General features: G+C 32.5%; 27 protein-coding genes, 2 long non-coding RNA genes, 2 other non-coding genes and 1 pseudogene across 42 annotated transcripts; 14 read left to right on the top strand and 18 right to left on the bottom strand.

Annotated features, from left to right (window-relative positions):
• Positions 1–7,527: 7,527 nt before the first annotated feature.
• LOC127144261 (uncharacterized) lies at positions 7,528–16,118 on the top strand. Of its 3 annotated transcripts, XM_051079958.1 has the most exons (5): positions 7,528–7,797; positions 7,893–7,969; positions 8,044–8,107; positions 9,257–10,486; positions 15,870–16,118. In XM_051079958.1, exons 4-5 carry the CDS (start codon positions 9,262–9,264, stop codon positions 15,917–15,919), a joined length of 1,275 nt encoding a protein of 424 aa, XP_050935915.1. In that variant the 5' UTR covers positions 7,528–7,797; positions 7,893–7,969; positions 8,044–8,107; positions 9,257–9,261; the 3' UTR covers positions 15,920–16,118. The 3 variants fall into 3 exon arrangements, 1 of the variants encoding a protein (XP_050935915.1); XR_007815862.1 differs by lacking the exons at positions 8,044–8,107; positions 9,257–10,486 and adding an exon at positions 15,203–15,266 and having other exon boundaries at positions 7,652–7,969; XR_007815863.1 differs by lacking the exons at positions 7,528–7,797; positions 7,893–7,969; positions 8,044–8,107; positions 9,257–10,486 and adding exons at positions 14,813–15,128; positions 15,203–15,266.
• Positions 16,119–18,032: 1,914 nt separating this feature from the next.
• LOC103485767 (uncharacterized) lies at positions 18,033–19,776 on the bottom strand. Its single transcript, XM_008443473.3, has one exon. It carries the CDS (start codon positions 19,234–19,236, stop codon positions 18,142–18,144), a length of 1,095 nt encoding a protein of 364 aa, XP_008441695.2. The 5' UTR covers positions 19,237–19,776; the 3' UTR covers positions 18,033–18,141.
• An 8,790-nt stretch (positions 19,777–28,566) lies between these two features.
• LOC103485775 (transcription factor bHLH112-like) lies at positions 28,567–32,063 on the top strand. Of its 2 annotated transcripts, XM_008443481.3 has the most exons (7): positions 28,567–28,832; positions 28,919–29,396; positions 30,290–30,415; positions 30,511–30,576; positions 31,120–31,185; positions 31,341–31,391; positions 31,485–32,063. In XM_008443481.3, the coding sequence occupies exons 1-7, from the start codon at positions 28,699–28,701 to the stop codon at positions 31,641–31,643; spliced, it is 1,080 nt and encodes a 359-aa protein (XP_008441703.2). In that variant the 5' UTR covers positions 28,567–28,698; the 3' UTR covers positions 31,644–32,063. The 2 variants fall into 2 exon arrangements, with proteins under 2 accessions (XP_008441703.2, XP_008441707.2); XM_008443485.3 differs by lacking the exon at positions 30,290–30,415 and having other exon boundaries at positions 28,586–28,832.
• A 2,073-nt stretch (positions 32,064–34,136) lies between these two features.
• Positions 34,137–35,178, bottom strand: LOC127144198 (G-type lectin S-receptor-like serine/threonine-protein kinase At1g11410). Its single transcript, XM_051079783.1, has 2 exons — positions 34,771–35,178; positions 34,137–34,636 (listed from the first exon to the last, which is right to left on the bottom strand). Exons 1-2 carry the CDS (start codon positions 34,906–34,908, stop codon positions 34,319–34,321), a joined length of 456 nt encoding a protein of 151 aa, XP_050935740.1. The 5' UTR covers positions 34,909–35,178; the 3' UTR covers positions 34,137–34,318.
• LOC127144188 (G-type lectin S-receptor-like serine/threonine-protein kinase RKS1) lies at positions 35,178–37,703 on the bottom strand. Its single transcript, XM_051079763.1, has 5 exons — positions 36,407–37,703; positions 36,182–36,307; positions 35,911–36,092; positions 35,550–35,760; positions 35,178–35,427 (listed from the first exon to the last, which is right to left on the bottom strand). Exons 1-5 carry the CDS (start codon positions 37,701–37,703, stop codon positions 35,189–35,191), a joined length of 2,055 nt encoding a protein of 684 aa, XP_050935720.1. The 3' UTR covers positions 35,178–35,188.
• Positions 37,704–43,843: 6,140 nt separating this feature from the next.
• Positions 43,844–47,913, bottom strand: LOC103485800 (G-type lectin S-receptor-like serine/threonine-protein kinase At1g11410). Its single transcript, XM_008443503.3, has 7 exons — positions 46,286–47,913; positions 46,064–46,189; positions 45,772–45,953; positions 45,292–45,502; positions 44,834–45,071; positions 44,528–44,672; positions 43,844–44,396 (listed from the first exon to the last, which is right to left on the bottom strand). The coding sequence occupies exons 1-7, from the start codon at positions 47,580–47,582 to the stop codon at positions 44,091–44,093; spliced, it is 2,505 nt and encodes an 834-aa protein (XP_008441725.3). The 5' UTR covers positions 47,583–47,913; the 3' UTR covers positions 43,844–44,090.
• A 12,150-nt stretch (positions 47,914–60,063) lies between these two features.
• LOC103485809 (protein DETOXIFICATION 40-like) lies at positions 60,064–70,274 on the top strand. The gene is made up of 7 exons (XM_008443515.3): positions 60,064–60,380; positions 65,184–65,815; positions 67,630–67,686; positions 67,887–68,125; positions 68,524–68,642; positions 68,928–69,014; positions 69,984–70,274. The coding sequence occupies exons 1-7, from the start codon at positions 60,090–60,092 to the stop codon at positions 70,047–70,049; spliced, it is 1,491 nt and encodes a 496-aa protein (XP_008441737.2). The 5' UTR covers positions 60,064–60,089; the 3' UTR covers positions 70,050–70,274.
• A 433-nt stretch (positions 70,275–70,707) lies between these two features.
• On the bottom strand, positions 70,708–74,415 carry LOC103485884 (G-type lectin S-receptor-like serine/threonine-protein kinase At4g27290). 2 transcript variants are annotated; one of them, XM_008443631.2, is made up of 7 exons: positions 72,904–74,415; positions 72,696–72,806; positions 72,444–72,601; positions 72,006–72,216; positions 71,633–71,870; positions 71,405–71,555; positions 70,708–71,299 (listed from the first exon to the last, which is right to left on the bottom strand). In XM_008443631.2, exons 1-7 carry the CDS (start codon positions 74,183–74,185, stop codon positions 70,997–70,999), a joined length of 2,454 nt encoding a protein of 817 aa, XP_008441853.2. In that variant the 5' UTR covers positions 74,186–74,415; the 3' UTR covers positions 70,708–70,996. The 2 variants fall into 2 exon arrangements, with proteins under 2 accessions (XP_008441853.2, XP_008441861.2); XM_008443639.2 differs by lacking the exon at positions 70,708–71,299 and having other exon boundaries at positions 71,405–71,538.
• A 5,328-nt stretch (positions 74,416–79,743) lies between these two features.
• On the bottom strand, positions 79,744–81,052 carry LOC127144187 (S-locus-specific glycoprotein S6-like). The gene is made up of 3 exons (XM_051079762.1): positions 81,021–81,052; positions 80,365–80,757; positions 79,744–80,026 (listed from the first exon to the last, which is right to left on the bottom strand). The coding sequence occupies exons 1-3, from the start codon at positions 81,050–81,052 to the stop codon at positions 79,744–79,746; spliced, it is 708 nt and encodes a 235-aa protein (XP_050935719.1).
• A 551-nt stretch (positions 81,053–81,603) lies between these two features.
• LOC103485875 (G-type lectin S-receptor-like serine/threonine-protein kinase At4g27290) lies at positions 81,604–85,235 on the top strand. Its single transcript, XM_008443608.3, has 7 exons — positions 81,604–83,182; positions 83,280–83,390; positions 83,603–83,733; positions 83,820–84,030; positions 84,179–84,416; positions 84,516–84,666; positions 84,761–85,235. The coding sequence occupies exons 1-7, from the start codon at positions 81,880–81,882 to the stop codon at positions 85,064–85,066; spliced, it is 2,451 nt and encodes an 816-aa protein (XP_008441830.2). The 5' UTR covers positions 81,604–81,879; the 3' UTR covers positions 85,067–85,235.
• An 846-nt stretch (positions 85,236–86,081) lies between these two features.
• On the top strand, positions 86,082–88,335 carry LOC103485867 (putative cysteine-rich receptor-like protein kinase 12). The gene is made up of 2 exons (XM_008443595.3): positions 86,082–86,609; positions 87,243–88,335. The coding sequence occupies exons 1-2, from the start codon at positions 86,451–86,453 to the stop codon at positions 87,546–87,548; spliced, it is 465 nt and encodes a 154-aa protein (XP_008441817.2). The 5' UTR covers positions 86,082–86,450; the 3' UTR covers positions 87,549–88,335.
• A 1,286-nt stretch (positions 88,336–89,621) lies between these two features.
• LOC103485852 (G-type lectin S-receptor-like serine/threonine-protein kinase At4g27290) lies at positions 89,622–92,965 on the bottom strand. The gene is made up of 7 exons (XM_008443581.3): positions 91,636–92,965; positions 91,424–91,534; positions 91,081–91,211; positions 90,780–90,990; positions 90,396–90,633; positions 90,140–90,290; positions 89,622–90,056 (listed from the first exon to the last, which is right to left on the bottom strand). The coding sequence occupies exons 1-7, from the start codon at positions 92,903–92,905 to the stop codon at positions 89,751–89,753; spliced, it is 2,418 nt and encodes an 805-aa protein (XP_008441803.2). The 5' UTR covers positions 92,906–92,965; the 3' UTR covers positions 89,622–89,750.
• Positions 92,966–96,244: 3,279 nt separating this feature from the next.
• Positions 96,245–99,771, bottom strand: LOC103485832 (G-type lectin S-receptor-like serine/threonine-protein kinase At4g27290). The gene is made up of 7 exons (XM_008443560.3): positions 98,496–99,771; positions 98,296–98,406; positions 97,852–97,982; positions 97,438–97,648; positions 97,053–97,290; positions 96,788–96,938; positions 96,245–96,699 (listed from the first exon to the last, which is right to left on the bottom strand). Exons 1-7 carry the CDS (start codon positions 99,769–99,771, stop codon positions 96,394–96,396), a joined length of 2,424 nt encoding a protein of 807 aa, XP_008441782.1. The 3' UTR covers positions 96,245–96,393.
• A 3,150-nt stretch (positions 99,772–102,921) lies between these two features.
• LOC103489234 (G-type lectin S-receptor-like serine/threonine-protein kinase At4g27290) lies at positions 102,922–106,399 on the top strand. 2 transcript variants are annotated; one of them, XM_017043550.2, is made up of 7 exons: positions 102,922–104,306; positions 104,409–104,519; positions 104,626–104,753; positions 104,929–105,139; positions 105,256–105,493; positions 105,579–105,729; positions 105,851–106,399. In XM_017043550.2, the coding sequence occupies exons 1-7, from the start codon at positions 103,031–103,033 to the stop codon at positions 106,154–106,156; spliced, it is 2,421 nt and encodes an 806-aa protein (XP_016899039.1). In that variant the 5' UTR covers positions 102,922–103,030; the 3' UTR covers positions 106,157–106,399. The 2 variants fall into 2 exon arrangements, with proteins under 2 accessions (XP_016899039.1, XP_016899037.1); XM_017043548.2 differs by having other exon boundaries at positions 104,617–104,753.
• Positions 106,400–108,627: 2,228 nt separating this feature from the next.
• LOC107990405 (G-type lectin S-receptor-like serine/threonine-protein kinase At4g27290) lies at positions 108,628–111,716 on the top strand. 3 transcript variants are annotated; one of them, XM_017043564.2, is made up of 7 exons: positions 108,628–109,910; positions 109,994–110,110; positions 110,197–110,333; positions 110,449–110,659; positions 110,747–110,984; positions 111,087–111,237; positions 111,322–111,716. In XM_017043564.2, the coding sequence occupies exons 1-7, from the start codon at positions 108,674–108,676 to the stop codon at positions 111,619–111,621; spliced, it is 2,391 nt and encodes a 796-aa protein (XP_016899053.1). In that variant the 5' UTR covers positions 108,628–108,673; the 3' UTR covers positions 111,622–111,716. The 3 variants fall into 3 exon arrangements, with proteins under 3 accessions (XP_016899053.1, XP_016899047.1, XP_050935869.1); XM_017043558.2 differs by having other exon boundaries at positions 110,191–110,333; XM_051079912.1 differs by having other exon boundaries at positions 109,887–109,910; positions 110,194–110,333; positions 110,436–110,659.
• Positions 111,717–114,534: 2,818 nt separating this feature from the next.
• LOC103485815 (receptor-like serine/threonine-protein kinase SD1-8) lies at positions 114,535–117,958 on the bottom strand. Its single transcript, XM_008443528.3, has 7 exons — positions 116,691–117,958; positions 116,443–116,598; positions 116,207–116,352; positions 115,720–115,930; positions 115,311–115,548; positions 115,057–115,207; positions 114,535–114,954 (listed from the first exon to the last, which is right to left on the bottom strand). Exons 1-7 carry the CDS (start codon positions 117,937–117,939, stop codon positions 114,643–114,645), a joined length of 2,463 nt encoding a protein of 820 aa, XP_008441750.2. The 5' UTR covers positions 117,940–117,958; the 3' UTR covers positions 114,535–114,642.
• Positions 117,959–124,449: 6,491 nt separating this feature from the next.
• Positions 124,450–131,806, bottom strand: LOC103489244 (receptor-like serine/threonine-protein kinase SD1-8). Its single transcript, XM_051079761.1, has 13 exons — positions 130,302–131,806; positions 130,085–130,221; positions 129,638–129,848; positions 129,313–129,550; positions 129,070–129,220; positions 128,689–128,983; positions 126,466–127,770; positions 126,252–126,371; positions 125,900–126,036; positions 125,582–125,792; positions 125,252–125,489; positions 124,991–125,144; positions 124,450–124,901 (listed from the first exon to the last, which is right to left on the bottom strand). The coding sequence occupies exons 1-13, from the start codon at positions 131,737–131,739 to the stop codon at positions 124,581–124,583; spliced, it is 4,956 nt and encodes a 1,651-aa protein (XP_050935718.1). The 5' UTR covers positions 131,740–131,806; the 3' UTR covers positions 124,450–124,580.
• Positions 131,807–132,554: 748 nt separating this feature from the next.
• Positions 132,555–135,755, bottom strand: LOC103489252 (receptor-like serine/threonine-protein kinase SD1-8). Its single transcript, XM_051079913.1, has 7 exons — positions 134,367–135,755; positions 134,168–134,284; positions 133,952–134,088; positions 133,475–133,685; positions 133,151–133,388; positions 132,936–133,065; positions 132,555–132,854 (listed from the first exon to the last, which is right to left on the bottom strand). The coding sequence occupies exons 1-7, from the start codon at positions 135,613–135,615 to the stop codon at positions 132,555–132,557; spliced, it is 2,382 nt and encodes a 793-aa protein (XP_050935870.1). The 5' UTR covers positions 135,616–135,755.
• A 1,061-nt stretch (positions 135,756–136,816) lies between these two features.
• LOC127144228 (G-type lectin S-receptor-like serine/threonine-protein kinase At1g11330) lies at positions 136,817–140,267 on the bottom strand. Of its 3 annotated transcripts, none has more exons than XM_051079908.1 (7): positions 138,730–140,261; positions 138,519–138,611; positions 138,239–138,438; positions 137,952–138,162; positions 137,618–137,858; positions 137,382–137,532; positions 136,817–137,292 (listed from the first exon to the last, which is right to left on the bottom strand). In XM_051079908.1, the coding sequence occupies exons 1-7, from the start codon at positions 140,006–140,008 to the stop codon at positions 136,981–136,983; spliced, it is 2,487 nt and encodes an 828-aa protein (XP_050935865.1). In that variant the 5' UTR covers positions 140,009–140,261; the 3' UTR covers positions 136,817–136,980. The 3 variants fall into 3 exon arrangements, with proteins under 3 accessions (XP_050935865.1, XP_050935867.1, XP_050935866.1); XM_051079910.1 differs by having other exon boundaries at positions 139,318–140,258; XM_051079909.1 differs by lacking the exon at positions 136,817–137,292 and having other exon boundaries at positions 137,382–137,515; positions 138,730–140,267.
• A 664-nt stretch (positions 140,268–140,931) lies between these two features.
• LOC107990403 (G-type lectin S-receptor-like serine/threonine-protein kinase SD1-13) lies at positions 140,932–144,167 on the top strand. Of its 3 annotated transcripts, XM_017043528.2 has the most exons (7): positions 140,934–142,295; positions 142,380–142,496; positions 142,601–142,770; positions 142,902–143,112; positions 143,206–143,443; positions 143,539–143,689; positions 143,789–144,167. In XM_017043528.2, exons 1-7 carry the CDS (start codon positions 141,002–141,004, stop codon positions 144,095–144,097), a joined length of 2,490 nt encoding a protein of 829 aa, XP_016899017.2. In that variant the 5' UTR covers positions 140,934–141,001; the 3' UTR covers positions 144,098–144,167. The 3 variants fall into 3 exon arrangements, with proteins under 3 accessions (XP_050935863.1, XP_050935864.1, XP_016899017.2); XM_051079906.1 differs by lacking the exon at positions 143,539–143,689 and having other exon boundaries at positions 140,932–142,295; positions 143,206–143,327; XM_051079907.1 differs by lacking the exon at positions 143,539–143,689 and having other exon boundaries at positions 140,933–142,295.
• Positions 144,168–144,704: 537 nt separating this feature from the next.
• LOC103489262 (G-type lectin S-receptor-like serine/threonine-protein kinase At1g11330) lies at positions 144,705–148,718 on the top strand. Its single transcript, XM_017043525.2, has 7 exons — positions 144,705–146,244; positions 146,334–146,444; positions 146,528–146,721; positions 146,810–147,020; positions 147,597–147,834; positions 147,920–148,070; positions 148,166–148,718. Exons 1-7 carry the CDS (start codon positions 144,942–144,944, stop codon positions 148,472–148,474), a joined length of 2,517 nt encoding a protein of 838 aa, XP_016899014.2. The 5' UTR covers positions 144,705–144,941; the 3' UTR covers positions 148,475–148,718.
• Positions 148,719–153,871: 5,153 nt separating this feature from the next.
• LOC103489275 (purine permease 3-like) lies at positions 153,872–155,321 on the top strand. The gene is made up of 2 exons (XM_008448368.3): positions 153,872–154,740; positions 154,943–155,321. The coding sequence occupies exons 1-2, from the start codon at positions 153,994–153,996 to the stop codon at positions 155,294–155,296; spliced, it is 1,101 nt and encodes a 366-aa protein (XP_008446590.2). The 5' UTR covers positions 153,872–153,993; the 3' UTR covers positions 155,297–155,321.
• A 1,725-nt stretch (positions 155,322–157,046) lies between these two features.
• LOC127144186 (G-type lectin S-receptor-like serine/threonine-protein kinase SD1-13) lies at positions 157,047–157,946 on the top strand. The gene has a single exon (XM_051079760.1). It carries the CDS (start codon positions 157,047–157,049, stop codon positions 157,944–157,946), a length of 900 nt encoding a protein of 299 aa, XP_050935717.1.
• An 11-nt stretch (positions 157,947–157,957) lies between these two features.
• LOC103485897 (G-type lectin S-receptor-like serine/threonine-protein kinase SD1-13) lies at positions 157,958–160,264 on the top strand (annotated as a pseudogene).
• Positions 160,265–173,820: 13,556 nt separating this feature from the next.
• On the top strand, positions 173,821–174,309 carry LOC103485915 (B-box domain protein 30-like). The gene has a single exon (XM_008443701.3). It carries the CDS (start codon positions 173,864–173,866, stop codon positions 174,245–174,247), a length of 384 nt encoding a protein of 127 aa, XP_008441923.2. The 5' UTR covers positions 173,821–173,863; the 3' UTR covers positions 174,248–174,309.
• Positions 174,310–176,466: 2,157 nt separating this feature from the next.
• On the bottom strand, positions 176,467–176,540 carry TRNAT-AGU (transfer RNA threonine (anticodon AGU)). The gene has a single exon. It is a non-coding gene; the product is annotated as a tRNA-Thr (tRNA).
• Positions 176,541–178,127: 1,587 nt separating this feature from the next.
• On the bottom strand, positions 178,128–179,690 carry LOC127144227 (uncharacterized). The gene is made up of 2 exons (XR_007815801.1): positions 179,263–179,690; positions 178,128–179,190 (listed from the first exon to the last, which is right to left on the bottom strand). It is a non-coding gene; the product is annotated as an uncharacterized LOC127144227 (long non-coding RNA).
• MIR397 (microRNA MIR397) lies at positions 179,485–179,577 on the bottom strand. The gene is given in 1 exon segment (NR_120765.1): positions 179,485–179,577. It is a non-coding gene; the product is annotated as a microRNA MIR397 (primary transcript).
• Positions 179,691–184,765: 5,075 nt separating the features above from the next.
• LOC103485930 (protein MOTHER of FT and TFL1-like) lies at positions 184,766–187,161 on the bottom strand. Its single transcript, XM_008443716.3, has 4 exons — positions 186,727–187,161; positions 186,572–186,633; positions 186,405–186,445; positions 184,766–185,536 (listed from the first exon to the last, which is right to left on the bottom strand). Exons 1-4 carry the CDS (start codon positions 186,922–186,924, stop codon positions 185,313–185,315), a joined length of 525 nt encoding a protein of 174 aa, XP_008441938.1. The 5' UTR covers positions 186,925–187,161; the 3' UTR covers positions 184,766–185,312.
• On the top strand, positions 185,110–185,678 carry LOC127144226 (uncharacterized). Its single transcript, XR_007815800.1, has 2 exons — positions 185,110–185,260; positions 185,333–185,678. It is a non-coding gene; the product is annotated as an uncharacterized LOC127144226 (long non-coding RNA).
• Positions 187,162–195,684: 8,523 nt separating the features above from the next.
• Positions 195,685–197,060, bottom strand: LOC103485934 (transcription factor MYB102-like). The gene is made up of 3 exons (XM_008443720.3): positions 196,817–197,060; positions 196,578–196,707; positions 195,685–196,493 (listed from the first exon to the last, which is right to left on the bottom strand). Exons 1-3 carry the CDS (start codon positions 196,947–196,949, stop codon positions 195,743–195,745), a joined length of 1,014 nt encoding a protein of 337 aa, XP_008441942.2. The 5' UTR covers positions 196,950–197,060; the 3' UTR covers positions 195,685–195,742.
• Positions 197,061–206,777: 9,717 nt separating this feature from the next.
• Positions 206,778–210,223, bottom strand: LOC103485942 (sugar carrier protein C-like). The gene is made up of 4 exons (XM_008443725.2): positions 209,889–210,223; positions 209,442–209,764; positions 207,529–208,158; positions 206,778–207,428 (listed from the first exon to the last, which is right to left on the bottom strand). Exons 1-4 carry the CDS (start codon positions 210,019–210,021, stop codon positions 206,955–206,957), a joined length of 1,560 nt encoding a protein of 519 aa, XP_008441947.1. The 5' UTR covers positions 210,022–210,223; the 3' UTR covers positions 206,778–206,954.
• Positions 210,224–219,383: the final 9,160 nt, after the last annotated feature.

The following is a 219,383-nucleotide window of genomic DNA, read 5'->3' as shown; positions in this document are numbered from 1 at the left end:
CAGAGTACAACCCTTTGGCTCTTTCTATTTTTTTGTAGAGGTGTTTACATACAAAAAGGAACAACAGAAAAATAGACTTCTACGTCGGAATTCATAAACAGTTACAAATAGCATGGGCCATAAAACATGTGTTTGCCATATTTTTGGAGTAAAATCTTTTGGAGTAATTTACTCGAAGCCACTTTATGGCATTTGTGGATGGAGTGCAAGAACAGTCTTTCACAATTGAAAAAACTCTATCAAGAAATTATCGGAAGAGATTGTCACAATGCTTCCCTTTGGTCTACTAACTCTAGTTTCTTTTGTATTGTTTTACTTTCCAGCCCTTCTCTGGCTCCTTATCAAACTCTCATGTACTTGTCCCTTTGGGTTTGGGAATTGAATAAAGGTGCTATATGGCTGTGTATGCACCTCTTGAACACTCTTTTCTTCTATCTCGTGTTAAAAACACACGTACACAAAGTTTTTTGGCGTATTATATTGTGAAAGATGATGGCCAAATAGAGTAAGAATACAGCCGATGATAATAATGATGAAGAAAAAGAAGAATAAGAAAAAGAATAAAAGAGAGAGAGAAAAACAAGTAGTGAATTTTACCTGAAAAATTATAAACAAATCAGAGTAAAAACCATGATAAAGATAAAAAGAATTTTACTCAATGAGAGTTGCAAACATTTTTTTTTATAAAAAAAAAAATAGAACAATAAATTTTAAAGAAATACTATCCATTTCACTCCCAACTTTCACGTTTCCAATTTTTTTTTTTTTTTTGATGGATTGGCAACCATAGTCCCCACCTTTTTAAAGTAATATGAATCAAATCCAACTATTCCAAAGTTAGCTTCAATAATATGACCTCTGATGACATCGACCATAAATTATCCTCGTGGGAAAATCCAATAACGTCTGTCATTTTCTAAGAAATTTATTGAATAATCTTGAAGATTATATTGTTTCACTGTCACATATATCACATATTTTCCCACAATAAATGGATGACTTAGACATTGGTTAGTTGTGCATACTTGTTACGACAATAAATACATACATAAAGATAAAATACATGCGTAAAACATTGGTTAGTCTAGCAGACCACTTCGTGATCATGAACGATAGCTTTGGTATTCTATAACAGATATTCTTCCCACTCACCAATGACAAAAGTAAAGATAACCCCATATGAGTCTAAATTCAAATAGATCCTTCTCTACAGCATCTGTCAGAAAAGCTATTGTCGAAAATGTTTTAAATTCTACAGGTATGGATGAGGCCTTCAAAAGACTTTGGAAAGTCAAGATTTTTTATTTGGTCCCTTCTCCACAGGTGCACAAACACTACTGATGTGATTCAGAAAAAAATTCCCAACTTAAATACCTATCCAAATTGGTGTACCCTATGCAGAAACTCATTAAGAAGATATTGATCATTTATTTATCAACTTTAGTGTGGCCAAAACCATTGGGAGAAAAATTGAAATCCTAATCAAATGAAAAATGCAACACTCCAATATTTCCACATCATGCACGGAACTTTGCAACATCAACCAAAGGCGCCAGAGAGAGATTATCAAATTCAACATAATTTCGACAACACTTTAGAACATTTGGCTTGAAAGAAATAATCACACTTCAAATATAAAGATTCATCTATCATCAATCTTTGGGAAAACATATGTGCACTGACAGGCTTTTGGTCTACTAAACATCTAGTTTTCTCCTGTTACAACGCCATTACTATAGCCACTAATCTTCATGCTTTCTAATTTTTATTTGGGCTTACCTCTAGCTCATTGTCGGTTTTTTTATCCTTACTTCTCGTTGTACTTTTTTCTATATATTAATGAAGTAGGGATGATGAGGGTGCTAAGGGGATATCCACCTAGTAGAGATGTTCGAGTACACATACTGACTCAGGGTATCTTTTTCAAAAGAAAAGATTGGTTAGTTGGGCACACAATTAATTAATATTGGTGGCCTTAAAAGAAGTTTGAATGCTTTAGCTTTGTAACATGTTCATATATGTGTGCGTATACATATATATTTGTGAAATATGACATGTATGCATATTAAACACAAGTAGGGGCTGCACAGACACGAAATTATGCGGCGGACCGTTTGGCCTTTGGCCGTTTCGTGTGGATTTACTATAATTGTAAGTACGGTAAAGTACAGATTTTTACTTTTAATGATCGAACTCTTATGGTCCGTCAAGAATAGAACATGTCAGTGGTGGGTGGTCTATCATTTCTCAACCAAAGGTAATCTATATTCGAAACTTGTTCATATTTTTTTTAATTTCTGTATTTTTAAAAGTAGACTTGGTGAAAACTAGCATAGAACAGTCCCATTACGGTGGATAAAACTCAGAAAGGCAGTGGCTGAAACTTGTTGCCCCTATTATATCACAATCTCTCAGGTTTTCCTGCTGGGTCCTCAGTCCACTGCCCCGCTGCTCTCATTTCTTTTCTTATTGTTATTATTTTGGTGAACCTGCCGACAGTTGTAGGATATTTTCGAGTTATATCTAGTGGAATTTGCAAATTTTCGAATTCATCCGTCCAATTTTGTTAGAGACAACCACAATATCTGAAGTCATTTTTTATTTTTCGTGAATGCTTTCCATCATTAGCTAGCTTACACTACACATCTCCATCCAATTTTGATGTGGTAGAAAGTTGTATATATAGATATAGTAATCGTAAGATTGTTTCCACGCGTATCAAACTGAGGAGCCAAAGATTTTGTTGAATTATGATTTTAATTAAAATCGAGTAAACTACAATCCCTTTGACAATATAAATATATATAAGTGGAACAAGCAGAAAAGCCCACGTAAAGGCCAAAAAAAAAAAAAAAAACTGATGTTACAATATAAAAGAATGTGACAGTTGCAAATATAGCAATTAGATTTAATATAATTAAATATATAATAATTTCTTTTTAAAGGATGCAACACCAGGACTTTCCAAGTAGTCAACCAACTTACTACTATTATCGAATATATAGCAGCATTTAAAAAAATGCAAATATAACAAAATTTGTCAAAATCTGTCAATAATAGAAGTCTATCACTAATAGGCCACGTTACATAATATTGGTGATAGAAATCTATCATAGATAGACTTGACTATATTTACGATAGTTTTAATATGCTCGTATATATTTAATTATTATTTATAAAACCTACAACTTATTATAATAATGAACCACTTACCGATCTAAATGACATTTTAGTGAAAAATAATGTAATAATAGCACAAAAGTTAGTAAAAGACTAAAAAATGTATGCGCTACCACCATTTTGGACTTTTCTTCTTAAGTTTCCCAAATTAAAACCTAATACCAATAGCTATCATTGTTTCACACACATCTTTGTGATTTTCTCATGTTAAAAGCTATCATTGATAGCTACTATCATTTGTTATCGCTAATAGTGATAACTCTCCTATATATTTGACACATTTACAAGTGTTTTTTTATCAATTTTCTCAAATTGAAAACTACAGTTGATAACGGCTATCAACGATAGCAATTGATAGTTGCTATCACTAATATTAGTGATAGCTAGCTTTCAATTTAAGAAATATATTGTCAGTTATCATCATTGATCGATAGCATCTATCAATGATAGTTTCTATCAATGATCGTCACTAAATTACATATTTGACATTTTAAACAAAATTATCAGTTGACTAGTCAATATTTTCCATTTTTTTCAAATATATTATCGTCGTGCTATATTTGTAGCTTATTTTCTAAATTGTGTAATTTGCTATAATTTTCCTACACAATGTTGAGAGTCCATTTTATTTAAATCATTTGGGCTCTATTTTCTTCGACTAACCTAAGTTGTAAGGTCAAATAATTGAGATATCAATTGAAAGTTTGAAGGTATAATTGTGATCACCACAATAATTTAGTATGAAATAATTCTTGAGGAAGATATTGTAATTTACCTTCTTGCACTTCTAAGTTTGAGGGTGCAATTTGCAAGTACCATCCTACATTGCCAGCGATTGAAAGTTAAATTCTCATTGTTTTGAATTCCAAAATTGGTAATTTGAAGCAGATATAAAACTCGAATATACTCTGAAACTGTCGGCAGATTCACCAAATAATTTGTGGATCAAAAAAAAAAGAAAGATTTAGTTATTTTCTCCCTAAGCAATAAAGGAATATAGTGGACAATAATTAGGAATTCAGAGAAAAACTTTAATAGAAAGGACCCAGCAGGGCAAGACTGGGAGATTGTGACAATACAAAGAGCCGCTTGGCTACGTTTTGGCAATTAATTTCATAATTTCAGCCATAGGTTGGCTTTCATGTGATTCATATTCCACCATGGGAGAGGAGTATCCTATTTTCACCAAAGTCTTTGCAAGCTATTGCAAGTCTCAAGAATAAATATCTTATTAATATTATATAATTTCAAGAAACGTCCCTAAACCATAACAACTATAAATTAACTTACAAAGTTCTTGAATTTACCACATATATGTATCTATATATATATATATATATATATATATATATAAAAGAATTAATGAATTCTCACATCAACTACGTGTGTATATGTATTACTTTCGATGTAGAGACAAAAATATAATAAGACAACTAATCTGTCAATTATAACAATGCTAACGACAAGTACTATTAATTATTACTAATCGACATTATCACTGTCTTTTTTATTGGTGGACATCGTCAATATATATATCACTAATTTATTTCCAGCAATTTATTTGGTCCCCTACAACTATTGTCTTAATATGTTATATAAATTCTAGGGATATGGCAAAATTCCCCACAGAACTTGTCTTCTTTGAGGAGGGGATAGGGGTCAAACCAAAGACCATATTCAGGTCCACCGTCGGGGATATGGGTCAAACCAAAGACCATATTCAGGTCCACCGTCGGGGATATGGGTCAAACCAAAGACCATATTCAGGTTCACCGTCGGGGATAGGGGTCAAACCAAAGACCATATTCAGGTCCACCGTCGGGGATATGGGTCAAACCAAAGACCATATTCAGGTCCACTGTCGGGGATATGGGTCAAACCAAAGACCATATTCAGGTCCACCGTCGGGGATATGGGTCAAACCAAAGACCATATTCAGGTCCACCGTCGGGGATAGGGGTCAAACCAAAGACCATATTCAGGTCCACCGTCGGGGACAGGGTCTCCCTAGTTAGACTTCGTTCTCATCCCCGAAGGATTATTATCCTTATTATTTATTATATCCAAAGTTTCCAATGCCCAAGAATTTTAACCCAAACTCCGCATCCCAAACTTCTAACCCAAGGTATTACTTTTATTTTATCAAACCCCTCCCTCCCAACACGTCTCCCACCCACAAAGGATACCCTCCCCAGCTCCCTCCCGTCTTCAATCCTCACTCACGCGCACGACACCCTCGCAGTCACCATATGCCTTTGCCATCCGGTAACTGGTCAGCCGTTGAAGCTTCTGTCTGCCACCGTTAAAAAAGGGGGGAATTGTGAAGTGGGAAATTGTTCCTCACGGGAACCCCGTTTCCCCTAATGGGAAAATCCCCGCCCCCATCCCTAACTTTAAATGGCGAGGATGGGGTAGGGGATGGGAATCCCCCCACCAAGATGGGGGATGCCCCGGCCGCACTAACTCGACCCCGTTGCCAACTCTGATAAATTCAAGTTATGTGAAACTAATATAATTTAATGAACCATCGTAAAGACATTCTTGGAACATTAGACATTCACACATAGAAAACAATTAAACAAATATAACTAACTTTGATGCGGCGAGCTATATAAAAATTTTTGGAAATCCAACATCCCTAAAACCGTCAAATTCTTTCTATGGTCTTTTATCTCACAGCAACATAAACACTATGGAGGTTCTACAAAGAAAACTTTGTCGACACTACCTCAATCCGAAATGGTGCCCTCTTAATGCAACAATGAAACTACAGACCACTTGTTCATTTAAGTTACAGTGATTTTGCCAAGAGAATATGGGGAAAGATCTAAACTCTGTGATTGGGTAGATTAACGACAGCGTTAATATACAAGCCCTTTTGCTCCAATATCTACCAAAATCGTTCCTCAAGATCAAAGGAGTTCAAACAATTCAAGGCGGTTGTTGCTTCCCTATGGACTATATGTAATAAACGTAACAAATGAAGCTTCAAGGATACTCAAAATAGCTTCATCAACATATGGGAGCACATATGTTTCATGGTGGGAGTCTGGGTTCTACAACTCTTCAAATTATTGCTATTAAATTACAAGCTTTATGTAATCTTTAATTTGATGTGGGGCTTGTGTCTTTCGCTCTGAATTTTCTGTGATCTGTGCTTCATGATAATATTTTTTTGGAGATGACAAAGATACTAAGATTTAAGATGGTATATACACTTTGATAAGATAATGATTTTCTCAATTTTAAATTAACCAATTTCATATAAATATACTGTGTACATGTTTATGTACAAATATTTTTATATCTTAGTTTTGTTCGGTAATTATTTAGATTAACTTTTCGTATTTTAGTTTTTAAAAATTGAAGCCTATAAATACAATTCTTCTATGCTCAAAATTTTAAGGGGAAGGAAACGAATTCGAAATCGATGTCCAATTGTTTTTAAAAAAGACCTAAATATATTTTTATATCTGTTTAATTTATTATTATTCATATTTGAAGATATCTTTTATATATTATTTATCTTTTAACTCCCATTTGATTTTTAGTTAAAATTTTGTCAAAGCTTTAAAAAAAATTATGTAACGCCCAACAATCTCGGTTTCCTTTTGTTTTGACCATTAATATTAATACTAAAGTGTGTTTATTATTAGTATTAAAGTAAAGTTTTTTTTTTTATGTATTAATTTTGAAGTTAGGGGGTGAAATAAATTATTGGCTTAACAAATAAATGGCCTTGGAAAGGGTCAAAAGTGGTTATTGGAGGAGAGAGGAAAGAGGGTTTTAAAGATTCTTTTATTATTTTTATTATTTTTATTTCTTTTAAAAAGAGGCCTTGGGACTCGTGCGTAAAGAGGAAGAGGAAAATTTTCAAAGAAAGAAAAAGGGAGAAAAAAAAAAAAAAAAAATTTTCCTTTTGAAACCCTAGCCGCCGCACGCCGCCGCCGCCGCCGCACGCCGCCGCCGCCGCCGCCGCCGCGAACCCGAGCCACCAAGCATCCTTCTCTGTTCAGCAGCGCAGCCGAGCCGCAATCGCGACCGAGCCGTCGCCGAGTTTCCAGCCGCGCCGGGAGATCGTCCAAGCCGATCTGCGCAGCCGAGCGCCCGTCGGACGCCGAAGCCGAGTCGAAGCCGCCTCCGTGCGTCCGCAGCCAACCCGTCAGCCAGCCGAGGCGCGCCGCTCCGATCCGACGCAAGCGCAGCCGAAACGCCAGTCGTAGCCGTCGCCGAGCGAAGCCGCGGTAGCCGGACCACCAGCAGCCGCCGCGCCACCCGAGATCCGGAAGCCGAAGCCTCGCGCGCAAAGGTTCGACCGAAGACCCGCCCCGCGACCCGAACCGACGCGCGCCACCCTCCGGAAACCCGACCCGCGCCCGCGTGCACCCGTGCGTGAGCCGCGCCCGCGTGTGAAGCCGCGCCCGCGTGTGAAGCCGCGCCCGCGTGTGAAGCCGCGCCGCGCGCTTTTGTGTAGCCGAGCCGCGTCTCCCTGTTGCAAGCCGAGCCGCACGCGAAATCCCTGTACCGAGCCGAGCCGCGTCTGCCCAAGCCGAGCCGGTCCTGTCTTCTTCCAGCCGAGCCGCCAGGACTAAATTGGCTCCATCCACCTATATTTCGGTAAGCTAATTAATTATTGTGGTCTTTCCGGTAAGACTCCATGCTCGGACGTTAGTTAAATTAATTTGGGTCTAAATTAAATTATTTTCCTCAAGGGACGTCTTGGACCAAGAAATTACTGCAGCGCGGGATTTCTTCAGTAGGGGCTCGAGCACTGCAACCTCCTTCTAGGGTAAGTTAAATTCAATTGAGTCTCGAACCGTTGGTCGTTGGCGACCTGTTTACGAATTTTGACTTATTAAACAGTTAGGACTTCGTCGCTTGGAAAGCGTACTGCCTCGCGGTTAGGACTCGACAAGTAGATCTCCAGGTAAGAGATTCTACTACTAGTTTCATGTTTGAAGTATGAGACTGTGTATGCCCTATGTTGCATATTGAGAGTTTGACAGTATGATGCCTGAAATAAATGTTAGTATGATGCAAATGACGATATAGTTGTGCTATAGCCTGTTATGCGTGGCAAGATTTATTATGGTTACGACGAATGTCGGGGCGGAGAGTGTAGAAATGATTTATGTGACATGTTATATGCTGATGCCATGTGTATGTATACTGCAATTAGGGTACCTGTTAGCTTGATTCTGTTAGAGTCGTACCTGCATGGGTGTCCTTCGGGATCACCACCTATTGAGGACTGTGTGGTCCGACGGGACGCCAGTCTAGCATGATATAGACATGACTCGAGTGACTCGACGGGGTCCTCGCATCCCGACTGTCCTAGGTGTCCCCCGGGCACCGAAGACCAGAGTTACGTTCCTACGGGAGCGCATGATTGCACGTGTTCGGGAACGTGCCAGAGATTGGGTACCAGTTATCAGGACTCTAACAGGAAGTTAACAGGCACCTAGTGGGACTAGTAGTGGGTCCCTTACTGAGTATTTTTATACTCATTCTCTCCACTTTATGTTTTCAGGTAGAGGACGAGGCAAAGGCAAGGGCAAGCTGGCGAGCGACCCGAAGTGAGACCGAGGAGGGCCATAGGGACTACCGCTTCCGCTTATTTCTTATTTCAGATTTTAGCATTTGAGTTTGAGTACTTTTTATTTTTCACTATCTTTTATGTAGATAGGGCCCGAGTAGGATTTCAGAACGTTTTTACATTTTTGCATGACTACCTTGTTTATGTTTTTATAAATGAATTTCTTGAACCGTATGCTTTTAATAAAAATTTTAGACTTAAACCACTTGTTCTATATTTAGTAATGACTTCGATTCAGCATAAGGAGTTGGGTCGTTACAGTTGGTATCAGAGCACAGTGTTTTAGGTTCTGTAGACTGACCTACGATGTAAGTCATTTTGTTTGGTTTTACTTCACCCTATGGCTATACGGTCCTTCGGCACTCGCCAGGTATGTCTGAAGCCTTGCTAATGTTAAGATTACAATTTTGCCTGAATAGTCTAAGACCTAGATATAGGGTGTTAAGTTCTTGTGGTGAAAAGTTTGTTGGTGAATTTTAGGGAGAATGCCGCCACGTAGAGGTACACGCCGAGGAGGTGGTAGGGGAGGCAGAGGAGCCGGTCGTGGCCAGCCGGAGGCGCCACCTGTTGCACCGGCAGTCGACCCAAACGCACCGGTCACCCAGGCGGATCTCGCCGCAATGGAGCAGCGTTATCAGGACATGCTGCAAGCCGCTTTGGCGCCTTTCCTTGCCGCCCAGCAGAACCAGGCCGCCCCTGTTCAGGCCGAGGCCGCCCCTGCTCAGGCCCAGGCCGCCCCTGTTCAGGCTCAGGCCGTCGCTCCTCCAGCCCCTGAGGAAGCTCAACCAGTACCAGTTCAACTGTCGGCCGAGGCGAAACACTTACGGGATTTCAGGAAGTATAATCCCAAGACCTTTGACGGATCCATGGACAACCCCACAAAGGCCCAAATGTGGTTGACGTCCACAGAGACCATTTTCCGGTACATGAAGTGCCCAGAAGACCAGAAGGTGCAGTGTGCAGTCTTCTTCTTGGAGGACAGGGGCACCGCCTGGTGGGAGACCGCGGAGAGAATGCTAGGGGGCGATGTAAGCAAAATAACATGGGAGCAGTTCAAGGAGAACTTCTATGCTAAGTTTTTCTCCGCCAATGTGAAGCACGCCAAGCTGCAAGAGTTCCTAAACTTGGAGCAAGGCGACATGACGGTGGAGCAGTACGACGCCGAGTTCGATATGCTGTCCCGCTTTGCTCCCGATATGGTAAGAGATGAGGCTGCCAGGACGGAGAAATTTGTTAGAGGACTCAGGCTAGACCTTCAGGGCATTGTCAGAGCCCTCCGCCCAGCCACGCATGCTGATGCACTACGTATAGCACTGGATTTGAGCCTGCCTGAGAGAGCCGATGCGTCTAAGGCTGCCGGCAGAGGGTCAGCCTTGGGACAGAAGAGAAAGGTTGAGACGCAGCCTGACGTAGCACCGCAGCGAACACTGAGGTCAGGAGGTGTCTTCCAGAGACACCGACGGGAGCTTGCAGCAGCCGGGAGGACTCTGAGAGAGCTACCTGCTTGTACTACCTGCGGGAGAGTCCACGGAGGTCGTTGCTTGGCTGGGAGTGGAGTCTGCTTCAGGTGCAGACAGCCGGGGCACACTGCTGATATGTGTCCTCGGAAACCCTTTGAGGCGACACCGCCCCAGCCTTCTGCGGCCCAGCAGGGGAGAGTTTTCGCCACTACCCGGCAGGAGGCCGAGCGAGCTGGCACTGTGGTGACAGGTACGCTCCCAATTTTGGGGCACTATGCTTTTGTGCTATTTGACTCTGGGTCATCCCACTCGTTTATATCCTCCGTTTTCGTTCAGCATGTGGGTTTAGAGGTAGAGCCTTTGGGTAGTGTTTTGTCGGTCTCTACTCCATCTGGGGAGGTCCTGTTATCCAAAGAACAAATAAAGGCATGTCGGGTAGAGATAGCGAATCGTATGTTAGACGTGACCTTGCTAGTGTTAGACATGCAGGATTTTGATGTGATACTAGGCATGGATTGGCTATCAGCCAACCATGCAAATATAGACTGTTATGGCAAGGAAGTTGTCTTCAACCCTCCCTCCGAGGCTAGTTTCAAATTCAGGGGGGCAGGCATGGTATGTATACCCAAGGTCATCTCAGCCATGAAGGCTAGTAAACTACTCAGCCAGGGTACTTGGGGTATTTTGGCAAGCGTAGTGGATGTGAGAGAGCCGGAAGTTTCCCTATCTTCCGAACCAGTGGTAAGAGAGTACCCCGATGTTTTTCCAGACGAACTTCCAGGACTTCCGCCTCCCAGAGAAGTAGACTTCGCTATCGAGTTAGAGCCGGGCACTGCCCCAATCTCGAGGGCCCCTTACAGAATGGCTCCAGCCGAACTAAAGGAGTTGAAGGTCCAGTTACAGGAGTTGCTGGACAAAGGCTTCATCCGGCCCAGTGTGTCGCCTTGGGGAGCCCCAGTATTGTTCGTGAAGAAGAAGGATGGGTCAATGCGCCTTTGTATTGACTACCGAGAGCTGAACAAGGTGACAGTCAAAAACCGCTACCCCTTGCCCAGGATTGATGACCTGTTCGATCAGTTGCAGGGAGCCACCGTCTTCTCCAAGATCGACCTGCGATCAGGCTATCACCAGTTGAGGATTAGGGACGGTGACATCCCCAAGACGGCCTTTCGATCGAGGTACGGACATTACGAATTCGTTGTGATGTCTTTCGGCTTGACTAACGCTCCTGCAGTATTCATGGATCTGATGAACAGGGTGTTTAAGGAGTTTCTAGACTCGTTCGTCATAGTCTTCATTGACGACATCCTCATTTACTCAAAAACTGAGGCTGAGCACGAGGAGCACTTACACCAAGTTTTGGAGACCCTTCGAGCCAACAAGTTGTATGCCAAGTTCTCCAAGTGTGAATTCTGGTTAAGGAAGGTGACGTTTCTTGGCCACGTGGTTTCCAGTGAGGGAGTTTCAGTAGATCCCGCAAAGATTGAAGCGGTGACCAACTGGACCCGACCGTCCACGGTTAGTGAAATTCGAAGTTTTCTGGGCTTGGCAGGTTACTACAGGAGGTTCGTGGAAGACTTCTCACGTATAGCCAGCCCGTTGACCCAGTTGACCAAGAAGGGAACCCCTTTTGTCTGGAGCCCAGCTTGCGAGAGGAGCTTTCAGGAGCTCAAACAGAAGCTAGTGACTGCACCGGTCCTGACAGTGCCCGATGGTTCGGGAAACTTTGTAATCTATAGTGACGCCTCCAAGAAGGGACTAGGTTGTGTCCTGATGCAGCAGGGTAAGGTAGTTGCTTATGCCTCCCGCCAGTTGAAGATCCATGAGCAGAACTACCCTACCCATGACTTGGAGTTGGCAGCTGTAGTCTTTGCACTGAAGATATGGAGGCACTATCTGTACGGTGAGAAGATTCAGATTTACACCGATCATAAGAGCCTGAAGTACTTCTTCACCCAGAAGGAGTTGAACATGAGGCAGAGGAGGTGGCTTGAGTTGGTGAAAGACTACGACTGCGAGATCCTATACCACCCAGGTAAAGCGAATGTAGTGGCTGATGCGCTAAGTAGGAAAGTTGCACATTCAGCAGCGCTAATCACCAAGCAGACCCCCTTACTCAGGGACTTTGAGAGGGCAGAGATTGCAGTCTCAGTAGGTGAGGTTACCGCACAGTTGGCTCAGTTGACAGTTCAGCCAACCTTGAGGCAAAAGATCATTGCTGCTCAGCTGAATGATCCTTATTTGGCAGAGAAGCGTCGCGTGGTAGAGACAGAGCAAGGTGAAGGCTTCTCCATATCCTCTGACGATGGCCTTATGTTTGAAGGACGCCTCTGTGTGCCGGAAGACAGCGCAGTTAAGACGGAGCTTTTGACTGAGGCTCACAGTTCCCCGTTTACCATGCACCCTGGGAGTACGAAGATGTACCAGGACTTAAGGAGTGTCTATTGGTGGAGGGGCATGAAGAGGGATGTGGCAGACTTTGTCAGTAGATGCTTGGTGTGCCAGCAGGTGAAGGCACCTAGGCAGCATCCAGCAGGGTTGTTGCAACCCTTGAGTGTGCCAGGGTGGAAGTGGGAGAGTGTGTCGATGGATTTTATTACGGGACTGCCCAAGACCCTAAGGGGCTACACGGTGATCTGGGTCGTGGTCGACAGACTCACGAAATCGGCCCATTTCGTGCCAGGGAAATCCACTTACACTGCCAGTAAGTGGGGGCAGCTATATATGACAGAGATTGTGAGACTACATGGAGTACCCGTATCCATCATTTCAGACAGAGACGCCCGTTTCACATCGAAGTTCTGGAAAGGACTTCAACTTGCATTAGGTACAAGGTTGGACTTCAGCACGGCATTCCACCCTCAGACTGATGGTCAGACAGAGAGATTGAACCAGATTTTAGAAGACATGCTGCGAGCCTGCGTACTAGAGTTTTCAGGAAGTTGGGACTCCTATCTGCATCTGATGGAGTTTGCCTATAACAACAGCTACCAGGCTACTATCGGTATGGCACCGTTCGAGGCTCTGTATGGCAAGTGCTGTAGATCCCCTGTCTGCTGGGGCGAGGTTGGAGAGCAGAGGATGCTAGGCCCCGAGTTAGTGCAGACGACCAACGCAGCCATACAGAAGATCCGAGCTCGTATGCTGACAGCCCAGAGCAGACAGAAGAGTTACGCTGATGTACGACGTAAGGACCTCGAGTTTAAAGTGGGAGATATGGTCTTTCTGAAGGTAGTGCCTATGAAGGGTGTTCTGAGGTTCGCGAAGAAGGGGAAGCTGAGCCCACGCTTCGTAGGGCCGTTCGAGATATTGGAGCGGATTGGCCCCGTGGCTTACCGCTTGGCGCTACCCCCATCGTTTGCTGCAGTGCACGACGTATTCCATATCTCCATGCTGAGGAAATATGTCGCAGACCCAACACATGTGGTGGACTTCGAGCCACTGCAGGTTAGCGAGAACCTGAGCTACGAGGAGCAGCCTGTCGAGGTCCTGGCAAGGGAGGTCAAGAAGCTTCGCAGTCGAGAAATTCCACTGGTCAAAATCCTTTGGCAGAACCATGGAGTGGAAGAGGCCACGTGGGAGAAAGAAGAGGACATGAGAGCCCAGCACCCCGAGCTGTTCGAGGATTAGAACTTTCGAGGACGAAAGTTTTTTTAGGAGGGAAGATTGTAACGCCCAACAATCTCGGTTTCCTTTTGTTTTGACCATTAATATTAATACTAAAGTGTGTTTATTATTAGTATTAAAGTAAAGTTTTTTTTTTTATGTATTAATTTTGAAGTTAGGGGGTGAAATAAATTATTGGCTTAACAAATAAATGGCCTTGGAAAGGGTCAAAAGTGGTTATTGGAGGAGAGAGGAAAGAGGGTTTTAAAGATTCTTTTATTATTTTTATTATTTTTATTTCTTTTAAAAAGAGGCCTTGGGACTCGTGCGTAAAGAGGAAGAGGAAAATTTTCAAAGAAAGAAAAAGGGAGAAAAAAAAAAAAAAAAAAATTTTCCTTTTGAAACCCTAGCCGCCGCACGCCGCCGCCGCCGCCGCACGCCGCCGCCGCCGCCGCCGCCGCGAACCCGAGCCACCAAGCATCCTTCTCTGTTCAGCAGCGCAGCCGAGCCGCAATCGCGACCGAGCCGTCGCCGAGTTTCCAGCCGCGCCGGGAGATCGTCCAAGCCGATCTGCGCAGCCGAGCGCCCGTCGGACGCCGAAGCCGAGTCGAAGCCGCCTCCGTGCGTCCGCAGCCAACCCGTCAGCCAGCCGAGGCGCGCCGCTCCGATCCGACGCAAGCGCAGCCGAAACGCCAGTCGTAGCCGTCGCCGAGCGAAGCCGCGGTAGCCGGACCACCAGCAGCCGCCGCGCCACCCGAGATCCGGAAGCCGAAGCCTCGCGCGCAAAGGTTCGACCGAAGACCCGCCCCGCGACCCGAACCGACGCGCGCCACCCTCCGGAAACCCGACCCGCGCCCGCGTGCACCCGTGCGTGAGCCGCGCCCGCGTGTGAAGCCGCGCCCGCGTGTGAAGCCGCGCCCGCGTGTGAAGCCGCGCCCGCGTGTGAAGCCGCGCCGCGCGCTTTTGTGTAGCCGAGCCGCGTCTCCCTGTTGCAAGCCGAGCCGCACGCGAAATCCCTGTACCGAGCCGAGCCGCGTCTGCCCAAGCCGAGCCGGTCCTGTCTTCTTCCAGCCGAGCCGCCAGGACTAAATTGGCTCCATCCACCTATATTTCGGTAAGCTAATTAATTATTGTGGTCTTTCCGGTAAGACTCCATGCTCGGACGTTAGTTAAATTAATTTGGGTCTAAATTAAATTATTTTCCTCAAGGGACGTCTTGGACCAAGAAATTACTGCAGCGCGGGATTTCTTCAGTAGGGGCTCGAGCACTGCAACCTCCTTCTAGGGTAAGTTAAATTCAATTGAGTCTCGAACCGTTGGTCGTTGGCGACCTGTTTACGAATTTTGACTTATTAAACAGTTAGGACTTCGTCGCTTGGAAAGCGTACTGCCTCGCGGTTAGGACTCGACAAGTAGATCTCCAGGTAAGAGATTCTACTACTAGTTTCATGTTTGAAGTATGAGACTGTGTATGCCCTATGTTGCATATTGAGAGTTTGACAGTATGATGCCTGAAATAAATGTTAGTATGATGCAAATGACGATATAGTTGTGCTATAGCCTGTTATGCGTGGCAAGATTTATTATGGTTACGACGAATGTCGGGGCGGAGAGTGTAGAAATGATTTATGTGACATGTTATATGCTGATGCCATGTGTATGTATACTGCAATTAGGGTACCTGTTAGCTTGATTCTGTTAGAGTCGTACCTGCATGGGTGTCCTTCGGGATCACCACCTATTGAGGACTGTGTGGTCCGACGGGACGCCAGTCTAGCATGATATAGACATGACTCGAGTGACTCGACGGGGTCCTCGCATCCCGACTGTCCTAGGTGTCCCCCGGGCACCGAAGACCAGAGTTACGTTCCTACGGGAGCGCATGATTGCACGTGTTCGGGAACGTGCCAGAGATTGGGTACCAGTTATCAGGACTCTAACAGGAAGTTAACAGGCACCTAGTGGGACTAGTAGTGGGTCCCTTACTGAGTATTTTTATACTCATTCTCTCCACTTTATGTTTTCAGGTAGAGGACGAGGCAAAGGCAAGGGCAAGCTGGCGAGCGACCCGAAGTGAGACCGAGGAGGGCCATAGGGACTACCGCTTCCGCTTATTTCTTATTTCAGATTTTAGCATTTGAGTTTGAGTACTTTTTATTTTTCACTATCTTTTATGTAGATAGGGCCCGAGTAGGATTTCAGAACGTTTTTACATTTTTGCATGACTACCTTGTTTATGTTTTTATAAATGAATTTCTTGAACCGTATGCTTTTAATAAAAATTTTAGACTTAAACCACTTGTTCTATATTTAGTAATGACTTCGATTCAGCATAAGGAGTTGGGTCGTTACAAATTAATTTAAATTTTTTTAAGTTTAATCCTGCTCTTTCAAAAAACTTATTCTAAACTGACTAAGATTTTGTGTTTTTCCTTATTAAAAAAGTTAATTTATTATTTCATAAGGTCTCATGACCAGAAAATTAGTCCTTTTAAAAAAAATTGGGTGAGACTTCCATCTTTATGTGTTCAAGATTTAATCCAAAAAAAAAAATGAATTTTAATTTCTCACTTTCATGAGGTGAGGAATAATTTCTCCTTAATTATAATATAATCTAAATTGATGGATTTTATTCTAATAATTTTATAGATCATTGCTTCAGACATTGAAATGAATGAACGGTAAAATAAAATATTTTACTTTTTAAAAAAATTATTGACTAAATTTTCAATTTATGATTTGTATTTTGACCATTTTTTATCTAAACATGTGTTGTACTCTTTGTATCCTCTCTGTGACGACAAATATACTTAAAGAAAAAAAATGCAAATTGTAAGAATAGAGATAGAATAGACTTAATTTTCAAAAATTAAAAACAAAAAAACCAAACTGTTAACGATGTCTTAGGTATTGATTTTTAGTTTGAAAATCAAAAATATAAACTTTATATTTTCACATACAAATTTTTTTTTCTATTAGTTACGTACTTTATACTAATATTTTAAAATTACGTCGTAATTTAGTACTAGTTTAAATACCCTAGTTTTAAAATTATGACTAATAATTACTTAAAATTTTCTTAGTTTTAACTCAAGTAAATTTCTTACATCTATCTATTAGATATATCTAGTAGATATATATATAAAATTTCAATTTAGATCTACAAAATCTCATAAAATATTTTTGTTTCTAATTAAATCTTAAAATTGCTCATTTGTAACTAATAGTTATATTATTTTTTTTTATGAAAATAATGTTTAATACAATTTATTAGACTGATATGTCACCTAGTACATTTTTTAAAGTTTAAGAACCATATATATAAAAATTAATGAACTAAAATTTTAAACTTATAGAAAGTTGTGACTCCATAGTTCATATGCTAGCTAATTATATTTATTTTGATAATATTATATTGTTTGAATATCATATGGATGAAGTTGTGTCCTCCAAATAAAATCCTAAATTCACCACTACTTTACCTTCATTTTCATTCTTTTCTTAATTAGTAGTTATTACATACAAAAAAAGCTCTCCACTTTGTGCTCATCCTTTCTTCCTCCTTTACCCCATCAGTTGTGGATCAAAAACTTGTACACTAGATCATTTATGCATCAAAGTCTCACAATTAAATAAGTGAAATATCTAAGATTATTTAGATCAAATATATATTGTTATTCTTCTAAAAAAAATCTAAATCACGTTTCTTACAATATATATATATATATATATATATATATATATATATATATATATATATATATATATATTTGATCCTAACCAATTTTTCTATTTAGATTATATTAGTTAGAGATAGTATATAGATTTTCTTTTTTAATTGTTTTTCAAAATGTATTAAGATATCAATATTACTTTCACTCATAACCCTTTCAAAATGTATATAGAGGCTGACCAGGTTCAGTTTGTATGCAGAGTGATTCCTTCCATCTTTTGTTCCTCTAACCTAACTTTTTATATATATAAAAAAATAGTTATATAAGTTAAATGAAGCTGTTCTATATAAGAAGACATGATGGACTAAATTTCAAACTTGTACCATGTGCTTTTCATAAATTTCCTGGACTTCGTTTCTGCCTAACAAAGGGGACGACCACGATGTGAGATAAAAAAGAATTCATGGAGATTGGAGAGATAAACAATGTCCCACGAGGGGATGTTAATCCCTATCGTTACCGAAATAAATCCACTTATTATTATGATAGTTACAAAGTGGATGAGACAGAAAGAAAAAGAAATTGCAAATCATCTACAATTTGATACACATAAACAAGATCAACATCAAACATCTTCACCCCGATTGAAGTCATTTTGATTCAACCAAACGTAGCCATAAACAGGCTCCTCTTGAAACTGTCTTTGATAGCCATAAAAACCATCTCCTTCTCCTCTTCCATCTAGATATGGATTATGACTTCCAAATAGATACTCTGCTGCGGTCTGCCACTGATTGCCGTAATTCCCATAGCAATAGCAATGCCCGTGGCAACGCCCACACCCGTTCTTGGGTTGCCTACAAAGTGTTTGCCTTTTTGCCCGTGAGAGACATGGCCAATACCCAAATAAACTTTCGCAAAGATCCATCGCTTCCAGTCCATACCCACTTGGAAATTCATTCACTTCCCTTCCATTTCCATACCCAATTCCCGGGTCTCCCAATTGAATCGCTTTAACTTCCTCAATTTCTCCAGATTCAGAAGTTGTGTCGCTATCACTTGAAGAGCTGTTGTTGGTTTTTTCAATCTGGATCGGCTTGATTTCACTTGATGGCTTTGTCTGTTCTTCAATTTTCCCCTTTGGTGCTTCGTCTATCTTGGGTATTGTGGTGATGGGAATGGCGGTGGCTGTTGGCGGTGGGGGTTTTGAAGGGGAAGAAGAGGACGGTGGGTAACAAATTTCAGTTGAAGGTTGAAGGGGCTTACCGTAGGTTTCGTAAATGTCATATCCACCGTCGTAAGGGGTTGGATCATACTCTTCAAAGTCTGTCTCGTTGAATTCGGAAACAGAGTAAGAGATCACAAATTGGGTCGACACCTCGCTATATAAATCAGGGTCGTATTCAAATACTTTTGGCAAAGTGAAACTCGATGCTGAACAAGCATTGGCAGAGTAGCGAATTGCATAGCCATAATCGCCATGGTCAACGGGTTCATGTTCGATCAATTGGGGGAATTCACTGAAATTTGATCCGTAAGCAGCATTAATGGCGAAGTACCCAACCTCAGAATCATAAGCCTGTCCGAAAAAACAAGGAGGTGGGTAGTCAAATAGATTGTAGAAGGTGGGCTCGTTGCTGGACTGCAAAATTGGAGGCTCAATTTGAGCAGAGTTGTAATAGGAATCGTCGTAAAAATCATAGGAATCGTAGAAAGCCATTGGAGATCTGATGTTAAGCTGATGAAGAAAACTGGGGGGGTTTCTTCATTTCAACGCCATTATCAAATTCAACCCAAGTTCTTGCAACCACATAGGAGTTATCTAATTGGAATTTTGGTAGCAAAAATGAATGCCACTCAACTTTTTGGTACAATAGGTAGCAGTAGGGTTAGACAAGGAGTCGTGAGTGGGGGTGTTTAGGACTCTGTCCTTTTGTTCTTTTGGGGTGTCAAGGTTTATCTTTGTAATTAGGTAAGTTAATTAAGATTAACAACTTGATTAAACAAGTTGAGCTAAACCACCATTAAGCTTAGCTCAGTGTGTCCCCTTCCGTTTTGGCCTTTGTTTTAGTTAGAAGAAATATGGTTGGCATGTAAAAAAGTTCAGAATATGGCCTTTCTTTTTATTGTTATTTATAAAATGTATTGAAGCCATGGTTGGATAATCATTAGCGCAAGAGACGAAAGCTAATGGCACCAAATAAGGGGTGGTTGATGTTACGTAAGAACAGATATTGATGTGACGGAAAAAGAATCATAAGTCTTTAGATATTATTTATTAAATTAAAATTTATATTTATTTTAACCGGTCTTCCTAACAAATCGGTAAAATGTATGATACTACAATTTCGAACACGAAAAAAGAATATAGGCTCGTTGGAAGGGATATAAGTCCACGATGAAAATATTTCAAGATTATTCACTGCAAGGTATTTGACAAATTTTGGTACAGATATTTGACAAATTACATGGTAAGATTTTAGAAAAAAAAAATTATGTACTATATGTTTAGATTTTGTTAGACATTGTTTAGATTTGGCTATCTAACAAATTTCTTTTTCAAGATTCAACTATTTCTTGATTGGGTTAGTAGCCAAAATCTAAATCTTTGTATGTTTGAAAAAAAAAAATATGTACACCATCTTAAACCAAATAATAATTTAAAAAAAAAGACTCTAAAAATGGGAAAGGAACAAACTTAAAATATTTGAAGAAAAAAAGATCGATTTCATGGATTTTTTGATTGGGTTACACCGAACAATAAAGGTGTTTTCATATTAGAATAAAGGCACCAAAAGAAATAACTAATTTTTTTAAAAATATAAATAATTAAATTACAAGTTTTAGTTTTTGAGAGTACATTTTGTTATTAGCTCTCTTGAAGATGATAGGTTTGGATTCTTTTTACTTTCCTTTTCTTTTTCAATCATGTGAATGCCTCGCCACTAAAAATTCATGATTTTAATCATTTTCATTTCGGTTATTTTTAAATATAACAAGCTGAATCAAAATATTTATAAAATATATCACACTATTATGTTCTATTTGCGATGTGCGACAATAAATCAAGATAAACTACTTTTTATATCTATTTACTGAAAAATTAAAGTTAAAAATGTAAAATATTAAATTCTAAGATCAAATTAAAATAGAACTCCAATCTTATCGATAAAATTACAACATTTTGATAGAAAAAAATCAAAAGATAAGGATTGAATTGGTAACATAATTAAAGTAGTCATCATTCACGTTCGAAGTCCAATCTAATTAATCTCAGGTGGAAAGTTGGGCCCCAAAATAAAAGATTAAACCCATACCAACCTTTGGCCCAACCCCATTTAAAACCAACATAACACTTGTAACAACATTAACCAACATAATCTTTGAGGAAACTTACATGAACGTAACAAAACTATAAACCGTAACAAAGTTTAGAAGGTTAGCCATTTTTTAAATATTTCAGGTTTGTCTTTCCATCTTTATTTTCTTCCTCTCGGTTCATCTTCCTCTTGTTATTTCGGCTTTCCCATTTTCCCATGTGATTTCCTCTTTCTTCTTTTCTCTTTTTCTTTTCTACGATTTCTTTCCATCATCTTTCCTATTTTTAAATTATTTATTTATGTCGTTTAATCTTTCCATCGTTTTTTTTCTTTTCCTCTTCATTTTTTTGCTTCGATTTCTTTTCACAATCTTTCTACTTTTTCTCTTCTTTTTTTCGCTACAATTTCTTTCTATCGTCTTTCTTTTTTTTTTACGAGTTTACATTTGGGTAACCAAATCTAAACAACTATGTATAAGGCTGTGTACAACAAAATAACAAAATCTAAAAGATCGTGGGTAAAGAATCTTGAAAAAAAAAATCATTTAGATTAGAGTAGTTAAATATAATAAAATATTGTGTATAATGAATCTTGAAAAAAAATCATTTAGATTGGAGTAGCTTGTAAACGATGGTTTAAAAAAAGTAAACGATCGTGTAAAAAAAAGATCGTGTATAATAAATCTTGAAAAGAAAATTATTTGGATTGGAGTAGCCAAATATAAACGACCGTGTACCAAAATAATTAAAAAAATTGTATACCAAATTAAAAAAAAAAATCATTCGTCCCCAAATCTAAACGATCCTGTAACTAAATTAAACGATCCCTTATAAATTGTAGCCATATCTAAACGATGGAGTATAAATTGTAGTCATAACTAAACGATCGGGTATAAATTATACCCATATCTAAATGATCGCCTTGTAGCCCTATATCTAATCAATCACGTATATATTGAACCATATCTAAACGATCACGTATAAATTGTAGTCATATCTAAATGATCGTGTATCATACAATAACCAAATCTAAACGATAGCAAATCTAAACGATCGCAAATATATTACGCGCGTCTTATTGACGGCGTGGTTGACGGGACATTTTTGGTATTTTACACGGTGGGTCTTTGGGCTTTTTCCATTTTTGGAATCATTCTATAGAGTGTAACTATTTTACCATCTTTTTATATTTTTGAAAAAACCCCTAACACTAACATTAGCTAGTAACAATTTTTAGAATAGTTATTAAGGATGTAGCAATAACTTTAAAAAAGTATAAATATAACAAAATCTATCGGTGATGAACATCTATTGTTGATGAACTCTTATGATTTATTAGTGATAGACCAATATTTACTACTTGTTTGGTTTATCAGTGATAGAATTCTATATATCATTGATAGATTTTGACAGAATTCGTTCTATTTACATTTTTTTAAAATTATTGTTATATACTTAATTATTTTAAATTTAATTGCTATATTTGTAATTATATCCCTATAACATTTAGTCCCGAACTCTTTAGGATGAGGGTTATATACAAGACTATAATAATCACCTTTAGCTACAGTAAATACTATTTAAAAATCCTCAATTAGCTATAATAAACACAATTTCAAAGTCCTCATTCGCTATAATATTTACTATTTGCTATAGTTTTTACTATTTGATATTCATTGTTATTTTATTTTTTACTACGATATTTACTATTTCCTCTCAAACTAAAATAATTCACCTCACAAAAACACAATATTGAACTTAAACTAAAATAATTCATCTCACAAAAACATAATATTTAACTTAAACTAAAATAATTTACTTCCAAATGCAAAATATTATAATTCAACTACAATAACCCAAGATTATAATAACCCACTCCTCACCTCCGACGCCTCTTTACTTTCAATTGTTTTCTTCTTTGGAAGATTTTTGAAGAACTAAAGGCGAAATTGAAGATCCGAAAAACATAATTAAATCTTCTTAAACGATCACAAGACTAAAATTAGCTTTGAAGCATTATAAGGGTGCTAAGTCTTCTAAAAACCTAGAGACAGAAGTCAAAGCAAGGCCAAATGTTCTCTTAATTAAGCACTTCAAAAATTTTATAGTACTTTAAAGTTGAGTCTTAAAAAACACTTTGTCAACATCCACGAGAAGGCATCTACAAATTATGTATTACAGATTGTATTCAGTACCATACTAAAAAATCAACCCAAATACCAATTTCATCAATTTAACGTACAAGTTAATTTTCTTCAAAAATCTCATAGAAATATATAATTGAAATATTTCACATTAGTTAGCCTATTTTCAATAAGTTTGTGATGGTTAATTAACACACAATTAGGTGAAGGTTCTCAACCTATATTTACTTATCTTTAAACTTTTACATATTTAAATATAAAATTCAAACTCTTGAGTTTGTTTCTAATTTGTTTTTTGCTTCCCATCTTTGTCACTTTCTTTCCCTCTTTATTCATTTTCTTTGCTGTGAGTGGCAGACAGAATTTCCATCCGTAATATTTTCCACTACCACGTCCTTCTCTCTTTCTTTAATTACTACTTGGATAATTTTTCCAAGAAGTTTAATTTTTAAGAGATAATTAAGATTAGTACATCCTTAACCTTAATCAAAGTGCATAACATGGGACAGAAACATTAGTTATATACATTATCTTTTCATATCTTAAAAGATGCACAAGTAACATTTTTTCCATCCTTTCTAAAATTACAAAATTTTACCAAAATAAAAAGCAAAATGATTGTAGATGAAAATTTTGTTTAAAAAAATATAATAAAAATTTAGATTCTACCCATGGATATAGACACTAATAAATTTCTATATTTGAAAATGCTTCAAATAAAAATCAAATACACCCAAATTTTTTGACACAACTAAAAAAATTTCTTGAGGGGCCATTCAACTAAGAAAGTGTAACCAGAAGGTTTAAAACATCAAAGCTTTTATTAAATAAATTGGGAGCAATATGATGAAACTATAACCTAGCTGGCTTAGATTCAAGATTCCCTTCCATATATATTTTAGAATCTAAACTATTGTAATCACTTGGATTAATTAAAAGGGTCACATAAACTAATAAATTAAATTTTGATAAAGTTGAAGTAAATTAAAAGTTGGTAAGATAATTTTAAAACTTAAAAATGTTTTAAGGAATTATGGTGGATATTTAAAGGGGTCCCATAAGGACTCATCCTTTTCATTAGTTCCTATCTTGTTTTTGTATTTCTATTAGCTCACTTTTCATTGTATACTAAAAAGCAGCCAATGGGACGATAATTTTAGAGACCTTTAAATTTCTTAGGTCCACTAGATATCAAAAATCAAATCATTGCCTTTCGTTGAAGTATTAAATGCTAATCATAATCTTCTAGACACTTTTGATAAATCTATATGTTGAAAATTAGCTTTATGTCAAAGTTCATTTTAATAAACTTATTGATAAGAAAAAGAAAGAAAGTGGAAAAGTGAAAAAAAAAACTTTAAATTACAAAACATTTCCTGAGTTGTCGTAAAATGAGCATAACAAATATCTCCCAACCCTAATGTTAAGCATTAATAAAAAAAAATCTAGAGATCAGATTTTCATATAATCAAGACGATATTATAGATTGTTCATCATTTTTAATTTTATTTTTTGTTATGGTTGGAAATTAAATTTTCAAGTTTGAAAAACTAATAACACACTAGAATTGATAAGAAAGTAAAAGTTGATAAAAGGAAAGCTAATGAAATGAAACTAAACTCTAATTTCAAGAAAAAAGACGTTTAATGGAGATATTGTATTCATCAATGATTAGCTCTAGTCAACTTTGGACTCGGTTGATAGTTGACCTCATCATATAAACTAATGTATTATGACCCTACTAGTAAGTCATTTTTTCGACACATTTTAATGGTTACATCTAGCTAGGAAAAATACTTAGTATAATATTAATGTTATCACCCACCTTACAATTATAAATGACATCGTCCACCGTAATTAGCTTGTGATTTATATCAATTAATAATTTAGTTTTATTGTGTATATCTTGATTTATTTCATATTTCTATTCTGAGTCTCATTGTAATTTAATTTAAGAAACTACTAGGGGTTGTTTTGCAAATAGTCTTTTGGTTATGAAATATAAATATATTAATTTTTCTTTTCTTTTTTCTTTTAAAAGAAAATGAGGATGAGGAAAGGAAAGGAAAAAGTATATTTTGACTTTGTGGGATAAAGGGATGTTTCGAGGTGGTGATGTTAAAGAGAATAAATGAAGGGAAAAGAATTTTAGAAAAGCCAAAAATGACAAAGGGGAAATTCCAAATTTAGGAGTTAAGAGATTAGGACTATGGTTGTGAATTGTGATTCCCAAATTCCATTCTATCATCATTAACAACACCTATATTGCTATCTCAATCCCCTTGATTTAGGTTAGAATTATAAATTAAATAGAATTTAGAAGAAAATACTTTTATCACTAAATATTTACTAACAAAGAAAAATCGATACAAGAATTAATTGACGATTTTGAGAATACTTTGTCCTTCTCTTAAAACTTTACCTACTCACATTTTAGTGAGCGTAATAAGTACTACATCACATCCTTAATCTATTAAAATTAGGATTAGTTTCTTATATTAATTTAGATTAAGGATTAACTTCTTTTATTAATTAAGATAAGGATTAGTTTGCTACGAATAAAGTATTTGCCTTTCTTGTATTCATAACTACAAAACATTAATAAAAAAAACTAATCATTAATTTTTGTGGTATTTCATTTAAATTATCTATTTCAATATATTTTAAAAAAATTAATGATTTACATATTTACCATATTTTTTATAGATATATTTCAAAAACCTTTTAAATTAATTAGGGTTACTTTCTATTTTAATATATTTCATTTACATAAAGTTTTACTATGAAATTTAAGGTTAGAGGTTCGATTCTTCAGCTTTATATATAAAAGAAAGATAGTGAATATAAAGTCAAAAAAATTAATGAAATTCAATTTTTTTTCTTTTTTTTAGTTACAATAAAAATCAGATAAACTATTGAAAATAGGCTTAAAATTGTTAACTGCTTCACATATTTCGTTACATTCAAATTTCAATTTCATCTATTATTTCATCTTTTTTTTTTTCTTTTTTTGAAAGGTATAGTAGAAATATCAATTCATCTTTTATATTTTCATCGGACACATCGATATCAACATGTCAAAATATGTATTAATGAAAATATCGACCCGATGCAAATTTAACAATATGATTACAACTAAAGTTGAAAGTACCCTAGTATAACCCATGAAGTGTTATGACCTGCAAATTTGTACATATAGTTTAGCTGGCTAAAATATAATACATCAGTTAGGAAAGTTCAGAAAATAGAATCTAATGATCTCCACACATTTTTTAGCTTAAAAAATAATAATAATAATATGAGCCACTAGATTATATTATATAACAGGGGTTTCATCTTTATTTGTGGATAAAAAATAATCATAAAGAAACTTTTTTCGATGGAAAAAGAATGAAAAAGGAAAGTCTTTTTCCTTCTATATAAAGAAAAGATAGTAGAAATGGGCTATGAAAGTTTTAACATTTAACCTAAGGAGAAGTTGTAAGTGTCCATTGTTATTAAACTATGTTTAATTTTCTTAATTGACATTTCGAGAAATGACAAAATTCAATATCCTTCTCCCGAGAATATACTTTGACAGAAACAGAATAGATATGCTTTGAGAAAAACTACATAGATGTTCTTGCAGCGGAAGATATAAACGTTGAGGTCAAGAGATCATTAGGTTCGAAAATATACAATAAAATCGGTCCAACTAACTGAAAGTATGTATTACTTCACTGAATTAAAAGATCAAATATTCAAATTGTTCACATCAGAATCAAAGTAGTAATTATAATAATTATTATTACTGCTACTATACTATTACTGTAAAAAAGATGTTGCTAGATACTTTTTTTTTAAAAAAAATGTTGTTCTTAATAATTAAATTAACATTTTGTTTAATAAAATACTAGAAAACGATAAGGGATCAGAAGACACACATAATATTTCAACTAGGTTGACACATCTTTAACACCCACACTATACCAAGATTTCAAAAGACATATATAATTAAACTAACATTATTGCAACCTTTTTTTTTAAAACACAATACAAAACTAGCTTATTTCAATATTTTTGTTGTAATTTTGTTATGGTTTAAAATTTCAAGAGTTGTTTTTCAAATAATAATGTGTTTTAATTTGAATACCACCAGGAGTAGAATTATCAAAATTTGGTAGCTATTTTATTTTATTATTGTTAACTTTTTTTTTTTATATGGTAGCAAGAATAATAATATTTGTTCATATTGCTGCTGTCTAGCTAGTTATATGTTAGTCAAAAACTAAATAATAGTCACAAGGAATCTTCTATTGACTAATACCACCATAGGAAGTAGTAAGTACTTTTGTTCATTAATTTTACTCATCAATTATTTGTTTCACATAACAAAAAGTCAACGTTTCGAAATGTGGGTGAGGTCATGATAAGATCCACCTTTCTATGACAGTAAAAGAATTGTTGGGAGATTGTTTGGCGACACACATCCAAACATAACATCCCTCTACCATTATTAATGCATGATTTAAGTTATTTATTGATGCATATATATATATATATATATACACACACATATATAAAGTTATATATAATATAATGAATAAAAATACTTAAAAAATACGGCAAAAAGAAAATGTAAATACATATAAAATAGATTATTATCGGTATCTATAACTTGAAAATAAAAACTTATAATTTTACTGTTGTATGATTAGAGGGACAATTACACAACAATTCTCAAGTTGCATTGATCTTTCTGTAGTCACATAATATATTTGTTTTTTTGATATATTTCAATTTGTTTTTTAATATGTGATTGGAAGGGTTAAGATAAAGACATGTCGAGTATCATTTTAATTTTTTTAACCTTCTATAAAGAGTGAGACTTGAACTCGAATCTAGAAGGGTCGGGTTGGAAGATACAATATTTTTTTTAAAAAAAAAGATACATTAGATCAATACGTGCATCTAGGCATCTCAACTCGGTGGACACATCTTTAGCACCCTCATCCACTATGTGGACACCTTCTTAGTACCATCGTTATTCCCACTTCATTAAATGTTTTTCTTTTTTTTGAAAATGATACATTTTATAAGGGGCTAATCAATAGTTTTGATATATATATTACATAACGAGGATAAACTTTAGGAGCTAATTAACTACATCCGCCCCTGGCTCGAAGATTCTCACCATAATAGAAAAGTTTTAAAATCTCATAAATTATAGGTTTTCCATTGATATGTTTCTATATTTCTATCATCCAACCTCAACAGAAGAGATGGATCAACTTTTTTATTTTATGTATGAAAATTCACTAAACATAAAAAATAAATAAATAAAAAAGTGTCACGAAATGTAAATACAATATAAGAATTAAACATGATCATAACTTGTTTTTTCTAAAACGTAACTAATTTATTTATTAACCTACTTTTCTAAAATTTTTATTTTTATTAATTTCTCAATAATATTCATCCGTATGTTCATCAACATTTTTGTAAAAAAGAAATCTCGACATTTACGTAAACAGTGACATTTTAAACCCTAGGCCATCTCATATATAAATATAACTTGCCATAGATGATCATAAATTGTTAATATGACTGAATAAATAGTAATATAATAAGTGAGAAGAAGTCTCATATCAGACGCAAAGATTCGGCAGGAATATAATTTGTAGCAAAAATCTTCAAAATAACTCACTAACGTGAAAAAGAAAAGAAAAAACCCTTCGATATGGCCGATGAATTTCCAGCCAGAAGCCTCTTCTCGGCGGCGGTCACCAATACCTCGCCGTGTTCCGTCGGCAACTCCACCTTCTTGATTGATTCGACCATTACATCAACTTCTAATTGGAACCAAAGTTTTCGGTAAGTTCATCATCATATTCAAAAATTCATTTTTTTTTTATCATTATATAAAAAAGTACGTAACTATTTTTGTTTTGAATTGGTAGTGGATGGGATGATGGACAAAGAGTTGACACCACTGTGGTGGTGGATTCAATGACGGTCACAAAGTTAAATTATGATGATCAAGAAATTACTAGTGGATCCGAGGGGCAACAAAATCCTACCAGTTTTTTCAAGACCACCGATGATGATCATGACTCTTTGTTTTTAATGGAACAACCTTATAATATTCAAACCGCTACAAATTTTTACCATAATGTTGTCACAACTACAACTAGCCAAGGGTTACCAATGGCTTTCCCTTTTGAGGCCATTTCCATTGAGTATACTCCAACGTTGTTGCCATGTTCATCATTGAATCAACCAACACAATTTGTTGTCAACAACCGAACCATTAATAATTGTTGTTCCTTCACAAATTCGGATGAGTTGTTGTCTTGTAGTCCTATGTTTCAGACACACTTGTTACATCCTCCACCCCTCAATTTCTCCAATGGAATTACACCCAAATGCCCAACAAAGGTAAGAATTTGGATTAGTTGCTATATTTACTCTCATGATTAGCACTATTGTTGAACAATTTTTCATAGCTTATGTTCGTTTAATAATAATTTCATTTTTTTTTCACTTTTTTTTTTTAAATGTATGTTTGGTTCTCAATATCTCTGTTATGGTTTTTAGTCGAAACATTTCAATTTTTAGTCAACAAATATTTTTTTAAAGTTTGATAAACTATTTGTTTATATATATCTCGTTTGCTAATCATTTGGTTTTTAAAAATTAAACCTAAAAATTACTATTTTCTTTCTTGATTTCCAAGTTTTTTAAAACTGAAAAATAATAGTTTTAAAATTTTATTTTTGTTTTTGGAAATGTGCTAAGATTTCAATTCTTTGCACTGGATTGTTTTTAACAAAATATGAAAGGTCGAAGGATCGGTGGGTACTTGAAAATGATGCGCACCTATGGTAAGAATGTGAATTATATGCTTAATTTTTTTTTTAAAAAAAATTGTTATCAACCGAGATCTTAATTTTTCAAACTTTAACTTGATTAAAAACATGGGTAGAAGTTAAATTTTTATAGTTGGACTTTAGTTTATGTTGTAATGGATCCTTTCTTGCTCCACGTGAGCTTTCCTCTAGCTTGCGTCTTGGACTTCTTCCTTGTTTGAAGTGGTGATATTTTTCTTTTGGGTTTGAAGTAAGACATGAATACTATATATGGATATGTCAATCTAGTAGCACTTAATAGTCCTTCTCCTTCATTAGTTTCTTGTTAAAAAAAAATATATATTGAATAATAAAACATGGAAATTCAAATATGAAAGTAGGGTTTATAATCTTAATTTTCATAAATAAAAAATAGTTATCAAACGGTGTCAAGTTAATTTGTTGGGTTGAACAAAATTTCAGTTGATGGGTTGTGATGAAGTCGTTGAAGATTGGAGTAGGGTCGAGAGGGAAAATGAAAGTAAAGAAATTGCAATAATCAAAAGGCCAAGAAGTGACAATTCGTCATCCCCATTACCCACTTTTAAGGTGCATTGCATAATACATTTACATTATTCCATCAAACTTTTTGGCTACAGATTGAGCTTTTCCTTTAATTTAAAATGACTTTTTTTGCTCCAAAGGTTCGAAAAGAGAAGCTTGGCGACAAGGTCACAGCCCTTCAACAACTTGTTTCCCCTTTTGGAAAGGTGAATTTCTTAATCTTCGACTATATTTTATAGTTGACAATATTATAGAGAAAGTAATAGTACTAAATAGTTCTGTTATTGTGGTACGAATTAGAAGAAGTAATAACAAGAGATTGGGTAAGGGTCCTACTGTTCAATAAAGTCTGTGAACAAAAAACATATTGAAAATGTTTAAAACTATAGAACTTTTGTTCATATGATTATTGCAGTTAAAAAAATAATTACATGTTTGGTACACAAAGGTTTCGATTACTCTGTCATTTAACTTTAAAATTGGTATTCATCTAGTTTACCGAGTAGATAGTTGACTTAATAAAGTGATGGTTTTCATTCACTAAATGAGTTGAGAGTTTTATTTTTTATATTTTTGGAAGAAATTAAAAACCTATTTCAAACATATGTTGAGTGACACAATTAATTAGAAATTAAATTCAAATATTAAGGACCAAAAAGTGTTAGTTTTAAGAACTTAAGAACAAATTCGGATCCTACTACTGTCTCTAATATAATCATTTTTGTTATTGATTGATACCCACATTTTAGACTGATACTGCATCAGTTCTACATGAAGCAATTGAGTACATCAAGTTTCTTCACAACCAAATTCGTGTAAGTACATCTCATTGTCTTCTTCATTCCTTTAAAACCAAGATCTAACCCAACAAAGAAAAAACATGTATACAAGCACATGATTAAATTAATTATTTTGGACATACTTATAATTTTTTTTGGGGGGTTCTGTTTATTGTCAAATATACATTCAGGTTTTGAGTACTCCATATATGGAAATTGGAGACCACAATCAAGAGCCAAAGGTAAAAAAATAACCATACTTTTCAATATTATATACTATAAGAAAAAATACGGATTTTTTCAACATGTTCTGAAAAAATTATGATGACAAGCAGATCATTATTGAGGAAGAATTAAAGAACACCAACGAGAATATGAAAGAAGATCTAAGAAGTCGAGGACTTTGTCTAGTGACAATTCCAAGTACAGTTGCATTAGCAAATGGTAATATACTTAATTTCTGGTCTCCCACATTTGGAGGTACTTTTAGATAATGTAATGAAGCTGACACTGATGATGTTAGTCGAAAACCGACATTATAGGAGTACGATATCAATTAGGTGTTCAACATTAAAGAATGTGGTATTAAAAGTGTTCAATGTCAATCACATGAAATGTCGGTTTCAACCGATATTGAACATTTTTAATAGTACGCTCTTCGATTTCGGTCTACCTTAGGACATTTTCCTGAACTATTTAAGCTCACATGAAAAGGCTGGCAGCCAAACTGGGGATGTGAATGTTTTAGTTTAACTACTGATCAAGAAAATTGGTGTGGATATACTATGTTCGCAGATTGTAATCTCAGTTTGAAAGATAGGCTTTGTGTTGGCCCAGCTACAAATGTAAACAACTTCAGCTTAGGATGATTTGTGTGTCTATATACATTAATTATTGATGAGGGTTATAGGCTACTATCACGATCTAAATTATGTTAACAGTTGAATTCAATCTTCTAAGCCATCATATTTAGGATTTAAATATCCTATGATTTTCTATGATATCATCTTTTCTCACGAAATCAAGGGTTCAAATTTTCCATCACACATACTGTTTATAAACACGCAGCTCATATAACACTTGTATTAGGAAACAATTATATTTTATTTTAGTACATATAAATTTTTATTAACTAATGAAATAGCCTTTAATTAATTTTGACTTCAATAGTGTCACCAATATAAGGTGAGACTATTATTATTTTATTAATTAATGAAATAATTATTTGTAACAGTTACAAGGTGAATTGTGTAAATTTATATTGTCACCGAGATAAGATATTCGATCTTATGCCTATGCTATATAGAACCCTTTTCAGTTATTACCTACACATGACATCTATCTATCTATCTATTTGTAAACAATGTGTTGTTTTAATTTTTCATAAAATAATGTTGGATTTTTACTTCATTGGATTAATTTATACATGAATTTTGAGTGTATTTGTATTATATTTTCAAGTGTTTTATCAGTAAAAAAAATGGAGTGTTTGGATTATATTCAAGTGTTTTATTATAAAACTAAACAATTTAAAAATAGTTGAAGTTTTTGACAACCCTTCAAAATAACATTTAAAGTGTATTTTAATCAATTTATTTTATCAAAATACATTATTTTTTTTTTTTAGAAAATGGATGGGTCTAACAGAGAACATAATATCAAGCACGATTACACAATAATATTATTTGATAGTATGAGATCCCATATCAAAACCAATTGTCAATAAAAGGAATGCAGCACATCTATCTTCTAAGGAGTGTGAGTCTCCTAGGTTTTCCAATGTGAAATTCTTGAAATTTCAACAAATATATCCCTAGAAGGCTCTTACAAAAGCAAACAGAAAAAGTAATGACGGAAAGATTGATAACCCAGTTTGATGCAAAATCACCAAGCACACGGTCTCCCTAAATTTAAGCTCCCCTAACTTCCACAAGAATTCTTCCATAAGCTTTGTATGAGATCCTCTCATTATACTATATTAGGCTCCTCTGAGAATGAGATTCCTTGCATTCACTATATTTTTGCTCCCCCTAAATACAATATTGATATAGAGCTAATCAGAAGTTCTACAATGGCTATATACCGAACCAAAAGTCTCAACAACATGCACAAATATTTTCAATGTCAATACATGTATTAAAATTGAAGTTTAGACAGACCCTAAGCTTAAAACGTTTAATGCACACATTTTACTCACAAGGTAGCTAACCCTAAAAGAAAATAAATGCTTCATAAATCTTCAAATCAAACTTTCATACATGGAAAGAATATTTTTGTTGAACCAGCGGCCACAAATGTTCTAGACAATGTCGTTGACATGTTGATCAAGTTTTATCTTTAATACAATTAGCCAACCAATGCAATAACAATCTCCTCCCTTTGGCTATTTTTTAAGAAAAACAAACAAATCATCGAGCAACCAGATTAAAACAAATCGTATAACAAACCAATGATTATGACCACGGAAGCCAAACCAAACCAAACACGAGCAACCCACAAGCTGGCAGACAAACCAAGAGCCACATACCACATTCAATTTTCATGAGTTTTTTTTTTAAATATTTTTGTCTTAGGTTAACTCAAAGTAACCCCTAAACATAACAAATGTCATTTTTACAAAATCAGGAACTTAAAGGAGATAAAACAAAAAAGAAAAACAACCAAAAACACCCAAACATAACCAAACAACCAAAATAAAAGTCAACAATCACCACTAGCAAAATCATCATATCGACGACCCATACTTGAAGTAGCTAGAAGCATGAATCAGTGCGATTGACCGATGAACGCATCACTTGAAGCTTTGCGCTCTGTGGAGTGCTGAATGAGAAGGTCAATTTCCTTGGATTCTACAAAGAAGACACCGATGTGATACAACAAGCTGCTAAGCTTGGCAAGACTCGTGAAAGATACCAAATTTGTCAGATGAGGGACACCCCTTAATTAACCACCCCAATTTTATGCAGAAGTGCATATTTGACACTAAATTAGACAGCAGTAATTGTGCATTCTTAGGCCAAAGCTTTCTTCACAATTAAGAAACAAGATACAATCAATGAATTAAAAAATTGTAAATTAAATAGAAATGGATATAAACTCAATTCACGTATATATGTGTAGCCTCTTACTTTCATTTTTTAACTTTGATGTATAAATATAAATTGAGATGCTAACGAGCAACTATTACAGAAATTGTTAGATCATTTACAGAGTTGACTCCTTCGGTATTGGAGTTGGTACTACTGGATGGATCTCCTTCATTAATTTCTCTCTTTAAAATGAAAGCAGGTTTCTTTGGACAAGGAAGATTCACTTCATTTTCCAACATGAAAATGACAGTCGACATGGTCGGACGATCAGTCGGATCCTCTTGCACACATAATAGCCCAATTTGGAGGCATCTCGTGATTTCATACTCAAAGCTTGCTCCTTCCAAACTTGAGTCTACTAATTCCATTGCATTGTCCAATTTCCAGAGCTCCCAAACCTTAAAGTTGGAAAAGAAATATATATACTATTATTTTCTTTGATATAGATTAAACAAATCAAAGCTAAATTAATTCGAAACTTTTTGTTGATATTGATACGTTTTGATGATATATTACAAATAAATTTGCTTACTTGACCAACCAAGTTTACGTAGCTGGATACATAGGTAGTGTTCTTTTTGCCTGTAATTATCTCTAGCACCAAAACTCCAAAACTATAAACATCGGATTTCACTGAAAATAGACCTTCCATTGCATATTCTGGCGACATATAACCGATGTTGAAACAAAATTAATATAAAAAAATTTAACCACGAATAATTAGTGTCACACTTTGTATTAAATTTTAACAATTAAATTAATGATGCAAATGAGTCAACCTATGTGAGATGTTTAGGTGTACTCCTTTCACCCTTTACTCCAATAATATTGTTTAATAATTTTTTTAATACCTTTTCTAATACTACTTAAGATATTGATGTAATAATTCACAAAAAAAAAATGACTAGATAGGACTAATTTAATCACACTCTAGAAGGTTGAATTACTTACTATGTTCCTACGATACGATTAGTGTTTGCTTGATTTTGATCTTGGCCAAATATTCTTGCCATACCAAAATCTGCGATTTTGGGATTTAAATCAACATCCAATAATATATTACTTGTCTTCAAATCTCGATGAATGATTTTCAACCTCGAATCTTGATGAAGGTATAGAATCCCTCGTGCAATGCCACGTAGAATTTCAAAACGTTTTTTCCAATTGAGCAAAGCTCTCTTGCTATCATCTACAACAAAAGTATTAGTCAAATTAAAGAACACCGTAAACACCATAAAGTAAGATACAAAAACTATGACAAGCGAAAGTGAAAAAGTTATTTTAAAGAGATATTTAATTAAGAAACTTTACCAAAGATGAAAGTGTCCAAGCTTTTGTTTGGCAAGTATTCATACACAATCATTTTCTCTTCATTCTTAACGCAGTAACCTAAAATTTTGACAAGGTTTCTATGTTGAAGCTTTGCAATTAAATTAACTTCATTCTTGAACTCTTCAACTCCTTGCCCTGAATTTTTAGCCAACCTTTTAACTGCTATTTCCACTCCATTTGTAAGCTTCCCCTGAAATAATTAATAATATAATGTGTCTAAAATCATCCAAACTCCCCACAAAATTACGCAGTCCTACTATATTATGGGTCAATAAGAGTCTATAGGCACAATTTGGATATTAAAAGCAAAGCTAATTATATTAGTAAGTTGAAATATTACCTTGTAAACTGCACCGAAGCCACCTTTTCCTAGCTTGTTATTAAGTGAAAAATCATCAGTTGCCTTTGCTATGGTCAACAAGTCGAATATAGGTAAATCTGAGTTTGTTCTACTTTCATCAAATTCATTTGGATTTAGAGTGTCCCCTAAATCATAAGATAAACTCCTCGATCTCTCCCTTCCTATGTCATTAATTAAAAATATGTATCCTTTAGCAACAATCTACTAAGCACAAGAGTAAATAGAAAGGTTTTAAATTAAAATTACTTACTTTTTCTAGCCATTTTCCATAAATAAACTAACGACGTCAAGAGTAACACCAACGCGACAAAAGACACAACAACAATTACTATCACCTTCTTTGTCGAAGGACGATTTGAATTTTGTGTATATTGAGCTGAAAAATCGAGAGAAAAATGGAAGTTGAAACTTTTTAAATTTGGTAAATGGGAAAAAATTCCAAAGAAATACGATAGGGGAGACTTTAAAAGCTCACCTAATTCAATAGCATCAACTCTTACATGTAGATCTTGACCGGTGTTGGCAAAGGTCCGCGTGTCTATCAAATCTCCATGCCACATCACGCACCCGCTCCCCGTCAGCTCATTTGCGCTTGCGTAAGCCGTACAGTTACAATCATTTAAACATGCTTGTGCGCATGCTTCTAAGCTCATACTCAAATCCGCACTTGCCATTGACGTATCCGGGACCTTCACACGCGACACCTTCACAAATCCCTCTCCACTACGACACATGGCGTTAGGCCTCTTGCTAATGCACCCACCTGACGGATTATTCAATAACCAACTCTGGTTCGATCGTGGTTCGAACCCAGGCAAGCACTTGCAATAGAACTGCTTCGTGTCGTACTGGTCACAGTTTGTGTTTGGATCGCATTGATTGTAGGTGTCGCACCACTCGGTCGGAGCCCACCAATAATCCTTCCATTTTTTATCTTGCTCGCTCCACGTAGACCGATGCAACAAACCGGATTCGTCTAGAGTCATGCTCGTTAAAACCGTGTCATCCGTGACGCCATCCGTTATGGAGATCTCTTGTATGTTGTCGATGTAGGTTGTGTTGAATATAAACGATCTTGTCATTTCAGGTACTCCAGACCATTTCTCCCCTGTCCATGAACCTACTCGCCATCGCGGGACATTCCCTTTGTACAAAATCAGTTGGGGATACCCCGTCGGATCTATCCGGCAACTGAAGTTCCCGGTTCCCGGATCGTCGAGCGCTTTCCATGAAGTTAGGAACCAGCTGAACCCGGTCTGACGGTTCAACCCCAATTTCATGTAAGGAAGAAAGACATGAGATGGATAATCAAAGCTTTGCCATATAACCTTTTCGCTCTGTCGTTCAATCAAGGCGAGATTTCCGGTATTCTGAAGCTCAATCGACACGTCGTCGTTTGATTGGATGGTAGTGTTAGTAGACCAAAGAGATATGGTTTGTGTGGGGGTGAAAAGTACGACGTTTCCATGACGGTCCAGAGCGAAGGTTCCTGAGGTGTCGTTAAGTGGTTGGTTTCTATTGGCGACCCAAACGATGGTTCGTTGAGGAATTTGACTGTACCAAATTCCGACATATCGGGGAGTGGTGGAATTGTTGAGACTGAAGAATCCAAGAGTGAAATTCTTGTTGGTGGATACCAAGTGATCTCCATCATTGATGATTTGAATTGTAGAATTTGAAGTATCAATTGCAATGCTAAAATGGGTTCCAACAAAAATGACGGAAAACAATAAAAGGAGGAAGACGGCCGGTTTAGGAGGAAGAGGATTCATGGTTCATTTCATTTTGGGTAATGGAAACAATTAAGAGCAAAGACTAAAAGGGTTTATTGTTATTATTTTATTGTCATTGAAGTAGGGAGGAATAGGATAAATAAGATTGAAAAATAAATAATGCATTGAACGTGGAAATGGTTAAGTTGGACAGTGGCATTGTTGAGTTCTCGAGAAAAGGAAGGTGTGTATTTAAATAACATATAAATTAATTAAAAAGAAAACTATTTAAGAAATAGAAGTTTACCAAATGGTGATCATAGTGGTTAGACAGCAAAAATTAATTGCAATATATGATTATACCGAAAACAATGGAATTAATAATCATTTTTGTTCACCATGCATACTTTAATGACTACAAACCTTGCACCATTTCTCTCCATTTCAATGCTCTTTTAAATTAATGGCTTTATTTATTTTAGCTTATCCCATGTCTTGTGATATCATCATGTACCTCTTGTATTATCGAATATCATTTACGAGGGAATAAAGATAGTAATAAGAAGGTGTTCATCCAGTGGGGATGTCTGGGTGCACTTCCTAATCCATATCATACTTTTTTTTTTTAAAAAAAAAGGCAATAGTTTGATTTAAAAATTATACTTTTTTTGTCTAGTTTTCAAATATATTAAAATAATCTAAAATAATTTATAAACATAGCAAAATGTCATAGTCTATCTGCAATAGACCGTGACTAACTATTATTTGTCATTGATAAATGCATATAGTAGTTTATCGCTAATAGATTTTATTGTACCATTTTGCTATATTTGTACATATTTTCAACTAATTTGTCATTTTTTTAAAAAAATAAATCATCCTAACTATACAAACATAAAAAAAATATTAAAATTTGTCAAAAGTAGCAAATTTACAAAATAAGTACGTGTGGTGGTACAAAATAAAATGTAGTGGATTTTTTTTTTCTCAAATAAATAATTTGTTTAATTTTTTATGAGAAATTGTTATGAATGGTGTAAAAATAAAACTTTTTATAAAATATTACAAAAATTTCAAATGAATTACAAAGAGTAATGAATTTTACTATATTTCGTAAATAATTTTAATATTTTACTATTTTTTAAAATGTTATTTTCTATTTAATAGCAAAGAACCAAAAGAAACATTTTCAAAAAAAAAAGTAATTATAATATGTAGCAATTTTTAGAATAATTATTAAGTATATAGCAATATTTTAAAAAAATTGCAAATATAGCAAAATCTATCGTTGATAGACTCTTATGGTTTATCCGTGATAAACCAACATTTGCTACATGGTCTATCGGTAATAGGCTCCTATCATTGATAGATTTTGAAAGATTTTGCTATATTTGCAATTTTTTTAAAATGTTGCTATATACTTAATTATTTTGAATATAATTACTACATTTGCGATTATCCAAAAAAAGGAACCAAAAGAAATGCTTAGTTTTTATTTATAAAGAAAAAGACCATTAAGGATTGCTGTTCAAACGGGGCTGCATACAAACATTATTCAAATTTAACTACTAAACAATACATGAATAGAGGTGCCTGCTTCAACACGGCATTACCTAATTGGCCCTTTCTCTTAAATCTCTACGCTTTTTCTGAATCCAATTTTAAATTATGTTGGTAATTAACTCATAATCATCTTTACTATATAAATTGATGTTTAATTTATTTTATGTGATGTGACTGATTTTAATTTTTAATATGCACCATGTTCTAAACAATGGTTGACTATATTATATTGGTTTCTACATTAATAATTTTTAAAAATTAAATAGTAGCTTTCTCTTATTGCTCCTGTTGTTTAGTGAATCGTCACCCTAGAAATGATCTGTCTATTAATTTTATAGATAATAATTTGTTCAAACCACAAGTCCTCACGGAAACCCAGAAAAATAATTACGAAATCATCTGATATAATATATGTCGTCGGTATAATTAAATTAATTGTGTACTAGAAAATTACATTAATTATATTATGATTTCAAATATTAAACTTTATCTTTATGCTTGATTATGTATGGGTCTATTCAGGTTAAAGTTCTCGATGTTTCAGTTAGTCTAAATGGTAGGACGATATGCTTATTTTCCTTGTCTAGAAAATGAAAAGGAAAAAAAATATCAGTTTCATTCCTTATCATTTCAAGACATGTTTTGTAGGTGACTTTAAAAAGATAAAACCATTAATTTTTGTTGAAACACGGTTTAGAATTTGTATTATATTTTAAATTTTTAAACATTGCTTTCAATAATCAAAATTGATTTTGAATTATTAAACTTCTCTTTTGAATTATTTCTTTTGAAATACCCGTGAATATGATAAACGTAATTTTGATTTCGAACATGAATGACAAAACACAAGCTTGTGAGGTCAAAAATCACCAAATGTATGTAAAAATTGATTATCTAAATTACTTTCACTATATCCTGTGGGGTAAAATAAATGGCAACAACAATAACACAAGGTTAAAAAATAAATAAATAAAAATAAAATAAAATAAAAAATAAAATAAATGGCAACAACACAAGGTTAAATCTTCTGTAAGCTGCATATACAATATCATTTACATCTTTTAATTTTGATACATCAACTTTCATGTCCAATTTTTCATTTTATTCAAATAGAATAAATAAAATATGTTAATGTTTGATTGGCTGTAAAAATATTCTTTTAGTTGTTTCCTTGTTGCCTTTGGTCATAGATTTTTGATATTATGGCTAAATGATTGTCTTTCTATATTGGCTGTTGGGTCTCTTTCCTATTAGGCTGCATGCATTTTTCTTTCAGAGGTTAGACAGAGAAGTTTCTAACTCAGTCTGTGCAGACATTCGAGTCTTGGTTTTCATGATCTAAGCTTCTCCTCTATAAAAACTGTTTGCTCTTAACATGATGTTCAATATTGATTTAGAAATTGAGTTATAGTGTTTAGGGAGCCTAATTACAGTATAGTGCTAGAGTTGAATAATCTAAAGAACCTGGCATTAGTAAGAAGAATCAATCAAATATTAACCACTAAGATGGAGCCCGTGATCATCTACCTTAATCTTACCATTTATTGAGTTTGTCTATTAAAAATAAGTTAAATACTTGTAATCCAATTTATTTACTCTAGTGAACATTCTTCTTAATTGGGTGAAGCCTCCAAACATAGTTGTATTTCACCGAATTACATTACTGAATCTCTTGTGTGTTATTTTTTATCCTCTCTCTTGTGCATGTGTTAATATCTTGTTGTAACATTATATCCAACATTGTTACAATATCCAACTCCTCTTGTTTTTTTTTTAATCGAAATATATTTTTTAGAACCATTCCAAAAATTAAGTTCAAGTATAAATACAAAACAAACTTTTCGAAAGTTCGTGGAATAATTGAAACATACCCAATGTTGGTGGAAATTTTGTATAATCTAAACCTTAAATTATAAATAGATAATTAAGTTGATCTTAGAAAATATAGCAAAAGAAAATTGAATTATAGCAAAATCTATCGAGTTCTCAAGTTTTCTTTGCTATATGTTGTAAACCGTTTAAGTTTTTTTACATCCATAAGAATTTCTCTTTTTAACTTTACTTCTAAACTAAATTATTGATCTTATTTTCGATGTATATATCTTCCTATTCATATATTGTAACTTATGTTCTGTTCTATCACTTTATTATCTGTGTTTTGTTTCAATTCTTTTAATATTATTGTAATATTGTGTATATAAACTTACGTTGTGTATCAGATAACCAATTCCCACATTTTTCTTTCTGATCTGTTTCTCCTCCTTCCTTCAAATATCTCTAGATTTAAACATTGCCAGCTCTTTCTTCTTGTTGGAGAGAACAATATATATAGCATGGGGATGGCTCCTTTTGAAGGGCCCAAGAAAACTTTTCATGAAAAAATGTGAAACAATGGATATATCTAAAAGTTAATCAACCCTAAATATTATCCGATATTCTAAAGGGGAAAAAAGAATGGACCAACCCTTTTGAATTGTTCATTTATTAAGTCCCTCTCCATAGTGAGTCGTTTTGTGCTTGGTCAACAAAGGATTAAGATAGATGAAATATAATTTTAATCGAAGGATTTTGTTTGATCCTTTTTCAAAATTAGGATTTATGGTTTTAAAAGTTATAATTTCACATCTCAACTTTAAAGTGACCAAGTCAATAAAATGATGATAAATAGGAAAGAGTCAAGGGTGGTGATGAGGATAGATGTTGACCTTTGACTTGGAAGGAGAGAAGTTGAGGTGTCAACATAAATAATTTATTACATGGAGTTTTCTATTTCCCATGGTACACAATGTACATTGGTGGCAATAAATTAAATTAAACGTTACAAGATTTTCATGTCATATCTTCATCATATATTATATATCTATTAATTAGCTAAATGATTGCACAATTTGCTATTATTAGTAAATTTTTTAACTAATATAAAAATGTCTATATAATAGTTAATACACCAAATTAATCCTTCCCAAATAATCATATAATTAAAGTGCATGTTCATTTATTATTTTTCATAGATTTAATTTATATATTCACTCCTTTCCTATAGAATATTATTTTTCTACCCACGTTATTATCGATTTATATTGGTTCAGTCTATCTACCTTTGGCTGGTAACCATTTTAAATTAATATCGATAAACAATTGATATACCAAAAATGTAATACTCGAAATTGAAAATTTTAAATCGTATTGATATATTGCTGCTAATTTACTTGAATGAATGTATTTTTAAAAAGTGTTGATGTATGACTAATAATATATCAATGTTTTCTTCTTTTAATTCTTTTTAAATAGTACACGTCAACTTTTCGTTAAGGTAAGATAGGAGTTACATAAGAGATGAGTGTGACCTAAGTTTTTTCTAGAAGAAAAATATAGATTAAGAAAAACAACATATACCTAAGATAGAAAATTTGGAGGCCCTAGCTATCTCGAAAGTTTAAGGGTGCAAACTTATCGAATGATATGGAACTAGTGTTGTTAAATAAAAATTATAGAAAAGAAGATATACCTCTAAGATATAGATTCAAAGATTTTATCATTTAAAGAGATTATCGAAGTTATATCACTCACTTGTAATTATCTTCGGCCTTCTTATTTTGAATCAAATCACTAATACAACTATATTAAGTATAAAAAAAATGAAAAAAAAAACATTCTCAAAAACTATGGTTCTAAGTTGTGACTCCTCCCATTTCCATCCACCCTAAAATTCAAATAATGATATTCATACTCAACAACTATTCAATTTCTTCAACATTAAATATTTTGTTTCAGTACAATCTTCAAAAACTATACTTCACGAAGATAGTTGCAATGACTTCCTTATTTTAATTATAAAAATTGGATTTCTTAAACTTCTAAAAAGTGTCTCATTTAGCCCTTAAAATTATAACAATCGTAAAAATTAGAACCATAGTTATAACGGATAACAATTTTAGGAATAACGATTAAGTATATAGCAACATTTTTTAAAAATTGCAAGTATAAACTTATAGACTCTTATATATCACCAGAGTATGCAATATGATCTATCAGTGATAGACTTCTATATTATTAATAGACTTCGACAAAATTTGTTATACTTGTACTTTTTTAATGTTATATATGTTAATATTTTGAATTTAATTGTTATGGTTGTGGCTATTTCTCGATAAAAACAAAAGCCCCAAACTTATACGATAAATACACAATTTCTACAATTATATAATAAGTACATATATGAGTTTGAAGGTCCAATTTTAAATTTTAAATAAGTTTAAGGACTCAATTCTTAATTTTAAAAGTTTAAGAATAGTAAGCATGACCTATTATTCTTTACATACTATATGCTTTATTTTTATTAGTCTATCCTTTCAATCTCACTTCCTCTCTCATCTATTATTGTTCTTCTTCTTTTTGGTTTTTTTACTACTAAACAAAATTATCTTCTCACTTCGTAAATCAAATTTATTTTCCTAAAATAATGAGATTCACTCTCCTAAGCTACAACGACTAATGGCCTTCGACACACACCTCTTAAGAAAAAGTAGCTTTCAAGTCCATTTTGACTAGTGGAAAAGTAGGAAAAAAATTTCAACTCCATTGATAAATAGGCTAGTACATTCTTGTTTTTTCTATACAAGAAAATGAGAGAGAGGAGAGAGGAACCTTTTTCATGAGAAAATATGTGTTATATGGATTTCAAAATTAAGATAATTAAGGAAGTAGATGTGTTTGGAAATTTCAAGAACTTAAGATAATGCACGTATGCATGTGTACGTACTCTTATTTGATTTTTCTCATTAAATCTCATCAATTTGACATATATATATATATATATATATATATATATATATATATATATATATATATATATATATATATATATATAATTTTATTAATTTATCAACGAGCATTGAGTATAGAAATTGTTAGATCATTTACAGAGTTGGCCCCTTCTGTACTGGTAGATGGATCTCCACTGTTGTATTTCCTCTTTAAAATAAAAGCAGGTTTCTTTGGAGAAGGAAGACTCACTTCATTCCCCAACATGAAGACGACAGTTGACATGGTTGGACGATCTGTTGGATCCTCTTGAACGCATAATAACCCAATTTGAAGACATCTCATGATTTTGTATTTACAACTTGTTTCTTCCAAACTTGAGTCCACTAGTTCCATTACACTGTCAAGTTTCCAGAGCTCCCAAACCTGAAGTTGTAAAGGAGTTATACCATCATTCTCTTTGCTATTAATTTCATTAATGAAAGCAAAATTATTTGGAAACGATCCATTAGTTGATATGCTATGTTTTGACGATATAATTCAATACAATTTCTTACATGTCCAACCAAGTTTAAGTAGGAGGAATCATAGTTGGTATTCTTTTTGCTCGTAATCATCTCTAGTACCAAAACTCCAAAGCTATATACATCCGATTTCACTGAAAATAGGCCTTCCATTGCATACTCCGGTGACATATATCCACTGTTTCAACCAAAATTAATATATACAATACTTATTTAGTAATAAATATTAGATAGGTGTGAAGTATCTTTTCTAAATGCACTAGTTAACGTAACGTATAGATGTAATAATCAATTAACAAAATTAACTAGATATATAACTATACTTAGTAGAATACTTACTATGTTCCGACAATTCGATTTGTGTTTGCTTGAATTTGATCTTGGCCAAATATTCTTGCCATACCGAAGTCTGCAATTTTGGGATTCAAATTAGCATCCAATAGTATATTACTTGCCTTCAAATCTCGATGAATAATTTTCAATCTAGAATCTTCATGAAGATACAAGAGTCCTCGGGCGATGCCAGATATAATTTCAAAACGTTTTTTCCAATCAAGCAAACCCCTCTTGGTTTCATCTGGAACAAAAAAAAAAAAAAAGTAAAATGATCAGATTCAATAACTTTGTTTTGCATATATATATATATATATATATATATATATATATATATATATATATATATATATAGACACACAGTACTCAAACTAATGAACATAAAGTAAGTAAAATATTAGTGTGGAAGAGTAGAAAAGGAAAAACAAGTTATTTTAGAAAGATGTTTAATCAAGAAACTTTACCAAAGATGTAAGTGTCCAAGCTTTTGTTTGGCAAGTACTCGTACACAAGCATTTTCTCTTCATGCTTAACGCAGTAACCTAAGATTTTGACAAGGTTTCTATGTTGAAGCTTTGCAATTAAATTAACTTCATTCTTGAACTCTCCAACTCCTTGCCCTGAATTCTTAGCCAACCTCTTAACTGCTATTTCCTCTCCATTTGTAAGCTTCCCCTGAGATAATGAATAGTGAACACACTCTATATCCATAAATTCTATCATTTAATTTAATTTTCTAACTGTTACCTAACTGACACTAGATCTTTTATGATTAGTCTAAAGTTTTTTTTTAGGTTATTATCAAGGCCCCAAATGCTCTTTAATTTAAACATGAGAAATAGGCAGTGAAATCTGTAACATTATAGGCATGCATATAGCTTGGGATATATTTAAAAATGAAATCTATAATTAATTAATTACATCAATAAGCTGAGATATTTTACCTTATAAACTGCACCAAAGCCACCTTCGCCAAGCTTGTTAGTATATGAAAAATTGTCAGTTGCCTTTGCTATGGTCAACAAGTCAAATACAGGCAAATCTGAACTTGTTCTACTTTCGTCAAATTCCTTCGAATTTGGAGGTTCTCCAATAAAGTTAAAAGATAAATTTGATCTCTCCTTTTCTGTGTCATTAATTAAAAAAAAAAATTATTTGCTTTATCAACAACAACTAATAAGTCACAAGAAAATATACAAAGTTTGGAGGAAAAAAAAAAAACAAAATGTTACTTACTTTTTCTAACCACGTCCCATAAATAAATTAGCAAGCTCACGAGTACCACCAATGCAACAAAAGACACAACAATAATGGCTATCACCTTTTTTGTTGGATGGCCTTTTGATTTTTGTGCATATTGAGCTGAACAAAAATTAATGAAGATGAAAATTTTAATTTCGGTAAGAAAGAAAAAAATAATAATAATAATTGATTGGGCAAGAGAATTTAAAAGCTCACCTAATTCAATAGCATCAACTCTTACATATAGATCTTGACCTGTATTGGCATAGGTCCGCGTGTCAATCAGGTCTCCATGCCACATCATGCACCCTGTCCCCGTCATCTCATTTGCGCTTGTGTAAGCCGTACAGTTACAATTATTTAAACACGCTTGTTCGCACGCTTCTAAACTCATATTCTTATCCACATGTGCCATCGATGTATCTGGCACCTTCACACGTGCCACCTTCACGAAACCTTCTCCACTCCGACACGTGGCGTTTGTCCTCTTCCTGATGCACCCACCTGACGCATCTCTATAGAACCAATTCTGCTCCGATCGTGGTTTGAACCCAGGTAGGCACTTGCACTGGAACTGCTCCGCGTCGTATGGGTCGCAATTGCTGTTCAAACCGCACCGGTTGTAGGTATCACACCATTCAATTGGAGCTGACCAAAATTCGATCCACTTTTTCTCTTGTTGGTTCCATGTGGAGCGATGAACCAAACCGGATTCATCTAGAGTCATTCTCATTAGAACTTTGTCGACTGTTATACCGTTTGTTAGGGAAATTTCTTCACTGTTGTCGACATAGGACGTGTTGATTATAAACGACCTTGTCATTTCAGGTACTCCGGACCATCTTCTTCCCGTCCATGGTCCTCCTCGCCACCGTGGAACCTTCCCGTCGTATAAAATCAGTTGGGGGTACCCGGTTGGGTCAATCCGGCAAGTAAAGTTCCCAGTTCCTGGATCATCGAGCGCCTTCCATGAAGTTAGAAACCAGCTAAACCCGGTCCGACGGTTCACTCCTAGTTTCATGTAGGGAAGAAAGACATTAGATGGATAATCAAAGCTCTGCCATATAACCTTCTGGGTTTGTGGTTGAATCAGGGCGAGATTTCCTGTATTAGAAAGCTGAATCGACACGTCGTTGTTTGATCGGATGGTAGTGTTAGTAGACCAAAGAGATATGGTTTGCGTCGGGGTAAAAACGACGACGTTTCCATGAAGGTCGAGGGCTAAGGTTCCTGAAGTGTCGTTAAGGGGGTGGTTTCTGTTGGCAACCCAAACGAGGGTTAATTGAGGGATTTGATTGTACCAAATTCCGACATATCGGCGTGTGGTGGAATTGTTGAAATTGAAGAACCCAAGTGCAAATTTTTTGTTGGTGGATACCAAGCGATCTCCATCTTTGATGATTTGAATTGTGGAATTGGAATTCTGAAGCCCAAAGCTAAAATGGGTGCCAACAAAAATTACGAAAAACAATGAAATGAGGAAGACGGGCCGTTGAGGAAGAAGAGGATTCATGGATCATTTCATTTGGGGGATCGAAACAATTAAGGGCTAAAAGGGGTTATTACTATTTATTTATTAGTAGTAGGGATGGATGGAGATTGAGTCAGCTGAAAGTGTTTTTTGCATTAAATGTTGAAATTGGTAGTTGGATGAGTAACTGTGACACTGTTGGCTTTCTTACACAGCAAACAAATCTCTACTTCGCCCCCTCCATCCTCTTATTGTAAATCTTTAATATACATACCTATGTTAATACTTCAAATCTAATTATTATATCTATGAGTATATGATATGTCCAATGGCATTTTTTTCATCCTAGTACCCTCCAGTAAAAGAAATAGGGAAAAAAAAAAAAAAAAAAAGGAGGAAATAGACCATTGAGAAGTGCCGTCCAGAGGTATACAAGTATGCTTTCTAAGTTTAAATCAAATGAATACGTGGAATGCCCTGATTGGATATATTAAAAAAATATCTTCTTCCCGCGTTCGCTATTTTTAGTATACAAATTGATTTCAATTCAGTGACTTCAATAATATGTTAAAAGATTTATCCTCAAAGTTTTGAATTTTTCTTTCAATTTGGTTTTTAAATTTATACCTTTTAGTAATTGGTGTTTAAAGGTCAATATCTAATAAACTAAATACGTTGAGTATTTTTTTCTAACACTATTAAAATTATTTTAAATTTGAGCTCTTACTTGTTTTAAAATTAATTAATAATCATTCAAGTCAAAAACCCAAATTAAATACAAAATGATAAATTGAGGTTAGAAGCCTAAAATTTAAAACAATTTAAACTTAGCACACGTGTCATTAAAAAAGGAAGATTCTTAAATCGCAAAATAAATTTAAAATATTTAACTTTTCGAAGGAACATAGAAAAGAAAAAATAGAACATTAGGTTATATCCAAATAATTACATAAGTTGTATAATTATTTCAAAAGTTATAGTTTATATTTACGGCTAGTCATTTATGTTCATTTTGGATAAAGTATAATAACATATCTCAATGAGTCCAAATGCTGTGGATGAAAACGCTCACTTTGACACTTCAATTACTTGTCATTTTAATGGTTGTATACATATATACGTTTATATTTTTTGTGAAATGCAACAATAATTCATTCTAATGGTACTTGAAGAATCCAAAGCCATTTCTCCTTTATTACAAGCCATGTGAAATTGTGCTAATGACAATGATATAGTGCGTTCTGAGTTTTCAATACTACAATTTCAATAATTTTATTATTTTAAAAAAACGTTGTGCATGTGGGATTTTGAGGTATTATGTGGCCAATTTATATCATTGAATTTAAGCGTTAGTTGGAAAATCTAGTTTTCATTTTATCATCCTTTTAATTCTCATCTGAAGTTGAAATGCATTTTTGAGGTGAATATGAGGAGTTTGAACGTAAGAAAAGAAAAAAGCAATAACTTTGAAGCTTTTCCGATTATATTCCATACAAATTAAGATAACAATATAAATCAATTTCTTTGATTGATTGTTATTTTTATTGTGGATTTATCCATGGGAGAGAGTTTTAAATTGCTGTTTGATTTTTTGTGATTGAGGAAATTTTGCCAATTTGTATGGAAAACTATAATGAGATGCTAATTTTGGATTTTATCAACACGAAACCCTAATAACATGATTTATCAATTTTTATTAGGAAGAAAACAACAAAGATGGTAAAATGTGTGTGTTTTTTAGAAGGACAAGTGTCCCACTTACCTAGTCAAATACGTTTTGGGTAAAATATTCTTTCAGTCTTCAGTTTCTCTTTCTTTTTTGTATGTCAATCTCTTTTTCTGCTTTTGTTCTCTCAAATCCATGGAGGTCTCCGGCGCCATTTCCCGACAGCTTCCTGGCCTCTTCCTCCTTGATTTTTCTATCTCCGTCCGAAGTCTTCAGCACTGATACCGGACGGGGCCCCTGTAGCCCAATCATTTTCGCTCTGTTGGTACTGGAAGAGAGAAATAGAAGAGGACAGATGCGGAAAGAAAAAGAAATGGGAATGAGGATAAATTAGGAATTTAAAAGAATAAATTAACGTCATTAGAGATGAGTTAATTTTATTAAATTCTTTTTTTTCAATCTCTTCGGAAATATAAAAAAACGACAAAATATTTACGATTTATAGAAAAATTTTGAAAATGAAAAAAGCGCAGAAGCCCATCGTGTAGAATATCAAAAATGTCTCATCAAGCACGATATTAATTATGCCATCAACAATGCGCACGTAATATATTTGTAATTATTTAGATTTGGTTATTATTTGGTAAGCGATCGTTTACATATCACTACAGTTTATCTTTTCAATTCCATCGTTTAATTTTGTTATCATTTTGATTTGGTTGAGGACCTAAATCTAAATGATTTTTTTTTAAAAAAAATTGGTATACAATTTTTTTAATTCTTTTTGTTACACGATCGTTTAGAGAAAGATAACTTATTTTTTTACACCATCCTTTACTTTTTTTTAGGGATTGTTTAGCTACTCCAATCCATTTATTTTTTTTTATTTAATTTGGTTACATTTTAAATTTGGTTAGACCATCTTTTAGATTTAGGACCCAAATCTCAATTTTTTTTTTAATTTGGTACACAATTTTTTTAATTCTTTTGGTACATGATGATTTATGTTTTTTACACAATCGCTTACTTTTTTACACATTTGTTTACATTTGCTACTTCAATACAAATGACTTTTTCTCAAGATTCTTTATACACCATCTTTTTTTTTTACACAATTGTTTAAAAATAAATAATCGTTTACTTTTTTTTTAATGATCATTTATAGCTACTCCAATCTAATTGATTTTTCAAGATTTTTTATATACAATCTGTTACTTTTTATACGATCGTTTACATTTTTTACACAATCGTTTACATTTGGCTACTCCAATCTAAATGATTTTTTGTTAAGATTCTTTGTACACTATTTTTTATTTTTTTTACACGATTGTTTAGTTTTTTACTAGTTTACATTTGGCTACTCTAATCTAAATGATTTTTTTTTTCAAGATTCTTTATACGATTTTTAGATTTTGCTATTATTTTGTACACAGTTATTTAGATTTAGTTAACCAAATGTAAACGACGTAAAAAAAGAAAGAAAGACGATGAAAAGAAATCACAACGAAAAGGAAAAGTAGAAAGTTAATGGAAAGAAATTGCAGAAAAAAAAAGAGGAAAGATGAAAGAAATCGTAGGAGGAAAATGAAAGAAATCGTACGAGAAAGACCATTTCATCGACAAGAAAGATGGAAGAGGAAACCTGAAATATTTAAAAAATGACTAACTTTATAGGTTTTGTTAAATAATTTGATATTTTGTTATATTTATGAAAATTTCTGTTCTTGCAAAGAGGTGATAGGAATTTAATTTTATTAAAATATTTTGCTACCTTAAGCAAATTCTCTTATATTTATGTAGTTTTATGCATTACTAATTTCAAAATAAATAATAATTATTTTGACATTATGTTTATTGTTGTTGATTTTTCACATTTATTTCATGTTTAATAGAAGAAAATGGAATAATCTATAATTATTGTTCTATAAATATTTTTTTAAAAGAAAAAACTTTAAAAATTTGCATCAAATAATGCTAACGAGTTTTTCTAACTTAAATTTAAAATAAAATCTACAGTCAAATAAAAACTAATCATGGTTTAATTTTAAAAACTAATCACTATTTATATATAAAAACTTAGTTCAATCAAACAAAGCAAAACAGATTATGAATAAAATTTTAGAATTGAAAATTATTTTTTTTAAAAAAAATAACTTAAGAATATCTACCTTAAATTATACTATACATGCAACACACATTACTTTTATATTATTCAAATTTTAGTATACATAGAAGATAATATTAATCAATTTCCCATTTTGTATTATTCAAATTTTACTCTTTTTTTTTTAGTACCAAACATAACATGTATAGTAGTATGAAGTAATATATATCTAACCAAATATTAATATATAAGTTGATTAATATACCACCTATAGAAATAATTAAGATATACATATTGATTTAACCGTTAAAGGTGAAATTTTGGAATCAATAAAAGAAAAAAGAGCTATTATTGCTCATTAAGAGGACTATTACTAGATTTAATTTTTCAACTGCACTAAGCAACGTCATGAACATTTACAAGGCAATCACAAGTAATACAAAATTATCAACTTTCTTTTGTTAGTTTCTACTGTTCTTTTCAAATATTTAGAACTAAAACGTATTTACAAATATAACAAAATATTATTAACCGTTAATAGACTACTACATATCATTCAATAGTTGTCTATAGACGCAAATTGTTTATCATTTATAGACTATGAAATTTTATCATATTTTTAATAGTTTTGTTATTTACAATAACTTTCCTAATTTCAATTTAACAATCCCTAAATTTTATAAACTTTTATTAAATATTTCTATTGAAATTGACGTGATAAGATGACCAACAATAAAATTGAAGAATATACAAGACATTATACAACATATCGTTTGTGATAATTAATATGTGGAATTTGTTGTATAAATTTTTAAAAATGGAAGTTGAAAAACTTATAGTAAGAGAAGAATATATAATTGGGGTGTTTGCATTATACAAAATGTTATGTGATGTTATGTTATGTTCTTATGTGGTATTCAAATTAAATACGAGTTTGCTTAATACAACCAACCACACGTTTGCATATATATATATATATATATTTGAGATGAGTACAGAAATATAAATTGAATAATTAATGTGAATAAAGGCAATAATCTATAATCTGTATTAAATACATGTCTTAATCCTTCGGTGATTGTTCATTTATTAAGTCCATCTACATGGATGTGATTTTATGCTTAGTTTACTCATACATTTTGTTTAGTGGTATAGGAATCGACCACGTATTTCTTAATTACCAACACACAGCTATATAAATTATACTCCTTTTGATTTATTTTTTACTTATGAACCAAAATATTGAGGTTGGTATTTCAGTTTAACTACTATATGTCATTTTGTTATAAATCTTATTTTAGTTTATATATGATACATTTGTTTATGGGTATTTATAAAAGATATCAAAATATCGATATTACTTTTGTATAATATCAATATGAAATAAGACACACATACATATGTGTGTGTATATATATCAACTTACATATTGATGTATCTACTAATGGATTTAGTATAGGTCAGAGCCCTTTTCAACTTTGTATTCTTTATATTATATATAGAACAATCCAGTATGGTAAAATCGTCATTCAACAATCCCTAAACCTAGTTTAGGCCTTACTTTTTATATTTCTTTTGTATTATTTTTAGTGAATTATAAAGCGTACCATCAACAAATTGTTTGGATACATTCATACTGGATGTATTGAACGTATATATTAATCATTGTGTTTTGAGTGACTAAGGATACACCTGTCCCTTTGGGGACATCCGATAAAATTGGAATGACTAATGATACACCTGTAATATTTCTTAAGTATTTAATTTAAAAATTAGAATATTTGACAACTGCACGTAAAATAAATTTATAAATGTATTCTAACCCATTTTTACGAAAAAATTAAATAAAAATAAATTTTTCTATAAATAATTTTTAAGTCGATCTAAATAAGTTACAAGTCAATAAAACAACGAATATATATGATATTATAATTATTTGCAATTATATTATTATAAGTAAGAAAGAGTCAAAGAGGGGTGAAGAAGCTCATTGACTGACCTTGACCTTGTAGGAGAAGAGTGGAGAAGTCAAGATACATAATGATTTGAAGTTTTTGCTTTCATTGAATACATATTGGTGGCAATTAATGAATTAGCCCAACCAATTGGTTACTTTTTTTAGTAAGCATTTGTCAAATCAAATTGCAATATGCAAAAAAGAAGAAGAAAAAAAAAACATACTTTAATTTGTTTGAATATATGTTTAGGTTTGAATCTTCCGACTCTAATTTACTCGTATATATTTTAAAAAATAATTGACACTTTGAGCATGATCATTGATGTCTCATCCATTTATTGAATTTCTTCAAAAATGTTTTTCCTTCAATTGGAATTAATTTCTCACTCTATTATACTCTAAAATCTATTCAAATTAATTAGAGGTGGTGGTGTATCATTTTACTAATGAAGCCCAAGCTTATGTGAATATGATATCCAAAACTTTCCGATAGAAGAAGTTTCATCATGGGTTCTCTTTTACGAGACAAAACGGTAATCGATCTATTGTGCATGGTTTGGTTTGTCATGTTTGTTGGACAAATCTCTTTCGTGTTTAGAATTGAAGAACACCCCTCCATGGATTGATAGTGTTGTGTCTTGTGAGATGTATATTCTCTTTAGTTTGAACATAGTTTTCTTTGTTTTTACTTAAAAAAAGAGGTTCAAATGTCTGAGTGTTTGAATGTTTTAGGACTAAAATACTACAAAAAGTCCAGCGAATAATAGATTATGATTAATGATCTACAAGTGGATTGTTTGATCAACAAAATTATGTGTGTGTATATATTAAAGCTAAAAGACTGGGACTCGGTTTGAGATAATATATTGCCACCAATCATGAAAACAAAAAGGCCAAATAATAATTTATGTCGACACCTCAACTCTTATATATCTTGCTATGCTAAGTCAACAAGCCAGTGTCAATAAAATCAATGCTTATTCACTACTCTAGATGACTCTTTCCAAGTTATAATAATAATGTAATCTGTAAATTTATAAAAAAAATTTCTAAAATCACATATCACTATCTCATTCCTTTCAAGTAAAGATCAATGACTTGGTCAAAAAAATCAAAGTTGTTAGGTTATAAACAAACCTCTAAATCAATAGTAATTATGAGTTGATAGAAAATGTTTGGGTTAATTTTTGAAGTGTTTAACTTTGAAATATGGTTATGTATGATTGAAAATAGTTTTTGGAACACTTTCAAAGTTTAATTTAAACAACATTTATCAAAAGACGTTTCATAAAATAAAAATGATATTTTGAAAAATATTTTTTCTTATCAATCGAATCAATCATCCAAAATAGATACTAAGTTTATATACATAGGAAAAGTAGGGGTGTTCAAAAAACGATTGAAAACTGAATCGAACAGAATACATGTGGTTCGGTTCGATTTGGTTTAAATTGAAATCGCATCTTATGCGGTTCGGTTCGGTTTAAGAAATTAAATCGATTCTAAAACCGAACAAAACTGCTTTATTTAAAAAATTGTATATATAAATAATTATATATATATATATATATATATATATAAGCATAAGCTTCCATCCTAGTGACACTCGGTTCCATTAAGGCTCGAGATCCAGTAACATGGAACAATATTTATGCACTTTGATTTTGATTCTAATATTTATGCATAAGCGGTTTGGTTTTGATCCGATTTTATTTATGTATAAGTTGTTCGGTTTCAATTCGATCTGATACAAGTGAGCAGTTCGGTGCGGTTTCAAAGGAATTTCTTTTTGCATTTTGCGGTTCAGTACAGTTTCAACTTCAAACCGAACCGAATCGAACCGTAAACATCCCTGATAGGAAGACTTGCTGGACATTGGTAGAAAGTTAGCAAAAAGACCCATTCAAAATAAAGTAGAAAGTAAGCAACAAAAAAACAAAACAAAAACAAAAACAAAAACAAAACCAAGAACGAAACCAATAATAAACCTATCCAAATAAATCCAATCCATTTGTTTCGTTCTTTGTTGGACATCGGTTTAGATCCTTTATATGTAAAATCTAAATAAAACCATCCTTTATATGGTCTGGTTGGCTCTAAAATTGACAAAATTGGATCTACTATCACTCCTAGATTCATATATGAATGCAAACCTGTTAGAAATAATATATAGACATCCATTGTTCGTTTGTGACTAGGTTAGATACATATCCACGGTATGTGTGTGACTTGGGCATTTCTGCAAATGTAAAGTCAACAAAAATGGATAGAGGAATAGGCGAAAGGGTTTTGGTCACGATGCGTGCCCATTCAAAAATAACGTTGCTTGGTACAATCGATATTAGTTTTATATTACATGTGTGCCCGTACAGAGGCTTTATCCACGTTTTTCTTAAGATCTGCCGATGTTTTTCTGTGTCGACAGAGACCAAAATTATTGTAGTCTAAAAAATATTAATTTTTGCATTGGTACAAACATTTTATTTTATATTTAAATAATTTTCAACTATAAACAATATTCGTAATATAGAAGAAAAAAGATTGATTCTTTTTTTATTTAATTTTTACAATATCTCTCAGGCGCCTTCCTTTTTGGAAATAATAATAGATATCTAGATGTTCATAGATATCTAGAATAATAGATATACAAAATTATAGATGTTTGAGATCTTTATAAGATTACCATATATTTGTTTTGTAGGAAAAATATTATTGTAGATATCAATGAACATTTTTATTACTGTATTTGTTTCATAGGATTTTTACTTGACAACGTCTCAAATTTACCTATCATACTTTACTACATGTAGATTCTTGTAAACCATTTACCAAAAATAGTCAATCATTTTGTATAAATATTATAAAGTGTATGATAACGTATATATATTAAAGCGATGACTGTTTGTTTCCATATGGGTGTGTTGTATGTAATGGTAGGGCGACAAGAATCTACATTGTAACGGCAGGGCAGTCTACTTTGTGCTTGAACTGGTCTATGTAATGGTAAGGCAACAAGAAAAACAGGGACGGTAAAAAAAGTAGGGCAAGAAACAAATGTGATAATAGAGGAGTATATGACATTTGAATTAAAAAAAAAACTGTCAAAGAAAGACATTCTTAACAGTCAATTAAAATCATGTTAGGTGAAAAGATGACAGTTAATCATTATCATAAAATATAAATAATGACATATATTTATCTGTCTGACATATATTTATCTGTCAACAATAAGAGATATGTAAAATTTATTTTCTTTTAAAAAATTTCTGTCATGAAAAACATTTATTGTGACAATTTTTTTAAACTGTCATAATAGACTTTCCATAACTACTGGAACAGTGACTAAAAATAACTGTAAAAAATTTTAAATATGACAGAGTTTAACTGTCATTGTAGGTCATTTTTCTAGTAGTGTTTGTTTTTATCGATTTTAATTTCCTTTTAAATTAGTACTTGATATTATTTTTAAATGTAATTTTTCTCAACAAAAAAACATATCACAATTTAAGTTTTTTTTTATGAAATAAATATTAATTTAACTTTGAATTTGAATATCTCGTTAAAAATAATTAAAATATTATGGGTTTTTTAGAAAATATAATAAAACGAAAAAAATAATTACACTGTATAGAATAATTTCGAAAACGTAAAAATCCCACAGGTCCATAATGGAAAATACAAAAAATGTCTCATCAACCGCCATCAACAACGTGCGTAATATATTTGGTACACGATCATTTAGATTTAATCATTTAGATTTGGATGATTTATTTTTTCAATTATATCGTTGAATTTGGTTACTTTAAATTTGGTAGTTTAGATTTGGTTAAACGGTTTTTTTTTTTTAAAAAAATTTGGTACATGATTGTTTAAATTTGCCTATATGATCGTTTTTTTTTATTCGTTTAGATTTGTAGTAGCCAAATCTAAACGATTTTTTTTTCGAGATTCCTTGTACACAATCTTTTAGATTTGGTTACGCTAATCTAAACGACGTAAAAAAGAGGAGAAAGACGATGAAAAAAAATAAAGAAATCGAGACGAAGAGGAGAAGAAAGTCGGAAGAGCAAAACTAGAATATCTAAAAAATGACTAACTTCATGGGTTTTGTTACACATGCTGTAAATATTATAATAGCTTATTATATTTATGAAAAAATTCTCAAAATATTATGATATAACATAGAAAATGTTATATTTATTTTAATTATACAAATGCAAATGAAGATTAATGTAAAAGAAGATGTTAGGAATTTAGTAATCCATCTTTTAGGAAGACATCCAAAACTTTCTAGATACTCTTCGTCTATGCATCCTAAGATGTCTGAGAATTTCTAGATGTTGGGATGTCTTACAATACTATAAAATAAACATGGTGATAAGAATTACCACTCCATGCTAATCTACGATGTATGTTAATAACAGACAGTTCTTTTAATTATTAAAAAATACACCAGTATGAGAGGGACCCAATGAAGGGGAATGGTAACGAATAGTAAAAAAATAAAACTATTTTCAAATAAAGTAAAGAGAGTGATGGTTTATGCTCTATTTTGTAAATAGTTTTAATATTTTTCTATTTTTTAAAATGTCTAAAATAAAATTAAAGTATAATAAATTTTTATCTTTTAGTAATTTTTATATGAAGTATAAATAGTTTGTCAGGAAATTACATCACTAGGTTTTTTTTTTTTTTTTTAATTTTTTAGAAACAGCAAGTTGTTATTAAATTGAAAAAAAACCATGTGTTGAAAATGTGCAATACCCATCCAATTTTTTCTAAAGAGACAATTTTGCAAAGAGACAGCCGATTGTAGCTCGTTGAAAGATCAACAACTTAGAAAAGAAAAATTAATATACCCATAGACAACCCCTATTTTGAAGTCATTCTTCACTAAGATGGAAAAAAGAACAAGTAAGAGATAAAAAAAATATGGACTCATTTAACAATTTTAAAACTCAGTAAAACAAATCAATTAAATTTTGATATCTTATTCCAATAGAATTTGCTAATTTTGAAAACCGTTAAATAAGTTTGCGACTAAGTTTAATGATCTACTAGATACAAAACTAAAATTTAGCAACTTTTTATCTACTTTTAAAGTTTATATACCCACAATAAGACTTTAATTTAACAAAGAGGAAAAAAAGATATACTTTGATCAATTAGGTTGACCTATATATGCATTTTGAAATCCATTTCATTTTGTTACCTTTATTTTAGTAATTCAATTTTGTGGATATCACAATTATTTTTTCGTGGTTAAATAACAAAAAAATATATATATATTGTAAAATGAAAAAAATTAAATATTTATAAAATATAGCAATATTTCATATTCTATTGATAATAAATAATAATAGACATGGAAAGATATTGATAGAAGTTTATCAATATTTGTATCATTGATAAAATCTGAAATTTTGTAAATATTTGAGTAGTTTTGTTACATTTTAAATGTCCTTAACAATAGTAATAATTTTCTAAAAGAAAATTCACTAAAGAAAAATATTTCCATAACTTATTAGAAAAATACTAATAAAGACTAATTATTGTTTTTTATTAAAAAATCAAGAATTACCTAACTATATATGAATGAAGATTCAAAAAATAAAGCTAGTCATTTGACAATAAAAATATTAAAATAAAATACAATTTAAAATACACAAAAAAAAAAAGGAAACAAATATTTGTGCATCCAGTTTTGTGTCTAGTTTCTATTTTTTTCAAGTACAATAAAATGCTAAATTATTGTAAGACAGAGAGGAAATAGCTTTAATTTTTAAAAACCGGAATAAAAAAAGAAATAGTTATCAAACATGACCTAAGTTTCTTTAGCTTGATTTTAAATTAAAATTGCTACCATCTTATCTTTGAGATTTAATTTATTTTAATTTGGTTGATAGATTTTAAAAAAGAATATCTTTAAATACAATAAAATAAACTAAAATATTTATAACATATAACAAAATCTTGGATTTTGTCAACTGGTGGACTTCTATTACTTGTCTATCAATATGATTGATAGAAGCATATCAATGTCTATCATTGATATGATCTAAAATTTTACTATATTTTATAAATATTTTGTTAAATTTTCTATTTTTAACAATTTTCTTTAAAAAATTTACATTTTAACCTCGATTTTTCACAAAAGATGTTAATATTTATTAATTAATTTAAAATAATTCAAATAATTATAATTATGTTTCATCTTTTTGAGCACTATTGAAATTAATTTTAAAATTTCTCTTCATAATTATACTTTATTTCAGACTAACTAATAGACATTAACACTAAAGTTAGTATTTGGCAAAGAAAAAGTATTGTTAAAAAGCATAAATATCGAAACTTAGAAACTAAATTGAAATAAAAGCAAACTTGAAAAATAAAATTTTAATAACTTAAAAATGTAGCGACTAAATAAAAATTAATAAATTTTTAAATATAGTAAAATGTACTAAAAATATTTATAAAATATAATAAAATTTTAGAGACATATTTATCTATGAAATTGATAAAAACTAAAACTAAAATAAGAGAAAAGACAATAAAAAAAGTTACAAATATAATAATTAAATTTTAAAATAAAATATATAGAAGTATTTTTAAAAAATTGTAAACGTAACAAAGTTTAAATCTATATTTTTTGTTTTTATATACTTTGTTATTACTCCTTAAAATTGCTACTTAGATGCACACCAAGGTTAGGTTGGTAACCCACCATTTCTACTTATAAGCAATTAGAACAAGAAATGCAATTACTTCTTCAACCGAGACAGTGGAAGGAGAACGAAACAAGAAAACAGAGAGCTTCAGAAAATGGGATCAGATGTTCTTCAACCGTTGTTGTCAAACAAGAATGCATGTAACGACGAACTGGAGACCTTGTTATCCAACACTCACCTTCCTCTTCTCCACCGTTACACTCAAGCTACTTGGATCGAAATGAAACTCCTGTTCTACTTAGCTGCTCCGGCGATTCTCGTTTACATGATGAATTACCTAATGACCATGTTCACCCAAATCTTTTCCGGCCACCTCGGCAACCTCGAACTCGCTGCTTCCTCCCTTGGCAACAATGGCATTCAACTCTTCGCCTACGGTCTCATGGTATATTATTTTATCTCCCTCTTTTCTCCATTTTTGTGTTTGGGTATGAATAAACAATTTAGTACGGACCTCGCTAATAATATTGTTCTTCCTATGCTTCATGGAGGTAGCTAATACATGTATATGTGTTGATCTCTGTTATTTTCTAGAGTAAAAATAAATATTGCAATGGAAAATTGAAGACAAATTCATTTCAATTACATTCAAAGAAAAATACAGTATTTAAAGTCTTAAAAATAACTACCCACTAACATCATGACCCTAAACTTTCTCCACTAACATCATGACCCTAAACTTTCTCCACTAATCAACATGACCCTAGACTTTCTCCATGATTACAAATCATGAATGACTAATTCCTAAGAAATAGGAACAAACTTGGACTAAATTAACTTAACAAAGATAAACACACATGAGCATGTTTCAATCATAAAGCACTTTCTTAACACTCCTCCTTGCTTTAGGAGTTGCAAACACCAAGTTTTGACCTTAGAAACTCGAACTTGCAAGTAGGCAACGGTTTAGTTAATATGTCTGCAACTTGATCTTCTGTTTTGCAGTAGACAAGAATCACCTCTCCACTTTTCTGCACTTCCCTTAAAAAAAATAACTTGATGTTAAAATGTTTAGTCTTCTTATAAAACACAGGATTATGAGAAATAGCAATAGCCGCTTTGTTATCAACAAGAATCTCCGTGCTTTTCTTCTGCTCCAGATCAAGGTCAAGTAAAATTTTCCTCAGCCATAAAGCTTGATTGGCAGTAGCTGTTGCAGCAATAAATTCTGCTTCAGCAGTGGATTGGGCTACAATCTCTTGCTTTTTCGAGCTCCAAGAGAAAACACCAGAGCTAAGAGTAAAACAGTAACCTAAAGTGCTTCTCATATCATCAATGGAACCTCCCCAATCACTATCAGAAAAACCAATCAGTTTGAACTCCTTGCCCCTAGTGAACTTAACACCAAAATCACTTGTGCCTTTGACATATCGTATCACTCTTTTTGCTGCCTTAAGATGTAATTCACTTGCACAATGCATGAAACGAGACAAAATACTCACAGCATTCAAAATATCAGGTCTTGTTGCTGTGAGATACATCAAGCAACCAATTAAACTCCTAAAATATCCTTCATCAACTTTGTCAGCACCATCTTCTTTGCACAACTTCTCTTTTTGATTCATTGGAGTGCTTACAGCCTTACACTCATCCATCTTAAACTTCTTTAGTATTTCCTTTGCATATTTTTTCTGGCAAATGAAAACTTCACCTTGCCCTTGCTTGATCTCTATGCCAAGGAAGTAGGACATGAGCCCGAGATCTGTCATTTCAAACATCTTCATCATCTCCCATTTGAAATTTTGAATATGATCTGCATTGTTTCCTGTAACCAGTAGGTCATCAACATACAGTGAAACAATAAGAATGTTAGTACCATTGTGCTTAACATATAAGGTTGATTCTGATAGACTTTTCAAAAATCCCAAGCTCAGTAAATGTTCATCAATTTTGCTATACCAAGCTCTTGGAGCTTGTTTTAAACCATAAAGAGCCTTCTTGAGAAGATAGACTTTATTTCTTTCACCTTGCTTCTCACATCCTTCGGGCTGCTCAACATAAATTTCTTCTTGTAAGACACCATTCAAAAAAGCTGATTTGACATCCAACTGATACAATTTCCACCCCTTTTGTGCAGCTATTGCAAATAGTAACCTGATTGTGTCCATTCTAGCAACAGGAGCAAAAGTATCAGAGTAATCAACACCAAAGATTTGAGCATACCCTTTAACCACAAGCCTGGCTTTGTGCTTGTTAATCGAGCCATCAGCATTAAGCTTGGTTCTAAACACCCATTTAACTCCAATTACCTTCCTATCTTGAGGTCTGTCAACAAGGATCCAAGTTTTGTTCTTCTCTATCATTGACAACTCCTCCTCCATTGCAGCTATCCACCTTTGATCTTTCTTTGCTTCTGCATAGTTTGCAGGTTCACACACAGCAACATTGCACCTTTCATAAATATCAGAAAGCAACCTTGTTCCTCTCACGGAAGCATCATCTACTATTTCATTCTGCCTGTCATCTTCCTCTTCAATGCTTGAATCAAAAAACTTGAATTTCATCTTTTCCAAGGTCTGACCTTTCTTCTCTGCATCATCAAAGTTCCACTCTTCATCTTCCTCGAAGTGAACATCCCTGCTCACGACAATCTTTCCAGTTTGTGGTTGGAAAATTTTATAGGCTTTGCTGATAGAACTATAGCCTATAAAGACACCCGGTGAAGCTCTCCTATCAAGTTTGTCACGCTTGCTCTGTGGAACATGAGTGAAACACAAACAACCAAATACTTTGAGAAATTTCAATGATGGTTTGTACCCATACCATGCCTCAAATGGTGTCTTTTCCTTCAATGCTTTTGTGGGAAGCCTATTTTGAAGAAATACAGCTGTATTTGCTGCCTCTGCCCAAAACTTCTTTGGCAAACTCTTTTCATGCAGCATGCATCTTGTCATCTCCATGATGTATCTATTTCTCCTCTCACTAACTCCATTTTGTTGAGGAGTGTAAGGAGCTGTAAGTTGATGTTTTATGCCTGAATCTTCACAAAACTTGTCAAATTCTGCCGAAACATACTCCTTCCCATTGTCAGACCTTACCATTTGAATTTTGCAACCACTTTCATTTTCAACTCTTGCCTTGAACTTCCAAAAGACATGAGCAACCTCTGATTTAAACTTCAAGAAAAAAATCCAGCACATTCTGGTGAAGTCATCAATAAAAGCAATATAATAGAGACTACCTTTTAAAGAAGGTGTTCTCTGAGGACCTGCAACATCTGTGTGAATGAGCTGCAATTTTTGAGTGGCTCTCCAAGATGACTTGGGAAATGACTTCCTATTTTGCTTTCCAAAATGACACGCTTTGCAGCTTGAGATTTCTTCACTAAGCTTGGGAAAATCAAGTGCCAACTCCGTTAGTTGTAGCAGCCCTTGATGATGATAGTGACCGACTCTTTTGTGCCAAAGCTGTGTTTCATCTTCTTTGAGAGCAAAAACAGATTGCTTCTCCTCTAAAGGATTAAGTGAAAAACTTTTTCCTTTCATTTTTACTTTGAAAATATCTTGATTTGCTGCATCCTTAATCAAGCAATATTCATTTTCAAAAGTAACTTTAAAACCTTTTTCAATAAGTTGACCCACACTCAACAAATTTTGGTTAATGTCAGGTACAAAAAGAACATCTTGTATATGCTTTGTACCTTTACAACTGGCAATCGCAATAGTCCCCTTTCCTTTGACTGAGATGTAGTCTCCATTGCCAATTCTGACTTTGGTGATATTTGTTGGCTTCAGATCTTTAAACAACTCCTTGTCATGAGTCATATGGTTGGTACATCCACTGTCAATCAGCCAGCTTTCATTTGACTCACCACCCACGAAGCATGTTGCCACAAACAATTGATCCTCCTCCTCCTCCTCCTGATAAGCAATTTTGGCCTCTACACCTTGTTGTTGATTATTGTTCCTGCAAATTACAGCTTCATGCCCCATTTGGTTACATTTGGTGCACTTGGCGTTTGGTCTCCTCCAGCATTTAAAAGGAGGATGACCCTGTTTATTGCAATGTGAACAGGGAGGATAGGATCCCTTCTTGACTCCTGCTTTGTTGTAAGTTGAAGATTCTCTAGTAGAAATTTGATTCTTCTTGAAAAACTTCTTCTTCTTATTGTTCCTAACGTTCTCATGATGCTTCGCTGGCAAGGCTCCTTCAACAGCACCTTCTTGCCTCATGGCTCTTCTTTGTTCCTGCGCTTGCAAAGCATTGAGTATCTCTGCAAGAGTGATTTGAGTCAAATCTTTGGTATTTTCTAAGGCAGAAATAGATGCCTCAAATTTTTCAGGCACTGATACAAGAATTTTTTCTACAATTCTTGAGTCCTTGAACACAGAACCAAGTAATCTGATTTGGTTTGCAATGTCCAATAACCTAACAGAATACTCTTTAATTGATTCTGTTTCCTTCATCTTCTGCAACTCGAATTCTCGAATCAAGTTTAGCACACGCATTCCTTTGATTCTTTCATCTCCCTCATATTCTGACTTGAGATAATTCCATATCTCATATGCTGATCTCAGAGTCATAATTCTAGTGAAGATAGTAGATGAGACTGCAGCAAACAGACATGCCTTTGCCTTGGATTTCTTTGTCTTCTTCTCCTTTTGCGCTTTGATTTGTGCCATGGTAGGATTGTCTGGAAGAGCAGGAATTTCATAATCCTCTTCCACTGCTTCCCAAATATCCAAAGCTTCCATATAAGCTTCCATACGAACTGCCCAAACTTGGTAGTTGTCTCCATCAAATATCAATGGAGAAATTGAAGTGAAACTAGAACTTGTTATGGCGTCCATGACACAACAACTCACACTCACAGATCCCTTAAGAAGAGAGCTCTGATACCAATTGTTATTTTCTAGAGTAAAAATAAATATTGCAATGGAAAATTGAAGACAAATTCATTTCAATTACATTCAAAGAAAAATACAGTATTTAAAGTCTTAAAAATAACTACCCACTAACATCATGACCCTAAACTTTCTCCACTAATCAACATGACCCTAGACTTTCTCCATGATTACAAATCATGAATGACTAATTCCTAAGAAATAGGAACAAACTTGGACTAAATTAACTTAACAAAGATAAACACACATGAGCATGTTTCAATCATAAAGCACTTTCTTAACAATCTCTATAATTTTTTGTATTGCTTATTTATTGATTATGTAACACCTTGTCTTTAACTCAGTTGGGGATGGGAAGTGCTGTGGAAACTCTATGTGGCCAAGCATACGGAGCAGAGAAACACGAAATGCTTGGGATTTATTTACAGAGATCAGCCATATTATTGACTCTAACAGGGTTTGTATTAACAATTGTTTACATATTTTGCAAACCCATATTGATAATTTTGGGAGAATCAAACCAAATCGCTTCGGCAGCAGAAGTATTCGTGTACGGATCGATTCCTCAAATCTTCGCTTACGCGATAAACTTCCCAATACAGAAGTTTCTTCAGGCACAGAGCATAGTGTTTCCGAGTGCTTACATATCGGCAGGGACGTTGGTGGTTCATGTGGTGTTGAGTTGGGTGGTTGCATACAAAATGGGGTTGGGGCTGATGGGAGTGGCGTTGGTATTGAGCCTGTCGTGGTGGATATTAGTGGTGGTGCAATTTGTGTACATAGTAAAGAGTAAAAGATGTAAACAAACATGGAGAGGGTTCAGTGCGAAGGCGTTTTCGGGGTTGCCGGAATTCTTTAAGTTGTCGGTGTCGTCGGCGGTGATGCTGTGTTTGGAGACTTGGTATTTCCAGATTTTGGTGTTGCTTGCTGGATTGCTTGAACATCCTCAACTTGCTCTCGACTCCCTTTCTATCTGGTAAATTTCTCATCTCTTTCCCTAGCTCATTCTCCCGTTTTTCTATTCAATTTTAAAATAAAACAAAACATAGTAGCATTTTCAAATATATCAAAATGAATTCATATATTTACGAAATATAACAAAAAATTAAATTAGATACTTAGACTTCTGTCCATGTCTATTAGTGACATTAACAGACAATAATAAAATCTATTAATGTATAGCATTTTCGTAAATTTTTGTAAATATTTTTAGCACTGTCATTTTTAATAATTTAACATTTTTGTATATTTTTGTAAATATTTTTAGTAGAAGGTCATTTACAAAAGTTGCGGAATTAAAGTATAGAATTAAAATAATATTTCAATAAAAAATCAAATGATTTTTTTTTTCTTTTTTAGTGCACCTTAATGGTTGAAGGATGAAACTTCAACCTCGGAGAAAGAGAGTCTTATAAATCACTACTAAGTTAAGTTCAATTTGTCATAAAATTAAATTGATTGGAATTCTTATTTAAAACTTTAGGGGAAAATACACTTTTGGTTAGTAAGATTTAAAGTTGATGTGTTTATTTAGTTCTTCGGGTTTCAAAATGAACATTTAATTCATAAAATTTAAAAATAGTTTTAAGTGGTTCATGAGATAATATTTTTTTGAAAAAAGATACGCGTCAATAGGTTTATGATAACATGTCCACTAGGTGGACACTTTCATCATCCTCACTTTGTTAATATAAACAATCAAGCCTCAAGAAGGTTCAAAAAGATGATACCAAAAGAAATTAGAAAGTAGAAGGGTTAGAGAGAAGTCCAACGGAGATAAATGTTAGATGTTGACAATTTCTTGTTAATTGGTTTTGAAATAAAACCTTATAATGAAGCACTATAATCGAAATACATCTACGATTTGCTAGACCAACAACATGTGAGAAAACAAACATTATTCCGTAAGTTTTCTACTATTCACCTCCAACCCAAATAACCCATAATGATGGACATCGAGGAGTTGAAAATGATAGATGCTCTTTTTTGGTGGGGAACAGGCTGATAGACACAGGGATGATTAGATAACGAGAGTTCCATAGCTCAACGGCCAACCTGCTAATTAAAGATGAAAATGTGGTCCATGAGATAATGTTGATGATCACAGCTAGTTGAGTAATGAAAAATGACATGACGACATTGCTGTTGCACTTTCTTAATTAATTTTATGCTCTCTTCCATGGCTTCTTTTGACACAAAATTACCACGTCTTTGCAAAATGTCATCACCTTGCTACAAAGACAAACCCACAGTCATTTAAAATTCAAAATTCACCAACTTAAGAAAAAGGTTTAGTAATCAGCAAAAAAGATGAAGTACTGAATGTAGTTTTAAGAAGTATATGGAAAAGACTTGATCAAGGAAAAGGGCCCATCGTCCTAGAATTGCTTTTTCAATCTCGTAATTATTTTGTTTGTTTGTTTGCTTTTTTAATTGACTTTTTCCTCTACTTTTTCAAATATAATATTCGGTGGTAAGTGATTTGAAAAGAGGGTTTGATCTTTTATATATATATATACATACATACATACATAAATATATATATAAAGGGTCTAATCCTATTTTATTTTTAAATAATGTGTTTCTCATATTTTTTAATAAAACGAAAATCAACTTTTTTATGTCATACTTTCAGAATTTTTTTTTTATAATTTTTTCAAATAACTTTGTTTGTTAAAAAAAAAAAAGTAAAACAAATGTACTTAACAAAAGGTAATTGAATATTTAATATGGAAATGAGATCAGAAGCATATGTTAATTAATTAATTAAACTATGTTGTGTTTTTGCAGCACGACCATATCTGAATGGGCTTTGATGATTTCAATCGGCTTCAATGCTGCCGCAAGGTATATATAACTTCTGATCTCAAACTTTTGTTGAAAAAATTCTTTGTTTTCATTTGTAATGTAAAATTATTGTTTTCCAATATTATTATTTATATGCTGCATTAGTCGATATTCGAAGCATATTTGGATTGGTTTAGATTATTATGTCTATTAAAATTATACCAAACTTGGCAGCTGTGTGTTTTGTTTGTGTGTTGCAGTGTGAGAGTAGGAAATGAACTTGGAAGTAAGCATCCAAAATCAGCAGCCTTTTCTGTGGTGGTGGTGACTGTCGTTGCATTCATCATCTCTGTATTTTGTAGTGTAATTGTACTTGCATTTCGCAATGTCATCGGCTACGCCTTTACAGAAGGCCTTGTTGTGGCAGCTGCCGTCTCCGATCTTTGCCCACTTCTCGCTCTCACCATTCTCCTCAACGGAATTCAACCCGTCTTATCTGGTACTGTCATTTTCACACACCTACTCTCAGTTTCAACAAAAATTTACGTGCTTCCCAAACAGCGTATTACTACGTCTACAGACATAAAGAGAATAGTTTATATACTATTAGAGAAAATAATTCAAAATAATACAGAAGAGTGACACCATATCTAGAGTTAGAGAGTTTATATAGGACATTTTTCTCTAAATCTTACAGTAAAAAATGTAAATAATATGAATATGCTAAATATGGATTCAGTGAGACTTCTATATTTGGCTGTTTGAAAACGACAGATAAAAAATCCGAAACATTATTCCAACCTACCCTCAATAGCATATATAAATTAAGACAACTTGTCAAACATAAATAAATTCATTGCAACCTCCCATTTGATCTCATTTACTTCATTTATCAAGGTGTTGCTGTCGGGTGTGGTTGGCAAGCATTCGTTGCCTATGTAAATATCGGTTGCTATTATATTGTTGGAGTTCCCTTGGGGGTCCTTCTTGGTTTCTATTACAAATTTGGTGCTAAGGTATAGTCCTAAGTTCATAATATTAATTTTTCATAATTTTGCATCTTCTAGAATGATCCAATTCAATGTTGTGTATTTAATAATTTATGATAAATAACTTGATAGGGTATATATCAAACCTTCTACATATTACCTTTACTATGGATATGAGCTCACACAACTTATTAATGAATATATTAACTTGCTAAATAACAAGTGAAGAATGACATGGTAGAAATTTGTGGTAGTTTAGTATTAATTTCTAAATTTATGAAGAGCTAAGTATGATGTAATTTATGTCTGAAGGGTATTTGGTTGGGGATGATGGGTGGAACTGGCATGCAGGCAATCGTTCTGATATGGGTCACGTTTAGAACTGATTGGAATAAAGAGGTAAGATGTTATTGCGTTTATATATACGTTTGAAATTGAAATATAATTTTTAATTTGCAATAAATATTTTACTACAACAACCATGAAAATTGAGATCAAAATCGAGATCTTATATGTAAGAGAGAAGTTATGTTATAGTTACTAAGCAACACTCGCCCTCTTGATATTTTTTAATATGATTTGTGCTGTCATAATTTATTTAATGACTATTTTTAAGTATAGCAAAATAAATCAAAATATTTACAAAATATGACTATTTATCTACGATAGACTGTTATAGATTATCATGATAAACAAAAATATAAATAGTAGTCTATCTTGATTTATGACAAATAGATTGTATTATTTTATTAATTTGTAAATATTTTTAGAATTTTTGTTGGTTTAACATAATTTATCACTATTTCTTTTAGTATTTTCAAATATAGTAAAATAAACGAAAATATTTTACATGCTATAGCAAATTTTTGATAACTATCAATGGTAGAAATCGATAACTTTATATTACTATCTATCAATGCCACTGATAGAAGCATGATAGAAGCATATTAGTGATAGAAGCATATTAATGTCTACCAATGATAGAATCCGAAATTTTGCTTTATATTTTATCAAATTTACTATTTTTGACAATTTTTTTCTCTTAGAAAACTACCATCTAAATAATTAAATTGGTTGAGAAAATTTATAAGGGTTTCTATTCTCTTTTTGTTTTCTATCAAATCGTTTAAAGGATTTGGATCACAAAAGAAATACATTTAAAAAATTATACTCCACATTTTTTTGGGATTTTTTTTAAATTAGCTAACCAAAATTTACTTTGACTAAAGAAAGAATCGTCTTAAACAATAATGTGGTGTGAACTATTTTTAAAAAATTTGAAAAAAAAAAAACATACCTATCATCTTTAGTAAGGGTTAAGAAGGAAAAAAGGGAAGTCATAACAGCGTTTTCCATGGAAAATTACAGGTTGAAGAATCAATGAAGAGATTAAACAAGTGGGATGTCAAACAGGAAAGTACTTTGACGGATTGAATTCCATTTGGAATATATTAAGGATGTCAATTGCTAATATGGTTGGTTCATGATAATTTTTTCTATGATTTTTTAGGTCAGAATAGTATTATTTTGGTCGGGGTTAATTAATATGATTGTGGTTCAATTTTAGTATTATCTATTTTAGAGGTATTGTTTAATGGAATTTAGTTGATATTCCAACGTATTCAGAAAATAAAAGAAATCTCCTAATCCCTTTTCAAACCTCCGGGGCGGTTTAACATTCGATAAATGAATAATTATAATAGATAACAATATTTAAAATAATTATTAAGTATGTAGCAATATTTTAAAAAATTGTAAATATAGCAAAGTTTATCTCTAATAGTTTATTAGTGACTCTTATCATCGATAGATTTTGTTATATTTGTAATTTTTTTAAAATGTTGTTATATATACTTAATTATTTTGAATATAATTGTTATATTTGCAACCATTCAGAAAGAAAATAACCAAACACAAACATATTTTAGGACTTCAATTTTTTTAACAAACTTGGTTGTATATCAGTAGTTGAGTGTACGTAAATAGCAAAATATTATTATTTTTTATTTTACTAATATTATAATCGGTCTTTTTGACAATAAGCCGTACACAGAAGTCAAATGCAAGTTTCAATACATTTGAAAAGGCAGAATTGAAGTTGATACACCTTTCTTTCTTATAAAAGACAGTTTTGCAAAGAACAAGTTATGGCTAATATGCCAATATCCAAAACAATTTGAGAATTGAATCCTTGTCATTGATATACAATGATAATTTGACTAGCAGAATCATCACATTTATAATAGAAGCCACTTCTTGGCACTCCTATGAAAAACTCCAAGTTGTACGCACACATCTTGAATCTTCCAGAATATGTCCATTTGGGTATTGAAAGGGAGAAGTAGTCTTTACAAAGTGATCTTATTAACTGTTAATATTTACTAACGACCACGTAGCGATGTAACTGTCACTTCATTCGAAGTTGAGGTTTCGGCCGATAATTTATCGTGCTTAGAAAACATTCTTTCCATGTAAAATCCAGGCTGTTTAGGATGATATAGGAGCACGTTCTCTCCCTCCAACATTGAAAGTACTGACCACATAGTCGGCCTTTCATCAGGATTTTGTTGAACACACAAAAGTCCTACTTGAATGCATCGCAAGGCTTCAGAAGGTTGGAATTCATCCTCCAATGATGTATCCATTAACTCCAAAGCATTTTGTTCATCCCAAAGCTTCCAAGCCTAAAGATTTCACAACTTGGGGTTAGTTTCTATCGTTGGTTTGGATTGAAGTATTCTCAACATATCGTAGCAGGTTTCGTTTACAACAATGCCATTACTACTTACATGTCCAAGAAGATTTAGTTGATGATCTGTATGGAAGAAGCCTCTGTTCTTTTTACCACTGACTATTTCCAATAGAATTACCCCAAAACTAAACACATCTGACTTCAATGAAAAGCATCCGTCGAGTGCATATTCTGGAGACATATAACCACTGTGTTGATGTCATTTAGATTATTCATAATGACAGAATACAACAAGGATTACAAGGGAAAAAGATGTAATACTTACTAGGTCCCAACAACTCTTTTGGTTTGTGTCACAGTTTGACCTTCTCCAAACATACGTGCCATACCAAAGTCTGAAATTTTTGGAGTCATTTCATTGTCAAGCAATATGTTACTTACTTTGAGATCTCTATGAATTATTCTAAGCCTTGAATCTCTATGAAGATAAAGTAGTCCACGAGCTATCCCAATAATGATATCCAATCTCTTTTGCCAATTGAGTAAAGATCGCCTCTGATTATCTGTATCAACAATTGCAATCCAACACAAATTAAATGGTTAGATTGAGAAGAAAAAATGAAAAAGAAACATAGAACTAACGAACATCTGTTCAACAAAAGTAAGCATAGAATGACAAACAAGTTTGTGGCACCAACCGAAGAGGAAGTAGTCTAAACTTTTGTTTTGCATATACTCATAGACCAGCAATGTTTCTTCTTGGTGAATGCAGAAACCAAGAAGCTTTACAAGATTTCGATGCTGAAGTTGTGAAATCAACAAAACCTCATTTTTGAACTCACTTTGGCCTTGGCCAGAGCCCTCTGCCAGTCTCTTTACTGCAATCTCTTGTCCACAAGAAAGCTTCCCCTGCAGTGTATTTAAAGTTTGATATTAAGTAACAAAATTGAGTTAGGGATTGCATTGATAATCTCTTGTCCACAAAAAAGCTTTCCCTGCAGTCTCTCCTATATCTACAAGAATGAAGACTCCACTCATAACAGAAGTTAGGGATTGTAAATTAGAGGAAAAACATTAACACATACAAGAGATTATGAAATGAGTTTAAATACAAAGATGTCAGTAAGGAACACTACCTTGTATACAGGACCAAAACCACCTTCCCCTATCTTATTCGAAAAAGAGAAACCATTGGTCGCTATCTCGATTGTAGTAAAATCAAAGATTGGCATTTCCACTTCGTTTTCTTGAGATTGAATATGACCTTCAGAGTTATCAGGAGAGATCATATTATCTGGTTTACAAAATTTTGAGACAACAAACAAAAATAAGTATATATGAGGGATGAACAATTAACAGATTAATGAAGCAACGGAGGAAATGCTTGCCTCTAACTCTCCTTCTACGCCCAAGGATAAAGCAAATGACAAAAGCCAACAAGCCTAGAAATGAAGCCACAGACACAAAAATTGCAACCAAAAGCTTCTTCTTGGTCGTGTCTACAGTAGAAGAAGCATAGCATAATAATAAATTAATTATATTCATCTTTAAAACATACATTCACAAAATAAATAAACAACATTCACAGATCAATACCTAGTTCTGAAGCTGCCACTCTTATATAGAGATCCTGTCCATTTTCCAGAACGAATTTAACATCCACCAGTTTATGAAACCAAGTAACACATCCATAGCCGCCTGTTGGAAGCTCCATTATTCCATAAGCCAAGCAAGAGCAGTTGTTTAAACACTCAGCTTCACAATCATCAATACTTGTATTAACATTCACCAAATACCCTGAGGAATCTGGCAATTTCACACTACTGATTCTTTTAAACCCCTCTCCATTTCTACAGGTTCGATTGTCCTTTCTAACGCACCCATCAGACCATCTAAACCTTTCCCAATCATTAGGTGACTTGGGTTCAAACCCAACCATACAATCACATTCTGCTGTGAGTGAAAACGTACAAACACTAAAATCCCCACACAGTCCATAAACATCGCATCGATCTCCCGGCATTATATACAAAGGATTCCAATATTTTCCATCATCGACCCAATAAAACTGTTGAACATACCCAGCCGCGTTCAGTGTAAGTCTCACAAAGAGATTATCCGCAGCATCATAGGAAAATAAAGCTGCGGAAGCATTATAATCGAACTTCGGGGAATAGATAGCGGTATCTCTGAGTGCACCGCTTCCACTAAACCTATTACCGTACCATGGGCCACCTCGAAAAAGTATGAGAGGTCCTTCGCGAATTACAAATTGGGGAAGCCCATCTGTTTCAATGCTGTAAGTGAAACCCCCAGGCGACGGATCGTTTGCGCTTTTCCAAGACGTTAACTTCCGGTTTAGACCGGATTTTGAGTCCCAACCCAGTTTCATTCCCGTTAACAGAGTATCAGATGGGTAATCAAAACTCTGCCACAAATAATTCTCTGACCCAGATTCGGTTACGACCAAATTACCTGTGTTTAGCAGCTGAGCTGTGGGTAGTTTCATGGATCCTGGAGACGGGGAAGACCATAAAACTCCACCTGTTTCGTTGAGAAGAATGATGGTTCCTTCTACGTTGACTGTTAATTTGGCAGAGGAGTTTACAAGTGGGTTGTCTCTGTTTGCTACCCATACGATTGTCTGTGGGTTGTTCTTGTACCATATTCCTAAGTACTGAAATCTGGAGCCTTGAGGATTGAAGATTCCCAATACGAAGTTCTCTTGAGATGAAACTAATATCTGGGTGCTGCCAATTATGAATTCCCCTGCTTTTATAGTATCGATTGCTGATGATTTTCTTGGAAACAGAGCTATGGTTCTCCAAAAAATTAGAAAAGCTAAAAGCTTGCTGCACCAGCAAATCCGTTCTCCCATGGCTTCTTTCAAATCAAAGCAAGTGATTTTTCATTTTGACTTGAATATCAATCCATGTACTATTTTGGTGATTGAACTTTGAGTTTATATTTTCGTCAACAAAGAATCATACCGAATCTTTGGAACCAATATTGAAAGAAAATGTATAAATATATAGTGTAGCGCCATTGTTGCTACGTCTATTGTGGGAATTCAACTGTAATCCAAATGCAAAGAAAGAAAAAGAAGTTGCTCCATTGTTTTAATTTTAAACGTTTGTTTTTGTTTATTTTCAGTTCAGGCCTTCAGGGATAGTTTATTTGCTTAAATAATTTGAAGTTTAGCTTTCCTTGCAAAGTCACCTATCTCTAAACAATTATATTTTATTGAGTATGAATTTCAACTGGTGAAGAGGCAGATTTCTTTGCTAACTTTTTCTTTAAGGAAAAAAGTTATTGCTTTAATAATTAGTAACACTTGTCATAAACAATTTGGTAGGATGTATAGCTAATGGTTAATCAAAAAACTCGACTATATATAATTAAATCTACCTTTATCCCATGGATTTAAGTTTTTGGATTTTGACTTGGGAGTATTTTTAATAAGCTTGTCTCCAAGAAAATTTTGAATCCGCAGTGAATTGAATTTTTATCAGCTCAAAATCCACGAATATAAAAAATTAGTCAATTGAATGGTAAGTTATACTCATCTTTTATATTAACGGGATTATTTAATTATAGTTCGTCATTTCTTATTTGAAAAAACATTTAATTATTTAATTAATTAGGGTGCAATCTACAAAGACGGATCATTCATGTTCATCCTAATATTAGTCCTCTAAATCCATAAGAACGTAATATGAAAACGTAAATATTTGTATCTCATTTTTAGGCTAAATATAGAATTTTAATCTAGTCTTTTAACTTTGAGGTAGATGATTCAAATACTAAGCCAATTTAGTTTTGCTCCTAATCTCCGACTTAATCTTTATTTGATAAATTTCTAATAATTATTCTTTAATGCAGTAGAAACTCACAATTTAATCATTCATACAAAATTCGTAAAAAAGACTTATTACCTCAAAGTTGATTATCGATAAGATATATTATAGTTTTACATGTATGCTAGCATATGCAGCTTTTGACACATATCACTCAATACATTCATTTTGTAAATGTGATGATCTCTACAAATTGATACGGACACCAAAGAATTGACTTGTTCTTTTATGTGTATAATTAAATGCATTTGCTTGTCCATATCTTTCATTGTTAAAGATGTGTTAGTTTATGATTTATCTGTTGATAGTGCTTTTCTTTTATTCTTTAATTTCTTTCTTTCTTTATTTTCTTATGTAGGAAAGGAACACACACTGAAGAATGAGCCAAGTCAAACTCAAATTATTTTTAAGATAAGTCAAACTCAAATTAATTAGTAGACTCACTTCTCTAATTTATTAAAATTTTATGTGGGATTGCGTTTGAAATGAGAAATGGTCAGCAACCAATTAAGTTAGATTTCAACCAATATACTTATCTCAATTTTTGTTCATTGAGATTAGTATAATATTAACAAGAAGAGAGTAGACCGATATATTTTAACCTTGATGTCCATTAGATGAATTTTGCAGTTTGAGAATTTCAATCTTGTTTAACTTTGATAATAGGTTAAAAGATAAATGAATTAATTAAACAAAATTTAGATCATCAAAATGTGGTATCCAAATATGAAGTTATTCAACTGTCATCTTTAATTAGTAAGTACTTTGAATGCTACAATTATAAAATTTTAGAGTTAAAACTGTAAATTCAGAGGTTGTTTAGAACAATTAATGACACAAGATGACCAATGAAAAAGTAGCTAAGTAGCTAGACATCTGGAAATGCTGCATTGGGGGCACAATTATTTGCAGCAAGGAAAGCAAGATATTCAAAGCTATTCTCTCCATTACCAGAGTTCCAAACAACAGTAGAGGCAACACCTATTGCTGCCCTGAGGAGCAGTAGCAAGTTCATGGGAAGCCCTCCAACCCAAGGTGGTGGTTCAAGAAATGGTGAAGTTATAGCATTACAAGGAAAACCAATTGTGTGGAGTCCTCTCAAGTTAAGAGGACTGAAAACTTTCAGGAGGCCATCTTTAATACCATCCCGACCTTCATCTCGTCTGAGTTTCAATGACAACATCATCTTCAACTTTCTGTACAACGGTCGTTTCTTCTCTAACATCTCATTCCCATCAAAGAAAGCCATCAGTACTGTTGAGTCCTCTCAAGTTGTGTGCTCGAAACTTGTAGGATGCGCCATTCTTTGATATCATATTGATCGATCTTCCCACCAAGTTTTAATGACGACATCATCATCTTCAACCCTTTTTGTACAATATTGTTTCTTCTCTAATTAACTTCTTCACTCTGTCTACAAATAGTTCTATGTGTATATGTTTTTTTTTTTATTCATTGTAAGTATCTAGACATCAATTATTATTTTAAAAGTCAAAATCGTTCCACATCAAATAGACCAATGTAAAAAAGTTACAAACTCTTGTTCAATTGATAAGAATTTGTCAATGATATTGTTGGAAATTTATAATTCGTAGAATAAACTATATTATACTTCAAATTCCCACTTCATAAGTTATAGTCAATAAGCATTCAATTAAAAAATTAATTGTAAAATAATAAAGCAAAAGAAAAAAAGAATGACACCGAAAAATATACTGATTTACCTAGTTCAGTCTTTCTGCAACTATAGGTTTTAGAATGATGGAGATTGCAAAGAAACCATCCAACTTGTGTTACAAATCGCTCCCCAAATAGTCCGACACAAACTATTTGAATCCACAATTACTCGGTAATTTGGAATACAAATAAGAGAAACTATAAACCTGATAAAAAAAATACATACTGTATTTTCTAAATAATCACTCACTGTCGTCACACACCACCAAAATATTGAAGAACATGAAAGAAAAATTACTTCAGAGGTTCTCAGCTTTTCTTCTTTATTACTTCAGAGGCTCTCATCTTTTCTTCTTCATTTTGGCAAAAAACATTAGGCTCTCACTTAAATTTTCTTCCTTTTAGTTACTCACATTCTACAATGCCAGTAGCAAACTAGCTAGCATATATATGTTAAGTAATATGGAAATGGACTTAATTATGTTTTTATCTCCACAATTCTCAGCACATTAACCATCTTTAAACTATAATGCAATGAAGGGTACTCGTTATAATTGACTTTATCATAGATAATTATTTACTAACGACCTTGAGGTAGTGTAATGGTTACTTTATTGGAGATGGGGGTTTGATCAATTGGTAATTAATGGGTCTTAGAAACATTTCTTCCTGTGTAAAATCCAGGTTGTTGAGGATGAGGTAATTACATATTTTCACTCTCTAACATTAAAAATTCTGATCACATGGTTGGCCTTTCATTTGGATTCTCTTGAACGCACAAAAGACGTACTTGAATGCATCGCGAGGCTTCACAGTTTTGGAATTCATCCTTCAATCTTTCATCCATTAATTCTAAAGCATTTCCTTCGTCCCAAAGCGTCCATGCCTGATGGATACTTGAAGTTAGTTTCCAAAACATGCATAGACAAATGTTTCAATTTGAGGTGATGTTTTAGTAGATTTGTTGAAACAATAATCTTAATACTCACGTGTCCAAGAAGATTTAAGTGATTTTCCAGATGGAAGAAGCCTTGTACTTCTTTTACCACTTACGATTTTTAAAAGAATAACTCCAAAACTATAGATATCAAATTTCATTGAGAAATATTCATCCATCACATATTCAAGAGACATATAACCACTACATTAACAAAAATTAGAGTACTGATAAGAGCATCATAAAACAAAAATTATAAAAGATCCTGCAAAACATCCATGGAAAAAAAATAAATAAATAAAGCAACAAAGTCTGATATTTTCGGACTCTTGTTATTGTCAAGTAGTATATTACTCACTGTGAGATCTCTGTGAGTCTTTGTGGAGATAAAAAACTTGATATCTAATCTCTTTTTCCAATTACGCTTTTTATCATCTGTCAACAATCAAAGTCCAACTTAACTAGTATAGTTAATTTAGAGAAAATAGTCTAGTTTTTTGTTTGGCATATATTCATAAACCAACAATGATGCTTCTTTATGAATACAGAAACCAAGCAGCTCGACAAGATTCCTATTTTGAAGTTTGGAGATCGACAAGATCTCATTTTTGAACTCCCTTTGCCCTTTGCTTGAACCCTCCGCCAGCTTTTTTACTGCTATTTAATTTCTTGTCCATTTGGAAGCTTTCCCTGTAATGTATAGCATTTTTTGTTAGTTAAAACTTACCTACATGTACGCATAATCAAAAGACAGAGAATGAAAAACACTAAAAAATGGAATGATTAGTGCAAAGATGTGGTAGGAAAGAATAACTCGTATACAAGACCAAAACCACCTTCACCGATCTTATTATGAAAAGAGAAACTGTTTGTGGCAACCTCAATCTCATTGTTTTCTTGAGCTTGAAACTCACCTGCAGTGATTTCTACTTTCCTTCTACGCCAGCGGTTAAAGCAAACCACTATAACCAAGAAGCCTTCAATGAAGCCACAGACGCCGTGACCCCAACTATAAGCTTCCGACGGTCAAACGATTCTCTACAATATACATGAAGCACATCATTAGTATAATCCTTTTCTTTACATATTGTTTTATGCCTTAAATTAGTTATGTGGTGCCACGAACAACCAAGTACGGGACCTTGTTCTAGTGGAATGAGGCCAGAGTCCCTGAAGCCTTATTCAACATGTGTATTTATTTATGGTTATTTACGATTATAAACTCTTTAACCTAGTGGAGCCGTTTGTATTTAGAAATAACATTCACTCTAATAATATTGTTCGTCCAGGATAACTACGTATATTTTGATGTCGATATCTGTATACTTTTTTGTATCCCTTAATTGTTGATTTTGCACACACATTTAGAAAAGGATTGAAAAACGGATACTAGAATAGAAGTTTCAAATTTAGACACCGTTGCTAAATCTAATGGTCCAACCTACTTTATTTTATCATGTGCAAATTAATTAATTGATTGGTTATGGAGTTTAGCTATGGAGTTGTTAAAGAATCAATTTCTTTTCGGGATGGTCTTACAAATGGTTAAGATTTATTTCTTATATATTGATAAAATTATCCGTGAGAAGTTATGTGGTTTGAAGCAAGGAAAAAAAACATATAAGCTTTTGACGGTATGTTTTTTTGGCTTCTTTATGGAAAATTATAAGAAAAACCAATGGAATAAATACCAAGTTGGATTGAGTTGAATATATCATCCATAGTTTTGTGATTAATGGAGAGATATTCTAACTTTTTCATGAGTTATGATTATTATCTTCTCACATATTTAGTTCTGATGAATCAGGTCTAGCACAGTGATAGATGTGTAAAGAGTAGCTCCAGTCATAACTATAGGCAAATAACCCCAGATGTAGATGTGTAATCATTGAATTTGTTTTTCTTTCTGTTACTTTAGTTTTATTGATTACACAAATGTGTTTACAACTACTAACTAAGAACCGTTCATTTCTCACGTACTTGCCCAACTCTTACATAGAGAATTTGTCCATTCTCAGCTAGAACGTTTCTAACATCAATCAGTTCCTGAAACCAAGTGACGCAGCCATAGCCGCCTGTGGAAAGTTCCATTGTTCCATAGGCCAAGCAAGAGCAGTTTTCCAAGCACGCTACCTCGCATTCTTCAATGCTCTTATTAACATTCACCAATTGCCCTGAAGAATCTGGCAATTTCACACTGCCGAATGCTTCAAACCCTTCTCCATTTCCGCAGATTTGACTGTTGCTCCTAACGCAACCATCTGACCAAGTATAATTTCCCCAAGCTTCGGGTGATTTCTCGGTTCAAACCCATCTAGACAAGTGCAGTTTCCGGTGAGGTGTACAAAATCCAAAATTCCCAGAGTCCATACTCATCACAACGGTCTTTTGGCAATGCATACACCGGATGCCAATATTTTTTTTCCTTCGTCCCATACGTCCCCGATTGAGCTGAGTTCAAATCTTATAAACAGACTGCTTCTAGCTTCGTATGAATAAGTTACTTCGTCCGCGCTATATTCGAACTTTGTAGAATAAACTGCGGTATCTCCAAGTGGATCACTACCACTAAACCTACCATTATACCATTGGCCAGCTCGGTTCTTTATGACCGACCCACCGCGAATTATTACTTGGGGAAGTCCATCCAACTGAATGATGAAAGTGAAGTACCCAGAAGATGGATCGTTTTGGTTTCTCCATGATTTACATGTTCGGTTCAGGCCGGTTTTCGAGTCCCAACCCAATTTCATGCCCAACAGAGTATCAGAGGGATAATCGAAACTCTGCCACACATAATTTCCAGACCCAGAATCTAATAAAACCAAATTGCATGTATCTAGCAGCTGAGCAACTGATTCTTTCACAAAGTCTGAAGGAGAGGTAGACCATAAAGCTCCACCTGTTCCATTGAGAAGAACAATGCTTCCTTCTTTAATTACTGTTAATCTGCCGGTGGAATTTACAAGTGGGTTATCTCTGTTTGCCACCCACACAACAGTATTTGTGGTGTTTTTATACCATATTCCTAAATATTGGAATTTGGAGCCTTGAGGCGTGAAGATTCTCAATACAAACTTCTTTTGAGATGGGTACGAACATTGATTGATTCCCCTGCTTTTATGATATCAATTTCTAATGATTCTTTGGGAAACAGAGCAATGACATCCAGAGGAAGAGGAAAGCCCGAAGCTTGCACGGGAAAATCAATTTTCCCACGGCTTCCTTCAATTCAGAAGCACGTTTCTTGATCTTCTGTAGCACGAAATGTCATTTTCTGAATTATGATGCATTTGTCCTCTAGTTTGAATGAAAAATATAAATAGTATACTATCATTTTCACTCGAGTCTTCTAGGAAACTAAATTAAATCCTTAAAACGAAATTTAAATTAAGTACTGAACAACGACCGCAAGAAATATTTATTTTGCCTTTAACTAATTTCTTCATTGACTTCTTGATGCAAAGAAAATAATTCTATGGTCTCCTTTGAATTGTATTTTCAATAAATTAAAATTTATTCAAAATGTTACTTTAAGTTAAACAAGCTATAACTTTAGTTCTTATGATTGACAAAAGCTGAAACCTTGTGCCTGCAAATTAGTTCTCCCATTGCTTCTTTAGATTCAAAGCAAGTAATTTACCATTTTGACTAACTTTTAATTTATATTGTGATAATTGTATATAATCCCTAATCTCAGAAAAATTTGTATGGCCCTTTTTAGGGACCCAACTGAAAACTAAGGTTAAAGAACTAAGGAAAAATGGCTTCAGTGGGAACTGGAATTTACATTTCTTCAAAAATCTACCACCCGATATGTCAAAGAAGAGGCATTGTAAAAGAAAAGGAAAAAAAAAAAAAAAAAAAAAAAATCTGAGCGTCCTTGTTGAGTACTTTCTACGATTCAAATTTTATTTTAATCGAATTCTGATTTGAGAGGGCCATATATGATGCGTATTCTTACTGATAAAATATAAATTCACAGTTGAATGTTTTGACAACGTTCTCATGGATTAATATCTAGATCAAAGTGACAATGTATCTGATTGAACATATCGTTCTCCAGAAGTTCAATTGCCTTGGTTTGACTTGGAGGAAACCATGGGAAAACTGATTTGGAGATGCGGGGTTTCGATTTTTCTGTTGTTCTGGGCGATTATGGGTGTGTTTCCAAGAAAATCATTTGCAATTGACAGCATAAAAGCAGGGGAATCCATCAATGGCAGTAACCAAATATTAGTTTCAGCTCAACAGAAGTTTGAGCTGGGAATTTTCAATCCTAAAGACTCCAAATTTTACTACTTGGGAATATGGTACAGGAACATCTCACAAACGGTTGTGTGGGTAGCAAACAGAGACAACCCAGTTGTAAATTCCTCTGCCAGATTAACACTCAAAGGACAAAGCCTGGTTCTTCAGGATGAAAGCGATGCAATTCTATGGTCTTCCACTTCTTCAGAAATTGTTAAGGAACCAGTTGCTCAACTACTAGATAATGGTAATTTGGTTATAAGAGAATCCGGGTCTGAAAATTATGTGTGGCAGAGTTTTGATTACCCTTCTGATACTCTGTTACCGGGCATGAAACTCGGTTGGGACTCAAAAACCGGTATGAACTGGAAGTTAACGTCATGGAAAAGCTTGAACGATCCGTCATCTGGGGATTTCACTTTTGGTATGGACCCTGATGGACTTCCCCAGTTTGAAACTCGCAGTGGAAACATCACAACGTACAGGGATGCCCCATGGTTCGGTAATAGGTTTAGTCGCAGTTCTGTTTTTAGAGAAGTGGCAATTACTTCACCACAGTTCAATTATAATGCGGAAGGAGCATTCTTTTCATACGAGTCTACAAAAAATCTTACTGTAAGATATGCACTGCACGCAGAAGGCTACTTCGAACTATTGTATTGGATGGATGATGCAAATGATTGGTACAGTTTGTCTTCATTTCCAGGAGATACTTGTGATGACTACGGAAGCTGCGGAAATTTTGGTCTTTGTACACTTTCCGTCGCAGCTCTCTGTGATTGCGTTTATGGGTATCGACCAAAATTGCCAGATGATTGGGGAAAGCATAGCTGGTCAGGTGGCTGCGTTAGAAGAGACAATCGAACCTGCGAAAATGGAGAGGGGTTTAAAAGAATCAGCAACGTGAAATGGCCAGATTCTTCAGGCGATTTGGTGAATGTCGATGTGAGCTTTCATGACTGCGAAGCGGCATGCTTGAGTAATTGCTCTTGCTTGGCATATGGAATAATGGAGCTTCCCACTGGCGGCAGTGGCTGCATCACATGGTTTAAGAAGTTGGTGGATATTAGGATCTTTCCTGATTATGGACAGGATATCTATGTGAGACTGGCTGCTTCAGAATTAAATGTAACTGCAAAGCCTTCAGAATCAGGTATCTGTTTCTTTTGGCCTCTGTCAGTGCTGTTTGGTTCTTGTTAACTCGAGTGTAAAGAGAATATTGTGACAACCAATGCTTCATTTTATTGTAGAATCGCCTAAGAGGAAGCTTATAGTTGTGCTGAGTGTGTCTGTTGCTTCACTGATAAGCTTCTTGATTTTTGTTGCTTGCTTTATCTTTTGGCGTAGAAGAAGGGCTGAGGGTAAGTACTCTAATGATGTACCCTATCATTTTACGTCCACAGAAAAGCTTAAAAAATATTTAAGATAAAGAAGAAACAAGTGAACCAGCAACTCTGATTGGATGACACCGAGAGCTGCAAAAAGAGATATGTGCATCCACACAAGTATATTTTTCATATGATTGATCCTGATCTAATTGTTTGTTTCTTTTCTCCAAATTTGGTTGAACAAGGTAATGAGGTTGAGGCTCAAGAGGACGAAGTTGAGTTGCCACTCTATGATTTTAGGAAGATTGAGACCGCCACAAATTATTTTTCTTTTTCAAATAAGATTGGAGAAGGTGGTTTCGGTCCTGTGTACAAAGTAATTTTTCTTTCTAACACATATTTGTATTGAAACTCATTTCAAGCTTATCTGGAATATTTTTTCAAAGTACTTATAAATCGTAGGGAATGCTTCCATGTGGACAAGAAATTGCAGTAAAAAGACTGGCAGAGGACTCAAGCCAAGGGCAAACCGAGCTAAGAAACGAGGTTCTATTGATCTCCAAACTCCAACATCGTAACCTCGTCAAGCTACTTGGTTTCTGCATTCATCAACAAGAAACATTGCTGGTCTATGAATATATGCCAAACAAAAGTCTAGACTATTTTCTCTTTGGTTGGTGCCAGACTTGCTTTCCACATTCTATATATGCTTGTTTGGTTGAACAAACGATTTTGTGAATATTTCTAGTTCCTTTTATTTTGTTTTTTCTTTTCAATTAAATATACGGCCAATTAAGTTTCTCTTTAATTTCTTGATATAGATGACAAGAAGCGAACTTTACTTAGTTGGAAAAAGAGGTTAGATATTATAATTGGAATAGCTCGAGGTCTTCTCTATCTCCATCGAGATTCAAGGCTTATAATTATACATAGGGATCTCAAAGTGAGTAACATCTTACTAGATAACGAAATGAATCCAAAAATTTCGGACTTTGGTTTGGCTCGCATGTTTGGTGAAGACCAAATTATGACACGAACTAAAAGAGTTGTTGGGACCTAGTAAGTCTACTTTCTTACTACATTTTTCTCCTTATATGCTTTTGTTGGATGTCAATTTTCTTGGCTTTTTGACGAAAACCTTGAATCTTATCAATGTAGTGGCTATATGTCTCCGGAATATGCAATCGACGGATATTTTTCAATGAAATCAGATATCTTCAGCTTTGGAGTTATTCTTTTAGAACTAGTTAGTGGTAAGAAGAACAGGGGCTTCTTTCATGCTGACCATCAACTAAATCTTCTTGGACATGTGAGTATTATATTAAAAATAGTTGCAAACCAGATGTACTGGGAAAATTTGTCAAGTATGGAAACTAACTTGAAAGTTGTGGTGGGATCACCAGGCATGGAAACTTTGGGATGAAGGCAATGCTTTGGAATTAATGGATGAAACATTGAAGGATCAATTCCAAAACTCTGAAGCCCAGCGATGCATTCAAGTAGGACTTTTGTGCGTTCAAGAGAACCCTGATGAAAGGCCAGCTATGTGGTCTGTACTTTCAATGTTAGAGAGTGAAAGTATGGCATTATCTCTACCTAAACAACCTGGATTTTACACAGAAAGAATTATTTCTAAGACCCATAATTTACCAGTTGAAGCCTCTTGTACTACCAATAAAGTGACCGTTACTCTGCTGGATGGTCGTTAGTCATTAATTTGACAAAAGATTATTGAGTTTCCCTTTCATTGCTTTGCTTGACTGCCAAAAAGAAACCTTCTTGACAGCATTTACAATTTTCTCCTTTTCATTCTGTTGGCTATAAACTGGCTTGTGTTTTGAAATATTTGATAATAACTCCGACGAATATTTTCCTTTCTTTCTCCGTATATATATATATATATATATGGTCTTTGAAGTTTGAAATTCACATTTTAGTTCTTAAGTTTTAAAAAATGATTCTAAATAGTTAGTAACTGAACTTTAAACTAACACAGTATTGACTGGACCGTTAACTTTAAATTTGGGGGAATAATCCATTCTGAAAAATGTATGTAGAAATGTACATATACTGAAATAGCTTTGCCGGCGGCATAATATATTTTCAAAAAGTGTATATAAATAGAATTGACAGTTAGCAGTTTTTGGCAGATTCTAATCTCATGTATGAATCGGAACAATCCTAAGTTGGTTGACTTGACTAATTTACGATTAACAACTATTTCAAACTTCAGATGTTAGTCACAAAATGTACATTAAATTCAAATCTCATAATTGTATCACTTTGTTAAAAGTCAATACAAATTAGGGGGAGGGGATTTGCAGCCGAGATCTTACTATCAGGTACATACCGATGTCAGTTGAGCTAAACTTTTATTTGGTAAGACTTAAATTGCAATATCAATTGCGGTGGAAACAAAGTTTACAGTAACAGTAAAACCTTTGATTAATAACATATGTGAGTCCATTTTCCATATCATGTACCAAACAAAATTTTCTCCAATAAATTATTAAAAATACAAGTCAAATGAGACCATGGTGATAAAATTATTCGCATCATATCGTTGAAATTATCTTATTGTCATCTAACCAAATTTTAATTCCACAGAAGAAAGGGTGATAGTGATGGTATATATAAATATAAATTCACAGTTGAATATCTTTATTCTTTACATCGTTCTCATGGATTAATATTTAGATCAAAATGAGAATGTAGCTGCTTGATTACGTCATACTCCAGAAGATCAATAAGTTTGGTTTTACTTGAAAGAAGCCATGGGAAAACTGATTTGGAGGTGTAGGTTTTCGATTTTTCTGTTTTTCTGGACCACGATTGCTCTGCTTCCAAGAAAATCATTAGTAATTGATAGCATAAAAGCAGAGGAGTCAATGAATGTTAGTACCCAGATATTAATTTCAGAAGAAGAGAAGTTTGTGATGGGAATGTTCAATCCTAAAGACTCCAAATTTCAGTACTTGGGAATATGGTACAACAACATCCCAGAGACTGTTGTGTGGGTAGCAAACAGAGCCAAACCACTTGTAAATTCCTCAGCCAGATTGATATTCAATGGATGAAACCTTGTTCTTATGAATGAAAGAGATGAAATTATCCCTCCGATACTCTGTTACCTGGCATGAAACTTGGGTGGGACTTGAAAAGCGGCCTGAACAGGAAGTTAACGTAGTGAAAAAGCTCAAACAATCCGTCATAGGACTGCATTTATCCTATGGCGTAGAAGCAAAGTTGAAGGTAAACACATTTCTCCTACTTCCGTATATAAATGATTAATCTGTCAATTGCTGATAGACAAAGTTTTGTGATAAGATCACTGCAGGTGAGATTCAATCTCAAGAAAATGATGAAGTTGAGATGCCACTCTATGATTTTACTGAGATTGAGGTTGCCAAAAACTATTTCTCTTTTCATAATAAGATTGGTGAAGGTGGTTTGTGTGATGTTTTTATGCCATATTTTTAAATATTGGAATTTGAAGCCTTGAGGTGTGAAGATTCCATATCTTATAAATAATTAATACTGATCTTACAAACAACTTTCCTAATGTGCTCATTTATATTCGACTCTTTTATTTTATTTTCTAACAGCTTACAAGTTAGGATTTGATCATACTTTAATGGACAAAAAATGAGTTTCTTCCATCAATTATCACTACTATCACAAATTTGATGTATCAAGATATACTATGCTACAAAATGCGTATGGTTTTAAAAACTATATATAAAACAGTTATTAGTTAACAAAAGCATATGCTTTAATTTTTTTTAAATTTCTTTTTGAAGTATATACACTCGATACGACGTTAAAAAAAATTGAATTCCTCACTTGATAAGTATGGAAAATAACTTGAAGTTGTTGAATCATCAGGCATGGAAACCTTGGGATGAAGGCAATGCTTTGGAATTAATGGATGAAACATTGAAGGATCAATTCCAAAACTCTGAAGCCCAACGATGCATTCAAGTAGGACTTTTGTGCGTTCAAGAGAATCCCAATGAAAGGCCAGCTATGTGGTCAGTACTTTCAATGTTAGAGAGTGAAAATATGGTATTATCTCAACCTAAACAGCCTGAATTTTACACAGAAAGAATGATTTTTAAGACCCATAAATTACCAGTGGAAACCTCTTGTACTTCTAATAAAGTGACCCTTACACAGCTGGATGGTCGATAAGTAGAGTTTCTCTTTCACTGCGTTGCTTGACTGCCACACTGACTCCTCCGTTGTTCCTTTGAAATCAGATTTCAAAAATTTATTTTTCCATTTACATTTAACATGAAATGGGGCAAGCCAGAGAATTTTTGGGACTAAAGAAAGTTATCTTCAAGTTTCCCCTCTAAGATCTATAAAGGCTTGATTTTTACTGTATATTGGATAAATGGTTGTATCCGCGTAAAACTGTAGATTTTATCCGATACTTTGGCATGTTATGAGGAGAAGATTTTCAAGATATAATAACAAAAGGACAAGATACTAATCATTTGAAAATTAGGTTAGGTTTTTTAGTAAACAATTGTATGGATCGAGGATCAAACCTTTAGGATGATGGAAGACTATACTAATTATCTAATTATCGCCAAGTTCACTTTGACAACTATTATAGAGAATAAATGATACAAACTGACCAACCCGAAAGACTAGCTACAAGGGATAATTTTATCCTCCCACCACCATGATTGCTGAACTAAAAAAAATATGACAAGGACACTCGTGTGTTACAAATGTCATCAATCGTTGGAAGGTGTGTTTTACGACCTTCTAGCTTTGTTGTGGTTATGATGGGACCCTCTCTTATGAAGTAACCAATAAGCTTGCTTTATTGATATTAATGAAAGAATTACAATATCGAACTCTCTTCCAAGAATGGACATAGGAACTTTCTCTCATGAAACTTCTCCTCCCTAATCTCTTGTATTCATGTGTTATTTATACTTTTCTGCTAACTAACTTTCTAACTATTTCTGTAACAAACTTCTATAACAGCCTAACTATTTATTTGATTGTTTAGGTTAACTAACCTAACTATTTATTTGATTATTTAGGCTAACTAACTTGCTATCTATTTCTTTCCACTGCGGCTGTACTGATGTATTATAGGAGGTGGTAGTGGTCTATCAGGTTACTTTATTTGAGACATCCAAATAAAAAGTTAATTAAGAAAATTTCCATAATTGTTAACTTTGAATAGGTTAAATGCAAATTGAATAAAACGAACATTCCCAACACAAACTTCTGTTGTGCTGAAACTAATATCTGGGTACTAACATTCATCGACTCCTCTGCTTTTACGCTATCAATTGCTAATGATTTTCTCGGAAACCTGTATCTCCAAATCAGTTTTCCCATGGCTTCTTTCAAGTAAAACCAAGCTTACTGATCTTGTGGAGTATGACATGTTCAAGCAGCTACATTCTCATTTTGATCTAAATATTAATCCATGAGAACGATGTGAAGATATTCAACTGTGAATTTATATTTATATATACCATCACTGTCGCCCTTTCTTCTATGGAATTAAAATTTGGTTAGATGCCAATAAGATAATTTGAACGATGATGCGAATAATTTTTTTGACACCAGGTCTCCTTTGACTTGTATTATTTGGTTAGATGCCCTTTCTTGTATTTTTTTTAAGGTTTTACTGTTATTATAAACTCTGTTTCCACAGCAACTGATGTTGCAATTTAAGTCTTGTTGTAAACAAGAGTTTAGCTCTACTGACATCTGTATCTACCTGGTAGTAAGAGGTTTTTGGCTTCAAATCCCCTCGCCCCTAATTTGTACCAACTTTTAACAAAGTGCTACCATTATGATATTTGAATTTAATGTACATTTTGTGCCTAACATTTGAAGTTTGAAATAGTTGTTAATAGTAAATTGGTCAAGTCAACCAACTTAGGATTGTTCAAGTTCATACATGAGATTAGAATCTGCCCAAAAATGCTAACTGTCAATTCTTTTTATATACACTTTTTGCAAAATAGATTATGCCGCTGGCAAAGCTGCTGGCATATGAACACTTTTATATACATTTTCAGAATGGATTATTCCCCCAAGTTTAAAGTTAACAGTCCAGTCAATACTGTGTTAGTTTAAAGTTCAGTTAATGATCATTTAGAATCATTTTTCAAATCTTAAGAACTAAAATGTGAATTTTGAAACTTCAAATATATATATATATATATATATATATATATATATATATATATAAAGAGAGGAAAATATTCGTCGAGCTATCATCAAATTCATAGCAGAAGCCAGTTTCTAGCCAACAGAATGAAAAGGGGAAAATTGTAAATGCTGTTAAAAGGTTTCTTTTTGGCAGTCAAGCAAAGCAATGAAAGGGAAACTCAATAATCTTTTGTCAATTGATGACTAGCGACCATCCAACAGTGTAACGGTCACTTCATTGGTACTACAAGAGGCTTCATCTGGTAAATTATGTGTCTTAGAAATAATTCTTTCTGTGTAAAATCCAGGTTGTTTTGGTAGAGATAATGCCATATTTTCACTCTCTAACATTGAAAGTACTGACCACATAGTTGGCCTTTCATTAGGATTCTCTTGAACGCACAAAAGTCCTACTTGAATGCATCGTTGGGCTTCAGAGTTTTGGAATTGATCCTTCAATGTCTCATCCATTAATTCCAAAGCATTGCCTTCATCCCAAAGTTTCCATGCCTGGTGATCCTTCAAGTTAGTTTCCATACTTGACAAATTTTCACACTACATTTTGTTTGCAACAATTTTAATATAATACTCACATGTCCAAGAAGATTTAGTTGATGGTCAGGATGAAAGAAGCCTCTGTTCTTCTTACCACTAATTATTTCTAAAAGAATAACTCCAAAGCTGAAGATATCTGATTTCATTGAAAAGTATCCGTCGATTACATATTCAGGAGACATATAGCCACTATATTGATAAGATTCATGGTATTAAAAATTTCCTCAAAAAGCTAAGAAATGAAATCCAACAAAAGCATATAAGGAGAAAAATGAAGCAAGAAGATACACTTACTAAGTCCCAACAACTCTTTTAGTTCGTATCATAGTTTGGTCTTCACCAAACATGCGAGCCAAACCAAAGTCCGAAATTTTTGGATTCATTTCGTTATCCAGTAAGATGTTACTCACTTTGAGATCTCTATGTATAATTATAAGCCTTGAATCTCGGTGGAGATAGAGGAGACCTCTAGCTATTCCAATTATAATATCCATCCTCTTTTTCCAACTGAGTAAAGATCGCTTCTTGTCATCTATATCAAGAAATTAAAGACAAACTTAATTGGCCGCATAGTTAATTGAAAAGAAAAACAATATAAAGGAACCACAAGTATTCACAAAATCGTTTGTTCAACCAAACAAGCATATATAGAGTGCGGAAAGCAAGTCTGGCACCAACCAAAGAGAAAATAGTCTAGACTTTTGTTTGGCATATATTCATAGACCAACAATGTTTCTTGTTGATGAATGCAGAAACCAAGTAGCTTGACGAGATTACGATGTTGGAGTTTGGAGATCAATAGAACCTCGTTTCTTAGCTCGGTTTGCCCTTGGCTTGAGTCCTCTGCCAGTCTTTTTACTGCAATTTCTTGTCCACATGGAAGCATTCCCTACAATTTATAAGCACTTTGAAAAAAAAAACATTCCAAATAGGGTTGAAATGAGTTTCAATACAAATATGTGTTAGAAAGAAAAAGTACTTTGTACACAGGACCGAAACCATCTTCGCCAATCTTATTTGACAAAGAAAAATTATTCGTGGCAGTCTCGATCTTTGTAAAATCATAGAGTGGCAACTCAACTTCGTCGTCTTGAGCCTCAACCTCATTACCTGGTTCAACCAAATTTGGAGACAAGAAACAAACAATTAGATCAGGATCAATCATATGAAAAGTATACTTTGTGTGGATGGATACATCTCTTTTTGCAACTCTCAGTGTCATCCAATCAGAATTGCTGGTCACGTGTTTCTTCTTTATCTTAAATATTCTTTAAGCTTTTCCGTGGACGTAAAATGATAGGGTACATCATTAGAGTACTTACCCTCAGCCCTCCTTCTACGCCAATAGATAAAGCAAGCAACAAAAATCAAGAAGCTTATCAGTGAAGCAACAGACACACTCAGCCCAACTATAAGCTTCCTTTTAGACGATTCTACAATAACAAAGCATTGGTTATTCTAATCTTCAATTCACAAACACAAACAGTTACAAAGGGAAAAAGAAAGAAACTGATATAAGACTGCAATTATATACCTAATTCTGAAGCAGCCAACCTTACATAGATATCCTGTCCATTTTGAGGAAGGATTTTCATATCCACCAATCTCTCAAACCATGTGATGCAGCCATTTTCTCCTGTGGAAAACTCCATCCTTCCATAGGCCAAGCAAGAGCAATCACTCAAGCACGCCGCTTTGCAGTCTTGAATGCTTGTATTAAGCTTAACCAAATTCTTCGCAGAAGAATCTGGTAATTTCACATTGCTAATTCTTTTAAACCCCTCTCCATTTTTGCAGGTCTTATTGTCCCTTCTAACGCACCCACCAGAGCTGCCTTGCTTTTCCCAATCATCTGGCGATTTTGGTTGAAACCCAGGAATGCAATCGCATATAGCTATGACAGAAAATGTACAAATACCAAAATTTCCGCAGTGTCCGTAGTCATCGCAGGCGTCTCCTGGTGACTTGAACAAACTCTGCCAATAATTTCCATCATCGTTCCAATGAAATAGGTTGAAGTAGCCTTCTGCGTTCAGTGTATATCTGACAGTGAGATTTTTCGCAGACTCGTATGAATAGAATGCTTCATTCGCATTATAAACGAACCGTGGAGTTATAATTGCCGTTTCTCTAAGGTAGTAACCGCCACTAAACCTACTACCCAAATAGGGGCCGCTCCTGTACGTTGTGAAGTTTCCTCTATGAATTTCAAGCTGGGGAAGCCCTCCAGGGTCCATAACATAAGTGAAATCCCCAGAGGAGGGATCGTTCCGGCTTTTCCATGACGTTAACTTCCAGTTCATACCCGCTTTCGAGTCTCGACCCAGTTTCATGCCGGGTAATAGAGTGTCAGTGACATAATCGAAACTCTGCCACACATAATTTCCAGACTCAGATTCTCCTAATACCAAATTACCGTTATCTAGTAGTTGAACAACCGGTTCTTTCACGTATACTGAAGAAGTGGAAGACCATAAAACTCCATCTGTTTCATCCATAAGAATAATGTTTCCTTCTTCATTGAATGTTAATTTGGCAGAGGAACCTACAAATGGGTTGTCTCTGTTTGCAACCCATACGATAGTCATCTGTGGGATGTTCTTGTACCATATTCCCAAATATTTAAATTTGGAGCCTTCGGGATTAAAGATTCCCAACACAAACTTCTGTTGAGCTGAAACTAATATCTGGGCACTACCACTCATGGATTCCCCTGCTTTTATGCTATCAACTGCTAATGATTTTCTTGGAAACAGAGCGATGGTCGTCCAAAAAAACAGAAAAATGGAAATCAGTTTTGCCATGGCTTCCTTCAAGTGAAACCAAGCCTTATTGATCTTCCATGTTCAAGCAGCTACATTGTCTTTTTGTTGTACATTGTGAAAACATTCAAATGATGAATTTATATATATATATATATATATATATATTTCATCAGCAAGAAACATTATATATTATCATATTTTGCACTCTAGTATAATTTCATAAACACATGAACATATCGCTGTCACCCTTTCTTCTCTGGAATTAAAATTTGATTAAATTCCAACAAGAAGATTTCAATAACGAGGCGAAGAATTTTTTCAACTCCATTGTCTCCTTTGACTTTGATTTTTAATAACAATTTATTGGAGAAAACTTGTACTTCTAATAATGAAATGCTCATCAGATTTAAGATCAACTTCTATAGAATTCTACGAATCATATTCTAATCCTTAGAAGATTAGGGTAAATCTCGAGACAATTCCTTATATAATTAATATTTCATATGACATAGGTAAGCTAATTTGACTTCTTCTCTGCTTGAGTTCTCCATCTCTAACTTTGTTTTTTGAGTTGTTTTTTTTTCTTGTCATGATTTTGAATCAACAACATACTTTCAGCACAATGGACTTCTATTTGGATGAAAAATTTATTGACCGTACAAAATTAATTTTTTGACAGTTAAATATTATAAATTAATTTTTTATCGTTAAAAGTTTTATTGCAATAAATTTGTAACGTTTCACAATTAAATTCTTTTCATCCTTACTAATCCTCCACCACTATAAATAGGTCTCTCACTCTCACTCTCAAAAACACACAACAAAAACATTCTTCTCATTTCGTACAAAGTTTTTCGAGCTGTGTTCTTTTTTGAGTGTTTCGGTTTCAATTAGTTTCTGTGCAAAACTAATTGACGAAAAAGGGTTGTTTATCCTGGAGACGACGAGACATAATTCTTATTTGCACGATTCAGAGCAGAGTCGCAAAACGTTTTAAAGAGAGCGTGTCGCAAAACGTTTTAAAGAGAGCGTGTTCCGCGACTCAGCCTTTCACTAATCCAGTTTCTATTTTACCGTCTTTGTTCCTTTTAACAATCTGTTCAATTGTTGCCTCGTTTCTTTCATCATTATTTGCCGGACTTGGACAATTTTTTGCATTGAACATCGAAGTGAAACAACAACTTCATATATAGGGACTAAAGTGTTTAATTTGTCCAAGAAAATAATCACACAAAATTAAGCACCATCGAGGTTGATTAATGATAAAAAAAATTTAGCACCAGAGGATTGATTGATAGATGTTGGATATGAAATTTTATTGTACCTCATCCCTCATCCTAAGGCAGATACCTTTCTTTTTAGGATGATGAAGACTAGTTACAAGAAAGAAAACTGTTGTTGTTCTCTTTTTAATTACATATATATACACACACAATCGAAAAGCTAGAAGTAGGCATTATCTTAAGATTTTTTACTTCACTATTTTTCTTTTAGATCTAGATGGAGATATCACACGACCAAAATCCCACATCAACTAAATAAAGAATGATCTTTGATATATAAATGAGATAACTATATTTCCATTAGTATGAGGCATTTAGGGATAGTATCAAAAGCAAAGACCTTCATGGTTTTTTTCATTTTGTTGCGCGCTTGTAAATATTTTACCGATTTATATAACGCACGTAGTTCCGACTAGCCTATATATTAAAAAAAAAACTTGGATGGGAAGAGATTTTCTATGGCATTTTTGTCAATCCATTCCTATACTTTTAACTATTATATTTGATGACAAGATTTGCCTTTTCACACTATTAATTAATCACATTGTTAACAATTAAGGAGGACTAACATTTTGTAGATAGTGATATAATTTTTTTCAAAAGGAAAACGGTCTTCTAATATCTCCCTAATATAATAATGAACACTTAATGCCCTAAATCTCCCCCACAATTATTGATTTGACAACTAATTAAGGTCCGTTGATTTTTTTTTTCTTTTTTAAATTTAATAACATCTTAAAGAAAAATCGTTCTTAACTATCTCATTATTTTAGAGATTAATAAATACTTAATGTATTAAGTGTCTCCTATCTCCATGTTTTTTTTTTTTCCTTCTTCTGAAACATCTCCATGTGAATTTCACAAGCAAAATTAAATCTATATATAAAAAAAAATGATGATTATTAGTTTCAATTTGGAAAAAGAAAAAATATTGTTCTTCCCCTTCCACCTCCCCCACAATCTCTTTTTCTGTTTCTGTATTTTCAAACTCCTGTTTAGATGGGCATAGTTGTGAAGATGAAAGGAAAACAGCATAAACAATCTTCTTCCTTTGCTCAGAATTGCTAACTACAAACGAACATGATCTCTACTATTCTTTCCTTTCTTGAAATTGGGACAAAGACCCTAATCCAATAATGTCCATATGTTGTTCTTCCTTGCTCGTTCTCTTACTCGTTGAACATGTCCATGGATGATGGATCATAATTTTGATTTATTATTCTTAGTTTCACTCCTCATTTCCCCCATATTATTCTCTTAATTATTTATGTTTCATTAATTTTATAATTTATAGTTCATAGTTTAATTTTGTTATAATAATCGATTCTTTGTACTCAACCATCTCCCATGACTATAGATGTTTTCCTTTCCTTTTAATCATTTAATTAAAATATAAATACAGTTAATAGTAATTGTACAACCTTTTATGAGTGTCTTAGTTTTTGTTGTTGGTTTCTCTTAATAAAATATAAAATTACTAAAACATTATGAATTTACCTTTAATATTTATGTAGAATATTAGTAAAAGATCAAATGGTTTGAATAAGTACTTTCAAATCACAAATAAGTTGAAATATAATGTACATTAAAAAAAAATTAAATTTCTCAATTTGCTTCTTTATAAAGAATTATTATAAATGGTTCTTAATATCCCATCCTTAATAAAAATATAAACTTTTGCTTTATTTGTAAATATTTAATTTGGTTGATTTTACTATATCTGAAAATGTTCCATCTTTAAAATACTATGTCAAAATGATTGTCTTGAATTTTATAAAAGTAAATTAAAGAAATAGTTGCAAATATAACAATTAGATCTAAAATATTAGCACATATAACAACATTTAAGAAAATTTGCAAATATAGTAAAATTTGTAAAAATCTATAAGTTTATCGCTAATAAATCATGTTGCAAATATTAGTTTATCATAAATAGATTTGTTATATTTGTAATTCTTTTAAAAAATTTTGTTATATACTTAATTATTATTCCTAAAATTACTATTATTATAATTACCCTAAATTAAAACTAAGATTTTTGAAATGCATATGAACATAGGCGCAATTGCTTGTATAAAAAAATGGGGAAGAAGAAGAAAACTCAAATTACCATCAAATTCACAACAGAACCCACTCTTTCTTGGACTACAAAAAAAAGTTAAAACTTAAAAATTGTATGTATGGCAGTCAACCAAATGCACAGAAGAGAGGGAAACTCAGTACTGTTTTGTGATGAATTAATGACTAACGACCATCCAGCAGTGTAAGGGTCACTTCATTGGAAGTACAAGAGTTTCCAACTGCTAATTTATGCATATTAGAAACCATTCTTTCCGTGTAAAATCCAGGTTGTTTAGGTTGAGATAATACCATATTTTCACTCTCTAACATTGAAAGTACTGACCACATAGCTGGTCTTTCATCAGGATTCTCTTGAACGCACAATAGTCCTACTTGAATGCATCGTATTGCTTCACACTTTTGGAATTGATCTTTCAATGTTTCATCCATTAATTCCAAACCATTGCCTTCATCCCACAGTTTCCATGCCTGATATATATGATCATGAACCCACAACTTGGAGTTAGTTTCCATATATGTGCTACATTTCGTTTCCAAACAATTTTAATATACTCACATGTCCAAGAAGATTCAGTTGATGGTCGGGATGGAAGAAGCCTCTATTCTTCCTACCACTAACTATTTCTAAAAGAATAACTCCAAAGCTGAATATATCTGATTTCATTGAAAAATATCCGTCGATTACATATTCAGGAGACATATAGCCACTACATTTAATAAGATTTAAGGTATTAATAAAAGTTTAGTACTCAAAAAGCTAAAAAAAATGAAATCCAACGAAAGTATATAAGGAGAAAAATAAAGCAAGAAAGTATACTTACTAGGTTCCAACAACTCTTTTAGTTCGTGTCATAGTTTGGTCTTCACCAAACATGCGAGCCATACCGAAGTCCGAAATTTTTGGATTCATGTCGTTATCCAGTAAGATGTTACTTACTTTGAGATCCCTATGTATAATTATAAGCCTCGAATCTCGGTGGAGATAGAGAAGACCTCGAGCTATTCCAATTATAATATCCAACCTCTTTTTCCATTTGAGTAAAGATCGTTTCTTGTTATCTACATTAACAAATCAAATACAGAGGGACAAAATTAATTGGTATAGTTTATTGTGGGAAAAAAACGATAAAGAAACTTGAAGCATTCACATGAATATTTGTTCAAGCAAACAAACACACAGAGTGAAAATCAAGTTAAGGCACCAACCAAAGAGAAAATAGTCTAGACTTTTGTTTGGCATATATTCATAGACCAGCAATGTTTCTTGTTGATGAATGCAGAAACCAAGTAGCTTGACGAGGTTACGATGTTGGAGTTTGGAGATCAATAGAACCTCGTTTCTTAGCTCGGTTTGCCCTTGGCTTGAACCCTCTGCCTGTCTTTTTACTGCAATTTCTTGTCCACATGGAAGCATTCCCTGCAAATTTATGTCATATGTAACTGTTTGTGTGAGTAAAACGTGATGTGCATAACCTTCCGAAAACAGAAGTCAGAATTTCAAAAGTGAGAAAGTCATTACAATCAATGGAAAAGCTTAACCGGTCCAAGTCACTATAAATCATTCCAAATACATAGGCCTAAAATGAGTTTTAATTGAAAGATGTTAGAAGGAAAAAGTACTTTGTAGACGGGACCGAAACCACCTTCACCAATCTTATTTGACAGAGAAAAATCATTTGTGGCATTTACAAGCATGGTAAAATCGTAAAGTGGCATCTCAGCTTCGTTCTCTTGAGACTGAACCTCATTACCTGTTTCAACTAAAATTTGAAGATAAGAAGTAAAAACGAGCAACTAACAATTGGAGGATAAATGATCATATCAACAATTCTTGTTTGGATCTTATGACGTTCCTATTTATTAAATACTTTTGAATTTTTCCATGGATGTAAAAGGTAGGTACATTAGATATATACCCCAAGAGAATACTTGGGTCGATCTTCACATCTATCTTTGTGCATCTTTCTAATTGCAAATTATGATTGGACAATTTGATAAGATGCACAAAGATAGATACGGTTCGTAATATACTTTTAAGTATTTTTTTTTTAAAAAAATACTTACCCTTAATGGTCCTTCTACGCCAAAAGATAAAGCAAGCAACAAAAATCAAGAAGCTTATCAGTGAAGCAACAGACAGACAAAGCACAACTACAAGCTTCCTGTTATCCGAATCTACAATAAATGAAAGCATTGTTATAATCTTTTCACACACAAGAATTACCAAGAGCCAAAGAAACTGATATAAGAGCGTGCAATTATACCTAATTCCGAAGCAGCCAACCTCAGATAGATATCCTGTCCATTATCAGGAAGGATTCTTATGTCCACCAACTTCTTAAACCATGTGATGCAACCATATCCTCCTGTGGAAAGCTCCATTATTCCGTAGGCCAAGCAAGAGCAATTACTCAAGCACGCTGCTTCGCAGTCATGAATACTCATATTAACATTCACCAAATCCCCTGAAGAATCTGGCAATTTCACATTGCTGATTCTTTTAAACCCCTCTCCATTTTTGCAGGTTTGATTGTCCCTTATAACGCAGCCTCCTACCCAGCGACGCTTATTCCAATCGTCTGGAGATTTTGGTTGATACCCATGCATGCAATCGCAGCGCGGTATGGTGGAAGATGTACAAATACCAAAATTTCCGCAGAGTCCGTAGTAATCGCAGGCGTCTCCCGGTAATTCATACAGAAGATGCCAATCATTTACATCATCCATCCAATAAAATTGTTCGAATTTCCCTTCTGCGCTCAGTGCATATCTTACAGTAAGATCTTCTGCAGACTTGTATGAAAAGAATGCTCCTTCCGCACTATAATTGAACCGGGGAGAATGAATAGCTGTATCTCTAAAAAGGGTAGTACCACTAAACCTCCTGCCGAACCACGGGCCACCCCTGTACGTTGTTACATTTCCTCTGCGAGTTTCAAGCTGGGGAAGCCCACCAGGGTCCATACCATAAGTGAAATCCCCTGAAGACGGATCGTTCGAGCTTTTCCATGACGTTAACTTCCAGTTCATACCGGTTATCAAGTCCCAACCCACTTTCATGCCAGGTAACAGAGTATCAGAAGGGTAATCAAAACTCTGCCACACATAATTTTCAGACCCAGATTCTCTTATAACCAAATTACCATTATCTAGTAGTTGAGCTATTGGATCTTTCAGGAATGTTGAAGAAGTGGAAGACCATAGAATTCCATCGCTTTCATTCTGAAGAACCAGACCTTGTCCTTTGAGTGTTAATTTGGCAGAGTAATTTACAAGTGGCTTGTCTCTGTTTGCTACCCATACAACTGTTTGTGGGATGTTCTTGTACCATATTCCCAAATAACGAAATTTGGAGTCTTTAGGATTGAAAATTCCCAGCACAAACTTCTGTTGAGCTGAAACTAAAATCTGGGTATTTCCATTGATGGATTCCCCTGCTTTTATGCTATCAATTGCCAATGATTTTCTTGGAAACAGAGCCATGGTCATCCAGAAAAACAGAAGAATCGAAACACTGCACCTCCATATCAGTTTTCCCATGGCTTTTTTCAAGTCAAAGAAAGCTTTTTGATCTTCGGCAGCCAGAAATGTTCATGCAGGTAAATTGTCATTTTGATTTATATTAATCCATGTTAAGTTGTGAAAACATTCAACTGTGAGTTTATATTTTTATCAGCAAGAATACGTATTATATATGGCCCTCTTGGCTAGTTTGAATGACAAGTATATATACTATCATTGTCACAATGTCTTCTATGGCGCTAAAATTCCACTAAAATAAAATTATATCTTGCAAATACTCAACAACGACGCACAGGATTTTACTTTTTCTTATCTTTTAATATTTTTCTTCATTGACATCTTGTTGCCAATAAATTAAATAAGTCTATGGTCTCCTTTGAGATGCATTTTTAATAGTTATGTTGGGACGACATGGTAATAAAACAGAGAACACGAGTTCTAATAAGGTTGCTTAAAGATTCATACAAAATAAATGTCTGATACAATATCAGGATTTCTCTTTCCTAGCCAATATGTGTAATTTTGTTTGTGCTGTACATGAGATCTAGAATACTGTCAATCGTCGAGACCTTCTAGCTATGTAATGGTTACTTCATTGGAAGGTTGACTTTCAATAGGTAAATTTTGGGTCTGAGCAACCAATCTTTCTGTAGAGAATCCAGGTCTTTTAGGATGAGATGATACCACACACTTTCATTCTCTAACTTTGAAAGTACAGATCCGATTGTCGCCCTTTCATCAGGATTCTCTTAAACACATAAAAGACCTATTTGAATACATCGCAAGGCTTCAAAGTCCTGAAAATTCCACACAACTGGGAGTTACTTTCCATATTCGTTAGGCGTTCAATTTGAGTTATTGATTATACATATGAAAAGGATTTGGTTTGTGACAAAAATATTAAGATACTCACATGTTCGAGAAGATTTAAGTTATGGTCAGTAGGTTAGAAGCCTATGTTATTCTTACCACCAACTATTTCTAAAAGAATAACTCCAGAATTGAAGATATCATATTTAATTTCAATGAAAAATATCCGTCGATTACATATTCAGGATACATATATATAACTACTGTATTGATATGATTTAATTTACTATTAATAACTTCACTGAATCATATATTCCATAAAGTAAATATGAAAAATTAAACATATGTGAGGAAAAAACTCTTTAAATACTTAGTAGGTTCCAACAACTCTATTAGTTCTTGTTATAGATCGGTCTTCTGCAGTCATACATAGCTCGGTCTTGTGCAGACATACGCGTGATACCAAAATCTAAAATTTTTGGATTCATTTGCTCGCTTTAAGATCCCTATTTATAATTAGAAGCCTTGGATCTATGTGAAGATAAAGAAGCCCTCGAGATTCCAATTACGATGTCTAGTCTCCTGTTTCCAGTTGAGTAATAATTGCTTTGTGTTCATCTATGACAACCATCAACATATACTAAAGTAGGAGAAAGGTTTACCTTCAACTTTCCTTCTACGCCGCAGAATAAACCAAACCACTAAGATCAAGCAAGCCTATCAGTGAAGCCATAGCCACAGGTTAAACTTCAACTTTTCCTTCTCTTAAAACCAAATTACCTGAGTTTAAGAGTTGAGCTATGGGGTGTTTCATTGATCCTGGAGAAGGGGAAGACCATAAAAACTCCATCTGTTTCATTGAGAACAAGAATGTGTCCTTTATTGACTGTTAATTTGCAACCCATACTACAGTTTGTGTGATGTTTTTGTATCATATTCCAAGTATTTGAATTTGGAGCCTTGAGGAGTGAAGGTTCCCAATACAAAGTTCTGTTGAGATGAAAATAAATCTGAGTGATGCCATTAATGGATTCCCCTAATTTTATGCTATCGATTGCTAATGATTTTCTTGGAAACATACCTATGGCTGTCAAGAACATTAGAGAAGTTGAAAGCTTGAACTTGCAAATCAGTTCTCCCATGGCTTCTTTCAAATCAAAGCAAGTTATTTGTCATTTTGATTTGAATATCAATTCATGTTCCTTTTAGAAACATTAAACTTCGAAATTATATTTCGTCAGCAAGAGATCATACAAAATCTTTGTATGAAAATGTTTGAAGTTGTAAGCATATAGTGTAACGCCATTGTCACTCCATTTACTATGAAAACCAGCTTTTCTTAAAGGAAAATTAAAATTGTGGGAACTGAACCGATAAACAATTTCAAGCTTAGGTTTTTTACAAAGTCAACTACTTTTAAACAATTATAATTAATTGAGTAGGCATTGTTTACGTCTTAAACACTAATAATTTTATCAATACCTCTTTAGAATAAACCTCTTGTGAAATCTATACTTGTATCAATAAAAAATCTAAACTTTTACAAATAGATCAATTTATACTCTTAGTCAAAAAATTTCTTTAAAAACTGTCTACCCATTTCTTTTATCGTCAATTTTTATAAAACTCACATTTGAAGAAATCTACACATTTTTTAGAATGAATGTATGGATGATTTTCAAAGTTAAGTTTAATAAAATGTCTAAATTGATTAACTTGTCAAAAATTCTTTTGGACATTTGAAATTTTGAAAGGTGCATAACAAAAATATACAGGAGTGTTGGAGATCAAACAAGAGATAATCAACTAATAAAGCTCTATATGTTTTTCTTCTTCTGCTGCTCTTCTCCGTTTGCAAGCAAAGATTACTATTATAAAAACACATCTATAAATTTGAAAATTTTTATGTGAAGATTAAAATAATAGTGTGGAGTTAGACCCGCCACTGTGTAAAAGTTTATTCAAATGAATTAATAAAATGAAGACTTTGCTTTTAGTAACGAAGACTGAATCCAACGTAAGTAACAAAATTTATATAAATCTTTTGGTTATTTTTTTTCTTATAGTGATGCTTAGAATGGATATATATCGAGTTCATGTTTGCAATGGTTCAGAAATCCATATAAATTCAAAATAAGGTTTCAAGATTAATTGTTTTAGTGAGTTCGCATGTCGTCCGACAAAAGCCGGAGGTTCAATCTCCTATCTCTAATTGAAATTAAAAAGAAAAAAAATCAAGAGTGGCTTTTAAGAATTTTAGTATAATTTCTTTGTAGAATGGAATACAGGATGACAATGACAATATTATATATCAATATATATACTCATTCAAACATTGCCGTCGAAAGATACATAATGATGATCCTGGCTCATAAAATTTAAAAACAAAGTTGAATATTTCACGACGTACACGGATTAATATCCAGGTCAAAATGGCGAACTAATTGCTTTGAATTTGAAAGAAGCCATGGGAGAACTGATTAGCAAGTGCAAGCTTTCGGCTTTTCTTTTTCTCTTGACGACCATAGCTCTGTTTCCAACGAAATCACATGGAAAAGACAGCATAAAAGCAGGGGAATCCATCAATGGTAGTACCCAGATTTTAGTTTCAGCAAAAAAGAACTTTGTATTGGGAATCTTCACTCCCCAAGGCTCCAAGTTTCAGTATTTGGGAATATGGTTCAACAACATCCCACAAACTATCGTGTGGGTCGCAAACAGAGACAACCCAATTGTAAATTCCACTGGAAGATTAGAATTCAGAAGAGGAAATATTGTTCTTCTCAACGAAGCAGATGGAATTTTATGGTCTTCCATTTCTCTAGGAACAACGAAAGATCCAGTAGCTCAACTGTTAGATACAGGTAATTGGGTCGTAAGAGAATCTGGGTCTGAAGATTATGTGTGGCAGAGTTTCGATTACCCCTCCGATACTCTGTTACCGGGCATGAAACTGGGTTGGAGCTCCAACACTGGCCTGAACCGGAAGTTAAGATCGTGGAAAAGCTTAAACGATCCGTCGTTTGGGGATTTCACATACAGTGTGGACCTAAATGGACTTCCCCAATTAGTAACTCGCAAAGGACCCATCATAACTTACCGGGGCGGCCCATGGTACGGTAATAGGTTTAGCGGTAGTGCTCCTCTCAGAGATACCGCAGTTTATTCACCAAAGTTTGAATATTCCGCCGACGAAGTAACTTATTCAATCGTTACGACGAGTAGTCTCATTGTAAAGCTTGGATTGGACGCAGCTGGAATATTGCACCAAACTTATTGGGATGATGGTAGAAAAGATTGGTATCCTCTGTATACATTGCCAGGGGACCGTTGCGATGACTATGGACTATGCGGGAATTTTGGTATTTGTACATTTTCCCTTACTCCACAATGCAATTGTATGGTTGGGTTTGAACCTAAATCGCCTGATGATTGGAGAAGGTTTAGATGGTCAGATGGGTGCGTTAGAAAGGACAATCAAATCTGTGGAAATGGAGAAGGGTTTAAAAGAATCCGTAGTGTGAAATTGCCAGATTCTTCAGGGTATTTGGTAAATGTTAATACAAGCATTAATGATTGTGAGGCGGCGTGTTTAAACAACTGCTCTTGCTTCGCCTATGGAATTATGGAGCTTTCTGCAGGCGGCTATGGCTGTGTCACTTGGTTTGAGAAATTGATTGATGCTAGATTTGTTCCTGAAAATGGACAGGATATCTATGTGAGAGTGGCAGCTTCTGAATTAGGTATCAAATTGTGAAACCTTCCATTCTAATATTTGTCTTTCAGTCTTTTCTAAATGTGTATGTAAAGAGAAGATTACAATTATGATGGTTCATCTGTTGTAGACTCGAGCAATAGGAAGGTTGTACTTGCCGTTAGTGTGTCTGTGGCTTCATTGGTAGGCTTCTTGGTTTTAGTGGTTTGTTTAATCCTGTGGCGTAGAAGAAAAGTTAAAGGTAAAAAATCCCTTCCAGTTTAGTATATCATCAATCCGTCAATTGCTCATTTGATTTCATCTTTGTTTCTTATCTTCAAAATTTGTGATGGGATCAGTCACTGCAGGTGAAGTTCAAAGTCTAGAGAATGAAGTTGAGATGCCACTCTATGATTTTACAACGATTGAGATTGCCACAAATCATTTTTCCTTTTCCAATAAGATAGGGGAAGGTGGCTTTGGTCCTGTATACAAGGTGTTCTTCCTTTCTAAAATCTTTTGAATAAACTCATAGGACAAGTCTTCTATTTATGTTTCTCACTAAAAGATCTTTCTTTTGTTTTCAGTGAAGTCTTTGTTTAAAGTAGATATTGTATTGTAGTTATTGCATATACTCACATGAACACATACATATATGCTGTACATTACAGGGAAAGCTTCCATGTGGACAAGAAATTGCAGTAAAAAGGTTGGCAGAGGGATCTGGTCAAGGACAAAGCGAGTTCAAGAATGAGATTTTATTGATTTCTCAACTTCAACATCGAAATCTTGTCAAGCTACTTGGTTTCTGCATTCATCATGAAGAAACATTACTGGTTTATGAATACATGCCTAACAAAAGTCTAGACTACTTCCTCTTTGGTTGGTCTGCCATTTGTGCTTCTTTGGTTGAATAGATGATAATATTTATACATCTAGTTCATTTTTTTTTTCTCAAACAACTATGCAATTTATATCTTCTTTGATTGTGATGGTAGATGATGAAAGGCGATCTTTACTCAATTGGCAAAAGAGACTGGACATTATAATTGGAATAGCTCGAGGGCTTCTTTATCTTCATAGAGATTCTAGACTCAGAATCATACATCGAGATCTTAAAGTGAGTAATATATTACTAGATAATGAAATGAATCCAAAGATTTCAGATTTTGGAATGGCACGCATGTTTCCTGAGGACCAAACTATGACAAAAACCCAAAGAGTTGTTGGGACCTTGTAAGTATTGAGACAATTAATTCTACTTGTTTCAACACTTTTTCTCATATTCGTTTATACAATTAAGTGAATGATACCAATGCAGTGGCTATATGTCTCCCGAATATGCACTCGATGGATGTTTTTCGTTGAAATCAGATGTTTTTAGCTTTGGAGTTATTCTTTTGGAAATAATAAGTGGTAAGAAGAATAGAGGGTTCTTCCATACTGATCATCAACTTAATCTTCTTGGACATGTAAGTACTAAAAATAACACTATTGCAAACTAAACATGTTACTAATATTTGTAATCAATATACCTCAAAGTCCACAGTTTGTAGGAATGGAAACTAAACCCCAAATTGTGAAATCTTTTAGGCATGGAAGCTTTGGGATGAAGGGAATGCTTTGGAATTAATGGATGCAAAATTGAAGGATCAATTCCAACCTTCTGAAGCACTGAGATGTATTCAAGTAGGGCTTTTATGTGTTCAACAGGATCCAAATGAGAGACCAACTATGTGGTCAGTACTTACAATGTTAGAAAGTGAAAATACGTTATTATCTCATCCTCAACGACCTGGATTTTACACTGAACGAATGGTTTTGAAGACGGATAAATCGACGACGACTGATATCTCTTCTTCCAATGAAGTAACCGTTACTTTACTACATGGTCGTTAGTAAATGATAAAATCACTTTGCAATGGGTACTAAATTTCCCTTTCATTGTATTACATGAGTGCCAAAAGAGACATCTTCATAATTTTTAGACTGTGTAGCTTGTTCGTTTTCATTTTGTAGCCCAAATGGCTTCTGCTATGAATTAGATGTTTATATCCTCAAGTTGATGCTTGTACAAAGTTAATCACGTTCCTAAAATTTTATGAATAAAATTTGATTGACTTAGACATATTCAAGTAAAAATAGATTAATCAGTTACATTTTCAAAGTAATTCTATGAATAATAACAGAATATAGAATTGAATTTGCATCATTTGTATTTGACTTGGCTCATAGTTCATGAAGCGTAATGTAAACTCTACCATATATATATAAAAGAATTCGTTTGATTTCCAAATCAATTATTTTGGTTGTAAAATACTCGTTGTTTAGTTGAAAATGTCAACAAAGTATGGACATGGAGCACTGCTGGTTCAACTTATTTCTCCACTAGACTCCAACAAATTCCTCGAGATAAATAAGCTTGCTTTAATACCTAATTTGTTGGGATTGAACTTGTAACTATTAGCAAACTCTAGAAAGAAAGATTCACCTGACACAATAAATTTATAATTCGGATAAGAAAAACGGTTTGCATGACAGAAAAGAAAAAGCACTGGTGTGATGCTTGCCACCCAACCTTTTATGCTTAAGTCAATATGTAATAATAAATTGTCAAAGTAAGCTAGAAATAGGAAAAAGTACTTATCTTGAGTGACTTTTATGGCCATCTATTTATAAACGAGAGGACCTAGAGTTCTTATAAATCTAGAAGGGATTAGGGAATGTTAATTTGAGCTTCACATTGGGATGGGGTTAAAACTATGGTCCACAAAAAGCGAGCGCTAGTGAAGGGAAAAGAGTCTCTTCTTTTGGTCTCTTCCTCCCTCGAGCTTTTTTTGACACTCCTCTAACTTTTAAATGATGATTGTTGTTTTGATTTTACTCATAACGGTTTAACTTCCTAAGCTTGTGATTCTTGTTCAAATTAGGAATGACTCATGATATTACAAATCAACTTCTAAACAATGATTGACATATCAATTTTGTCAATATAGTTATAAATAAAGAAGATTTATAGTCAGTATTAAGGATTAATTAATTTCTTTGATATGTTTTTTAAATAAATGTGAAACATTTTAGAAAAAAAATAGGGACGTTTGCGAAAATAGCAAACAATTTTATGAATATTATAGAGTTCATGTCACTACATTTTCTAAATTGCAAAAGTAGCAAATTTAAAAGTGGATGACCCTCTGATAACTATCTATATATCTAATTACTTATCATATTTGTCATATTTCCAATATGCAAAAAAAAAAAAAAAAAAAAAAGTGTTATAGATTGCTTTTTTCTAAAAAATTTTTGTCATCTAATGCAATTCCAAAAAAAAAAATGTATTAATCACAAACAACATGAATACGAAGGATAAATGCAATTCCAAAAAAAAAAAATGTATTAATCACAAACAACATGAATACGAAGGATAAGATCTATTACTTACTTTTGAAATTAAAAAAAAAAAAAAAAACTTAGTTATCATTTTATATAATGTTTACAAAGGGATATTTTCAAAGATAACATAATAAGTCAAGTATTTACAAAATATAGCAAAATTTCAAATTCTATCATTGAAAGACATTGATAGACTTTTATCATTGTCATCAATGTGATGGTAGACATTGATAGAAGTCCATCAATATCTATCAATAACTTTCATTGACAAAATATGAAATTTTGCTATATTTAGTAAATATTTGTGTTTAACCAAACATATGAATGGTTGATGCAATTTTAAATTTGTATGGTTCCAATGAATTTTTGTGTAAGCCATGTTACACGGTTATTAACAAGATCATTATATAACGATCCAAATATATTTTGAGATTTCACTTCCAACATTTTGTTCCAATGTAATTTTGTCAAGCATAACAAGAAAGTCAAGTACACAAAATTGTGAAATAGTTTAAATGAAATGCAGAATCCAATAGTATTAACAATACATTCATGACTCAAAACCCCTAATCCAATGAATTTGATGGACATATAAACTTCATATCTTTTTTTAGACATAAAATTCACTTATGAACTCAAGACTGATATAGAACCTCCACAACATACAAGCAAAATGTACAAATGGAACATAGTAAAAGTCAAATTCAGCTTAACTTAACTTACATATGTATATGTATCCAATAATAATAAAATGTGCGGAATCCAAATCCTCCGCCCAAAGTTTATTACAATACTTTTTCTACGGTGCATTTTTTAATATTAAACTTTAGAAAATGATATTTGCAAATTATTTTTCTTTTGTTGCAATAGATTTTCAAAGATGGCAGTCGGCAGATGCATGATTACTTCCCATTGTCCCTTTCTTTATATGGCTCTTGCTTCATCAATATTCTCCGGTTTCTCCCTATGGAGTTTCATTCCCAAGACAAGACTCCAACAATAATTTAGCCCCTTTATGCAAATATGACATCCAATCATTTCTTTTTCCTCTGTTTGATACCTTTGTTTTTCGGACACTCAATCGCTGTCGACGTCTTAAAAGCAGATCAGTCCATTAACCACACCCAAGCAATTGTTTCAGCCGCCGAAAAGTTTGAATTGGGATTCTTCACTCAACCCAAGTCCTCAAATTTCATGTATTTAGGAATATGGTACAAAGGCCTTCCCGACTATGTAGTTTGGGTCGCTAATAGAGACAACCCAGTTCTAAACTCCTCCGCCACTCTAAAATTCAATACACATGGAAACTTAATTCTCGTCAATCAAACAGGTCAAGTTTTTTGGTCTTCCAATTCGACAAGAACAGTTCTATATCCAATCGCTCAACTCCTAGATACAGGTAATTTCTTATTGAGAGAATCAAATTCAGGACCTGAAAATTATGTGTGGCAGAGTTTTGATTATCCCTTTGATACTCTGTTGCCGGGAATGAAACTCGGGTGGGACTCCAAAACAGGGCTTAACCGAAAGTTAACATCAAGAAGAAGTCAAACCGATCCGTCCTCTGGAGATCTCAGTTATGGAGTCAACACAGATGGGCTTCCACAGCTTGTGGTTTGGAAAGGAAACCAGACGATGTTTAGAGGCGGGCCATGGTATGGCGATGGCTTTAGCCGAGTTCGATCCAAGAGAGCGAATTACATCTATAATGCTTCATTTGAGATATCATACTCAATTAATGATTCAAACAATGGCCCTTCAAGAGCTGTGTTGGATTCAATTGGATCGGTTATATACTATGTGTGGACCGGAGGCGACAAAAAATGGGAGATAGCTTACACGTTTGAAGGATCTGGGTGCAATGACTACGAATTATGTGGAAATTTTGGTCTTTGTAGCTCTGTCTTAGTAGCAAGTTGTGGGTGTTTAGATGGGTTCGAACAAAAATCAGCTCAAAATTTTTCAGATGGGTGTGTGAGGAAGGATGAAAAGATTTGTAGAGAAGGAGAGGGGTTTAGAAAGATAAGTGATGTAAAATGGCCTGATTCCACAAAGAAATCAGTGAGATTAAAAGTGGGTATTCAAAATTGTGAGACAGAGTGCTTGAAAGATTGTTTTTGCTTGGCCTACGGAAAACTTGAAATTCCTGATATTGGACCTGCCTGTGTCACATGGTTTGACAAATTAATTGATGTCAGATTTGTTCGTGATGTTGGAACTGGAGATGATCTGTTTGTGAGAGTGGCTGCTTCAGAATTAGGTACTAATTTAGCTGCTTCTCTTCATTTTTCACTTAAATTCAAATGAGAAACTCAGTATTTTTTGATGTATTTGGGATTGCAGAACGGAGTGAAAGAAAGAGTATAATAGTTCTAGTGGTTGTGCCAATCATATCAGTGTTAATCTTCTTGGCTTCAATCAGCTTTTATATCGTTAGGAATGTAAGAAGAAGAGCAAAAGGTACGTAAAGCTTTCCTCTGCATTCAACGGAATCTCAAGTTTTTCTTCTCTCTTCACAATTTTTATTTATCTTCAAGTAGCAGCAGACAATGGAGTTACAATCACTGAGGAGCTCATTCATGAGAATGAACTTGAGATGCCAATTGCAGTAATTGAAGCTGCAACAAACAATTTCTCTATTTCTAATAAGATAGGCGAAGGTGGTTTTGGACCGGTTTATAAGGTACATACTCATTTACTCTTAGTCTTGGCTATACCTTTCTTAGTTATAAACGAACGTTCAAGTCAGTTCGTAGTATTTTCTCTCTTTTATTACTTCATGTAGCGTTGATTTATAGGGGAGGCTCTCATCTGGACAAGAAATTGCAGTAAAGAAGCTAGCAGAAAGATCACGTCAAGGAATGGAGGAGTTTAAAAATGAGGTTCATTTCATTTCCCAACTTCAACATCGAAACCTCGTCAAACTTCTTGGTTTCTGCATCCATGAGGAAGAAATATTACTTATTTATGAATACATGCCAAACAAAAGTTTAGACTACTTCCTCTTTGGTTGGTAATTTTCACTTTTGGTTTAGTTTCTCTATTCTAACAACCAGATTTTCAAAAAACTGATATGATCTAAAACTTTTAAAATAGAGGACCGAAGACGTTCTTTACTCGATTGGCAAATGAGAATTGATATCATAATTGGCATAGCTCGAGGGCTTCTTTATCTTCATCGAGATTCAAGACTTCGGATAATTCATAGAGATCTTAAAGCTGCAAATATTTTATTAGATAGTGAAATGAAGCCAAAGATCTCAGACTTTGGCATTGCACGCATGTTTGGTGAATATCAAATGGAAACAAAAACAGACAGAGTTGTTGGAACCTAGTGAGTATCGGGAACATCACTACTTAAAGATTTGGTGTATTTGATTTTTTTTTCTTTTCCTAAGATTTTAACACTATTTGATGAGATGTTGTTAATGTGCAGTGGTTATATGTCTCCAGAATATATAATGGAAGGTTGTTTTTCATTCAAATCAGATGTTTACAGCTTTGGAGTCATTCTTTTAGAGATAGTTAGCGGCAAGAGGAACCACGGGTTTTTTCACTCAGAACATCAACTGAATCTTCTCGGACACGTAAGTATAGAGAAACTACCACCGCCTTGTCGAATAAACTAATAGATTTTTGTAATGATCGTATCAAATTGGTATCCCTATCAGGCATGGAAGCTTTGGAATGAAGGAAAAACTTTAAAACTAATAGATGGAGTGTTGGGTGATCAATTCCAAGAACTCGAAGCACTGAAGTACATAAACGTTGGACTTTTATGTGTTCAAGCACGTCCAAAAGAAAGACCAATTATGTCATACGTGCTTTCGATGTTAGAAAATGATAACATGCCGTTGATCCATCCAAAGGAGCCCGGGTTCTATGGAGAAAGATTTGTATTATCTGACATTAATTCATTGTTTTCTACTTCAAATAATGTTACTATTACATTGTTAGATGATGGTCGCTAATACTAACAACACCGCAATTATGTAACTACATGAGATTCATCAATTTTAGTAAAAGAAAAAAAAAACAAGAAAATATGTGTGGGAGATTAATCCAACTTTTGATTTCTCAATTGATAGTATATATATAGGTTGACATTAAAATAAAATAAGATTGATTAGTGTTTAATTACTAGGTTGGATTTAGTTAACAAATAAACTAAGATTAATAAAATTGATTGGTCATCCAACATTTCACCATAAAATGCATATTTTCTTAAACATCAACTTCAATACCAAACATAGTTCAATGTTATAGATTTGAACATGCACTACTTTACACAAATATAACTATTAATAAAGAAAAATTGCAAATGTAGCAATTGTATTCAAAATAATTAAGTATATAGCAACATTTTAAAAAAATTGCAAATATAACAAAATCTGTCAAAATCTATCAGTGATGTATATACTAAATTGCTAAGCAAAGAATGTATATACTAAATTATGAACTTAAAAACTTTTGAAAATGATAGGAGTCTATCACTAATAGACCATGTAGCAAATATTGGTCTATCACTGATGAACCGCGTATCAACGATAGAAAATAGACTTTGATATATTTGTATTTTTTTTTTAAATATTGGTACATACTTAATAATTATTCTAAAAATTGTCACCTATTATAATTACCCATTAATAAAGTAATACATTTTAAACTTTACTTTTGGTGTTTCAAAATCAAAATAAAATTATGGAGAAAAAAATCTGCTAAGCAGAGAATGTATATACTAAATTATAAAAAATGCATCTCAGGTAAAAAAATACACGTAAATTTTCTAAAGTTTCAAAAATGAACTTAAAAACTTTTGAAAAATTGAAGGATTAAAAAATACTCTTACTACTAGGTTTGGATGAAAACCGTTTAAAAAAACACTCTCAATAATCCAATTTTTACACAAAATTTCTTAGCACATGAAAAACCAAAATTTTAAGTCAAAACCATAGTTTAAATTTTCATAAATATGTCGATATTTTTATCGATATTTTTATATTTTCATGAGTTCAATATAGATAGAAGAGGTGAATCAGTGGAATCCTATAAAATTTACGAATCACATAAAATAAACTTCAAAAATGTCACTGATATAAATATAATATAAATAATAAACATGTTTATTTATTTGAAAATAATAAAATATTTATTTACTTACTTAAATTTATTTCTTGAATTTTTTGTTTTTTGATTTTTTTCCAAAAATATCCATCAAAATCAAAATTTCTATAAAATTAAGATTTTAATATATCCATCAACATCAATATTTTAAACTTGGTTAAAACATAAAATTCCACAAAAATCTCACCAACTTCCAAAGAAAACAAAACATCTTTTTACAACATATTAAAACAATAATTAATCAAATAAAAAAATATCACATTCATAGATCCTATCACTATTTGTTGAAATCAAATACATTTTATGTTAATTAGAACAATAACCTATCTCATTGTGTGTGTGATCTATCACTTTGTATTAATAGTATAATAAAGATCTTTACTTTGTTATAAAACAAATTATTAACTTAAACAAAGTACTTTGACTCAGAAAAGAACTTTTACAAGACATTAGACATATCTTAGCTTTGCAAACCGATGCTCAATGTGAAACGTCTTTTGCACACATTTGACATCATAATCTATTTAGGTCGATAATCATATCAACTATACAATATGTATTGACTTAATCCATCAAATTAATTTAAAAATTTCCCCATTAAATATATGTAATATATAATTAAATAATTAATTCATCACGTATATAATATTTTACACTCTACCATATTTTTCTTAGTTAGGACTTAGACTCACACCAATAGTCAATGACAGAAAAATTGTATTTGTATTCACATCAAATTTTTAAGGACTAATTAATTATAAGTTGAATTAAATGATGTGATAGTTGAACAAACCTTAATTAGTAATCAAATCAGTGACACTAATTTCAAATTTGCATCGAATAATCTCCCTTGTTAGTTTCACACCTAATGGAAGAAGTACGACATCAACAATCATAAAGAGAGAAGCAATGGAAAAATGACATCCAAGCTTCAGCCAAAAATCCATAATGGTGCCCAAAGTGGACTAACACACACTTTAAATTCAAGTTTAATTAGCCAAGCATTTCTATTAGAGTACTATTACAAATAGATGGGTGCATGGATATATTGGTTGCTACGAATTAATGATTCATCTAGTAACGTTGCGTTTCGGATTGATTTTGAGAATTTTAAAAACGAATGATATGTAAGATATCTTAAATGATTTTTGTGTTTGATAAGATTGATTGTCACTTTTGAAATTAGATTCTTGTAGAACGAGTTACTTCCTAACAATTTTTTTCTTTTTTCTTTTTTTTTTTTTTAAATTTTCGATTCTATATACTTTTATAAAGTTGATTTCGATTAATTATATAGATTTTGTATGAAGATATTTTTAAATATAGTAAAATAAACTAAAATATTTATAACATATAACAAAATTTTTGGATTTTATCAAATGACATACACTAATATACTTCTATATTATTGGCTACCAGTATGACTGATTGAAGCATATTAGTGTCTATCAATGTCTATCATTGATAGAATTTGAAATTTTGCTATATTTTTAATATTTTGTCAAATTTGTTATTTTTGACCATTCCCCTTTTGTATATATAATTAGTAAATTGCTCATACAAACAATCTTGATTTGATAAATTTTTAGATTGCTTGTGAGGGCACACATATACGAAATCATTTGCGACATCAAGATTGATAGTGTCTATACGTTAAGTTAGTTGAAATTGGTATCCCAAAGGAGAGGATACAAATAATAACAACCTAAATGACTAAGTAAATTAAATAGAAAGAAGAAACATATTAAAAGTAAAATATAAGATTATTTGAATCGTAGACCTTTTGGTCTTCAATTTTCATTGGTATTAGTTAAGCTAAGTTTTTGTTGGCTAGTAATATGGTCACTTAGCAGACTTAATATAACAACCTAACGACCTTGTAGCAATGTTACGGTAACATTATTGATCGAGGATGCATGGTGATCGCTAGATGATGAATGAATATCAGATACTATAAACCTTTCCTCATAGAATCCAGGTCGTTGAGGAAGTATTAGTTGCATTTTTTCATTCTCTAACATAGAAAACACAGTTGACATAGTTGGCCTTTCTTCTGGACGACTTTGAACACATAGCAACCCAATATTTATATATCTTAAAGCTTCGTGTTTGTCGTATTCATCCTCCAACATTATATCGATGAACTCCAATGCCCTTCCTTCTTTCCAAAGTTTCCATGCCTAAAACGATTTCAATTTTGTCACGATTGATAATCATAGTAGGAAAACAGTATGTTCTTTTAAACATAATGGATGCTTTATCTCTTTCATATATGTACTTACATGTCCAAGAAGATTTAGTTGATGCTCTGGATGAAAAAAACCTTTGTTCTTCCTGCCACTAACTATCTCTAAAACCACAACTCCAAAGCTGAAAACATCTGACTTTACTGAAAAGAAACCGTCGATTGCATATTCTGGAGGCATATATCCACTGCATTACCCATGTCGTTGAAAATCTTTAAATCAAATAAACTAAAAGATCGAAGTAAAAACGTAAAATAGTAACAAAAGTGAAAGTGATATTTGTTACTTACTAAGTTCCAACAACCCTTCTTGTTTTTGTTTCTGTTTGATCTTCACCAAATATGCGTGCCATGCCAAAGTCTGAAATTTTCGGTTTCATTTCACTATCCAACAGAATATTAGCTGCTTTAAGATCTCTGTGTATTATTCTAAGTCTCGAATCTTGATGAAGATATAGAAGTCCTCGAGCTATGCCTATTATGATATCAATTCTCTTCGGCCACTTAAGTATAGAACGCCTTTGATCATCTACTTCAATGGATTTAGGTCATATTAATTAGTGATCATTTGGAACCAAACCGAAAAGAAGTTAAAATATAGTTGGAACTGATCAAGAAATTAAATTAAAAGTAAAATATAGTTTAATGCTAGGTCATGAATCATAACTATAGATAAGGAAAGATTGGAAATGGTACCAACCAAAAAGGAAGCAGTCCAAACTTTTGTTTGGCAAGTACTCATAGATCAGTAATATTTCTTCCTGGTGGATGCAATAACCAAGAAGCTTCACAAGATTTCGATGTTGAAGTTGAGAAATAAAAATTACTTCATTTTTGAATTCTTGCAACCCTTGACCTGATCTTTCTGCTAGTTTTTTTACTGCTATTTCTTGCCCGCTTGGAAGCTTTCCCTATACAATCAATTTCACATATTCAACTGAAAGAAAATAACAAACACAATACTAATTAATTCTAAACAACTCCAAGCTATTTGGGTTGTTCTACCGTGTCCGTTTGAACAAGGGAGAGTATTGTATTTAAACACCATAACCATCCTTTATGAAGCTCTACAATGATAATGATATAATATTGTTCAATCATAATATAAATTTTCAATTATTAACTTTGCTTTTGGTTTGTCCAAGAAGACTTCAAATGCAAAGAAAGTTGGAAAAATTAAAGAGTACCTTATAAACAGGTCCAAAACCACCCTCTCCTATCTTGTTAGAAAATGAAAAATTTTCCGTAGCAGCTTCAACAACACCAATAGGCATCTCAAGTTTATTTTCTTGAATTGGAGGCTCCACGACTGCTATAACAACTTCATCATTCCCTACATGAGATTTGACATTAAATCAAAACAGTGTTATAAGAAAAAGTTTAAAATTTAAACAATATTGATAGAAAGAGGAAAAAGCTTTACCGTTGGCTCTTCTCCTAATAAGAAAGCAGCCCCCAACGACTAAAGCCAAAAAGATTATCACGGAAACGATCGGCACAGCCACAACCACAGCGACATTACGCTTTTCATCATCCGATTCAGCGACATTACGCTTTCCATCATCCGATTGGGCCGATTCTACAAATCCAAAAACACAGCTAAATAATCAAAACGAACTCGATTTCTCTTTTCTTTTTCATACAAGATTAGGAAATGTAATAAGCAAATACTTAGTTCTGAAGCCGCAACTCTGATGAAGAGATCGTCTCCAGACCCAACATCAGGAACATATCGAACATCAATCAATTTGTGAAACCAATTGACACAGACACTCCCAATTTTAGGAATTCCCACTGTTCCATATGCTAAACAAGAACAATTCTTCAAGCATTCTCCCCGACAGTCTTGAACACCCAGTTTCATCTTCACTAACTCCCCCGTTGAATCAGGCCATTTCACATTACTTATCCTTTTAAACCCATCTCCAACTTTGCAAATATTTTGATCCTTTCTAACGCACCCATTTGAGAAATTTTGGGTTGAGATTGGTTTAAACCCATCTAAACAACCGCAAGTTGATGTTACTACAGCGTCACAGATACCAAAATCTCCACACAAGTCATAGTCGTTACAACCAGCTCCATTAAACGTGAATTCATTGCGCCATTCTTCTCCTACATCGCTCCACACGTACCGATTGATCGACCCGCTTGAATCCATCACAATTCTTGTACGACTGGTCGCTGAATAGTTATATGAAAATGATATCTCCATGGAAGTATTAAAGACGAGATTGTAATCAAACCCATTACCGTAACCCTGTCCAAAATCATGATCATACCAAGGCCAACCTCTGTACAACGTCTTGTTTCTTTTACTAACCAAGAATTGAGGAAGCCCATCTGTGTTGATGCTAAAACTGAATTCTCCTGAGGATGGATTATTTGGACTTCTCCAAGATGTTAATTTTCGGTTAAGTCCTGTTTTAGAGTCCCACCCGACTTTCATTCCCGGTAACAGAGTATCAGAGGGATAATCAAAGCTCTGCCACTCGTAATTTTCTGACCCGGAATTTGAATCTCTCAACACCAAATTTCCAGTATCCAGAAGTTGAGCGATGGGATTTTGAATAGAGCGTGTTGAGTTTGAAGACCAAAAATGGAAACCTGATTGATTGATGAGAACCAAGTTTCCATCTCCATTGAAAGTCAAAGTAGCAGAGGAGTTTAGAATTGGGTTGTCTCTGTTTGCGACCCAAACGACAACATCGGGAATGCCCTTGTACCATATTCCTAAATACCTTAAATTGGAGGCTTTCGGTTCATTGAAGAATCCCAATTCAAAAATTTGGGCGGCTGAAACAATTAGTTGGGTGTCGTTAATGGATTGGTGTTGTTTTATTCTATCATCTGCAATGGATTTTTGCGAAAACAGAAGTATGAGTGTGAAGAAAAAAAGAAAAGATAAACAATTTTCCATTGCTTAGTTATTTGTTGCACCAACTGTTGGAATTTTGGTTGATCCTTTTTGTTGAACTTTTGAAATTGTGTAAGAGGATGAGGATGACCGGTTCCTGGTAGGAGAGTAGTCATTGACCTCAAAATTTGTATAACATGTGAATGATTTTAATAAACTTTCTATGATTAGAGTCTACGACATATTGGTGCTTATATTATTCAAAGATACATTTCAGATAGCATAGAGAAGAAATATATAATTCATATTGAAGGCTGCTTATAGACTTCTAGCTTCTTCAATTTAATTGTTTTTAGTTCTAATGGTTACTTTGATAAAGAGATGGCATCAAATTACTTTGAATATTTTTTGATAATAGAGATTGGAGTAAGAAAGTGAAAAAACATTGGAGAAAGGAAAAGAAAAATTGAAGAGTGTTAATCAAGAAAGAGAAAAAAGATTAAGAAAAGCAACAAATAATTGAGAGGATAAAGATGTCCCAATAACATATATGTTTTTGTTGAACTTGGAGGGATTGCGTCCAAGCTTGTGAAAACAGTCTTCTTTCACACCTAATAGCTTAATTCGCATCATCGCTATTGGATTAAAATAGTGTCATATGCCCTAATATATTATAAGCCATATAAAAGATGTTGTCTATTGTAATTAATTAGTCTAATATTGTTTTAATTAATATATTACTTGTTGGGGTTGATGCCCTAAATCTCGTGGTCTTGTAGTTTGTAATTGTATATATTATACAAACTTTTTATTTATCTAATAAAATAAAGTGTTTTATTTTATTTGACATTTAGTTGCATTAACTCACAAAACCAATAAACTAACATCCAAGATTATCTTCTATAACCTAAACATGTATGTGGAGACATACAAGTGGATCATGTTTAAGTGATAACCTAAATGGTCTGTAGTAAATGGATAAGGTTGGATACCTTATCCTGGTGACACTACGAATACGGCCTGCTTTGTAGTTGTTACAATTGTTCTAAAGTGCTACAAATGATTTGATCATAATCATTCATGTTGAGACATTAGAGCGGGGGTATTCTATACAAAGACTTTGTATAAGAGTGGACCATGAAATGAATAGTCTCTCTTATTAACACCGTTACTAGTTGAGACTACATTTCACCAGGATGACTATAGGTGACTTGACCTGAATCTTGAGTGAGTTGTGAACTCCTGCCTATGAAGGCGATCATTTGATTTATGTGGGTGAGAGTGGCCTATATAGCCGACTCAATATGCCTACCATTTTGGGGATTCGTCTGATTGGGGAGCTGGGAGCACAGCTACACAAGAAGGAATTCGCTCATTCTTTATAGATATAGTAAGTAGAGAAATTGCTCTCTTAAAGGTTGATTTCAAGACTTGAACAATGTGGCGCCACACCCTCTCTTGGCCTGAGAGGAGTTCAGTTATAGTAGGACTATAATTATTGTTCATTAAAGGAATCAATGGTACTTAAGGAGTTAGATGTAACTACAGGGGCAAAACGGTAATTTTTGGCCTAGCTGTACTTACGAGCAATTTGTGAAGGGTCATTGCATTGTTGATTGGTTATATCTAATGGACACAAAAATATATCTACAGTTAGAAGAGTGCAACTATTAGTCTTTAGTGGAATGACTAATAGTTAATGAATAGAGATTAAATTTAATTAAAGAGTTTAATTAATTAATCTCATTTCATTGGAGCTTCAATCTGTAGGTCCATAAGGTCCCCTTGTTAGCTCAATAAGGATAAATGAGAATCAAATTTATTTTGGTTTAATTTGAATTGTTCAAATTGATTAAAGGGAATAAATTGCATATGATACAATTAATATAATGTATTTGATACATTATAATGTAAAGTTTTTTATGAGAGAAGTTAATATTTGGATATGATTCAAATAATAATAATAATATGAATGAGATTCATAAATAAACTATAGGTTAAAATTGAATTCGATTCATATTAGAACTATAGATTATATGAGATATCTAAATCATTGGTTATATTATATATGATATAATATAAAGTTTATATTATATGAGATATAATATATATTAATTAAATTTATATTGATTTTATTTAATTTAATTAATATATATATATATATATATATATATATTTAAATAGAATAGAAGGGGAAGTTATTTTGATAACTTCCCCCTCCATTGTTGAGATTTGTTTTAAAAGAAAAAAAAAGGGAAAAGTTTTTTTTTTTGGGTCAATTAGAGATATAACACTGGGCTCCAAATTAATTACGAATATAGCAGAGGTTTAAAAAATTTGCAAATATGGCAAATTTTAACAATAAAGACAAAAATGTCCCTACATATACACTTTTAAACTTCTGCCGCTTCGTATTCTAATTTCAAGCAAATTTCTTCACATTTTCCTTCCATTATTCTACTTTCTTCTTCTTTCTTCATATTTCGATTTGGTTTCCAGTGCTGATATCGGTGCCTTCCGCTCCACTTCATTAGACTTCTTTGTTTTGCGTTATTCACTTTGCTACGTTCTCCACTTCGCTATGTTCTCCACTCCACCTGTACAATCGTAAATTATTTGCTTTTCGTTTGAAATAATAAGTTACGTTCGTAAGGTATCTTTATTTTCGTTTGGTCATAAACTGTTTGAAGTAGATTTTCTTCTTTTTCTATTTGTTTGAAATTGATTCCTTTATTTTCTATTTGGTTGTGCTCTGTTTTTCAATTTGTGTGTTGTTACTTAGGGTTAAGGTCTATCAATAATATGTTTATATATCACTGATCTATTTAACTGGTTTGTGTTGGGATGTTTAACTTGTTTCTTTGGCATGTTGATCTATTTAAGGTTTGTGTGTTGCTTAGGGTTAGGGTCTATCAGTGATATGTTTGTATCACTAGTTTAATGTATATTTTTATGTGATGTTGTTTATGTTCTATTAGTGATATGCTTCTATCAACTTGAAGAATGTTTTACTTGTTTATGTTTGATTGTTATTAGATATTTCACTTTAATGTACACTTTTTATATGTTGTTTCCTAGGGTCTATCGATGATATGTTTCAATCCTTGATAGTCTTGGAAGATGTTTAGCCCGTTTGACTTGGGAAGTTAGTAGAAGCTCTAGTTTAATTTGGATTTTTTGTGTTATGTTGCTTAGGGTCTATGACTGATATGTTTCTATCACTGATTGACAAATTTAGAGGATGATTAACTGGCTTATATTGGGATGTTTAACTTGTTTGTTTGGCATGCTGATCTGTTTTAGGTGTGTGTTAGTGCTTAGGGTTAGAGTCTATCTGTATCATTGATAGTCTTGAGGGGTATTTAGTTTGTTTTTATTGGGATTTTAGTAGATAATTTAGTTTAATGTCTATTTTTATGTGATGTTGTTTATGTTCTATCAGTGATATGTTTCTATCAACTTGAAGGATGTTTTACTTGTTTGTGTTAGATTGTTATTAGATGTTTTAGTTTAATATGCACTTTTTATAAAGTCTAATTCAATATTATTATTTCAGGTTGTTCAAGAAAAGAAACGAAGTGAAAACTATAGAAATAGCGAAGAATGTTAAAAATGTTAGGCCGAAGAGACAACTTAACCGATCAAAAAAATGTTGGAGAACGCAAAAGACTAGAATATTGCAAGAGACCGATTGATTTGTCCCTAGTTTTGATTTGCAACTCTCTCATTCAGTAAATTTATATTGTACTATATTAGTTTTGTGGATATTCCATAATAGAAAAGATCAATGATAGACTTTACATTTTATTTGATTTTGTTATATTGATACAGAAAAGTGTTGGACCACAGGTTGAATATTGCAAATTATTCCTCTTTATATTCTTAAATAGTCGTGGCTCTTCAATGTATGTTGAAGTTTATTAATGATAACGGTGAAAGACTTCATGATGACATTACCTCTTCACATTTAGTTATGTGCTTTTGTGTTTCCATTGAGAAATTAGTACTATACATGTTGAATAATTGCAAATTAGATTAATTGGTGCATTTTATTGAGAAAAAAGTTTGGTTAATATACGTATAAAGTCTATTATTTATAAAAGCTATCAACAATAGTTGACTAATATCGGTGATAGAATCTATCAACGATAAACTTCATAGTAAAGTCAATATTCGATAAAAACTATCAAGCTAAAAATTAAACTCCATTATAACATTTATTGTTACACTTATAACATTGATTAATCATAATTCTGAATTACTGCAAAAGAAAGAAAAATATACAGTTATCATCCTAGTGTTACACTCATAGCATTGATAGAAGATAGAGTCTATCACTGATTGACTCATATCAGTGATGAACTAAGATATGAGTCTATCATTTATAGACTACTATCAGTGATAAACTAGGATTAATACAAGTCTATCACTGATAGACTAATATCACTATGCAAATATTAACTATATTCTATCAGTGATATATTTCAGAAAAGGAAAAAAAAAAACTCAATTTATTTTAACCTAAAAACGTAAAATTGATAGAAAAATTCATAATATGCTCAATTTCAACGAAGTCCCATACAAGTAAAATAAACACATTTTTTTCTATAAAAGTTCTAGTAAAATCATCAAATTGAATCGAACAAAATTAACCTACAGAGATGAAAATAAAATTGTAAAAATGGGATCAAGTCAAATGAAAAATTTAGGGACAAATCACATATGAAACAAATATCAAACTGAGATGATTAACATAAATTGGATGAAAAAACTAAGAAACAAATATAAATTATTTTTAAAAGAAAATTTGATTACATACCAATAAAATTGATACCAAACCCTAACATTGACCTAAAGTAGAAGTAAATGAAAAATTGTTGAATGCCGAAAATTGCTGAACGCCCAAAATTGTTGAATGTAAGACGAACGGTTGGAAGAGAGAATTGAATGAAAAATCGACTAGTTGGAGGCGGAGACAAAATCACAAAAGGAAAAGAGAGGACGAATCATGAAAAAAAGAGAATTGTTTAGGTTTGAGAGAATGAAGAAGATGATATTAGAGATTGAGGAGTAGATCGTCATCGTCAAAAGGGAGAAAATCGTGCCATGTATTTTTCATCTAAATTAAGGGCATTTTAGGAATATATAAAAAGGAAATAAAAAATTTGCTATATTTGCAAATTGTTGAAGAAGTTGCTATAACCTTGATATGTTATGTCAAAAAAGCCACCCATTATAAAAACTCTTTTTTTTTTTTAGAACAGCACAATCTTACGATCTCTCTGTATCCAAAGAAACAAAATTCTCCCAAAAACTTCTTCCCTCGCCAAAATTACAGAAGCCCACAACTCTCTGTGATTCTTTACTTGAAGAATAACGAGGAAGATTTTGTGGTATCTCGAAGCTTGGAAGAAGAATTGGTTCTACAAAGGTTAGTTTATTTTCACCTTTTCCATGAGAAGCATGTTTATTATTTTTCTTTGAATTTATTGGTTTCATAAATTGAATTTTACTTGCACGGCGTTCATACGCTTTTGCTTTAGGAATTCCATTCCTTCATTACTATCTTCTAATATCTACACCCCACTGTAATGGATCTTAAAACTAGAAGTTATATTGGTGTCTTTAACAATATGTTTGAGCACCTTATCATGACTGTGGAATACGAACCATTTAAAATGTAAGCTCATGTATACTTGGTGTAGTTTTTACGGTCGTTTGTAAATGACTAATTAATCAAATAAAATTTATAACTATATCGATTTAATATCTTTACTCTTAAGTAGTACAAGTGGCAAGATCAAGTCGATCCATGGAAGAAGCACGAAGATAAATTTCTCAAAGTTAATTAATTGGGAAGGGGGAATTGGTATTTGTTTGAGATTCGAATGAGCATATATTAACATACGGTTATGTGCCACCTATTATACATTAATCTAAAGCATGAAATTGTATGCACAATCAAGCATTCTAGTCAATCAAGCATTCATAGTCAATCAATAACAAGAAAATGTAATTCATAATAATTAAATCCCGACTAAAACCCATAGACAATAAATTTTAATCATATTATCAAAATACTCCAGAAAATACAACGGGTTCTTCCAAAATCTTCAAAACTAGAAATAAAAAAGATCTTACCTTTCCATATACAACTGTGGAAAAGATAGAGACTCGTGTTGTTTTAGTTTGGTTGCACAGAGGATAGATGAAAGTAAACTACTATCGTAAACTTAAAAACTACGGTTGTAAATGGATAGAGGGGAAATAAATGAAGAAAAGAGGTGGTCATACGCCTCAAAACGATCACCCTAAAAAAAAAGATATAACCTAAAAACTGAAGCTACAAATCGTTTGTATATGCTTGACGTCGTTGCGGCACTATCACAAAAAATGCAGATTGTGCATCCTTTTAATTAGTCAGTTTTGTAATTTTTGAGTCTTTTGGTCCAATTTCTTTGCTAGGAATCTGTTTAGTTCAATTTTCTCCCCGATGCTTGATTCTATCTCTTTGATTCTTAAAACTTACAAAATAACCAAATTGAAATGTAAAACTCATCGAACAATTCTGAGTTAAAGCAGAATTAGATATCACATTTTGGATGCTCACTTCAAGTCCTTCAAGCATCTTTCCTTTACAAACGAAACCAATAACAACTGTTATTAGACTAGAACATAGGTTAAAGAATCTGTTCATAAGTCCTTTATCGACCATCAAATAAGGTAAAAGTAACAACATTGTTTGAACTAGAAGTTAGTGTAACATCTAGTGGTGGTGAACTATCAGCATCAAGCCATTCAAATCTTTCTTCGTAGAATCCTGGTCGCCCTGGAGATATGAATTCCATATTATTATTCTCTAACATGGAAAGCACAGATGACATAGTTGGTCTTTTCTCTGGACGTCCTTGAATACATAAAAGTCCAATATTTATGTATTTTAGTGCTTCATATTCTTCAACCTGATCTCTCAATGTCTCGTCTATAAATTCCAATGCCCTTCCTGCATTCCAAAGTTTCCACACCTGATACAAAATTCAATACGACAGGATAATTGTAGTGGAAAACTATATGTTTTTTTGAGATGATGTAATAATTTTCTTTATATACTTACATGTCCAAGAAGATTTAGTTGATGATGTTCAGTGTGAAAAAACCGTTGGTTCTTTTTGCCACTAACTATTTCCAAGAGCATAACTCCAAAGCTGAAAACATCAGATTTGAATGAAAAACGGCCATCTATTACATATTCCGGAGACATATAGCCACTGCAAACTAACAATAATAATGTTAAGTTACAATATATATTAAGTAGAATCTTAAAATACAAATGAAATAAAGTATGTCCGAAGTAATTAATAGTTTTGTTACTCACAAAGTCCCAACAACTCTTTTTGTTTTGGTTTCTGTTTGATCTTCACCAAACATCCGTGCAATGCCGAAGTCAGAGATCTTTGGCTTCATTTCACTATCTAACAAAATATTGGCAGCTTTAAGATCTCTATGTATTATTCGAAGTCTTGAATCTCGATGGAGATAAAGAAGTCCTCGAGCTATACCAACTATGATATCGATCCTCATTGGCCAATTGAGTAAGGAACGTCTTTGTTCATCTATTTTAACAGTTTCATCTCATGATCTATTAGTCCTTTCAAAACCAATCAAACTCAGTAGACACTATAAATAAAAGAAGTTTGATACTAACCAAAGAGGAAGTAGTCCAAGCTTTTGTTTGGCATGTATTCATAAATGAGTAATATTTCTTCTTGGTGGATGCAAAAACCAAGAAGTTTGACAAGATTTCGATGTTGAAGTTGGGAAATGAAAAGGACCTCATTCTTAAACTCTTGCATCCCTTGACGAGATCTTTCTGCTAGTTTTTTTACAGCAATTTCATGGCCAGATGGAAGTTTCCCCTGGATTAATAAAGGTTATTATATTATAGAGACCAACAAGTTAAGAGATAGATTCGTATGTTAAAAACTCATCCATTGTTTTGCCATTTCATCTTTTGATGACTAACCTTATAAACTGGCCCAAAACCTCCTTCTCCTATCTTATTGGAAATGGAAAAGTGATCTGTTGCTCCTTCTACTAAACCAATTGGCATTTCAAGTTCATTTTCTTCGATCAGTGCTTCAATCATCACAGCTCCTTTGTCTAAAATTGATGAAACAATATCAAAAGGCGAAAATATAGACATGTCACACATTCAAAGTGGCATATGAAAAAAGAGGTATCTTCATGAATTTTAATTCATGAAACGATAGAATGTCGATTCACTTTGATGTTGATGATAAAGCCATCAAAATGCGAAAATATAGATACGTCGTGTTAGACTCTTTGACGATATCTACAAGAAAACTTTTGCTTACCTCTTGCACTTCTTCTTACTTTCCTGATGATAAACCAGCTGATTAAAGCCAAGAAGATTAGTACTGATATGATTACCATTGCCACAACCACCGCAACTCCACTCTTCTTGTTACTTGATTCTACAAAGCAAAAAAAAGTAGAACTTTTGTCATCTTTGTTACAACCTTAGAGGTGAAAAATGAAGAGAAGTAATAGCAAAACCTAAGTTAATACCTAATTCTGAAGCGGCTACTCTCACAAACAGATCTTCTCCAGTTCCAGCATCACGATTAAATCTAATATCAATCAATTTCCCAAACCAGTTGACACAGGAGGCCCCAATCCCTGGAATTTCCAATGCACCATAAGCCAAGCAAGAACAATCATTCAAACACTCTTTCTCGCAATTTTTAGCACCCAATTTTATTTTCACAAACTCCCCACTTGAATCTGGCCATTTCACATTACTTATCTTTCTAAAACCCTCTCCTTTTCTGCAGGTTTCTGGATCCTTTCTCACACACCCATCTGAAAAATTTTGGTTTGGCTTTTGTTCAAACCCATCTAAACAACCACAACTTGCTACTAAAACAGAGCTACAGAGACCAAAATTCCCACATAATCCATAGTTGTTGCACCCAGATCCTTCAAACGTGTAAGATGAGTGCCATTTATCGTCCCCTTTGCTCCACACATAGTGTACAACAAACCCACTTGAATCCAACACAACTCTTGAAGGCTCATTATCTGGATTGTTGTTATATGAAAATGATATCTCAAATGAAGTATTGTACTCGAAATTTGCCTCTTGTGACCGACTCCGCCTAAAACCATCCCCAAACCATGGCCACCCTCTAAACATCGTCTTGTTTCCTTCACGAACCATAAGTTGAGGAAGCCCGTCTATGTTAATCCCATAGCTGAATTTTCCTGAAGATAAATCCATTTGACTTCTCCTTGATATTAACTTTCGATTTAAACCTGTTTTCAAGTCCCACCCGAGTTTCATCCCCGGTAACAGAGTATCAAATGGGTAATCAAAGCTCTGCCACGCATAATTTTCAGACTCTGAATTCGAATCTCTTAGCACAAAATTACCTGTATCCAGCAGCTGGGCAATGGGGTTTTTAACTGATCTTGAAGAATTTGAAGACCAAAAAGCTTCACCTGTTTGATTTAAAAGAACTAAGTTTCCATCTCCATTGATATTCAAAGTGGCAGAGGAATTTATAATTGGGTTGTCTCTGTTTGCCACCCAAACAACCACATCGGGAATTTCTTTATACCATATTCCTAAGTACTTGAAATTTGAGGCTTTGGGTTCAGCGAAGAATCCTAATTCAAACTTCTGTGTGGCTGAAACAATCAATTGAGTATCGTTAACGGACTGGCCTGCTTTTAAGGTATCCACTGCTATTGACTGTTTGAGAAATGGAGGTATTAGTATCCAAAAACAGAGCAAAGACAGGGGATTTTGCCTGAAGTTGGATGCCATTTTTTCCATTGCTTCTCTTTGTAGATTGTTGATAGAGATTGAAGCTCTTGTGAAACTTCACAGGAACATTATTTGATATTAAGTTTGAAAGTAATCATTGATTTTATTAGGATTTGTATATATGTTTAACTATCACATTATCTAATTCAATTAATCAGTTTTTTAAAGTTTGGTTCAATGCAAAATTTCTTATATTTTAATGTATTAAGTCATTGATTATTGATGAGTCTAAGTCTAACTAAGAAAAATATGGCAGTGTAAAATATTATATCCTTATGTTACACATTGAAACATTGAAATTAAAAATGAAAGTATATTAATTATATTTAATTTTTTTAAAATTGATTTAATGGATTAAGTCAATAGTATGATCAAACCTAAATAGATTGTGATAGTCAAAAAGACGTTCAAACCAAACATCTTTAGACATGTCTTCAATCTATTAATTAACTTGTAATTTTTTGTGTGTCAAAGTTGGCTTAAATCAACCATAATTAATATGTATTTTCTCTCTTAAGGTTGTAGTTTCGATCTTTCTTTTTCCACGGTGGTTCTACTAAAACATTATAAAAACTTCTAATTTTGTTTCTTTCTTTTATATCCTCGGTTTGGAAGAGAAAGTTTCTTAAATGAGACGCTCGCTCGCTCAGATGTATGAAGTAAGGAGACAAAGAGTAACTTGAACCTTCTTCTATAATCGGAAGCAATGTAATTGTCTCTTATTTGATGTTGAGAAAAAAAGTAGCTCATCTGTCTCATAAGAATGAAGAGTAGTTTCGATGAGGAAAAGGTTTGGGTGACTATCTTTTAAGAAAATATGTTGAGATCTTTACAATGGAATAAGGACTAAAATTGAGTAATCAGGGATTCAAATCTCTCACTCAAATATATACAATATTTTCTCTTGAATTTAATGAAACATGTATATAATTACATAATCACACTGTTGTTAGAGTATTAACGACCATCATCTATCAATGTAATAGTAACATTATTAGAAATAGAAAACGAGGAGGAGTCAATATCAGATAAAAATCTTTCTCCGTAGAACCCAGGTCCTTTTGGATGAATCAATGGCATGTTATCATTTTCTAACATTGAAAGCACCGATGACATAATAGGTCTTTCTTCGGGACGTGCTTGAACACATAAAAGTCCAATATTTATGTATTGAAGTGCCTCACATTCTTGGAATTCATCACCCAACGCTTCATCTATTAATTCCAAGGTCTTTCCTTCATTCCAAAGTTTCCATGCCTGATTATACACATATCAATTTGATATGATCATTACAAAAATCTACTAGTGTGTATTCAAGAAGGTGGTAGTTACTCTTTACTTACATATCCAAGAAGATTCAATTGATGTTCCGACTGAAAAAAGCCTTGGTTTCTCTTGCCGCTAACTATTTCTAAAATCATAACTCCAAAACTGTAAACATCTGATTTGAATGAAAAGTAACCTTCCATTGCATATTCTGGAGACATATAACCACTGCAATAACAAGATTGTCAAATATTATACATAATTTAGAAACAAAAAAAAAACTTAAGAACCCAATGTAATAATGTTATTGTGTCACTTACTAAGTTCCGATAACCGTCTTTGTTCTTGTTTCCATTTGATATTCACCAAACATGCGTGCAATGCCAAAATCTGAAATCTTTGGCTTCATTTCATTATCTAATAAGATATTGGCAGCTTTAAGATCTCTGTGAATTATTCGAAGTCTTGAATCTCGATGAAGATAAAGAAGCCCTCGAGCTATGCCAACTATGATATCAATTCTCATTTGCCAATTGAGTAAAGATCGTCTTCTGTCATCTAATTTAAAGGTTATAGCTCATATCAGTCTTTTGAAAATCAGATAGTTAGAATAGTGAAACTAAACCAAAAGAGAAAATTACGAACCGAAAAGGAAGTAGTCCAAACTTTTATTGGGCATGTATTCATAAATAAGTAATGTTTCTTCCTTGTGAATGCAGAAACCAAGAAGTTTGACAAGATTTCGATGTTGAAGTTGGGAAATGAAAAGAACCTCATTTTTAAACTCCTCTAATCCTTGACGTGATCTTTCTGCTAGCTTCTTTACCGCAATTTCTTGGCCTGATGGAAGCCTCCCCTGTAAATGATCGATGCTTTTATGGAGTACCATAAAAAGAGAGAAAATACTAAAAGGCATACCTAAATTCGAGACTCTAAACATAGAAAATAATTATCAACTCAGCTCAACTATGTACTAAAAGCAATTATTATCAATTCGATCCAATTCAACTATGCATGCCAAACGTATCCTAAGAGATCCAACTGTTTGATCATTTAGAACGTTGTAGACAAGACTAATGAGTAAATGAGTACCTTATAAACAGGTCCAAAACCTCCTTCCCCTATCTTATTAGAAGTTGAGAAATTGTTCGTTGCAGCTTCAATTATCGAAATCGTCATCTCAAGTTCATTCTCATGAATGAAATCCTGAGTGATTGTAACTCCATTATCTGCGGTTACTTGAAGATTGAATAAAAATGGTAACGAAACACTTACGATTTGAATGAATGAGTAGGAAAGGTTTGCATACCTTCAGCTCTTCTTCTTACATTCCTAATGATATAAAAGCTGATTAAAGCCAATAAGATTAATACTGATATGACTGGCACAACCACTGGAACAATTATACTCTTCCCTTCACTCCCTTCTACAATCCCAAATACATCAAAAATACACAGTTTTTTCATTGAATTTAAAAAGTTAAGAGAAGTAGCTAAATTAGTACCTAATTCTGAAGCAGCCACTCTCAAAAACAGATCATCTCCAGTTCCAACATCACGAACATATCTAATATCAAGCAACTTGTCAAACCATGTGACACAAGTAAGCCCAGTTTTAGGAAGTGAAAGTGTGCCGTAGGCCAAGCAAGAACAATCATTCAAACACTCTGTTTCACAATTTTGAACACCCGCTTTCAATTTCACTATGTTCCCTCTGGAATCAGGCCATTTCACATCACTTATCTTTCTAAATCCTTCTCCTTCTCTACAAATTTTATCATCCTTTCTCATGCACCTATCTGAAGAATTTTGAGCTGATTTTTGTTTATACCCATCTAAACAACCACAGCTTCCTAAAACAGACGTACAAAGACCAAAATTCCCACATAAATCGTAGTCGTTGCAGCCAGATCCTTCGAATGTGTAATTTTTGCGCCATCCGTTTTCCTCTTGACTCCAAATAGAGTGTATAACAGATCCACTTGAATCCAATACAACTCTGTATGGATCATTAGTTGGAGCATTATATGAAAATGATATCTCAAATGAAGGATTATAGATGAAAATCCCTCCACTGAATCGACCTCCGGTAAAACGATGGCCAAACCATGGCCCTCCTCTAAACATCGTCTTGTTTCCTTTACGAACCACAAGTTCAGCAAGCCCATCTAAGTTGACTTCATAACTAAGTTCTCCAGAGGACAGATCGCTTTGACTTTTTCTTGATATTAACTTCCGATTAAGCCCTGTTTTGGAGTCCCATCCAAGTTTCATTCCCGGTAACAGAGTATCAGAGGGATAGTCAAAACTCTGCCACACAGAATCTTCAGATCTTGCATTTGAATCTCTTAGCTTGAAATTACCTGTATCTAGGAGTTGAGCAATTGGATCTTGAAGTGATGTTGAATTAGAGGACCAAAAAACATGACCTGTTTGATTGACGAGAATTAAATTTCCATTTGTATTGAACTTTAGAGCGGCAGAGGAGTTTAGAATTGGGTTGTCTCTGTTAGCGACCCAAACAACATAGTCGGGAAGGCTTTTATACCAAATTCCTAAATACTTGAAATTGGAGGACTTGGGGTGAGTGAAGAATCCCAATTCAAACTTTTCGGCAGCTGAAACAATTGTTTGGGTGTCATTAAAGGATTGCCCTGCTTTTAAGATGTCGACTGCGATTGAGTGTCTGAGAAACAGAAGTATGAAACAGAGGAAAGACAAATGATTGAGGCTGAAGTTGAATGTCATCTTTTTGCATCAAAGCCTTCGATTGTTGGAGTCTTCCCTCTAGACAGAAACTCACCGAGAAGATTGATGGTTGATGCAGCCAAAGGCATAGAAAAATAAGAAAATAACTATTCTCACGTCCCCATGTTCCCACGTTACTCATCTTCCCAATATGGGTTGACATTCGAAAATCTGTTGCACATAAAAAATGATTTGCAAAGTGTGATATTGTGGATGGTGCAAATGTTGAATTTGTACTTTTTTTTTTAGCGCCATTTTCATCATAGACACCCATGAATTTTTATTTTTGTCTAAACTTATACAAAAAAAAGTGTATCAATGTCTATTAATGTTGATATAATAAAAAATTTTAAGATATTTTGTAAATATTTTATCAAATTTGTCCTTTTTTTTACTATTTTCTTGTAATTTTATGTTATATTTTATTATATTTGTGTAAACACAACCCGTAAGATTGAGATTTGAACCTTCCACCTTGAAAGAATCAATACATGCTAATAATCATTGAAACATGTTCAATCTTTTCATTGGAGTTGAAGTTTAAGAAAACATGCATGTTATTATAGAAGAGAAACGTTAGATATACCATAAATTTAGTTATTCTTAATTTAGTTGTCAACGTTTTTCTATCAATTATATTGAATCAAATAATTAAACACTAATAAATTATCTATTTTATATTAATACCAACATAAACATAGCTCAAGGTCGCAAAAGAATATACTATTAATGTTCAAAATTTTCACTCACACATGTTGTGTATACTAAATTTGATGAAACATGTATATTTACATAATTGTATTGTTGTTAGAGTATTAGCGACCATCCTCTAACAGTGTAATAGTAACATTATTTGACGTAGAAAATGATGAGTCGATATCAGACAAAAATCTTTCTTCGTAGAACCCAGGTCCTTTTAGATGAATCAATGGCATGTTATCATTTTCCAACATTGAGATCACAGATGACATAATTGGTCTCTCCTCGGGACGTGCTTGAACACATAAAAGTCCAATATTTATATATTTAAGTGCTTTACATTCTTGAAATTGATCACGACTCAACACTCCATCCATTAAATCCAAGGCCTTTCCTTCGTTCCATAGTTTCCATGCCTGATATATATGCATATCAATTCTATATATGATCATTACAAGTTAGTTTGTAGAAGAAGGTGGTAATTTCCTTTTACTTACATGTCCGAGAAGAAAAAACCCTTGGTTCCTCTTGCCGCTAACTATCTCTAAAATCATAACTCCGAAGCTATAAACATCAGATTTGAATGAAAAGCAACCACCCATTGCATATTGTGGAGACATATAACCACTGCATATTAACAAATTTGTGTCAAATATCATACGTTAATATCAAATACGTGATTAGAACCCACTTAATAATGTTCTTAACTTACTAGGTTTCAATAACTCTTTTTGTTTTTGTTTCCATTTGATATTCACCAAACATGCGTGCAGTGCCAAAGTCTGAAATTTTTGGCTTCATTTCCTTATCCAATAAAATATTGGCAGGTTTAAGATCTCTATGTATGATTCGAAGTCTTGAATCTCGATGAAGATAAAGAAGCCCTCGAGCTATGCCGACTATGATATCAATTCTCATTTGCCAATTGAGTAAAGAACGTCTTCCGTCATCTAATTTAAAAGTTACAGTTGATATTATCTTTTAAAAATCAGATAACTACAGTAGTGAAACTAAACCAAAAGAGAAAACTACGAACCAAAAAGAAAGTAGTCCAAACTTTTATTGGGCATGTATTCATAAATAAGTAATGTTTCTTCCTTGTGAATGCAGAAACCAAGAAGTTTGACAAGATTTCGATGTTGAAGTTGGGAAATCAAAAGAACCTCATTTTTAAACTCTTCCAATCCTTGACGTGATCTTTCTGCTAGCTTCTTTACTGCAATTTCTTCCCCAAATGGGAGTCTTCCCTGTAAATTGATACTATATGGAGTAATAAAAGAGAGAAAAATACTAAAATCCAACTTAAATCATGCACTCTAAACATAAACTTCCTAAATCAACTCAACTCAAGAATTCCAAAATCAGACAATTATTATAAACTCAATGCATCTCCGTATCATAAACACATGTAACTATCACCAACTCAGCTTCGTGCCAAACACACCTAAGAATAAGATATCCAATCTCATTTATAACGTGTTGCAGACAAGACTAATAAGTAAGATGAGTATACCTTATAAACAGGTCCAAAACCTCCTTCCCCTATCTTATTAGAAGTTGAGAAATTGTTCGTTGCAGCTTCAATTATCGCAATCGACATCTCAAGTTCACTCTCATGAATTAGATCCTCAGTGATAGTAACTCCATTATCTGCTGATACTTGAATATGAATAAAAATGGAAACAAAAACCTTATAATTCAAGAGAATGAGGAGGAAAGCTTTACATACCTTTAGCTCTTCTTCTTACATTTCTAATGATAAAAAAGCTGATTAAAACCAAGAAGATTAATACTGATATGATTGGCACAACCACCGGAACTATTATACTCTTCCTTTCACTCTGTTCTACAATCGCAAATACATTAAAAAAATACAGAGATTTTCATTTGAATTTAGGTGAAATGAAGAGAAGCAGCTAAACTAGTACCTAATTCTGAGGCAGCCTCTCTCAAAAATAGATCATCTCCGGTTCCAACATCACGAGCAAATCTAATATCAAGCAATTTGTCGAACCATGCAGCACAAGCAGGCCCAATATTAGGAAGTGAAAGAATGCCATAAGCCAAACAAGAACAATCATTCAAACACTCTGTCTCACAATTTTTATTACCCACTTTCAATTTCACCAAGTTCCCTGTCGAATCAGGCCATTTCACATCACTCATCTTTCTAAATCCCTCTCCTTTTCTACAAATTTTTTCATCCTTTCTAACACACCCATCTGAAGAATTTTGAGCTGATTTCTGTTCAAACCCATCTAAACAACCACAGCTTGCAACTAAACCAGAGCTACAAAGGCCAAAATTCCCACATAAATCGTAGTCTTCGCAGCCAGATCCTTCGAACGTGTATGTTGTGCGCCATCTGTTTTCCTCTATGCTCCAAACAGAGAATATAACAGATCCACTTGAATCCAATACAACTTTGTATGGATCATTAGTTGGAGCATTATATGAAAATGATATCTCAAATGAAGGATTATAGATGAAAATCCCTCCTTTGGATCGACCTCGTTTAAAACCATCGCCAAACCATGGCCCTCCTCTAAACATCGTCTTGTTTCTTTTACGAACCACAAGTTCAGCAAGCCCTTCTAAGTTGACTTCATAACTGAGTTCTCCAGAGGACAGATCGTTTTGACTTTTTCTTGATATTAACTTTCGATTAAGCCCTGTTTTGGAGTCCCATCCGAGTTTCATTCCCGGTAACAGAGTATCAGAGGGATAATTAAAACTTTGCCACACGTAATCTTCAGATCTTGAATTTGAATCTCTCAGCATGAAATTACCTGTATCTAGTAGTTGAGCGATTGGATTTAGAAGCGATGCTGTTGAATTGGAAGACCAAAAAGCCTGAGCTGTTTGATTGACGAGAACTAAGTTTCCATTTGTATTGAATTTTAGAGTGGCAGAAGAGTTTAGAATTGGGTTGTCTCTGTTTGCCACCCAAACGACATCGTCGGGAATGCTTTTGTACCATATTCCTAAATACTTGAAATTGGAGGACTTGGGCTGAGTGAAGAATCCCAATTCAAACTTTTCGGCGGCTGAAACAATTACTTGGGTGTCGTTAAAGGATTGTCCTGCTTTTAAGATGTCGACTGCGATCGAGTGTCGGAGAAACAGTGGTACGAAACAGAGCAAAGACAAATGATTGAACATGAAGTTGGATGTCATTTTTTGTTGGAGTAGAAGAGCAACTCAAGGGGAAGATTGCCAATTGATGAAGTCAAAGACATAAATATAAAGAAAAGAATCATTCTCTTATTATTAATTAGAAGAATAACATTCAATGCAAAATAATGGTTGAAATTGAAACCTCCTGAAGAGGAAGAAAAAGACTTGGATGGAGCTTCCACTGCACCTTATCTATTATGCAGCCGATGCTGCACTCAACTAACAATTGTCAAAAAGGAAGCAACAACTGAGTATTGCTCAAATTACTGCAATCTTGATTGTAACCAGATATTACTCCTCGTAGAGTATTGTTTTCCGTGTGTATCTAAGTATCACTCATCTATATGCATCTCATTTTCATCACACATGTACTGAAGTGCAAAACAAGTGCCAAGTGCCATGGCCTCCACCTGATTTCTTGTAGAGTAATGTTTTACTCTTCATTTCTTAGGGTTTAAGGATGTTGGGATGTATGGAGATCGAAGTGAGCCTCTCAAATTTCTTCTTCTTTCTTTATCTTTCTAGCATCTTAACTTAGGTTTTATCTCTTCTTTTGGGTTGTACTTGAAGAATGGATGCTCCCACCTCTTGTCCCATGAGATGTTGAGGTAAGAATTTCTAGTTTTTGGGAGCACAGCCCCTTTGTAAATTTGTAAGAACTTTGATGTATGACATTTATATCTTTCTTATGAATTTTGACTGAATATATTGTTTATGAAACACATTTTCTTGCATTGATTGACAACAAGGTAGTGTGATTCAATGCTTAGGTTTTACCTTGGTAGAGGCAATGAACAATTAGAAGCAAAAGATTAGATTAATTTGCTTAAACGTGAAGTCAACCACATTGAGTAAGAATGCTTTAATCAAATCTCGAGTGAAATTCATATATTAAATTAATTAACTAGATCGTGGAAGTTGATGAATTCATCTTAGCATTTGTCATGAGCGTAGGTCATTAGCATTTATCAATTATTATTATTAACTATTTTAATAAATTTGCTTTCAATTATCTCTCTAGATCTTGAAAAGTTCTATTTTTACCATTCTAAAGTTTGTTTGTTTTGGTTTCTTTTTCTTTTTTTTTTTTAATAAAAACCTCTTTCAATTATGATATTAAAATAAGGTAGATTAATGCAACAACTAATAAAACCATTAGATTAAAATACATATGTGATATAATTTACAACATCAAGTCAACTTATGTCTTAGTTAGGAAAAGTTTTGAACAAAATTTGGAAGTGAAATAGATGTTAACAACCATCTACATCTTCTGTAATAGTTATGATCAATATCTTGAATTTGTGTATCCAACTCCCCTGGTTCTAATTAAAAGGTACATTTACATAGCTCACACAATATATTCTATCGACCATCAAATGAGGTAATCGTGATCATGTTAGTGGAACAAGTTCCAACATGATTTTGTTCACATCCCTCGGTGTGTATCTCAATTTGATTGCTACTAAATCCAGGTTGCTTTGGCATTGGAAGATCTGTGATCTCATTGTGAAGCATTGAAAGAATTGTTGTTATATTTGGTCTGTCTTTTGCAAGTTCTTGAACACACAATAGTCCCACATGAATACACCTTACAATCTCTGCTTCATAATGCAATTCAAAGATTGTTTGATCAATCAAAGCAACTAAATTGTTTTCCCTCCATAGTTTCCATGCCTAAAATGACATCAGAAAAATGGTAAACAAATCATGTCAGTAAAGGAATAATAACGTACGTATAAGTTTGATGGATTGACAATGCTTACAAATCCTAGAAGGCTCAATGCATCTTCGTTTTCATAGAAGCTTGTGTTTTTTCTTCCACTAATAGTCTCAAGCAACAAAACTCCAAAACTAAACACATCCGATTTCTCTGAAAATTGGCCATTCAACACGTATTCTGGAGACATGTAGCCGCTAAGATTTTGTTATAAAAAATTAATTAGTCGTTGCGTTGAAAATTTAACCTTTACGTATAGATAGAATTCACAAGAAAACTTACTAAGTACCAACAACTTTTGTGGTTCTAGCTTGAGCTTCGTTGCCGCCGTAGAAAATCCTAGCTGTTCCAAAATCCGAAATTTTGGGATTTAGATCTCTATCCAGTAAAATGTTACTAGCTTTGAGATCTCTATGAATGATTTTTAATCTCGAATCTCTATGAAGATACAAAAGCCCTCGAGCAATTCCTTCGATGACGTTGAATCTTTTTTGCCAATCTAAAACCTTGGCTTTAGTTGAATCTGCAACATTTAGTGTCCAAAAGAGAGGATTAAAACCATAGTGCAGAACTTGTGAAAAATTGAAAAGTCATCAAGCCATATTGTAATGCTAACCAAAAACCATTGAATCCAAGCTTCCATTAGGCATGTACTCGTAAACTAGCATCCTTTCTTCTCCATCCACACAACAACCAAAAAGCTGCACAAGATTTCTATGTTGTAGTTTTGAAATCACCATTACTTCATTTGTGAACTCTTCAAGTCCTTGTCCGGAGGTCTTTGACAGCCTCTTTACTGCTATTTCTTGTCCATCTACCAATTTTCCCTACAAACAATGAAAGGTAAGTTCCCATCATTTTTCTTCAACTTTAATCAACAAAAATAAGGAACTTTATTCCCACCTTGTACACTGGCCCAAACCCACCCTGACCAAGCTTGTTATTGAAATGAAAATGGTTAGTTGCGGTAGCCAACTTCTCAAAATCAAAAAGAGGCAGCTCTTGGAGCTTAACTTGATTCACTTTGTCATGCTTCATATCATCACCATTGTTCATCAAAAACTTGGTCTTGGTCTGCCTTTCCCTTTCCCTTTTCCTTTTCCCTGTTCCATACTTGCAATTTCAGTAAGATAATTTCGAAGTGAGTTTTTTTGTTTACCTGATTCTCTAGTTTTCTACTTACATAAGCAATATATGGAGCAGATAAGTATGAAGGTTCCTGTTACCACAGAAGCTATAATGACTACTTTCATGTCTTTGCTGATTCCACTTTCGTCTGTGACAGAAGATACCAAAAATATGAAATGAGTTTGAAATGATTTTTGAAGTGCTTTAAAGGTGTTTTTGCGAAACATAAAGAAAGTCATTCCGGTTTGGAATTAATGTTTTTATACAAGCTATTTCTGAATATGGCACACGAACGTAAATGTCTGCTCCACCATTTTTGAACTGTTGAATGTCAATTAAATCTCCTCTCCATATCATACAACCAATTCCTGTTTTATATGCATAAGCAGAACATGAACAGTTTGATAAGCACTGAACTCTGCAATCGTTTTCGGAAGCAACAATCCAACCTGCAGAATCTGGAACTTTAACCATTTCCAACTTTAAAAACCCATCTTGATCTTTTCCCATTTCAACACTGATGTTCTTCTTCTCACACTCCAATCGCGAATTCCTTACACACCCACTTCTCCAATTTCCTCTGTTCCATTCCTCTTCGTTCTCTGGCCTAAAACCCCTCAAGCAACTGCAAATTGGGGTTCTTTGAGAATCACAGACCCCAAATGCTCCACAAGCTCCATAAACATCACACTCTGTTTCAGGAGCTGACCAAGCAACCACCCATTTCTGATCCTCAATATTCCATTGATTCTCTACCAATATCCCATTGGGGTTCAAGTAGTAGAAGAATAACTGAGCTTCATTTGAATTAGCAATCGAGAGAGAGTAAGTTTTATTTTCGATTACGAGATTACCTCCGTAAAGATAGTCGGTGTTCATATCGGGTATTCCGATGAAGACTTGACCGTCCCATGGACCGGACCTCCAATACGGGCGGCTATTTTTCCAGATTATAACTTCAGGGATCGTCAGTGGGTCGATTCCAAAGGAGAAATTTCCAGAAGATGGATCGGAAGGGGTTTTCCATGACACGATTTGTACTTTCTCGTTTGTGATTGAGTTGGTGATGAATTTCATCATTGGCAAAAATTTGTCTGAGGGGTCTTTGAAACTCTCCCATATGATAGTTCCTGAAACAGAGTCTTGCAACACAAGGTTACCAGAATCAAGAAGACGAGCGGTGGAATTCACAACAGCGTTAGAAACATTGGAGTTCCATAGAATTCTGTAGTTTTCATCTAATACTACGAGATTCCCATCATCGGATACGGCAAAAACACCGGATTTGTTGTTGAGAGGCTTGTCTCTGTTAGCTACCCAGAAAACAGTTGGTACAGGAACTCGTTTATCCCAAATCCCGACGAACCTTTCGGTAGAATTGGGAGGGCTGAAGAAACCCAGTTCGAAGAAGCCGCGATTAGACAATATAGATTCTGAATCTTTGAGGAATCGTGTCGATGTGATCGTATCACTGCTGCTGGAAAATTCGAAAAGAAAGCAGAGGAGAAGAAGGATTGATAGAATGGTGTTGGTGATGGGTTTCATGGCCGGTGGAGTTGAACGAGGCCTATGGTGATAGACACGTCAAATTTCAAAAGAGATCTGTTTTCCATGGACAGAACAGAGAAAATTAATCACTTTTTTAGTATTTTAGTTGATCGAAATTTCAAAGTGGCTTCGGTTCTAAATACAATATTATATTAGTCGTTTCCATTTACTTTATCACGCCGGTAGCCGCAAACGCCACCACAGAACAAATCGAGTCCCAACGAAAATGGCGGGTAATTGACTTTTGGTAAAGAATATGAAAACATCAATTCAAATCCAGTTCTAACAAAAAGTTTAAATGTGTTTCTAAATCATAAAACTACTTTCACTTATACTATCTGTTTGCATCTCACTTAGTTATCAAATATTTTTACTTTGTGCGTGATAAAAGTAAGATTATAGAGATGAACAAAACTTCTAAATATGATTTATTAAAAAAATAAGATAAAGTGCCACGATTGCACCATAGAAATGGGACACGTGGCGTTGAAGGATGGCGTCCCATCCATCCCCCAAGTTTTGCTCTATAGAGATATGGATATCATATTATTGTAATTGTCAATGTGTTTTACTTTTCCAATAAGATTATATGTACTATACAAACTTTTGTGCTTTTAGTCGTCTCATATTTTATTCATCAACTTCCAAATTTAATCGGTTCAACTGATTTTTTTTATAAAATATTATCCTCATCTCCAGCTAGCCACATGCATAAGTATTCACTGCTTAACATGAAAACCAAAATTAAACAGATGAATGAGAAATCATGAGCAGAGGATGGTAAAGAACGCACACACGAAGAAAAGTCGTCATAAAGTGGTGGTGTGAAATGTGACCAATAATTCAACTTCAAAGAATCGCACAAAAGTCTTGACTTTTAATGATACACATCCCCTTAACTTCTTCCTATTCCCCACACAACTACGTTTTTAAGAAACAACATTTGATCTCAAAAGAACTTTGTAATTTAGTCCAATTGGTAATCACCAAATGAATTCCGCCTTTCCTCTTCTTCTTCTTCTTTCTTTAGTTACATTCTTCTCTTCAAAGTTCTGCTTTGGCAGTACCGATACAATCACCTCAACAGATTTCATCAAACACCCTTCAACCATAATTTCCAATGCCGATTCCTTCGAATTGGGCTGGTTCTCACCTCCTAATTCCACAGCACAATACGTCGGAATTTGGTACCATCAAATTTCCATACAAACTCTAGTATGGGTTGCTAACAAAGACACCCCTCTCAACAATACTTCCGGAATTTTCACCATCTCCAACGATGGAAATCTTGTGGTCTTAGACGAATACAACACCATCATTTGGTCTTCAAATATTACTTCACCCACAGCCAATACAACCGCTCGAATTCTGGATTCAGGCAACCTTGTCTTGGAAGATCCTGTTTCCGGGGTTTTTATTTGGGAGAGCTTCCAACACCCTTCCAATTTACTCTTGCCTTCCATGAAACTTATCACAAACAAGAGAACTCAACAGAAGCTCCAATATACCTCATGGAAAACCCCTTCCGATCCATCTAAAGGTAACTTTTCTTTAGCGTTGGATGTTATTAATATTCCTGAAGCTGTTGTTTGGAATAACAATGGAGGTAGCCCATATTGGAGATCTGGTCCATGGAATGGTCAGAGTTTTATCGGCTTCCCCAATATGATATCTGTTTATCACATTGGATTTAGTCTTATGATTGAAGATCAAACTTATTCTTTCTCAATTTTTTACAATAGCAACTTACTTTACAACATGGTATTAAGTCCAGAAGGGATTTTGGAGCAACAGTTCTGGAATGAATCGAAGGGAAATTGGGAAGTGAGTTGGTCGGCTTTTAGAACAGAATGTGATTATTACGGTGTTTGTGGGGCGTTTGGGGTATGTAATGCAGAAGCAATCCCTGTTTGCAGCTGTTTAACAGGGTTTAAACCGAAGGTGGAAGATGAATGGAAACGAGGAAATTGGAGTAATGGGTGTGTGAGAATTACGCCATTGCAATGTGAGAGCAGCGCTAGAAACAACAGTAGAGCTGAGGAAGATGGATTTCTGAAATTGGAAATGGTTAAAGTTCCATTTTTGGTAGAGTGGTCGAATTCGTCTACTTCAGGAAGTGATTGCAAACAAGAGTGCTTTGAGAATTGCTCGTGTAGTGCTTATGCATATGAAAATGGCATTGGTTGTATGCTATGGAAAAAAGAGTTAATTGACGTACAAAAATTTGAAAGCCTTGGAGCCAATCTTTATCTTCGACTAGCCAATGCAGACTTGCTCAAAATTAGTACGCTCTCTCTAAACTTCTACTCTTCCATTTTTCTGTGTAAATTAGGACTAATCTCTTTCATATATTGATTTTCATTCATAGATGATGTAAAGAGAAAGAGTAAAGGAATGATTATAGCCATAGTGCTACCAACAATACTTGTGATCTTCATCATTCTTGCCATATACTTCTGGTGGAGATGGAAGGCTTACAAAAATGGTAAAAGAAAATTTAATTAATATAATTATTTTCAAATCTGAATTATTTATTGGTTAGATAGAGTTAATATTGGTAGTTTTGTTGATGATTGAATTCTTTTGTAGAATATAGCAGAAAAGGGAATAGACTGAAGTTGAGAACGGATGACATGATTGGGGACAAAAGTGAATTCAAAGAACTACCTCTTTATGATTTTGAGAAGCTGGCAATCGCAACAGACAGTTTTGCTTTAAGTAAGAAACTTGGACAAGGTGGTTTTGGTCCTGTATATAAGGTAGGTTTCGCATTACTTATTTCTTGACAATGACGGCTTTAGACTGTCCATTAGAACTCAATATTCTATGATGCAACCATGGAAGATGACGGTTTGAACTCTGTTATTGATATTCCGCTGTACATTTCCAGGGAACATTGTTAGATGGACAAGAAATAGCAATAAAGAGGCTTTCAAGAGCTTCTAATCAAGGGTATGAGGAATTTATAAATGAAGTGATTGTGATTTCAAAACTACAACATAGAAATCTTGTACAGCTTCTCGGTTGTTGCATTGAGGGAGAAGAGAAGATGCTAATCTACGAGTACATGCCCAACTCAAGTTTGGATGCATTTATCTTCGGTAAGATCTGTTTCCTCTGAATTTCAAGATTTCTCTATGTTCTGCTTTAGAGTAACTAATCACTAAACCACAATGCAAACATTTTGCATGCAGGTTCTGCTAAACAAAAACTCTTGGATTGGAGAAAAAGATTTAACATCATCAATGGAATTGCTCGAGGCCTCCTTTACCTTCATCGAGATTCAAGATTGAGAATTATTCATAGGGATTTGAAGGCAAGTAATATTTTACTAGATAAAGATATGAATCCTAAAATTTCGGACTTTGGTATGGCAAGAATCTTTGGTGGTAATGAAGTGGAAGCTAACACTATAAGAGTTGTTGGAACTTAGTAAGTATCACTCGTTTATTTATTTATTATAAACATTTTCATGGTAGTAATTATCCAACTAACAATAATTAAATTTACTTTTTTGCTAAATTTAGTGGATATATGTCACCTGAGTATGCAATGCAAGGTCAATTTTCGGAGAAATCGGATGTTTTTAGCTTTGGAGTTTTATTACTTGAAATTATAAGCGGAAAAAAGAATACAGGGTTCAACAACCACGAACATGCTTTAAGCTTATTGGAATTCGTAAGTGTAAAAATTAGAGAGCTCTCAATATCATAAATTATTGATAGTAGATTTAAGTATGATTTATTACATTAATACAACCTTTTAATGTGGTTTCAGGCTTGGAAGTTGTGGATAGAAGACAATCTTATCGCTTTGATTGATCCAACAATATATGAATTGAGTTATCATTTAGAGATTTTGAGGTGCATCCAAGTGGGTCTTTTATGTGTTGAAGAATCTATAAATGATAGACCAAATATTGTTACCATTCTTTCAATGCTCAACAGTGAAATTGTGGATCTTCCTCTTCCAAAGCAACCAAGCTTTATTGCTAGACCAACTCAGAGAGATTCAAGGATATCTCAACAATGTGTAAATAAATATTCTACAAATAGTCTTACTGTGACCTCAGTTATAGGTCGATAGTAATGTAATCTTTGTTTGTGCATGTAAGAGTTCAAATATCTTGTTTTAATATAAATGTTGGTTAGAACAATGTGATTTTTTTAATAATAAAATAAACTAATATTTAATAATTGATTAAACACATCTGTCTCTTAGAAAGTCCAAACTGGTGGGTTTGAAATGTAGACAGACCATAGAAGTTCAAACAAACCAACAAAAAATGGATATAATGGCTGACTTTGTAAGGTTCCTATGCAGTTCATCCAATCTCATTCCCCCAAATGATTCTATAGCTGTATTTACTTCCTCAACTTACAAGCACTTCAATCAACAACAGCCATGAAACCCAAAGATAATTCCACTTTTCTACTTGGCCTTTGAGAATAATGTTTGGGAGTGATTTACACTTCTGTCATATTCAAAAATAACTCACAAACCTATTTTTATCACTTAAAGTAATTAATTTAATTTTTAACTTTACGTTATATCATCAAAACTGAATTTGAATGAAAAAGTTTACCATAATCCTAAATCTCCGACGAACGATGCGACCAATGTGCGAGAGTACAAGAGAGACTGAGAGCCTCTTCTTGACCCTGCAACTTCGACCAACGGTGCACGGTTGGTGGCTAGAGAACTCAAGCGAGGACAGGGGAACTTCAAATTCAAAATAATAATACTTGAGAAATTCTTGGGAGAGGGGCATAATTGGGGAAGAAAAGTCAAACGAAACTAAGAGACGACTTAGAAGGAAGAACAAGATTCATTCAACATATTATGAATTTTCAAGGGATACATCAAAGTAAAACGACCTTTGTTTTCCAGACGAATTTGCTCAAAGTTTAGTTTGATTTAAAAATCTAACATGAAAAAAACAAGACATGAAATTTCTTTTCTTCTCCTTCTTCTGTCATTGACATGTTTCTCTTCAAGAATTTGCTATGGGGGAGATACAATTACATCAACAAATTTCATCAAAGACCCTGCAACTATTATATCCAGTAACAGTGTCTTCAAATTGGGGTTCTTCACACCTTCAAATTCTACCCATCGATATGTAGGAATTTGGTTTGAGAAGATTTCTCCACAAACTGTTGTCTGGGTTGCGAACAGAGACACCCCTCTGAATAATATTTCTGGGATTTTCACTATTTCTAACGATGGAAATCTTGTGGTTTTAGATTCAGCAAATATCATCCTTTGGTCTTCAAATATTTCTTCTTCTTCTTCAGCAGCCAACAACACAATCGCTCAAATTTTAGATACAGGAAACTTGGTTTTGAAAGATACTTCTTCAGGGGTGATTATATGGGAAAGTTTCGACCACCCATCTGATAAATTCTTGATTCCCATGAAGCTTATGACCAACAAAAGAACAAACGAGCACGTTGGTTTAACCTCGTGGAACTCCCCTTCCAATCCATCTACAGGTAATTTCACATTTTTGTTGGATGTTCGTAATATTCCTGAAGCTGTGGTTTTGAATGGTGGTAAAACTTATTGGCGATCTGGTCCATGGAATGGTCAGTCATTTATTGGAATACCTGAAATGTATTCTGTTTATCTCTCTGGGTATAGCCTTTCAATCCAAAATCAAACTTACACTCTTTCTGTTGCTACAAATATTGAAAGTCAACAAATCGTTTGTTTGTTCATAAGCTCACAAGGGAATTTTGAGCAAAGGAACTGGGATGACGAGAAGAAGCAATGGAATACTAGTTGGGTTTCTCCAAAAACAGAGTGTGATTTCTATGGAACTTGTGGGGCCTTTGGAATTTGTAATGCAAAAACATCCCCTGTTTGTAGCTGTTTAACAGGGTTTAAGCCAAAGCAGGAAAAGGAATGGAATCAAGGAAATTGGAGTAGTGGGTGTGTGAGAAAAACGACATTAAAATGTGAAAATCAGTTGAACAACAACACTGATGCTAAAGAAGATGGGTTTTTAAAATTGGGAATGGTTAAAGTTCCATTCTTTGCAGAGTGGTCTAATGCCCCAGTTTCAATTGATGATTGTAGACTCAAGTGCTTGAGAAATTGCTCGTGTAGTTCATATGCATTTGAAAATGGCATTTGTATGCATTGGATAAATGACTTGATTGATATACAACAGTTTGATGGCGTTGGAGCTAATCTTTACCTTCGAATCGCATCCGCAGATTTGCCAACAAGTACACTCTTTCCTATATAAATTTTTACTATCCCTTCACTTAATAACAATTTTGTTTTTCGTTTAACTTCTCTGCCATCAATGACACAGATAGCGTAAGAAACAAGAAAGGAATTATTATAGCCATAGTGATACCAGTAACGCTTGTCATCTTCATCATTGCCATATTCTTATGTTGGAAAAGGAAGATTAACAGACAAGGTAACAAAGGATTAAATTTATATAACCATGTGGAAAGTTTGTCGACTTACTTAATTAGTAACAGTATTTGACTTCTATAACAGAGAAGAAGCTAAATATGACAGCTAGTGAGAAAAAGAAGATTTTGAAACAAACAATAGGAGATGATATTATGATTGAGGATGAAATCAAACTTAAGGAGCTACCACTTTATGATTTTGAGAAGGTAGCAATTGCAACAAATTACTTTGATTTGAATAACAAGCTTGGGCAGGGTGGCTTTGGTCCAGTGTATAAGGTAGGAAGCTAATATTATAATTTGCTTTTGTTGTGTATATTTTTTATTCATTGTATGGGTTAGGTTAAGATAATGTTTTATTTTTCAGGGGAAATTATTAAATGGACAGGAAATAGCAGTAAAGAGGCTTTCAAGAGCTTCTAAACAAGGGTATGAAGAATTTATCAATGAAGTGAGGGTGATTTCAAAGCTACAGCACAGGAATCTTGTAAGACTTTTGGGTTGCTGCATTGAAGGAGAAGAGAAGATGTTAATATATGAGTATATGCCCAACCTAAGTTTGGATGCATGGATCTTTGGTACATAACTTTTAAGAGTTACATGCATTCTCTTTCAAATGACTTTCCAAAAAAATGTTCAAAATCATATTTTTGCACTTAAAAATACCTTTTTTTTTTTTAACACTTCAAAAAGCCATTATTCTAATTAGGTTTTTGTGGACAAGGATGCTCTCAACCAAGACAAAATTTCATAGCATCCTTTGGCCAGTTATTTCCTCTTTCAATTAAGTTGATTTAGTTAACTTTAGAGTATTTTACGGGATAGTTGCAAATTTAGCAATTATATTCAAAATAATTAAGTATATAGCAACATTTTAAAAAAATTGTAAATATAGCAAAATCTGTCAAAATCTATCAATGATAAGAGTCTATCACTCATAGACCATGTAGCAAATATTGATCTATCACTCATAAACCATAAGATTCTATCGTTCATAAGAGTCTATCAACGATAGAAGTCTATTCACCGATAGACTTTGCTATATTTGCAATTTTTTTAAAATATTGTTACATACTTAATAATTATTCTAAAATTGCTACCTATTATAATTACACATTTAATTAACTAACAAAAACTAATATCTGCATATGTAGGCTCTCCCAGACATAAAAGTCTGGATTGGAGAAAAAGGTTTAATATTATTGATGGAATTGCTCGTGGTCTTCTTTACCTTCATAGAGATTCAAGATTGAAAATTATTCATAGAGATCTTAAGGTAAGTAATATTTTGTTAGATAAAGATTTGAACCCTAAGATTTCGGATTTTGGTATGGCAAGAATATTTGGTGGTGATGAAGTTCAAGCAAACACCGTAAGAGTTGTTGGAACTTAGTAAGTACCTCTAAACTATTTTAAATTAAGTTGATTCTTGATTTTGTATAGCTGACAATAATGTTTTTTTTTTCTATGAACATAGTGGATATATGTCTCCTGAATACGCAATGCAAGGTCAATTTTCGGAGAAATCAGATGTGTTTAGCTTTGGAGTTTTGTTACTTGAAATTATTAGTGGGAGAAAAAATACAGGATTCTACCTCCATGAATCTAGCATAAGTTTATTGGGATTTGTATGTTTATTTTAATCCATCGCTCCCAAATTATATTCATGATAACATTTTCAAATCTCAAGAACTAATGATATCTTTTAAACTTTTGTTTTCAGGCATGGAAATTGTGGACAGAAGACAATCTTATTCCTTTGATCGAACCAACAATATATGAACCGTGCTATCAACTAGAGATTTCGAGATGCATTCATGTGGGACTGTTATGTGTTCAAGAATTTATAAACGAACGGCCAAACGTTTCCACAATCATTTCAATGCTTAACAGTGAGATTGTTGATCTTCCTTCTCCGAAGGAACCTGGCTTTGTTGGTAGACCACATGAAACTGACACAGAATCTTCTCAAAAAAATTTAGATCAGTGTTCTACAAATAATGTTACACTTACAGCAGTTATAGCACGATAATGAGTTAGATCAGGAAAATAAATAATTCTTCAATTGATTTTAGGCCACACATGTATTAATTTTGCCTAATTTCTAGAGGAACTACTTACTTTATTGTTATATGAAATTTATTTCGTTGTAATACTTTATAAATTTAGTCACTTCAAGAATGTAATATGGGAAGTTTTTGGAATATCAGTGATAAAATACTATCCATATAAACAGAACCATTATTAAAATTCGAGATTGAGAAATATTATTCATAGTGATTTGAAGGAAATTTTAACATGGTTGAGGATTTAGAAGGGTCAGAAAATACAAGTGAACACTTTAAGAGGTCGTTGGAATTAGAAATTGGAAGTTTGTAAAGGTGATAAAAAATTATTGTAAATATTGAAAAATATTTTCAAATATATAACAAACCTTCGTAATCTATCTATCGATATATATGAGGCAAAAACATTTGATTAGGAAAGACCAAATACTATGTGATATTAGTATTGAATTTTCAGGTCCTCATCTTTATTTTTGGCGATAGTATATAATCGTTGTGCTATTGTCGGTGATTGAGATTGTTGCTGTTACCACTTTCAACTAGAGTTTTCAAACGGAAAAGGCTATTTCTTTGTCACTCAATCTTTGGAGATTTGTTTATTATTTTTATGGTGAAATTAAGCACAACAAAGAGATTTTCAATGTTCTTTATCTAAAATAATCGACTAATAATATCAACGCCATGAGCTATATATATATATATATATATATATATATATATATATATATATATATATATATATATATATATATATATATATATATATATATATCTTGTCATTGCATACATCAGAACTCCTTCATCTCTTTCTTTTCATTCTCATTCGAAGGACTCTATTTGGAAATAAGCTTGTAGTGATTGTCAAGCGGAACACTTACTGGATTTGTTGTGTCCATGTGGAACAACATTCTCAACATATATATTTTTCTTGTGATAGCCCCAACTACGTATTTTCATCATGGATAATTCTCATGTCAAGAATCTATCACAATTTTTTTTTTCTCACAAACATCCAACACCCATCTCACAACTCCCAAAATTGAAATGTCTAATCCGGAAAGGTGATTTATTGGTAATTTAGAGTGATTTTAAACAAGTTTTTTGTTACAATCTTTTACCTCCCAACTCTCCAGACTCTGAAACTTTTAACCCCAAATCAATTTAAAACATGTTTTAGGTGATTTGAAAGCGGTTTTGAGTGGTTTTACACATGTTATAGTAAGTCTTTGGTTACAGGTTTTTATCTTGCAACCCATCTAGCACACATAGGAATGAATTGAAATTTTAGAATTTATTTAAAATCCAAGAAATTTTAAGGAATTCAAAATCAATAAAAAAGTAAAACTCTTACGTTGCAGACGCACAACACCTGTGTTTCTTACTAAAACACGAAAAAAAAATATATATATTCTTCCTCTCTATCTTCTTACTCTCCAATGGCAGTTACAGCCATAGACCAATTCCAAACTCAGAATCTTTTTTTCTATCTATCATCTTGTCTGTGTTTTACATCGCTGACCATCTCCACATCATACTAATCACATTGGGTTGGGGTACACATGTAATCACCATTTCCGTCGGTTAGGTAATCATGGTTGCTGTCGCACACTACTGTTAAGTCTCCGTCGCTTGGGTAATCGCTAATGGCAAGAATCATGATTGGGGTGATGGGTTTATAAGCAGATTCCGGTAAAGAATTTAGGGTTTTTTTTTTTTTTTTTTTTTTTTTGACAAAGAGAGCAAAATAGACATTTCATAAGCTCATTTCTCCTAAATGTTATCATTTGAAAACCCATTCCATATCTCTTTATTTCCTTCAAATCTGTTCTAGTTTTGGTAATTTTTCCAAGATGGAGAAAGAGGGAGATGGTCACGAATGGGGTAGGGGAATTACAAAAAGAAAAAAGAAAAAACAAGTCTAATTCTTGAAAACTAATTAAACAAAAGTGTGGCTTTTAGAATAGCTTTGTATTTGGAATTTAGTTAAGCATTAATCATTGTATAAATATAAAAATTATTTTTAGATGTGAAAAGAAAATGGACTTAATTTTAAAAAATTGAAATGATTAAAGAAGAGGACAAAAAAAAAAGAGATTTTTGTTTAAGGGCCATTCGCATAAATACATTTAAGTAAAAAATAATAGAATATATAGCACAAAAATAAAATCGTTGCATGTAATATGTATAACACAGAATTAGTAAAAAAACTCACGTGTAATCACCATTTTTTTGAAAAAAGATACATTAGATCAGTCAGGACAATGTCTACCAAGCGGATACCCACACAACACCCTCATCACTGTTGCTTCGATAAATAAGAGAAAAAAGGAACAGTAAAGACCAGAGATAAGCCAAAAATAAATTACACAAAAGTATTTAAATATTTAAGGAAATTGAACTAGCATTATAATCAGAAAAAAGTTTTGATCTACTGGTACATAGACCTGTGAGTGCTTTAACATCATCCCATAGCTCCGCAGTGCTCCTTTCCAGATTATTGAAAATCCTATTATTTCTTTCAAGCTAGATTAACCACAAAGTGACGGCAATAATGTTGAATCTGATGACCCCTTTTTTTGCTTTTAACATTGATGCTACAAAGCTCCTTACATAATGCCACAGTGTTAGAGGTACTTTGGATCCAGCCCACCAAATTTGCCACCCTATTCCAGATGCCATGAGTAAAGGAGTAAGATGTAAAAAGGTGGTCCAGATTTTCAGAGTGGCATTTGCACAAAGAGCACCACCAAGGATTGAGACACCAATTTGGAAATCTTTTTTGTAGCTTATCATAGTATTCAAACATTCGTGTAGAAGCGACCATATGAAGAATTTGCCTTTTTTAGGTATGCCCGATTGCCATAGGTTCTTGAAAGTAGAAGGACTTATGCTAGCAACATCATGGTGGCCGTCATTAAGAAGAGCCTTTTTGATAGAGGCAATATCAAAAGCTCCACTAGAGTTAAATTTCCATATTGGGCAGTCTTCACCACGGCTTTGATCAGGGGCAGAGAAACTTGTTTCCGGAACATCCCACAGATGAACTTCATGGCTTCTCATAGGTCTTCTAGGTTGGAAGTTCCAATCTGAAGAGGCTTTTCTCCAGTGATCTTTAACACTGCCCTGTTGTATGTTTGAGAGGGCGAAAAGTCTAGGAGCAAAGGTAGCAAGAGGGGATTTTTCATGCCAAAAACCATTCCAGAAAGAAACAGCTTCTCCATTGTTTATTTTCCAGGCAATGTGAGGTAAAAACCAATCATTGCCTTCGATAATTAATCTCCATGGGGATTTGGTACTGCCGAAACTGCCTTTAGTAGGGAAATCACCAACAAAGGCCTGGTTATATTTTGCACAAATCAAACGTCTCCACAGTGCCTTTTTTTCAGTAAGGAACCTCCAGATTGTTGATTCCCTAGAGCCATTTACAAAGCAACGCAAAATTTGTATTAGAGACTTTGTTGATTCCCAAATACCCTCTCTCTTTAGTTTGAACAATTTTAGACCATCTTATCAAGTGTGAGTGTTGCTCATCTGAAGAGTTCTTCCAAAGAAAATCTCTCCATAGCTTCTCAATATTTTTGCAAACGCCAATAGGGGCTTTAAAAACCGACATCTGGTATGATGGAAGACTTTGGAGAGTGGAACTAATGAAAGTGATTTTTCCTCCTTTGGAAATGTATTAATATTTCCAATTACTAAGCTTCCTTTGAATCTTCTCAGTGATATTGTCCCAAAAGCTAATGGAAGATGGTTTACCACCCAAGTAACTAATCGGCAAGAATTGTCTTTTGATACCCCAACTAGCAGCAATGGTATCAGCTATGTTTGTGTCCACATTTGTAGGGGAGATAGTAGATTTTTGTTCAAATTAAAGTTAAGCCCAGAAGCAAATTCGAAGGTCTGTATAATGTACCTTAAGTTGGAGATGTCCTCGTCATTGTCTTCACTAAAAAGCACAATGTCGTCAGCAAATAAAATGTGTGATAAATTGAAAGAGCCTTCGAAATTCACACCTTTCATTTTTCCTTTCTGCTCCAGATTAGTAAGTAATCTGAGGTAGTCCATGGCCAAAACAAAGATGAAAGAGGAAATTGGATCTCCTTGGGGAATGCCCCTACTTGGTTTAATTCTGCCTCTAGCTTTCCATTGATGAGGATGGAGTAATGAACGCTAGAGATACAAGCCTTTATTCATCTTCTTCAACCGGTTGAGTAATTCTTTTCATAAGCATGAAATCAATAAATCTCCACTAATCTTATCAAACGCTTTTTCAATATCAAGCTTAATAACAAAGCCTCTGACTTTTTTAACTCTCTAGTAGTCCACAACTTCATTGGCAATCAAAATGGCATCAATGATTTGTCTCCCCTTAACAAAGACCATCTGATACTCGGATATCGTTTCAGGCAAAGTTGGTTTGAGTCTTCCAGCTATCACCTTTGCAATGATTTTATAAAGAGCTATTGTAAGGCTAATAGGTCTATAATTAGATGCTTTCTCACATTTGTCCTTTTTTGCAATAAGGGCAATGAAGGTTTCATTAACCACATTGTTGATGATAGCATTTGACTGAAAATCCTTGAAAATATTCAGAATCTCAGGCTTCATGAATTTTCAAGTTTTTTCCAAAAATTCCATAGTGAAACCGTCGCCTTGTTATTTTTAAAAGATTTCAGCGCCTGCCAAATTTCAAGCTCATCAAAGGGACGATCAGGCAAAGAATTTGATGTGGCCGAAATGGGAGCCCAGTCCAGGTTGTCTATAAAAAATTGTTCCCTCCCAGGATCAGAGTAGATAAGGTTGAAGTAATCAACAAAGGCTTTTTCAATTTCATGGTCTTTTGAGCATAACTCCCCCTGGTCGTTCATCACACTGGAGATTACATTTTTCCTTTGTCTCGCAGAACAAATTTTATGGAAAAAAGAAGTGTTTTCATCTCCTTCAAGGTTCCATATCTTTTTACATTTTTGGGCCCAAATCTGAGATTCCACAAGAGAGGCCTGGCTGAGATCTGCTATAAGGGCAGTTATACGAGAGCTGTGAGTGAACATCCGAAATATTGTTATCAACCTCCAATTGAAAGTTACGAATGATTTAAGAGATGTGCAGTCAATGTGATAGCTATAAGTGATAGCTTCTACTAATTTTTATTCTTATTAATTCTGTCTAAGACCCAACAGTCGGATGGAAGGGAGACAACACTCAACAGACATGATACCAAAATTAGCAAGATAAATGGGCATGCAAAAAGTGTTAATTTTATTAACCACAGTGATCCCACAATATTTATACATCAATGGAAAAATAAAATTGAAATATTTTTGTATCAACTACTGTTAATTAAATATAATAACCCCTAATACTTCTCTATAAAAATTTAAAAAAAAAAAAAAAAAATGGTCCACCCACCACCCTTGAAAATAACATATCAGGTTTGAAAAAACCACCATCATTGGATGCTGCAACAACCTTGAGTGCACACTCAATGGACCAACAACAACAAAACACCACCGCCATGAGAAGGCCTCTTCTTGTTTTCAATTGCTTTTTGTTAGCCGTCGGTACCTGCGGTGGTCCTTTGATTATGCGTTTGTATTTCCTTCACGGCGGAAACCGCGTCTGGCTCTCCAGTTTTCTACAAACCGGCGGATGTCCAATTATTTTCATCCCCTTGCTAATTAGTTACATCCATCGCCGGCGCCGGCCTCGTGCCCAGTACTCCCTTAACCCATCGGAACCCACCAACTCCACCGAGATGATCTTCATGAAGCCACGCCTATTTTTAGCCTCCAGTGTCATCGGTATCATCACCGGCTTCGTGGATTTCTTATACGCTTACGGCGTCGCTCAATTACCCGTTTCCACGTCAGCTTTAATTCGTGCGTGCCAGCTGGCGTTCACAGCAGGCTTCGCGTTCTGGCTAGTCAAACAGAAATTCACACCCTATTCAATAAACGCCGTCGTTTTGGTTACCGCCGGAGGGGCAATTTTGGCATTACATACAAGTGGAGACCGCCGTGCCGGAGAAGCAAATAGAGACTACATCGCAGGGTTCTTAACGACGGTAGCCGCCTCGGTTGTGTACGGGTTCATTCTGCCCCTCGTGGAATTGAGCTACAAAAGAGCTCGTCAGCAAATCACGTACACTTTAGTCCTTGAAGTTCAGTTTTTTATGTCATTGTTCGCCACCCTCGTATGCACTATTGCCATGGTAATCAACAACGATTTCCAGGTAATAATAATTGAAACATTAATCAAATACTATTTGTTACCTGAAAAGTAAATTTAATATTATATCACTTCATAGAGGAAGAAAATCCAATAAGTAGCTTGAACACAACACTTGCTTCACAACACTTGCTTTGAAATCACTTTAAATCATCAAATCGATCCATCAAACGGCAAATTTAACATTTTTTTTGTCGTGTATGTAGGTGATTCCAACGGAAGCAGAAGCATTTGGATTAGGAAAGGCCAAATACTATGTGATATTAGTATTGAGTGCCATAATTTGGCAAAGTTTCTTTTTAGGAGTGGTTGGGGTTATTTTCTGCTCCTCATCTTTCTTTTCCGAGATAGTAATCGCCGTCCTATTGCCGGTCACTGAGATTCTTGCCGTTATCATTTTCGATGAGAAGTTCCAAGCGGAAAAAACTATTTCTTTGATACTCAACCTTTGGGGTTTTGTATCTTATTTTTATGGTGAAATTAAACACAACAAAAAGAAGATGAAGTTAGAGCTCCAAAGACGTGCAGAAACAACGACTACTCAAATTACAAACTTCTAAATTAATAATTATACCATAATTAAACAACCTCCCACTCTTCGGTAATCCCAATATATCGATTCGAATATTTCAATATAATCTCTATTCTTTTACGGTCTTCCCCAATTATCCCAACAAAATATGAAACTGGGCTAGCTATGTATTCTCCAATTACTGAAACAAAAAAACTGAGTTAATTTAGACGTTTGTAATTTGAGTAGTCGTTGTTTCTGCACGTCTTTGGAGCTCTTACTTCATCTCTTTTTTGTTGTGTTTAATTTCACCATAAAAATAAGATACAAAACCCCAAAGATTGAGTATCAAAGAAATAGTTTTTTCCACTTGAAACTTCTCATTGAAAGTGAACAACGGCAAGAATCTCAGTGACCGGCACGTCGATTACGATATCCTGCAAAACAAAAATGGGGAGCTGAAAATAACCTCAATCACTCATATAAAAAGAAACGGGAAATTGCAAAGAAAGAAGAAAAAAAAAGAAGACAAACTTAGGGATATGTAATGAGTTTTAGGATTACTTCTTGAAAAGTTAAGTTTTAGGACACGTAAAAAGTATAAAATGTTCATAATACCTTTACATGATAAAACTTCTTTTCATCTCTTTTTTTTTTTTTTTTCTCAAAAAAATTGAAACATGCTCTCTCACCTTTTCTTTCATCTTTCTCTCTAACTTCTCTTGCAATTATATTCCTTAGAATTTTGTAACCACTCTAGAACAGAACTCTTTTGTTGTTCTAGAAAGTGTTTATGGTCGTTTTTAACTATAGATAGTCTTCTTAGTTTTTTATGTTTGCTCTCCTCTATTTTCCTTTTGGAGAAATATAAAGCTTAAATGTATGGCCAAAAATAATTTTGCAAAATTTTCTAAATCAAGGAATGTTGGACACAGATTTAGAAAGTCCTTTTGTCTCTTTTTTTTTTTTTTTTGTCTGTCTGTCTTGGACTTCCAAATTTTAAATGTCTAATTCAAAATCAATTATATACTTGTTTTTGCGGTTTATGGAGATTTTACCTATGTTTTAGGAAGTTTTTAACTACTGTTTTTGTATCTTGCAAACATCTCGCAACTTCTAAACTTTTAAGTATCTAATCATTTTATGTGATTTATGGTGATTCTATACATGTTTTAAAAGGTTTTTTAGCTACTGTTTTTGTATCTCGCAACTTCTAAATTTTAAATGCGCTCTATCTCAATTCAATTATATACTTGTTTTATTTTAGGAGATGATATTACACATTGTTTTAGAAAAGTTTTTAGCCACTATTTTTGTATCTCACAAGCATCTCTAAACCCTTACAAAAAATCTAAAAACTCAATGCATCTATTCTTAAATAATTGTGGACTAAAAATGTAAGTTTTTTAAAATTTGAATACCAAACGCACCTATTATTCAAAATTTAGAGACTATCATCTATAAACTCCGATCAGTGATATAATATATATATCTCTATATCTCTATAAATTGGTCTAAACATTTTTGATGTACCTATAGATTCTTTCACATTACAATAATTTTGTTAATATTTGACCCGAACATCATATTTGCAACTTGCAATTGCACACAAAGTTATTTGTAAAAAAGAGAACCGAATATCTTTCTCCTGTTTTGTTGGTTAGAGACTCAACACTAAACCACCAAAGTTGACAATCAGCTTCCCCTTCTAATGGTTAAATCATAATATGACTGTTTTATATATACAACTCTTTTTCATTCTGTTTTCTTCAATAATTATTTTTCCTTCTGCCTCACCTATGAAACCCAAAAACAACTTCGCCTTTTCACATCCTCTTCTTCTTCTTCTTCTTCTTCTTCTTCTTCTTTCATTTACTTGTTTCTCTCCAACATTTTGCGTAGCCAATGATACCATCACATCAGAAATTTTCATCAAAGACCCTGCTTCTTTAATTTCCAGTTCCAGTTCCTTCCAATTGGGCTTCTTCGCACCTCCTAACTCTACCAGCCGATACGTTGGAATTTGGTACAACAACATTCCTTCGCAAACAATAGTATGGGTGGCTAACAGAGAGAATCCCCTCAAAGATGCTTCTGGGATTTTCACAATTTCTAAGGATGGAAATCTTGTCGTCTTAGATGGAGACGACACCGTCCTCTGGTCTTCAAATGTTTCCTCTTCTTCCAAAACCAACACAAGCGCTCGAATTTTAGATTCAGGTAACCTTGTTTTGGAAGATAATGCATCTGGGAAAATTTTATGGGAGAGTTTCAAACACCCTTCTGATAAATTCTTGCCTTCCATGAAATTCATGACAAACACAAGAACAAAAGAGATGATCAAGCTTACCTCATGGAACACCCCTTCTAATCCATCCACAGGAAATTTTTCTGTAGCACTAGAAGTTGTCAGTCTTCCTGAAGCTGTGATTTGGAATAATGATGACAACGTTTATTGGCGATCGGGTCCGTGGAACGGTCAGTCGTTTATCGGAATACCCGAAATGGACTGTGTTTATCTCTCTGGGTTTAACCTTGTAATCCAAAACCAAGAATACACTTTCTCTGTTCCTCAAAATTACAGTGTTGAAGAATTTGGTAGTTTGTTTTTGACCTCGCAAGGGAATTTTGTGCAATCGTATTGGAATCCTCAAGAAAGAAATTGGAACTTTAATTGGATCGCTATACAGACAGTGTGATTACTATGGCACTTGTGGGGCGTTTGGGATTTGTAATCCAAAAGCTTCTCCTATTTGCAGCTGTTTAAAAGGGTTCCAGCCAAAGAATGAAGTGGAATGGAATCAAGGAAATTGGAGTGATGGGTGTGTGAGAAGGACGCCATTGAAATGCATTAATAGCAGTGCTGAAGGAGATGGGTTTCTAACAGTTGAAAGGGTTAAATTGCCATATTTTGTACAGTGGTCTGATTTGGGGCTTACTGAAGATGATTGCAAACAAGAGTGCTTGAACAATTGTTCCTGTAATGCTTATGCATATGAAAATGGCATTCGGTGTATGCTATGGAGTAAAAGTGATTTAATTGATATACAAAAGTTTGAGAGCGGTGGAGCTGCTCTTTACATACGACTGTCATATGCAGAATTAGATGATACAAGTATGTCCTCTTCCCTAAGGTTTTACTATAAATTTTGTGACCATAGTTTCACATTTTGTAAAGAAAAATTTGTGTAGGAATTGAGGAATCAAATATGACACAAACTTCGAACTCAAATGTGGGTATATATATGGATTTGGAATCTCTAACTATTGGGTTATATTTAAAATATTTTAATATTGTTTTCAATAAGCAGATGGAAAAGATAAGAAATGGATTAATGTAGCAATTGCGGTACCAGTGACATTTATCATCTTCATCATCATCGTCATATCATTTAGGTGGAAATATACGACTCGCACATCTGACGACGAAAGAAAAGGAATTTTGGAACTGCTAAAGGAAGATGATATGAATCATACGATTAAGGATGATATCAAACATGAAGACCTACCTTCTTATGACTATGAGGAGCTAGCAATTGCAACCAACAATTTTGATACAAATAACAAACTAGGGAAAGGTGGATTTGGTTCAGTGTACAAGGTGAGCAGAGATGTTTCTATTAATGAAAATTTGTTAAATGGACAAGAAAAAGCAGAAGGGGGGTTAAGTAAATAATGGTGTGTTTTTCAGGGAAAATTGTTAAATGGACAAGAAATAGCAGTGAAGAAGCTTGCAAGAACCTCTCTCCAAGGATATGAAGAATTTAAAAATGAAGTGAGACTGATTTCTAAACTACAACATAGGAATCTTGTGCGGTTGTTTGGGTATTGCATGGAAAGAGAACAGCAAATGCTAATATATGAGTACATGCCCAATCTAAGTTTGGATAATTTAATCTTTGGTGAGTACTTATTTTAATAATAATTTTGTTGAATTTGTTTTTTCTCTTCTCTGGATTTTTGCTTTAGACTTTACAGTAGACCACATTCACTAACCAAAATAAACATCTTTGTGTAGGCTCTTCCAAACATGAACTTTTGAATTGGAGACAGAGATTTAACATTATTGATGGAATTGCTCGAGGTCTTCTTTACCTTCATAGAGATTCAAGAGTGAAAATTATTCATAGAGATCTTAAAGCAAGTAATATTTTGTTAGACCAAGATTTGGATCCTAAAATTTCGGACTTTGGCATGGCAAGAATTTTGTTTGGTAATGAAATCCAAGCAACTCAAAGAGCTGCTGGAACTTAGTAAGCACACTTTGGATGAATCGTACCATATATTATTTATAGAAATTAATTTCTCTCTTTTTCAATGTGTAGCTTGCTAACTAAAATTTGCTTTTGGGTTTCAATCATGTTTGTAGTGGATATATGTCTCCTGAATATGCAATGGAAGGTCTATTTTCAGAGAAGTCGGATGTCTATAGTTTTGGAGTTTAATTGCTTGAAATTATTAGTGGAAGAAAAAATACAGGATTCTACCGCCATGAACAAGCCTTAAGCTTGTTGGAATTTGTATGTCAGTAAAAACTCTATACTGATCTTAATCTTCAATGACATATTCAAATAATATATCTCAGTAATTCATATAGTCTTACTGACTTGGTTTCAGGCATGGAAGCTGTGGATGGAAGACAATCTTATTCCTTTAATCGAAGAAGCAATATATGAATTGTGTTACCAACAGGAGATCTTGAGATGCATTCAAGTGGGGCTGTTATGCGTTCAAAGATTTGTAAATGATAGGCCAAATATCTCCACTATTATTTCAATGCTCAATAGTGAAATCTTAGATCTCCCTTCTCCAAAGGAACCTGGCTTTATTGGTAATGGAAGACCATGTGAAAGTAACAGTACAGAATCATCTCAACAAAATTTAAACAAAGATTCTGTGAATAATGTTACACTCACCACAATTGTAGGTCGATAGTGATCTATTGATTAAGTAAAAAAACCCATTTGTTTTATATGTATTATATCTAAGTTAATGCAACTTCTTTCCTGCCTAAGAATCTTCTCTGACATATATAAAAGATATAGCAGTCAACATTGGTTTCTACATATATTATGTTAGACATTCCTAATCATATATAGAATATAAATTTTTAACCTAAGTTGACATTTCGTAAAACCAAATTAGCGTTGACTTTTATTATTAAAAAAAAATTATCTTCTATTCCCCAGTTTGATTAAAAAAGCTTTGTTGGAAAGTTGCAAAAAACCTCCTCTGGTCTTCAGTTGTAATTATTACACCCTTCAACTTTTGATGGTGTAATTTGATCAGTTCCCATGCTTTACAAATTAGATCTTTAAACTTACGTATTTGTTGAATTTATAATAATTAATTTATTGTAAATTAACAACATTGATTTTAAAGTCGATTGTTCAAACATTATATCACTTGAGCAATGCTCATTTCAACTAACATCATTTGTTTTTATCTTAATCATTTTGTTAAAAATAGTGGGTTTGAGCCTTGATGAAAGTCTATGGGTAGTTAAGATTTATTTCGTCCTAATTTTTTTTTATTTATTTAATTAGAATTGTGTTGCCTCCAAATTTTCAGCTTTTGTACCTTTATGATTATTAGAAATGAATGACAACAAAATATAGTGGTTTTTGTTCCGTACTCGAGTTTTTACATAAATCTGTGCGTTTTTTATCTCGACTTTCAATACATTTATTAAAGGGATGGTTGCAAAAATAACAAAAAAAGAAAAATTATGATAATAGGACCTATGTCACTACAATTTTTAAATCGCAAAAGTAACAAATTTAAAAACGGATAGCCCTATGATAGTCATATATATATATATATATCTAATTACTCGTCATATTTATTATATCTACAATATGCAAAAAACAGGTGTTATGGACTACTTGTTTCTAAATTTTTTTGATCGTCTAATACAATTTCCCTTTATTAAAATTATATTACCGTACTGTGTTCATAAAAAATAGATAAACGACGGGTAAGGAATTCTTTTTACAGTTTTTTTTTTCATTTGTTCAAAATAATAATAATTCATGTTATTGTCCCACTAATCTTTTATAGGACTCTTAATTAACAAGTTGAATTATTATATGCTCATACTTTGACATTTTAGTAGTTTTTTTTTTTTTTTTTATTTATTATTATTATTATTATTATTATTATTATTATTATTATTATTTAATATATAGTTTAAGTTATAAAAGCTTCCTCAACTAGAACTAAAATAATTATGGATATGTTGATACATCCATCCATTTGAAGTGATCATTTAATTGCCCCAAGTAGAACTAAAATACCTATTTGTATGATAATGCATTCATCAATTGAAGTGGTCAACATTGAGATTGAGATGTTAAGAATTATCAATATTTTAGTTGACAATCTTTAATAATTTTTAACCTTTTTTTTTTAAAATTTAAATGAGTATATATTTGCATCAAAGTAGAAGAAAAAATCTACAAGTTTGAACACCGAAAAGATCCTCAAATCAAAGCAAGTTTGTAAAATTGAAATGCTACCACATGCAAGATCTCATTTTCTTTTAACATATCAATGTATTTAAAATCATTTATAAGTCTAGTTTGACTTTGAACTTTATATATCGATATCAAATACATTTCTCTTTCCCATTTTGAATCCAATGTGTTAAGTATATATACTTGTTTAAAAAATTGTAGTAGTTATACATTGAAAATTTTAATTATTTTATCTTCGTAGAGAACAATTTTAAAAATAATAATGAAGTATATATAGCAACATTTTAAAAATGTTACAAATATTACAAAGTCTACCCGTGATAGAGTCTTTTTCGTTGATTGACTCTCATGATCCATTAGTGATAAACCAATATTTTCAACATGGTCTATCATGGTATCGACGATAGACTTGTATTATTAATAAACTTTGATAAATTTTCTTATATTTGTAAATTTTTTTAAATGTTGCTATATATGCTAATATTTTGAATCTAATTGATATATTTGCAACGATCTCTTTTATTTTTATTTAAATACAAAATTTTTAATATTTGTTTATAAATTTGCATATCTATACCGAAAGAATGTGCAAGTTTTGTGAATATTTTAAACATAAAATGAATTTAATTAATTGGATTGAAACCATCAAGTTAGAGGATAATGTTTCAAGTTAGATTTAGCATTTATAAAAATTAGTTTTATAATTTTTTAAAATTTAAATTAGTTAAGTTTGATTTTTTGTTAGGGTAATAACTCAATTGATCCGTTAAATTTTATATATGTTTCAATTTTATATTTATTTTCCTTTATTTTGTATTTTGAAATTTGAAGAGCTACTAAACTTGTTAGCATGTAGTAGCAATTTATTCTTAATAGTTGATCGGTTGAAAGTAAATATCCAAAAATTATCATATTCAAGGTTGCAATTCTACTAGAATTAGTCATTATATCCTACAAATTAAGACCATCGTTTTTCCCTACGTCTCACATGTGTATAATCTGATTATATAGCTAAAATAATGTGCTATTTTTTTAATAAATTTTGAGGGGTGGGTGTACTATCGTTCGTTTCTCGATAGTTTATCCATCCCTCTCGTTTCCTTTTAAAAAAAAAAACTAATGTGATATTTTTATATATAATAGTTGTTAAAGTATATAGCAACACTAACTAGAATCTTCTAAAGATATTAAATAAGTAGATTAAAATTCTAGAATTACGTAAACTAAAGAAGAAACCTATAAATATCTTAGATCTTTTAGGATAAGGAATTCTTTTCGATAAGGATAAGATAGAAATATCTAGAATTATGTAAATAAATATCTAGAATATATATAACTCTAAAGAACTCTTTTGGCTTGAACTCCAAGGAATTCATGCTTATAAATAGAGGTGTGATCCTCGATTGTGGACCAATCAAAATCAAATCAAGTAAGCAAAGTGAGGAAGAGAGAAAGAGAGTTAGTAAGAAACTTTGAGAAAAATGTGAGTGGATACATCTCTAAAGGATTCCATCATTTGTAGATTATCTTAATAAAACTTTCTTTCTTAGAAGTGAGTGTCTCTTTATTTCGTGTCAATTTCTTCAACAATAGCTTGTTATTTCCAACACTATAATAAAATATTTATATCTATAATTGTATGCTATAGCAATTTTATTTATATTATGGTAATAACTTTTTGATAGCATTTATAAATTAATTACATATGCATATACACAAAAATAGGTTCTAAGAAAAAAAAAAGATAATAAATTAGCAATTTTCAGCATAGGAATATATATAAAGCAACAATCTCAAACAAAATTTTGTGCCAAGATTAATTTCTATTAAAATCAGATAGTTTATAGAAATTGTTACTTATCTTTTTTTATCAAATAAATGGTTAGGTAAATATTGCCTTCCATGAAATTAAAACTTCAAAATTGATACAAAAGTTATGAACTTTATTTGGGTAAGTCTATTGTATTTTTCTTTTTGTTTTTGGTGGCTAAAGATTCAATTAATCAAGGAAACAAAAGAGAATATTTTGCCACAAGAACAAAAGATCAGAAGATCAAGCTTAACATGGAGCTCCATCCACAGAGAACTTTTCATTAACACTAGAAGCTGTGAATATTCTTGAAGGTGCGATTTTGAATAATCATAATAACAATAATGGTAATTAACTCGTACTATCTCTCAGGATTTAATTTTGTAATTGACAGTAACCAAACTTACGCTCTCTCCGTTCCTTACAACTACAACATTCAAGATTTTTCTTATTTTATTCTTAACATCGAAAGGGAATTTGGAGCAAACCAATTGGGATACGAAAAAGAAACACAATGGAATGTTTATTGGTCGGCTATAAAAACAGAGTGTGATTACTATGGTACTTGTGAGGCATTTGGGATTCGATTTGTCATAAAAAAGCGTTTCAATCTGTAGCTGTTTAAAAGGACTTAAGCCAAAGAATGAAGAGGAATGGAATCAAGGGAATTGGAGTGGTGGGTGTGCGAGAAGGAGACGTCATTCAAATGCATTAATGGCAATGATGAAGAAGATGAGTTTTTAAAAGTTGAAATGGTTAAACTGCCTCAATTTGTAGGATGGTCTACTTTTGCTAATTTTTCTGTGATTATGGTTGAAATGCCTTGAATTCCGTATATGGTGTTATGAACAACCTAACATGAGGTCTCTTCAACTTTTGTAATTGCGACAAACATGAGCTTTGAGCAATTGTTCGGGTAATGGGGTTATGCATATGAAAATGGAATTGGGTGTATAATTAATATTGTATGGTATGGAGAAGGGATGAGTTAATTGATATACAAAAGTTTGAGAAGGGTGGAGCTTCTCTTTACATTCAGATCATGCCATTTAATTTGCAGAATTAGATCATAATACAAGTATGTAATCTCTTTTCCTAAAGTTTTCTACAATCAGTTTTTTATTTGTGGCAAAATTTTACATTCAGACTTTGTTTAATTTCGAAAGATGATTATTATATACATGTAAAAGACAAGAAAGGAATTATCATAGCAATTGCGTTACCAACGACCTTTGTGGTGTTCATAATCATTGCTATATATTTTCGGTGGAGATGGAAGACTCACAAACACGGTAACTAAATTCCCCATTAACTATTTTCATTTTTTTAATGTGGTTTTTCCACTTTAAGCATTTGAGTTTTTATTTGAACATACACACTCAGGACTTTACCTAGCTAATTCAAACGTGGATTTTATTTGTATTCCTAACATATATACATATAAACAGAGAAGAAAATAAAGATTTTAAAACTGACAAGAGAGAATGATATCAAACTTGAAGAGAACTACCTCTTTTATGATTTTGAGAAGCTAGCAATTGCAACCAACAATTTTGATTCAAGTAAAACGCAAACTTGGGAAGGGTGGCTTTGATTCAACCTTATGTAAATTCTTTTTCTTTTCTTTTTCTTTGTTATAATCCATCAGAAGAAAATGTTTTGCTTTAAAGGGGAAATTGTTAAATGGAGAAGAAATAGCAATAAAAAAAGGTTTTCGAGAGCCTCCAACCAAGGACATAGAAATCAACCAAGAAAATGAAGTTGTGAGAGAGTGATTTCTAAACTTCAACATAGAAATCTTGTACGCCTCTTTGGTTGCTGCCATGAAGGAGATGAGAAAATACTGATATATGAATCAATAAAATGAAAAGGGAAAACTGATTCGTGTTCATTGATCTTTAGGTTGATGCAATTTTTCTCTTCTAGAGAGTCTTTCACACTTTATGAGCTAATTAATGTGAAATTTGGTGCGTCATCACTAACACAGATATTACCTGTCAACAATAGGCCGACACCAATATATATTATATGAATACACGGTTTGCTCCCAATTTCATATATATTATATAGATATATATTGATCTAAGTAATTAACTTAATTAGTTTCCCGAGTGTTGGACCTCAGTTGCCTAACTCTTTCCTTTATTCACATGTCTTCTAGATGGTCATGTATCGTGGGAAATTGTTGTTTCACAAAAGACAGTCAAATTGATGTCAATGTTTACTGCCATGTTCAAACTGACGATCACTTGATGAGTTTGAATAGTGATTTCTTCTTTCTTTTTTTTCTTTTTTTTTTTTCTTTTTCCTTTTTAAGGAATAAGTGATTATTTCTTATATTTAATTATCCAATTGATTATTAAAACTTCGAAATAAATCCATCTCTTATTATAATTAGTTTATTAAGTAGATGTATACTATAGCTATTTATTTTGTATATTTGTATATATAATTGCCAACTCATCAAAATTTCTGACCTTGACATTTTCAAAGTTTCAATTGAGAAACACTTTGGAAGCTAAGAGTCTGTGGGCTCTTGTTGTATATTGTATGAAATGTTTAGTTCCTAAACTCAATAGGTTAATTTGCATTGAACATAGGTTTTAGAACCTTCTGGTCTAACTGGTCTTTGAATTATATCCTTTAAAAGTGTCTATAAGTCTTTGCACTTTAATTGTTGTCTAATAATTTTATAAAATTTTCAATATTTGTGTGGATTAGGAATCCTTGACTTATTCACCATTACTAAAAACATCTATATGATATACAGAATTAAAAACTTAAGATTCCTATTAGACACAATTAATTTGATGCGTAGTACTTCTTTGCATGATCAACTTAGATCAACTTAAGACATATTTAAAGACATATTTAATGATGAACTTTTTGAATGCTTTTTAAAATCAAAAGACAAATTAGACACACAAACGTAAAAATGTCTATAGGGAATAAACTTATAATGTAATTAGTATTCCATTATTCCTCACCAAAAGTTGTAGTTTAAAATAAGTGGCATGCAATGACATAGAAAAATTATTGGAAAATCCACTCGTATATATATCTACAATTTAACATAATTGTAATTACATCAACTTTTGTAGTCTTACAACGTAAAGTGTGGGGATGAAGATTGTACATTTTGATACTTAAACCCTATTTGTTAGATATGACATTGAATTTGTCTATACCCATCCATCTAAGCTTTTTGATCATTCGGTCATTTAAGACTATTTGAAATTATTAGATAAAAAAATGTTAAAAAGATACTTTTCTTTAAACTCTTTTGATAAAAATGGTTTAATAATATACATTTTAAAAAGCTATTTTGAATGGTCAATCAAATAATTTTTTTTTTAAAATTAAATACTTAAAAAGTTAAATCAAACATTATCATATGGATCATTTAGTAAGGTCGATCAAAAAATAAAGGTTCAAATCTTTTAATTATATGTCAAAAAAGTATAATGTTTTAAAGTAGTTGAACCATACAACTTTGTTTTAATAGAGTAAATATATTTTGATCCTAAGAAAAACGTCCTTCAACAAAAGAAGAAAGAAAAGAAGACTTTAACTTAGAAAACTTGCAAATTTTCTTTGAACAAAGAATGACTAAAAAGTCTTTTAAAAGTGAAAGGAATAAAACTAAAAGTAAGTTTAATGTGAAAGAGGGAAAATTCCATGAAATTAGTAGTGAATGAAGGAAATTGATTAATAATAATGTTTCTTGTCAACCACCTCGATCTCTAGATTGGTCCAACGACTCATAAAATTATAGAAAAGAAATGAATCATGTAGTTGAGGGAAAATGCTGTGTAACTTAAACTTATCGATCCATATGATAATTTTCCAAATTATAATTCACGACTTTGGTAATAAGTTAGATCCAATTTGACGATATTAAATCATATATAAGACCATTTTCATGATCAGTTAAGAAGAGAATTGATGATCTTTATACAAAGACGTAATCGACTCAACGTCAGTTATGTTTATATATATACATATAGGATTTACATCATATTCTCATCTATATCTAACATTACTTTGGTGTTATCATCAAACCAAACTTTTGTATATTTAATTTCAAAATGATTTCTTTTACTTAAAATTTAAACTTTTTTATGCTTTTATCTATTTTTATTTTATATTAGATATATTATTCTTTTTACAATCGAAAGTAAATAGGTTGTTCAACATATCAACGTTAGATTAGATAATATGAGATTCCAACTTAAAACTAATTCCCCAATAGAGAAGTGACGCATCTATTTTATAAGAAGTTGGAGATTCTTTAGTTTTTTCAATGAGAGATTCCTTAACATGGTTAGATAATATAAATTTCTAATTCAAAACCAATTGACAATAGAAAGAGTAGTTCATTTATCTTAATTACAAGGAATATCAGGTTTCTTAATTTTCTAAGGTGGAATCCTCAACAAGTGTGTAAAGGGTTAGAGAATTGATCAGTTAGTTACGTTATGCTTATTTTGATAGCTTAAACCGAGTGAGATTTTTTTTGTATATTACAAGTTTGAGATGGAGGATTTCAAATCATATATATAGGCATTCTCGAACACTAACTTAAGCTATGCTCACTAATATAAGCATATATAGAACAACAAAAATTGACATGTGACAGGGACAATTGCAAATAATAGTAATCAAACATGCGTCAAGGATTAGCAAATATAGTCGGGGATAGCTAGAATCTTATAGCGATAAAGTTGATAGATTTTGTAATATTTGCCTCCTTAAAAAATGTTGTTAATATACTTAACTATTAGATAGTCATGAAAATGTGAGTAGGGAAAGTAGCACATCTATCTTAAGAAGAGTGTGAAATCTCTTTGGAAAAATAGGTGGAATCTAACATAAGCAATTACAATAAAAGAAGTTATCTAATAGACTCCCTCTACAATTGACTCCCGTATAGCTTGTTATTCAACATTTCAACTTAGGCTCGCCCCTAAGGGGATTCCCTCGATACAGTATGATTAGGCTGCCCCTAAGAATGAGATCCCCTTCACATTCACTATCTTTAGGCTCCCCCTAAATATATATAATATCAAAAGAAAACAACTTCTCAATATTTGCAATGGCAACTCGAAGAAAAACAACCTCAATGGGGAACACAAAAATACTCAATAACAATACATGAAGGTTGAGATTTAGACAAACCCTAAGCTCAAAACGTTCAATATTGTACACACACTTTCTCATAAGGTGGTTAACACTAAAATTGAATAAGAGCACCATATATATATATGACTAGCCTAGAGAATAAATATTCTTTGAAAAAAAAACAAGAAGGAATATAGACAGATGGAGAAAGAGATTCACGAAATCTACAAAACAATCTTTCATATACGAAAAAAAAGTTGTTAGAAGTTGTTGCTCGACAGTCCCAATATTATTACCCATATCTTTGACATGTTGTCTAGCATGCATGTTGGTCAAATTTTTCCTTAAATAAAATTAGCCAACAAAAGCGGTAACACTCTTGATTTTTATAATGTGAATTCACACCATGTTCTCTCCATATAATATCTCTTTGGATTCACCGTTCCTGAGTTAGATCCAAAATTTATTTTTTGGCTCAAATGGTCAATTAAATTTTATAACTAGCTCCCATACCATATCAAATAAAGGGCGTGATATGTGTTGACTTTTTTATATTTAGGATCCTCAATATAGGGTGTTAAAAGGATATCTTAACTTGAACACCTCTAAAATTTGACTATATAAAACCAAAAATCAAAATAGAAATTAGAAGATCATGGTGTGATCCTTCCATGCAACTTCGAGGAAATTAGTTTTAGGAAACGATCATGTTTCAACATTTCTTAACAAAACATCAAAAGTGCTTCTTCGTCCATATATTTTTACAAATAAAAAAATATTATGATCTGTACTTTGGTTGTCTTCCAGAAGGCAACAATTAAACTTTCACCAATTTCCACTCTTCCTTTCCCTCACTATAAATACCCTCCAGAAACTCATACACACATTCTCATCATCCATTATTAATTCTTCCAACACTAACAATCTCCAGAAAAACATATATATTTTCCCACAGTATGGGACGACGAGGAGGAGTATCAGGAAACGGTGTCGTTATCTTCAAAGATTTCTTCCCTGATATGTTGGAGAAACTGGGAGTTAAAGGGTTCATTAAGGAACTGAGATGTGGGTTTGGTTTGCTGATGGATAAAGAAAAAGGTGTGATAACTGCAGAGAGTTTGAGAAAAAACATGAGATTTTTTGGATTAGTATTAGAAGATGAAGAAGTTATGTGGATGGTTAGAGAAGGAGATTTGGATGGAGATGGAGCTTTGAGTGAAGCTGAATTTTTTATTCTTATGATCAAACTTAGCCCTGGATTCATGCATTTATCTTCATCTTTCTTTCACCAATCTCATTTGGATAGAAAGTTTACCAAATAATAATACAACTTTGTGTATATATATATATATATATATATATATATATATATATATATTAATGTGTTTTCATTTTAATTTACTTTTTTCCTCTCTCTCTCTCTCTCTCCCCCCTTTTGTTACCTATATATTTTATTACCTAAATAAAGTTTCTTTGATATATTTGAGTATTATTTAATCTATATGAGTTATACTTGTTTTTATATTGGATATGTTTTATAATATTATTATAATAAAGTTTGTATTGCACGTTTTATGTGGATAGACATGAGAGGGCAAAAACTAAAATATTGTTTTCAGAAACCAATTAATAGAGTAAGGAAAATATAACACAAAAAAAAAAAAAAACAATTTAAAACATTAGCGACCAAATTAAACAAAATATATCTTTTAAAAATTCGGAGACCTAAAATTTATACTTTTCCTATAATATTTTAAACTTAGTTTAAAGTTTTGGGACATGTTATAATTTAATTTAACATATATTATTATCCACGATCGTTCTTTTATCCATACTAGTAAACAACACGTACGATGCACGTGAAAATCACACCTGGAAAAATTATAGTTTTAACTTAACTTTATAAACTTGGAAGAATCATTTCAATATTTTCATATTTATATTCTTTTTATATTCACATCGTAATGAGTGGAAAATAAATTTATTCAGTAAAGTGACAATTGCGTCATATTTCGAATGTTTCTTTGAATTTGATTTGTTTGCACAATTTAAATTTCATTTCTTAACACCTTAAGCTTATATGTTGCAAACTTAACCATTTAATCTATATATATCCAAATAAAGTGGAAGATTGAAAAGTTGTTAAGTTGTGTAATAACATATAAAACATTATGTAATATCAGTTATGGAAGATGGAAAAGTTAAATTATGGCCCTAATAATATATAGCATTAACTATTATTGGTTATGGAATCAAAACTTTTTTTTTAATAAGGAGATGAAAAGTTAATGAAGTGTGTAACTTCTATCTTGTTAAATATGAAAATGACTACAAACAATATTAAATCTATGTCAATGATAAAGTTGCACTAAAGCAAGACTAAAAAAAAGTTATAATAAAAGGTAAAACATCCACCAAAATCATATTTCTTTTGAAATTATGAAATTGTAAATGTGAAATCATAACTTTTTTGAATGATTTTGTAGGTAAAAAAATTAAAAAAAAAAAACTTTAATATTCCTTGCTTTACACATTATACTTAATAAATTCAAAAAATATTTACATTGTTTTAACAAAATCAAAATATAAGTCATTCAACCATTTCATTAATAAAATGGCTTTAATAAAAAAAATAAATGAAGAAAAAAACATGAGCAAGATTCTCATTCTTACACTAAAAAATTCTCAATATTACATGATTTAAACATAAAGAGTATAGACATATGTACATATCAACCACGAAGTTGGTGGTTCAAATTTTTCCAACTTATGTTGTGTACTAAAAAGAAACCTATAAATGAAGGAATAAACATAAGCTTGCATACTTCTATATAAAAATATAGACAACAAAAAAAAAGAAGAGAATAGAAAAACATGATTTGATTTATTCTTCATCTATAGCATTTTGTTGTGACTTGTGAACATGAACGAGAAAAAAAAAGAATAAAATATTTATACCCAAAGATTTGAAAAGGAAGAATTTAAAAGTTGAAAGAAATATAAAAGAGTTAATATGAAAAGAGAATATGAATAGTTGAGAGAAATGAGACAATACTTACAATAATTAATTTTAAATTGAAAAATAAAGTTATAAGGCAAAAGGGAAGAAATTGAAAGGTTGAAAAATATACCAAAAAAAAAGTTAATATGAGAAGGGAATGTGAATAGTTGGGAGAAATGAAACAATAATTACAATAATTAATTTAAAATTAGAAAATAAAATTAAAGGTCGAATTACAATAAAACCAAAGTAAGAAACAAATAAATGAACCGAAAGAAATGATAAAATTGGAAACAAAAAGTTTCTCCACTTCCATCCTTTTATATATACTATAGACATACCAATATGTTTTGCGTTAAAAGCTACCAGTGACATAGTGAAGAAGAGAACTATTGGACCAAGAAAATTATAGGAAATGTACAAGCAACTAAACCTATATATATATATATATATATATATATATATATATATGTGTGTGTGTGTGTGTGTGTGTGTGTATGTATATATATATGTGTGTATGTATATATATATGTGTATGTATATATATAGATGTGTATGTATATATAGATATATGTGTATGTATATATAGATAGATGTGTATGTATATATAGATAGATGTGTATGTATATATATATAGATGTGTATGTATATATATATATATGTATGTATGTAGATATATATATGTATGTATATATATATGTATGTATATATATATATATGTATATATATATATATGTATATTGTATATATATATATATGTGTGTATATATATATATATGTGTGTGTATATATATATATGTGTGTGTATATAGATCTCTAGTGAGGATATTCTAAGTATATTGAAAAAGAGAATGGATGGATGAGGTGTGATTGTTATTTTCTTATTGTTTTATTTATTTATTTGTTGAAACCAATATGCAAATGGAACATAAACCTCAACGACACGATAATCTTGATAAATTGAAGTTTTGATTCATCTGCCATAGAAAAAACCTATTGGTTAAAATTATATTATTGTGTCGTTGAGGTAGAAAATTATAACAAACAAATAAGATTAATTCTTGATCCTAACTAATAATGGTCGAGATTTGTTGAATAAAACATATCAACTAATAAATATATTAACCATTTATTAAAAATACCTATCTAACTAAATAAATATATTAAAGATTTATAAAAATAGATATTTTTAGAATCTAACAAAATTAAAATAGACATCATATCTAATATTGATTTTAAAATTAAAAAATAGATAAAAGATAGGTTAAAATCAAAACTTAAATTTCAGTTATAATTTTATAACCAAACGAGAAAAATATATTCAATAATTTAACTACCTTATCCATTTATTTCGCTACAATTATAAACGCAAGATAAATTAAAATAATCAATTTATGAAATATTCAAGAAGAATGATTTATCTCAAAACGGGGACAAAATGAGACTATTCAAAAAGTCTGGCATGTGTATGACACATTTTTGTCGAAAAAAACTCATTCACTCGAACGTTCGCCAAAATTCCAATTGCCACCCTTCTCCTTGTCACTCCTACAAATATCTCAAGAATAAAATGTGCTTAAGAAAAAAGATTACTTGGACTTATACTTCTATGAACTTTTGAGAAATTTTTATTTTATTTTTCTCTAAATTAGCTACACTAGAAAGTTTTCATTTTTTTTTTTTTTTTAATGTCATGATTACACACAATATTGTATGATGAGAAGAAAACTTTGATTCTTTTTTAATTAGCTATAAACATCTCTGCCTTTAATTTATTTGGTAAAAATTGGAAGGAAAAGTAAGGAGTAAAATGATGAGACGACACAAAATTGAAATACATGAGAAATCTTACAAAATAAGCAAATCCAATAATTTCAAACTCAGAAAAATGAGACCCATGATGTATTACCAATAATCCATATCCCCCTGCTTCAATCAATACATATGGCAAACACAGAGGTTTCTCCATAATACAATTCTCCATATAATGGGACCCAAATTTCCCCTCTCATGTCCAATCAAAAACACATTAAATAAATCAAACATATACACATTTCTTTATTTTAACAATCAACTTGCACACAAACCAAACCCCCTCTTCACCCACCATATATATGTCTCTGTTTTTTCTAAAACCACCCCCAAAGGGATCCAATGCCCTCTTCACAAGAATCTGAATCCAATCCAAGAGATTTGGAGTTGAAGATTATGAAGAACATCAAGTGCGAGCTTTGCGATTGTAGAGCTAACGCGTATTGTGAATCGGATGAAGCCAGTTTGTGTTGGAGCTGCGATTCTAAAGTTCATTCAGCTAATTTCATTGTTGAAAAGCATTCAAGGATTTTGCTTTGCCAAATTTGCCAATCTCCCACTCCTTGGACTGCCACCGGCCCCAAGCTTGGCCCTACTCTTTCTCTTTGTCAGTTTTGTGTTGTTCCTCAAAATGTTGCTTCTTTACAGTTTCATCATCAGGATCATCTCCATTCTGGTTCCTCTACCACCAGGGATTTTGATCATCGTCATCATCATAGTGGGGATGATGAAGAGAATCAAGTGGTTCCACTGTCGCCACCACCTCCAGTTTCGAGCTAGTTCTTTCTCCTCTCCATTGTTTCTTCTTCTTTATCGTTTACATCTCTTCAGTAATAACATTGTCCTAGGTCATGAAGAAGCTCGATTGAATGAGTATGGAACTTAATCTAAACTTTTATTATATTTTGTAAATATTTTCGATAATTTTACTGTTTTTAATATTTTTTTTAATGGACTGTGTTGTTAGTTCCCAAGTGAAATGTGAATAACAATTCCCAATAATATGCCTCATTTTTGGTCTTTCCTTTTTAATGGGGATCCCATGATTATTCATATTCCCAATTCTTTTTCTTCAATGATCTCTCTTTTTATTATTATAAATTAATTGGTGCAGGGAGAGGTTTCAGTTTTGATGCCAATATTATATATTATATAGGGGAAGTTGCATAAATAACATTTAAGCAACAAATAATATAATATATATTACAATGATAAAACAACTATATATAATACAAAAATGAGTAAAAGATTGAAAAGATTTTGTTCAAATACTGTTTCAAAGATTTTTTCCTTGCTTCCTAAAATTAAAAGGTACGATATCATACCTTTAATTTGAAAAATGTACTATCAATTATTATTACTGATAACTACTAAAGCGTAGATTTTACATTCTAAAATATTTTACTAGTTGATTCGTCAACACTCGCTATTTTTACAAATATTTTATCATTATGTTATATTTTTTAAATGGTGTTATCTGCTATAACTTTTTTTATTATATAAATATAAGTTTTAATGTCAAATTTAATAAACAAAAAATAAGTTAAAGTTGGATAAGTAATATTGTCATTACTTCTATTAAAGCAAATTTACGATAAGATAAGAAAATATGAGATGGATGGTTCATGTGTTTTATTACCTCGTAAATGTTAATAAATTCTTTTTATCTTTTCGATGTGAGAATTTTAAGTTCATGGCCGAATCACATGTAGTTTATTTACTTTAATTTGTTAATAAACATTTTGTGAGGGAAATAGTTAAAAAGTGAATTTTATAAAGTTTGATGTAAGACAAGAGTAATGGGTTTTCATACCATCATATAACAATGCATTCCATCTATCATACTATTAATTTAACTTTTGAAATTAAGCATCTCGAGCCAAAAACTTGGGATTATCAATTACATCATCCTACACTAATTATTTTTTCTTTAGGACATAATTAAAAGAAAAAAAACAATCATAACTTATTAAAATAAATGGATGATAGAATTCTTTTAAATTATAATTTCGACATCTCCATGTGATTGATGTCTTGCCATTAACACATACTTAAACATATTTTAAGTGAGATGATTTAAATAGCATGTGGATTGGAAAATTTTCATAAAATAATTACTTAATTAGCAAAATAAATATGGAATAAACAAAAGAATATATGCATGTCTTGAATATCAATATAGTCTCATGTAATTATTTAAAAAAAAAAAAACAAAAAAAGAATTGTTGACATGAATGTGTTGTATGACATTTTCAGCATTTTACAATTTCCATATTATCAAAACTAATTTTGAATGATTAAAGTCGTGTTTTTTAAACTGTCAAAAGTGATCTTAATCATTTCAAAATCCACTTTCATGTTATAAACTTCTTCACTGATTGATTTAAAATGCATGACATTTATCAAACAAAGAATCTATAGAAAAAAAATGGTCACTTTGATGTTTTGTTCTTATTTTTTCTAGGTTTGCTTCTTGCTTTGTTAGAATTATAATGGAGTTGCATACCTCTTCCGGTTGATCTATACCATACTCGATTCTCGTAAGGTGATACACATTAGCTAACAGTTCGTCTGGTGCTACATCATAAGCACATTGGAAACGAATATCAAAAAATTAGACTTCTTTGTGTGGTTTATATATCTCTAATTTTAATAAAATTGTAGGTTATAAAATTCAAGCGTCTAGTAATTCATAAAGGGGTTTGATATTGATACCTTAATTTCTAGGTTGCTACTTGATGAATGATTAGGTCTTAGATCTATATTTGATTGTTTAGAAGGGTATGTTTCAAGTTAATGATATTGTCTTTTGAAAAGTTTAAAACTATTATAATGTCTAGACGAAATGCTATCACTAGCAATATCATTCTTTTTATCCAAAGAAGAAAAGAAAAAAAAACATAATATCATTCTCCAACTCAATTAAAATATGTCAAAATTTGCTTCATTTTGGAAAAGTCTAAAATTAAAAAGTAGATAAAATCAAAATATAGTAAAATTGCTTTCATTGAGAGTCGAACTCAAGACCTCCCGCTTACTAAACGGGTGCTCTAACCAACTGAGCTATGAAAGCTTTGATGATAGAAAATAGCTTCAAATAAATCCAACAGATAAGTCTCTCAATCTCTTTTCTTTCTTTCGTTTTCTTTTTCAATGAACAAAACAACATGAGAATTTGTGAAACACCCAATTCTGAAGTATCTAAGAATGGAGACCATACTAAAATTAACATATGATTCGGTGTAAATTAGTTTGCACTTAAATAGTATATTCCCTTTCCATTGGAGGGATAGTCCTAGATTTCAGGTTGCAAAAATTCTCATTTTAGATTCTACAAATATAGCCTTAGTTACTTAGTTGGTGGTTACTGTCAGTTTTCCCCTTTGATATGGATTAAAAATCCATTATTCTTACAGTTATTCTTTCGTGGCCATACCTAATTCCAACAATGCCACAAAACACATACACGATTTCAAAATCCATGCATAAACACACGACAATCAACCAACAAATTCTTTCCTTTCAAAACACCCCAATTATATATTCTCAACAATTTGACTTCCCTCTACAATCATTCCTTCCTTCTTTCTCTTTGCTTCTCTCAAATTAAATCCGATATCTTTCCACAAATTGTGAAATGACAAAATGTTTAACATTCTGAAATCCCTCAATTACCAAAACATCCGTTCAAAATCATTATTAGCAGCAAGACAATTGCACAAACAACCGAAACCGATTCCAGTGGCATGGAGAAGGCCGGAAATTGGATGGACAAAGCTGAATTTTGACGGCTCTTCAAAAGGGGATAAAGCACCGGGTCTGGCCAGCATTGGGGGCGTTTTAAGAGACCACAAGGCCCAGTTTTTGTTAGGATATGCAGAGGCCATAGGGAGAGCCAATAGCGCCATGGCTGAACTTACTGCACTTACCAAAGGCTTGGAATTGGTCCTCGAAAATGGGTGGAAGGATGTTTGGGTTGAAGGAGATGATAAGGGATTGATGGAAATATTAGCTGATAATAAAGAGGTTAAATGTGTTGAAACTCGAAGTTACTTTAGGTACATTAAATCTTTAATACTTGATTTAGATAATTGTAAAGTTAGTCATATTTATAGGGAAGGTAATAAAGTTGCAGATAGATTTGCTTCCATTGGTCATCGTTATAAGAAGCTTGAAATATGGAGGGAACTTCCTCCATTGGAGACTTTGGATATGATGCGTCATGATGCTGAGGGGAAGATTACTTTTAGGAGACCATAAATATAAAGTAGTTTCTTATAACTTCCATTTTGTTTGTTTATGTTATGTGTAACTTCCTTGTTGCTTTTGTTGTTTTTTCTTCTTCTTCTTCTTTTTTTTTTTTTTTTAGGAAATGGATATGTTGTTGTTAACTTACAAATTAAAATTGATTGTGTGTATTTATGTATATTTATATAAGTTTGAACCTTATTCTTTAGCAATTGCAAGTATGAGAGTATAATTGCATCCTATTACCGTATTTTATAATATGCAAAAATAAACATCATTCGATTGAGGAGAATCAATATCCTTCGATGGAGGAGAATCAACATGATTCTGTTAGACTTCGGAAAAAAAACAGAACTGACAGAAATAAAGATAAATAAGTTTGTTACTATTAGATAAATAAAGATTATAATTATTAGATAAAGAACTTGAAAGTCAGTTTGTTATATAAAGAACTTGAAAATCAGTTTGTTACATAAAGAACTCGAAAGTCAGTTTGTTACCTAAAGAACTTAAAAATCAACAACTTGGAGAAGAATTAACATCCTTCGATGGAGGAGAATCAACATAGGTAAAGATTAAGAGTTACTTCTAAAATATGGTAATAGGATGCAATTGGCTTTCCCTATGGCCTCTGCATATCCTAACAAAAACTGGGTCTTGTGGTCTCTTAAAAGGGTAATTATAATATGTAGCAATATTTAGAATAATTATTAAGTATGTAGCAATATTTTAAAAAAAAAATTGCAAAAGTAGCAAAATCTATCAGTGATACACTTCTATCGTTGATAGACTCTTATGGTTTATTAGTGATAGACCAACATTTGCTACATGGTCTATCGGTGATAGACTCCTATCATTGATAGATTTTGACAGATTTTGCTATATTTGCAATTTTTTTAAAATGTTGCTACATACTTAATTATTTTGAATATAATTGCTACATTTGCAACTATCCCTATGGCCTCTGCATATCCTAACAAAAACTGGGCCTTGTGGTCTCTTAAAACGCCCCCAATGCTGGCTAGACCCGGTGCTATTTCCCCTTTTGAGGAGCCGTCAAAATTCAGCTTTGTCCATCCGATTTCTGGCTTCTCCATGCCACTGGAATGGGTTTTCGGTTGTTTGTGCAATTGTCTTGCTGCTATTAATGATTTTGAACGGATGATTTGGTAATTGGGGTATTTGAGAATGTTAAACATTTTGGCATTTCACAATTCGGGTTTTGAATTTTGCGGAAAGAAATGGGATTTGATAGAAGCAAATTGAAAGAAGGAAGGAAGGACTGTAGAGGTGGTGCAGTACATAGGTTCCACAGCCTCCAACCAGCATTCACCGATATGTATTAGCCGTTTTCAAACAGAATACCGATCTCGGCGGAAGCACCACCCGCAGCAATTTCAGCACTCGACAATTCGCCTCACAGAATGCCCTCGGACTTCCTGTTGCCGCCGTCTACTTCATATCCCAGAAGCAACCTGCATCCAAGAAACGCTGATATATATAACATATCCATATTCCGTACCACACTTTGTATGTTAATACCATACCCTCAAATTTTTTTCTACTTAGAAAATTTAGGCCTTCCCCTGCGGTTTCCCCCATAAAGACACATGCAATAAATAAATCGTTATTTCTCCCCATGTTTCTGTTCTGTATAAACAGAGTAATTGTGTAACATCTCAAACTTCCCTAGCTTAGATTGAAAAAAAAAATCAATAGTGGAAAACGCAAACATGAAATGGGAATTGAAAAGGGTAAGCCAGAATGAAGGAAGAAACGTGATTGAATGAAGCGCTGATGAGAAAAGTTAGAACTTTGAAATAAGTTTCGACATCAATGCTGCACTCAATGACGTATCTTTCAATCTGGTTTGATCATCACTTCCTTCTGTTTACAAACAATATTTTCTGTATACATATATGAGATGGTAGATGAACTTTGCGGTACAAATGAAAAAACTAGTTGGTAGTATTGAATTGTACTATCTACATTTTCTTCTTTTTATCATTAACATCTGATTTTAAGACTTGGGATTTTTGGTAAAGTTAGATCTGTACTACTCTGTTTGTTTGTACCAGAAGCTTAGTTAGTGAGAATTGTACTCCTGTTTTTTAATTTCTTCAAGTTTTGGTGCCAAAGTTTAAAGTGGGTCTCTTCTGGGTTGGAAACAAAGGAGGTGGTAGACACTAATTAAGTGTGGCCCAAAAAAGACAAGTGTTATGTTGTTGCTTTTTCTAAATTATTTTTTTACTATTAATTACTGTCTTATTAATCTTATAAGAAATGCTTTAATACTGTTCTATTAATTCAGATCTAAAAAACCATCCTTTCTCCCTTAGTATATCAGCAAAAATATGGAATACATTCCTTTTCTTTTCTTTGATAAAGTGTTGTGTTAATTTTTAGGAGTAGTTTATAGCAATTTAGTATTAAAGTCACATCGTATTTTGTTCTGAATGATGGTCCATCTACATTTAGCTTTTACTATAAGTGGTCACATTATTCTCAGCTTGGGTTTTTCATTTACTCTTTTTTTTATCTAAACAAGTACAAAACTTTTTAGAATCTACCTAAAATAGTCATAATTAACTTGACAACTTAAGCTAACAGTACTCAGGTTAATAATTGAAGTAACAATAAAAGTAACAAATAGTAAAACAATAATCAGAACGCCAGTAATTGGTAACCCAGTTCGATGACACGACATCTACATTTGGGATATTTGATCCATAGAATGAGATCATACATTGCCATAAGAGTGCACAATAATGACCTATTGTACGAGCACTGAAACAGAGTACTATCGATCATTAAGATTGCCACATGTACACCAAGAGATAACTCCTCGTGAATCGGAAATCACTGGGCATTAGTACACTCAAGTACCCACTTGACCATCTATGACCTCCTCCAGCAAAACCTCTTTTCACTCAACACCACTTGCAAAGGATCGATGTCATGTGAAACTAATTCTGTAATCTTTAATCTACAATCACTTAAGAAGTACCTTTTGTTTTTCAATATCTTTCTCAATCTCGCTTTCTGCATCCTACAATGAAAGCCCAACCTACACCAAATATAACAAAAACCAACAAGTCAACGACCCGCAGAAAAAGGTGTCCAATCCAAACAACTCAAATCGAGATAATAGCAGAAACAACACAAACCATATTGAAAGGATGCAATCTTAAAAAAAAGAGACTATTTGTCCTCGACTATCATCCCAAAAATAGTAATAAATTGATAAGTTAAAATAAAAGGAGAACAAAAGGAGAAAATATTCCATATTTTTTCATTGAGGAACCAACGTTACTTTCATAGTGAACATCAACTACGTGTTTACTTAATTAGTTAGTGACATATATCGAAAAGTTATTATCAATATTGTCACACATTGTTTATAGTTATTAGAGAGGAACCAATGCCTAAAATGTGGAAATTAATGCCACGTGATTCTTTTTTCATATGTAACGTTTTCATTGAGACATTGTTCGGAATTTTTCTAATAAATACACATTTCTTTTTATCATCCAATATGGAGACACCTTTTGCAGAGGGGAAGAAAAACCCTTTTTTGATCATTCTACACAATTTTAGGCATGTTAGAATCAACTTTTGGAAGCTAATCAAGGGAGAGATTTCAAAGTTAAGAAAAGGGGCAATCATAGCAGTATATGAGAGCATGGATTCACACACAATCATAGTGAGATTATTATATACTTCAACGCTTCGTTATATTAAAGGGTGTCATTGATCATAGGCTTCAAATTTTGTTCTTAGTCATAGTTGGTGTTATCTACTACGATGTTGATTAAGATGGTGATCCCATTGATCGAGAAGTACATCCATATATTACAATTTCTACCAAGGTTGTGATGCTACTTATAAGTGATTATGGCTTCGTTGGCTTCGTGTGATGCAGGTGTTTCTCGACAATTTTCAATTATACTTCATTCACAAAGATCTTTTCATACGATCGCTTCACACACTTAAAAGAAAAATCTTGTCATTCAGTCACTTCCTCATAGATCAACCACTTCACACACTTAAAAAAAATCGTCATTTATTCAGTTACCGGCCACTCAGTTGACACAAACTCAAGTTAGTTGTTTTTCTACCTTTGAGTTTGAGGAAGAGTATTAGTATACAAATATAATAAAAGATAACAAAAAGGCATATTACACATCCCTGTTTACTATTTTTTTTCTTTTTTGTTTTGAAGAAATATTTTTTGCTTTTATTTAAGTTAAGGAAAATTGTATCATATGACAAAAAAATTTAGAAAAGAATATCTCATAGCATCTCTTTTTTGTATATTGCAAATATGTCAACAAGTAATTAATGATATCATACTGCTATCATAGGACAATCATCACATGGTTATCAACTCTTTTTTTTTTTTTTTTTTTTTAGAAATATTGTTTGGTTTTATAAAAATAATTGATGGTTCCTTTAATAAATAAAATTTTGAAAAGTATCTGTGGAGATAGTTTAGAGTTATTTTTGTAATCGTAGCTTTATTATTATTTAAGATTCTACCCATAGACTTTAGGTTTTTATTTATTAATTTTAGTAGAGATGTAGAAGAAGGCTCTGAATTAAACGATTGTTTTCCCTATCCTTTTACTATTTTAAATTACGTGTATTGTACGTAATCATTTTTTAAGATTTAAATTGTTTCCATACCATTTTGTAAATAGTGCGTAATACATAATTTATGAAAATCTAATCCTATCCATAAATTATTGAGTAAAATAATTTTTAAAAACAAAATAGTTTCTCTTATAGAACAAAAGAGTTTTAACAAAGATAAACTATCAAAAATAAAATATTTGACAAAATATTTATTGTTTATTAAAAAATCAAGTGTAATTGAATTTTTTTTATGGTTTTGTTATATGAAGTGTAAATAGTTTATCAATTTTTTTATTTTTGAAAAAGTCTTTAAAAAGTATATGTATATTTGATAATACGAAAAACTAATAATATTTACATTTTTAATAAAAAATTAAAATAAATCAAAAGCTAATGACTTTTAATGGAAATAAAAGTATATTTATAACCCTACTCTTTTAACTTCTTTAAAATTAATAAGTCTTTCATCATTATTTTTCTTTTCATGAGATGGTTCCATCTAAATCTAAATATCTCAATCACTTAAACAAAAACATAACCTTGAAATATAAAAGAAAAAAAATTCATACCATCGTATAATGATATCAGAGTTCATAAAAACATCAACTCAATAGAGCATGCTGAGAATTCGAACACGTCATTATTCTCATTGCAAAAAAAAAAGTCCGTAGCTCACCCTTTGTCTCTATGAGAAACTCAATTTAAGCAGAGGGGAGGCTGAAACTTAAAGGCCATTTTGCAATGGAAGAGAAGAAGAAGGGAAGGAGGAGTAAGGAGTTGTAGTTGTAGTCGTAGCCAATATTACAAAAGCCAAAGGGAACTGATCAAGTTGTGACATTATTATTTCATTCACTCACTTCAGTTCAGTTCACTGTGGCCCTATTGTAATGCTGCCTACACTACACCACCAAATTAATATAATGGTAAAAGCACTGATATGATATCCACTTTTCATTTGTCTTAAACTTACAGCTTATAAAACAAAACCCAATTTTGGATCTGGTTTGGAGGACTTTTGCATACAACCAGCTCAGTTCTTGTACATGTACTACTAACCTCACTCATTACTCAACCCCCTCTTTAATTAATTTCTTTTTTCTTCCCATCAACTTCATTGCTTAAATCTTTTGCTTATGTACTACATTTTTCTTTTTGTAGTTTAATACTTACCACACACACACTCTTCTTTCCATTCTTCTGACTTTTCTGGACAGCCTCATCACCATGCATTACACACCCCCTCCTTTTAACGTCAATTATTGAGATTTGATTCCTCAATTGATAGTAAAAGAAATAATTTGTTTAAATCTTATTTCGATTTCTAATCTATATATCTTGTTTTATGGTGGTTCCTTAAATTTTAGTTTTCGTCTTTAGGATTCCATTAAATTTTAGCTTTCGTTTTAGGATTCTATTAAGCAGATAATGAGTTAACTTCTATATTTGAATAATAATTTAGTTCTTTTTTTTTTTCTCTTCCCAATTCTCTCTTTTTTTTTTATTCATTGTCAAAATATTTACTTAAAACTTCTTAAAGCTTATTTTAGATATATTAATGGTACTTATTTTATTTTTTTAGTCTGCTAATATGATAGTCATTTATCAATTTAATTAATATATGATATTGATAAATCCAAAGCTAAATCATTTAGATATAAAAATCACTAGTAAAAAAGTTTTAACTTACGTGTTTGATCGAATCTTTTTATAAATTGTTATATGATAAATTAATAGATTTTATTATTTATTATTATGATTAGTATAAGATGTACAAAAATAAAATTTAAAAATTTCACATAACCCTAACTTATTACTTTTGAAAATATAACACTACAAACCACACTTGACCTCCTCGACTTCCTTAGTACATTTAGTGTGACTTTAAAGCTAAATTGCTATAAACAAATCCTAAAAATTAACCCAACTTGCCACAGTGTTTGTATATATCCTAAGATAAAAGAATCCCGATTCAAATTTCCATCTCCAAGGGGTATTTGAATACCTTCTCAAGAAAATATTAACACAACACCTTATCAAAGAAAATAAAAAGGGTTGCAGATACACTGAGGGAGAAAGAAAGAATGGTTATTAGATCCGAATTAATAGAACAATATTCAAGCATTTCTATAACGTTAATAAGACAGTAAATAACAGTAAAAATAATTTATAAAAAGGGACAACATAATTTTTCTTTTTTTGGGCCACAGTGCAATTAATTAGTGTCTACCCCTCCCATGTTTCCAACCCAACTTCGGGACCAAAAGTTGAAGAAATTCAAAAACAGGAGTACAATTCTAACTCAGCTTCTTGTACAAAAAGACAAAGTAGTACAAATCTAACTTTACCAAAAACCCAAGACCTTAAAATCAAATGTTTCATTCATTGAAACAACCTAAAGAAAAACCCACTTTGAAATATCAATAACAATAATAATAATAATAATAATAATAATAAAGAATGTGGATAGTACAATTCAATACAACCAACTAACTTTTTCACTTGTACCGCAGAGTTCATCCACCTTCTCATACATATACACAGAAAATATTGTCTGTAAACAGAAGGAAGCCATAGATCAAACCAGATTGAAAGATACGTCATTGAGTGCAGCGTTGATGTCAAAACTTATTTCAAAATTCCAACTTTTCCCATCAGCGCTTCATTCAATCACGTTTCTTCCTTCATTCTGGCTCACCCATTTCAATTCCCATTTCATGTTTGGGTTTTCCACTTAATTTTTTTTTTTTTTTCAATCTAAGGGAAGTTTGAGATGTTACACAATTACCCTGTTTAAATAGAACAGAAACATGGGAGGAACTAACGATGTTTGTTTATTTATTGCATGTGTGTTTATGGGGGAAACAGCAGCATGGGAAGGCCTAAATTTGCTAAGTAGAAAAAAAGTTGAGGGTATGGTATTTACATACAAAGTGTGGAACGGAATATGGATATGTTATATATATCAGCGTTTCTTGGATGCAGGTTGCTTCTGGGAATTGAAGTAGACGGCGGCAACAGGAAGTCCGAGGGCATGCTGTGAGGCGAATTGTCGAGTGCTGAAATTGCTGCGGGTGGTGGGGGGTCGGAGCCTTCCGCCGAGATGGGTGTTTTGTTTGAAAAAGGCAAATACATAACGGTGAATGCCGGTTGGAGGCTGAGGACCCATGTACTGCACCACCTCTTTTCCTGTTTTCATCACATACAAGAAATGAAGAAAAACAGAGTATGAGTTATGATTTTGAGAAATGTATTCAGTTTCTGGTTTTTAGTTTCTTAAACTTAGGCCTATATATGAACACCTTTTCAATAAGAAAAAATTTGCTGATCAGTTGTATACTTTGTACTAATGTTTTCAAAAGTCAGAACCAAATTTTCAAAACTAAAAAGAGGTAGAAATATTAGCCAAATTCCAAAAGCAAGTTGTTTTATTAAAAAATTACTTCTTTTTTTTTTTTTTTCAAAAGACTAAAATGTAGCTAAATATAAAACTTTAAAAGAATAATAAAAGAAAAATTTTGGTTTTGTTTTTTATGTCTTCAAATTATAACCATATGAGGATGAAATATGTTAAAACCCAAAGTACTTAACATTGGGTTGCTATTCCAATACTTCAGTGTATAACGATATTTTTCAAAAAACGTAAATATAGAAATAATTATTTGTACCTGTGATGAAGTGTATTGGTTATATTTTCAAGTATATCCTAAAAAGTCTTGATTTTCAAAAGATGTGGGTGGGGCTACAGTTTTAAAATGTATGAAAAAAACCAAACAAATTAAGAGATGAATGTAGTGTTTACATGTTTAATTTCTTAAGAACCAAAAACCTAAACAAAAATTAAATTAAATTAAATTTTTAAAAAAAAATCTGAGAAATATCCAGTGGGATCAGCTAAATATTTGCAAACTCGCCTACTAGGACATATATGAATGTAAAAAGGAATCCAAGAAAGAAGAATAAACAAAGATTTTATTCTATCCTTCTTCTTCTTCTTCTTCTTCTTCTTCTTACTCATCATAAGATAAATAATATCATGACATAAACAAAAACATACCTTTATTGGCATCAGCCCCTTCTGGAATGTCAACAACAATCCTGATAAAAAAAAAAATCACATTTTTTGTCCCCAAAAAAAAAATCAAATCTCTCTCTGTTTTTTCTTTCTCAAAACCAAAGAATATAATCCAAAAAAAGTGTAAAGAATAAAAGTTTATTACTTACCAGTGAAGCCACTCTCTGAATGTTGGCTCACTGGGACTAGGAGCATCAGGATCCACCATAACCTACCCCAAAATATATCCCCAATTCAGTATTGAATTCATTAACAAAAAGAAAAAGTCCCCAAAAGGCAATTAAAGAGAGAGAAATTGAAGTACCAGAGTATAAAGTTGGTTAGATATGGGAGCTTGAATATGAACAGTGGGGCGATCAGCGGCGACAAAGGGCTTGATTTCGCACCCATTAGCCACCTGTTTAGACCCATAACTGACCGACACATCCGCCGCCGGAGTAAACATGTCCAACACATCTCCGATCACTCTCCCAACCACCAGTGAATCCACAGACCGTACCATTTTTATTTTTTTTTTAATTTTTTTTTTTTTTTTTTCCTATTGGTGGTGTGTTTGGTTCTTTGGTTTTTCTTCTTTGACATCCTCTCGGGTTTTTGTATACATTTTTGTGTTAAGGATTTAGTGGGAGAATTGGATTTGTGACACGTAGCATTTTGGTTTGATGATTTGGCAATCTCATGCTAATTTGTTAACACGTGTCCAAACTTCCCACATTTGCCGGTACAATGTTTTCTTAGTGCCAATGGTCGGCTTCCTCTCTTTTATTCTAAAGTTCTAACAAACCCAAACCCCATCCTAATCAATCTTAATTTAGAATTATTTTCTTTTTCACGCCACTTACTATAATCAATTCTCTAAATTATACATTAATATCATCCAGAAATGGACGTTCCTAAATCACCCACCTCATCACCTATACGGTGGACTTAAATTTGGCATGTTAATAAATGTACTAATTTCAAAAGAGATGTTGGGTTATTTTTCTGATTCTGAAAGGATGTTGAGATGGATATATATATATATATATATATATATATATATATATATATATAGTATATTTTATCTTTTCAACATCCATCACTGATAACTGATAATAAAAACAAAAGTTAAATGAAAAAGCAAAAGCATACAAAAAGTTCTATATATGCAGTAGTCGACAAAAATGATTTCCATTTTTAATTTGTTCAATATTACAATTTTTCCCGTTACGTTTCATTTCATAAACAGCAATTGAGTGTTGGGTTTTGATTTGATTAAATCCAGAAAACATTTGTTTGTATGCATTACAAATTAGAGCCCAGGCCCTATTGTAACGTCTGGGCTTTGTGTAGTAGAACTTCGTTTTCTGTCGTGAATTTTTTAGCAGTATCATGAAGGACCTTTACAGAGTTCATAGATAGGTCTAGTAGTGGTACAAAAGAGGAACATTGGAAATCTGTACTATGTCCAAGTGGTGTCTAAGAATTAAGTTCCTAATGGATAGTTCATGGAAGAGGTAGTGGCAATTAGTGAAGTGAGTGAGAATATCAAAATTGATGTCATTTCAATTAGTGACATATCGTAACTGCTCAAAGTGCAAAATCAAACCCCAATCTTATGAATTAAAGAGAAACAATGATGAGCTAAGTGTTTGTTATATAAAACTAAGGTTATATAAGTGACAGGATTCAGGCGTCAAAATATATCGATAACATTGCATGATCCTTTCTACTACTGGACTAATCTTGATCTGATTCTTTGCTGACTTGCGTCAAAGTATTGATGGCTTGATATCACACCGGTGTTGAATTTTCCTTTTTTTCATGGCACTTTAATTATTGTTTATATAATATAATTTTACTAGTAATTGATTCATTTTTTGAATATTCTCTTAAATGTTTAATTTTTTTAAAAAAAAATATGTCATCCTAAGCTAGAGTGTTTTACAATAACTTTAAATAAATTAGTTTTTATCCTAAGTGAGAAATTAATTCAGTCAACTAAATCTTGTTATAATTTGATTTGGTTTGGATAATTAAGTTTTCTCATATTTAACTCAATTCAAGTTTCATATAAAAAATTGGGTAAAAGAAGACAATAAGCAAAAGTCCAAGACCAACAGATATATGAATCAAGCCTAAGTCCAATAAACACGTGGTGTACAAAAGGTAGTTGCTTCTTAATCGTAAAATGCTTGCTCAATTTGTGATATTAAATAGAAATTGTCTTTACACGATTTCGAATGAAAACATAAAATACGAAAATTGGAAAGAATCCAATAGAATACTTAAAATGGAGTTTTCTGAAAATGAACTCAAAAAAGGTAGAGGCTCAAGCTTAAGCCCATCGACCCAAGCCTAAGTTTAATACATAGGCCCAAGCACAAGTCCAACAAATAAATGAGCTCAAGCTCAAGTCAACAAGCAAATAAGCCCAAGTCCACTAAAAACCCATGAAAATTTTTTATAAATAGAGATCTTATAATTCATTTAAGAGATCTTTTGGTCGAAAAAAGAATTGAAGCTTTGAAAATCTAAAAATTCATTACTTCGTTCTCAAGACATGAAAGTTTTTATCGGTCTCGAAATTACCATCTTATGAAAGATTGAAGGCTTAGAAGATTAACCTTCCTTAAATTCCAGAGTATCGAAACTCAAATTGACTTTCATCCACAACTTCTTGAAGGTCGAAGAACTAGAAGTTCTAAGAAATATAATTTATATTCGAGAAAAAAGCATAAAAAAATATATATATTAGAGATTGTATCTACTAAATTATACATCAAGTATACATCCTTACTTATTTTTTTAATCTTTATTTGGTGAATGTCATTTACCCCATCAAAGAAAACAAACCTTAAATTTAGAAGAAAAAAATATATTGAAGACATGAAACATGCCACCTTCTAGAAGTACAAAAACAAAAGCAGACAACAATAACCCAATTTTTCCAATGTCTAGAAATCATTTAACTTTTTCATGTGCAGAAGAAAATATACAAAAGATTTATCATCATAATTTTCCGGCCAACAAAAGTTTATCTTCCAAATTTGGAAATGCTTACTAGACGCTTCATCATTCAAGAGGATCCTTTTTATCATTGCATGGTAAGGATTTAATATGCTTTATTTTATACATTTAATAATAATAAAACATTAATTTTGTTTGTATTACTTGCAATCTTTCGATATAATTTTGTTGACGAAGTACAAGCTTTCTTCGTGGAACACGACATGGAAGCTTTGGAAAATATATGTGACAGAACTACGGGAGTTGTAGAACAAATTATACAGCAAACTCAATGATTCAATGTTACCGATACAGATCGTAGACGCATGCGATGTAGACGATGATGACAAGGCGATGATCTCATAGAGGGTGATGAAGATAATTAAAATTTTGTAAATTAATTTTGAATTATTGTAAATTTCAATTTAAAATGTACAAGACAATTTCTCTCTATTCAATTGAAATTTAGACCATATCGTTTATAGATTTCTCGATGCATCTATTACACAAAGATTATATTAAATTATTGATAAAGAAAACTAACATAATATTTGCTAAACATAGTTAATTTTGTAAACAAATCGTAAATATATAAAATTTGATGATAATAATACTGATAATAAAACATACTAATAATAATAAGAAGAAGAAGAAGAATAAAACATAATAGTAATAATAATAATAATCATAAATAAAATAATAAAACATAATAATAATAATAATAAATAAATAAATAAAATAATAGAAATATAATAATAAAAAACATAATAATATTCATTATAATAAGAATAATAAATAAAACAATAAAACTTAGGAAGTCATGTACCCCGTACACGACTTCCACACAGTGCCTTCCACGTCGGACGGTCAAAAGTCCAAGTGTTGACGTGGAAGTCATGTACCGGGTACACGACTTCCATGGTAAGCGTGTGCGAAAGTCGTGTACGGAGTACACGATTTCCTTCCAAATTCAAAATTTCACCTATTTTTTATAATAGTTTGCCAAACTACACCATTTTTGCCATTTCTTCTCAACCTACCCTATTTTTATCAATACTTTTAAAAAATATTATATTTTCAAAATTAACCCCTACTTTTCTAATGGTTAAAATACAAGTCTTTGAAATTTGTTTGTATTAGATTTTTTAATAACTCAAATTTATTTGATAGATCTTTAAAGTTTCACTTTATATCTAAAAAATGTTGACCTTTAAAAAATGTTTAATTAGCACATTTTTAAAGCTAAATTTTTAATTTTGTATCTAATAGACCATTCAATTTATATTTAATTAAAATTTTGAAAAATAAAATGAAGTATTGGATAATATAGATTTGTATTTTTTATGACAAATAGAATCCTCGAAGTTTTCATTTTGGTATCTAATAGATCTTAAATTTTCCTTAAAAAAAAATATTGAGCAGCTCAATGTCTTTATGGACACAAAATTCAAAATCAAATTCAAACATAAACTCGAAACTTTGAACAATATTTGTTATATATTTTCTAAAAATTTGAGGAAACCTTTCTGAAACTTTATTAAATATACTTTTAAATTCTGTATAGAACGTTAGAAATATATCTTAAATATTTAATTTAAAAAATATGTCATTCAAACAAAAAGTTAAAATTTTTCAGTAACCTAAAGTAAATTAGTTTTTATTAAAAGAATTTAAATAATATTACAAGAAATAGTTGATCTTTCAATAGATGATACCATATTCTCTAACTTTTATTTTTTTACGGTGTAAACTGATGTCGGGAGATTCGAAATTTTTTGTAGTGTAAATTTGACGTTAGATTTTAGTTATTTTTTAATCTTTATTTGGTGAATGTCATTTACCCAACAAAAAAACAACCATAAACTTAAAAAAAGAAATTGAAGACATGAAAAACGCCACCTTCTAGAAGTACAAAAAAACAAAAGTAGACAACAAAAACCAAAATTTTCCAATGTCTAGAAATCATTAACTTTTTCATGCAGAATAAAATGTACAGAATATCTATCATCACATTTTTCCAGTCAAAAGTTTGTCTTCCAAACTTGGAAATTCATGCTTACATGATGTACCTCAATTAAGGACCCAATTATATATATATATATATATATATATATATATATATAACTACAACTTAGTAGATTGGCAATTTCCCTTTCATTATCTTTTTAAACTTATTTGAAGTGTTACATTAAAAAGTTTGAGACTTTGAATCATATTTTCACTTTACACCCTTCTTTATTTAATTATTAAAATTGGGTTCAAAAGATTTATTTATTTTTCATTAAAACAAAAATGAGAACATTCCAAAGATAAGTTTAAATAGACTTAATAACAAAAGGAAAAATAAAAAAGTTGAGAGAGACAGAGATGAGGAACAAAGTCATGTAAGACATTTGCAAACTTTAAAGGGGTTGACATTCTTAAAACTTAAAGCAACTAATTTTCTTGGGCGGTCGAGATAGAAAATGAAAGAGAGAGAGAGAGAGAGAGAGAATTGGCCTTTTCTCTTATTCATATTTATCCCATTTATTTTCATAAATTTTCTTTTGATCTATTTTTCTTGTCGGCTAAGACTCAATAAATTTCAGCCCCCACCAAATTTTGCATGGGACAGAAATTAAATTGTTTGAATTCTTCATTAATTTCCTTAGAATCCAAAGTTAAAAGAGTAGTTTTCTCTCCTTTTTAGTTTTCCCTCTCGTCTTTTCATGACGACAAAATGACATATGGCTTACCCTTAGGTATTTTACATTATCTTTATATCATTATACACTTTTAAAAGATCAACATGTAAAACACCATATGCATTATGATTAACACACATGAATAATACATACGTCAAATATTCTTAGATTCATATGGAACGTCTCTTCGATATCCGAGTTCAAAATATGAATCTTGATAATTGTTATGATACCCCGATTATGCATTATATTTTAAATGTAGTATGAAGAGAGAAAAAAAGATAATATTAAAAAGAAAAAAGCAAAGGAAAAATCGAGAAGAGAGATACAATTATTAGTGAGTTCAATTATGAAGAAGAGGGTTGAAAAATTGAAATGGTGCGAATAATTAGACAGAAGGCAGCCGCAATACAAGAGATAAATATATATATATATATATATACCTATACAATTGGTAGAGATTTATTTTAGTAATTAGAAGTGATCGCCATTAATGTTGGTTCGTACAAAAATATTTATGCATGTTCACATTGTCTACCAATCATACGATATTCCACTCGTCCAACTTTTGCAACCCACTTGTAATTTTTACTCTATTTCTATTCATATTTTCATTTTTAATTTTCAAGATCTCTAAGGTACAGGGAAAGTTTTCTTTTTTTTTTTTTTTCCTGCAAATTTGTTATGTGAAGTTGACTTTAAAATTAAGTTTTACTAGCGATATCTTGTAAAAGTCAGAATACAAATTTGTCTCCCATGGTTATTTATTATTTTGGCCTTATAGAAAGTTTGAATAGTCGTCCAAAAATTGAGTTGATTTATTTTTATTTAATATATTGAACTATTATTGGTATAGTATCAAGTACTTTTAAATGTGAATGTGAAATAATATGGATTATTTTGTATAGTTTTAAGAAGCTATAACGAATGGTAGAGTGTTTAGCTCATGCCAATGTGGTGTTTGTTGAAGCTAATCCAATGTTTAATTCAAAATGCTGCATAATTGTTATGAGATTGGAGAATTCAACAAAAATTTCGGTTAGAGAACCGAAAATATTATATACCTATTTCTTCTTCTTTAAAAATAATATGTTTTTTTGTTAGGTATCCGAACTTTAGGAAAGTAACAATTTAGTCTCTTAATTTTATTGTGTAATGATGATCTAGTCTTAGTCTTAGCACTTTATAATTTGTAATTATGGTCTCTAGTCTTTATACTAAAATTTTTATGAAAATTCAGTGTCAATATTTTTTTATTTTATACAATGACTTAGTCTTTATAGTTTATAAGGAAGATGAAATGATAATCTTAAACTATGTTTATTATATATATAAAAGAAAAGATATGTTACAATAAACTTGGATATTGTAGAAGTTAGGGAGCAAATAATATTTCATATGGATTAACAAATAAAAAGATCCACAGTAAAAATTGTAGAGATAGTTGGAGATTCTATTTCATTTTTATCCGTTTTGTTCCTTGATTAGGTCGAGCTATATGTGTCACATGGCTGGTCAAGCTATATGTGTCACATGGCTAGAGTAGATACACAAGATACTTGACTAATTATATTTATTAAACTAGTTAAATTATTTGTGATCACAATCTTCTCTTAAACCATTTTTTCCTCCTGCTATTCAGATGAAAAACTAAGTACTAAATTATATGCTTAGCTAGTAATAGGTTGAACTAATAATTCAATCAATTTCAATTCTTGATCGTTTGATCTTCTTTTGACAATATAACGTGTGAAATGAAAGTGTTGATATCTCGTTCAATCATATACATATCAATATCCAAGCTTATAATATCTTGCTCTATGTCCAATTATCCATAGATTCAAATTTCAAGCTGGGTGAAAGAAATTAATGGATCACGAAACAAAGTACGAAAGAAAACGACAACTAGCTAGTTCAAGAGGGTCCACTTTTTCATGATGAACAAATCATAATTGAAGCTTATTGTTAAGAAAAGAAAAGAGAGAACAAATAAAAAAAAAAAAAAAAAAAGAAAGAGATCAGTCAATGAGAGGGTGTGTATTTCTTAGACAACTCAAGTAAATTGCTCATTTTCACATTTGCAATAAAAGTCAAAAAGCTTTGTAGTATTATTTTGGCCTGAGTTGTTCAAAGTGGATAAGGTAATCCATGAGGGTTTAACGGGTAAACCCGTATCCGTCAGCAAAAAAGAGTGGGTCCCATCTATGTATTATTGAGTAACACGTGTCCGAATATGGTGACGTAGGATTCATTAAGGTCGCGGTTTTGAGTTTTTTCTTTCTTTCTTTCTTTTTATTTTTTTATTTTTTTTTTCTTTTCTTTATTTGACTGGGAAAGCAAAATAACAATAAATATAAAATGGGGTTTGAAAGAGACAAAACAACACAAGAGCCATGCCATGATTGTCAATAAAGCATTTAACCATCTCTTCCCCTTTGTGGTTCCCACCCTCGAAGTAACCTCTATCTCCAAGACACGTACTCTTTGACTTTTTCATAAATTTTACATTAATATATAAACATTATTTATCGTAATAATAATCCCCATGCATTGTTTAATATATAAATATATATATAATAATCCCACTTTTTACTATAAATAGGAAACTCGAAGTGACAGTTGGCCAAACTGCCCTGCATCTGACACCTGTCACCACCGTTTCCTTTTACCCACCGCCACCGCCACCTCCACCCCTTGTCTCTCTGCCGGAATCCTGGATTTTGGTCTCACTTATTCTAATTAACTTTGTTCTATACATTATATTTTTCTTTAATCACTTGTTGGAAAAGTTATGTATATATATATATATATATTATATTCGTCCTTATTTAGCCTAAAAGAAAAAAGGACATGAAGTTCATAACTTTTGGAAAGAAATTTGTAAATCTCACGAGGTGGTATGGAGCCGTACAGGTCAACGAACAATGGATCGATGATTGTCAAACCCATTTGACGTAAATTGGGTCTGTGGTAGTTTTTGCTTTTGTTTCTGTAACAAAGAATAATTATTAGCTATAGGTTTATACCACACATCTTTTTGTTATCGTTGAAAATTAAAAAAATGTACTCTTTTTTTTTTTTTTTTTTTTTGCATGAAAGTCACTTCCCTTGTTTTCTAAGTTCTTGAATAAATAAATAGAGAGAAAAAAAGGTTTTCTTTGATATTAACTTTTTCATTCTGTAATTACTAAGGTAGAATTAGACAACCCACATTCATATTCAAAGGAAAATACTTACCGATAGTTGAATTAATTGATTAGAAATAAATACATTGCGTGTATACTTAAATCACGAAAAAAAATCCTAAAACAAGTAAAAATCAATGTTAAATAGAGAAAAAATAACCAAAAAAACAACTCGAACTCAAAAAATACATTGGGTATTTGTCTAAAATCACTTATTGATTCAAAAATTTAAATTTGTAAGCGAGGATAAATTTAACATAATAGCTCAACTAAATATTTGTAAATTACAATGAAAAGTTGAACTTAAAAGAGGAACTAAAACCTGGCCTCCTTTGTGAAAGTAAAATGTTGGTCCATGCACAGAGTATTAAATTGTAACAAGGAATAAAATGAAACAGAAAAAGAGAAATAAAAATCAAATTCCGCAGATTTATTTGATTTTTTTTAACATTACACAAATACATTAAATGAAAGGTTCATCGAAGATATCAGAGATTTCAAAGTTCAAAATCTGGCTACAATAACTTTCCCTCTCATCTTCAGTTGGACTAGTGAAATACGTAGAGTTTGAATTCATCTGTGTAGGACTTGAAGAACAAGGAGAAGATAAAACCGAACCCAAACTAAAGTTATTACCGTTACTGTTACCGTTATGGAAACTAAAAGTCGGCGTTTCATACGAATTGTCGACCCCTACGGCGCCTGCTTGTTGTTGCTGATCCAACCCACAATACTCAAATGATCCTGCTGCCAAATCAAAGTTATTAAGCTGACCATTTCCCCATTGATCATCATTTAATTCACTCGTAATATTTGGTTCCACCACTTGTGAAGGGAATTGAACAATTTCTTGCATAGGAACTTGCATTTGTAGCTGAGGATTGGAGAATTGAATGGTAGCTGTAGTAGTGTGTGAAGAATTTTGTGGAGAAAAGCTTGGACTTTTACGTTCAGAAGACATTAATGAAGCAGCCAACTTAAGAAGCTCTGGATTCACTAATGGCTGAACTCCAAGCAAGCTTGAAAGGTTCATTTGTGAAGAGTTGTAGAGTGTAGAACGTAAAATTGAAGACAAATCTAGAAGATCAAGACGTGGACTATGTGTAACTGGATCAATTCCCATTCTTAGTAGCCTCTTTCTTATATGAGTATTCCAGTAATTCTTTATTTCGTTGTCGGTCCTTCCTGGTAATCGAGTAGCAATTGCAGACCACCTAGACAAAACCCAAAAACCCAGTTAGAAAAAAACCACTTCTTCCTAAATTGATGGGATATAGTAAATTTAACAGCAAACTTACTTGTTACCAAGAACACTGTGAAGTTGAATGATGGTTTCTTCTTCCTCAAATGAAAATCTCCCCCGTTTGATATCGGGTCTAAGATAATTCGTCCATCTTAAACGGCAACTCTTCCCACATCTTTGGAGCCCTAAAAGTTTCCAAATATAGAAAATTCCAAGCATCAGTACAAGAAAAAGATTGGATTTTCAATACATATTTGTAAGTTGTAAAGTAATAATAAGTAGTTATGAAAGTACCTGCATTCTTAGGAAGAGTCCTCCAGTTTCCATGTCCATTTTTCTGAATATAATCAATCAATTTCTGATCTTCCTCAGGTGTCCATGGGCCTTTCTTGAGCCCATTTTTATCACAACAAGGTGTTCTTCCCATACTAAAAGAAACTGTCCTTTTTCTCAGGTTTACAAGTAACCTAAAAATCTGGATTAATTTAAGGAAAGAAGAGAAATAGAAATAGAAAGAAAGAAAGAAAGAAAAAGAAGACAATTGGGTCCTATTGGAAAAGAGATGTATATATATAGACAAAGTCATAAAGTAAAGAAGAAGTTTAATTAATGAAGAAGATTAAGGGTTAAATTTGATGGATTTGGTGGCCGCCCTTTGTTAATCAAAAATGGATACGTGTCCTCTCTTTTTGAACAATAACACACAGCAATACACACAACTATATATATATATATATATATATATATATATATATATATATATATATATATATATATATATATATATATATATTTTATATATATTTATATATATATAAAGAAAAAAAAATAAAGAAGCTACTAATGAAATCTCTCCTTTACAGCCTTGCTGATTGTGATTATTACTCTCACACACCCTCCCACGTGTCTATCAGTTTCATTTTTTGCACTTTAAAATCCCTATAGATTTCTCAATTAACACTTCCATTCACACTCCATTTATTAATTTATTTTATTTATGGTATGTCGAAAACTTAAATTTTTGCATGGCTTAGATTACAATGGCTCTCACGTTATATTTAATCATTACTTACAAAGAATTCGCATTTTACTTAGCTTGTCTCATATAAAATTGATCAGGCCCAATCATTTTATTATTACAGATACAAAATTTTACTTATATACCACCACCTACTCTCTCTCTCTCTCATTTTCTTATATTTTGAAAATAATGAGAAGGAAGGCATATTCGTTTCATTTGTAGTAATATTATTGTTGTTATCTCTATATATTTTTTTGTAGTAATATTTTTACGATCAATTTGGTGTGTCTTATTAATTTACAATAATAATAAATAAATAAACACAAATAATTAAAGAGGGATCCCCCTTGAGTAGGGTCGAAGAGATAAATTTGTTGATGATCATATTTTATTGGAAAAGAAAAGAAAAGAAGTCCCGTTTTCGTGGATTACCAACAGCTGTAGCCAACAATAAGAAGCCACGTAACACTCACTTTTCAACACCCTGTGACCGTAGCCTTCTGTCTCTCCATGCTCACACGCCTACCATTAATTGGTTCCTTTGACTAAGATTTTTTTCTATTTTCTTTTTTTGTGAATTCATCTTTTTTTTTCTCCCACCCACTAATTCCACACCTCATATTCTTTTCCCTAATCTTGGCATAATTAAATGTAATTTAATTTATCCATTAAATTTTCAAAAATATTAAATATTTTTATCATTATATATGTTCTATTATGATATTTATCTTATATTCATATCAGTCTTTTTCTAAATACAATAATAATCAATGAAAAATATTTATGGGTGTAAAGAGTTGGGAGTTTGCCGAAATTTAGGAACATTTATTGTTCCAAGCAATCAATATTATTGAGGATTCTTTCTTCATTTATTTCAATATAAGCTTTTCTTTTCTTTCTTTTTTTATCTTTTATTTTCTTTGCTTAGGAGTCGTACTTATGTTTATTACCATGAAAACAAAAATAAGATTAATGTTACTTTTTTTAACTCACAAAAATATCTACATCATTAACTTCATTATTGTGGTAGAGATTACTAAGGCCATGTGGTTGGATATATAACCACGTTATTTTTAGAAATTAAGTCTATTTCTCCTTTTACGATGATTTATATTTTTCACAAATATTATGGTTGAATTCTTTGTCTTTTTTTTAGTTTTCAAAATATAGATAACAAAAGAAGAAAGTTAGAGGTAGAGATAGTGTTTATGTTTTATATTATTTGGGCTTATTGCTTTTATCAAGGAAGTGGAGATGATAAGAGTGTTTCGAAGTGTTCGATATGAATTTTTTTAATAATAATAAAATTAAAAAAAAAAGAGGGTCTATGGATTTAATTTTAGAAAACAAAAACAAAAAGCACAATAGTCATGAAATGGTTTTAAATAAATTCCAGACCTTTATTGATTGTCTTTAAAAGATATCCCTTGAATTCATAGATCATCTTAATTTTTTAAAACGTAGAGTGGAGTAATTTTGATGATCGTAGTTTTATAGAAAAGCAATTTTAGAGTCAAAATTATTAAAATTATAGGTTAGCCTACAATGTTCCACATGCAGGAAACATTCATTTTATTTAATCAACCTATAATATACTTAATTAATAAATAAAGAAACCCTAATCTATTCATGGTTTTATCTAATCAAACAGAAAGATTATGCTTTACTTAAAAGAAGAAGAAGAAAAAAAAAAAAAAACCAACCATATGTGTCATTTGAATTATTATATGCTTAGGTTTTTATGAGTGAATATATATAATTAATTACCCAAAAGAGCAACCTACGTGTCAAGATTGATTACCCACAATCAATTTAAAATTCAGTAGATGCCATTCGAAAGATTTCCCTAGCTTTCTAATTTGAGTAGCAGTTCAAATTTTCTCACCAAACATAATATAAAGATTGATGTGTGATAATTGTTTATTATAAAGTGCTGACTTAGCTATATTTTAGCTGAAGGTTACATATTTTAATAGTGAAATAAGATATGAGATCCATGGATTGTGTGGTGAGAGCTTAAGAATCCTATTTTCAAATTATCAAAAAAACAAAAGGTTGCATCTCAGCAGTTCATCAGCATTCATATCCTTCCTTGTGGCTACTAGAATATGTCTCATTTTAAATAAGGTTAGCCTCTACTAGTTGAGGTGTATATTATAAATAAATTTCATTTTGTGAATATAATTAAATAGGTAAATTTTTTATTTTATTTTATTTTGAATTTTATAGAAAACAATTATTGATGCATTATTATTTCAGCTAAATGAATGGTTTCTGTATACGTTTGATTGCATTGTGTCTAGTTGTAATAATATAAGTGTGTCTCAATGATTAATTCATATATACTTTTTTTAATCAGTAGGTTATGTTTAATTAAAAAGTGTTTTTAAATTAGAACAGAGACAAAATTAGAACCGATTATGAATTATTTCTTTTAGGGTACTGAGATTTGATGCATGAGGTTGTCTTAATGAAGACTTCGGTTCGTTTCTGCGTTAGAATGTGCCAAAAGATTTGCAATATATGTACGATCTGCAGAAAGTTATGTGATGTTATTTATTTAATTGTGGTTGATTTTGAGATAAAATTATGTGTTATTCGATAATATTATTATGAATGATTGAGATTAGAGGTTTGATTCATCTACCGATCTATCTATCTATACGTATACATATAAAAATCTAATAATATATTTTTTTTGTTTGTTTAATTTAATTTGTTATGCCAATAATAAGTGCAGAAAGAGACTTGATCATTGTAGAGACTAGAGAGCATATATATCTTTATGTTTTATTATTATTATCATCATTATGATGATGATTCGAATGGGCTTTTATTTATTGAATGAGAACTAAAATGTGATGGTTACATTATGTGATTACCAAAGAAATAAAAAAGTTTGGTTACCTTTGGCGATTACTATGGGGTTTATATTTTTACTTACTCAAGTAAAAATATGAGTTATATATCTAAAAGTTGATGTACATACTTAAATTTTTTGTAGACATATCAATATTTTCTTTTATAGATTTGACATCAAGATAAAGAGCAAATCAGTACTTTCAGTGGACATAAAATTTAAGCAATAAAATGGTAATACATATGGAGTAATTATAATATAAACAATAAATCTTTTAAGTAGTTTAAGAAAGCACGAAAATGTTTTATTTTACATTCAAACACATATTCACGTATTACCAATATTTTCATAAAATAGAATGCTCAAAGTATAGGGGCATCAAGACTTAAAACTTATTACTGTTGAACAAGAAAATATGAAGTGTTATGAAGAATAAGAGTTGTTTTATAACTTAATCAATGTAATTTAAAATACAATGAAGAGGGAGGTAGAGGGATTGGAAATGAATGAATGAAGAAGATGGATGGGCCAATGACTGTGGCCCATAGTAAAGTGGTGAGAACCAATTTATGGCCCATATTTGAGTGAATTTGCTTAAGATTTCTTATTAGTCTTTCCCCTTTAGATGTCATTATGAAAATTTGATACCTAAATCACATCATGAAACTATATTATAACAAGTATTTACTATAACAAAATCAAAAAGTCAATTAAATTGGTCATTTCTTTTTTAATATTCCACGTTTCCTTTCCTTCCCATTTTTTTAAAACCCCCAACAAATATTTTAAAATCCAATTTGCCTAAAAGTATAATTTAGTTATATTTCTTGCAAAACTATATAGTTATCTCACAAACATTAGATTACTGGGTAGAGGTAAAATTGAAAACTTGATGATAAATTAATGTTTTAATACAAAACTTAGGATATTATTAATGTTGGTTGTGATATAAATGAAAAGGATTGATTAGGACAATAATTCTTCGTATTTTTAATGAAGTTCATTAATTAATATCTATTAAGAAATCTGATTTTGCTAATGTTGTGTATAGTCTTTTAAATTTCAAACTTCATTTGATAGACGAATATGCCCTTCTTGTGGATTAACATTATGACAAACAAAGAACAGAAGAAAAAGACAGAGAAGGTGTAAAGATGATTAATGAATGATTAATTATGGATCTGTTGATATTAGCAATCCAATCTGATCATTCTGTTTTTTTTTTCTTTTCTTTTTCTTCCTTTTTTGGATTTTAATGATTCTGTTGTGAATACAGTCCAAATTCCATACCAATCGCTAATCAGATTACAAGTTTAGGATATGGTTTGTTTTTTTATGATCGATTTAAGAAACAATTATGTGTAGTTTATGTTAATTTAATTAATGAATTTTAAAAAGTATCATTCACATCATTAGATTATCATTCATTAGCCTATTTTATATAAAATTTATAGACTAGTTGAATCCACAATTTAATGCCAGTATTTCTGCCGATTGAGGGGGGTTTTTTAAAAATTATAACAAATCGGTAAAATATTTATACTATATAAAATAATTTGAAAACGAAAAAAATTCACAGATCCACAATGAAAAATACCAAAAGTGTCACAGTCAATATATGATTAATTGGACACATGCACATGTGTAATCCTTTTTCTAAATGATCATGATATGTGCTCATATAAGAAATGATACATGATCGTGTAGGTAGTTTGAACACAATCGTGTAATTTTTTTTAACGATGCAAAAAATGCTTCAAATCTAAACGATCGTGTTTGAGTAGGTAAATGATCGTAATTATCGTTTAGATCATATCAAATTGATATTTAGACGATCTTAATATTCTGAAGAGAAGTTGGAAGAAAGAAATAGAAGATGAAGAAAGAAAGAAAGAAAAAGAAGATGAATAAAAATAGGAAAAATAGAATCTAGAAGAGGAAAAGAAGAAATCTAGAAAAGAAGATCGGTAAATTGAAAAGAAGAAGAAAAAAGAGAAGTGACGTTTGCAATATCAAAGGCAAATCTAAAGTTTATGAAAATATTTTATCGGCCTCATAAACTTTTTGTTTTTGTTATATGAACCGTAAATATTTTTATCATTTGTTATATTTATGAAAATTAACTCTGATCGAGTTCAAAAAATAAATTTAATTTGACTTGACCAAATAAATCGAAAATCTAATTTGTTGGGCCTAAAGATTATGTCGATGGATCAATCAATAATCCAATTAATTAAAGTCTATGAAATCTATAAAAAAAAACCTTTTAAGTATTTATTTTCGAGGTAGATTTAAAAAATTGAACAAAAAGAAACTCCTAATCTCAAAATACTCTCAAGGTCTTAAGATTAGAGTGCTCAAACTTCCTCTCAAGCGGTGAAAACTAACTCTCAGGTCTTGCAAATCAAAGAACATAACTATCAGAAGATTTTCTAAACTCATTTAACATTGAATCACACTTTAAAAGTTATAATCATTTGAACACAGAAGTATATTATTTGAAGACTTCAACACTTTATAGAGTGTTCACATGCTCTACTTCCTTAAATCAGCATATACATTTCCAGAGAGAGAATTAGATAATAAAACAGTAGAGATGGAACCATGTCTACATCCATAATTCTTACTTTTTTTTTTTTTTTTGTTTTTTTTCTAATTATTGGTAATTTAATAATGAAGAAAGAGGGTATGAATAAACAAAGAGTGGTTTAAATTGTTTTATTTGAAAGAGAAATGGGTTGATTATGAATACATAAGAAAAGAATTAAAGAGATTGATAATTTTGATGAGAAGAAAATAAAATTAGCATAGGGAGGGATGAATAAAAATGACAAAAGGAAGGAGTGACGTGGTGAGGTCACTTGTCCTTATCCATAAAGCCTTAGAACACGAACCACGTGTCAAGTATTACACTCCTGAACATGGTCCCACAAATTGCCCCTAGTTTCCATCGAAAAATCCGCCCTTTAAAACAAATCCCACTCCTCAACGCCGCTTGTTTCTTCTCTTCACTCACTCCCTCTTAAACCTCCATATCCAAGCTCAACCCTTAGCGCATATCACCCCTTTATTTTACAAGGAATGAAAGATCCAACGGTGAAGCAAGAGGCGATGTTGAAGGGGCTGAGAGATCATCATCTTCATCATCATCATCATCATCATCATCATCATCCAGGATCATCTTCAAATCAGACGACTGCGAATCCGGTAGTGGTGTCGTCGTCGAAGGCGGAGCAACATAAACGGGCGGAGGAGTCTTTAAGAACGGTTATGTATTTGAGCTGTTGGGGCCCTAACTAAGCAATCATCGAAGTCAAAGCTACGCCAACAACCAAAATTGAGTTGTGGAGATTAGAGTGAATTAAGATCTGAAATGTGAATAATCATATGAATCTACTCCATTGCTAATTACATAACAAAATGTGTCTACAACCACCTTTCCATTTCTAAGAAAACTCTAGCTTGACCGACGTCGTTTTGAAGCAACAGTATTGTAAATATCCCTTTATTATTATTATTATTATTTCTTTTCTTTTTTTTTCTCTTTTTTTTCAGTTCCATCAATAAAACTTATTTTTTGTATAGTTAGCTATCCCTTGTCAAATATTTTGTTCCTTTGTATAGTTGCTATAAATTGTAACATTGTTCAATTTTATCATCTAAGGAACTAATTTTCTTCCATTAAGTTTGAGTCCAATTTTAAGGCTGATAAAAGTTTAGAGATTTTTATTTTTTCATTGAAAGTTTATCAAAAATGTAATGGCAACTACCCACATATTTTAGAAATTGATCCATTTTCATTTATATATACTAACTTAACTAAATCCACATTCGTTACATCTCTGATCTCTTTTGAACGTTTTTTTAATGAAAAAACAACATGGTACAAGCAACCTAATTTTAGTTTTAGTAGTGATCAAAATTTTCTTGATCATGATCCATCAAACCTTAATTACAATGTTAAAAAGTATATCCTAAAACTAAAATCATAATCTGTCAACTTGCCTAAAACTAAAATCATAATGTGTCAACTTGCACCAACACGTGCTTTAGTTGACTCCCATTGCTAGTTGTTAGCTTTCTTTTCTTTTTATCTGCTAAATAGTTTAGTCCAAGGTCACGACCTACTCTGAAATCTTTGTATACGAAAAAAATTTGTGTCAGAGTGGATCATTCTCCATTGGTAACTTGCCCTCTTCTTACTCTTCTTACTATTGAACTTCTTAGTTATGTAGAATGTTCGCTAAAATAATATATATATAGTTTTAAAAAATGAATTTAAGGATAGAAAAGATTAGGATAACGTTTAATGTGGATTAAGATTAGAAGACATAAGGTTGGTGCATGGTATCTGACAAAATTCATTTGAGACAAAGACACCGTCCTTCCAATTCTCCCCTTCTCCCGCTCTAAATATAAAAATAAACCGCCAATGGTAAAAGAAGCAAACCAGGGATTTCATATTAAATAATTCTTCGAAAATCCCCAAAACCACTCTATTCCTATCCTGAAAGTGTGAAGTTATTTTGTCTTTATATATAAGCTTTAGAAGACAAAAAATAGAGTTCCCCTTTATCCACATTTTAACAAGTTGAAGAAGAGCCAGTGAGTCTAAGAGAGAGATCAGTTGATGAGTTGAGATTTTTGGTGGCAAAAGAAATTAAAAATGAGCTATTTAATCAGGAGAGCTTGGATGGGTGCGGCTAGTGTGGGTGTGATGGAAAGTAGCCACGCCAATAATGATCAGTACTTCTTCTCCAAATGGAACAATTACTTTGATGATCAGTCTGTTTTTCAGTCCAAGCTGCTGTCGTTTCAGCAGAATGATGAAGGCAAGGCAGCTCAGAAACTTGGCGCCAGAAGTAGCTCTCACAAATATGGAAAAGATGGAGGAGGAGGAGGAGGAGGAGGAGGAGGAGGAGGAGGAGGAGGAAAGGATATTGATAGGGCTGAAGATTCTCTTCATAAAGTCATGTACTTGAATTGTTGGACACAAAGCTAGCTTGATTAGCCACTTCTTCTGTTTATGCCTGATTAAACAACTACAGTATTAATTCAATCTTCTCTTTACATCTTTTTTTTTTTTTTTCTCTTTTTGTATATTATAATTCTCTTTTGACATTGTAGTCTTAGGTTGTATAATACAAATTACAGTTGAAAAGTTATTTCAACAAACTTATGAGTATGTATATAGTGCAGTGCTTTAAACTGTTAAAAGAATTTGTGTGTTAAGAAAAAGAGATAAATTTTTTTATCTCATTCAACTAGTACCTTGTTTTATCTCATTCCAACCATTTTTTCTTGGATGAACTCAACCATCAAAATTTAGCTCCTTTTTCAATTTATTGATCGTCATTATTTACCTTAATTATTGATATACACAATAAGATTCTATTAAAACATTTTTTTCTCTAAGACAAAAACTCAAACGCATTATTCCAAACCATTTTTATTTTTAGTGGTGTTTTCATAATCATAATGAGATATTTGGATCACTTTCAAGTACGTAATCAATCTTAAACTCATAATCTCATTTAGTGGTGGAGGAGGATAATCTGAGTACAAATGAAATTAGGTGAGAATATTGTTGAAAGTTACAAATATGGTTGAGTGGAAGCTAGGGCCATATGAAAAAGAAGCAGGCCAATGAGTTTGAGGAATTGGGCCACAGAAAAAGTTCATGGGCCAATAAGGTTAGGGGCAGTGAGTCCGGCCCAATAGAAAAATGAAGAGAGATTAAGAATAAAAAGAGTACAACAATAAATGGGAAAGGAAAAAGAGGGGAAGTTGAGAATAGAAATTAGGAAGGAAAAGGGAGAGATAGAAGAAGAAATGGAATGTAGATGATGATATGGCGGCGGCATGGAGCACCAAAATTTACTTTTAAAGAAAAACATGAAACGCAAAGGTAACGTACCGTCCAAATTGAATTAAAAATAAAATTAAAGGTGTTTGTAAACAAAAAAAGAAACTCATGCTATTCTCATTTCCTATGGGTATATGAATTCATACCAACGTCGTGATTCCCCCATTTCACCTCTTTCTTTAATTTCATAAATTCCTCTCCCTCTTTCTTTGAGTCAAGTTATGAAAAGTAAAAAAAAAAAAGTTTTTAAAGTTTGAATGGGTGGACTTCTTGACCCCATCCATATCCACAAAATCCATATGCACCAGAGCCAACTGCATGCTCGAGGCTTCATGCCACCTTTGTGTTCTAAATTTGTACTCATTGCCTTTTGTTTTGGGCGTGGTAGTGTGGGATTACAAAGCAAGCAATGGCTGTTTCTATCGTAATGGGATTTTTCAAACCCACTAACTCATCAAAATCAATAACATGAAGAAATTATATCCAATCAAAAGTCAATTCACATTCATCATCTCAACTAATTTTTCATAAATAAAATCAAATTCCATCATTTCACGCTTAATTAATTAATTACACAATAATCTAAATGTCATTGACAAATTGATATTTGATATGTGAAGTGTCTCATCCATGTTCACTAAGGAAACAAAATATATATAATCCCAGCAATTATAATGACCCAATTTTATGCATATCCTCCACTTTTCATCTCAACTCCGCCCTTTCCATTAGGCAAATGACTGTCATGCACAAACCTCTTCCAATACCAATGACTCTTCCAAACTTGATTCATCTCTTCAATTGGAATGCCTTTGGTTTCCGGTAAGAAAAAGAAGATGAATATCGACATGAGTAGAACAAAGAAGGCAAAGAAAATGAACAACCCGAATTTCAAATGGCAAAGCATTGTCAAGAAGACTTGAGCTACGATGAATGTGAACAACATGTTCACCGAAACGTTTACACTTTGTGCAGCCGAACGAATCTCCAAGGGAAAGATTTCACTGGGAACCAACCAACCTAGAGGCCCCCATGACCATGCGAAGCCCGCAACATATATGCAAATGAACAGCACCACCACAATTGCGTACCATTTGGGCAACTCGCCTGGGTCTCCATTAACTCCAAATTTAGCACCAATTGCTGCTGCCACAACCGCCTAAAACAAACACGCAAACATTTAGCTTTCAACACTACAATCAAACTATTCAACATCTTATATTAATTAGAGATTGTTTTTAACCAGTTCGTTATTGTACCTGACATATCAACATTTGAACTCCGCCCTCGAGAAAAAGAAACCTTCTTCCCCATTTGTCAACACCATAGATCGAAACAACCGTAGAAGCAACGTTAACGACACCAGTGATCACAGCAGACATGAGGGCAGCATCATTTCCAAACCCGATGGTATTAAATAGAACAGGAGCATAGAACATGATGACATTGATACCAGTGAGCTGTTGGAAGAAAGGAATCAAAATGGCCATTGTAAGATGCGGTCTGTATTTCTTCTTCAACAGATTAGTCCAAGGATTCTCCACTTGCTTTGATGCATCACTGGCTGCAACAAGGTCATTGAACTCTTCATCAATGTCATCAATTCCACGAATCCTTTTAAGTTGATGTCTAGCCTCGTCGCAACGTCCTCTCTCAATCATCGAGTTGGGAGTGTCGGGGAGGACCAACGATCCAACAGTGATAATAAGAGCAGGAACCACAGCACCACCTAAACTCAAACGCCATCCCCAACCACCTTTGATCTTTGCAAAGAAATAGTTCAACACATTGGCTATTAGAATCCCAACAGTGATTGACAATTGGAAACCAATGTTGAGGGCTCCTCTGTATTTGTATGGAGCCATTTCAGATAGGTACAATGGCACTGACTGTTTACCCAAAAACAAAAAGAAAAAAAAAAAGGTTAAAATCCAAAATAAACTTCACATAATTCAAATAATTAAGCAGAGAAGTCAACCCATGTTGAGCATAAAATTGTTGACCATGAGTTTATGATTATTTTTCAGAAATAGTAGGCATAAAAATAATTGAATTTCATTAGGGACTTAGAAGAAAAGACAGGACATGTGAATAGGAATTTCAAAGGTCAATGCAACAAAAGAGTAAACGGTGGGGAGAATCAGGCATATAGATTAGGGTTTTAAATTTCCACAATATTTTCATTTCTATATTAATAAAGAAGAATATACAAAATAATAAGAAATTTAAAACTTAAATTAGTTGAACATAGTAGAGAGAAAGACAGAGTGGAGATGTCGGGCAAAGTAATGTTAGAAATCCCAATTTTAATATTTTTGATTAAGACATTATGAACAATACATATATATATATATATAAGAGAAAAGATTGTTATATTGAGGGGAAAGAAAATAAAATAATGGGTGGATCCCACTTTACTTTGCAACAACCAAACGGTGGCTATTGATATTGCCAATTGGTGTGGGTTTTGTCGAAAATTACGAAAACTCATAAAACAAACTACAAAATCCAAATTTAATTAATATCTTTTCTTTCCATGGATCTATCTATCTATCATCTAATCTCTATATTTACTTTTACTCTCTCTTTTCTTCTTTTTTTTCTTTTACTCTTTCTAATAAAAACAAATCGATTCAAAGCTTTGTGCTTTAAACTTTTTCAAATTTTCTATTCTTATCTATATTTGTTACAATAAATATACGACATTAAATATCTGTCCATATTTTCACATTTATACCCTTAATAACCATTTAATTTCTCCAAATTTTTTTTAAAAGGTTGTTTAAATTTAGAAATATTACCTTTAAAATGAAAAAAATTATCAAATATATATAAATCGAACGTTTATCCTTAATAATATCTATCTAAAGTATATGTATATTTTAAAATTTTATCAATATTTTTATAAATCTAAGACAGTTCACATTTTAAACCTTATTTACAAGGTTAGAACCCCTAATGAAAGAAAGAAAAAAGGAAAAAGAAATCTACATTATTTTTTTAATATAGTTGTTTGAATTATTGTCAAAATCAACGTAATATCAATCTTGCAAGTTAGAGGACGGGTAGGGCCTACAAATCATAAATGAAGAAACAGTCCAAAAGCTTCATTTTTACAATGAATTTCTCGATTGCCGGAACGGAGGAAGAAGAAAAAGACAGAGGAAGATACCTGATTGGCAAAGCCGATGCCAAAACCAAGCAAAATACGACCAAGAATAAGCATCCAAACAGCCTTAGCAGCGCCATTGATAATAGCACCTGAACAAAACAACACACCACCAAATAACATAGACCATTTCCGCCCAAATGTACGCGTCACCGTCGACGCCACCAACGACGACAACAACGCCGCCAAGTAAAGCGACGACGTGAACAAAGTCAACGTCTCACTGTCGTATTGACAGTACTGGTTGTTCGATTTTCTGTCGTTCTTCTTTACGAACACCGAGTGGAAAAACTTACTCAGGAATGAATCCATCGAAGTCACCCCACCTACCCACATTCAACAACAAATATTCATCATCAGAAAACAGAACATGAAGAACCAAAAAAAAAAAAAGAAAAAGAAAAAGAAAACAAACAGAGCCCATATTGTTAAAAAAATCTCAATTAATACCTGAAATTCCAATATCGTAACCGAAAATAAGCCCGCCCATGGCGGCGACGATACATGTGACGGTGACATAGAGAGTAAGATTCCCCGGATAGGCTTTATTACTCCCACCGGTAGCGATTCCGACGGCCGGCATTTTGGAACAGATCAAGAAAATAAAAGAAATCAAAGGAAAGCAAACTGATTTAAATTATAAATTAGAAAGGAGAGAACACAAGGGCAGTGTGAAGGGGGGGAAGAAGGAGTAATGGCGACAGAGTTGGAGTTGGAAATTTTTTATTTATAGAGAAGAGGGAAGGTTTGAAAACGAAGGACAAGTTGGAGAATTAAAAAAAAGCAATTAATTTTATTAAAATGAGGGAAAAAACAGTAATATATATCAATTATAGTTAAACATTTTTCTTTAAAAAGACAAAAGGAAAAATAATAATAATAATAATATGGGAAGATGGAGATGGGAGATAAGGACAAGCATCGTTTACATTGACTATATGTTAATGTTAATTATATATATATATATAAAAAAAAGATGGAGTTAAGTTTGAGTATAAAATGAAGAAAATTTTGGGAGGGAGAGGCGGAGGATTTTTTAGGGTACTTGACTTTTCGTAAAGATATGTTTAAAGCAAAAAAAAAAGAAAGAAAAGAAAAAAAAGCAATAGTAGTTAATTTTGATGAGATGGGTGTGATAAAGATTACATTTTTTTTAACCCTGGAATAAATGCTATAGATAAGATTGTGATTTTATTTTTAATGAAATGCAAGTTGGAGAGGGAGAGGGGAGTGGGATAGCAGAGAGAGAGATTTGAAAGCATATACGTCATTATTTGACGCCATTAATGCCTTTTTTTTCTTTGAAAAAATAGTATATGTATGTATGTATGTATATATGGTGGAAGTCAAAGAAAGGCACTTTGAATTACTATTCGTTTACTTTGAAAATGCATCAACGGTATGGTATAGATATATTGAAGGTGGGGGATATGGGTTGTGTGCTAGTGGGGTGGATACTATTGTTTCTACACTTCAAAAACATGGTTCTCTTCTCACTTCAAAGCACACATGGTTTTCTATACCTTTCATGGTTTTCTATACCTTTCATGGTTAAAAACATGTCCTTACATTTTGTTGTTTGTGTTTTAAATTGCCTTTATTTTTTAGCCATTATTATTTTATCCTCGATATTTCGTAACTATCGAAAAAAATTCTTGTTAAAATAACATTTTTAATTTAGTGGTGAACGTATCACAATTATTCAAAGTTTCATTTATTGCAAACTTTCAATTTTGTATATATATGACATGCTAAAAAGTCTACGTTTGAATATTATTAGTTTTGAAACTTTACTATCAAAGCCACATCTTGGTGAATCAAAACATGAGAGCTTGCAAGTTTTTGAACCACAACTAGAGAGTTAAAGATTGGAAAGTAACGTTTTGATCGTCGGTCTAGTTAGATTAGAAAGTATAACGTTTGGGGACATAAATGATAGCCAATATCACATGTAAATAAGAGGATGTAAAAGTATGATTAAGAAATACTTAAAAGAATTGAAAGTTATTGCTTATCTCAATAAGATACATCTTTCTTCTTGGGATTCTATTATTAGAACTTCAAAGTTAAGTGTATTTATCTCAACGTAATTTTGTACTGGGTATTCTTTTGAAAATTTCCTAGGATGTATATGTGAGAGAATAGAGTACACTAAAATGACTCATGTTGGGTTGTAGGATAGCTTTAACTTTAAAAAACCTCTAAGACGGTTGTTGGACTGTATGTAGGAAAATATCAAGGTCATTCGTCGTTGAATTCGAATTTCAAATATTGGGAATTGGGTATTACAGAAAGAATATGACATAGACAAAATCCTTCGATCGAAGTTAAGTTTGACTTTTTTTTTCAACAGATTAGATTAGATTATAGAACCATTTGGATTTTGATTTGTCACATGTAAACCATAATTGAGAAAAACTTACATGTAAGAGAGTATGGTATGTAGTGTATCTACAAACTCTTCAAGTGACAAAGTAGTATTTCACTTTCACAGCTCTAATAATTTAAACGTGATTTGATTTTGCTGATTTTTTTTTTCTAAATCAACATAATTTTCACCATCTCATAAATTTTTTAAATAACAAAACACTATAAATATTTTCAAACGTAAATTAAAAAAAAAAAAAAAAAAAACTTCAATGAGTTGAGAAATATTTTTGCTATTTACTATACTTAATTATAAATAAGTTGGTCATTTAATACATGAAAACAAACCCTAAAATTATATTGCTTTCTTCCTAAACTTTTTCATAAAGAAATTACATTATTATATGTTTTTAGTATAGAGGTAAACAGTGATCTGAATGAATGTGCCTACACTAAATTATCAAAATTTTCATAAAGAATAAAAAAAAATTAAAAAAATCAGAACCAAATATATATATTAATTGTCAATTCTTTACACGAAAATTTTCAAATGGTGACAGAGAAAGAAAAGGGAGTAGCAAAATTAAAGTATGGCATATGGAGGGTGGTCCGCAGGTAAGTTTTTATTGTCTCCACAGTTTAGTTTCTTTGGCATTCTCTTTTGGTTGGTCTTAAGCCTACAAAGTGTCTTCCCAACTTTTTTGTTCGTTGTTTTGGTTAAGAATGCTTTTCTTTTCTTGAAAAAAGAATATATATTAGTTTTTCTTTTCTTTTTTTTTTTGTAAAGTGGAGGTAAAGTGTAGAGATTATGATGTTTTAATAACTTTGGGGATGCAGATTTAGAGAGTGAAGACAAAGAGTTTTGATGTGGTGCTTTTGTTTGTGTCACTCAGGTTGCCTGATAAAGACAAGACACCCCAAACCATTCTCTCTCTCTTCATTTTAATTATTGAAAAGAAAACTTACCTTGATCTTTTTTCTTTTCTTTCTTTTTTTTTTTTTTTTTTTTTTTTTTTGGTTTTTTGTAAAGCATAAAAAAATCCAACACTTTACAAAATAAGTAATAAGCAGTCCAAGGGCTAACTTTTTTGGGTGAACTTTGAAGAAGTAGGACTTTGCTTCTGACTTCAGCAATCCTACTCATTTTAACCTATCACTATACTATATATCTTTTTTTACAAACTTATATATGATACCAAATTAATGATTAACCAACAAAAAGAAAAGACAACAAACAAATATTAGTATTATGTTTTTTATATAGTACAAACATAATGTTTTGAAATTGACGAGGTTTGAATGTTGAGATAACAACATTTGCCTTAAGTGATTGAATTATATTTAAACTTGCACAAATAAAATAAATTGTTCTTTTCACTCAAGGCATATAGATTATAACAAAAGAGAGAGACCAATTCTCGTGTTTTTTGTCGTTTTCACTTTTGTTATTATTCTTGCTAAACATCTTACTATACACAAGAGAACCGTCATTGCATATATAATTTCAGAAAGCACCGATGAAAAGATATTAGGACTTAAATATTTTAACAATGTTGTATATATATATTTCTTACTAAAGTTTAGAATATCTTTAAAAAAAAAAGGTGATGTATTTGAAACTTAGAATTGAGGAGATGGAAGCAATAAAGTTTGGTTTGGGGAGGTGGAGGTGGAGGTGGAGGTGGAGGTGGAGGTGGAAGTGGAGGGGGCCATGTAGGATGGGGAAAAAGTAGAGAGTAATGAGGCAGTGGTGATTTGGCATTTAACTTTAGGGAAGATTGGATGGGCTCCCACGTAACTATATTATTAGTTTCTATTCCACGTGCTTTGACAAAATTATTCACATCTTCTCCCTCTTTTTCTACTTATGTTTCCCCATTGCACTGTATGGACAACAGAAAATTACTGTTTCCAGCAAACCTAGAGGATGTCCAATCTAAAGTCAATGCTCTCCCTCATTGTATGTTCTTAATTGGTTTGCTTGTATGCTCACTGCCCTTTTCAAGTTGCTTGACCTTGGTCTTACCTGCTATCTCTAACGGTTGCTTAATCTCAGTCTCCGGGAGTTTTTCATTTTTTTTCGATCAGGCTCTGCAACTCTCTGTCTCTCCACTATCTCCTCATCTCTTCAGGCTTTTTTAGTTGATCATTTGTCTATAGTTGATTTTCTTACTCATTTTTTCTTGGTCCATCCCTCGTTCGGATGAGGTGGAGCCGTTGTTTTGGTCTCGTGTTCTCTTTAGGTGATACTCTTGGTTTAGGGCCATCTCCATCCTAGTTCCTGTTTCTTAAGCAGTGTACCTTGAAGAGAAGTTTTCTTAGATGATCGATCAAATTAAACTCTTTGTAAACAATCAAGAAATCAATTGGAGAAATATATGACTTGTTTGAAAAGAGGCAAGGTAATACATTTGCGAATGCAACCAAAGTCCCTTAATAAACTAAATAACAAGAAAATAACACTCCTACGGTATGAAATTTGTTGTTGGGTGAAACCAAATACAAAATTACGAAAGTTTATATTATTATTATAAAATGTGATATTCAATAGAATAATGAATTCTTTTTTTATGATATTTTTTTCTTTCTGAAAAACCTAAGTATACATACATAATTCAAAGACACATGAATCCCTTTTTAAATCTGCATGATGTAATTAATTATATTAGTTTGAAGTTACTTAATGAACAACTTAACAATAATAAAGTATTTTGTTAGTAACAATAATGAAAAGTATAATAATAATAATAAATTGAGAAGAAATAAAAAAAAAAAAAAAAAAAAAAAAAAAAAAAAGAGGATGAAGATGACGTTAAGTGTAATATAAGGCCAGATCATAGGAAGCCGATTGTGCACTGTCCTCTCCCACCAATACTTTAACTGAGAATAGGTCAACTTCATCCCTAGCTGTCCCCACCCTTTTTCCCTTTTCCATTTTCATTTTTCAACCTCATTTTCTCTTCTTATTCCTAATTTAAAATACCCTAATTAATTAATAAATATCTCCTTTTTGAATTTCAGATTTCACAAAGGAATCAAAAGGGTTGTTGTTCTTGAACAACGTAAAGAAGAACCTGAATGAATCAATGTATTGTATATATATATATAAATGGAAACAAATTGGGTTTGTTTGAATTAAATTATGTTGTTGGGTTTAGAAAGATTTTAAACTTAAAAGCAAGGGAATAGCGTTGTAGAAGGTTGACCTACAAATGAAAATGAAAGGATAAGATAAGATTATGGGAAAATGTGTGTGTGTGTGTGTCATGGGTTGTTGTTCACATGATCAAAAGCTGTCATCTAAATTTTTGTTGAAACAAATGGAAATATATAATATATATATAGTTTCCTTCAATTCAACTTGATTTTAAATTTCCTCTAATTAATTACCTTTATTGCCTTATCTACCTTATTTCTATGTGGCAAACTCATCCATTTCAATTCCCCCCTTTTTTTCATCCTTACCCTTTTCTTTTTTCCTTTTCACAACTCTCATGTGTTCATAATTTCTTTCTTTTTTTTTGTTTTTTTTTTCTCTAAATAGTAATATGTAATTTTTTTTAATATTGGAAATATGGATATATGTTCGTTCCTTTCATACTAAGACTAAGACTTTGAAACAAAAAAAAATAGATAATTTGGAATGAAGTTTAATGTTTGTGGGTTCCATTCATATTTAAAGCTTGAAATAGGGAGGGATGTCGTTGTTGTTACAAAGCCTTTGCTTCTCAATTTCCCCTTTCACTAATTTTGTATAGGGAAAGAGGTGTCGTTATATACTTTTTTTGATCCCTACCTCATAATTGATTGAGTTCTTCATCAAATTTGATTTAATCTAACTACAATTTTCCTCTTTACCTTATCCTCTTTAATGGCAAGAAATGATCGTTGAATTATAAGTTTAGTCCTTCAAATTTGTTCAAATTCGAGGTTTTAGGTTAGAAACAACATCCCCTTAACTTTTAAATTTGTATTTTGTCATCATCAAACTTTAAAAAATATGCTACTAATTAGGATTTGAAATTTTAGTTTTATACCTAATAGATTCACAACATGTGATTTTGTATCTAAACATGAAAGTTTTATAAACTTAAGAACATGTATAAATTGACCGACTCACGTATAATATTCAAACTTGGATCGAAGATGAAGAAAATTAGATAGTATTATTATCATCATCATTATAGAGACATATAGAAAGCAAAATATCATACTCAATATTTTATTACTATATTAAAGTAGGGTTAGATATGATTTAAAATCTCTTAATTTAGGTGGATTACTATAAATTTGGATGTGTATAGACCAAGTTTAAAAAAAGGTTGATTGGTGCATTAATTGATGTTTACCCTTTCGGTGGTTGGTTTAGATTTTGTTTTGATGATAACTCTTTCAACAACAACAACAACCAAGATTGCATTCTCTCTTATTCTCTAATACTTCAAATTTTAAACTACATATAGCAATGGAATCTCACATTGTTCAAATATTCCCAAACACATCAATCCAATCAAATCTAATTTGTTTTTCTTTTCACCTCTATCTTCTTCGTTTCCTATAATAAACCTTTCATTAAAGTCTAAATCCATGTCGAGTGTGAATTCTACATTGACTATGCGAATAAGAAAAGTTGGTCATCCCCAAATATAAATTTGAATTTTTACTAAAACATAAGAATTAAATACATCAAAATGCAACGATTTATCAAATCATTGATAAAAAAAGTGAATTTAAACACTATGGTTTCTATGATGAACTTTAATTTATTCATAACAAAAAAAGAAAAAAGTACTATTCATAGAATAATAAATTTTGTGGGATTGCACTAGAAGCAAAGATGAAGATGAAGAAGATATATGTTGGCAGGTAAATTATACAAATTGGGATTAATTACTTGTAATTAATTAGTCGTACAAGATAATTTTCAAGTCAATAAAGAAAGAATGATGCATTACATATACAAATTCTAATCAATTACTTGTGGTTGAGTAAAAGATTTTCAAGTCAACAAGAAAAGTTTATGATGTGTATTGATGCTTATCTTGGTCTTGTTCTATTATTAATAGTCACAACAAAAACTCCACCAAAGTCAATGAATAAAGTTTCCTTGTCTTTTTATTTTTATTTGTATGTAATATTCGAGTTATTTATTGCATAATTGATCTACATTACAATTCTCAATTTCTCATTCAAAATATGTTCTAGTTTTAACGTTGTATTTCTAAACATCTAATTTTAGTTTTTATGTTTTTGAGGTTTGAGTCACTCATCCTAGTAAAAGAATGTTTATACACAATAAAAAGTTCTCGAAAGAATCAACGGTTAATTAAAATAGAGATTAATGGTTTTGTTTGGATTGGCTTAACAAAAAAAAAGTGTTTTTCAAAATTGTTTTTTTAAAATATATCTTTTACTCTTCAAGATCTATTTTGAATAGTTTATAAATACATTATTTTTTTTCTACAATTATTTAATTTTTAAATTAATCACTTAAAAATGTATTCCAAACGAATTTTAAATTTAAGATTTATTGAAAAAATAGAAATTTATTTCAAAAAACACTAGAACCGAAGTTTCAAAAACACGTTTTTTTTCAAGAAAAAAAGTCCCAAACTACATAGATCAAAAGTATATTTTAACGTATAAAATAGCTATTAAATTATTAACTTATTCACATATTTATTTTATTTATTTTTTGTTCGTAATTGAAAATCACTGATAGGAAGAGTAAATTTGAGAACTCCAAAATATCAAACACTAAATGCAGAATTGACTAATAAAAAGAAGCGATCTTAAAATATGATATACTTTTTTCTTGCATTATCATATAGTCACGTACTCACAAACTCACAAGAAAACTCCTACCTTAGCATATATATTAATTGCAACACTTACCAAAGTCAATGAATAAAATCACCGATGTTTTGGATTTTATAAACTCAATACTTGACTAATTTAATGACATAATTAACACAACCGAACATGATTGATGCAGACTTCATGCTTCAATGATTGAGCCAAAAGTGTCTATCTACTTCCTGAAAATTGATTTTGAGTAGTCATGAAAAGAGAGAAAAACTTGCAAAACAGACGGCCCAAATTGGTGGCCCAGTTTGTTGAAACCATTCAAGCCCATGGGCCTTTATTCTCATAATTCAAAGAAACTTTTTTCGATCTATCCTTTGCTTAAGGTGCATGTTTTGACCTTATTTGTTGGTTCAATAATCAATAGAGAAGGCATCAACTTCAAGTTTACTGCACCCAATGGAATTGCCAGTTGTGGTGGGGTTCAACCTAACTTTCACATTTTTAAGATACATTATCATATGTTCCCTTTTAGATATCACTAAATTCTATATCCTTGTATTGGAAGATAAAGGACTAGTTTATAACACATTAATTACCCTCCAAACATTCGATAGTCGTAAAAAGCAAGTGTAATTACAAAACGATTCAAAAGATTTTAAAGATATAGCAAAATTTAAATTTGGCTCCACTAGTGGTGGGTTATTGGAAGCTTAATATTTATGCGACTTGGTCGAAGGAGAAGAGATCGGATGAGCTCGAGTGGATTATTTGTTATCATTTTGGTCGAGTGAACGTAGGGGTTTGCAAGAGTATTGACGAGGATTCGAATGTTAGTATACTTGTGATTGAAGTTTGTTTGAAAGTCTATCTATGGTTGAGTGAGCAGTCTCGAACAAATCTGTTGATTGAGGTGGACTAATGCTTTAGAAGTTATAAATTTGTTAAACATAAAGAGAGCTCTTGCAAACATTAGGGTCCTTATTAACGACATTTTTTCTTGTTGTTAACTCTATCAATATCTAATTTTTTTTGTTACTTTCCTAAACATGACAAAACAATTCATAAAATTGCAATTTTGACATCTTCTTGGTGTTGTTCTTTGTTCTCTGATACGTGACAAGGAAATGCTAACAACTGAGTTATGTTGGTTTATTGATTTCTTTTCTTCCAATATATAGGTTTTATTTATTTGCAATTTCTTTAAAATATTTATCTAAGATTGCAACCCAGTATAATTACTCCAAGAAAACCTAGGAGATGGTTTAAAATTATGGGACCCTATCAACCTAAGTACAGAAGAAAAAAAATATCAAATATTGATATGAGGGTTCCACACCCATTCATTAACAAGCTGTCAATGCAGAAGTTTCATATGTAAATGAATGGATGGTCCAGTTGTCAGTCCCTATGCTGCTTTGCTTCTCATATTGTCCATTACTCATCGGTCATCCCTAAAGCTTATCATATCTATATTTATGAATTAGATTGCAAGATCTGAATTGAGACTGCTATAGACCCGAAGAAATTATATCCACAATCTATATTGAAAAGAAAGTGATTCTGTTTTTGATTTGACAACAAGGAATCTATCAAAATTAGTGATTAGTAATTATACATACATATATTAACATTACATTCATTGCTTACTAGATTGCCTAAAACTTTTATTTAAGGTAAACAACATTCATTTGTTGTTACATTAAAATATATATATATATTTTTTTTTTATTGATATTTGAAGAAATTGGACAAGTCTGCCACAACAAACGG

The sequence above is a fragment of the Cucumis melo genome, chromosome 12 (genome assembly GCF_025177605.1).
Source record: "Cucumis melo cultivar AY chromosome 12, USDA_Cmelo_AY_1.0, whole genome shotgun sequence".
Lineage (NCBI taxonomy): Eukaryota > Viridiplantae > Streptophyta > Magnoliopsida > Cucurbitales > Cucurbitaceae > Cucumis > Cucumis melo.
This window is presented reverse-complemented; position numbering and strand designations above follow the sequence as displayed.

Coding starts and splice junctions, on each gene's coding strand:
- LOC127144261 (XM_051079958.1), top strand. CDS start 9,262: ATGCCGCCACGTAGAGGTACACGCCGAGGAGGTGGTAGGGGAGGCAGA. Junction 10,487..15,869: donor AGCTGGCACTGTGGTGACAG/GTACGCTCCCAA, acceptor TTATGTTTTCAG/GTAGAGGACGAGGCAAAGGC.
- LOC103485767 (XM_008443473.3), bottom strand. CDS start 19,236: ATGGCTTTCTACGATTCCTATGATTTTTACGACGATTCCTATTACAAC.
- LOC103485775 (XM_008443481.3), top strand. CDS start 28,699: ATGGCCGATGAATTTCCAGCCAGAAGCCTCTTCTCGGCGGCGGTCACC. Junction 28,833..28,918: donor AATTGGAACCAAAGTTTTCG/GTAAGTTCATCA, acceptor TTGAATTGGTAG/TGGATGGGATGATGGACAAA. Junction 31,186..31,340: donor TTCTTCACAACCAAATTCGT/GTAAGTACATCT, acceptor ATATACATTCAG/GTTTTGAGTACTCCATATAT.
- LOC127144198 (XM_051079783.1), bottom strand. CDS start 34,908: ATGTCGCCAGAATATGCAATGGAAGGTCTATTTTCAGTGAAATCCGAT. Junction 34,637..34,770: donor ACGTAAACTTGGTTGGTCAA/GTAAGCAAATTT, acceptor TCCAACTTTAAG/GTTTGGGAGCTCTGGAAATT.
- LOC127144188 (XM_051079763.1), bottom strand. CDS start 37,703: ATGAATCCTCTTCCTCCTAAACCGGCCGTCTTCCTCCTTTTATTGTTT. Junction 36,308..36,406: donor AGTTGATGCTATTGAATTAG/GTGAGCTTTTAA, acceptor TCGATTTTTCAG/CTCAATATACACAAAATTCA. Junction 35,761..35,910: donor GCTTCGGTGCAGTTTACAAG/GTAATATTTCAA, acceptor TAATTATTTCAG/GGGAAGCTTACAAATGGAGT.
- LOC103485800 (XM_008443503.3), bottom strand. CDS start 47,582: ATGAATCCTCTTCTTCCTCAACGGCCCGTCTTCCTCATTTCATTGTTT. Junction 46,190..46,285: donor AGTTGATGCTATTGAATTAG/GTGAGCTTTTAA, acceptor ATTTTTGTTCAG/CTCAATATGCACAAAAATCA. Junction 45,954..46,063: donor ATGGGACGTGGTTAGAAAAA/GTAAGTAACATT, acceptor TTAATGACACAG/AAAAGGAGAGATCAAATTTA.
- LOC103485809 (XM_008443515.3), top strand. CDS start 60,090: ATGGGATCAGATGTTCTTCAACCGTTGTTGTCAAACAAGAATGCATGT. Junction 65,816..67,629: donor CTCGACTCCCTTTCTATCTG/GTAAATTTCTCA, acceptor GTGTTTTTGCAG/CACGACCATATCTGAATGGG. Junction 68,126..68,523: donor AATTCAACCCGTCTTATCTG/GTACTGTCATTT, acceptor TCATTTATCAAG/GTGTTGCTGTCGGGTGTGGT.
- LOC103485884 (XM_008443631.2), bottom strand. CDS start 74,185: ATGGGAGAACGGATTTGCTGGTGCAGCAAGCTTTTAGCTTTTCTAATT. Junction 71,871..72,005: donor TTTAGACTACTTCCTCTTCG/GTTGGTGCCACA, acceptor TTGTTGATACAG/ATAATCAGAGGCGATCTTTA. Junction 71,300..71,404: donor AACTAAATCTTCTTGGACAT/GTAAGTAGTAAT, acceptor TGAAATCTTTAG/GCTTGGAAGCTTTGGGATGA.
- LOC127144187 (XM_051079762.1), bottom strand. CDS start 81,052: ATGACATTTCGTGCTACAGAAGATCAAGAAAC. Junction 80,758..81,020: donor GCTACAGAAGATCAAGAAAC/GTGCTTCTGAAT, acceptor GGTGGCAAACAG/AGATAACCCACTTGTAAATT. Junction 80,027..80,364: donor AAGAACCGAGCTGGCCAATG/GTATAATGGTAG, acceptor TGGTTGCGTTAG/GAGCAACAGTCAAATCTGCG.
- LOC103485875 (XM_008443608.3), top strand. CDS start 81,880: ATGGGAAAACTGATTTGGAGATGCGGGGTTTCGATTTTTCTGTTGTTC. Junction 83,734..83,819: donor GTTTCGGTCCTGTGTACAAA/GTAATTTTTCTT, acceptor TATAAATCGTAG/GGAATGCTTCCATGTGGACA. Junction 84,417..84,515: donor AAAAGAGTTGTTGGGACCTA/GTAAGTCTACTT, acceptor TTATCAATGTAG/TGGCTATATGTCTCCGGAAT.
- LOC103485867 (XM_008443595.3), top strand. CDS start 86,451: ATGAAAGAGATGAAATTATCCCTCCGATACTCTGTTACCTGGCATGAA. Junction 86,610..87,242: donor GCGTAGAAGCAAAGTTGAAG/GTAAACACATTT, acceptor TTGAATCATCAG/GCATGGAAACCTTGGGATGA.
- LOC103485852 (XM_008443581.3), bottom strand. CDS start 92,905: ATGGCAAAACTGATTTCCATTTTTCTGTTTTTTTGGACGACCATCGCT. Junction 91,535..91,635: donor GTTGGCTGCTTCAGAATTAG/GTATATAATTGC, acceptor TTGTTATTGTAG/AATCGTCTAAAAGGAAGCTT. Junction 90,057..90,139: donor AACTAAATCTTCTTGGACAT/GTGAGTATTATA, acceptor AAGGATCACCAG/GCATGGAAACTTTGGGATGA.
- LOC103485832 (XM_008443560.3), bottom strand. CDS start 99,771: ATGGGAAAACTGATATGGAGGTGCAGTGTTTCGATTCTTCTGTTTTTC. Junction 98,407..98,495: donor GTTGGCTGCTTCGGAATTAG/GTATAATTGCAC, acceptor CATTTATTGTAG/ATTCGGATAACAGGAAGCTT. Junction 97,983..98,295: donor GCGTAGAAGGACCATTAAGG/GTAAGTATTTTT, acceptor TAGTTGAAACAG/GTAATGAGGTTCAGTCTCAA.
- LOC103489234 (XM_017043548.2), top strand. CDS start 103,031: ATGGGAGAACTGATTAGCAAGTGCAAGCTTTCGGCTTTTCTTTTTCTC. Junction 104,307..104,408: donor AGTGGCAGCTTCTGAATTAG/GTATCAAATTGT, acceptor CATCTGTTGTAG/ACTCGAGCAATAGGAAGGTT. Junction 105,140..105,255: donor TCTAGACTACTTCCTCTTTG/GTTGGTCTGCCA, acceptor TTGTGATGGTAG/ATGATGAAAGGCGATCTTTA.
- LOC107990405 (XM_017043558.2), top strand. CDS start 108,674: ATGACATCCAATCATTTCTTTTTCCTCTGTTTGATACCTTTGTTTTTC. Junction 110,111..110,190: donor TGTAAGAAGAAGAGCAAAAG/GTACGTAAAGCT, acceptor ATCTTCAAGTAG/CAGCAGACAATGGAGTTACA. Junction 110,334..110,448: donor GTTTTGGACCGGTTTATAAG/GTACATACTCAT, acceptor GTTGATTTATAG/GGGAGGCTCTCATCTGGACA.
- LOC103485815 (XM_008443528.3), bottom strand. CDS start 117,939: ATGGAAAATTGTTTATCTTTTCTTTTTTTCTTCACACTCATACTTCTG. Junction 116,599..116,690: donor AGTTGCGGCTTCAGAACTAA/GTATTTGCTTAT, acceptor TTGGATTTGTAG/AATCGGCCCAATCGGATGAT. Junction 115,549..115,719: donor TTTGGACTGCTTCCTTTTTG/GTTGGTACCATT, acceptor CCATTGAAGTAG/ATGATCAAAGGCGTTCTATA.
- LOC103489244 (XM_051079761.1), bottom strand. CDS start 131,739: ATGACATTCAACTTCAGCCTCAATCATTTGTCTTTCCTCTGTTTCATA. Junction 128,984..129,069: donor AATTGAATCTTCTTGGATAT/GTAAGTAAAGAG, acceptor GTGTATAATCAG/GCATGGAAACTTTGGAATGA. Junction 126,037..126,251: donor AGTAAGAAGAAGTGCAAGAG/GTAAGCAAAAGT, acceptor CATCAATTTTAG/ACAAAGGAGCTGTGATGATT.
- LOC103489252 (XM_051079913.1), bottom strand. CDS start 135,615: ATGACATCCAACTTCATGTTCAATCATTTGTCTTTGCTCTGTTTCGTA. Junction 133,066..133,150: donor AAAAGAGTTATTGAAACCTA/GTAAGTTAAGAA, acceptor GTTAATATGCAG/TGGTTATATGTCTCCACAAT. Junction 132,855..132,935: donor GGTTTTTTCTTCTCGGACAT/GTAAGTAAAAGG, acceptor CATATATATCAG/GCATGGAAACTATGGAACGA.
- LOC127144228 (XM_051079908.1), bottom strand. CDS start 140,008: ATGAAACCCATCACCAACACCATTCTATCAATCCTTCTTCTCCTCTGC. Junction 138,612..138,729: donor GCCATATTCAGAAATAGCTT/GTATAAAAACAT, acceptor CTTCTGTCACAG/ACGAAAGTGGAATCAGCAAA. Junction 137,859..137,951: donor CTTGGATTCAATGGTTTTTG/GTTAGCATTACA, acceptor TAAATGTTGCAG/ATTCAACTAAAGCCAAGGTT.
- LOC107990403 (XM_017043528.2), top strand. CDS start 141,002: ATGAATTCCGCCTTTCCTCTTCTTCTTCTTCTTTCTTTAGTTACATTC. Junction 143,444..143,538: donor ATAAGAGTTGTTGGAACTTA/GTAAGTATCACT, acceptor TGCTAAATTTAG/TGGATATATGTCACCTGAGT. Junction 143,690..143,788: donor CTTTAAGCTTATTGGAATTC/GTAAGTGTAAAA, acceptor ATGTGGTTTCAG/GCTTGGAAGTTGTGGATAGA.
- LOC103489262 (XM_017043525.2), top strand. CDS start 144,942: ATGAAAAAAACAAGACATGAAATTTCTTTTCTTCTCCTTCTTCTGTCA. Junction 146,245..146,333: donor ATCCGCAGATTTGCCAACAA/GTACACTCTTTC, acceptor TCAATGACACAG/ATAGCGTAAGAAACAAGAAA. Junction 146,722..146,809: donor GCTTTGGTCCAGTGTATAAG/GTAGGAAGCTAA, acceptor TTTATTTTTCAG/GGGAAATTATTAAATGGACA.
- LOC103489275 (XM_008448368.3), top strand. CDS start 153,994: ATGGACCAACAACAACAAAACACCACCGCCATGAGAAGGCCTCTTCTT. Junction 154,741..154,942: donor TAATCAACAACGATTTCCAG/GTAATAATAATT, acceptor TCGTGTATGTAG/GTGATTCCAACGGAAGCAGA.
- LOC127144186 (XM_051079760.1), top strand. CDS start 157,047: ATGAAACCCAAAAACAACTTCGCCTTTTCACATCCTCTTCTTCTTCTT.
- LOC103485915 (XM_008443701.3), top strand. CDS start 173,864: ATGAAGAACATCAAGTGCGAGCTTTGCGATTGTAGAGCTAACGCGTAT.
- LOC103485930 (XM_008443716.3), bottom strand. CDS start 186,924: ATGGTACGGTCTGTGGATTCACTGGTGGTTGGGAGAGTGATCGGAGAT. Junction 186,446..186,571: donor TTCAGAGAGTGGCTTCACTG/GTAAGTAATAAA, acceptor TTTTTTTATCAG/GATTGTTGTTGACATTCCAG. Junction 185,537..186,404: donor AGGGGCTGATGCCAATAAAG/GTATGTTTTTGT, acceptor TGATGAAAACAG/GAAAAGAGGTGGTGCAGTAC.
- LOC103485934 (XM_008443720.3), bottom strand. CDS start 196,949: ATGGGAAGAACACCTTGTTGTGATAAAAATGGGCTCAAGAAAGGCCCA. Junction 196,708..196,816: donor GACTCTTCCTAAGAATGCAG/GTACTTTCATAA, acceptor GGAAACTTTTAG/GGCTCCAAAGATGTGGGAAG. Junction 196,494..196,577: donor CACAGTGTTCTTGGTAACAA/GTAAGTTTGCTG, acceptor GGTTTTGTCTAG/GTGGTCTGCAATTGCTACTC.
- LOC103485942 (XM_008443725.2), bottom strand. CDS start 210,021: ATGCCGGCCGTCGGAATCGCTACCGGTGGGAGTAATAAAGCCTATCCG. Junction 208,159..209,441: donor GCATCGGCTTTGCCAATCAG/GTATCTTCCTCT, acceptor TTGGGTAAACAG/TCAGTGCCATTGTACCTATC. Junction 207,429..207,528: donor TTCAAATGTTGATATGTCAG/GTACAATAACGA, acceptor TGTTTGTTTTAG/GCGGTTGTGGCAGCAGCAAT.